At 42.3% G+C, this 232,126-nt stretch overlaps 4 protein-coding genes, 1 long non-coding RNA gene and 2 pseudogenes across 22 annotated transcripts; 4 read left to right on the top strand and 3 right to left on the bottom strand.

Annotated features, from left to right (window-relative positions):
- Positions 1-7,785: 7,785 nt before the first annotated feature.
- LYVE1 (lymphatic vessel endothelial hyaluronan receptor 1) lies at positions 7,786-18,892 on the top strand. Its single transcript, XM_025459477.3, has 6 exons — positions 7,786-8,094; positions 11,921-12,092; positions 12,202-12,341; positions 15,783-16,094; positions 16,714-16,792; positions 17,335-18,892. Exons 1-6 carry the CDS (start codon positions 8,010-8,012, stop codon positions 17,519-17,521), a joined length of 975 nt encoding a protein of 324 aa, XP_025315262.3. The 5' UTR covers positions 7,786-8,009; the 3' UTR covers positions 17,522-18,892.
- A 20,989-nt stretch (positions 18,893-39,881) lies between these two features.
- RNF141 (ring finger protein 141) lies at positions 39,882-81,813 on the top strand. Of its 3 annotated transcripts, XM_035704080.2 has the most exons (7): positions 39,890-39,998; positions 40,892-41,078; positions 50,131-50,325; positions 52,790-52,898; positions 60,143-60,324; positions 67,785-67,892; positions 73,196-79,279. In XM_035704080.2, the coding sequence occupies exons 3-7, from the start codon at positions 50,183-50,185 to the stop codon at positions 73,344-73,346; spliced, it is 693 nt and encodes a 230-aa protein (XP_035559973.1). In that variant the 5' UTR covers positions 39,890-39,998; positions 40,892-41,078; positions 50,131-50,182; the 3' UTR covers positions 73,347-79,279. The 3 variants fall into 3 exon arrangements, with proteins under 3 accessions (XP_025315264.1, XP_025315263.1, XP_035559973.1); XM_025459479.3 differs by lacking the exons at positions 40,892-41,078; positions 73,196-79,279 and adding an exon at positions 81,407-81,813 and having other exon boundaries at positions 39,882-39,998; XM_025459478.3 differs by lacking the exon at positions 40,892-41,078 and having other exon boundaries at positions 39,883-39,998.
- Positions 40,282-46,702, bottom strand: LOC118351795 (tigger transposable element-derived protein 1-like; annotated as a pseudogene).
- AMPD3 (adenosine monophosphate deaminase 3) lies at positions 78,080-227,579 on the bottom strand. Of its 13 annotated transcripts, none has more exons than XM_049098692.1 (17): positions 227,448-227,579; positions 147,844-147,905; positions 126,686-126,858; positions 114,438-114,663; positions 103,133-103,337; positions 99,767-99,929; positions 97,136-97,355; positions 95,173-95,302; positions 90,882-91,076; positions 89,457-89,588; positions 88,795-88,958; positions 87,952-88,078; positions 85,224-85,387; positions 83,984-84,104; positions 82,657-82,830; positions 81,095-81,205; positions 78,080-80,003 (listed from the first exon to the last, which is right to left on the bottom strand). In XM_049098692.1, exons 3-17 carry the CDS (start codon positions 126,708-126,710, stop codon positions 79,827-79,829), a joined length of 2,334 nt encoding a protein of 777 aa, XP_048954649.1. In that variant the 5' UTR covers positions 126,711-126,858; positions 147,844-147,905; positions 227,448-227,579; the 3' UTR covers positions 78,080-79,826. The 13 variants fall into 13 exon arrangements, with proteins under 13 accessions (XP_048954649.1, XP_048954648.1, XP_025315255.1 ...); XM_049098691.1 differs by lacking the exon at positions 227,448-227,579 and adding an exon at positions 149,908-150,051; XM_025459470.3 differs by lacking the exons at positions 126,686-126,858; positions 147,844-147,905; positions 227,448-227,579 and adding exons at positions 122,780-122,891; positions 124,153-124,191.
- Positions 116,802-125,454, top strand: LOC118351820 (uncharacterized). Its single transcript, XR_004807912.2, has 4 exons — positions 116,802-116,978; positions 118,977-119,110; positions 119,335-119,413; positions 124,366-125,454. It is a non-coding gene; the product is annotated as an uncharacterized LOC118351820 (long non-coding RNA).
- Positions 178,612-227,585, bottom strand: LOC118349954 (60S ribosomal protein L17-like). Of its 4 annotated transcripts, XM_049098696.1 has the most exons (4): positions 227,448-227,584; positions 212,689-212,742; positions 201,613-201,677; positions 178,612-179,516 (listed from the first exon to the last, which is right to left on the bottom strand). In XM_049098696.1, exon 4 carries the CDS (start codon positions 179,430-179,432, stop codon positions 178,878-178,880), a length of 555 nt encoding a protein of 184 aa, XP_048954653.1. In that variant the 5' UTR covers positions 179,433-179,516; positions 201,613-201,677; positions 212,689-212,742; positions 227,448-227,584; the 3' UTR covers positions 178,612-178,877. The 4 variants fall into 4 exon arrangements, with proteins under 4 accessions (XP_048954653.1, XP_048954652.1, XP_048954654.1 ...); XM_049098695.1 differs by lacking the exon at positions 212,689-212,742 and having other exon boundaries at positions 227,448-227,583; XM_049098697.1 differs by lacking the exon at positions 212,689-212,742 and having other exon boundaries at positions 201,613-201,674; positions 227,448-227,583.
- Positions 194,268-199,268, top strand: LOC112667407 (translationally-controlled tumor protein-like; annotated as a pseudogene).
- Positions 227,586-232,126: the final 4,541 nt, after the last annotated feature.

Below are 232,126 nucleotides of genomic sequence, written 5' to 3'. Positions count from 1 at the left end.
CCGCTCAGGGTGTGATCCTGGAGACCTGGAATTGGGTCCCATGTCGGGCTCCCTGAATGGAGCCTGCTTCTTCCTCTGCCTGTGTCTCTGCTTCTGTGTCTCTCATGAATAAATAAATAAAATCTTAAAAAAAAAAAAAAGCCACCCTATCCTCCAAGAAGGGCATATTCCTTTATTCCTACTTCAAATGTGGCCAAGGAAGTTTGTATACAATGAAGGGCTACAGAGATCAGTGGACACATGGGACATGGGAATTCTTCCCAGAAAGCAGAATCAAGATCTAAATAATTGTAGTAGGAAGAATTTCTAAAATATACCCCCCCCAAGATGCCTCACCCCAATCCCTGAAGCCTTTGAATATGAAATATTGCTTCTGTTATATGATAAAATTGACCTAAAAACAGGGAAATCATCTCAGTAAGCCTAACATAATCACATCAACTCTTAAAAGCAGAGAGTTTTCTCTAGCTAATGGTAGAAGTAGAAATCACAGAGATTAGTGGTGTAAGAAGGATTTAAAGTGTCACTGCTGCTTTGAAAATGGTCATGTGAGGAAAAAAAAAAAGCAGGAAGCATCTTAGAGCAGAGAATAGACTCCAGTTGACAGTCAGCAAGAAAACAAGGACCTCATTCCTACAGCCTTGAGGAAATGAATTCTGGCACCAAACTAAATGAGCATGAAAGTGGATTCTTCCCCAGGGCCTCCAGGTAAGAATACACCACTGCCTACATATTAATTTTAATCTTGTGAGACCCACAGCAGAGAACCCAGTTAAGCTACAGAACTCTGAGATAGTAAAAGGGTATTGTTTTGAGTTGTCAAATGTGCAGGAATTGGTTATGTGGCAATAGAAAACTAATAGAGTGGCTTTTGTAATGACTCTTCATTAGTATTCTAGTCTGAACTGCTGTATCTCCCATTCTTCTCCTTCACACATGGGATTTTTTATTGAGGTCATCCAGATCCTGCTTCATCATTACATTTAAGGGACAGCATATGACTTTTTTAGCTCATAGGTCACCAAATCCCAAGTGCCACACCTGAACCTGATAAGGAAGACTGAGCATAATTCAGAAATCAAGGACTTTGAGCAGGATGGGACTTTGCATTGACTCTCTCGAGAACAGTGATTGCAATCTTTTTGTTTTGGTTCAGTTTGGGGTTTTTTTCTTTTCAAATTTTTATTTAAATTCTAGTTAGTTAACATACGGTGCAATATTGTTTTTAAGAGTAGAATTTGGTGATTCATCACTTACATTCAACACCCAGTGCTCATCATAACAAGTGTCCTCCTAATACTGATCACCCATTTAGCCCATCCCCCACCTACGTACATCCTTGGGAGGAACAGTGAACCCTGTATTAGGTAGATCAGAGGGTAACTGTTATGTGTTCAACAGATCATTTTTCCATTTGCTCCTTGACACATAGCTTGATTTTATTTTCTAGACTTCTTTGCACTTAGATGAGAAGATGTGACAAAGTTCTGGCCAATCAGAAGTGATATGATCACTTCCAGACCTGGCCCCTAAAGCAATTTCCAGCACAATCCTCCAAACTCCCTTCCCTCATTTTTGGATCAGCCAGATCTTAGAGAAGGCTCTGAGTTACTACATGATGATAGAGCTACAAAGTCCCTGAATAATTATGTATAACAAAATCTCCTCAACACATTCTCCACCACTACCACCACCACCACTGTCAGGCATTGGATTATGACATAAGAGAAATGTACTTTTAATTTGCTAAGGCATTGAGATTTGGGGTTGTTTGTTATAGCATTTAGACTACATTGACTAATACATTAGTCTATCTACATATTTTAGAAAACAACTAATCCCTGTAATATCAGGCACCATAGAATTATATTGCTATGTTACTTTTAAGTTCAGATAATTCAAATCTCTTATTTGACAGATGATAAAACTGAGGCCCAGAGAATTGAAGTGATTTGCTCAGAAAACTAATGTTAGAACTTAAACCAAATTAAGATATTACCCTCAGTCCAGTATTCTGGGTTGTACCATATTTCCATCATTTACACTACATTTCAAAATTTCTACTCTATTTAAGCTTTTTATTTGCATAAATCAGACTAAATATCACTTTCACTCTTGTGTCCCATATTCAGGGAATAAGAAAATGGGTTGGTTTGAATGACACATTGGCCCAGATGGGTCCAACAGATATATTCAGAACATTTCATCCTAAAACAGCAGAATACACATTCTTTCCATGTGCACATGGAACATTCTCCAGGTTAGATCACATGTTAGGCCACAAAATAAGCCTCAACGAATTCAAAACGATTGAAGTCATATCATGCATCTTTTCCAACCACAATGTTATCAAACTAGAAATCAACCACAAGAAAAAATCTGGAAAGAACACAAATACATGGAAGTTAAATAATATGTTATTAAATAATGAATGGATGAACCAAGAAATCATAGACAAAATAAAAAAATACATGGAGATAAATGAAAATGAAATGGTTCAAAATCTTTAAGATGCAGCAAATGCTGTTCTAAGTGAGAAGTTTATAGCAATACAGGCCTACTTCAAGAAGCAAGAAAAATCTCAAACAACCTAACCTTACACCTAAAGGAGTTAGAAAGAACAAACAAAACCCCAAACCAGTAGAAGGGAAGAAATAATAAAATTACAGCAGAAATAAATGAAATAGGAACTAAAAAAAAAAGAAAAAGAAATAGATCAGTGAAACCAGGAATTGTTTCTTTGAAAAGATAAAAAAAATTAATAAATCAGTAGCCAGACTCAGAGAGAGAGAGAGAGAGAGAGAGAGAAAGAGAGAACTCAAAAAAAAAATCAGAAATGAAAGAGGAGAAATAATATGATTTCACTTATATGTAGAATTTAAGAAACAAAACAGATTAGCATATGTAAAGGGAATAAGTGAGAGAGAGAGGAAAACAAACCATAAAAGACTTTTAATGATAGAGAACAAACTGAGGTGGAGGGAGGTGTGGGGGGGATGGGCTAAATGAGTGATGGCTATTAAGGAGGGTACTTGTCATGATGAGCACTGGGTGTTATGTGTAAGTGATGAATCACTAAATTCTACTCCTAAAACCAGTATTATACTATATGTTAACTAACTAGAATTTAAATCAAAATTTGAAGAAAAACAAAAAGGAAGAGGGGAAATAACAACCAACATCTCAGAAATACAAAGGATAGTAAGAGAACATTATGAAAAATTATATGCCAATAATTTGGACAATCTAGAAGAAATAGATAAACACCAAAACTGAATCAGAAAGAAATAGAAAATTTGAACAGCTCAAATACCAGCAATGAAATTGAATCAGTAATAAAAAAAAAAAACTACCAACAAAATAAAAATCCAGAACCAGATGGCTTCACAGGCAAATTCTACAAAACATTTAAAGGAAAAATAATACCTATTCTTCTCAAACTATTCAAAAAATCGAAAAGGAAGGAAAGCTTCCAAATCCATTTTACAAAGCCAGCATTACCCTGATAACAAAACCAAATAAGTACATTGCAAAAAAAGAGAAGAGCAATATCTCCAATGAACATAGATGCAAAAATCCTCAACAAAATCTCAGTAAACCAAATCCAACAATATATTAACAAAATCACTCACCACAATCAATCAATTTATTCCCAGGAAGCAAGGGTGGTTTAATATTTGCAAATGAATCAATATGTTACATCCCATCAACAAAGAAAGGATATAAACCATATGATCATTCCAATACGTGCAGAAAAAGTATTTGACAAAGTACAACATCCATTCATGATAAAAAAAAAAACCCTCAACAAAATAGGTTTCAAGGGAACATGCTTCAACATAATAAAAGCCATATATGAAAAACCCACAGCTAATATCATACTCAATAGTGAAAAACTAAAACCTTTTCCCCCAAGATCAGGAACAAGACAAAAATGTCCCCTTCTCACTTCTTTTATTTAACATAGTACTGGAAGTCCTAGCCACAGCAATCAGACAAGAAAAAAAAAGTCATTCAAATTAGTAAGGAAAAAGTAAAACTTTCCCTATTTGCAGGTGACATACTATATCTAGAGAACCCTAAAGACTCCACCAAAAAACTACTAGAACTGATAAATGATTCAGTAAAGTCACAGGGTACAAAATCAACATACAGAAATCTGTTGCATTTTTATACACTAATAATGAAACAGCAGAAAGGGAAATTAAGAAAACAGTACCATTTACAATTGCACCAAAAATAATAAAATATCTAGGAATAAGCATAACCAAGGAGGTGAGAGATCTGTAGTTTGAAAACCATAAAACACTGATGAAAGAAATTAAAGACAACACAAGAAGTGAAAAGCTATTCTATGCTCATGGATTGGGAGAAGAAATATTGTTAAAATGTCCATAGTACCTAAAGCAATCTACAGATTTAATGCAATCCCTATCAAAACACCAACAGCATTTTTCACAGAACTAGAATAATCCTAAAATTTGTATGGAATCCCTAAAGACCCCAAATAGCCAAAGCAATCCTGAAAAAGAAAAAATATTTTGAAGTTGTATAATCCCAGCTTTCAAGGTATACTACAAATCTGTAGTAATCAAAGCAGCATAGTACTGGCACAAAAACAGACACATTAGGACAGAACAGATAAACAGAACAGAATAGAGCGACAAGAAATAAATCCACAATTATATGGTAAATTAATCTACAACAAAGGAGGCAAGAATATGCAATGGCAAAAAGACAGTTTTCAATAAATGGTTTTGGGAAAACTGGAGAGCTACATGCAAAAGAATGTATGTACATTCTTACAGCATACACAAAAATAAACTCAAAATGGATTAAAGACCTAAATGTGAGACCTGAAACCATAAAAAAATCCTTGAAGAGAACACAGGCAATTTTTTTTTACATTGGTTGCAGCAATATTTTTCTAGATAAGTCTCCTGAGGCAAAGGAAATAAAAGCAAAAATAAACTATTTAGACTTCATCAAATAAAAAGCTCCTGCCTTCTTTTAGCAAAGAAAATAATCAACAAAACTAAAATCCAACCTATTCCTACTAAATGGAAGAAGATATTTGCAAATGATATATCCAATAAAAGGTTAGTATCCAAAATATATAAAGAAGTTATATGACACCAAAAAAACCCCAAATAATCCAATTAAATAAATAATGGACAAAAGACATGAACAGACATTTCTCCAAAGAAGACATACAAAAATAGTCAACAGACACATGAAAAGACACTCAACATCACTCATCATCAGGGGAATGCAAATCAAACAATGAGATACCACCTTACACCTGTCAGAATGGCTAAAATCAAAAACACAAGAAATAACAAGTGTTAGTGAGGATGAGGGGAAAATGGAACCCTCCTCCTGCACTGTTGGTGGGAATGCAAACTGGTGCAGCCACTGTGGAAAACAGTATGGAGGTTCCTCAAAAATAAAAATAGAACTACCCTACAATCCAGTAATTGCACTACTAGGTATTTACCCAAAGAATACAAAAACCCTAATTCAAAAGGATATATGTACCCCTATGTTTATTGCAGCATTATTTACAATAGCTAGATTACGGAAGCAGCCCACATGTCCATCAATAGATGAATGGATACAGAAGATGTGGTATATAACTCAGCCACAAAAAAGAATGAAGTTTTGCCATTTGCAACAACATGGATGGAAATAGAAGGTATAATGCTAAGTGAAAAAGGTCAGTCAGAGAGAGACACCATATGAATTCACTCATCTGTAATTTGAGAAACAAAACAAATGAACAAATTTTAAAAGACAAACCAGACTCATATAGAGAACAAACTTATGGTTACCACAGGGGAAGTGGATAGGGAATGGGTGAAATAGGTGATGGAGATTAAGAGTATACTTATCATGATGAGCACTAAGTAATGCATGGATGTGTTGAATCAGTAAATTGTACATCTGAAACTAATATAACACTATATATTTAAAAACAAATTGAAAAAAGAAAATGGCTCTAGATATTCTGTTTCCTGCTCTCCTTTGCAATTTGATTGCTGTTCTCTTCATATCCTGTAACTTTTCAAATTTCCCTTCTAAGTCTACAATTTTTTTAATTGTTGATTCTCCTTAATTATAGCATGAGCTGTTATTTTAGAAGTGGATACTTCTACTGTTTTTTTCCCATATCCTAAACACTGTTCCTCAAAATAGTGAAGAGAAATTAACTGGCAATATTTTCTTTATAGGTTTCCAGTTTAGCTTTTAGCTCCTGGCAACTAACTCATCAGAAACTTGCCTTGAGTGAGAAGCCACTGAAGACTGAGAATATTCACATTTAATAAGAAAGGCAACAAGCTCCCATCAAGCATTCTCAATCACATTCCAGTCGTGGTTTAACTTCTCCCAATATATAAAAAATAAAACAAAAAAATAACTTCTGCCAATATGGATATTCAAAAAATAACCTACCAAAACAAGCAGGAAGAAGTTGAAAATTTGACCAGATCAAATAAGATTGTTTCTTCTTCCAGAAACTCATTATTAAGCACCAGCGCCATCATGCAGACTCCCTTTATCTAATAATTCCTCTTCTAGAAATCTGTTTCCAAAATTTAGGTCCTTGCCTTACATGATCCATTTTTCCCTTCCTGTCTTCTTTCCTTCTTTCTTTTTGAAATTCTTTAGCAAAGCTTGAAGGCTAATTCTCTTTGGGCGTGGTGCTAGGTTTTAAGGATTTGATTCCTGCCTTCTTGTCTACCTAGTTCCATGGTGATAGAGTCACATATGTTTCTGAGGTACCCATAACCTGGGACTTATGCTCAGTCAAGTAATGAGGTCTATAGATATTTAAATACTAGAGATATTTAAGAGTTATGCCCTGGTCTCTTACAAGTTACCTATGTGCAAAGAAAACTCTTCTTTTGTTACTGGCATTTTCTGTCCAGGTATCTAATTTTATGACCAATTGCATTTATACAGAAAAGAAATTATTATCTATACACTATTCCTATAAATGACATCATTTTGGAGAAAACTCATAAACCATTGCTCAAGGCATTATTTGCAAGCCAGAATTCCAAAATTACCATGGAAGACAAACCACTGAATATTCAGCTGGGAAAACAGAAAGTGTGGTCTGCTTGTACACAGTACAGATAAACCTCACATTCATCAAACAAGAAAAGGGGAATCTAAATCGAATTTTGGTCTATCAGAATACAAGAGAAGTTATTAAAGACAGTCATTATATAAAGTCACCCCTGTGGTGACTACTATTATAAAGCCAAAAATCCTTTTGTGTGAAAAATAACTAAAATTTAATGAATTGTCCCCCAGTTGTGTTTTCTAAATATGAATTGTATGTCTTGTTTCTTTGAAGAAAGAATTACCTGCAGTGGCATAGAAATTTCAAGTGTATAAGAGAAAAGGAAGGCTTAAACACACTGTACTCAGTATATAAATGGGCATTTGCTTTCCTAAGCCTCAGCATCACACCCACCCCCCAAGATCACAAAGATAAGCGGCTGAAGCAAAAAAAAAAAAAAACATCACCAACTGGGAGGAAAAGAAGCACAACCTATACTCAATCTCCTTTAGAGACAGACATTCCTAGGAGTATATAAATGAGTAGGCTCTACAGGTAATAACAATGAACTGTGTGAGAATGAGCTGGTTGGGGAAGTGGGAGGTGGCAGGGAATATGGGAATTAGGGAAACCTCCAGCAGTTCATGCTGTGCTATCTGCTTCCTCATTCGTGTGTTTTCTGAGTCAGCATTAGCTAAATTTTCCAGAAAGCAATCCACAAAGTACAGCCGGGGCATTTAAGGGACGTCACTCATTTCCCCCAGTGACCTTGACAAGTCAGAAGCTTGAAAGCAGGGAAATCCGGATGTCTCAGTTATGAACTGGAGCAGTGGGAATCCGATATATTTCCAGAAGTCTCCATCCAGTCTGGTGATTGTCTGCCTCCATTACTACCAGTGACCATCCAGGGTGCTTCTCTAGTGCAGAAGGGGTTGGCATAATGGCCAAATGCTTCAGCCTGGTGTTGCTTCTTGCCTCCATCTGGACCACAAGGCTCCTGGTCCATGCAACTCTCCGTGTAGAAGGTAGGTTTCTTACTAGATTTCCCACCTGAAGCAAGGCAAGATCTTGCAAATTGTCCTAAGCCTACCAAATTCTTAATTGTGGATTGCTGGGAGTAGGGTTTATCTTCAATGTCAACAGAAGATCTAGTTGGTCGGATTGCTCTGCCAGAAATGTTTTCACCATATTGTCAACCTCACCAAAATGATTCACATTTATCTTTATGTTATCTTGACTTTCATTTTTGGTTATGGAATCTTTTTTTAATAAGAATATCTTAAAAGAAAACACTGGGGAGAGATCATTTGTTTTTAAAAGTGTTTCATGGCTGGGTATTATACAATATGTTGGCAAATTGAATTTAAATTAAAAAAATAAAATAAAAATGTTTCATGGAAGAAACAAACCACGATTGTAATGAATTTTAAGCAAGCACTGAACTTGGGAAAATGGCCACTTTCACTAAATATTGACCTGATTTATATTTTTGGAAGTGCCAGTATAATTATTTTAATTTCAATTTTACTATACTACCATGGAATGCATAGGTTTTAAATATGAAGTGAACAGCCAATTAACTGAAAAAAACCTGAAAATATAGATTTGAAAATTAGTCATTAGTTTCCTACCAACGAAATGACTATAAGTGATTTCTGGGCTTTTGAGATGCCTAAGTGGTAACCTCATTCTGCAATGTAGGCAAAAAAATTGTAACCACAAATCACTCATTATGGCTCCAGGCAAATGAAAATATGAGCACTTTAAAAGGAAAATTGTGTGTTCTGAAGCTGGAAGATGTTCTGTGATATAAAATATTTGGGGGATGCTTGGGTGGCTCAGCAGTTGAGCATCTGCCTTGGGCTCAGGGCATGATCCCAGGTCCAGGGATCGAGTCCCACATTGGGCTCCCTGCAAGGAGCCTGCTTCTCCCTCTGCCTGTATCTCTGCCTCTCTGTGTGTCTCTCATGAATAAATAAAATTTTTAAAAATGAAATAGAATATATTTTGGAATCAGATATCCCAGGTTGATTCATTTATTGTTATATTTAATTTTATGAGTGGCTAGAGTTATAAAATTGATTTTTTTCAAATATCAGAAGTGTTACTCCCAAATAAGTTTTGTCCTCTTTGAAATTCTCCTGTGGATACTATTCATTTTCCCCCACAATGCTGCCATTTCCCAAACTTTTAGAAACTGTTCTATGATTCCATGTTTGGACCATCTTTGATGACGGCAAAATTTTCCTAAGGAAATTAAATTATATAATACATATATATAATTTTTATATATGTAATATATAAAGTTTCATTTAATCATCTCAAGAAGACATTTTATAGATGAATAAACAGGCTTAAGTGAGGCAAAGGGACTTGCCTGATGCCAGAAAGATGGTAAATAATAAAGCTTGGGCTTGAATTCGGCTCTGTTGGATCCTAAGCATAAGGTATTTCTACTATGCCTGTTTTCTAAAACAATCTTAAGGAAGAGATTAGTAGAGTATCTCTTGGATTCCAGCTCCCTATTTTTGTCTTTAAATGAAATAGGAAAGCATAAAAATAACTACTATTTGTTGACTACCTATGATGGACCCAGCCTCTGCTAGATATGAGTTATCTATTCTGACAAAAATTCTGTGAAGAAGATATAATCATTTCCATTTTATAGATGAAAACTTGCCCAAGATCCCAGAGCCAATTAATAACAGACAACATAACCAAAGGTAGGCCTATTGTCCAGAATAGGTCTATCATTACTCTGAATAATGACTTTGAAGGTTAAAATGAGTTTTGATTAAAAAAAAGTAGCAAGACCACTTTATAGTGTAATTATATAATAAACCTTCTTTGCAGGTATTCCCAAAGAAGTGGCCATGAAATTTGAGCAATAGCAAATTCATGAACTAAATAAGCCAATTCTAGGACAAATGTGTGTTTGGAGAGACCAGTTCTAGTTGTACAGTGTGTGTGTGTCTGTTTCATCTACTCCCCCATAATACAACACGAAGCAGAATAGTGTCCTAGTTAAGGACTGGGTTTTTAGAGTCAGTCGTAAGTGGTTTTGTGCCCCCAATCTGCCCTATATCTTTGCTCTATATCCTTGGGCTTGGGAAAGTTACTTAGTCTTCCTGAATCTTTACTTTCTATTAAAGGAAACACGATTTGGCACAGAGTAGCATGAACAGATGATAGATGTTAGAATTAATACTAGATCCAAAAAAAAAAAAAGAATTAATACTAGCATTAGTATTAATATCAGTATTAGTATAGGTATTAGTACTAGCGTATATAGTCAAAAGGCTGTGTTGTCACATTCATATTGGGGTGTTGGCTCTCTGGTTTCTTTTTTGGTGAGAGCAAGGTCTAAAGGCAAATAAGTCCATCCAAACATTGTACATCATATACATCTCCCCTCTTCCAGCCCCCTGCTCCAGAGCATAGGCAAGGTCCCACGGAAGACTGAGAAATGCTCCTTTCATGTTTGCAAAAAAGCTTACTTTAAATATCAACCTAGAAAGTGGCCAAAGCATTTGGCTGGGCATCCAATGCACAGATCTATATACAAGCATAGTCCCTTTGTAATGCCTTTTTATGGACTTTTGTGGATAAAGCCCAATAGGAATAATGTACCTGAATGCAATACAACTTTGCAATTTCATACAGATCTATAAATCCCAGAATAAGAAAAGGGATCAAAAGAACTCTTGGATTCAATAACTTTTAAGTAGGGATCCCTGGGTGGCGCAGCGGTTTGGCGCCTGCCTTTGGCCCAGGGCGCGATCCTGGAGACCCGGGATCGAATCCCACGTTGGGCTCCCGGTGCATGGAGCCTGCTTCTCCCTCTGCCTGTGTCTCTGCCTCTCTCTCTCTCTGTGACTATCATAAATAAATAAAAATTAAAAAAATAAAATAAAAATAACTTTTAAGTAAAATATATTCAAAATGCATCTGCTCAAGAGCCTTAGCTTCCTTAGAGAGATCAATCATTAGCATACTAAAACCAAAAAGCTTTGGAGATAATAAGATAATGATGCTATTTTTGATTTATTGAGCATCTACTATGTGTCAGGGACTATGCTAAGCATTTTTACTTGAATTAACTCATTCAACTCTCACTATCCTAAACACTAGTTACTGTTACTTTGTCAATTTTATAAATAAGGAAACTGAGGCTCAAAGAAATGAAGTAATTAGCCTAAGATCACAGAGCTAGCAAGTGACAGAGGCCAGATTCAAATACAGGTATGACTCTAAAACTCAACTTCCTTTATTTTGTTTCTTTGTCTTACAAGGTTTACTGCCCAGTTCCTCCAGGAACTTCTGAGTAAGCCTGCCCCCCAATGGTCAGAGAAGACTTGGGAATGAGAAAGCTCACATTGTTATATTAAGTGCAACATTTTTCAGCTCATCTCAGAAATAGTGGTATTCCTAAGCCACATTGGTTTGGAGTGTTGTTAACTATTCTATTAACCAGAGCCCTGAATTCTTTCTTAAAGTCTCAGACCTTTCATTGTATAGACTCCAAAAAGGTTTGCAGCAACTGCATCACCTAGATCCATCCCCAGGAACTGGTAGCCAAAGCCTCCACATAAGGAACAAGGCACTTTAATGCAGTGGGGTATGATAGATCTGATAAGAGGGTACAGCTTGGACCAGAGCAAGGACCCAGCTAATCCAGCAGGATGTCCTTGTGGGAAATGCCTGGCCTGTGTTCTATTATTTATAAACTTGAATCCCAGCCACAAAAACCTCACTGCTGTTTCAAGACCATAATGTTCTACAGGGAAGAACAGCCTATAGGCTTGGAACAAGGACAGCAGCAAATTGAGGACCTCTGTGATTTCTTTGCAGAACTTTCCATCTCAGGGCCATGCAGAATCATGGGGGTCACCCTTGTAAACAAAAAGACAATCCAGCAGCTGAATTTCACAGAAGCCCAGGAAGCCTGTAGGCTGATGGGACTAACTTTGGCCAGCAAAGACCAGGTTGAAGCAGCACGGAGGTCTGGCTTTGAGACTTGCAGGTGAGAAACAACTAGATTCACAAACACTGCTGGAGTTCTTTCAGCATTGTGTTTTTGTTCAGCAATAGAAATAAAAGTATCCATTCAACTAATGTGTATTCTATTATAGCTATGGATGGGTTGCAGATAAGCTCTTGGTCATCCCTCGGATTCTCCCAAACCCCAAGTGTGGGAAGAATGGGATAGGTGTCCTGGTTTGGAGAAATTCACTCAGCAAAAAGTTCTTGGCCTACTGTTACAACTCATCTGGTGAGTCAGATTTATAGCCTCTCCTTGTTTTCTATAGCTCTACGATCCATTTTATGAAGAGTAACCCTGAGCAGCAATAGAAGAAATCATGGTGATGACAATTTAGTACCACCACCCCCCCCCCCCGAATGCCTCTGTGACCAGACTAGAGGTGGCCATGTGTCCCTCAGAGGAAAAAGTTAGGGAAAATATGACTAAATGACAACATAGGGAGAGGGCTTCCCAGGAGACTCCATTACCCACACCCCTCAATCTTTTAAGGTATTGAAATATCCACTAATGACAAAGCAATGTACTGAGTGATCACACTGAACCTTGACAATCATTCTCTAAGGTATGCTTTGTTACCCCCATTTTGCAAAGGAGAAAATTTGGCTCAGAGGACGTAAGTACATTTGTCTAAGTTCTCACTACTACAAAGATTTTAATGGAGATCTAACTCTGAAACCATGTTCTTTCCCTTAACCTTCATTTTTTTAAGAGAAGAAATTCAGATGCTACACTTGACATCTTTAAGGATATGTTCATTTTATGAAGGAAGGACTTGAAGGTAGAAAATAGAATTGGTTTGCTCATGGTCACACAGTTGTCCTTTTAACCTTGTGTGGAGACCACAGCCACTTTATCCCAAGTGCTTTACCTAAGGAACATCTCAGAAAGTTTTTCTTTCACTAAATACTTGCTCTCAGGTTATCATAAGAACCTCTGTTGATTTATTACTATTCACACATACTCATAAATCCGACCTTCTAAAAGTCAGACAGTTAAGTGGTCATATACAAGGATAGATTCCAAAGTCACATTCTAAAATCTAAAAGACAAATGTGCACTAGCTACATTTTGCTGCCCAAAGGCAATATAGGGTCCAATCGGTTCTCTGAATTGAGAGGCTCTGACCTAGAAAGAGACCTGAAAGATGCTTTGTCTTCTTTCCTCATTTCATGGATGAAATGATAGCTCAGATTGGAGGTTTGGCTCTGCATTCACCATCTGTTTCATGCTGTACCCTCTGCCACAATACCCATCTTCCTTTCTACTTAGCTAACTGCTACTCTTTATTCAATTCTCAAGTGCCATCCTCTTCAAGAAGCCTTTCCATACTCCTTACTCCTATCTTTCCTCTTGGATTCCAACCACATTCTGTGTTTAATATCAGAGTGCTTGGCACATTCTAAAGAAATTATTCATAGTTTGGAGAGGAAGGAGAGCTAGGGCCTAACACTTCCAGGTGTGCCCTCAACCTAGTAGGAATCATGGTTACCAGACTGCTGTTGCTCCCACACACTGTAGCCCCTCTTGGCTATATTTAATGACAAGAGGCGAAGGAAATTAACTCTTAGATAGATCTTGTCTATCATGCCCATACATTATGCTAGGCCCTACACATTTAGTATCTCATTAATCCTCAGTAAAATGACATAAATGTATCATTTGTAATTTCCAGGAGAAATAACTAATGCTTAGTATGTATTTTGCTATGGTCATAGTCAATAAGGGAAAGAGCCAGGATTTAAATCTTGAGCCATGCTACTTCCATGTAGCACCTTCCATGGTGATGACTATACATCAATAACATATCAGGCGTGGGTTGGGTTCTGGGCGTCAATATTTTTTAAAAGCTCCCCAAATGATTCCAACCTGTAGTCAGGGTTTAAAATCACTTTTCCCTAGGGGATCTCTAAGATCTAAGTTTTAGGACTCCCAGTACTTCTAGATCCCCCTATTTCTTTGCAATTGCAATAATCCCCCTTGTTCTTGGGTTGTACTCTCTCCCCACTGCATTTCATCTTCCGCCACCTCCACTGATAATTATGTTACTCCTCTACTCCACAGCGTTTGGGTGACTTCCTATTTGAGAATATGATGTAAACTATGAAGCCTTTTATACATAAAAGTGAGCATGTATGAGAACTCCTGTATATCAGTTGGGAGGTTTGTAGAACCAATTGAAAATTCTATCTCCTATAAAATAAATTTCAAATGCTTTAACATGGCAATTATGAATCTCAATACTCTGGCTTCAGCTTATCTTCCCAGTCATCTCCTGCTTGCAGTCTTTCATGTTCCCAATCATATACACACACTACCTCTCCAGCCACACTACTCTTTATCATTTTTCTATAACTACATTTTCAAGCTTCTGGATTCTTGGGTTACACTATTCCTATTGACTAGAATATTCTATTACCTCTTCCACTAGATGAACTACTGCTGTGTTCCAGCCATACCAGTCTTTTATTCATCAAACACACTGAATTTATTCAACTTTGGGCTCTTGAACTTCCTGTTTTCTTTACTTGGAATGCTTTGCCCTAGATCTTCAATTACTGGCTACCTTTTTTTAATCACTTAGGTCTCAGTTTAAGTATCACCTCTTCACTTTCTTTTATCATCCTATTCAAAGTATCCATCTCCTATTCCCCACCCCTACCAGTTTACCAAATCTTTATCATGTTTAATATTCTTCTTAACATTGATCATCCTCTGAAATTTCTGGCTTTTTTTTTTTTTTTTTTTTTTGAGAGAGAGAGGGGCCGGGCATGGTGCAGAGAGAGATGAAGAGAGAGGACCCCAAGCAGGCTAAACACTCAGCCTGGAGCCTTGCACGAGGCTTGATCTCACAAACCTGAGATCACAACCTGAACTGAGATCAAGAGTCAGACACTTAACCACCTAAGCCACCCAGGCACCCCTGGCCTTCTTTCTTTTTTTTTTTTTTTTTTTTTAATCTATCCTTCCATTATATATAAGCCTCTTAAACCTTCCATTATATATAAGCCTCTTAAAAGTAAGGACTCTGTCTTCTTTTACCATGACCTTAGCACTTAAAAGAGTGTTTGGCACAGAGTTGGAATTTATTTAATAAATATTTGTTGAACAAACACATTAATCCTCCATACCCTGCCCAAATGCCATCTCCTCTGTGAATCCCCAGTGATTTCCTCTTACCTTTATCAGAATACATTTGTCCTGAAAACTGGAACTATGCTGTACTTCTCCATATTTTCAGTTCCCAACATAGTATGTTGTGCTCAGTACTTTTTCCCCTAATAAAGAGATATTCAAACTGAGCTAAGCAAAAAGGGGGCAAAGAGTCTTACAAGTAAAGAAAGCATTATGGCCAAAGACTTGGATATGAGAGAAAGCATATCAAAGAACAGAAGAAGTCTGAATAGGCAAGAGGAATGAGAAGCACGTTGATCAGATAAGGCTAGCCATGTCAGTAGGGGATACATCACAGGAGACCTTATAGGCCATGCAATCGAGGCAGTCACTGAAAGATTCTAAGGAAGGAAGTGATATGATTAGATATACATTTTTGTAAGATCATTCTGGCTGCAATATAATGGAATTGAAGAGGAGTAAGACTAGAGGCAGGAAGGACAGTTAGGAAGCTGCTGTAATACTTAATTGTTACTGTATTTTTCCCTCTCCCAACAGATACTTGGATTAATTCATGCATTCCAGAAATTATCACCACCACAGATCCCATATTCAACATTCAAGAGACAATATACACAACAGAAATGATAGTCAGTGACAGTACCTACTCAGCTTCATCTACTGATGCACCTTACTCTGCTACACCTACTCTTGCTCCTACTTCTGCTCTGGCTTCCACTTCTACTCGACGGAAAAGAAAATTGATTTGTGTAACAGAAGCCTTTGTGGAAACTAGCACCGTATCTACAGAAACTGAGTCATATATTGAAAATAAAGCAGCATTCAAGAATGAGGTCGTTGGGTTTGGAGGTAAAAGATTTCTGTGTATTGTATGTGTATGTGTCTGTGTTTGTGCATTTATGTATAACAGACAATACATAAAAACTAGGTTGTCTTCAGATTAGGTAGTCAGACTCAGACCTGCCAAATACAAGTAAAACCTTAATGCAAACTCAAATTTCATAAAGCCATAGAACTTGAGGGCTCTAAAAATCCTTAATGATTAAACTAAAAATCACAAGTATAAAATAGCTTCACTTTTAAAACTCAAACCCTTTTAAAAATAAGTCATCATATATTAATACATCAAAGTTCTTTTAAAAATAAATACCTTCAGTACCTATGATAGAAAGTCTTCCTATTTAATTAGTTCCAAACCTATCTTAAGGCCACAGAGAGGAAATGGATTCTGTCATATTGCAATTTATAGAATAGAGAGAGCATGTGAGGCAAGGCCAAGGATTTCTATAGGCAAGAAGCAAAGAACCAGATGTGGGCCCAACATTCTAAGTAGCCCCTTTGTGGTCACAGAGAAGGCTTTTCTCCTGCATTATCTGTTGTCTGTATCCTGTGTAAAGAATTCTTAGAAGAGCAACACACAACAATGCTTAAGCAAAGGACCAACAGGCCATGTCTCTGTTTCCTCTAGGTGTCCCCACGGCTCTGCTAGTGCTTGCACTCCTCTTCTTTGCTGCCGCAGCTGGTTTGGCGGTTTGCTACGTCAAAAGGTGAGGTTGTTGGCCCATTGTTAGTCTTATAATTTATGTCACATTCCTATCTTGTGTTTTTCCAGGGTTTTTAGCATTTTCTTAGTCAAAACAGAAATGAGAGTCTTCTTATATTGTAAATTTTCTTCTTCATCTCACCTCTCCTCCCCACCACCCAATCTTTCCTACTATTTCAGCACATGCATGTCATCTAGACTTTAGAAACAGGTCAATGCTGTCCCTTTGAAAATTAAGAGATAAGAAGAAAAGACTGACATCTAGGGGGAAAATATATGTTTTATTTTGATTCTCAATTCTTTGTTGTTGGTGGGAGGGTTATGAGGTCAGCCTCAAGTTTGGCCTGCAAACTTATTGCCTCATCTAACTGAATCCATTAAGGTGGGAATGCATTAATATATTTGAGTGTGCATGTGTTAGAATCTCTCTGAAATAAAGATACCCAGTGTACTGTGCTAATATGAGCTATCACAGACAAAGCATTACCTATTGTCATATGTTTTACATAGAAATCTCTCATTTTAATTTTATGATTATGCCTTTAGGTATGTGAAGACCTTTCCTTTTACAAACAAGAATCAGCAGAAGGAAATGATTGAAACCAAAGTAGTAAAGGAAGAGAAAGCCGATGATAGCAACCCTAATGAAGAATCAAAGAAAACTGATAAAAAGCCAGAAGAGCCCAAGAGTCCAACCAAAACCACAGTGCGATGCATGGAAGCTGAAGTTTAAAACAGAAAGAAATGGGAAGACACACCTGAGGCTGATTTCTTTCCTGACACATATCCTGGCCCCAGATGGGGAAACTTAAAGGACAAGAACCAAACAAGAAAGTCCACCCTTGGTTCTTAAATGGAATCAACTCAGGACTACCTTTGGACTATGGAGTTCACCAAATGGTGAACTTCTTCTGTAATTCTTTCTGGATCCTATCCTCCTACCTCCAAAGCTTCCCACAGCTTTCTAGCCTGACTATGTCCTAATAATATCTCTGTGGGATAAAGGAGCTTCACAAAGCACAAGGACCTAAAACAACTAATCAGAACACATTTATAAAGAGGCTTCTCAGTTGGCTGAGCATAGCTGAGTTGAGAACCAAGAAACCACTGAGACTAAGGCTTTCTCTATTGATTCCACAGGCCAGATCCTTTCTTCATTCTGAAAAGGTAACACACATCATCTGGCATGCCCATCTGAGCCAGGCAAGAACAAAAGAAGGAAGGAAAAGTTCAGCAACTGAAGGCCACAGAGATTCTCATGACTTGAGACCTGATCTCTTTGTAAAGGCTAAGTAAGTAGAGAAAAAGAATGAGGCCAACGATGTTGCCAGCATATGGTCGTTGGTAACTATAAATACAGATAGGGTCATAGTAGTCATCTCTGAATAATCTGAGTTGGAATCACTTTTTAGTGATTTTTTTACTTTTGTAAGGAACAAAAAAAAAATCTCTTACAAATTTTTAGTTTTGGGATCCCTAGGTGGCGCAGCGGTTTGGCGCCTGCCTTCGGCCTAGGGCGCGATCCTGGAGACCCGGGATCGAATCCCACATCGGGCTCCCAGTGCATGGAGCCTGCTTCTCCCTCTGCCTGTGTCTCTGCCTCTCTCTCTCTCTCTGTGACTATCATAAATAAATAAAAATTAAAAAATAAAAAAATAAAAAAATAAAAAAACAAATTTTTAGTTTTATCTGAGAAATTATTACTGAGGAAAACTACTGTGTTAAAAAGCAGTAAAATTTGGCAAACATTTATTGAATATGTTAGGTGCTGGGAAGGTATGACATTCTATAATTGAATGTTATTTATCAAAAACTTGCATAGAGTAAAATGTATGAAGCTAATTTTTTCAATTTTGATATCCCTAGCTTATCTACTTGGAAAACTAATTTTTTACTAAGACTAGTCTATTCATTATTTTCTCTAACATGCGGTCATTATAACCTTAATTTATTATTAACATACCTAAAAAGTATATTATTACCTCTATACACAAAAGCACACTTTAAAAATGTCATTAATAAATGTATCGTCAGTTCTTTTTTCAGCAAGAAGAGCCCAAGAGGTGTAGAGATTTGTGTTAAAAAAATAAAAGTATTTCGAAAATTTCTTTGCTCCCTTATTTACACAGATGAATTATATCTTTCTTTTTTTAATTTAAATTCAATTAGCCAACATATAGTATATACTTAGTTTCAGATGTAATGTTCAATGATTTAGCAGTTGCATATAACACCCAGTGCTCACCACACCATATGCCTTTCTTAATGCCTATCACCAAATTACCCATCCTCCACCCTCCTCGCCTCCATCAACCCCCAGTTTCTTTCCTATAGTTAACAGTCTCTCATGTTTTTCTCCCTTTCTGATGACTTCCCATGCAGCTTGTACTACATGGTTTACAAATATTTGTTTTTCAACAACCAAAATTGTCCCTCTTACTTTTGCAAAAAAACAGATTACTTCAATATTGCATTAAAGTAATGCATTGAAGATATGTGTTATATACCTTTCCAGCATATATATATATATATATATATATATATATATATATATATATATATAGTCACAGGTCTACTTAAGTGCTAAAGATAGGATTCAATCCCAGGTCAGAATAACTACAGAGCTCATACTTCTTTCCCTAAACCACCACATTTCTTTTGCAAATGACAATATAGCGATGTCAACTATTCCACTATGTAAGTTTGAAATCAGTCACTTGCCAAAAACAACAATGGTAAAATAAGAAAAACTCAGGAATCCCAACCCAACTTCAGGAAATTTTTCTTAAATCCATTTCACTAACAAGGGAAAGGGGGAACACTAAAAACCTTTGAGAACTGTACCCTCATTGATGCAGACACCAACCTCAGCAAAGACTAAGACTTAACTGCCCCAGCTTATATACTCAGAAAATGTAAGGCCCACAAAGATCCAAGATAAGCTTCTCGAAATTCTTAATTCACAAAGTTAAAAAAATGAAGGATTAATCACTAAAACATAGTGATTAAATAGGACAAAATAGGATCAAATGTCATAGATAGCTAGAAGTAGAGCTTGGTCTAGAGGTCTCCTTCTTCCTAGTCAAATTCTCTTTTATTCTCCATTAAACATAGAGAAATTGGAAGAACATGAGGTATGACTCCAGTTCAGACCTACAGTCCAGCCTACCAAAGCCAGTCTTCAAACAAGGCAAGCAGACAGTCATCTAATTATGTTTCTAGGTGGTACACAGGATCTCCCTGCCCAGAAATGCCTCCTCTTCATGCCAACCTCCCTGGCTCGAATAGTATACATCTACCCCTTGTAAAACTATCTGCTTTTTATAAAAACCAGGCCAACTATCAATATAAATATGCTGATGTGGTTCCAGTAAAAACCTTATTTCTAAGGATAGAAAGCTAGAGTAAAGAAGATGACTTGAGGCCCAGCGTATGTTTGTACATAGTGGGAGTTTATAAATGCCCATTGGCTTGAATAGGATTGAATCATGTTGATTTCCCAAGCAAAGAATCCAATGTTACTGCCCTTCTCCATCCAGACTTTTAGCTAGTGCCCAAAGCAAAATCAATTGCTCCAGGAAAAAGCAGGTTTCTAAGGACAATAATAATAATATACAAGTAAAAAGAATCAGAATGTTTTTTCATGTTTAGGACCTAGGGAGCTGTACTGAAGCAAACAAAGAAACAAAAGCAAAAAACTCCCAGAGAACCTGATCCAGCTGGTCCCAGGATCAGTAAATGGGAATTGCTGAACTACAGAAAAGAGGGATTAGAGGAAGTAAGACAAAGCATACCAGTGTGAAATGATAAGGGCTTAGACTATGGCAATGAAGATAGAGGACAGAAAATGGATTCCAAATATATTTCTGAGACTAAAATCAGAAATACTGGCTAATTGATGAGATATTAAAGTAACACAAAAATGACAGTGGAATTTTCAATTTGGGCAACTACATGAATGGTTATTTCACTAGCAAAGTTAGAATATGAGGAAAAAGGAACCATATTTGAGATAGAAAATGAGCTTGGCCTGAGTATGTTATTTCTGGTATGGAAACAGAAAATCTTGATGGAAGTATCTAAAAAATAGGTAAATTTTTAGATACAGGAGAAAGCAGGACTAAAGATAAGGATTTTTTAAAGCCATTAACATGCAAGTGTCTTGGAAGGGAATAAGGAGAAATTAGTTTGGAGGTAAAAAATGAAAAATATCCAATAGTGGACAGTGAAAACAGTGGCAAGACAAATATTAACATGCAAACTTTACTTCTCTAATTGCCAGTCTAATTTTCCCCGTGTCTCCCCCTCAAAAAAGGAATGGTTTACTTTGCTGGAGAGAGTCAAAATCAACCTTAGGAATGAGGAGGCAAGAATAAAAGGGAAATGGGGAAAGAAAGAATTACAGGAGGCTAGGTGTCGAGAGAGATTTGGGGGATTTATGGAAGGAGATGCCCCACAGTACGTGGGGGCTATGATGGAAGTAGATAGGATTGGAAGGAAATTCTTACAAACTTTTCTGTGGCATATGTATGATCATAGTTTTTGAGAAATTTTATTTTTTTATTTTTTTAAGATTTTATTTATTTATTCAAGAGAGAGAGAGAGAGGCAGAGACAGAGGCAGAGGGAAAAGCAGGCTCCATGCAGGGAGCCTGATGTGGGACTCAATCCTGGGACTCCAGGATCACACCCTGGGCTGAAGGCAGGCACTAAACCGCTGAGCCACCCAGAGATCCCCAAGATAAATTTTTTAAAAAGGATTATTGTGAAGTTAACTTTGTTTGTTGTGCTATGTTTCTTTCATTTCAGCACCACTCCAAGCCTGAATCCTGGAGACCTATGCTTAATAAAGAATAAAGAATTATTAGACTTGATAATATAGTAAGAAAGTATGGTTTCTGGAATACTATCATTACATTAAAAAAATACAGTCCCTAGAGTAGTATCACTCAGGGTACATGAATTAAGGGACATAAGAGTTTGAATGTGACATTAGATATTAACTGGATTGGAATGAACTCAATTTACTTTGACTTCTCCTTGCTATTTCCCAAACCTGAGCTCAAGCTCTTATCACTTTTCTTCTATTTCATTGCTCTGTTTCCAGTCTCAGCAACCTCTCTGTCACACCTTGAGTCCAACCCCTTACACTACATATATGAATTTTCTCAGATACAGAGCTTATTATGCCACTTCTTGGACCTTTGGGGACCCTTCATTTTTTTTCCAGAAGCAAATCCAAACACATTACTATTCTAAGTGGATATGGTGGGTTGGCATTCAGCATCCATTAAGTGTGTGCCTTCCTAAACCATAGAGGATGAAAAATTAAAACTGCCTTTCCCAGATTGTCTACAGCTGGACTTCCAGAATCAAAAGGGTCTACAAATGAATACACATCCACATAAGTAAGAAGGCAAAAAAGGAGGAGAGACCAACTTTATGCTACTTCAGCTACTGATACAGGCAAGTATGATCATGGAGATACTGGGCTTTCCGGCAGCAAAGCTCCAGAAGCTAGCCTAGCTTCATAGATGTTGAGAAGCAATTATAGTCATAGCAGTGATCAGACTTAGTTTTAAACACTTCTAATCATCTTATAAGTACCTAATTCCCCATATTAAACTTTTTCTGTTTAAAATATGTGGAGAGGGGGATGCCTGGGTGGCTCACCGGTTGAGCATCTGCCTTCGGCTCAGGGCATGATCCTGGGATCCGGGATTGAGTCCCGCATCGGGCTCCCTGCATGGAGCCTGCTTCTCCTTCTGCCTGTGTCTCTGCCTCTCTCTCTTTCTCTCTGTCTCTCATTAATAAATAAAATCTTCTTAAAAATAAATAAAATAAAAATATGTAGAGAGGTTTCTGTTTCTCTTGAAGGGAACCCTGACTGATTGATACAAATTACATTAAAAACATTTTACGGGACGCCTGGGTGGCTCAGTGGTTGAGCATCAGCCTTCAGCTCAGCGTGTGATCCTGGAGACCCAGGATCGAGTCCCACATTGGGTCCCCAGCATGGAGAACTCCTTCTCCCTCTGCCTGTGTCTCTGCCTCTCTCTCTCTCTCTCTCTCTCTCTCTCTCTGTCTCTCTCATGAATAAATAAATAAAATATTTAAAAAAAAACATTTTACAATTTGGCCTCCAATCCTCACCTCAAACGTTGAATCATTCTTATAAAGATACTTCATGCTATAACCACACAGGATCATTTGCCATTCCAGAATTTAATCTATTCTTTCCTCTCTCATCTTTGCAAGTGCTGTTCCTTCTGTTTTCATTGCCCTTGCTCCACTTCCTAATTTATTAGTTATCTATTGCTACATAACAAAGTACCCCAAAACTTAATAGCTTATAACAACATTTATTATCTTGTGTTGTGGGTCAGAAACTGGGTCCTCTGCTTCAGAGCTCTCACAGAGTTGCAATCAGAGCATTGGCCAGGGCTATATTCATCTCAAGGCTCTATTAGAAAGGAATCAACTCCAGGTTCATTCATACTGTTGTTGGCAAGATTTAGCTCTTTGTTTGCTTTTGGCCAAAGTTTGCCCTCAGTACTTTTCCATTGGGGCAGCTCAGAAAATGGCAATTTGCTTTGTCAGAGCAAGCAAGAGAAAAAGCCAAAGATGGTGATAGCAGGATGGAAATCATCTTTTAGATCTAATCTTGGATGTGACATTCTATTACTTTTGCTATTATTCTATTCATTATAAGTATCACTATGTCCAGACCATACTTAAGGGGAGGGGATTTGCAAAAGCATAAATACCAGAACTCAGGGATCACTGGGAGCCATTTTAGAAGGCTGCCTCCCATCACATTAATGAATCTTTCTCATTCCTTCTCTTTGCAATTTGATTATATAATGCTTATTACATAATGCTTATTAACCAATTATCATTGGTTGTATATATACATTATTTTTTTAATCTTTAGTACTTGTGCAGCACATGCTAAGCTAGCACATACTTAGCTGGCTCTCAGTAAATGTTGTTGAGTGAATGAATGTACATATTCTTTGGGATTTCATGAGTTGTAAGTCTTACCTTTATCCAGGTATTTATACTAAGTGTTAAGATAATTCACATAGGGCCAACTGTTCCTGTCTGCCTAAATATTGTTCATATTGATGTCTTTTAGTATAGAATGCAATTGTAAACAAACCAGAAGAATGCAGAAAGGTTATTGTATTTGAACTTTACTCTCTGAGTTGGCTATTGACTCACCATTGGGAGCAATCTCATTAATATTCATTTTAACAAGGAAACTGCAATGTGTTTTGAACCATGGTCAAGTCAAGAAATTGAAGTCCCTCAACAATCACAAAGCCAATAAATATTCACCAAAAAAAAATGGTTTCTTGATGTTTATTTTAGTCTTTGAAGTCTAGGATAGTTTCCTGGCAATCTGGAATTCTGCATACTAAATACTAGTGTTTTCTAGAAGTTAGATCCCTTTTGAAACATTTCCAGACTTTATTATTTACTACTCCAATTGTGTTGTTATTTTCTCTTTTTTAAAGATTTTATTTATTTATTCATGAGAGACACAGAGAGAGAGAGAGAGGCAGAGACATAGGCAGGAGAAGCAGGCTCCCTCAGGGGAGCCTGATGAGGGACTTGATCCCAGGACCCCAGGTCACAACCTGAGCCAAAGGCAGATAGATGCTCAACCACTGAGCCACCCAGGTGCCCCATGTGTTGTTATTTTCTTTGGATTTAGTCTTCAGCTAAGTTGAAGACATTCTTTGTGATCAAAAAAGAAAAAAACAGTTGAGACTAAAATCCTTATGAATATGAAAAGACCTAATAGAATACTCCATGTACATATTCTTTTATCTGTGAAGATTATCGTTTCATCGAAAGTCAACATCATAAATAATCATAGTAATAGCAAATAATAATAGCAAAGTACATAAGACTACTATACCATAACAAAAAAAAATATCTTAAAAGCATATTATGTTAATGTCCATTAGTAGGTTTTTGAAAAGAATCTACTAAAAAGCAGTAAGAGAAAAGAAGACAGTTACATACAAGGGGAAACCCCTATAAGGCTATCTGGGATATTAAGATAGCAGAATAGTTAATATCTATTTTTCAGGACAAACTTTGAAGGCCAGAGGGAGTAGCAAAATACATTCAAAGGGTTGAAAGGGGAAAATCTGCAGCCAAGAATACTCTATCCAACAAGGTATCAGTCAGAATAGAAGGAGAAATAAACACTTCCCCAGACAAAGAAAATCTAAAGGAGTTCAAGACCACTAAATCAGCCCCATAGGAAATATCAAAGGGAACTCTGAGTGGAAAGGAAAGACCATAAGTGAGAGTATGAAAAGTAAAAAATATAAAAGCAGTAAAAATAAGTATTTCTGTAAAAATCAGGCAAGGGATTCCTAGAATAAAATGATGTGAATATGATACCATATACCTAAAACATGGAGAAGAGAGGAGTAAAGAATACACAACTGATAAATTATTGAACACTACATCTGAAACTAATGATGTACTCTATGTTGGCTAATTGAATTTAAATTTTAAAAAAAGAATGGGTTCAAACTTAAGCAACCATCAACTCAATATAGACTGCTATATGCAGATGCTTTATACAAACCAAATGGTAACCACACATCAGAAACCAGTAATAGACATGCAAAAAATAAAAAGAAACAAATCCAAATAAATCACTGAAGAAAGCCAAGAAACCATGAAAGAGAGCAAGAGAAAAAAGGGGCATAAAATCTAGAAAAACAACCACAAAACAAGTAACAAAATGGCACTAAATACATATCTATCAATAATTACTTTGAATGTTTAAATGGACTAAATGCTCCTATCAAAAGACATAGGGTATCAGAGTGGATAAAAAAACAAGACCCATCTGCCTACAAGAGATTCATTTTAGACCAAAAGACATCTGCAAATTGAAAGTGAGAGGATGGAGAAACATTTATCATGCAAATGGATGTCAAAAGAAAGCCAGAGTAACAATACTTATATTGAATAGAGTAAACTTTAAAACAAAGACTCTTGGGATGCCTGGGTGGCTCAGTCAGTTGAGCATCTGACTCCTGATTTTGGCTGAGGTCATGATCTCAGGGTCGTATGATGGGGCCTCGTGTTGGGCTCTGCACTGGGCATGGAGCCTGCCTAAGATTCTCTCTCTTCTTTCTCCCTTTCCTAAGGCTCCTCCCCAACATAAATAAATAAATAACTGTAACAAGAGACAAGGAGGGATCCCTGGGTGGCGCAGCAGTTTGGCGCCTGCCTTTGGCCCAGGGCGCGATCCTGGAGACCTGGGATCGAATCCCACGTCGGGCTCCCAGTGCATGGAGCCTGCTTCTCCCTCTGCCTGTGTCTCTGCCTCTCTCTCTCTCTCTGTGACTATCATAAATAAATAAAAATTAAACAAAAAAAGAAAAACAAGAGACAAGGAAAGAAACTACATATAATAATAAATGGGACAATCCAATAGGAAAATTTAACAATTTTAAATATTTATGTATCCAATATGGGAGCACACAAACACATAAAGTAGTTAATAACAAACATAAAGAAACTAATTAATAGCAACACAATAATAGTAGGGGATTTTAACACCCCACTTACATAAATGGATATCATCCAAACAGAAAATCATCAAGAAAATAGTGGCTTTGAATAACACTCTGGACCAGATGGATTTAACAGATATATTTAGAACATGCTATCCTAAAACAGGAAAACACATATTCTTTTCAAGTGTATATGGAACATTCTCCAGAACAGATCACATATTAGGCCACAAAACGAGTCTCAACAAATTAAAAAAGACGAAAGTCATACCATGCATCTTTTTTCACCTTAACACTATGAAACTAGATATCAACAAGAAAAAATATGGAAAAAAGCACAAATACATGGAGGTTAAATAACATGCTATGTATTAAACGATGAATTGGTCAACCAAGAAATCCAAAAAGAAAGAAAAAGTTACATGCAGACAAATGAAAGTGAAAACACAATGGCCTAAAATCTTTGGGATGCAGCAAAAGCAGTTCAAAGAGGGAAGTTTATATATAGGCCTATTTTTTTTTAACATTTTTTTCTTTTTTTTTAATTATTTTTTTTATTTATGATAGTTACACACAGAGAGAGAGAGAGAGAGAGAGGCAGAGACACAGGCACAGGGAGAAGCAGGCTCCATGCACCGGGAGCCCGACGTGGGATTCGATCCCGGTCTCCAGGATCACTCCCTGGGCCAAAGGCAGGCGCCAAACCGCTGTGCCACCCAGGGATCCCTATATAGGCCTATTTTAAGAAACAAGAAAAATCTCAAACAACTTAGCCCTATACCTAAAAGAGCTAGAATAAGAAGAATAAACAAAACCCAAAACCAACAGAAGGAAGGAAATATTAAAGACTAGAGCAGAAATAAAGTATATAGAAACTAAAAAAATTTAAAAAATAGAATATCAATGAAACCCAGAGCTAGTTCTTTAAAAAGATGAACAAAACTGGGATCCCTGGGTGGCGCAGCGGTTTGGCGCCTGCCTTTGGCCCAGGGCGCGATCCTGGAGACCCGGGATCGAATCCCACGTCAGGCTCCCGGTGCATGGAGCCTGCTTCTCCCTCTGCCTATGTCTCTGCCTCTCTCTCTCTCTCTGTGTAACTATCATAAATAAATAAAAATTAAAAAAAAAAAAAGATGAACAAAACTAATAAACTGCTAGCCAGAGTCATAAAAAAAAGAGAAAGAGAGAGAGAGGACCAAGGGCACCAGGGTGGATCAGTAGTTGAGCATTTGCCTTTGGGTCATGTCCTGATCCCAGGGTCCTGGGATCAAGTTCTGTATCAGCTCCCCTAAGAGAGCCTGCTTTTCTCCCTCTGCCTATATCTCTGCCTCTTTGTGTGTGTCTCTCATGAATGAATAAATAAAATCTTTAAAGAGAGAGAGAAAGAGGACTCAAATAAAATCAAAAATGAAAGAGGAGAAATAACAACTAACACTACAGAAATACAAAGAATTATAAAAATTCTTTTATAACTTTTTAATTATAAAATTTGTCCACTTTGCCAACAAAGTGGACAAACTAGAAGAAATGGATAAATTCCTAGAAACATATAACCTACAAAACTGATGCAGGAAGAAATAGAAAATTTGAATGGATCAAATACCAGCAATGAAATTTAATCAGTAATCATAAAACCCCTAACAAGCAAAAGTCCAAGACCAGACAGCTTCATAGGCAAATTCTACAACACATTTAAAGAAGAGTTAATATCTATTCTTCTTTATTCCAAAAAATAGAAGAGGAAAGAAAACTTCCAAATTCATTCTATAAGGCCAACATTACACTGAAACCAAAACCAGATAAAGACATCATGAAAAAAAAGAACTACAGGCCAATATCTCAGATGAATATAGATGCAAAAATACTCAACAAAACATTATCAAACAAAATCCAACAATACATTAACAAAATCATCCACCATAATAAGGTGAGATCTATTACTGGGATGCAAGGGTGGTTCAATATCCACAAATCAAGGATTCCTGGGTGGCTCAGCTGGTTAAGCATCTGACTCTTATTTTGGCTCAGATCATGATCTCAGGGTTGTAAGATCAAGCCCCATGTCCACACCTAGTGAGAAGCCTGCTTAAGAACCTCTCTCTCCCTCTCCCTCTGCCGTCCCCAACTCCCTCTCTAAATATATATATTTATAAATATATATGTGCATATGTTTATATATGTTTATATTTGCATATACATTTGTAAATCAACAAACATGACACATCACAATAAGAGAAAGAATGCAAACCACACGATCATTTCAACAGATGCAAAAAAAAAAAAGCATTTAACAAAGTATAACACCCATTCATCATAAAACCCTCAACAAGGTAGATTAACAAACCTCAATATAATAAAGGCCTTATATGTAAACCCATAGCTCACATCATATGCAATGGGGAAAAACTGATAACTTTTCCTATAAGGTCAGGAACAAGAAAGGATGTCCTCTCACCACTCTCATTCAACATAGTACTAGAAGTTCTATCCACACCAATCAGATAAGAAAAAGAAATAAAAGGCATCCAAATTAGTAAGGAAGAAGTAAAACTTTCACTATTTGCAGATGACATGATACTATATAGAGAGAGCCTTAAAGACTCCACCAGAAAACTAACAGATCTGATAAGTGAATTCAGTAAAGTCACAAGATACAAAATCAATGTACAGAAATCTGTTGCATTCCTATACACTAATAATGAAGCAGCAGAGAGTGAAATTAAGAACATAATCCCAGGGATCCCTGGGTGGCTCAGTGGTTTAGCTCCTGCCTTTGGCCCAGGGCGTGATCCTGGAGTCCCAGGATCGAGTCCCACGTCGGGCTCCCTGCATGGAGCCTGCTTCTCCCTCTGCCTGTGTCTCTGCCTCTCTCTCTCTCTCTCTCTCCCTATGTCTATCATGAATAAATAAATAAATCTTTAAAAAAAAAAGAACATAATCCCACTTACAATTTCACCAAAACCAATAAAATATCTATGGATAAACTTAACCAAGGAGGTGAAAGACTACTCTGAAAACTATAAAACATTGATGAAATTTAAGATGACACAAAGAAGTGGAAAGACATTCCATGCTCATGGATTGGAAGAACAAATATTGTTAAAATGTCTCTACTGCCCAAAGGAATCTACACATTTAATGTGATCCCTATCAAAATATCAACAGCTTTTTTCACAGAATTAGAACAAACAATCCTAAAATTTATATGGAACCAAAAAAGACCCCAAACAGCCAAAGCAATCTTGAAAAAGAAAAACAAAACCAAAAGTATCATAATTCCAGGCTTCAAGTTATATTACAAAGCTGTAGTAATCACAACAGTATGGTACTGGCATAAAAATAGACACACAGATCCATGGAGCAGAATAGAAAACCCAGAAATAAACCCACAATTGTATGGTCAACTAATATTCGACAAACAAGGAATGATTATACAATGAGAAAAGACAGCCTCTTCAACAAAATAGTGTTAGGAAAACTGGACAGCTACATATAAAGCATGAAACTGGACCACTTTCTTGCACCATATACAAAAATAAATGCAAGATTGATAAAAGACCTAAATGTGAGACCTGCAACCATAAAATCCTTGAAGAGAACACAGGCAATAATTTTGCTGACATCAGCCATAGCTACATTTTTCTAGATATGTCTCCTGAGGCAAGGGAAATAAAAGCAAAAATCAACTATTAGGGCAGCCCGGGTGGCTCAGTGGTTTATTTTTTTTAATTATTATTATTATTATTATTATTATTATTATTATTTTTAATGATAGTCACAGAGAGAGAGAGAGAGAGGCAGAGACATAGGCAGAGGGAGAAGCAGGCTCCATGCACCGGGACCCCAACGTGGGACTCGATCCCCGGTCTCCAGGATCACGCCCTGGGCCAAAGGCAGGCGCTAAACCGCTGCGCCACCCAGGGATCCCTGGCTCAGTGGTTTAGCGCCACCTTCAGCCCAGGGTGTGATCCTAGGGACCTGGAATCGAGTCCCACATCCGGCTCCTCTGCCTTCTCTCTGCCTCTCTCTCTGTATCTCTCGCAAATAAATAAACAAAATCTTTTTTTTTTTAAGTCAACTATTAACACTACATCAGAATAAAGTCTGCAGAGTGAAGGAAATAATCGATAAAACTAAAAGGCAAGCTACTGACTGTGAGAAGATATTTGCAAATGACCTATCCAGTAAACAGTAGCCAAAATATATAAAGAACTTATACAACTCAACACCAAAAAACCAAATAATCCAATTTAAAAATGAGCAGAAGACATGAACAAATATTTTTCTGAAAAAGACCAAGAGACGCATAAAAAGATGCTCAACATCATTCATCATCAGGAAAATGCAAATCAAAACTGCAATGAGATATCACCTCACACCTGTCAGAATGGTTAAAGTAAAAAACACAAGAAATAACAAGTGTTGGTGAGGATGTGGAGAAAAAGGACGCTTTGTGCACTGTTGGGATACAACTGATTCATCTAGTGTTGAAAACCGTATGAAGTTTCCTCAAAAAGTAAAAAATATCCAGTAATCACACAACTGGGTATTTACTCAAAAATACAAAAACACTAATTCAAGGGATACATGCACCACCCCTATTTTTTGTAGCATTATTTACAATAGCCAAATTATGGAAGCACCCCAAGTTCCAACAAGAGATGTGATGTATATATATTCCCATATATATAGGAATATTATTCAGCCATAAAAAAAGAATGAAGTCTTGCCATTTACAACATGGTTGAATCTAGAGAGTACAATGCTAAGTGAAATAAGCCAGAGAAAGACAAATACCATAGGATTTCACTCATATGTTGAATTTAAGAAACAAAACAAATAAGCAAAGGAAGAGAGAGAGAGAGAAACCAAGAAACAGACTCTTTAACTATAGAAAACAAACTGATGGTCAACAGAGGGAGCTGGGTGGGAGGATGGGTGGGATAGGTGATGAGGATTAAAGAGTACACTTATCATGATGAGCATTGAGCAATGTATAGAATTGTTGAATCACTATATTGTATACCTGAAACTAATATAACACTGTTCATTTACTATACTAGAATTAAAATTTTAAACTTAATAAAAAACAAAAACAGAAAATAATCTATTAAAGATATACTATCAAGTGGAAAAACAACAGAAATTTCTGTGGTAGAGGTAGGGTTAAGAGATGTCTAAATCCAACTAGATCAAGCATGGAAAATACATCTGGGTTGTAAATCTAGAAAGGAGGACGGCAGAAGGTGTATGCCATTAGTAGACAAAAGAGACAATGTGAACTTACCATGGATATTGACTGATCTGTCGAGGCAAACCTGATCCCAATTTGGACTAAAACATGGTTTTGCCTGTGGTGGATCTTGCCCTGTTGCTGACACCCCAATGCAGGTAAGTCAAAGTATTAAGATGCACAATCAAATAACACTTAAAGAACGCTGGGTGCCCTACATCTGCACAGGGGAAAAAGTCATGTGATGCCAACCAGAGCTGTGGAACAATTCAATCTTTAATATAAGCAAGAGAATATTCCCATCCTTGCTCCCACTTCTATATGTCCCCTTTCTAATACCACCCCACCACAGGAAAAGGAGGTACTAACCCAACTGGTAACAGCCAAGATCTCTACTGGTGGGTGGAGCTATTCTGCTTTAAAGCTCATTACCTATTCCTAGCACTCAATGGATGCTTTCTGTCTCAGATCCTGGCAGGGCCTGGTTCCTAGAGGCAAGCAGGACATTCAAACATGCTCACAAGCAAGTATGGTCACCTTACATATGGCATTAAGTTTTTCCCACTGCTCTTGCCCTAATTACACTCCAATGAGTACAATTATGTCTTCTACTAGATGCACTGACCACTTCTACTTGTTTCTTTCCCATGACGCATGATGACGATTTCCTCTAGCTATCAGGTACCATGGCCTCTACTCAAGACCTGCTTCTTCTATATTCTCTGGGAACTGCCACACTCACAAGGTACCACTGACTATGCAAAATTCTTCTGCTGCTTCTCTGGTTATGTTCTAGAATGCATCTACCAAGGAAAAATGCTATCCCCTAGATGATGACTTGTCTACTAGAGACTGCTGCCTTTTCCTTCAGTTACCAGAAAATTCTTCAAGCACTGCCATCTCTGCCAGGTATTACTGTAGTTGTTATTGCCTGACACTAGTGCTGATGCACTGGAATCCTTAAATTCCCAAAGTTAAGAAATGAATCTAGATAGGCTTGTGAGATTTAGCAAAACAAATACCAGAAAATCCAATTTCAGAAAATTCAGAAAATCCAAATTCAGAAATCTGAATTTCAGTCAATAATAATATTTTATTGTAAGTATATCCCATATATATGTGTGAAGTAATATTTTGTGCATACATACCAAAAATTATTGTTTACTTGAAATTCAAATTTAACTGGGTGTCATGTATTTTATCTACCAATCCTAGTGGATGATAAGAGAATTAGTACTTCTCATTCCATTTGTGCTTAACTCTATTAGAAATGGACCAGAGGGCAGCCCTGGTGACTCAGTGGTTTAGCGCCACCTTTGGCCCCAGGCGTGATCCTGGAGACCAGCATCAAGTCCCACCTCAGGCTCCCTGCATGGAGCCCGCCTCTCCCTCTCTCTCTCTCTGTGTCTCTCATGAATAAATAAGTAAAATCTTTTTAAAAATTTTTTAAAATGGCAAATATATGAAATAAGCTCACTATTACTCATAATAAGAAAAATGAAAATTAAAACTAATCCCTGCTATACCAATTCTATCAGATTGGCACAAATTCAAAAAAAATATGATAGAATATTCTTTTGACCCAGGTATGCAGAGCACTCTCATCTATTACTTTTGAGAATCCCATAGAGAGGACTTTGGTAATATCTGGGGGGAAAAAAAAGTTAAATTACTTACATAAAAGGTCATTCACTGTTTAACTCTATGGGTAACAGCAACCCAAACATCCATCAAAAGGAGTTTGGTTGAAGAAACTATGATAAATCAATAAACTGGAATTCTCCATACTTGTCAAAAAAAATGAGGTAGATCTCCATTCTTTAATTATACTAAGTGATCTTCAGGATATATTACTAAGTGAAAAAAAAGAGGAAGTTACAGAACACTATACTTAGTGTAATGATAGGACAGCAAACACAAACATTTTTATTTCTATTTATATTTGTGTATGTATTCACTTATATTTACAAAAATCCTGTAAACAAAGACTAAAATGTTTAAATATAGGAAAAGGAGGTAACAGAGTAGAGGACTGAGAATGGGCATGATACTTCTCCAAATATGCCTTATTATGTAGTTCTAACTTTGGAAACATAGAAAACTTTGACATTTCAAAAGTAAACTTAAGCAATTTCTAAAAATAAAAAAACAAACTGAGGAACCACTAAAAAAACAGGAGATTATTTCAAGGAGCTCAATCACAGCTATTTTGACTCTACATTATTAGTGATACATGCTTTTTTAATATTTTATTTATTTATTTATTTATTATGAGTGACACACAGAGAGAGAGAGGCAGATACATAGGCAGAGGGAGAAGCAGGCTCCATGAAGGGAGCCCGATGTGGGACTCGATCCGGGGACTCCAGGATCACGCCCTGAGCCATAAGGCAGACGTTCAACCGCTGAGCCACCCAGGCATCCCTAGTGATACATGTTCTAAGGACAAATAGAGCAGTAAGTATATATAAATTTCATTTGGTAACCAAATAGCCAATAGTAATATTGATATTTTTATTTTGAATCTATTTTCTTATAATATAAATAATTACTTAATGTTATTAGGTAATAAGATTTGCAATGTGAGATTAAAGAGATACAACTATTAAAATTGGTTATATTTAAAATCTTGTAATATTACATTTAAATTAGGAATAGCAGTATACACTCTAAACTGTTATTTTCTTCCAAATGTATATATTTCCAACAAACAAACAAAAAATATATATTCCCTAGCTCTGTCTTCTGAAAAGGACTAAAAGTAATGACAGTCCAATAGCTATAAATACATCTAGCAACCAAGACTGTGGTCTCTAAATACCATTCCCCATTGAAAGAATACAGAACTCCTTGGAGGAATGGCTGGTTCCAGGTCTAAAACAGGAAATACAGAAGATAAGCCAGGAAGGAACCAAAATGCAAGAAAGCCGTCCTGTCAAAAAAAAAAACAGTATGATGTGGTTACCACTTGCCAAATATGGAACTACACAACAAAAGTCATACTAAATGCTATCAATCAAGTATATAAAACCCATAAATTTGCAGTTATACTAAAAACAATTAAATTCCACACATTGGACATCATTGCTAGTAAGTAGGCACTAACTCTTAAAAGAAAGAATTGGCATCTTTCTTGCCTTTCCTGAATGGACAGTATTTCAAGGTAACCAAATAGCCCCAGTTTATACAGAAAAGTTTTTTACAGAAATGACACTAATAAATAAATAATTAGAAAGTCACCATTTTTTAATCCCTAATAAAGTGGATTCAGGCTACCATCCTAATGGATAAAATGATTAGATAAAATATTGATTAGAACCCCCATGATAAGTCTTAAAGTGAGGACAAGCAGATATTGTGGGCTCTCTGATGTAACATGAAGCACACAGTACCACTTATAAAGTATTCTGGCCAGAATAGTCAAACCTCTAAAGCCAAACTGCATTTATGAAAATATGAGGAGAAAAAGCACAAAGTAAATAACCCTATAAGGAAGAAAACAGATAAATCCAGAATATAGGAATAGTCCATATAACCCAATCAACCTAATGTGATAGTCTTTATGTATCAGTGTGGCTAGATTTTAGTCCCTGGTTATTCAATCAAACACTAATCTAAATGTTGCTATGAAGGTATTTTGTATATGTAAGTCCATAATCAATTGAATTTAAGTTAAGGGAGATCGTCCTACATAATCTGGATGGGTCTGATTTGATCAGTTGAAAGAATTTAAGAGCAGAACAGAGGCTGTACAGAAAAATTTTATCTGTGCATAGTGGTTTCAGTTCATGCCCACAAATTCCATTTCTATCTTGTCTTACCAGCTTTCCCAACTGAGTATGCCAATTCTTTGCAATAAATGTCTTATATCTCCCACTTGTTCTGTTTCTCTGGTCAAACCCCAATACATCCAGTTTCTGCAATAACTTAATCGTATGAAAAAAGGAGGGGGGGGGAAGACTGCTTTCAAAGGAAATTTCAAATATAACAGTCAAAATGTAATGAGAGGATCTTGTTTGGATCCTAATTCAAAACAAAGTAGTAAAAATTTACTATCTGTAAGGATAGTAGATAATCTAGGAAATATAATTATGAACTGGCTGCTTCTAAGCCTTGTTTTCCATGTAGCAGAGTGATAAAACTGACCTGGGTTTTGCTGTCTGGAGTAAACTGTGTCATTTCCCATTGGCCTGTCTGTGGCAACAAAGACCCAAACAACCAAGGTGGATAGTTCCCAGCTCTTGAAATTTCTGACTTCATTCCCCCTGGCCCTGTCAGAAAACACTAGCTTGACCTTTCCTTGTTAAACATGATAATGGTAAGGTTTGAGTTTTGCACTTACATGAAGAGAAAAGTGACTTCTTTGATCCTTAGGTTATTAGGCCTAGCTGGCTTGGGGGAAAAAAAATAGACTTACAGCCAGAAGAGTTTAAAGGAGAGAGATGTCTGATTGACAGTATTAAAACACTGATGTGACAGGATGTGACAGCTAGAGAAGAGAATGTTAACTTGTCTCCTAGCCAAAAAGGTTGTCAGGGAAGTGGATTCCTGATTTCAGTAAAATAGAAAGTGTTCAAAGGAAAAGCAAATAATGGTAGAGGTGTTGTTGGCTGGAGAATGGGAATTCCTGAGGTCAAACTGAGATAGCTAAAGCAGAGAGGAAGCTAGCCTGGGGTGAATGAAGGCGAGGCATGCCAAAAGAAAGTGGGACATAAAGAGTTTCAAAGATCAGTGGTCATAGGATATAGCAATAAAGGATTGTAGAGAGAATGGGAGGTGGTATGGAATGACAGGATAACAATGGGGGCAGGTAGTATATACAATGATCCCCAAGATCCAGGTAGATCTTTGAGACAATGAGATGGTAAAATCATCCATTTAAAAGGAGTTCCCCTGGCAGCCCTGGTGGCCCAGTGGTTTAGCACCGCCTTCAGCCCGAGGTGAGATCCTGGAGACCCGAGATCGAGCCCACATCAGGCTCCCTGCATGGAGCCTGCTTCTCCCTCTGCCTGTGTCTCTGCCTCTGTGTGTGTGTGTGTGTGTTTGTGTGTGTGTGTGTGTCTCATGAATAAATAAATAAAATCTTTAAAAAAATAAAATAATAAAATAAAATGAGTTCCCAAATACTGGGGTCCATTTTGTTGATATGACCTGGCTAATACTGAGCACCAGCACCTTTATGATATAGATTTAATAAATATAATATTTTAAGTTGCTTGGTCTGCCAGCAAGATACAAGATGGACTGAATAGTAAATATGTTTCAGGATAAGTTGATGGCTAAGATGTTAGTATACTAATCTGTCAAATAACAAGGAACTTATACTGAGATGATGGTATGGAATTGACAAGAACAGGTTAAGCCCAAGAGTAGAAATATAATGTATAGCTAAAACTTGAGGTTCTGAAATCAGATGGTAGATTTGAATCCCTGCTCTACCACTTATGAACTAAGTGACCTTGGACAATTTATTTAACCTCTCCAGGACCATTTTCTCTTCTTTAAAATTGAGATGATATCGACATTTTTTAGGGCTGTTGTTAGACTTACAAGTGAGATAATACATATAGAATACTTTTGGTGTCTGACACACTAAAAACTCAAAAAAAATACAATAAAAAAATAAAACAAGGAGAAATTTTTTTTAATTTTTATTTATTTATGATAGTCACACAGAGAGAGAGAGAGAGAGAGAGAGAGAGAGAGGCAGAGACACAGGCAGAGGGAGAAGCAGGCTCCATGCACCGGGAGCCTGACATGGGATTCGATCCTGGGTCTCCAGGATCGCGCCCTGGGCCAAAGGCAGGCGCCAAACCGCTGAGCCACCCAGGGATCCCAAAACAAGGAGAAATTTTAAAGAAAGTACAGGATACCATGACAGAATGCTTTAGGAGACAGAAAGAAATCTCTTCATATGATTTAGTCTGAGAGACCAGAAGGAATGCTGAAGCTCCTTTGATACAGAAATTCTTGAATTCAAATGCCCATTATTGTGGTATATTCATTCCTCTGGGAGATATTCTATATAAATATGGAAATACAGGATTGGGACAATAATGAAGGATAACAATTAACGATGTTGATTAGGAAATCATCTGAACACAGGGATGCCTGGGTGGCTCAGTGGTTGAATTGTCCTGGCATATTTGTTGCAAATCAGTAGGACAATAATAAGGATTATTTTAAAAACTGTAATAGAGGAGATTAGAAATTCTGAAATAGGAATTATGAAGTTATTTTGTAGCAGGCAAAGGAAACTTTTATTTTTCTTACATATAAAAAAGATGTAGGAAAATGTTTGTAAGAAATAGTTGTAAGTAGGGACACCTGGGTGTCTCAGTGGTTGAGCATCTGCCTTTGGCTCTGGGTGTGATCTCAGGCTCTGGGGGTTGAGTCCCGCGTCGGGATCCCCGTAAGGAGCCTGCTTCTCCCTCTGCCTTTGTCTCTGCCTCGCTCTCTGTGTCTCTCCTGAATAAATAAAATATTTAAAAAAGTATTTTTGACTGCAAATACAGTGTTATATCTTCCTTTCCAATCTGCATGCCTTTTATTTCTTTGTCTGGTTTTATTGCACTGACTGGAACCTCAAACTATATTTAATTGAAGGAAAATTTTATAGAGAAATATTCCTGACTCCCAGGCCCAGATTAGGCTAAACTATAGGACTTTGTTGAATTTAATTAGATTTCTTTTTTAATTTACTAAATCATTACCTATATCTCATTCTTGGGCTTAGTTTCTCCAATGTTCCTATCTTCATCACATCTTCAAATACTGAACAACTGTACTGCAGGCCAGGCTCTGTGCTAGTTGTCAGGGAGACAATCCTCAGAACCTTCTCCATAAGGTATAAAAGTACACAGACAACACAGACCCTGGCCCTGATGACGTCTTACCATCTTACTGAGGCAGTTTACAATAAGAGTTAAAAGCACAGGCTGATGGTTCAGGCAGCACGGGTCTGAATACAGCTCTGCTCCTTAGCTGGTTGGTTGACCTTGGAAAAGCTAATGGACTTTCTTATTTCTTCAACTGTAAAATGAAAGTATTAACATTACCTATCTCATAGGATTGCTGTGAGGTTATTAATTCATACCTTTATAGTATGTAAAGCAGGGGTGCCTGGGTGGCTCAGCCAGTTGGGCATCTGCCTTTGGCTCAGGTCATGATCTCAGGGTCCTGGGATAGAGCCTGCTTCTCCCTCTCCTCCCCACCTCATGTTCTCTCTCACTATCTCCATCACTATCTCTGTATCTCTCAAATAAAATCTTTTTTTTTTTTAAGAACTTAAAACAGACTTTTTTTTTTTTTTTTAAGATTTTATTTATTTATTCATGAGAGACACAGGCAGAGGGAGAAGCAGGCTCCATGCAGGGAGCCTGATGTGGGACTCAGATCCCAGGTCTCCAGGGTCAGGCCCTGGGCTGAAGGCGGCGCTAAATCACTGAGCCACCGGGAGCTGCCCCAACAGGGCTTGTTCTAATGGTCGATAAGTATCATCCATTATTAGAGGGCAGGATTAATGCATCACAGGACACATCTACAAAAGATTGAAGGACAAGTGTCCTCATATGAAGAACCATAAATAGTTTAATTTAGCTGCTAAGTAGCTTAATTTAGTTTAACCTACCGTAAGTGGTTTAAAACCTGAGGTTAAATCCTTGCTCTGCTGTTTACTAGCTACGAATCTTTGAGCAAACTGCTTAAACGAGGGCAAGGCCTGTACGGTGACCTAATCTAACACTTGGCACACAACAGATGCGTACCGGACGGCAACAATACCGCCGACATCCACGCTAATTGCTGCCGCTGTATGAGGGCTTACCGTTTGGGCTGCCGTGCTACCCACTCTCCACGGTCTTTCATGCCTCTTAACCTACCCAGGTTATCAGCGGCCCCACCTCACGGTAGAGTAGCAAGATTACCTTTGTGTAGCTACGACCACTGGGAGGCTGGAGGCCTAACAAGCGGTGGCTTGGACTGTCCAAGCCTCGGCCAAACCCAGGATGTGTACAGTGCGGCCTTTGTCAGCAGCTGGGCCCTGCGCAGCTGCTCGGGAGATGGCGCCAGGGGAGGCGGCAGTCGGCCAGGCGGGAGCCGGGCCTAGAGGAGCCCGCCCGGCGAAGCTCTCCCGCCGCCTCTGGGCGCGGCCCCCTCTCCTCTCACCTGGCCTCACCGGCTCAGGCCTCGTCGAGGGTCCTCACACACAGAGGCGGGGGACACCGCGAGCGCCCTGCGCCTGGGAGAGGCTGGGCGCCGTTTCCAGGCAACGCGCTGGGGGCGGGGCGGGCCTTTGCGTCACTGAGGCGCGCCCCGGGCGCAGGCCGAGCGGGCGTCGCCGCCGCCGCCGCCGCCTCCACCTGCGGGCCTGAGCCGTGGGCTGAGGCGGAGCTGCTGCCGCCGGAAGCGCGATGCCTTGAACCTGGGGTGAGCTGCGCGGAGCCGTCCTTTCGCCGTTCCCCTTCCTTGTTGCTCCAAGACCCCAGGGCTGGGAGGAGAAACGCGGGCCAGCCCTCGGCTGCCGAGCGGCGCTTCACTGGGGAAACAGGCCTGGCCCCGCCACCCTTTCTAGGCCTCGGCTTAGGGCGCAGCGCTGGCTTGGGAGGCGCTTCCGCGGACACTCCGGCCCCAACCCGGCAGTTTCCAGTGGCCGGGGCTGCAGACGGCTCGTCCCGTGGGAGGTGTGATTCCGGGGGAGCCTGGAGAGAGTTCATCCTCCCCGAGGCGGGAACAGCTTTTGAATCTTGCCGCCGGCGCCGACGGTGGGCCAGCGGGCGTGGCTGTTGGCCAAGAGCGCAGGTGCGCTGGCGGAGGGGCCGAGGCACAGGACGGCCCGACGGCGGCCCGCGTGCTTAGTAAACACCCCGAGGCCGCGCTGGGCAGCCCGGGTTAGAATCGCCCTGCAGGGCCGATAGCTCGGAAACGGCCAAGGCGGTCTGCACAGCCGGCCCTCCGTTGCCAGATTACCCTACGCTGCCCATCTTCCCAAAGGGTTTGTTTGTCGAACCAGCTACCTTGGCCCGGTCTGAGACAAAAATATTACCTTGCTGATAATTGTTAGTAGCTCTTCCCAGAAAGGAAGCCTTCTGTGTGACTTCTTCTTTTTTTTTCTGTTACTTGTGATGTGTTCCAAAATGTGGATTAACCGCTGCTACTCAAATTGAACCCCAGTCCTTCTGTTAAGTTTCAGTCTACGTTCTGTCCCATTTCATGTTGCCAAACGGTTTCGTTCTTGCCTCTGGTGTATTTATAAAGCTGCCTTAACGCGTACTATGGTTTGTTAGTCTTGGACCTCGTGCCTAAAGCTAATTCTTTTCCAGCTCTCCTCTGCCCATCCGGATCAACGATCCTAAATCAGTGACCTCTGTATTGAAGTCACTCCTGAGAAGTGATGCTTTCTGAATCCAGAACTCCAAAGTAGTACGGATTTTTCTCCTTTCCTTTGATTCTGCCTGGCTGCAGTTTCTAAGTAGTTTCCTCCAGAAGCTGTGTTTTTTGTCATTTGATGTAAGTGAGCTTTATATTTAATGTGTGTAGGAGCCCGATTCTTCTTGCTCCATATGTAAATATTTAACACACTTCCCTTCCCCTTCTCCCAAAAAGGCAGGGAAGGTCCGGAGAGAATTCTTACAAGTCTAATTAGTGAATTTTTCTAGATATGAAATATATTTGTAAATACAGCAATGCCGTCATAAATCCATAGGCTTCATCTCAAGTGCCCTCTTTTTGTAGTTTTTCTTTCTAATTAAGATCTCTGAGCCCAGAACAAGCATTCTAGCTCCTGTAGTAACTGGTCTAATTATTTCCTTATGTATCTGTTAATAGCTGCTATTAATTTCTTGTTTTGCAGAACAGCTGATCCCTGCTTACAGATCTAGAGTTTGAGTAAGCAGTGAGTAATAAAATAAGTAACAGTCTTAAGGATCTAGTTTTTAGAACTTAGTTTTTATCACTGATGTTAAAACTGACTTAACAGTGAAAGTAGTTTGATGATTATTTCAGTTATAAATACCATTTTTGTAAGTACAGTTGATACAAAAATTCATGGAGAACAGGTTTCAGAGAGGTTTTCCAAATATCACAGTACTTGTCAACTAGTCATTTTACTGTACTTTCAGGCTTCTTAACTTTGCTTTAATCCTTTTATGAATGGATATAGTTTAAATGTTCATGGAGGTTTTTTGCTTGGTTTTGTTTTTTGTTTTGCCAGTTACCCATGATGTGGTTTTTATATCTTTGTAATGAATATTTGAACTACAACAATTCATTTGTTAGAAAAAGAAGTGATCAAGTGTATGTTACCACCCACTAGAGAATGTGGCATTTTTGGAATCCTTGATATTCTTATGAATTTCAAAATAACATTTGTTCTCTATTGAGAAAATCCTTCAATCCTGGTTTTTTGAAAGCATATTACAGGCATACCTTGGAGATATTGCAGGTTCAGTAATAGACCACCACAGTAAAGTGAGTATTTCAGTAAAGTGAGTCCAATGAATTTTTTGGTTTCCCAGTGTATTAAAAGGTTATGTTTACACTATCTTGTAGTCTCTTAAGCTTGTAACAGTGTTATGTCTAAAAAAAAATTGTACATACCTTAATTTAAAAAATACTTCATTGCTAAAAAATGCTAACCATCATCTGAGCTTCCTTCCAGCAAGTCATAATATATATGTATATTTTTTGCTGGTGGAGGGTCTTGCCTCAGTGTTGATGGCTGTTAACTAATTAGGGTGGCGGTGAAGGTTGGAACAGCTTTGGCAATTTCTTAAAGACAGTAATGAGTTTGCCTCATCAGTTGGCTCTTCCTTTCAGGAGTGATTTCTCTCTAGCATGTAATGTTATCAAAATTGGAGTCAGTTTTCAAATTGACTTTCAGACTGTCAAATTGACTTCTCAAATCCTGCCACTGCTTTACCAGCTAAGTTTATGTAATATTCTAAGTCCTTTGTTTTCATTTAAATACTTAACAACATCTTCACCAAAAATAGATTCTGTCTCAAGAAACCACTTCTTTTGTTCATCTAAAAGAAACAAGCCCTCATCTGTTGAAGTTTTGTCATGAGATTACAGCAATTCAGTCACATCTTCAGGTTCTACTTCTCATTCTCCTGCTCTTTCCACCACATCTGCAGTTAGTTATCTTATCCACTAAGTCTTGAACCCCCTCAAGTCATCCAAGAGGGTTAGAATCAACTTCTTGCAAACTTCCACTCACCTTGATATTTTGACCTCTTCCCATGAATCATGAATATTCTTTATGACATCTAGAATGGTGAATCATTTCCAGAAGGTTTTTCAGTTGACTTTGCCCAGATCCATCAGAGGAATTGCTATGTGGGGTGGTTATAGCCTCACAAAATGTTAACTAATAAGACTTGAAATTACTTCTTGATCCATGGGCTACAGAATGAATGTTGTGTCAACAGGCATGAAAATAATACTAATCTCATTTTATATCTCCATCAGAGCTCTAGGGTGACCAGGTGCATTGTCAATAAGCAGTAATAATTTGAAAAGAATCTTTTTTTTTTTTTTTTTTTTCTGAGCAGTACATCTCTACAGTGGGCTTAAACTATTCAATAATGTAAACAGATGTGCTATCATCCAGGCTTTATTCTTCCATTTTTAGAGTATAGGCAAAGTAGATTGAGCATTTTTAAGGGCCCTAGGATGATCAGAATGATAAATGAACGTTGGCTTCAATTTAAAGTCACCAGCTGCATTCCTCCTAATAAGAGAGTCAGCCTGTCCTTTGAAGCCAGGCATTGGCTTCTCCTTTCTAGCTATAAAACTCCTAGATGACATCTTCTTCCAAGAGAAGCCTGTTTGATCTACACAGAAAGTCTGTTGTTTAGTGTAGCTACCTCCGTGGCTTATCGGAGCTAGATCTGGATAATGCGCTGCAGCTTCTATATCAGCACTTGCTGCTTCACCTTGCACTTTAATATTACAGAGATGACTCCTTTCCTTAAACCTCATGCTAGCTTCAAACTTTTCTTCTGCAGCTTCAATACACTCAACCTTTGTAGAATCAAAGGGAGTAAGGACTATGCTCTGGATTAGGCCTTGGCTTAAGGGAATGGCGTGACTAATTCAATCCTCTATCTAGACCACTAAAACTTTTTCATCAGCAGTAAGGCTGTTTCACTTTGTGTTTTCCCTGGAGTAGCACTTTTAGTTTCTTTCAAGAACTTTTCTTTCACATTCACAACTTGGCTAACTAATGCAAGAGGCCCACCTTTTGGCCTATTTCAGCTTCCAACATGCCTTAATTTTTACTAAGCTTAATTAGTTCTAGCTTTTGACTTAAAATGAGAGATTTGTGACTTTCACTTAAACACTTAGAGGCTGTTGTGGGGTTATTAATTGGCCTAATTGCAATATTGTTGAGTTTCAGGATATAGGGAGGCTAATGGAGAAGAGAGATTGAGGAAACAAATAGTGGAGCAGTCAGGATATATGCAACATTTATCAATTAAGGTTGCTATTTTATATGGGTGCAGTTCATAGCACCCCAAAACAATTGCAATGGTAACCTCAAAGATCGCTGATCACAGATCACCATGATAAATATAATGATAACAAAAAAGTTTGAAATATTCCAAGAATTACTAAAATGTTACAAAGAAATGAACAAACGCTATTAGAAAAATGGTGCCAATAGACTTGTTCCATGCACGGGTACCACAAACCTTTAATTTGGGGGAAAAAAAAAAGCTAATATCTGTGAAGCACAATAAAGCCACATGCAATAAAACAGGTATGCTTTTATATTTTACCAGAAAGTACTAAATTATAGGTGATATAATAGTATGACAGCTGCTAGTCCTTGAAAACTTTTTTTTTTTTTTTTTTTTTTAAATTCATGAGAGACAGAGAGGCAGAGACACGGGTAGAGGTAGGAGCAGGCCCCATGCAGGGATCCTGATGTGGGACTCGATCCTGGGTCTCTCCAGGATCACATCCTGGACTGAAGGCGCCAAACAGCTGAGCCATCTGGGCTGCCCCCTTGAAAACTTTTGATGGGAGATTTATCTTTCTCTGAATTCTATGCCAGTAGTTTGCAAATTATATTCCTATGCTATACTACTGTTCCATGGTCAAGAGGGAATTATTTTTATAATATCAAATAATGAATATTTCTCAATTTATATACATACTAACTCAGGGATAAATTTTTATGATTTTATATTTTTATTTCGTGTATTTTTAAAATTTCAACCTCTCCAAATAATTACTAGATGAATGAACAAATTAGCAAGAGTCAAAAGAATACTAAGTGAACAATAATAAAACCGTCAACATTTACTGTACCTGTTCATAAACATTTATTGTATGCTTATGTATTTACCAGAAGAGAGAACACAGCTTCTATCCTCAGGAAGCTCACAGAGGGGGATGGTCAAGTGACCTAACTGATGATATGTGCTCTTTTATAAAAGAATGTGCAGAGTCACCAAAGAGAGGGACACTGAAAAACTCGTGCTGGGTGACTAGAGGGTGGCCACAACAGACTGTTTTTGTGAACATGCACCCTTGGTTTAGGTTTTATAATGCATATAGATCACAGAGTTATATTTTTATGCTAGTGATGGACATTAATATTTATCATTATCATTATTTTATGGTATTCAAAATTAACTGTAAATACCAGACCCTATTCACTGAACCAAATTAAGAACCACTGCCTAGGCTTTCTTGTATCTAAATAGTCACCTTTTAATCAGAGGAGCTAGTGATTAGGTTTCCCAGATACCAAGTGCAATACAGGATAACAAGTTGATATGTAACATGTTGCCTCAAATTATAAACCTTATTCAAAGTTAGGGCATCAGATCAAAACAATGCAGAAATAAAAGGGACCATTTTCTAACTCAGTAAGTGCAGCCTCTTTATAAATACCTTTTTGGTAGGCACAATGGTTAAATTATCGTTACATATTTTACACTAAATATTAAGATCATGTGTTTCAAAAGTTTAATTTTTTCCTTGTTAAGGAATGTAGGTATAATATAAAGTTTTCAGTCTGATTGGTTAGAATTTTTATTGCATTTGAATTGGATTGGTCCAGGAAAGCTAGAGGGAATTTAAGTTTCACTTTGAGAATGAAATACTAGGTTAGAAGTCACCCAAGCAAAAATCTTCTCTAAAATTTATTCATTAGATGAACTTCTGATCTTTATTTAAACACCTCCACAGTTTGAAAACAAGCTCACATACAAGACAGCCCGTAATACCTTTGGATAATTATGGATGATAGAAATTTCTTATTTGACCTGAATTTGCCTAATTACACTTACTGGCCATTCTTTCCACTGTAGCTATATATGATAAATCGTACTTCATCTTTTACATGAAATCTCTTCAAATGTTTGAACAAACCTGCTGGTTGTTCAGAATTTTATCTAGAATAAATCAGTTTCATTTTCTAGATCCATAACATCTTGGATACTCTTCCAGTTACATTCAAATGATTAATGCCCTTTAAAAGAGTAACTGCTTAGGGCACCTGGGTGGCCCAGTCAGTTAAGTGGCGGATTTCTGGATTGTAGCTCAGGTCATGATCTCAGGGTTGGGAGATGGAGCACTGCATCGGCCTCCAGGTTGGGTGTGGAATGCTTAAAATTTTTTCTCCCCCTCTGTCCTTCCCTCCTCGTCCCCCCCCCCCCCCGTAAATACACACACACACACACACACACACACACACACAGCTTTGACTGCCAAGAGTTGATTACGAACTTCAGTGTGGTAGACCCATTACAGAGCACAATAGGACTAGGGTCTTGCTCTAGACCTCTGCTTTTAGCAAGAGTTTAGGATTATTTTAACATCTTTCTTGTCCTTATTTTCTGTTGACATATTTTGACTGAAACTCTCAGACTTTATATTTTAGCTGCTTTTAAGCACATCTTATCTATGTGCAGTCGGCTTTTCAAAACATTTTCAGGATTTAACTTTTAGTCATTTTTGACATAACTTATTCCATTCTAGAAAATCATTATCAATTTCATTCTTGATCCTAGTATTCAGTGGATGGTATTCATTCATACCAATTTTAACCATCCACTTCCATGAGCAGACATGCAATCTTGTTTCAGGTCATCAGTAAAAAACAGTAAACAGACCATCTCTTGGTGTACCAGTCTCCCTCTGCCTCTGCTTTAGTCACTGTAGCCTTTTTTATTACCTCAAAGGCACCATGCTCCTTGCTACATTAGACACTTTCTATAGCCTCTGCCTGAAATGTCCTTTCCTCTCTATGCCTCTGCCCCTATTTAGCTAACTCTTGACTGATCTCAAATCAAATGTTGCTTGCCCAGGGTCTTTCCTGACACACCACTAACTCAAGCCTCTCTTTTATAGGCTTTTGTAGTACCCTGTACTTGTTTGGCTTAGCTTTTCTCATCTTATAATTATGTATTTATTGGTGTGATTGTGCCTCTTCCCCACTGAGTCAGATGCTCCCATGATAGCAAGAACCATGTCTCTTTTGCTCACTGTTGTATTTCCACAGCCTTAAAAAGGCCATGTACCACAGTGGTTTCCCAGCACCAATTTACAGCCATTGGTTCCTGATGATGATTTTTTTTTAACACATTTGAATTACAATAAGAAAAATAAGGACAAAACATATATATATATATATGTAGTATACATCACTGTGAAGTTACTGCCTTGGGAAAGACTTTTAATATTTTTCTACATTTCAAGTTATAAAAAGTTTTTTTTAATTTTTTATTATGTTTTGGGGATATTTTGTCTGTTTTTAGAAACTGTCTTTACTCAGAATAAAAATAAATGTGCAAACCATGGTACTTTGATATTTTACTAGACTGTGAAATCCAGAAATCACTAATGTTGAATACCCTAGAGACCGTCTCTAAACCAAGATCTTTCTCTTTGGATACAGTTGCTATGAATCCACTTGGCTATATTTAAAATACATAATTTCGCCTTCAGAGATTTTTTGGTGACCTGGATCTTCCTCAACAACTTCTTTCATTTACCTCTCTAATGTAATATATATCACTGCCAAGTAGGCTTAGATTCAAAACAGTAATTGTTGAGTTTTCTTTTTTAGTATAACTGTACTTTTCCTTTGTTTAATGTGACTAAAAGAATAAACCTCAAATACAGTAACTTAAATTGTAATACCAAAAATAAATGTACATATTTAGGGTTACTGAGAATTCTTATTGTAAATGCTTTTATATTTCAAAGTTACGTATATTTTATATTTTATAGTTAGAGCTTTCTTATTTTTTAATTCAAAATAAAGCAGACTTTTCATATAAAATTGTTACTATTTTAACTTGCTTTATATGAATGTTAATTTGTGTGGTAAAAATGATAGTTTTGGTGAGTAGATAAGATGAAATTTCTTGTATTTTTTTTTATTGTAATTCTTTTTACTTCTTTTTTTATTTTTTATTGTAATTCTTTTTACTTCTCTTATTTTAAGATTTAACTTCTTTATTTGAGAGAGAGTGGGTGCGTGCCAGCACGCACCAGTGCATGGAGCAAGAGGAGGGAAAGTAGGAGAGAGAATCTCAAACAGAGTCCCCACGGGGGAGCCCAAGGCAGGGCTCATCTCACCACCCTGAGAAAATGACCCCAGCCGAAATCAAGAGTTGGCCACTCAACTCACTGAGCCACCCCAGCATCCCTGCTTTTTTCTTCTAATTTTTTATTACAAAAAAAAAATAACATTAGTTATATGACTGTTGTTTTAACCTCTCTGTGCTTGTTTCCTTAACTATCCTGTTTCTTCATCTATGAAATGGCTATTACAGGGATGTGAATGAGTGAATTTGTGAATACCCATAAAGTGCTTAGAAGATTGTGTGCTAAGAAGATCACAATGGGAGTGATAGAAAGTATTAGCTAAAAACAAAAAAAGAAAGTATTAGCTGCTTTTACTATTAGTAATAATAGTATTTGTGTTGAATAGGGATTTTAATATTAAGTTACAGAATAAGTCAGCATAGACAAAAACACTAAAACTTTATTTTCTATTTTAACTATATTTTCAATACTTGATATTCTGATAAGTCATAATTTATAGAATAAACACATTCAATTCTTCTCTAGCCACAGTTCATAGAAATAGATCTTTCAAGACTTTAAGTAGTTGTTAAATAAATGTTTTATAACATTTTTAAGTCAATTCAATAACTTACTGATCTATATTAGTAATAGATTATAAAAGCAGTGATCTTGCCTTTTAGCTGAAGTATCACCTTCATACTTAGAAAACAAATTATATAAACTCTACATTTTGTTTTGTTTTGTTTTGTTTTTTTAAGCACTAAGTTTAAAACACATGAAGAGGGGCACCTGGGTGGCTCAGTAGTTGAGCATCTGCCTTTGGCTCAGGTCATGATCCCAAGGTCCTGGGATCTAGTCCTGCATCAGGCTCCCTGCAGAGAGTCTGCTTCTGTCTTGGCCTCTCTCTCTCTCTCTCTGTGTGTGTCTCTCATGAATAAATAAATAAAATCTTTAAATAAGTAAACTAAATTAAATAAAACACATGGAGAAGGGGTGCCTGGGTGGTTCATTTGGTGAAGCATCTGCCTCCCCCTCAGGTCGTGATCCCAGGGTCCTGGGACTCTATGTTGGGCTGAGTCCAGCTCCCCACTCAGCAGGGAATCTGCTGCTCTCCTGCACTTGTGCTCTCTGCCTTTCTCTCAAATAAGTATTAAATAAATAAATAAAGTCTTAAAAAAAAAAAAAAAACCTGGAGAAGTGAGAATGCCAAAGTGCTGTCTTTTTTATTTTCTAAGCAGAAAATGTGAGGTGGTTAAATTATCTAATATTTTAATTCTCTTAGGTTTTCAAACCAAAAACCTGTTTAATTTGCATATATTTTACAATTAAAATTAAGGTGCATATTTACAAATAAAGTAATTCAACAGCAAATGTTATTTAGCTGATGTAATTATTTCATGATTATATATCTTGGTATATCATAGTGGTTAAGAATATGAGCACTAGAATCTGAAAGCATAAGTTCAAAGTTCACTTCAACCACTTACCATTTAATTTTAGATAAGTTTTACTTAGCTCTATTTCCCTATCTATAAAATAGGAACATAATAATGCCTACCTCTTAGGGTTATTATAAGAAATAAATGAGGTACTATATGGGAAGTCCTTAGTTAGGAGTCTGACATGTGGTAGGTAATCAGGAAATGTTCTTGGGAAATTTATATAAATAAGCTTCCTATTAAATACAAATACATAAGTGTGTGTGTGTGTGTGTAATGGTTTTGAGTTGGCAAAATTAGAGGAATTAGAGGTTTACCACCCTACCAGTAATATAAGTGAATTTTATTTTTTCATTTAGCTATGTATGTTCTTAAAAAATAGAAATATAAATCTTTTCTTTAAAAATATAGTCATTTAAATAAATTCCACCTTAGACTTACTTAAGTCTACTGAACGCTCACTTAAAGGTATTCTTAGTTTTTCTTATTTTCTTGAAGGGATGGGTATTTTGCTGTTTTAATAGTGTATATAAAAGTATATAAAAGTAACTTTTATGTATATTTGACAGATAACTATGTGAAGCAACACTGTTTCTGGATTTCAAAAGACATCCTTTCATCATGGGACAGCAATTTTCGGATCAGACACAGTTGGTTCTTAACAAGTTACCAGAAAAAGTAGCAAAACATGTCACATTGGTTCGAGAAAGTGGCTCCTTAACTTATGAAGAATTTCTTGGGAGAGTAGCTGAACTTAATGATATGTAAGGCTTGTTCTTTTTCATTCTATTTTTTTCTCCCTGATATACGCCACATATGCCATGACTATCTAAGACGTAACCAGAAGTATTGATGGTAAGACTGAATGTTTCAGCATCAGTTAGCAAATATTTATTGAGTACCTATGACAAGACTTTCTATGTGGCTATTTTTAAATATATAATAGAAGCAAAGAAACCAAAGAAACTTGAATTTTAAACACAGACTTATAAATCAATTCTTGTTTGAAAGTACTAAAGAGGTACATAATAGAAGAGAATAAGCCAATTAGCTACTCTAGAGAAAGATTCCTGGGATTGTCAAAGGGGGCACCCAGATTTCTATACATCAACCAATTCATCTGGTTAATAAATAAATAAATCTGTGTTCACTGAGCATTATTTTTGCCAGAGAAATATGTAAATAGTAATAATTCATTTGTCACCACTGAAGAATAAGGTATTTTGTTTGCTAATATTTTCTAATTAGCTACAATCTTTAAATCTCTTTAACTCTTGAATAGATTTCTAAGATGGAATTTAAATTTCTCTGCCTTCTTAGTGTGTATCTAATAGAACTATGCCTTTTCTTTGTGATTTAATCTTTATCAATTTTTATACTGATCTGTGTAGAAGCTATTAAAATAGAATCTACTGTTATTATCCAGTCATGAAGAATAGAGAATGTCTTAAAAGTTAGTTATCTTAAAAGATAGTTTTTGGTTTTTTTTTTTTTAAGATTTTATTTATTTACTCATGAGAGACACAGAGAGAGAGAGAGGCAGAGACACAGGCAGAGGGAGAAGCAGGCTCCATGCAGGGAGCCCGATGTGGGACTCGATCCCGGGACTCCAGGATCATGCCCTGGGCCAAAGGCAGGCACTAAACTGCTGAGCCACACAGGGATCCCGATAGTTTCTTTTAGAAAACATTAGATTTCATTAAAAAAAAAAAAAAAATGAAAGAAATCCTGTATGGATGTAATGGATGGATCCTGTATGAATATACATGTAAATGCATAGAAAATGAACTATAAGTATATGTACTGTGTTTCTGGGAAATTGGAAATGGCGGGCAGTGAAGGGAGATTGTACATTTTATTATGTATATGAATTGTCTGATCTTTTGTAATAAAAATATAGTCATAAAACTCTAGCGTTTTACTTTTTTCTTTTTTTAGATTATCCAAATAGTAGTATTTGAGACATTACTTCTGGGACCATACTCTTAAGGAGTAAATATAGATTAAGAATTTAATAGTATCATGAATGGAATGCTTTTTTGAGTTTATTGTTTCGACTTTTATGAAGAGTAATCAATGTCATTTGCCATCCCTTTAGAGTCTTGGAACTTATATACATAAGCCATCTGTTCTATAAAATTTTGCTTTTTGGTCTAAAAATATCAGATATATATGTCATATGAAAGGATGCACAAGCTAAACTTACTGTGTAATACAGAAATGATGGTTAAAAAAAATGATGGTAAAGAATGTCTTCCTTTGATTTATTTAGCATAGGATGTTCTGACTGGATTCAGTTCTTAAAACTGATTTCCATGGGTCAGAGTTGGGCATTTCCCAAGGGCAGTGCTGTCTGAGAATTATAAAGTTAAACCTATACAGAAGAAGCATGGCTTGATTACTAGAAAACAACTGGGAACTGGCACAGACGAATTACTTTCCCTGGCAGAATTTGCTATCTAGGGCTAGTTGCTTAATTTTCAGTTGCCTCTATTTAGCTGTACATCATTTCGTTCTAAGGTGATCTCCCTCCTGGTGCTCAGAATGTGACTAATAATAAAAGGGAGTCTCAATACTTGTAAGTCTATCTTTGATCTAATTTAAATTGGCATTAATGGGAAGATACTGAATTATCCTCTAAAAGTTATATTTTTATGCTAGAATCCTGTGACACTCTAAATTAAAATTGCTCTGCTTGAGGAAAACAGCAAAGGTATATTTAAGGTGTCTCAAAATCTAGGTATATTTAAGGTATCTCAAAATCTTGGTTTGATCCAGTCCCAAGTTACAAAAAAATTTTTTTCAAAGAGGTGTATGTTGTTGCTTAAATTAGGACTCAACAAAGAGCAAGATTTTTTTCATACTTTATACATCTGAGGCAATTAGTCAAAATGTGGATAGGTGAAACCAGCTAAACTTTTAAGTACTTGATTCTTTGGATGTGTTTTTTTCTAGATGTCGTTCTTAGACATTTAAAAACCATTGAGATGTGACATGGAAAGATTTATAAACATCATTCTGTTGATGTTAAAAACTTAGTTGTACTTTTATAATCAAAACATTCTCTATCCCTATGTTTTAAGAATCTAATTATTGCGATCATGTGTGTCCATGTATTTTCTTTGAATTTTCTTCTCTGTTTTAAAGTATTTCTTGAATCTGCTTTCATAGCTCTGTTACTTTGTAAGACTTTTTATAAAATTAACAATTATGTTTGTCTCTTTTCAGAACTGCTAAAGTGGCTTCTGGCCAGGAAAAACATCTTCTCTTTGAGGTACAACCTGGATCTGATTCCTCTGCCTTTTGGAAAGTGGTTGTACGTGTGGTCTGTACGAAGGTGAGAATGATAGGGACTTCTAACTCTGAACTTAAATTCTTTTGGTGATTAAAGCCACATTTGATAGTGTAATATAGTAGAAATAAATGTTAAGAATTAGCAAATTATTAATGTTAATAATCCAATAATTTGCTAATTATTAACATTTGTTGACATTTATTTGTAAAACACAGTTTTGTTAGTGTTATTGCCTTCCAGGTTAACTGTTTGAATCTCACTTGTTATGTAGTTGCCATATAGCAGAGATTTTTATAATCAAAGGAGATGATAGTAACGTCTTATCCTCATATGATTTTGGATTTTAGCTGTCTGTGGAATCCTAAGGTAACACCTATGTAGCTCTAAGATGACTCCTTAAAAATTAATCTTAGGAGATCACTTCTTTTTAAGAATAGGTTTCATTCACTTAATAATTTAAACATCCAAAAAATAAAAAATAAAAATAAAAAAATAAAAATAAAAAATAATTTAAAAATCCATTAGAAAGATTTGGGTATTTTTAGGTTTTGTGTTTTGGTTTTTGTATGGTTTTTGGTTTGTTTTTGTTTTTGGAAATTTTTGGTTATAGAATGGATTTTTCATCATCAGTACTCTATCTTTTAGTTGGTTTTTAAATTTAGATAATTAAATATATCAACTATGCTGAAAAATATAATGGCAGCTGTCATAGAAGATTCGTCCACCAATGGGTAGATTACATGGATGGTTATTAACCTTTTGGAGGCCACAAACCTTTTGTTGAAAATGAAAGAATGAATTTTACTAGCCCTTCTCCTACCCCAACTCCTGCTCTAAAACAAGCAATAAAACCATCCATATGTATGTAAACAATAAATTGAGCATTCATAAATGCCCTGAATTCCATTCCTAATAAACCCTTAAAGAAAAAATAAATAAATAAATAAACCCTTAAAGAACTACTTACTGAGTAAGGATTTTTCTTTTGTGTCATGACCCTGGAGTTACCCAAATAATATGGCTTGTTTTCCCAGTGGGTCGATTGCCACTACTCTGCTTTAAGATAATAGGATTGATTGTGGATATTTGATCAAATTAGACATTCTAATCACCTTAAGTAGTAAGAGAACCTTACAGAGTTTAGAGAAGCAGAGACAGATGTTAATTCCAGACTTGACTAATGCCTGAAGGTAAATGGTACTGTTAAAGTTTACAGTTGATTTAGAGAAAATACATAACATAGTTTATTCCATTCAGCTATCTGTCCACCCTAAGCATTTAGTGTGGAATGTAGGGTCTATCCACACCAAACATTTACTTGGTTGATTATTTTTAAAAGTCCAAAGTTAAAGAGCAATATAATAACTATCAGAGAAACATCATTAAAAATTTTTGCATTATTTATCAGAGGTAGCTAATGTGGTACTAGTGTGGGCAGCAGTATAACTTCATGCAGTGTATAATGTGTTATAAATCATAGTAACAGAACACACACATTGAAATACCGACAGCTTGATCCAACAGCCTGTTATTTATACTTCAATTCCTAGATTCACAACTTGTACACCAATCACATGTTATTTCCATTTTCTGGTTTTTTGCTTGTCTTTATTTTTGGGTTTATATTTATGTTAAATTCATTAGGGTTTTTCCTTCTTACAGTGTTATAAATACACATACTCTCAAAAGAACTCTGGAAATCTGCAACTTTTGACTTTGCAAAGGAATAAAGTAAAGAAATGAAGAACTGAGCTAAAAACATATAAAATCCATTCAGATAGGCTCAGTATATCCATATTCCCATCATCCCACAACAAATTTATACTGCACATAATGTTCAGGACTATTTGAAAGTCAACTTCAAAGGACACAGGGTGAATTTATAAGAACTCTAGTCACAAAGGTTGTTTCTGAAAAATATACATTCTGACTCCTTTTCTTGCCTTCTGCATAGTAATTAGCTACCTACCTGATCTTGTCAATTTTACCTCTACCCAGGTTTCACTTCCAGTCTATTCATAAGACAAATGCCGTGCCCTCTAGGAGACTGTAACTATAGTTAAGGCTCCTCTTCTCAATCAGATTACCTTGGATTCTGTGATTAATCTCCACACCTCCTGACTCTTCTCCTAATTCTAATTGAGATAACCTTTCTAAAGCACAACTCTCATCAGATGACTTTCCTATTAAAAACTCCCCAACAATTCTTCATTGGCTATAAAATAGTCCCAGCTCTTTAACCTAACATTCAAGATCCTCAACAGTCTATTATCAATCCAAACTAGCTTTTCTGGTTTTTAAAAAATATTTATTTATTTAATCATGAGAAGAGAGAGAGAGAGACAGAGACAGAAGCAGAGACAGAGAAGCAGGCTCCATGCAGGGAGCCCGACATGGGACTCTATCCGGGGTCTCCGGAATCACGCCCTGGGCTGAAGGCGGCGCTAAACCGCTGAGCCACCCGGGTTGCCCCTATCTTTTCTGTTTTATTTACCACTATCACCTTTTGCACTCCACAGTCTGACGAGGCTTTAACTAATTGAAGGCCGTATAGCTGTTACTTTCCCACCTCGGTGACTCTGCTCAGAGTTCCCTCAACTAGAATGTCCATTCCTCTGTCATTTAAGTTGCCATCAGGTACAAGTCAGAAAACTCCTGTTACACTAGTTTAAAGAAAAATGGTATGTATTTTCTCACTTATTAAGAAATCCTGATATAAAGCAGCTCCCAGGGATCCCTGGGTGGCGCAGCGGTTTGGCGCCTGCCTTTGGCCCGGGGCGCGATCCTGGAGACCCGGGATCGAATCCCACATCGGGCTCCCGGTGCATGGAGCCTGCTTCTCCCTCTGCCTGTGTCTCTGCCTCATTCTCTCTCTCTCTCTGTGACTATCACAAATAAATAAAAAAATAAAAATAAATAAAAATTAAAAAAAATAAATAAATAAAGCAGCTCCTGGATTGGTTAATTCAAAGACCTAGCAGATCTTTCTTCTCAACTCATTGGATCACTATTAGCTCATGTCCCTTTCTTACACACTGACCGAGGAGCTGCGGTTACTATGATTGATGTAGGTTAGACTAACAAGGACTGACTTGTGAGTCATTTCAGGGAGTGGTAGACACCAAAACAAAATCAGGGTGCTGCTGGCAATGAAAAATGGGAACAGTGTGTGGGTAATCAGCTAATAGTTTCTGCCACACCTTTTTATTTCTGCATGGCTAAATTTGATGGCTCTTTAAAGGTCCAGCTCAAATCCCATCTCATCCATAAAGTCTTCACTAGCAAATTCTCCTACCTCTTCTAAACTCCAATAGCATTTTATTTATACTTCGTAATTAAATTCTACATTAAGAATAAAATTATTTGCATTCTTAGCTCTCCTAGTAGATAGGAAACTCCTGAAGGCAGGCACTCTATCTAGATTCATCCTTGTATTTCTTATGGCCTGTACTGCTTTGCACATGGTAGGAACTCAGTATATGTTGAGTGAACAAAAATCTATAGAGGAAATACTCATTTTAAATGACTAAGATAGGTTGAAGTTTTCCTTGTTGATTGATATAGTATAATACCAAAATTACATTCTCTCTCCATCTTTACCTCATAAAGTACTCAGCTGATATCAAAGATGCCAGTATAAATTGTAGAGAGCTGTGGGAATACGAATATCTGGTATCTGATCCCTTGGTATTCTGTTGCTCCTCTTTAGCAAACATGGAATTAATGTTTAAGATGTTTAATTTACTATCAGTCGAATTCTTTGCACCTTAGTATCTCTAACCATTACATCGGTGTGTGATAAAATACCTTCCTTAAGATTCTAAATAGAAAAGAACAAGTTTTAAAGATATAGGCAGGGGGATCCCTGGGTGGCGCAGCGGTTTGGCGCCGCCTGCCTTTGGCCCAGGGCGCGATCCTGGAGACCCAGGATCGAATCCCACATTGGGCTCCTGGTGCATGGAGCCTGCTTCTCCCTCTGCCTGTGTCTCTGCTCTCTCTCTCTCTCTCTCTCTTTCTCTCTGTGACTATCATTAATAAATAAATAAATAAATAAATAAATAAATAAATAAATAAATAAAAATAAAATAAAGATATAGGCAGGGATGCCTGGGTGGCTCTGTCAGTTAAGTGGCCAACTTTTGATTTCAACTCAAGTTACAATCTCGGGATCATGGGATCAAGCCCTGCAACAGGCTTCAGACTGAGTGCAGAGTATGCTTGAGTTTCTCTCCCTCAGCTAAGCAACAGAGCTCTCATTTGTGTAGTTTTTCTTGATTTTAGGTCTATTCTAGGGACATCTGGGTGGCTCAGTGGTTAAGCATCTACCTTTGGCTTGAGCCATTATCCCAGGGTCCTAGGATCGAGTCCCACATCAGGCTTCCCACAGGGAGCCTGCTTCTTCCTCTGCCTGTATCTCTGCCTCTCTGTCTGTCTCTCGTGAATAAATAAAATCATAAAAAAAAATCTACTCTAAAGAAATGTTTTATTTTCATTCCCTGGGTTCTTTTTGAAAGAATCTATGAGAAGTCAGTGTTGATATTAGAAAAAAAAGAGTTGAAATCCAACATGAAAAACTGAGAGGAAACTTCATATTTCTTCATCTTAAGCAACTAAACAACTATGCTATAACCTTCTGTATTTACAAAAAGACCTTATCTTGACTGTTTGCCATCTATTATCATGATTATCTTCAAACAATATTTAATTCATTATTAAAAATAATCCAAATGATGTTTAAATGAAATATTTTATGGTAATAATATTAGAAAGATTAATGGGCTAATTAAAATTATGGACTAAGATGGCTATTAAACTTCATGAATTGTATTATTTTCATCCATCTTGTTACTTAGACCAAAATCTTGGCACCAGCTACTCTTCTCTTTTTCTCTCCTATCCCACAGTCAATCCCTAAGTGAATCCTGACAGGTTTTTCTTCAAAATGTATTAAAAATATGGTCAGTTTTCACCATCTCCACTACTACTACCCCCTAACTGGTCTCCCTGCTTCTGCTCTTGTCCCTATTATTCTATCTAGTCTCCGCACAACAACCAGCCTGTTCCACTTACATAATATGAAATGAAATCAAATCATATTACTATTACTCCTTAGCTCAAAACTTTCCAGTGACTTCCCATGCATTTGGAGTAAAAGCCAAAGTTACTACTATGATTAAGTGAAGTCTGTATGTTCTGTTTCCACCTCATCCCCCTACCCTTCCTTATCTTCTACCACTCTCCTTCCCTCTCTCATTCTAGTCCAGCCACCCTGAGCTCCTTGCTAGACTTCTTGTGCTCCTCACTAGGTGCACTTCTACCTAACAGTCTTTGCCCTTACTTTTCTTCCAACCTGGAATGATCTCCCCCAGATAGCCAAATGACTCATTTCTGCTCCTTTTCCAGTACTTAAATATTACCTTCCCTGTGAGGCCTTCTCTACAACCCTTCAGTATGTCCTCTTCTTTGTTTAACCTTCTCCGTAACACTTATTTCCATTTCATCTAATCTGTATTTTGTCTCTCCTACCTATAGAGTAGCCTCCATGAGGGCAAGGATTTTGTTTTATACACACTAGGTCACCAGTGCCTAGAGTAGTACACATAGCAGATAGTTATATGCATAATATCCACATAATGGGTACTCAGTAAATATTTGTTGCATGAATGCTTGATTACAGTAGTTTAGTTGGATAAACCTTGCTATTAAACACCAAGTTTATAGGACTTATTCCCTTATTTCTTCTGAAGTGTGCAGTTATAAAAGAAGACTGGCCTAGTTTCCTCAGCTCTGAAAATCTGTTATACAAGCCTCTGTAAATTCCTATCACCTTTAATTCTATATATTTGTCCTCTATCTCATATATAATCATTTATTACAAAGAATCTAACATTTGGATCTCCATATAGATTTTACCTCCCCCAAATATAATCAGTTTTAGAGATAGGTCTGCCATTTTCACAGTATAGAATCTCATTCATAGTTGATTCTCAATTTTTTTTCTCACTGCCTTCTCAAATAATAAACAGTTAATAAACTTCAGTTACAACTATTATTTTCATCCCAAATATTGAAATGTTGATATAGTAATTTTTTTTAATATGTATCTATCTACTTCACCTTCCCATATCCCCATTGCCATCAACACATTTCAAAACCCTACCTACTTCATGCACAATTTTAAGGCCCTCTATATTTCTTCCTGCATTCATTTCTTTGTAAATATTTTCTGACTTTGCTAACTCTGATATGTATTTCATAGATTTCATTGCTTCTGTTCCCAGAGTATTCCATACCATCCCCTGTGCTAAAATAAAGTCTTTCACCTCACTAATCTGTCACTGATTACTTCAGGTTCTTCCAAGAACAGTGCCCTCTCAATTTCGATCACTTCAAAAGAAAATATATGTCCCACTCTATGACTCCCTGAGTCTTATTAAAGCAGTATTTCTCCTTACCTATTACCTCACGCTTGCCCCAAATATCTCCTCACATTAAGAATATAAGCTCCAGGGGGGGAGAGTTAACAATCTGTAGGCCACTAGTTCCACTTCATATTTTAAAAAGAAAAAAAAAAAGTTTTTTGCCAAAACTCAAAATAGCATTCTGGAAAGAATTTAACCACTTTTTGCTAGGATTTTTTTAATGTAATTTTCTTGCTTTAGTTTGGAAGTTTTGTTATAAGGTAGAACTTAAGATATTCGAGAAAGGAATCAGTTGTTTCAGTTGTAGTAGAATGGCATGCAGGTATTGAATTCAAATAAATCTTTTAGTTGAATTCTTTAAGAAATTAAAAAGAATTGTCAATACTGATCTCTAAAATTCATTTTTTTAGGTCTGGGAAAGTTGTCTGTCCCCATCAACTCTGAACAGGGTGATGCCTAATCAACCCTACAGGTTTATTTTGAGTATCAAATGAGATAAATGTCTGCAAGTATTTTGAATTCCATAAATATAGGAGACATGACATTTATTATTCATTTGCTCAAACTCTTTCCCTCTTGTTAGGTAATTTGCAAACCTTGAAAACTTTGATTTCCTCAGATGTTTGACTAAATATTTGTTCCCCCTTTTTGGGAAAAATTGTTCAGAGGAGGGGGATGGGTGATATAGGTGATAGGGAGTAAGGAAGACACCGGGTGTTGTACAGAAAGTGTTGAATCACTAAATTCTACACCTGAAACTAATAGTACCCTGCATGTTAACTAACTGGAATTTAAATTAAAACTTTGAAAAAATGGCCAGAGAAATTATGAACTTTTCTTTTTTCATTTTCTTTGTATTTTTAGATTAATAAAAGCACTGGCATTGTGGAAGCATCACGGATCATGAATTTGTACCAATTTATTCAGCTTTATAAAGACATCACAAGTCAAGCATCAGGAGTATTGGCCCAGAGCTCCACCTCTGAAGATCCTGATGAAAACTCATCATCTGTAACATCTTGTCAGGCTAGTCTTTGGATGGGAAGGTACATAATGCTTAAGTACTGTTTCTCTTCTTTTCCAGTATACAAACTACTGAAATTTCAGTATACTTTTCCTAGCATTCTTTGTGATATCTTAAATCACATTGCTTTTTATCTCAATTAATACTGTATCCCACATCAGGTTTTTGATTATTCTGGGCCTCAGGGCTCTGTTAGAGTGCTAAATTAAAGAAAAATTAAAGTGGTTTACACCAGGTAGTATTTCTACCAACCCAGTTTCCATGAGTGCACTCTCCATTCTCCATGCTTGCTTTTAATGACAAAAGATATTAATATCTCTCTTATAACAGGTATTTATGTTATTAGACAATTAAAGCCCTTCAGAGAATTAGGTCCAAGAATCTGGCAAAATCATTCCAGTTTTCCTTTAAAGTATCTGACTAATTAGAGCATTAAAAATTGTAAATATTGGCTCTAGGACTTGGCAGTCCATTCAGGAATGAACAAGGAGTTGGTGCACATACTGCATGTACTGAATTAACAGAAGGAAATGAAGTCAGCCAGGATTTTCTTTGATGGTGCTTGTTTACTCAGGCCTAATATATTATTGTTCTATCTAAACTTTCTTTTCCTTCTCTGTAATACTCTTGGCATGTGAAAGCTTCCACCTGTTGCCATTTGACAACTGTGACCATAATTTAAATTTGTAAATGCCTCATTGGAAAAAGTCTTACGTGGGTCCAGACATGTTGACATCCTGTCTTATTGTCATACTGAGTGGACAGCAAAAATCTGTATTGATAGTGTCTTTTACCTTAAAATTAAGAATATGCTTAGTAAGAATTTCTCTTTTATCACTTGATTTACAGTCGCATTTTCTGGTCCATTCTTAACCAACTGGTTTCCAATACTATATTGTAGTAAAATTTTATCTCCATTTATCATTTTCTGTTTCTCTTTATAAGATTATTTGGTTTTCTAGGTTTGGCTGTACAAGTGGTACTGAAATACTGAGTGAATTTTAGAACATGATAGGCAGTGTTTAGGCTTTTCTTTTCTGTATTTTGTAAACATACAGAAAGGTGTCTGATTTTCTGCTTTTCTTCCTCTCTTCAGAATGGTGGTTTTTTTGGTTGTTGTTCTGTTCTACTTAAGTATCTTGAAAGCTGAGAATAGGATTTACCAGGATATTTAAACTCTGTGGCAGCAAATGAAATGAAAGTAATACTTTTTTCTTGTTGTAGTCATCTCAGTGAAAGAAGTAAGGGTATTATCCCTGGAAAGTCAATGCCTGATTGGTAGGTCAGGACTACTTCTTGCCTTTGTATGATTTTTGGTTTTTAGTTATACCCTGATACTCTAGTTCATAGAAAAAGAGATTTTTCAAGTCGAAGGAGATTTTAAGAGATATTTATTTGGTTCAGTCTTATAGACATAAGAGATATTTAAGATATTTATTTGGTTCAGTCATATAGACATACATATTTTTATTAGTGGTTTACATTTATCAAGTACTTGTAGTGTATTAGGCATTTTGATGAGTCCTTTACATGTATAAACTCACTAAATCCTCACAACCCCATTGGGATACAATTACTGGCCTATTTCAGAGAAACTGAGGTTTATTTTTTATTTTGAAATCCATAGGTATATTTTATTGAATCCAACACAACCACTCTTTAACAAATGCCAATAATAGTTAAGAATCACAGAAATACCTCATACAGAAAAGTGGAGGTAAATAAAACATGATTTACTTATCTGAATTATATAAGATAAAACATCAGAGGTATCCAGGAGAAAAAAATAGCCAGATTCCCCAACATGAAGAGACGTAGCTTTCCAAAGGTTCACAGTTGCAGATGACAACATCTGTATGAGCAAGAATCACATGAGCACTCTTGGAAGCATAGCAGTCACTTTCACCTAATCACTACATATGCCAAGGACCTCTTCATCTTGGCCTGGAGCACCCATCACTCTCAAAGATCTGCAATTCACAGTATAAACATGGACTATACAATGTATAGTCAAGCTCTTGTATACCATGCTCGCATTTTCCAGGTTGATTCAAAATTGGTCTAATAACATTCTAGAACCCAATGCTGCAGAAGTAGAAAAGATAGCCTGCCAGACATTGCTGGGAAATGATAATGGGCTCTATTCATTCTATAGGTCCAAATATTGCTTTGTTGCTATTATTACTGTCTTTTTAGTTTTCAATATCTAAAATAAGATAATAAACAAAAATCCAAATTTTCTGTTTCTTTTAAAAATTCAGAATTCAACAGTGGACAGAGCTTCCCCATTGGCTACAAAGTAGCAACTGTACTCTGAAAAGAAAAGATGCATTCTCCCATTTATCCTACTTCCCACTATGTATTATTACATTTCCATGGACAGCTGCATTCACCTCCATTATTTATTCAGCTGCTATAATTCTCTTCCTTTTGAATTCTTATATAAATTTTTTGTATATTTTTTATTGGAGTTTAATTTGCCAACATATAGCATAACACCCAGCCCTCATCCCGCCAAGTGCCCCCCTCAGTGCCCATCACCTAGTCACCCCATCCCCCTGCCCCCCTCCCCTTCCACTACCCCTTGTTCGTTTCTCAGAGTTAGGAGTTTCTCATGTTCTGTCACCCTCTCTGATATTTCCCACTCATTTTCTCTCCTTTCCCCTATAATCCCTTTCACTATTTTTTATATTCTCCGAATGAATAAGACCATATAACGTTTGTCCTTCTCCGATTGACTTACTTCACTCAGCATAATACCCTCCAGTTCTATCCACGTTGAAGCAAATGGTGGGTATTTGTCATTTCTAATGGCTGAGTAATATTCCATTGTATACATAGACCACATCTTCTTTATCCATTCATCTTTTGATGGACACCGAGGCTCCTTCCACAGTTTGGCTATTGTGGACATTGCTGCTAGAAACATCAGGGTGCAGGTGTTCCAGCGTCTCACTGCATCTGTATCTTTGGGGTAAATCCCCAGCAGTGCAATTGCTGGGTTGTAGGGCAGGTCTATTTTTAACTCTTTGAGGAACCTCCACACAGTTTTCAAGAGTGGCTGTACCAGTTCACATTCCCACCAACAGTGCAAGAGGATTCCCCTTTCTCTGCATCCTCTCCAACATTTGTTGTTTCCTGTCTTGTTAATTTTCCCCATTCTCACTGGTGTGAGGTGGCATCTCATTGTGGTTTTGATTTGTATTTCCCTGGTGGCAAGTGATGCAGATCATTTTCTCATGTGCTTTTTGGCCATGTGTATGTCTTCTTGGTGAAATTTCTGTTTATGTCTTTTGCCCATTTCATGATTGGATTGTTTTTGTTTCTTTGCTGTTGAGTTTATTAATAAGTTCTTTATAGATCTTGGATACTAGCCCTTTATCTGATAGGTCATTTGCAAATATCTTCTCCCATTCTGTAGGTTGTCTTTTAGTTTTGTAGACTGTTTCTTTTGCTAAGCAGAAGATTTTTATCTTAAATCCCAGTAGTTCATTTTTGCTTTTGTTTCCCTTCCCTTCATGGATTTATCTTGCAAGAAGTTGCTGTGACCAAGTTCAAAAAGGGTGTTGCCTGTGTTCTCCTCTAGGATTTTGATGGATTCTTGTCTCACATTTAGATCTTTCATCCATTTTGAGTTTATCTTTGTGTATGGTGGAAGAGAATGGTCTAGTTTCATTCTTCTGCATGTGGATGTCCAATTTTCCCAGCACCATTTATTGAAGAGACTGTCCTTTTTTCCAATGGATAGTCTTTCCTGCTTTGTCGAATATTAGTTGACCATAGAGTTGAGGGCCCATTTCTCGGTTCTCTATTCTGTTCCATTGATCTATGTGTCTGTTTTTGTGCCAGTACCACACTGTCTTGATGACCACAGCTTTGTAGTACAACTTGAAATCCGGCATTGTGATGCCCCCAGCTCTGGTTTACTTTTTCAATATTCCCCTGGATATTCAGGGTCTTTTCTGATTCCACACATATCTTAAGATGATTTGTTCCAGCTCTCTGAAGAAAGTCCATGGTATTTTGATAGGGATTGCATTAAATGTGTAAATCGCCCTGGATAACATTGACATTTTCACAACATTAATTCTTCCAGTCCATGAGCATGGAATATTTTTCCATCTCTTTGAGTCTTCCTCAATTTCTTTCAGAAGTGTTCTGTAGTTTTTAGCGTACAGATCCTTTACCTCTTTGGTTAGGTTTATTCCTAGGTATCTTATGCTTTGGGGTGCAATTGTAAATGGATTGATTCCTTGATTTCTCTTTCTTCAGTCTCATTGTTAGTATATAGAAATGCCACTGATTTCTGGGCATTGATTTTGTATCCTGACACACTGCCGAATTGCTGTAGAAACTGAGGTTTGGACAAATAAATGACATGGCTAGAAATTGGCCTAGCTGAGATTCACATTCAAACCAGGCTGGCAATACAGCCATGCCCTAACTTCTGCATTATTACTCTTTTATGTGTGCTAAGCACTGTATGACAATGCTTCTTAAACTTTGTATTCAGAGGAAGAGCTTGAGAGTCCATCAAGTTCCCACATGGTGTCACTGCTGCTAATCTACCAATAACCCTTTGAGTAGTAAGACTCTTGCCACATTTAGCCAAGTGGTAGTCCGTCTTATACACCTGGAGGTATGTGGGACTCACTGCCTCAGAGATGCAAGCCTTTTCATACACAAATGGCTCTAATCACTATGAAAATTTTCCTTTTGCATTATATTCCTCACAGCAGCCCAAATCTGACTCTTGAGGCAGCATAGCCACAGACTCTAGAACCAAATTGCCTGTATTCAAATCCTGGCTCTACTCCTAACTGTGTGCCTTTGGACAAGTTATTAAACTCTTTTTCTGCTGTTCCCTCATTTTTTTTTTTTTTTTTTTTGAGGATGATGACAATAGTATCTGTTTCATAGGATTTTTGAGAGTTAAGTGAGTCAATATATGTAAAATGCTTACAACAGTGCCTGGCATGTAATAATGTCTATAAGAGCTCACTTTCATTATTTTTAAATTATTACTGTATTCGACTCATTTCAGTGGCAGTAGCCTCTGAAATCCCACCAAACAAATCTATTCTTTCTTCTAGTCCTTCTAATATTTGTAAACATTATAAAATTATCACTGATCCTCTGTTCTGCAGGTTGAGCATCTCCAGTTCCTTTAGCTTTTGTTACATGAGTCTCTTTTATATCTGGGAGGCTTTCCTGGAAAATCCTTTATATCACTATCTCTTTCAGTGTAGGAGGCATAGAACTGAATACTCCATTCTACAAGTGGTCTAACAAGGACAAATAGAGCAAGACCTTTTCTCCTTCCTTCTTCTGGCTACTGTACTACTAGCACAAAATCAAGTAAACATAGTACAGTTTCTACTGGCTGCTTCTGTGTTTCCTGTTCTTTCTTTTACTTCTGTCCAAAGTGATGCTCTTCTTCATAGCCCTCTGCTCCTCACTTTTAAATTCTAACCTTCAGAAGTCTGTCCCTCTTTATGGGTTCAGTTATAGTCTCTTCTACTGACACCTTCCTTAGGTGTAAATTGTAAGCTCCTCAAAAGCAGAGACTCCAGTTTATCTGGGTCTGGTACAGAATGTAGCACCTAAGAGATGCTTAAACATTGAACTGAGTATATCTAGAAAATGAGATGCAAAAAAAAAAAAAAAAAAGAAAATGAGATGCATGTATATCTAGGTTTTCTCAGTTTCCCCACTTTGATTCAGTGGCTATATTCTTTTGTCATCAGTTTAATCTCTTAAAACATCCTGATTTGTCTTTTGCAATGGCCCTTTACCAGGCCCTAATTTTCTCCCAGGTGAATTGCTGCTGAAGTAAGAATCTGATTGGTTTTCCTCCCTCTAGAATGTCCCTATCTGCACTCCCAATTAATCTTCCTGAAGTATTATTTCAGTGGGGGTTCACTTTTCTTTTGATCAACTCTGATTCTAGTTTGCCTATCAGAACAAGTTTAAACATATTATTTTGACATTCAAGGATCACTTCATCTCTCCTATATTTAAGCAACATTTGCTCTCAGTTTTCTCCCTGGAGCATCATGCCACGTCTTTGTTACACACATGCATCAGAGGTTTTGGGATTTTTTTTTTCCTACCTCCACAACTTTATTTATTCACCTAGAATGTCCTCTGGCTATCAAAGTTCTGTCACTTTTCAATCTCATCTTTCCAACAAATTTGAAATACTCATTTGTTCCTTCTTAGCACTTACTACTTGTATATTTGACATTTGCTTATATTCTTTTTGTTCAAATTGACAAATTTTAAAGTGGAATATCAATGTCTTGTATAAGCACAGCAGGGAATAAAAACATATTAGAGATACCTCCTTCCTTTAAGAAGTTTATAGTTAAGTGACTATACTTTTGAAATATTTAATTTTTTTAAGATTTTTATTTATTATTTATGAGAGAACAAGCAAGGGGAGCAGCAGAGGGCGAGAGGGAAGCAGACACCCTGATGAGCAGGGAGCTTGATGCAAGCAAGGCTGAATCCCAGGACCCTGGGATCATAACCTGAGCTGAAGGCAGACGCTTGACCGACTGAGCCACCTAGGCACACCAAAACATTTAAATCTTGCATAATTATGAAAGTAACACATGCTTGATGAAGAAAACCTGAAAATTGTAGAAGAGCATGAAGGATAAAAGCAAATTAACATCATTGTAAGAAACATTTACTGAGAACCTAAGACAAACTGCTTATATTCAAAGAACTTAGAGTTTGTAGATAGACCAACCAATTAACAGCCAATTAAAATTCAATATTTAAGTCCTTTAATTGAGGCAAATGTTGGTTTTTAGAGCACAGAGAAGATATTTTGAGCTGAGTTACTGAGGTTACAGTTTACCAAACTCACAAGGATATTCCAGGAAGGGAAACAAGGCACTCGACTCACTCAGGGGCACCCTACACTGGGGCTGAAGTAGAAGGCTCAACATCCTTTTCTTCCAAAAGGGTTCCTTAAGGACAGAGACTTCCTACCTTTTGTATTTACTGTAGCACCTGATTATTAAGACTAAGTTATTCTTTCATTTATATGCCCATTATCAGCATCAGCATGGTAAGATCCAAGGGCAAGGTCCATATTTTACAGAGCTTTGTATCCTGCATGACAAGTAAATCTATCAGTTGAATCTATTTATATAAATGTGATATGATTAAAATGGGCTGTTACTTTCAGAAAGAGAAAGTATTTCCAATTTTTGTTTATATATTCTTTTTAATCTTCACAGTATTATCCAGTTTTTCTTTATGAAATTTGTACCTCTTCATACTTCTTCCCTAAATATATGTGTTATCCCAAAAAATTGTTAATTTAGTCTGATTTTGCATGAGTCATGTTTTGCTTTATATTGAAGGTACATAGATGTTTGATAATGCTTTCTAAGGCAATGGAGACAAAGTTTAAAGCATGATAACAACAGAGAATATTATTGCTCCAGCTCAGTTTTCACATTGCAGGGTGAAGCAGCTGACTGATGAGGAGGAGTGTTGTATCTGTATGGATGGTCGAGCTGACCTCATCCTGCCTTGTGCTCACAGCTTTTGTCAGAAATGCATTGATAAATGGTAAGTTATCTGCTACCCTCATGGGATAGGCAAAGGTCAAATGGGAAAGTGTACATGAATAAACTTCAAAAAAGACAAAAATATTGTGGTTAAGTATAAGAGATTTTGTTCTTTAGTACTTTGAAATGTATGACATGCTTCCTCCTCCAGTTAAAAATATTTTTGTATTTAAAGTTTATAAAATGTGGCAATGTGTCTTAGTTTTTAACAGTTTACTTTTGATATAAGATTTGTGCGTGACTTGTCTAGAATCACAAACTTCCCTTTTTCTTCATTTTCCTCATTTCTATATTTTTTCCTCTGTATGTGATGAAAAGGAATAACATGAATCCTTGAATACTGATTACTGGACCTGGAGGGAACTTTAGAGATCAGCTAGTCAAGTTCATTATTTTACAAAATAAGAGTGAAGCCTTTAGGTGGCTTTATAATTGACATACAATAAACTACATATATTTAAAGTATAATTTGATATGATTTAACACATGTATACACCCATAAAAAAATCACAGTCCAGATAATGAACAAATTGATCACCCCAAAAGTTACTTTGTGCCCCACTGTAAAGTCTCCTTCCCAACCCTTCCTTCCAATCTCTAGACAACTAACCTGCTTTCGATCACTATAAAGTAATTTGGATTTTCTAGAATTTTTATAAATGAAATCATATAGCATGTGCTCTTTTTTCATTCAGCATAATTATTTTATCCATATTGTAGCATGTTATCAGTAATCCCTTTTTTAAAGATTTTATTTATTTATTTTTAGAGAGAATGAGCTTGAGCAGGGGGTAGGGGCAGAGGGAGGAGTAGAGAGAGAATCCCGATCCCACGAACCTGAGATCACGACCCCAGCCAAAATCAAAAGTTGGATGTTCGACCAACTAAGCCATGCAGGCACCCCACAGTAGTTCCAGGTTTTTAGTTGCTGAGTAGCATTCATTGTATATCATAGTTTATCTATTCACCTGTAATGGATATTGTGTTGTTTCCAATTTTGGCCATTATAAATGAAGCTACCATATACTTTTGTGGACAGGTCTTTCTATGAACATATATTTTGGTTTTTTCTTGGTTAAATACCTAGAAGAAGAATGTCTAGATCATATGGTGGATGTTTAACTTTTTAAGAAACTGCCAGCTGTTTTCCAAAGTGCTTGTGCCATTTTGCACTCCCATCAGCAACGTATGAGAGTTCTAGTTGTTCTACAACTTTGCCAATACTTAGTAGGGTCAGGCTCTTTTTTTTTTTTTTTTTTTTTTTTTTTTTTTTAATTTTAATTCCAGTGTAGTTAATATCAGTGTTAGCTTTGGATGTGCAATATATAGATTTAATAGTTTCACATACTACTCAGTGTTCATCGAGATAAGTGTACTCCTAGTCCCCTTCACCTCTTTCACCCATCACCCTACCCACCTCTTCTCTGGTAAGTATGGTCAGTCCTTTTAATATTAGCCATTCTAATAGATGTGTAGTAGTATTCATTCTTATTGTAGTTTTAGTTTGTATTTCCCTACTGACTGATGATGATGAGCATCTTTTCATATGCCAAATCTGTATGTCTTCTTTGGTGAAGTGGCCATTCACATCTTATTTCCTTATTGAGTTGTTTTCATATTAAGTTTTAGAATTCTTTCTATCGCTTCTTGGCCTTTTGGCTAAGATCAGGTGAAGTTTTAGAATTCTTTCTATATTATGAATACATGTCCTTTATCAGATATATGACTGACAAATATGTTTTCTCACTTTGTGATTTGTCTTTTCGTTCTCTTAGGAATCTCTTTGAAAGAGTAGGAGTTTTTAATTTTGATGAGGTCCAATTTATCAGTCTGATTTATGATTTATGCATAGTGATTTTAGTGTCATATCTAAGAAATCTGTCTAACCCAGCGTCACAAGGATTTTCTTCTATTCTTTGGGAAGTTTTATAGTTTTAGGTTTTACATTTAGGTCTGTGATCCATTTTGAGTTAATTTTTTATAGATGGTGTGAGGTATTAATCAAAATTCTTTTTTTGCCAATGGCTATCCAGTTGCTCCAGCACGTTTTGTTGAAAAGACCATCTTTTCTTCACTAAATTGCCCCTTAACCTTTACTGGAAATCAGTTGCTGAAATATATGTGGGTCTGTTTCTGGACTCTTATTTTGTTCCATTGATCTATTTATGTCATACCAATACCATGCTACCTTGCCTAATGTAGCTTTCTGAATCTGAATCTTAAAATTAGGAAGTGTAGGCTCTCCAACTTTGTTCTTTATCAAAGTTGTTTTGGTTATTCTAATTCTTTGCATTTCAAAATGAGTTTTAGAGTCAGTCTGTCAGTTTCTACCAAAAAAAGCTGTAAGGAATTTGGTTGGAATTGCATTAAATAAATAGATTGATTTGAAGAGAGTTTTCTTAAGAATATTCGGTTTTCCAGTCTATAAACACAGAATATTTCTTCATTTATTTAGGTTTTCTCGCATTTCTCTCATCAATTTTTGTAGTTTTCAGTATGGCATATCTTTGACAGATTTATCCCTAATTATTTTGAATTTTATACAATTTAAATAGTATATTTCAATTTCTGATCAGTGGTTGCTAGTATCTAGAAATACAATAGATTTTTATGTATCAATCTTACATTCTGCAAACTTATTAAACCCATTTACTAGATCTGATAGCTTTTTTGTAGATTCCATAGGACTTTCTTGAATATCTGAACATCCTTTTTTGAAAATATTTTTTCTGGATATAGAATTCTAGATTGATACTATTTTTTCTCTCAGTACTTTAATGATGTTGCTCCACCCTCATTTTTCTTACCTTATTTCCCATGAGAAATATGCTATCAACACTTATCTTTTTGGCCCTGTAGGTAATGTGTTGTTGTTTTTTTTTTAATTTAAGATTTATTTGTTTGAGAGAAAAATCATGGGGCAGATGGAGAGGGAGAGAAACAAGCAGACTCCCCACTGAGTGCAGAGCCCATGTAGGACTCAATCCCAGGACCCCAAGATCGTGACCTGAGCTGAAACCAAGAGTCAGAGGCTTAACGAACTGAGCCACCAGGGAATCCCTGGTAGTGTTACCATTTTTCTTTCTGGCTGCTTTTAAGGATTTTTTCTTTATCATTAATTTTGAGCAGTTTGATTATGATATGCCTTCCAATAATCTTCATGTTCCTTATGCATAGGGTTCATTGAGCTTCTTGGATTTGTAGGTTTATTGTATCATCAATTTTGAAAATTTTTCAGCCATTATTTTCTTAAGTATTTTTTTCTGTACTCTCCCTTCTTCTGGGACTCAAATTACACATATATTAGATCACTTCAAGCTGTCCCATGGTTCATTGCTGTTATTTTCCTTTTTGAAATAATTTCCTCTGTGTTTCATTTTGGATAGTTAAAATTACACTCTTTTCAAATTCACCAGTCTTTCTTTCTGCAGTGTCTAACTTATCATTAGTCCAATCCAGTGTATTTTTTGCTTCAGATATTACAGTTTTCACATCAAGAAGTTCGAGTTTTTAAAATGTCTTCCATGCCTCTATTTCATGTTTGTTCTGTCTTCTAGTGTTTTTAGCACATAGACTACAGATATGATAACTGTTAATCTTCTTGCCTGCTAGTTCTAACATCTGTGTTCACTTGGTTTTGATTGGTTTTGATTTTTTTCCTCTTCATTTGGGGTTGTATTTTTGTGTTTCTTTTTATGCCTGGTAGTTCTTGACTGAGTGCCAGACATTGTGATTTTTACCTTTTTGGGTACTGGATATTTTTGTATTGCTATAAATATCTGTGAGCTTTGTTCTGGAATATAGTTACTTGGAAACAGTTTGATCCTTTTGGGTCTTGCTTTTATGATTTGTTAGGCAGGACCAGAGCAGTGTTTAGTTGAGAGCTAATTATGCCCCCCTAATGAGGCAGGACCCTTCAGAGTACTCTGCTCAGTGCGGGAGTTAGGAAGCTTTCCAGTCTGTCTGGTGAGCAGGCAATACTCCAAGCCCTGTATGAGTTTTGGGTACTGTTCCTTCAAATCCTTTTGGGTGATTCCTGAGCCTCAGGTAGCTTCCTCACATGCACATATTGATCATGACTGCCGAATATACTCTAGGGGGACCTTCAGTAGTTTCCAGAATTCTCCCTTTATGCAGCTTTTTGCACTTAAGTACTTCAGTACTCTGCCCTGTGAACTCTAGCTGCCTTGGCCTCCTGAGAGTCTCAGCTGTGTCTCTTCAACTCAGAGAGTTTGCCAGGCTCCATCTGGACTTCTGTTTACTCTGCAGCCTAAAAACTCTCAAGGCAATAAGCTGGCAGTTATAGGGCTCACCTTCTTTGCATCCCATCCTCAGGGATGATTGCCTTGTGTTGTCTGATGATGTGTTGAAAGCCTTGTTTCATGTATTTTTCCAGTGTTCTAATTAAGTCGGAAGATAAATCTGGTCTCTATTGGCCAGAAGCAGAAGTTGACTCTTAGAATCGTGACTTTTGTGCACAGAAGAGAACATGTAATTATCTTAATAAAATATCTCTGAGGAACCAGAAATGAATCTGAATAATATATGCCAGCTCTAGCTTTCACATTTAGTTTTTGGAACAGATTTCTAAATTTTTGTACAAAAGCCAAAGAACAATTGATATAATTTAATTACTTTGGTCTCACTTTTCACTGAGAAATGAAGAGAAAAACATTCTCCCTGCATCACATGTTTCTGGCTCAAATGTGGTATTTTTGAAATTTCCAAAATAATATTTGTCAAGACAAAAAAAAATCCCTTCGGAAAACATAATCTCATTCAAGTGTTCATATATAAGTTCTTTCTCTATCAGAAAAGTTATTCTGCATGTAAGGTTCATCTTCTGTTCTAAACCTTGAATGCTTCCATTCCCTTGTTTTTAGCTACAGAAGATAGGGAAAAACTCAAATGTCCTCTCCCGGAGACTAATTAAATGAATTCTGCCCTGTCCATACAGTGTTCTGTTTAAAAAGAACAGACAGCTCTAGCATGTACTGCTACATAAGGGCCTATAAGATATACTGACAAGTAAAAATAAATAAATAAAAACAGTAATGTATATATACACACAACCTTAATCATGCTTAGCCTATCTCTAGAAGAATATGTAAGAAACTAGTAAAAGTAGTTGCCCCTGGGGATAAGAATTAAAGATTAGGGTGGAAAGAGATTTATTTTTCACTGTATACTTTTATTGCTATTTACTTTTTTTAAAGCCATGTACATGTATTACTTTTCAAGCACACCTATTTTTTAAAAAGAAGAAAAAGAAAACAAACTGTTCTTTATTTGACTCTCTGATAGGAGTGATCGACACAGGAATTGCCCTATTTGTCGCCTACAGATGACTGGAGCAAATGAGTCTTGGGTGGTATCAGATGCACCCACCGAAGATGATATGGCTAACTATATTCTTAACATGGCCGATGAGGCAGGCCAGCCCCACAGGCCATGACCTTGGGGTGAAGGTCTTCTGTTGCTATTATGAGCTACAAACACTTTGGTCATGGGAGAAGAATGCAGGGATATTGTGGCACAGACACAGAGAAATCAATTTTCCCTACCCTCTTATTTTCGCTATTCTGACAATTTGTTCCATTTCTTTTGATAAACTTTCCATGTCTTCCATTTATAGTAAACTAAAATTTGCTACTGTTTTAGACCATATTTTTCTATTATTTATCTGTTCTAATATATATTAGAACTAATTGCTCTTGAATCCTTTGCTGAGGTAACAGCAACATTTCCAGAGGCTTCTGAAACACTATTTTTCAGGGCAGGAGTATTCTGGAATCTATTTAGTTAGGTTTAAAATAAACCTTGAATGTTAAAAAGTTGTAGCCATCTGAGAGAAAATTTGAAGTGACTGAAAATGTAGAATATATCAAAGTGCATGTTACTACTTAGTCTTTCTGCTGGAATCTAAGGAGTGTGTATGCCCCCTTGTGGTTAATTATTGCTCCTTTAATAATTTTTACTTGAAATGATCCACAATTATTTCATAACTTTAACAGTGTGTTTTGGAACTACATGTTTTTTACTTAAAAGCTTCCCCCCCCCATGCTAATTTGGGTGAGAACTATAAAGCTGGGTGTGACTTTGCCTTGTAAATGGATTTCTGCTGGGGAATCTTCTTGGCTGTTCGGGATATGGCTTTCCCACAGCTGGGAAAGTGTTCTAAATAGCTTTTGAAAAAAAAAAAAATAGCTTTTGATAATGCTCATGCATCTTGGAGTTTCAGAAGGAAATTTTTCTTCATCACAAATCCTGAATTTTGTATTTCCAAATTATGATAAATCATTCAGTATTGGTTCGTGGTGCTTTTATTTTCTTAACTTGAAGGCATCTTTCTGATGTTTCAAAGTCTTCAAATTTCTTACATTATTAAGAGAGAAGAAAATAAGGTATAGCCTTTTAAACACCTACAATAAACACCTCTGAAAATTAGGAGATAATTTGGCTTTCTACTATTTCACTGTATTTCCTTTGAAATACTCTGAGAAAGTGTAGTCATGATGGAATTATGATTTTCAGTGACACTTCATTTTTTTAAAATCTTGCTTATAAAGTAAAATTTTTGTTTTATGTTAAACATTAACATTTTAGCATATAATAAAACTAAAACCTGATGTCTCCTTTAAAAAGGTATGTTAACATTCCATGTAACTTTTCTGACTTATTAATGGTAAGTTGCAGATATTACTATTTTCCAAAATACCAAAGTACACCTTTAAGTTGCTGCTTATTGATGGAATTTTTGGATACTAGGATTTTAATAGGCATGCAAATTAAATAATTCATTTCTATAAAAAAATGTCTGACCAAAGGTAGCTTGATTTGACCCAAAAAATACTGATAATTAATAGGCTGACATTCATGATGGAGAGAGCTCAGTACCAAATAGCTAAACACTCACTATGGATGTTTATACAGGCAAGGTATCAGGGAATCTGTCGTATCAACCTGGCAATACATTTGATGGTTTGTGTGACCTTGAAAAAGTCCCTTCTGCTAGTTTGTTGGTTCCTTCTTTAGAAATTGAGATTTTTCTGTGGTTTTCATATTTTATTTCAGCAGTAGAACCTTTTTTTTTTTTTTTTTCAGGTAAAATCTTACTCAGAACCCCTACACATACATGCTACCTACCCTGTCCCACACACGCATACCATCCCTCTATATGAAAGTCATATTTTATTTTATTAATATAAATGTCCTTATGGAAACTTTATATGCCATAATATATTTTATAAAGTCAACCGAGAAAAACATGTATAATACATTGGTAATATCCAGGATATTTGGATTTGGTGAGTAATACAGCTACATGATGGCAGTTGTTTTTTAAGTTAATTTTTTTTCAAAAAACATTTTTTTAATTAAATTCAAGTCAGATTTGCAGAACCTTGAATCTCCTCCATCTGTCTTAGTATTCCATGAAACATATTTTGAAAACCTTGGGATAGATGATGTCAGACTTTTCCAGCTCTGAGATTCCAAACTGTCCTTTTGGATTAAGCTTGCTGAGTTTAACTCAGATTGCCTAATTGAAGACTGTTTCTGAAAATGAACAAAGTTGCCATACAGGGTTTTGGATCTTTCCAGGTATAGCCGATGATCTTATCCCTCAAAATCCTTCACCTTTCAAGGAATTATTTGACAGTAAACCCAGCGACTTGATGTTGCCCAAACCTTTTTACTTTCCAATATGAGCTCCAGGTCACTAACTGATCTACTGTGAAATAGAAAGTGTTTTTATTAGTCTTATTAAATAAATGAGCACAGTTTTTTTGCCCACTCCATTATACTGGGTGGTAATTCTTTAGATGTGAATGTTAGGTAGGTTCTACTATTATAACTAATCATAAAAGTTGTAAATTTGCTTAACGGATGAAATGTACACTTTTTGAATACTGTATAGCTTTGTCTTTTTCAAATATGAAGTACTTAAATGCACTAAGATAGGAAATATGATGTGTGCCTTGTAGGATCTGTGAAATGTTTTCATGAAGTCTAAGGAATTTGTTTTATAAGTTATAAAGTTAACTCTGTAACAAGAAGTTTACTCATATTGTAATGCTATAGAACTTTAATTTGAGAAAATGTACTTGACTAGGTACTGAATTTAGAAGTTGAGAATAATAGTATCTGCTTTATTCTTAGGGCAAACTGGTATATTGTGCAATAATCTTTAGCAAGTAAATTTTAGATTATTGAAGAGACTTTTTTCTTACCTAGTTTCACATTCTTATATACTAAATGTTTATATTCCTTAGAGGACTATTTTGTATTGTGCTCTGGGGAGTTGTGATGTTTGTGTGCTATGTTTTAAAGTTCATCTCAAATTGGATTCAATTTCCTTATACCTAATATATATCTGAGTTATAAGGCTGCTTGAAAATACCTTTTGGTTCTGTGATTTTTAACACTGGAAAGTTGGGATTCATTAAAAGGCAGTCTCCAGAATTTGTGTTTTTAACTGGTTTTTCTTTCTTTCTTCATTTTCTTCATTAAGTCAAACTTACTTTGTCTATCCAGGAATAAGAAAACTAGTTGGAGATTAGGGAAATCAGCTAATCACCCACATTATGATGGGCAACATAATGACAATATGATACAAATAGTAAATAGTTGACAACATACTTTAATTTGTTCTCATGTCTTTTTATCCTGTTGGACAGTAAAAAGTAATAGATAAAATACTCCACCCTATGGTAGTTTTGATGTTTACCTTGCAAAATCATTTCCAGAATTAAGGAATATAATTAGAGAAGCCAGTTAGAATCTTAGTGCTGGGAAGAGGAAAGCCATAAGAAAGAACAGTAGTTTATCATTTAATTTGCTGATGTACATCATCTGTAAGAAGTACACATTTTAGTATCAAGAGACATAAAAGCTTCCTCAGAGATATAGTTTGATAATCTTGCAGCTGTTTATAGCCTTACTCTCTGACATCCTTGATCTTTCTGATAAAATACTTAAAGGAAAGGTTGAAGATTTTTAAATTTCCAAGAAACTGTTTTTCTGATTAATGTTCCCTCATTGCGGTTAGTTATATTTGTTCTTTATAACAGTCATAGTTCTGGTATCGAGTACTTAGTTGTATTACCAACATATCCCCTTCAGTTCGGTCTACAAGCCCCAAAAGAGGTGAGTATTGTTTCACCAATGCAGCACTCAGAAACAAGCAAAGAGAAAGCCAGAGGGTTGTGCTTTCAACTCTGCTTTATTCCAAGATAAGAAGAAATAAAGGCCCAGAACAGGCCTTGGTACATACCCTCCCAGGGGCTGTGATTTGTTTTCATGTGGCAAAGAGCAATGTCGTTAATCATTTCAACAGCACAGTTTGAAGTAATATATACATGAACTTGAGCCTTTTAGAGTAAGGGATACATGCCTGAAAATGTGTTCTTTTAGAAACATGAGCTAGTGTACACTTGCCTTTGATTCCAACTGTGAACAAAAGAAAGTGGAGATTTATCACCACCACCCCCAAAAGCCAGTCAGGTACAAAGATGTGATTAAAGTGCAAAGCACTATTCAAAAAGGTGTCTGAAAAGATTGCAGGACACGTAAAATCAAACAAGTTTTGGCTAAATAGACTCAAGTAATATCCAGCTAAAAGGAACACGTGTGGCTTTGCTCAGGAACTGTAACAGGGCAGAAGTTAGAGGAAAAAGATAGCAAAGGTTTACCTTCTGGGTCTACTGAGCTTCAGTTTAAAAGTTTTGAGTATTTCTTTGAATGTCATCCATGTCTGAGTATTAGTAAAAGATAAATTAGTAGTTATTATTGATAGCTTTTCATGATGCCCGATCTTTTTTTAATGTTTTTATTTCAATATAGTTGACACACAATGTTACATTAGTTCAGGTGTACAACGTAGTGATTCAATTTCTCTATACATTATGCTCTGTCGCCACAAGTATGGCTAGCCACGCTGTCACCATATGACACTATTACAGTATCATTGACTCTTCCTTATGCCTTTTATTCCTGTGACTTATTCATTTCATAACTGGAAGCCTGTTATCTCCCCCTCCCCTTCCTATGTTATCCATCTGCCCATCCCTTTCCTCTGGCAACCAACAGTTTATTCTCTGTAGTCTGATTCTGCTTTCTGTTTGTTTATTCATTGGTTTTGTTTTGCTTTAAACAGTATTAACTTGAAATAATTTTAAATTATTGAGCCATAGTCCTAACAGACTTTATTTAATAATTAAAAATAAATACTTGGTACAGATAAAATGACAATGAAAAACTATAATAATTGCTATGTTAGGACAAATGTATACAAATGGGGGCTTTTCAAAAATAATGCCTAAGGTAAACACTGGGTTTTCAGTTAATTTCATCATTAGCTGGAAGAGCACACGTCTGCCTAATAAACAGACTACATTTACTGTCCTGTATGCTAAGTTAACCAGTGGAGGGGATAAGCATTATAAAGTCACAGGACAAGACCATCTAAATAAGCATTTTCACAAGCAAAAATAGAGTTCTTCTAAGTATATAATAATTCAGAAGAGCTTCTCATAATCTGCACTTGCCCACAGAGATAGAAAGGTCCTTGAGCGGCTTGTTGAATACTTGGAGCACATCTCCTTAAAAAGTTGCCAAAAGAGAAATTCATTCAGTTATTCAATGTACATTTATTGAGCACCTACTATGTACCAGGCACTAGTAACACAGATGAAGAGTACATTGGTAAAGCTTAAATTCAGATTGGTCTTCAAAAATGCTTTCTGATGAATCACTAAATTCTACCTCTGAAACTAATAATACACTATATGTTAATTAACTGATTTTAAATTTTTAAAAAATGCTTTCTACCTGGCCCCCTGGGACCACTTGTATCTTCTGAAGAAGTCTACATGTTAGGTAAGGGAGAAATTCCTTAAAGGTGGAATTTACCTTTAAAAAAAAAATGCGGAGGTTATAGTGATTAAAAAAAAATCTAACATCTGTGAGGCCTAATGGAATAGTGGGGGAAAGGACTGGATTAGGAGTGGGGAAACTAGTTCTGCTTCTATTATTATCTTTGTGACCTCAAGCAAATTTCACCTCTCTGGCCCTAACTCTTCATAATAAAATGGTAAGTGGGCTACAATCAGAATATTAGAACTAAAAGGAACAGAGATTATCTAATCCTATGTTTTCCAAGTTCAAGTGAAAATATGTAGAAGGCCCAGTGTAAAAGTGATGAAAGCAGAGTTGCTTGGAAGAAGGCAGCACCCAGAATCTCCCCAACCCTGGAGGAGGATTCACAGAACAACATTTGAAAACCACTCATCTAGTCCAAACTCTTTTCAGGTGAGATAACCAAGACACAGAATAGGAGCAATTGGTTCAGTGTGCACATTTGTTTTCCTAAATAGAAAGGAGGGCAGTGGGCTAAATAAAACTGTAAGAAATTCATAAAAAATGCAAATTGTCAATAAGGATGTTTTCTATTTTAATTCTCTCAAAGTAGTTCCTTTATGAAAGGGAGCTTTGAAATTGGTTTTGTTTAAGGCAGCCAGCCAGCCAGAGGCTGAAATGAACAACTACCAACTAGCCTGCAGGGTCGATAGCGGATTTTGGCAGAAAACCACACAGACCTCGTGTCAGTAGGCACTGGACCTCGTAAGATCCTGGCCCCAACAATGCAAGCACTAGCAGTTTCAAGGGAAATATTTGGAAAATTTGGAAGGAGTACAGACAAGTGTCCAGCTCCCAGATCCCCAAGGAGGAGTCACCATCTATTACTCAGAAATACTAAACAGAAGTGGGCATGTTAGATCTTAAAGTGAACAGTGCAACCAAAATCACTAGTTTGAAAGTTCTTTAGAGGCATCCTCTCCTTGGAGGACAGTCCTAGTTTGGTATCTTGATCACTGTTAGTCACAGCTGACTTGAAATTAAATCAGAAAGTTGAAATGCACGTCCACTGCTGGACCTATTTGGTCAGAGCTGTGATTTCTTCTGATTTCATGGCATCAGACAGGAAGCTGAGCTCATTGCATAAGGTCTCATATCGGAACGCCATCCGGATCTGAGCAACATTTGTCTTTCGAATATCATTTCCTTCAGGTCCTTCTTTATAATAATTTTGTCCCAGAAACTTTTGCTTCTCCTGTGGAACCAGAGAAGTACAAATGAAACCATATACCTTAGGTTCATTTTCTGTATCCACATGGCGGCTTTGACATTAGCCACCAAATCAGACCAGTCCCCCTGAAGTTGATCCTCCACCAGGACATCATTCCCCACAGAGTTCTTAAAAATTCCTCCTGGCCTCTGTCCTCAAGGATGTCACCCTGACACCCACATTCATTCCCTTCATTTCTGACTATGCTTTCCTTGCTCAGAAGGGAAAAATAAGACCTCCAAGAGCTGCTGGCAATGAAGAAGGCAAGATTGAAGGCGTGAAGACTCTTAACTCCCACCTGAGAGTTGACACAGGTGTTTCTGGGGAGGCCCAGTCTTAGGAAGCAGGTCTACATAATTGAATCTTGAGCCTTTAACTCTTCTCTGCATCGGCATCCAATAAGAACAGCACTAATGCAGCCTCTTCCTGTACCAGTGACATCACCCAGGGGAGGTACCCAGGAGAGCCTAAGACCCTGTGTAGAGCCATGGTTCTCAAACCTGGCTCCACATCAGATCACCTAGGAAGCTGTTAAAAAAAAAAAAAAAAAAAAATGCCTGATGTCTAAGTCCCTTCCCTACAATTTTTTTATTCAATCTAGGTATTCTTCACTATCCGAGAAATACTGAGTGCCTTCTCTGTGCCAGGGACTATTCTAGGCCCAAAGAACAACAGTCTAATGGAGCTACTGTAATGGAACTCACATTCTAGAAGGAAAGACAGGAAAACACATAACCACATATTATAATATCGATAGTAATAAACGCTATGAAGGAAAACAGATTAAAGGGACAGAGACTGATGGCAAGTATGTGGCTACTGTAGAATGGTGATCAGGGAGGGCTTCTCAGAGGAGGTCATATTTGAGGGGAGGTCTCAGAGGGTATGAGAGCAGCCTTGAAAATTCAGGGGTCTCCCCAGGTTTCTCTAGGACATGAGTTTCAGTGGAAAGATACCCTGCTTGTCTTCACTGATCTCGGCACCTGGAAAGTGCCTGGCATGCAGCAGGCGCCCACTATACATGTGTTGCAGGGACAGGAGGGACAGAGGGCAGCCAGCACCATCACACCCCATACCTGATGCGAGAGGCCGCTCTGCAGCACACTGTTCCTGGCGATTTCACACAGGTCACACGTGCTCAGCTTCCACACTTGAGCTGCAATTGCATATTCTTCCATAAGTGCTTCCTAGATCCCCCCCAAGAGCAAATGTATTAGATAGTAGGATATCCCTTTCAATCCTTCACATATTTCTAAAGCTAGAAACATCAGACAGACATTGCAGATTTAATCTTTCTTTAATGTCTGGCACCTGGATAACCGGACAACATTCCCACTGCCTCCCTCTTAAATGACGAACTCGTAAGAGCATTTCTGGCAAATTCTCAGGTTTCTGAAGAGAGATATATCAAAGAACACCTACACATGGACTTGCTGAACAGCACATGTCTGAAGCCCTGTGTCAGTCATACGGATGCCAGCCTCTGCTCTACTGCGACAGTCACCCTGGTCACGTACACGTTAAGTACGTGCTCTATAGCTTTACTCTTTATTTAACACCACTTTCTTAAGATTGTCCAAAAATAAAAATTAATCTGAAAGTATAAAGAGCAGGGATGGAACATAAAATAAGAATGAGAAATGATCAAGTAGTGAGACAGTAATCCCAAAAGGACTTAGGTTTGGATTGTGCTTTCGCATTATCTCCTAGGATGTGAAATGTCTGCCGTTGATCACAAGCTCTTCCACTACCTGTTCTTGGACATGCAACTGCCTCTGTAACCTAGAGCAGCAGTTCTCAAAATAATGAACCAGGGTCCCCAAGGCCTTTTAAAAGGTCATCCCTCTCCCAACTATGTATCTTTGTGAGACAAGATTTTCTTCATACACTTTGATAAAAACAAGGCATCACAACAGATTGAAGGCAGATGCAGATTTGAGAGTCCTACTGTCTTCTATTAAACCAGACATTAAGGAGATTTGTAGAAATGTAAAACAATGCCATTCTCAATGCCATTTTTCTGTTTGGGGAAAATACGACTATTAAATGAGTTAATATTTTTCAATTTTGCATGAGTTAAACATCACTAGATATGTAATCAACAGCTTTCTGAGACCAAAGCTTAGAGAGCCTGTCCTAGAAGACTCAGGCACTTCTGTTTTTACTAACCAATGGCTAGTCCCCAGGCATGACTTTACCTCTCCCTTCCCCTTCCCCTGCTCCACAGATCCAGAGTATAATAATAATAATAATAATAATAATAATAATAACAGTATTAAAATGTTAGCTAACATTTTGAGTACATGCTATATTCAGACACTCTATTAGACTCTGGTTCATTTTCTTAATGAATCCTCAACAATAAAGTAGAGGTAGACATAGAGACAATTTCATCCCTATTCTACGGATGAAGAAGAAGAAGATACAGAGATCAAGTAACTTAACCAACATGACAGAGATAGTAAATGCCAGAGAAAGGGGAAATAGAGAAGGCAAAAAATTAAACTGTGTCTTTAAGGGCTCAAGAACTCCAAAGACAGGACTCCTGGAAGGAACACCTTTCACTAACCAGGAACTTACCCGTTGCCTTCAGTGGGCACCAACCCCCGCCCCAAAGGCAAACTGAGCGTGTGCTCACCTTTGTGTAGTGGAATTGCATGGGGTCATCGGTGGAGAGAGAAACATGCAGTCCCTTGTGCAGGAATTCCCTCAGAGGGTTTTTGGAATATTCAAGGAACAGACTGTTGTTGCTAAGAGGAGACATGGCAATGGGGATCTGAGCCAGGTAGTAGAGATACTGCAACACCGGACTCTGTAAAAGAACCACCAAGCTCAGGTGATGGGTGCCAGAAAGAGGAGGGAGGAAGGGAGGGCAGGAACATTCATCAGTGGAAACCGGGGGTCTGGATAGTGTCTGTGCAATTCCCTAACCAAGTGTGAGTACCCCAAAGCCAGGGCACCCAGACCTCACCTCCCCTTCCCCACCTCTACATTCACCTCATATATCACATGCCCATCTCTTCCTGGGCTGCCCTCCACCCCATCTTGGCTCCAGACAAGACCCAGCTCAGGGCAGAAAGGCAGCTGCAAGGCCCCAGGCTACCCCTAGCCTACATAATTTGCTCCCTCCTTCAGGCATGCCCCCACTGGGTCAGCCCAGGAGATCCCCATTTTTGTTGTTGTGTTGCTTTGACCACAAACATTCAGGTTGAGTCTGTAAACATTCTGGCTCCTCAGAGATCGGAAGGGGCAGACCTGACTGGGCTAGAGTGGTGTTCTGATGTAACACTCACCCCCACAGGATTGTGACACACCATTAGACCTTCCCAGGATCAGGGCAGAAGAGGAGTTTGAGCAAACATCCTTTATGGAAGTGATCCAAAATATGGAGAAGACAAATGGACAGAGTTTATGGTTGCATTATTTACACAAGCAAAAAGTTGGATGGACTCTGTCCAACAATTGGAGACGAGTTGAATCAATTATAGACCATCCAAGTGATGGGCCATCCTCCCAACAGCCTTTAGAATGAGGAGCATAGCAGATACTATGTTGCAGCACAGAAAAATGCTTATTCAGAGGTAGGAAACAGAAACAAAAACATCTGTGCTCATAATAATAAGCACATTAGAAATATGCTCTGGTAAAAAAGATGAGCATTATAAATACCAAAAAGCTAATAATGGCTATTTCTTTTAAAGTAATAGCAATAAGGGGCTTTTTTTCCCACCTCTCCATCTTTGGGAAAATCCAAATTGCAATGTGTTTGAATATATTCCTTTCATAATTAAGTACAAAACCAAGATAACTACAGACAGCCCAACCCAGAAAAAGGCCCCAGCCTTTTAATGTCACTGGCCAGAGCTTCTCGAGGGCAGAAAGGAGTCCAGGTGATCCACTCCCCCCTAGGGAGCCCAGAGTAGGACCATCCTTGCAGGGTCAGCTTCCTTGAGTGGCCTGGTTACCTTCTTGAGGAGCAGCCCGTGGGAAATGTTGTCAGCAGTAAGGAAAGCAGACACCAGGTGGGTGATGGAGCCGGCCTCCCCGCAGTGAGGCCGGAAGAGGAAAGTGCTCAGGCCTCGTTCCCTGCAGAAGTAAGGCTCTTGGTCAGCAAGGACCCCTAGTTCAACCTACTTCGGCCCCACAGGCCTAGGGCCCACACCCCCAGCTCAGGACATACTCGAGGGGAGACGGTTGCCCATGGCAGAATGAACACAACTGACGTGGGGGGCACGCTGGAAACTATTCCTCCCAAAATACAGAGAGCCAGGTCCAGAGATCTTCAGAACCAAGAGATATCATCCCCAAGGAAGAGAAGGGGGGGACCTAGTGGTAGAAAGAGACTCTCCTCTGTCCCCATTCACTCCTCACCTACCCCTTGGAGACCAGGTGCACAGACCTTCAGTGCAGCAAAAGCCATGAGAAACCATCAAGTCCAACTACTTGGTCATAAAAATGAACAAACCCAGAGAGTAGAGTCAGGCATTGCAAACCCCTGGGCAGGTCAGCAGCAGAGCTAGAACCCAAGCCCCTACCTCCAGAAGCTCGGCCCAGACTGCCCCTCCCCAACACCAAGCCATCCCTTTTTAATCATGGTCCATCCAAAACCTTCCTACTCACAGACTACACTGGCTTAGGCTGAGCTAGCAAGGCCCCATGGCCCAGCGGGGGCAGGAGGGAGGCAGACTTGCAAGGGGAGAATGAACAGTCGAGTGCTGGCTGCCCCGGGCACCCAACTCCCGCCATTACATGCCCCCCATGTAATTTGCATTGTTTGCATTGGTGGGAGTCCGTGCAGGTAAGACCATGGGACATGAGTTCCGTGTGGGCATGGACTTAGTCTGTGTTGTTCCCTATTATATGTCCCGTGCCTAGGACAGTGCCTGTCACATAGCAGGTACAATCATGTGTTACATGCATAAGTGCAGGTATGAGCACTGTTGGTATAGTGGAAGGAACACACCCCATTTCCGCGTCATATCAGAGATGGACAGGTACACATGTAGGTATTGGTATGTGTATGCACACGCGTGTACAGGCAGAAGGTTTTGCTGCACTGTGTGTACGAGCTTGTCTGTGGTACAGTGGCGTGCCTGCATGTGCATGTGGCTCTATGAATATGTGCCCTGTGTTGTGTGCTGGGGCATATCCCTGTGTGTGAGGTCTGAGGGCACACAGACATGTGCAGGGGCTGGGTGCACCCACCTGCGGAGGTTGTTGAGCACCATGATGTTGGCATACATGTAGTACAGGTAGTAGCTGTAGGGCGGGTTCTGTTCACTGGTCCAGATGTCTGGGCTGGGGCTCTTGTCTGAGAACATATGGTCGCTGTGCTTGGACTCATCATCCACACTGTCAAACCCTGTCACCTGGGCAGAAAGAAGGGTCCTGCATCAAGCCAAGGCAGATGAGCTGCCAAAGGCCTTGGCGTCCAGGCCTCCCGGGTTCATACCTCAGCTGGGGACCACAGAGCCTGAGGCCACATTTCTCCCAGGGATGGGGAGTGGGCACAGTGCCCCAGTCTGTCCCTCCGTGGCTTCTAAAAGTATCCAGGAGACCAGACTGGAGAGTGCCAAGCCCCGGTGTGGTAGTAGTGATGGGTAAGGGAAAACTCAGGCTGGACCAGGTGGCCAGTGAAACAGTCATACCCCCTGCCCATCTCTCTGCTGCGCCAAGGAGGCAGCCAGGGCTGTAGGGTACAGAAACAGCTGTGAGGGGAAATGGGCCTACTGGGCGGCAGGCCCTAAGCACTTACCACACATCAGCTAATATAACACTCAGCCATCCTGTGAGGGAGGGCCTGGCTGTGAACAAACCAGGCCCAAAATGCTTAGGGAGCCTGCCTATGCAAGACAACAGGCTCTGAGCCTAAGTGGGCTCTGGGTCTCTCGACTGGGGCTGCAGGTGGAGGCTGCCCCTGGGATGCACCTTTGGGGCCACAGGAAACCAGCCTGGATTCCTCACAAGTCAAGGTGGGCCCCATCCAAGAGGGCCCCTTGGAAGGATGAGCTGCGGTTTCCGGGAGGGAGATACTCTGCTCCCTGATTCCTCCCTAGGAAGTTCCCCGAGCCTCCTGTCCCACCACAGCAGCTACACCTCAGCTGGGGCCCAAACTTTGCCCCTACTCACTAGCTTCCTGGTCACCTGGTCCCAGACCTTAACCAAAGACCTATACCTACAGAAGATAGGGCGTCTCAGCCAGCACATGGGGCAGTTCTGCTAACATGTCTCCCCCTTTCACTCAGCCACAGCAGCACTTTGGAAGGGGCTTCTGCAAGACTGTCCACCCTGCTCCACAACTGACCCAAACTGGGGACCCCAGCCAGGTCTGCCAGCGTCTCCCATTCGTATATGGGCAGTAGGTGCCCGGAGGAGCAAGGGACCATGAAGGTCTCGGCAGAGTCTTCCTGTCACAGAACCACGTGTCCCAGGCAATAACCGAGTTGCTCCCACAGCTCCCAACTTGGCCTGGATGGGTCTGGGGCCAGGGAAGCCATGCCTTAGCCCCATGCCTTAACTGAACTCTCCAGGGCCTGGCCTGGAGGTAACAGCCCCTCACCTGAGCTCTGTATCCAACAGATGCAGGGCCTCAAGCACAAAATTGTTCAACCTCCAACTCCTCCTCCTCCCCAAGGCTGTTCTTCCCCGACTTGTGACAGTGACCTCTGAAGGCATGCTAGACCCTTCCCTCTGGCTCACCTTCAGGCCTTGCCCAGGTGCTGTCCGTGCTACAGCTATGCCCACCTCATGCCCACAGGCCCTAGGCTGCCATCCACATATGCCTCACTTGTCCTACTTGGGAGGGGCATGAGGATAATAACACCTGCTCGGGAGTCAGGCACCTGTCTACATAAATTCCAGCTCCACCACCTCTTAGCTTCATGTAATTTCCTCGTGTGTGAACTGGAGTTAGTAGCCTCATAGGGCTGTTGTGAGAATTAAATGAGATAATCCACGGAGAGCACTTAACAGTGCTTAACACACAGCAAGCACATGACGATTCTGCTTAGCATTAACCCCAACAAAATGACATGAAATAAGGTAATCATGAGGCTGAAGTGAGATCATGTCACAGCATAGATCACAGGGGCAGGCAGCAAACACTCAAAAGCCATGAGCTGTTACCACCCCCCAGCATCTCTCACTGCTGGAGGAGGGCCCCGGACTCTCATCTTGCCCCTTTCTGCCCACCTCCAGCCACCTTCTGTTCCAGGCCTTTTTCCCCACAACACCCGGAATGGTGTTTGCCTAAAATATAAAGTCAGTGATTTCCCTCCGCCTGTTCAGACTTTTCCCGGCAGCCCCCCAGCTCTCTGGAATCTTCCCTACCACCCTCCATGTCAGACCCCCAGAACCCCCACAGCATACTGAGCCCACTTCTCACAGTCTACAGCCATCTCTATTCTGAGAACCCAAAGGGACAGATCAGCTCCTGCCCCACTCCTACCTTTTCTAGGTAACCTCTCCTCCATCCCTTCTTCCCCTCTCCCATAACTAGCCAGATAAATCTGTGTTGTGGGGCTCATGTACTCAACCAAACATGATGTGAAAACTCTTATTCCAAGGTCAAAGCAGGAACACTGAAATGTCTGCATTTCTAAAGACCTGGGGCTGCTGCGGGGAGCTGTGGGGCCAGGAACTGGTCCTTCCAGCCCCACTCGGGCAGGAACTGACTCCTCAGTCTCTCCCCATCTCCCCACCACTGTCCTCTTGGCACCCCACCCACGCCCCAGGGCTGCCCCCGAGGAGAAGGGGACTCCCCCCACCTGGAGCCAACTAGTTATTTTTAAAATTCTGTTTCTTGGGACCAGTCACACCATGCCTAGGGCACAAGACGGAGAGGATCTGAGAAGAAAAACCTGACCCAACTCTCTTGGAATCCTCACTTCCCTTCACCACTGTGCTCATCGCTTGGAGCACCACTCACACTTACATATTTAAGGAAAAGATGAAGCTCCTGGTGATCTTGGGGGTTGATTGTGGCCTCAAAGAGGGGCAGGAAGATGTTCTCCAGCATCTTCCCAAAGCTTGGCAACAGCTTCTTTGACCTAAATATGTCACTGGGGGAAAGAAGAGACTTTATTATTAAAGTGAACCCAACAGCCTCCTTGGCCTGTGGGAGAGCAGTCCCATCCCTTTCTCAAGCAGCTTGTGTTCCCATCTAAACACCCGGAGTAGAACTAGAGATGTGGCTTGAGCACAGGTCCTTCTGCTCCTCTCCAGCTCTCAGCAAGTTCTGCAATACTGGGCATTGGTTTGCAAATTCAACACCCACCCATGCCCATCAGAGAGCTTTCCCAAGCTAGAGGCCATGCTGAGAGTGGGGTATTGGCACTCAGGCTGATGCAAGGTCTGAGAGATGAATTAAATTTCTCAGTGATCCAAACTCTGCCACTCAGCTCCATTCCCCTAAACCACATATCCCAGTCCACTTAAGGGACCATGAGCCCCACATTGGCCAGATGGGAAAGGTCAGCAGTCATCTGAGTCATAGCCATGGAGAGGGCCAGCAATGTGGGCCACCACCAGGTTACTCATGCCCGGGGGCTCACACAAAAAGATAATCCCTCCTCAAACCCCGATGAGAAGATGGGTAGTAGTTCCTACTAGGTTTTGCAGTTTGCTCTTCAAGCCCCCAATCCCCGCTAAGGGAAGGAGAGGCCCGAGGTGGCACCAAGACCAGCCCCACCAGCAATAGTACAGACTCAGCAGCCCATGAGGAACAGGCTGTGTCCCCAGAGGGCATGGACAGACAGCAAGCAGCCACCCCACTTACTAGATCCGGGGCACCTGGATGATCCAGCGCATGTTGGGGGAGTAGACCTTGTGCTGGATGAACCAGCGGGCCAGGTTGGGCCACTCCTCAGGACTGCGGCCGTAGATGGAGAGCCGTGGCTCCGAGTACTGGTACTTGCTCTCCTCCAGCTCCCTGGCCACCTCCTAGCACCAACAAGAGCTCAGGTCGGCCCAAAAGCACCCAGCTGCTGGGTCCTGCAGCTCCCTCAGCCGCCCGATGCCAGGCCGGGAAGACCCGATCTACGTCGGCTCGCTGCCGTGTAACCAGTCCCCCACCTCAGCAGAGGCCCCTTCCAGGGGAGAGGGAGGCCTCTGCAGTCACGCGCATAGCCAGGCCAGGCAGCAGAAGCGTCTCCAAATGGAGCTAACCTGCCCCCAGCCAAACACAGGCCACAAACGGACAGGGCAGTGAGCCTGGATGCTGTGAGGGCCGGGGGTACACCCCCCCCCCGCCCCTGGGCTGCAGTCAGCCCCGGCAGCACCACGGCACAAGCCCCCTGGGCACCCCGGCCTTGCCCCAGCGGGATGGTGGACCGACAGGGCGGGGCGGGGCGGGATCAGGAGGCCATGAGGCGCCCCCACCCTGCTGGCAAGGGGGTGTCAGCTCTGCGGAGGGCTTGGAGACGCCGAGGGCTCACTCGCCTTGACCATCCGAGCAAAGTACTCTCCTCCCAGGTAGTTCTCCGTTTTCAAATACAGGTCGCGCAGCTCGCTGGCCCCCACAGGGTTGTACTTGGAGTTGAACTTGTCGAAGCGATGGAATGTCTGCCGGCCCTGGAGAGAGACCGCCGGGCAGATCAGCGACCATCCACGCACATTTCCCTCTCCAGGCCTTTACAAGGAGGCCATGCTGACAGATGCAGGTCCGCTCCCACACGAAAGCTTGGAAAGTCCTGGAGCCAGGGCGCCTGTCCTCGCCCAGTCAGCCTGGGGGTCCTTTAGTGAGGCCCTCTGTGAAAGATCCAGGGGCCTCGCACCCCAGGGCACCGTGGCCAGGGGCACAGCTGACCGAGTGAGCTGAAAACCCCCAACTACTGAACAGTCGGGAATAAAGGGTCTCTGTTCCTGCTTGGACTTCATAAGGCACTTTCTCCACATGACCTCATTCGGTGCTTTATTTGTTTTATGAAGATTTTTTATTGTGGTAACATACATCTAACACAAAATTTATCATCTTAGCCATTTTTAAGTGTACAGGTCAGTGGTATTCAGTGCATTATGTTGTACAACTGTCACTACCGTGCCGCTCCAGAACTCTCTATCTTATAAAACTGAAACCATGTACCTGTTAAACAGTACCTCCCCATGACCCCTTCCTCCTGCCCCTGGAAACCAACACTCCTTTCTGTCTCTGAATGTGCCTATTCTACACGCCTCATACAAGTGAATTGTACGTTAATGGTCCTTTTGTGTCTGGCTTTTCTGACTTGGCATCATGGTTTCAAGGTGTGAGTACTTCATTCCTTTTTAGGACTGAATCCTATTCTACTGTGTATTTACCACATCTTGTTTATCCATCCACCTGCTGATGGACACCTGGGCTGCTTCTACTTTTGGCCCTTGTGAATAATGCTGCTCTAAGCTTTGAGGTGCAAGCAGCTGTGTAGTCCCTGCTTTCAATTCTTCAGGCTCTATTCCTAGGAAAGGAATTGCTGGAATATATAGTAATTCTAGATTTAACTTTTGGAGGAGACACCATACTGTCTTCTATAGCAGCTGCACCATCACTTAGTGTTCTAATAACTGTAGTGTCAATAAGGCACATGGCATTCACCATTTTATAACCAAGGAAATAAAAGCTTAAGTGAATTGCTTAAGGATACATGACTCCCAACAGATACAAGGGGAATTAGAACTGGGACCAGTCTGACTCCAGGGTATACACTTTCCCCCTGTCCCGTGGCCCTGTTATTCCCTGAGGCCAAATTACCTGTCACACCTCTATGGCTAGAAGAGAAAGAGCTGCTTACGCAGCTGGCCTCTCCCCATGCACAACCATAGCTCTTTTCCAGGGGGCTGAGAGACCACCCAGTATGGTGTGAGGCACTAGGGCAGAAGCTCACTCACCGCATGGACATCCAGTGAGTCCACAGTGAGGTCATACGGGTCCATGTGCAGGCTGTCGAACACCTGCCGCAGGGTGATCTTCCGGCCCCGCTTCTCCGCCACAGCCCTGTCAGGCTCTGTCTGGTACGTGTGCTTGATGAAGCGCAGCAAGTGCTTCTGGTTCATGCAGGCAGCCGCATGGATGTGTGTGTCCACCTGCAATGCCGTGCCCACCAGCCATGAGCCAGGCCACCTCCACTGGCAATAAGAGTTGGGGTGTCCAACCCTCAAAGTGGAGTGCAAAATCTCAGCACCCGTGGCCCCCACCAATGCCTGGATCTACACCCCTCCCCCCAGTTTCTCCTCTGGACTTTGAAATTGGTCCTCCCGCTAGCTTTGCTGCCCTACCTACCTCATTACAGCACCCAGAGTGCTTTTTAAAATGTAGGCTGGGTCTGGCCATTCCTTCTCACAAACCATCAGTGGCTCCTAAGTCTTTAAGATAAAGCCCAAACTCCATAGCTTGGGATTCAAGGCTCACTTCCAACCTTAATTCCCACCTTGCCACTGCCCACTCTCTGCTCCAACTCTGACAAACCACTAACAGGTGCTCAAGGCACTGCATCACTTTGCCCATATGTCTCCTCTGCTTGGCATGCCTTCCTTGCTCCCACCAATCATCCACCTACCCCAGATTTCTTACAACTTTCTCCACTTGGAAGCCAATCCTGATCCGCACCTCACACCCCCAGCACATTGGCCAGTTGTTCCCTCACCCAGCCAGGAAAACTAGCACAGACACTCCCATTACTGTCACATCCTCTTGATTCACTCTACAAAGTCCCTATCTCCTCTGTCCCTAAACTGGGAGCACAGTCATCAAAAGACAAGGACTTCATCTGATGCATCCAAGTCTCCAACGCCTACCCCAGGGCCTAGTATGACATATCTGTTGAATCAGTGGATGGATGAATGAACAAATGGTGATATCGGCATCCTCATAGAACTCTAAGGGCCCACCGAGTGCCCCACACAATACCATTCTTCACATTGACCTCTCTTGGGGCATTTCCTTCAGCCACTAGCCCTGAGGAACGGAGCCCTCGCTAAGCTGAGGGATGGCCTGAAGTCACAGTGGGCATCCTGACTCCCCTTGCATGAGCCCAACGGGCTTCAGAGAGGTCCCCAAGGAGATGGCAGCAGGCTCACAGGCCAGGATGCTGCCAACCACCAGATTGGCTCCGTAGGCTGCCAGGGCTGGGATGAGGAGGCGGTTGACCGCTGGCCAGGGAATGCTGTCCACAGCTGGCCAGGCATCTCCAACTCATGCCAAACCAGACATTTGATCTATGCAATCTCTGTGAACATTATACAAGCCAGCCCATGTCATTGGCCACATCACCGACTCATGGGGCCCTTCTTGCCATTAATCCTGCCACTTCCAACCAGAAAGGCCACTAGACATCAGAGAAATAAAACAATTACAAGCACAAAAAGCTAAGACATCACCCAAAGCACAGTGTAAATGGTCAATCACGTCAGGGACAGGCTGGGCTCATGTGGGATGCACAAGTGGTCAGCCTGGCTTAGCTCAGCCAGACACAGCTGGACTCAACTACCTCAGCATGACATAGCACATTCTGCATTTTCTCGTTGTGTCCTCTAGCATACCAATGACACACTGCAGGGGGTGCAGCCTGTCCTTACCCCCACAAGTCATAAGATGAAGGAGGAAAACAACTGGACAATCCAGGAAGCATCCAATCCAAACTTTAGAATGTCCAAGGTGGTTATTTTAGGAACAAGTAAAAGAACCTGTCATTGGAGGTCAGTGTTTTCAATTCACCAGAAGATACAAGTGCATTCCTTGCTTTTACCTCAGATCCGGGTCTAAGCAAACAGTACGGTTTACAAACAGGGCTGGCAATACCCGGCCCCGGCGCCAACACTGACCATTTCCACATGCGTGTCAGACATCAATAATTGATTGCAGCACTTTCACTAGGCTTTGGGAGCAGCCACTGCCAACTGGTCAAGTTTGGCACAGAAGATGAAGCCTATTTGCTATGCCTGATATGACACTTAAACCAAAGTGGAGAAGGCCTAATCTTACCCAACTCCTAGGCAGTAAACACACTCAGCCCTGGTTCTCAGCTCTGAACAAAAACAAATGTCTTATTACACAGTCCGGCTGGCTGGGCCTCGTTGTGTCATAAGCCATGCCCTGTTGTGATGTTGCAGGCACTTTCATAAACACCACCCCCGGACCCATGGCCCCTCACAGCTTCGGCCTCAGAGCACAGCTCTGGCCTATCCTCCCAACACTGACAGTTAACCTTGGAAATACGGAGGCCACCCTCCCAGCCCACCCTGGGTTTCAGAAATCCAGCTCTCCTCCCAAAGAAGCTTCCAGGGTAAGATAAAGCAGCCAGGACCCGGGAGGCAAGGAGGGGCAGGCAGAGGCCTGACTTGGAACAGATCTGGCCTGTGTTTATGGACTGCTGTGGTGCCAGAGAACAGGACACTGAGTCACAGCACAGGGGTGAAGGTCATCCCTATCTGGAGAACACATTAACCCCCAGACTGACAGGGAACGCCTAGGGGTAGGCAACCACAGCCCCCACCAGGACTCTCTCCCGTATCACAGCCAGAGGGCAGCTGGTTGGCCCAGGAACACCCACTGAGGCCCCACCTCAGAAGCAAACAATGTCCGAGCCAGTGCAATTCGCAAGGATACCTCAGCCCCAGGCAGCAGGAAGCAATGGGCCCAGAGCATTCATACACGGGCAGGGCTGCACTGGGCTGGCCAACGAGCTTCCTCAGACGCCCACCTGGGCAGGTGGGGTGCTTCAGGCAGGGCTGAGAGGAGCTGGCATAGTGCCTGAAGCACCCACCTGTCTGAACACCTGAGGCTGGGAGAAGCAGCTGTGTTCAAAGGCGAAAATACCAGGCAGGTGATTTCTAACACATCCTCTCATCTCTGCCTAGAACCCCCGAGACACATCCCCCATAGCCCATGAGCTGAAGCCACCTCTCTTAAGGTTCCATCCAAGTGAGAGTCCATGCCAGACCCCAGGCTGCTTCACACAAGTAACCTCGGGGCCTCCCTGGAGGAGGCCTTCTGTTCATCACTCTGGGTATCCCCGAGCAGGTCAGGGAGGCCTGGGCTCCACATCCTCCCCTGACCCACATTCCCTTACCAGAGCTGACCCCAGGGAGGGGCAGTCCTCAAGGGGTCACGCCTGGGACAGAAGCCCCTATGGAGACCAGGACCCCAATCCCCACCCTTCCCCCATGAGCTTCTCTCCCAGAATACCACCGTGCCCCCTCCCTGCTCCCTGCTTCCTCTGAGAAACCCGGGGGCCCCGTCAGGGCCCAGAACCTCACCTACCTCTGCCACCTGACGCTCCCCACAGCCCAGCACCACGCTGTCCCCCGGCACCGAGCTCCTGTCAAACCGCACCACTTGCTGTCACACCACGCACTCGGCATGGTCTCTCCTCTCATGGCACAGAACTCTCTCCCCTGGTCTTCGGCATACGCTGCGCCCTCTGCCTGGAACGCCATCCCTTCCATTCCCTGGCCTCCCACCCCTGCCCAGGTGCACTCTTTACATCTGCTCAGTTCTGGGCTCTTCCTGGACGCCACCCCTGCCACAACACTTCACACTGAGAGGACTAGGCTAGGAACATCTAGGACATAGGCAGTGGCTCCTGCTCAACATCCAACACCCTAAGCTGAGCACTGATATTAGTTAAATGGGAGGAAATTGGAAAAGCTGGAGGCCATGACCCTTTAACACACACACCTGCCCGGGCTGCAGCCCCCAGGCCCAGGCTAAGGCTGCTCACCCAGCCTAGGGCAGGGGCAGAGACAGGAGCACTTCGGTTGCTCTTCCTTACCCATACCTGATCCAGAAGGAACCAAAACCATGAACTCCCAACCCAAAGAGGTCATAACAGCCTTTCTCTCTCCATGATGAACTTAAGACATCCTCTACCTTAAAAGCAGCCTGGCCTCAAGTCTTATGACCAATTAGCAGACCATACCCTATTTTCCAAGGAAGAGGGCACACTGCAACAGGTACATAACGTGGACCAAGGTTTCCACCTAGAGTCATACCAACTACCGTCTGAGGCATGGCCTGACAGAAAGAAGGCAACGCTCCAATCTTCCTTCTGCATGTACGCATCACACTCATCTGGCCAAGGAAGGCCACACAGGGGACCAGCCCCAGACTGGCTCACGGCATGCCAGTGGGTTGGGAGGGAGACCGGGAGGGCTGGCTCTCAATTCTGGCCCACTGACGCACCTTTCTCACATTATAGAAGTCTCGGTGGGGGTTACTCTTCAACTCTTTGAACTCAGACATTTCATTTAACATTTCATGAAGGCTGAACTTGGATTCCAGAAAGTTCAGTCGCCGGTGACAGTATGTTTTCCTGCAGGTGGGGAAGGGGGAGAAACCACAGTTGAGAAGTCCCATCAAGCTCTCCAGTCTACAGACCTCCAGTGGCCATGGAGACCAGCCCTCAGGTGGAGGGTCAGGATGCAGTAGGGAGGGATGGGGGGGGTTCCAGCTTTCTGCAGACTCAGCTGGACTGTGGAACCACCTTCATGTGTTCTCCAAAACAAATGGAGAGTCAACTGGGGGCAGTGCAAAGCTGCCTTCGGGACCTTGTACAGGTTGTCTGACGTCTAGCTTTATGTGCTTAGGCAATTCATCCAAATCTGTTTCCCACAAGTAAATATGGAGATGGCAGTGTCCAAGACTGAGCAGAGTAGACGCTCAATAAAAGTCTCCTCATCCCTTCCTGCTTCTGCCCAGAACTTGAGTAATAGAGCCAAATTATATAAGGCGAGACCTGCCCACCTTGGCATGGAGAGGAACCATCTTGTGACCTAATGATGTTTCCTAAACCCCAACCCCTAAAGACTCTGCAACTCTGAGGTTTCAGGACAAGTGGAGGAGGTTTTGTATGACGGGTAGATTAAGAATGTAGGGATGTTTGTTACTAGGACAGAAATCTCTGTAGGGACTGATGCTTCCACCAGCCAGCAAAGGCCACCGAGGGTGGGAACACTCACTGCTCCTAGCCAACTCTCAGCCCACACCCAGCCCAGGGGCCTGGCCACGTGCCACAAGCCACACAGAACTTTCAACCACAAGTCACGCCACCCTGCTTCCTTGTGACCCCCAAACAAACAGCAGCTCCCTTGGCATGCAATCACTCGAACTTTCATAAGGAGCAGCTGCCGACCCTGGAACAGCACCATCATATTGACCGAGGCAAGCCCCAGAGCACATCACAGAGGAAGCATGAAGAGTCTGAGTCAGAAGGGATTTCAAAGGCTATCTCACCCAGTCCCTTCCCCAGGAGGACTGGCCTGGACAGCCTCCCGGACAGGACAACCACTGCTCACATACCTCCTAGAACAGCCAGAGTCCTCCCACCTCTCCCTCCCAAGGCTTCTCCTCAAAGCTCCTCCTTGCAGGGCAGAGGTGAGCCTCCTGGGAATTGCATTTTCCCCTCCCAGATCTTAGCGCTGCCCTCAGATCAGTGAGGCCCAAGACCCACTCCGCCCATCCTCCTGCGGTCCACTCTCCTCCCTTGGAAACTGGCGTCACACCATTCCCAGCAAAACCCTGAAGGCAGGGTAAGAGAGGCTCCTGGGCAGTGACCGCACCCTTCCCCTCCCCCAGCTGCCCAGTCCTGGCCGAGCACTCGGCACAGCCATCCACGGCTCAGGGCCAGGCTGCCGAACCTCCTGCTGATTAGCTGAGGGGCTCACCAACAAGAGAGGGGCCAGATGCAGAGATAACTGCCCACCAGTTTAACTCAGGCCAAGCCCACGAGCATCCTGGGGGCCGTGGTACAAAGTTCCCAGGCCTCCTGCACTCTCCCCTCCAGAAACATGGAAAACCTAACACCTAAAGCAACAGTCTTCATCTCTCTTCTACCATCTATGATGTCCTGGGCTGATTCTCTACCAAGGTGCTGCCCCGCCTGGGGTGAGGGAGAACAGCCACTTTAAGGTAGCCAGGTGGCCACCAGCAAACAGAAGTCCACCTCTAGGATGCAGAAGAGACAGGTAGTACCAACTCTAAGAATGTGCCAGCCTATGATGGGAAATTGTTGCAGGAACCCACAAAGCACTGGGGAAAGGGGAAAGTACTCTATTTCTGGGATGATTGAAGTGCAGGGAAGCCCAGAATAAAAAGGGGACCTGGTTGGCCTTTCCCAAAGAGAGGCACTTGGGGAAAGCTGGCTTACGTGGGGCCATCTGTGATGAGAGCCAGGATGTGGCTCATGTCCACCGTGTAGGTCTCCAGGTCGGGATAGGGCAGGCTGTGGGGCTCCTGGCGCTCCAGCATCTTCTTGTTATCATACACGAAGAGGATGCCTCCCTGCATGCGAACCAGGTAGCCCAGGTTGGGGGGAGCATCGTCCAGACAGTAGGGGTCTTCCTGGGGCAGAGGGGGAGGGTGGAAGTCTGCAAAACAGGATTGAGTGATGGCAATGTGCCCTTGACCTCATGAGCTGACATGAGCTCAAAAGTCACATTTTCAATGAGGGCCATCCTCATCATCTCATCTCAAACCCAACCATCTCGACTACCCCCACCTACCCTCACGTCACCTATCTCCCTCCCTGTTTTATTTCATCTCCCTGGCATTTACCACTATGAAAAATAATGTCATTTACTTATCTTGGGTCGTAGATGTTTGGTTTGTTTACTATTGTATCCCCATTTCCTAGAGCAGTCCCTGGCCCATGGCTGACACTTCAGTAAATGTTTTTAATTTAACTGAAATGGGCTTCAGCCTCCTGGGCATGACAGGGACGCCAGGCACATTAAAAAGGGCCACTGTGTCTTCTCCTAATAAAATAACAGGCAGCACCTGGGACTGCCCAGAGGGAATAATTGTCCCTGTCCACCCACATCTTCCTGAGCCCAGGGCAGCCAAGGAGCTAGATGGAAAAGCCCCCCACCTCCCCAAATAAGCACAGAATAGGCAGTTTATCTCCCACAGAGCAGGGAATGGCAAGGACAGAGCTATCTGTCCCCACAAATATTAGCCCACAGGAGGCAGAAAATGCCTCTTGGCCATTTCCCAGCTATGAGACTGAACAAACCACTCCACCTCTCGGATCCTGCTGGCTCATCTGAGAATAACACACCCTGCCGTGATGGGCTGTTGTAAAGGCTGCAAAAGTAGGTATAAAAAATGCTTTGTGGGGCGCCTGCATGGCTCAGTGGTTGAGTATCTGCCTTTGGCTCAGGACATGATCCCAGGGTCCTGGAGTCAAGTCCCGCATCAGGCTCCCTGCATGGAGCCTGCTTCTCCCTCTGCCTGTGTCTCTGCCTCTCTCTGTGTGTCTCTCATGAATAAATAAATAAAACCTTAAAAAAAAAAAAAAAAAAAGAAATGCTTTATGACAGTAATGCCTGACTGACTCATCAATTAGAGGATATTATTTTCATTACTCTTGTAATGAGTTCTCCTGACTCGATAAGCTCTGTCTCTGGCCAAGGACCAGATTATGCTAAATAGCAGTAGATCTGGGGGCTCCAACTCTGCACACCAGCCAACTCCACATAGGGTGCAGCTGCTCAGCTGCCAGCCCAGGCAGGGGAAACCCTAGGATCTTCATCAAAGAAAGCAATCAAGGCAGGGTGACCTGCCTGGGTGTCCTCCAATTAGTGCTCGGAACAGACTGCCCCAGGACAGAAGTGAGGCTTCGCAGGGGATGAAGCAGCACAGAGCCAATGTTCCCCAATCAGGCACAGCCCCAGGCTAGCTCAGGAGTCCCTAAAGTGTGCCAGGGAAACACTTTTCAAGTGTACATGAAACCATGGTGTCTGCCTCACTGCGCTCATTCCCAGGCCCCCTGGATACTCTGTTTTGTATAAAGTACACATTGGACGGTCGGTCCTGTCTGCTTTTGCCAAAACTGGGATAGGTGGCATCAACTTGCCTCAGATAGAGAGGGAAATGAGACCAAAAGGGCTGAGATTTAACCAGGGTTCCAGGTGGTAACAGATGCTCAAAGTCCAGGTGTCAGAGCTTCAAGGAAAACCCAGACAGGAGACCCTTGGCACCTAATTATACCCAGAGGGCAGCCAGGGGCCTGGGCACTGGCACAGACCACTAGGCCCTTGTCTGATCCCCCATAACCACCTTTACAGATTGTGGTTTCTTACTGTCTTCATTCATATTACCTAACTTACAGCCTTTACTGCTCCTAGGTCCTTCACAGGCCGGACTCCCCCAGAAACCATCCTGCCATCCCCGATCTCCTCTTCCCCAAATTCTGCAGCATAAATGCAGCTACCATTTGCTGAACACTCACTAGGTGCCAGAACTACACTAAAAGTACTTCAGATGCATTCTCTCATTCACTCCTCAGAACAGACCCAGGACATAGATACTATTCTCATTTTCCAGGTTTGGAGAAATATCTTGCCCAAGAAAGTAGTGGAGCTGAGACCAGAATGTAGGTGTGTTTAACTCCAGAGCCTACTTTCCTTGTCCTCAGAACATACCCCCTGCATCTACCCCGACTCTATATCACCCCACCAACAAACTCAGCATTTACTGTCTGATGGTGCTGTTTTAAATACCTAGGGTGAGGTTGCCATTGTCTCTGGAGGACTCTCAAGCTCAGGGACAGTCTTTTGCCTCTCTCTTAACTTCTATGGCTCAGCTCTACCCAGGGCAGAGTACACAGTGTACACAGAATCAATCCTCGGGGAAACCAGCAAACATGGGTATAGGAAGCCAAAACCAGGACCCTATCCTTAAAACAGCAGCTGGGACAAATACATCCAGCCAGTAAAAAGTCTTCACCAATTCTTGGGTGCTCAACTTAAGGATCCCACATGTACCCACAGTGCCCTACCTGGGAGGCCCTCCTCCGGTGGTGCAGCGTCTACCCGCCGATGACCCAGGTACCGGGCTGTGGTCCGTGGGAAGCGGTGGTAGGCAAGCCTGGCATACTTCTCCCGTATCATCAGGGCCTTGGCCAGGCTCTTGGCAGCCTGCTCATAGTCCTCTACAGTGATCTGCAGAAGAGGGTATGCAGGGAAGAGTTCACATAGCAGGTCTGAAACCACTGTCCTTAGCAAGATCTACTGCAAAGATGGCTTTCAGCTGGCAGCTAAGAACTTGGGTTTCGGGAGCATTCCTACCACTTGCTGAAATATGAGCAGCTCACCCAGCCCAAGCTGTTTGTACAAACACTACGGTTTTTGCTGAACACCTGATTTTCTCTGGGAGTCTGGAAGACAAGGTTTTTATTAACCTGCTGGAGACGAGAAGGAAGGCAGACACTGCAGCCTGCCCACCCAAGGCCAGCCTCAAGTGCTGCCAGTTAAACCTCAGCCCTGCTGTTGCATCCTGCACACAGAGAGGCAAGGCCTGGACCATAGCTCTGACGATGGTGAGTGTCATCACTTGCCTTTCAGAAAACATACGGGCTCTTGGAAGTAACTATAAAAACTCTGCATGCTCAGTCTGCTGCTTTGCCATCCCCTGGCTTCTGAGTCGTGGGTTAATCACCCAATTCACCCAGTCAACAAGCACTTATTGAGAAGGGTTTGATTTCATTTTAGTCCTCACGGCAATCCATTCTACCCATGGGGAAACCGTGACCCAGAGAGGACAAATCACTCGCCAGAAGTTACCAAGTCAAACTTCAGATTCTTATCTGACTGGGTCCCAAAACCTAAGCATGTTCTGCTTTCCCAGAGCTGCCTGGCTCTTAACAAGGGAAGAGAGAAATCCCCACCTTCTGGTGGGCTCATTTATCTCTGTTTGGGAAGGATGTGTGCGGGAGAAACCCGAACATGTCTGGGGAGACAAGCAGCTAAACAGACAGTCATAACAGGACGTAAGTGACACAACACAGGGAGGTACAAGATGCTGGGGGAGCGTGGGGATGGGGTGTTCCTGGAAATTTCCTCTCTGCTTTAACTAAAAATCACTTTTAGTTTTCAAATATTTTAACCATACAGAGAAGACACCCATGTGTCTACCTTTCAGAGCTAAAACTTTTAATGTTTTTCATTACTGTGCCAGTTCTCTTATATATTTGGATAAATGAATCATCACAGATGCAGCTAAAACTCTACCCTCCCCACTCCTCCACCCTACTCCAGGCTCAGAGGAAGGAAGTTGGTATATATCTTTCCCAGTCATGTTTTTTCACTTTTAGTAAATGTTGCTCCTCGCTTTTGTTAAAAATGTAGCTTCTCCTTTCCTGATTCCACATGTCCCCATAAGGGTGTATTAATTCCATTTTACATCTTCCAGCGGATGGCTTCTGAGAGCAGCAGGAATAGGGGAATGAACACAAACACCTCAGAACTTTAGACAAACATATGTCCCTGCGACTGACAAGCCAAGCACTTTGCAGAGCCAATGGACTCAGCATGGCAAGGGGTTTAGGCCATGGCTAAAGAGATCAGAGAAGGTGCCCAGGATCCCCGTGGACCAGCAGCCACCAGCCAACGTATAGATAACTGTGGGCCTCATGCACAGCAGCAAGCCCATTGGGACCCAAGGTGATATGCAAGGTCAGCCTGCCTCTCATGGACTCATAGCTCTCTGGGAACCAACTGCCCAGGTCAGGGGCTCCGTGCCAGGAGACTGATGGAAAGAAGCTAGCTACTGCACCAGGCCAACATCCTCCCATTCAGCAGCTGCCAGTTTACCCCTACTCCCCCTTCTCCTGTTCTCCTCATATGTCAGGGCCAAGTAGACACTAAGGACTCCTGGTCGGGATGCTGCATCATCAGAGAAGGCCTGCATTGTTTCCAATCCAACAAAATTCCCATCCATAAGAACTTAAAGTGTGGTAAATCCATGCAATGGAATAGTACACACTTGTAAAGAAAAAAAGAAAAAAGAAGTTCTTTATTGATATGTCATTATCTCCTAGATACACTGTTAAGTGAGAAAAAGCTAGACTCAGCATAATGTGCACAGTAAACTACCATTTGTATAAAAATAAACAAGTTATACATGCTTAGTTAATTGTAAGTACACAGGCCATCTATGGGAGAACACACAAGAAACCAAAACCAAGGGTTGCCTCAAAAAATAAAATATTTTGGGGGCATCTGGATGACTCAGTCTGTTAAGCATCTGACTCTTGATTTCAGCTCAGGTCATGATCTCAGGGACGTGAGATGGAGCCCCACATCACGTCGGGCTCCATGCTCAGCAGAGAGTCTGGGACTCTCTCTCGCTCTCCCTCTGCCCCTCCCCTCCTTTGGGCGCATATGTGCTCTGTCTCTCAAAAAAAAAAAAAAAAAGAAGAAGAAGAGAGAGAGTAACAAGGACAAGGACAATTGAGGTGTGGGTAGTAGGCTCAGGGCCAGGGGGAGAGAACCAAACTTAACCCTGGCACTAAGTGATACTTCTCTTCAAGAAGTAAGCAACAAAAATGCAACATCCACCCAGGAAAATGAGCACATTTTCTGTGATGAAGTGAACCAACTTGGTTACTTGTTCACTTTCTCATCAAGACCCCCCTGCCTGGTTGGGAAGGTCGAGCCTGTATTTAAAGATACTGAGTGGGGAATCCCTGGGTGGCTCAGCGGTTTAGCGCCTGCCTTCCGCGCAGGGCATGATCCTGGAGTCCTGGGATCAGGTCCCACGTCAGGCTCCCTGCATGGAGCCTGCTTCTCCCTCTGCCTGTGTCTCTGCCTCTCTCTCTCTCTGTCTCTCATGAATAAATAAATAAAATATTTAAAAAATAAAAAAAGAAAAGAAAAAAAAGATACTGAGCGGAAGCCCATAGATGGAGCGCTAAACCAGCAATAACTGATCCTACACAAACCAATCAACACCTGGACTTCGAAGTCCACTCAACATTTGGAAACCCTAAGACATGCAAGCTGGCATCTTCCTCAGGGGGAGCTTCCTCTCTTCCACAGAGAGCAGCATTCTAGATGCAGAGAACACAAGGAACGTGCAGGCCATGGCCACGGTGTGCCAGCCTGCAGCCCCAGGCCCCCCTCACAGGGGTGAGTGGTGCCCGAGACACACTCATCCACACCCACAACCTCCACTGAGACCCTCCTTCTCTTCAGACTCCTGTGCATCCTGCCCACTGCCTCCCAGACACCCACAGACCGGACCAGGCTTCAGCACTAGGCACGTCCCCAGTGACCCAAGGACCCCAGCCTCCGCACAAGGTGCATCGGCCCTCACTCAGTCCCCAGGGGAGCAGATAGAGAGTGGGGAGTGGGAGCCACCTTACCCCAGCACAGTAATCTCCGCTGATGGTGACTCGCTGGAACTCGGGCATGGCATAGGGCGCTGGCGTGGGCTGCGAAGTGGCTCCAGGGAGCACAGGGGTGGTGGGAGACATGACCGGACTGGCTGTCGGGGGACCCTTCCAATCTTGCTGCGTCGGCATTTGCAGAGACAGGGACTGGGACCGAATCATCTTGAAACTTTTCTTTCTAAAAGCCAAGGACAAGGAAAAGTGGGAAACATCAGCCACTAATTAGGGCAAGTGATAAAGAGTCTTTGTTATATACATGGCGGGAGAATTTCCCTCTGATTAATCACTGGTACTGGCCCTATCATTAAGAAGCTGCTAATTATGCCTTCCTCTCACACACATCTCTGCCTGAGGTACAGAACAGCTCTTCAGACACCTCTCCCTGTGGTCACTAAGAATGGCCGTGGCCTGTGTTTGAACAGCACTGAACATTGGAGAAAGCAACTGTCTCGGGAGACAGAAGTCAGACCACACGGCAGGGGCCTAACACCAAAGCTAGGAGGAGTGAGGACCACAGCAAGTCACCCAAACTCTAAGTCCCAGCATGTGAGCAGCCTCAGGAAGGACAATGGACAGGGTCACAGATGACAACCAACCTGTATTTGTATTACAGAGTTTGAAATTTGGGGCATTGGAAAAAGGAGAGATCGTGACCACCAACTAGTCCCGCCTCTTTTTATTCATGAAGGAGTCAGGGGCCCAGAAATAGAAGAGGGCTTGCTCGGGCCCCCTGTGGCTCAGTGGTTGAGCAGCTGCCTTTGACTCAGCTCATGATCCCAGGGTCCTGGGATCATGCTTGCTTCGACAGCACAAATACTAAAACTGGGATCCTGGGATCAAGTCCCCCGCCAGGAGCCTGCTTCTCCCCCTGCCTCTATCTCTGCCTCTCTCTCTATGTCTCTCATGAATGAATAGATGAATGAATGAATGAATGAATGAATGAATAGATAGATAGATAGATAGATAGATAGATAGATAGATAGATAGATAGATAGATAGAGGGATCCCTGGGTGGCGCAGCGGTTTGGCGCCTGCCTTTGGCCCAGGGCGTGATCCTGGAGACCCGGGATCGAATCCCACGTCGGGCTCCCGGTGCATGGAGCCTGCTTCTCCCTCTGCCTGTGTCTCTCTCATTCTCTCTCTCTCTCTCTCTCTCTCTCTCCGTGTGTGACTATCATAAATAAATAAAAAATTTAAAAAAAAAAGATAGATAGAAAAGGGCTTGCTCAAGGTCACATGGCAAGGTGGCAGCTAGCCCTTAGCCTCCCCCCTCTTGGGGACCCCACTCTACCCTGCTGCTCCTTCCCCGGGCCTGACATGTGCCATCTCAGCCGCTGCTACTGCTGGGCAGGCACGGGCTTGTATCTATATTATGGGAAAAAGATCAGTCAGCATCACTTTCAGCATTTTTTTTTGGACCTGTCACCTTAGCACCAAAAGATAATTTCACAAACCCTTGGGGAAGAGGGCACAATGGCGGTTTAAAACGCCACTCGCTCATGCTTATTTGCAGTGATTCGTGAACACTCACCTTCCTCATTAACTAAAGAGTTCAATGACACCACCCCAAGTCCTAGGTTCCCCAGGAAGGGAGTTAAAGGTGAACAATGAGGGGAAGCCATGAGCATTCCCCTCGCCCACGTCTCTTTCTGCCTTAATGACCCCAGTCCCCCAGCATTGCAACCCAGCAGTGAACAATGCCAGAAACTAGCTGAGGGTCCAGCAGGATAGCCAAGGCCTATGGCCACCAGCAAAGGACCCAGTGGGCCACCAGAGCCCATAGAACCTCTCTCTTCTCCAGGCACCATGATACTTAGAAGGGGTATTGAAACTACTTGATCTCCAAACTGGCCTTATGAGTCACCCAGAAGCAGTTATCTTCCTCCTGATGCTTGGCCGGGTCTCCTCACAGGCCCACTGCTAATCTTCCAGGAGCCACATTTACCTCCTCTCTCTATCCACCTACCACTTGCCACAGCTCTCTGGTCCTTCTCCGCCCACCTGTGTTATCACCTCCTTGGGGCCAAATTCACACCTGGAAAGGAGAGGCAGGCCCTTTTGAGGAGTTTGATGTTGTGCTGCCCTTGGCCCTGCATTAGCAGACGTGCTGACTTGTTTCGGAAACTCATCCTGAACTCCAGGAGCCTCCAGCCCAGGCTCTCTCCAGCCTGCCATCCATCCATTCCACAGAGCTGAGCTAAGCCTCCTGCCCCAAAGATGTCCACTCACACCAATCATTCCTCAGAGGCAGATTCACCTTGAGCAATAAAGTTCTCACTTTGGCATCTTTTGGACGTTCACACCTACAGGAAGAGCTATTACTTGGGCTCCCTCTAACATTCTGACCGGTTCGGCTGGGTCCCATGAAACTCTGGTGTTTGTTTCACTCACATGCCTGCCAGCTCATTGTTTTTATCTCTTTGCCAACTTCACCCCCCATGCCTCAGCCAACACCACCTGAGGGCTGCTCTCACCAAGGAGAAGCAAGATGATGTCTAAGGTGAGCAACAGGTAAGAAAGGTAATAAAGCCCACGCCTTCAGGAAGCTGAAAGACTGCTTAAGCCAAGAGCCCACCAGGCTTGTCTTAGAAACATCCATATTCATCTGCCGCAGTGAGGAAGCCAGTACCCACCAGCTGTGCCCAGAGAATTCTTCTTGAAGACGTCCATTATGGGGGCATCTGGGTGGCTCAGTTGGTTAAACATCTGACTTCAGCTCAGGTCATGATCTCAGGGTCCCAGAATTAAGCCTCGCGTGGAGCTAGCCCTGAGCATGGAGTGGGGAGTCTGCTTCTCCCTCTCTATCTCCCTCTACCCCTTCATTCCCCCACAATCCCAAGGCCAAAATCAAGATTCTGGCTTCACTGAGCCCTTATCTGGAGACTCTAGAAAAGAATCCACTTCCATGCTCATGCAGGGTGTTGCAGAATCCAGTTCCATGTGGGCATAAGGCAGAGGTTCCTGTTCTTTGCTGGCTCTTGGGCAGGGGTTGCTCTCTGATTCGTGCACACAGCCTGCTCTATCTTCAAAGCCAGGCATGGCTGCCTCTGGGGCTCCAAACCTCTCTAACTTTTCCTTCTACAACCAGCCAGAGAGAGCCCCTTATGCTAAGGGCTCGTGTGAAGTAGATCAAGCCCACCTCAGTAACCTCCCTATCTTCAAGTCTGCCGTGCCATATACTACAGGATAATCCCAAGAGTGATTTCTCATCATATTCAAAGGGTCTGGAGATTCCAGAGGGCCATCTCTGAAATTCTGTCCACCACAGGCCCATATCTAGCATCTGTTCTAACCAGTCAAGGCTGAAGAGCAGCAACTGCATAACTGAATGTGTATGTGTGTGTGTATGTGTGTGTCCACACAACTGTCTTTCTTTCTCTCTCAAGATTATCTGAAGCCCCACATGTGTAACAGTAATAAAAGAAATCACCATAAGCTTTATCCAAAGTATAGAACCAGGGGGTGTCCTGTCTGGAAAGGATTTTAAACACTACCCACCCCAGTCCTGTCACTAAGGTAGCCTCTGCTAAAATACCTCCACTGATAAACAGCTCATTACATTTCTGAACAAGACATCAGCCATCAATCATTTATTCAAGAAACATTTACCAAGCACATGCTCTAGGCCAGGCCAGTGCTAAGCACGCAAACAAGGTGAACAAAACATGATCTGTTGTCACTGTTAGAAAGCACTTCCTTATGATGGGCCAAGATCTGTCTGTCCACAGTCCCATCTGTTATACCTCGTGCTAGCCCTTGGGGCACCAGGGTAAGCCAGTTCTCTCTGCCACAGCTGGCAGGCCCCCTCCTCCCCCACCCACATATCCACCTGGCAGAAACTCACTCCTGCCAAAGAGCTGGCAGGGTGTGGGGCTGTGAGGACACCAGCTCCAGGCCAAGCCTGAGGGCCCAAGGGGCCAGGAGCAGCTTTGTCCTCTCTGAAATGGATGGTCCTTCTGGATCATAGAGACCTTCTTGCCCAAACAGGCCCTCAACACAAGGACATGAACTGATCACAAGGGTTGTTATTACAGTACCTCTCAGCACCTGTCTGGTACCCCTCCTGCCCCAGCTCTATAGCCCTTGGCTGTCCCTGCCATTCACTGTGTCCCCATCCTTACCCTGTCCCACTCCCCACTCCTCCTCAGCTCCTGGGCACCCCAAAGCCTTCCTGTAATAACATTTGATTCACATGCTAAACCCAAGTTAAGACCTCAAGAGGTCCTCCTCAATCTTCTGGACAACAGCTACCATCTTCCCAGGGACCTTCTGAAGCCCACTGCCTGTGTAGTCTGTCCAGAAGACTTCAAGGCAAGGAAAGTCACCAGAGCAAACTTTTCACCAAAGACTCTCAATGGGGTACAGTGAGTCAGGGGGCCACATGCAGACCTCATTTTATTCAATAAAGTATCAAATACCAGGTCCCAGGAGTAGACAGATAGAAAATATACCCCAGATTCCAGGAGCTGACTAATGATGGCATAGATGGCCAGACAATTCAGCAGACTGTCATCACAGTGTGGTTGGTATGTAAGATGCTCTGGATATTTGGGGACCCTCAAGGAGACACCTAATCAGATGGGCATGGGAGCAGTGAAGCAGCATGGTCAGAGAAGCCTCCCTGCATCATTCCCAAAAGGAGAGGGGAACACTCCAGAATGGGCAGGCTTGTTTGAACCCTTCCCATACATACACACATACTCAGACCATTCTGGTAGCTTCTACCTCTCCAAATGAGAATGACCACTTTAAAGATTTGGGGTAAGAGTGACAAATCTTCACAGCATGGAGATTTATTAACAGTTTGAATCTGAATGCCATTAGGTGGGGTAGGCATTCCCTACTTTCAGAGGTTTATCTATCCCCATTGCTTCCACCATCTGCACTGATTCATATGGAAGTGGAGACCTATGGTCTAAAAATGGGAGCAGTGGGACACCTGGGTGGCTCATTCGATTAAGCATCTGCCTTCAGTTCAGGTCATGATCTCAGGGTCCTGGGATAGAGTGGTGCATCAGGCTCCCTGCTGAGTGGGGCATCTGCTTCTCCCTCTCCTTCTGCCCACCCCCCCCCCCACTCATGCTCATGCATACTCTCTCTCTCAGATAAATAATAAATCTTTAAAAAATAAAATAAATTAAAAAGGGGAGCCATGATTGAGACTCGAGGTCCCAGCCTATCCAGAAAGGAGAACACAGATACAGCTGACTCTGGTGCATGCTCATGATGAGCAGGCTCTACAAGAAGGGATGGCAGGGCCTTGGGTCCCACAGAGAGCACTTACTCTGTGTGTGCACCAAGTGACCAGCGGCCTGCCCAGGTGGGCATAGCTTTGATTTGCACACTTGAAGCCTATCAGGTGTAAAGACTCAACCTCCACCTGTCTCTCCCTTCACTTCTCTCTGATAACTTGCCCTTTCCTGTCACTGTTCCCCTTTGTGCCCTCCTGACTAAATGTGGGTCTCCATTGCCTGCCAGCAACCTTCCTCCCTCTTCCCAGTCCTTCCCAGATACCTTTCCTCCCAAAAGACCCCAGAGGTCAAAATAAAACACAATCATTACTATCTTTTAAATTTAGGTCTACTACTCTCTATGCCTAACTTTAAAAGCAGATGAATCAAACTGTTTTAAATGAAGCTTCTCGGGGCATCTGGGTGTCTCAGTCAATAAGCACTGGCCTCTTGATTTCAGCTCAGGTCATGATCTCAGAGTCCTGGGATACAGTCCTGTGTTGAGATTCATGCTGAGTGTGGAGCCTACTTGAGATTCTTTCTCTCTCTCTCTCTCTCACACACACACAAATAAATAAAATCTTTTTTGTTAATTTTTTTAAAAAATAAATGAAGTTCCTTTGTTAATTGTCCTGAATTTAAAAAGTTACCTAACCCTGATTTAAGAAATTTCATTGGGATCCCTGGGTGGCGCAGCGGTTTGGCGCCTGCCTTTGGCCCAGGGCGCGATCCTGGAGACCCGGGATCGAATCCCACGTCGGGCTCCCGGTGCATGGAGCCTGCTTCTCCCTCTGCCTGTGTCTCTGCCTCTCTCTCTCTCTGTGTGTGTGACTATCATAAATAAATAAAAATTTAAAAAAAAAGTTAAAAAAAAAAAAAAAAGAAATTTCATTAAATAAAATGATTTGATAACACCATGGCTGTACTATGCGCAATTCCTAAGAAGTATCCATTTATCTCTTTTACTTGGGAAAGTAGATAATTCTAGAAAGTTCTAGATAGTTTCTAGTTTCTAGATAGTTCTAGAAAGCTACATTTTTTCAGACAAAATCTGTCCCCCTTATGCCCTAATAAAAAAAAAAAAAGAAAAGAAAAAAGCTATGGTGTGGCTTTTTTAATGAAATTCACAATTCCTCTATCTTAATCAGAGCGTGCTGAACATAATTTAAAGTTCTCTCAATGACTCATAGTCATCGTTGTGTTACCCAATCATGAGCTTAGAGGCATTTTGTCCCAAGATTGCTGTGTTTCGAGTTCTTGGGTCTGGTCTGCTTTTCATGACTTCCTCTTTCACTGTTGACTGTCAAATAATAATGATGACAAAAACAAGAACACTAATGACGTTCCAAGCATTGTCCTAAGTAGTCATGCTTATTAGCTCACTTAATTCTTGCAAGGTAGGTGCTTTTATTATCATCAATGTGCAGATCAGGAAATAGGCCCCTACAGTTAAGAGCCTCACCTGAGGCCACTCAGTAGTAAGAGACAGGCTGTCATCTGAACCCAGTGGCCCGTCTGCCACACCTGAGCTCACAATTACCACACACCACTCATGGAAATCCCTCTCCCCACTTCTAATCTCCTTCCTTAAATCTGTCGCATGATAAGAAACAAGACAACAAAGGCTATTAGAGCTGTGTGAAGAATAAATAGGAGATGGGATGGGAGTACTGGGGAGATGATGGCTGAAAACTATAGGGTCTCTTTCGGGGATGATAAAAATGCTCTAAAATTGATTGTGGTGATGTGAGCATAACTCTGAAAATATAATAAAACTACTAAACTCACACATTAAATGGGTGGACTGTATGGTGTGGTATGTGAATTATATCTCAATAAAGCTGCTTAAAAAGAAGTAGAACTGAGGAGTGCTGATGCACATTTTGGTTGCACATTCTTCGAGTTGCCATCAATGTTGCCCTCAGTTGCAACTTTGTGCTTTCAGTAGAGTAGGTGAGCTCCAGGATAGGTAGGATGATAAAATTCGAAGTGAACAAAGGATAGCTTCTTGGTACCTCTCACCTTCTCCTGTCTGCTTTTTCTCTGCCCCCTAACTTTGATTCCATAGATCGTCCGTCCCATCATCTCACCTTGACCCACCCCACCCCCAGGTTCCAACAAAGACCTGGCCAATGTCATCTTCCTAAGGCAGCAAGGCCCTGTAGCAAGGTGTCCCTGCTAGTCTTGTCATCTGGCCTATAGCCTACAGAGAGTGCAGCCCGGAACACTGGCTCCCTGGAGTCAGCCCCCAGCCTAGAAAGGTCATGTCTGAACCCAGCTCAGCTTTTCCATCCTGGAAAACCAGCATCTATGTCTTAGGTGCTCATCTTTCTTATTCACGATCCAGCCTTTCTTCTTTTTATAAGAAGCTGTTTTCCTTCCTAGTTTTACTTTGTGCCTTTCCACTAGACCTACATCATCCTTTTCTTTTTTCTTTTCTTTTTTTAAATAAGAGAGAAAAAGGCAGTGGTGGTAAAGAGAGGCCTTCTCTAAGCACCAGGAATATTCAGGTTTGTCAGAGGATCCAGGATGAGGAAAGGCTTTTTACAAACTGGATGCCCTTTCTCATGTCGTGGTTTGAAACACAGACCCACAGACTCCGGGTATCTGGAGATGTGCTGTTGCTCCAGGCCTGTGGACTCCTTGCAGGACGGCTCCACATGACCATTTATATTCCAGAATGCCAGGAAGGAACCAGAAACAAAGAGGAAGCTGGGGAGAGGGTTCCTCCAGGGACTGTTCACATCTGAACATTTGCATAACTGGTGGCTCTATGAGGCAGAGAAACTGAAAGACAAATTAGGGATGAATAGCTCTGGAGAACATTGGGACTTCCGACAGGTAGTCCAGGGACCAGTCTGTCCTTGGCAGAAAAGAAACCAATGGGCAGAGAGGAGCTCTGGCCCAGCTTCCCTTTATTTCATTCAGAAGGCTGGTAATTACATGGTAATTACACCCTGGAGAGCAGCACCCAGCATCATTCCAGCACGTACAGGTGGAATCAAAGACTCCACCCCTGGAGATGGAAGAGCCTCATGACCAAAGTGTGTGGTTCTGGATTCAAAAGACCTGGGTTCGGGGTGCCACGGTGGCTCAGCGGTTGAGCATCTGCCTTTGACTCAGAGCATGATCCCAGGATCTGGGATCGAGTCCCGCATCGGGCTACCTGCGAGGAGCCTGCTTCTCCCCCTGCCTGTATCTCTGCCTCTCTCTGCGTGTCTCTCATGAATAAATAAATCTTAAAAAAAAAAAAAAAGTCCTGGGTTCTAGTCCCTGCTCCATCACTTCCTCACTATGCCTCCTGGTGCAAGTTAACTAAACCTCTCTGAGCCTTTGTTTCCTAATCTGCAAAATGGAAGTCCAGAAGATTATCCAACTAATAAGCCTGACGTGGAGAGTAAAGAACGAAGCAAGCCGTGTGGCCGACACCAAGCCCACAGCGGGCAGGGAGGTGGGCAAACAGGGCACAGTGACGGGGGGCTTACTGTGACCCAGGCACCGTCCTAAGCCCTTCCCAGGTCGATTCCCTCATTACTCACTACGCCCCGCCAAAGTAGCTACTCTCACCATCCCCACTTCATAGGTGAGGAAGAGCCTGGGGCACGGAGAGGTTTCCTAATTTTCCAAGGTCATAGAACGTACTAGTGAGGGACAGAACAAAGCAGTCCAGAGAGCTGTAACCACCCTGACGTAGTATCTGCGGTGGCAGTGAGGAAACAGAACATCTTTCCTCTGCCACACATCCACTGCTCGCCACCACGGGCTAAGTCCTGGGGATACAGTAGGAGCCAGATGCAGATCTCCAGGGGCTTCCATCCAAGGGGGCAGATAGATGCAAGCCGAGACCACCAGCATCCTAGTAAGTAGGGACAGGACATAATTTCCGGAGAGAGGCCTACAGCAGAATTTCTGGAAACCATGGAGTGCCGTTTAGACTACGAGTAAGAAGGTTTCCATCTGGGATCCCTGGGTGGTGCAGCGGTTTAGCGCCTGCCTTTGGCCCAGGGCGCGATCCTGGAGACCCAGGATCGAATCCCACGTCGGGCTCCCGGTGCATGGAGCCTGCTTCTCCCTCTGCCTGTGTCTCTGCCTCTCTCTCTCACTGTGTGCCTATCATAAATAAATAATAAAAAAATTAATAAAAAAAAAAAGAAGGTTTCCATCTTGCTGTTAGCCTGGGCTTTCATAAGATAACAACTTCTTTTTGGAGCTCTCAGTCCAGTGTCACCCTGTCATGGAAAGCGGCCTCAGAACCCACTATTCCTAATAACAAAAAAATCCCAAGATTGCTTCTCTTCTCATTATTAGGGTGTAAAATGCTCGATTCATAAGACACAGAGGGTCCTGCACACCATTCAGTTCATAAGGCCAGCCCCCTATTAAGCCACTGCAGGGTGGATGAGGGTCTCTGCAGTCCTGCTCTTGACCCTCCAGGGATGAACTCACAGCTGGGCCTCCAGCCACTGCCCCCCACCTAACACAGGCTGGTACAGTAGACTGCGGGCACAAACCACCCCCTCACTGCATGGGCTCAGAGCCCCTCAGGGGAAGGAAAGCTCTTCTCTTATGGATGGTAAAGCTCTGTTCTTGCCTTTACACCAGTGCTCGACTTTTTACTTCTTTCCCAAAAAGTTAAGGAAATACTGAAATTCTAGACTACCAAGAAAGCAAAGGGCTTGCCTTTAAAAAAAAAAAAAAAAAAAAAGGAGAGATCTCAGGAAGGATCTGATTGATGACTGGGTCGCAGACAAGGCCCATGTTATACTACGTTCGTTAGCTCTGAGGTCTACAGCATGCTGGCTGGGCAGGCACCCAGCTAAAGCCCCACTAGACACTTTCTCAAAGCTCTTTTCTTCTTTAATTCCACTCTCCTGGGTGAGATAACCTGAAAGGATGACTTCACATTGTACTTGGATTAAGATCCAAGCTTCTCTTCAGGGAACCCAAGGCCAGCCTGACCTGAGCCCTGACTACCCTCCAGGCTGAGGGTTATCTCTCTCTCTCTCTCTCTCTCTCTCTTTCTCTCTCTCCTCTCTCTACCCTTCAACTCCTTATTCATCTGCTTCATAGCATCCATGCTAGGCCTGTTTGTCCTCAGATCCACTCCTCATCCTCCCATGTTTCCAGCTTTATGGCAGCTGGAAGATACCTAGGCTTCTGGCTAGGTTTGGCCAATGGCAACCACTGGAAGAAACTGGAAGGTGCCAGGAGGAATAAAGCCAGGTATCTCCTGCTTCCATTTCTGCTTGGAAGCATCTCATGCATTGGAAGCATCTCTGCAGCTGTGGCCCCCTGCTACTTGGCTCATTTTCCATTGAAAAGGCCACCACAGTTCCAACTTCTTCACCCTGGGCTCCAGCGACACCATCTCTTCCCATCATCCCTCCAGCCAGAGAAGTAGCTACTTTCTACTGCCACTAGTCTCTGGCCCACCTCCCTGTCTTCTGCTTATCTTCTCAGTTTCCTACCACCTCGGTAACCATTCCCAGGTATTAACATCTGATATCCAGTAGTTGTGTGGTTTCTGTTTTTCTGGTTAGACCCTCACTGATAGAGCACTTATCATAACTTGCCATGTTTTATTTAATCTCTCCCATTACTAAATTATTGTCTGGACCAGCTAACCGTAAGCTCTCCAGGGCAGGGACTGTATTGATCTTGCTCATTAGTGAATCCTCAGTGCCCGGTACAGCACCTGGCAAACTTATTTAATAATGCCAAGCACTTGTCAAGTGATGAGAAGAAGTAAAATTGATGCTTCCCACAAAATCCTCAAACTTCCAAAAAGAACATGGAAATATCATTTGCAAACAGTATGTCTTCATGCGCACGATTTGTTACTCAAACACCAGCAGAGAAAAAGTGGGTGTTGATCCTTCAACCCAATGCAGGCCCTGAAACGTCCTTCAGGAAGTAAGTGGTGAACTAAATGGTCTCAGTTAAGAAATAAACTCAGCTCCCAGGGACATGCCAGCTTATCTCAGGACACACACACCCCCTGGCCTCCCTGGGCCTGTGCACACATGAACTGGGTCATGGGGACAAACCTTTTCGCCGTCTCCACAGACTTCTGCTCCGCCAACTCCTTCTGCAGCTCCCTCTCCTTGGCCTCCTTCTGCCCGATGGGGCAGTCCTCAGGGACGGTGAAGAGGGACAGGGCATCTTTGCTGTCCTCTTCACGGAGCACTTTGGCAAACACCTTCTCTGCCAGCAGCCGGACTTGCTCATCGACCTCAGAGATGTTCAGCTTGGGAAACTGGCGCGGCATCTCGGCTAGCAGAGAAAGAGTGAGTGTTAGCCTTTCTGAATTCCTGGACGGCCTGAGTCAGTGGGGTCGGGGGCCAGAAGGTCCTAACACAAGGGCCTGGCCCTGGAGGTCAGCTGTCTTACTCAGGAATTCCCCAGACCAAACTCAGCATGCCAATTTTAAAAACAAGCTCCGTGGGGCCCCTGGATGGTTCAGTAGGTTAAGTGTCCAACTCTTGATTTCGACTCAGGTCCTGGTCTCAGGATCATGGGATCAAGCCCCGTGTTTGGCTCTGCACTTAGCACAGAGTCTGCTTAAGACTCTTTCCCTCACCCTCTGCCCCACCCGCACTCTCTATTGCTCTCAAATAAATCAATAAATCTTTAACAAAAAACTAACTCCCTAAGTCATTAGGTGTGAAGAGTGTAGTGTCACTCACATTTCATGAGAAAGTAAATGTTCAGAAGTCCAAGAATGGACTAATTACGTGTGCTTCTGTTTTCCTGAACCCAGGGGACCCACAGCACTCCTGGCTTTGTTTCCATGACCAGGAAGGGAGAAGAGAGTTCAGGCCCCCCTCCCCTCCTACAGACTATCCGGAGGCCCTCTGGGTACAGCAATGACCAAACCTCACTCCACACAGCACAGAGGGGAGTACTAAACCCCAAAGGTACAATGACCTAGCCCAAGGTCCCACAGGATGAGCATGGTGCTCTGGGGAATCCGAAGTTTCATTCTCCATCACATAAAACAATTATGTTTTATTGTTCAGAAACAATTATTCTTATTCTTAATTATTCTGAAAAGAAAGAATCTGCCATCGTGGTTCTACCATCTGCCAAACTTGCTGGAACTTGGAACAAGGCACAGCAAATCAAATAACTGCTTAAAGGCAGGGATACTCTTTACCTTTCACAGCCCAACTGAACACTCACTTCCTCAAAGAAGCGTGCCCTAAACACTTTTCTTCATGCTGGCTCCCTCCTATCAATAGCTGGCCTCAACTACCTGGTTGGTTCCCTTCTTTTCTTTCTGTCTGTCTGTCTTTCAACATTTATATAGGATTTATTAAGTATATTCCTCAAGCCCGATCTACGTAATAACTTAGTTAATCCTATTATTCACATTTTACAGATGAGAAAGTGAAGGCACAGCGAGCGAACATGGCCAGGTCCCACTTTTATTAAGTGGGCAGAGATGTGTGCTGTTCTCAGCCTTTGGCCCCCTTGCCCCTTTCTTCTCTGAACCTCTCTGCTCAGGGATCTGAACCCAGGCAACCATGTTCCACGTCTGTCTTCTTAACCACTACACCGTGGTGCTTCTCTTTGTCCATTTGGGCACCAGGGCAGGTCTCCTTGCTGTCCCCAGTGTCGCATTTACAGAATGGAGGAATATTGCATCCTGTCAACAAGCCACCTCCTCTAGGAACAGCCCTGGAAGAAGAGTGTCTTGTACCTATCACCATAGTTTCTTTGAGGAAGGTTTATTGCTTTTTTAAGATTTTATTTATTTATTCATGAGAGACACAGAGACAGAGGCAGAGACAGAGGCAGAGGGAGAAGCAGGCTCCATGCAGGGAGCCTGACGTGGGACTCTCGACCCTGGGACTCAGATGCTCAACCACGGAGCCACCCAGGCGTCCCTTTGAGGACAGTTTAAAGAGAAAGGTGGTTTAGTCAGCCGAGAGAAGATGAAGGTAAGGCAGGGCCCAGCTGGTGTGTGGCCCGGAGAGGAAGCAATTACAGGGCAGGCGGGGCTCACCAGGCAACCTTGCGACAGTCACTCTCTGCGCCTCATAGTTTCTCCTCTGTGAGACGAAGAGAAGAGACTAAGCAGTCTCCAAGGCCCTCTCAGTTCTAAGTGCTGCAATTTCTAGGCACCAGAGAGGTTTCCAGTGCCTGGGGAGGCTTGCTGCTCTGGTCGTCTCTGCGGCCCATAGGCCTGATTCATGACACAGGCAAGAAGGAAGAAAGCCAGCTCGTAACACCTGTCAAAGAACATCTGTGGATCCCTTGACTGTGAAACCAATTTCCTCCTCCTCTCCACCCCCAGGGCCATGCCTTTCCTGGGCCTCTCTCCCCTCCAGGGGGTTCAGTGGGAGGGCACCGCTGAGAAGGAAGGAAGTTGGCACACAACTGTTCTAGTCTGTGGCAGTAGAGAGCAAGACAGCAAAGGCCTGACCTGCACAGAGGAAGAGGACCAGAGCTAATTGCGAAGATGTCCACATCCTGATAGAGCCTACAGAAGGGGAAGCTGGAAGCTCTCAGAACAGGGCTCGGAGAGGAAGGGACAGGGAGAGAAATGGAGAAGACAAAGAACTGGAGCCAGGAGGAGCTGTTAGGTGAGAACAAAGCTGGACCCCTGACCCCCCAACCCTAAGGCCGCGGGTTAAGTACAGAATTCCAAAACCTCACGGGGCATCTCAGAAGTAGACATCAAACAGGGCCCAGGCAAGAGGCAGCGGATGCCATAAGGCATACACACCATTTGACAGAGTAAACCCACTTCCAGAAATGGCTTCTAAGAAAAGAATTTGAAGGAAGGAAAAGCGCAAAGATGTTTACCTGCACTATTTTTATGGTTGCTTTAAAATGTCCAAATGAGAGAGAGCACATTCACTTGAAAAAAAAAGTTAAGCAACCAGTGTAATCCTCTAAAAAATACTGGGAAATGACAGCAAATGAAAAAATTAATACATAACACTATACCCAATGCTTTGATTACAATAATATGAAAATGTACCCCCTCAAGGATAGGGCTGTAAGAGAGACAGACACTCAAATGACCAGTTGACAGGATTGCCCGTGTGTGAGGCAATATCTGATTTTGATCATTGATGCTGTTATAATGTCATTTTTTTAAAGATTTATTTATTTTAGAGAGAGAGAGAGAGGAGAGAGAGAGGGCACAAGTAGGTTAAGGGGCAGAGGGAGAAGGAGAAGCAGACTCCCCGCTGAGCAGGGAGCCAGATGAGGGGCTCCATCCCAGGACCCCAGGATCATGACCTGAGCGAAAATCAAGAGTCAGAGGCTTAACTAAGTCACCCAGGGGCCCCAAATGCTGTTATAATGTCATTTTTCACAAGCACAAAGAAGACAAGAAAAAAAGACTAAAGAGGTTTTGTTTTGTTTTGTTTTGTTTTGAGAAAGGAAAACAAGGGGGAAAAAATTAAACTTCTCCAACCCAGGTTTTGGTAATCAGGGTCCTCTCCCAGCTAACCCACATCAGAGACAGGCCACCCAAAGGAATTACGCCACTGAGATCTATATCTGCGTTAGCTCTTGCCCTGGACAGAAAATGCCCACCACCACCTTCCTACCCCCTAGCCCTTATCCCTACAAACATATCCAGGCCTGAATCAGCCACAGCCCACCAGGCCTCCTCAGAAATGGGCATGGTGGGGGGGGGGGGGTCCTTTGTGTCTGAGGGCTCTTATATCAGATCCTGCCATGTTTTTCTCTGAAGCCTTTTTTACCTTGCTGAAGTCAACTAAACATACTTTTCTGGATGCGCCTTTCAACAAAAGATCTTCCTTTTTCCTTAAATAGTTTACATCATCCCGGGTTTCGGCACAAAAACAACAACAACAACAACAAAATAGTTTATATCAGCCCTTTCCAGAATGGTTCTTATGAAAAGTCGATACTTGTTGCTGGTGAAACAGGTATTCTGGTCAATTACCAGGGAGATGCTACATCCCACAGCTCCCCACCCGATTCCCAGAGCACATCAAAGACCTGAGGATAGGATCACAGAGTAGCATTTGCCCATATAGATCCTTTTTGTTGCAGACCCATATCAATCTCCTGCAGAATTACTACTAGTGTCTTAAATAAGTGGTGGAGACTTCATTTCATACCTTAGTATGGACCCAGTAACCCAGTCGGTGGGCCTTAGGAGCCTGTTATCCACCTGTCTTCTGGACATCCTTGGCGGACAACTCCCACCTGCCAGCCCCTCCCTCCACGGCTCATATCTCGTCTGAGACCCAGAGACACCTGGCAGGGCAGGCATGCCCAGGAAAGCCAAACAGAGCGTCAGCTCCAGCTGCCTCTTCAAGCCTGGCTTTCAACCGTCTGTCAACCGTCTGTCAGCTGAAGCCAGCAAGCCTGGGAGGCTTAACTGTAAATTCAATCAGCTAGGGTTTAGCTTATCTTGCTGTTAAAAAACGACACCCTCTGAAGAGCTTGAAGGATTGTCCCAAAGTCAGAAAGCTATAAAATGCCACCGGTGTCAACAAACAGTAACTTTTCATGGCACCCCAGGCCCTCGCAACAGGAAGCACGATACTACTTAAACCCCTTCTCACACCAATGAAGCTGTTTCTTGCTCTTGCCAGACTCCCATTGTCAGAACCCATGACACAGACCTGAGCCTGGTGCTGGAGTCTCCATGGCTGATCCTGAGGATGCCACACCGGCGACGCACCCAGGCCATGGGCCGTGTGCGCCCAGGAGGCTGAGCTGAGTCAGTGTGAGTGCAGCTAGCCGGGTCCTGCCTGCCGCTGCTGGGGTGGGAGGTCTCTGATTTGCATATCTGTGAGCAGCCTTGAGCAAGAGCAGGAAATGTCCGGGCTGGAAACTCTTCCATGAATACGAAATGGAAGTGGAAAATTTCCAAAGGTCCTAAAGGGCCCAGGTAATGCCAACTATCCACAGCTGCTGTAGCTGAATGCGGTGTCCTCGCCCTGTTCACAGACCTCTCCAAAGCAAGAAACGAAAGCCACTCTCGCCCCAACACAGCAGTACCTTCAGCCTCCCTGACCAAGCACAGAAGGTAAGCCACAGCCTCCCTGGAATGACCAGACCCCTGAAAGCCAAGCAGGAACATACCATACCATCACCTTTGCTGCTTCCATTTGAACCCCACCTCAGGCCTGGCCCGGCAACCAGGTTCGTTTTACCAAGGGGATTGTCTACAGTACAACCTGCCCTGCCTTTCCTCAGAAGGCCCCCCAAAGCAACCTCCCTGAAGCCACCCCAGGACTGACAGGGGAAGTGCTGAGCCCAGTTGCCAATAGAGTTCCTCCTTCCCCTCCTCCTCTAAAAAAGCCAAGGACTATTGAACTGCTCCCTCCTTTCCCAGGAAAAGACAGAGACTCAGGGACAAGACTCCTCAGTACAGGAGCAGGCTTAGGATGAAAAGCTGGCATGCCTTGTCCCACTCCTTCCTTTCTTCCCTGGAAGAAGCTGACATCGCAGGTGACTGGACAGCCTGCCAGGCTCTCCCAGAGTATCAACACATATGCATGCACACACACATACACAACAGAAAAGAAGGATGTCCCTCCTGACCCACCTGAGCCCCCCCTCTCCCCGTCCTCCCCCTCTTACTGCCGCTCTTGGTTTCCAAGTGGGCCTCCAGCTCTGAGTAGCCTTCTGAGCACTGGCTGAACTCGACCACCCTGCCACCACCACCTCAGCTCCTCTGGGGACAGTGGAGCCACAGAAGCAGCCCTCTGAAAGCAAGGCTCAGAACCAATACAGTGACTTAGACAAATGGTGTGGGTCTGGGAAATAACCGTGAGCAAAATGGCTATTTCTGTGGTGCTGTTGAAATCCTGGGGACAGGAGCCCAGAAAGGATGGGTCAGTTGTTTACCAGGAGGCTAGCTCTAGCCCTTGACTTGGGCCTGAGTCACCTCCTCATGTCCAATCGTGAGATTGTGCCTTCCTGAGCCCACATAATGATTCCTGTGTGTGCAGAGCAGGATTACAGGGTTGACACATGATCCTTGGGCTGCTGCTGGGCTTTTGCTACCCAGAGATTACAACCCACCTGTCCTCACAGCTGTTTCATAAACAGTACAATTGGCAAGCTACAAGCAACCTAGAGGAAGGGTAATATTTATTCATTAAATAATTAAACGAATTTAAAGCATAAGGGGAAAAGGTCCAAGTCCTTAGTACTGTAGTACCCTACAGAAGGGAGGAGGGGCAAGTGATTCCTTCTGCTGACATGTTCTGGGGAGGGGGAGGTACGATGGGGGCTGCAGTGATAGCATCCGAGCTCATTCATCTGAGAATCTACCTGGATCCAATTCAGGGAATTCTATTCTGCACCTGTAAGCAGACCATGGATAGCCTCAGTCTAAACAAGCACTTTCCAAAGTATAGTCTGTAGAACATACAAGGTCAGAAGGCTTGGAAAATACTGCATACACATAATACTTTATGGAGATTCATACACAATTTCTAAAGATTTTTTTAAATTTGTTTTTTCATGAGAGACACAGAGAGAGGAGAGAGGCAAAGACATAGGCAGAGGGAGAAGCAGGCTCTCTGCTAGGAACCCAATGTGGGACTCAATTCCAGGATCCTGGGATCATGCCCTGAGCCAAAGACAGATGCTCAACCACTGAGCCACCCAGGTGCCCCTATAAAAAAAAAAAGAAAATTATTTATTCATGAGAGACACAGAGAGAGAGATAGAGACACAGGCAAAGGAAGAAGCAGGCTCCTCTCAGGGAGCCAATCACATATAATTTCTATTAGCAGATTCCAAACACCAGAGATTCCTTTAGTAAAGAAAGCTATTTGACTCTGTTTAGCCCAACACACTTATTTGACCCTCTGACCACTGCCACCATAGGAAAAAACACCTATTAATATCCGTGGCACAGGCTTTGGAAAATGCCTTTCACCTGAGCCTTTATTTTCCAACATAGAAAATGCTGTCTTCCCAAGGCCCAGGTATGGATGTGAGACCCATTCCATCAGGTCTAGACAGAGATGGGCAGCAGCTCAGCTAAGAAAATATAGGTTGGGACAATGGCCAAGGGTCCTGGTAGAACCAAAGAGATAGAAGAACCTTGGGAACAGGAGGAGACTGTGACTTTGTCTTGGGAGGGCAAATTCACTCATGACCTAAAATGAGGATAATAACAGTATCAACCTCATAGGTTGTCATGGCAATTAAATTAGTTGGCATATGAAAATATGCTAGAATAGGCTTAGAATAGGACCTGGCACATAGTATGTGCTTTGTAAGTATTTATCAACATCATTGTCATCATGATATCAGGTACAAGAGAGTCCAACTGGGAAAACAAGCATGAAGTTTCATCTAGACACTGAATCCTTTTATTCAATATTATTTATTGAGCACCATTATGTGCCAGATACTCACTCAAGCTCCCATTTGGGAGCAATGAGAAGGAAACCATGTTTAAATGTGAAACCAGATCAGGAGAAATGGCCTTCTTCTCTATGATTCATACTTCTTGCTGACTTTGCATGGCCAGAGCTCCAGCCACCAGCCCATCTTTCTATGCTCCTTTTATATCAAAGCCCAAAGATAAGGTCTCCTCTCATTGATATGCAGTCAGCACTGAGAAGATCTCTGAGAAGATCACTGAGAAGAAGCGATTAATACATTGGTGGGGTGGGAGGGGAACGACCAGGAAGGCCAATGAGTAGTTTTAGGGGAGAAAAGGTATCTCCCTGCTTAATCCTAAGGCTATATTTTACCTGCCCATGATACTGTCAAGATCTGGGATTGATTTTGAGGCCATCTGAAGAGTGATTCACGGAATGTAAGGACAAAGAAAAACAGGCCTCATGTCTCAAAGAACGTTTGCACCTAACTGAAAGCTCCTCAGTCAGTCCTTATCTAGGATTTCAGAAGGACTAAGAGTGTGCTGAAGGTGGTACTAAGAGGTCTAGGAATCTATCCATGTAAATGCCATGATTCTTAGGGCAGCCCCAGTTCCATCATCTTCACAGCAAGCCAGTCCCTCAGAATTTCACCCAGAGTTGTAGCCAACTCTTCTTACTCCAAACCTGCTGCCAACACTTAGGGAGGCGAGAGCTGACAGGGACTCTGCCTGCCTGGCTCAGTAGCTCAACTACCACTCAGCATTGATGCCCCACAGCCAGGAGTGGAATTTCTCCCATGAGGGCTCCAGCCACCATCAGCTTTTCCCTGAAGCTGACCAACCGTTGGCCAATGCATCAAGACAGATGGCCAACATGGGCTCAGGACCATGCTAAAATTCCTTCCTTCCAGCTTTCACCTGGTTCCTTTCCTAATTTGTCACCCCCTCCCCCGCAAGCTTCCAGACACATACAAAGGATCTGACAGTTTGGGGAAATGACACTGTAGTTAGCAAGCCCGGCCTATTCCAGGGTCTCTCAAAACTTACCCCAGAGGCCTCTGCCAGCCAAGACGAGCCATTAGGAGCTCCACTGGCAAAGCAGCCACCAGGAAGTTCAAGGGCAGAAAGCAGACTTTCAGAGGCCAGTACACCTCCCATCCTGGGAGAGAGCCAAAGAGGTAAGGATGAAGGCCTCAAATGAGCCCAGACCCTGTCATTCTGTCCATCTCCCTGCCTTCAGGAGGAAACCCACCCCAGCGGTGGGCACCCGGCCAGTCGTCCAACCCCTAGAAACGTGGCCAGGGGCTTGAGTGGCGGCATGTCCCGGGTCCCTTAATTTCTCTAAACCTTGCGAATCCAATGTAGGCCTCCGGGGAGCCGAGGTGAGGCTGGCTCACCTGAGGTCCCGGAGCCCCGGCCGCCGCAGAGACGGCGGCTGGAGCAGGGGCAAGGCCCCGGGCAGGGCGGAGTCGGGGTCGGGGTCGGGGTCGGGGTCGGGGTCGGCGCCGCCACGGCGGGCTGGGAAACCCGAGGCTCCGACCTCCGGGGGCCGCGGCTCGCGTCAAGGTCAGCAGCGCAGCATCGCGCGCCCGCGGGGGCCGGGGCGGGGGCCGGGCGGGGCCGGGGCCGGGGCCGGGGCCCCGCCGAGGGCCCGGAAGGGGCGGCCCGCGGGGCTGGAGCGCGGGCGGCGCGGGGCAGGGCGCACGGCGAGCGCGGCGGAGGGGCCGCCCGCACCGCAGCCCGCAGCCCGCAGCCGGGGAGCCCCGGGCCAGGCCGGAGCCGGCGGCGCAGCCCGCGGCGGGGCGGGGCGGGGGCGGGGGCGGGGGCCGAGGTCCGCGGGCGCCCGGGGCCTGCGCGGCCGGAGCGGAGAGCCACCTCCCCACGGAGGCAGCCGGCCGGCCGCGCGCCGCCCAGCGGGGCCCTACCTGGGCGCGGAGCGGAGAGGCGACCGCGGGCGGCAGAGGGGCGCGGGCCGGGCCGCCGCGCAGGGCGACCCGCCGGCCGCCGAGCAGCCCGCCCGCCGCCACCTGCCGCCCCGCGCCCCGCCCGCGCCCCGCGCCCCGGCCGGAAGCGCGCCCGCCGCAGCCCGGGGCCAGGCTCCAGCCCGGCTCCTCCGAGCTCGCCTCCGCCGCCGCCCGCCGGGCCCCGAGAGCGCCTCCCGCCGCGATCCGACTGGCCCGAGCCTCCCCCCGCGCCAGGACGCCTCCCAAGGTGAGCCCCGGGGGCACGGCCCCCCAAACAGGTGACTTACTCCCGGTGGCTGAACGGACCCGCAGGCATCAGCCGGGCGTCAGCCTGGTCCCTCGGCTCACCTTCCTGCCCCTCCCAGCTCGCGCACACACACGCACGTACACACTCACACTCACATAATCCTTCTCCAACCTCCTGCCCTCCAGCTTATACACCAAGTCCCGACTGACCTAGTTGCTCAACCCCTGGGTGCCTTCTAGCCCCTTACTCGCCTCTCCCAGCACTTGAACCTGCAGACCACGCCTTCCTTCCTGGATCGCTTAGAGGACTAAAGTTTCCAGAGTTGGCGCCCGCCGCTTTCCTTCCAAATTTCCTACATACCTTGGTGACTACAGCTCCGCAGCCTCCAAGGCCGGGCTTTTCATCGCGATGTTCCCCCCCAGGTCCCGCCGCAGCCTGTCTCCTCTGTCATTGTGCGGGCCCAACCTCCTGCCTGCTAATGACTTTGAACTTCACCTCCAAGCCAGAATGTCCTAGAGCTGCAGATGGTATATCCAGCTTCCTGGGGTCCATCTCCACTGGAGGTTTGTAGGCCGAATCTCAGACTCCCAATTTCCTCCCAGGAACGTGCCAGAACCTGCTCCTGCTCCTGTGTTTCCAGTCTTAGTGAATGATAGCACCACCTCCCACTCCAGGCCACACTGGGGAGCCATCCTTGACTCTCCCGTCCATCTCTCACGTCCAATTTGTCATCAAGGGAGGAAATGGAACTAGTCATTAGTGAGCACCCACTGTGACTTCACTGTGCCAAATGCTATCGAGTAATTGCCTCATTTAAGTACCAGGTTTTATTCCTTCTACCTCACAGCCTGGTATTTACAATTTACTTATTTATAAATGATACACACATGTAATTGTATGAATATATTACATATTACAAAGCATACCTAAAAACTGTCAAAGAATGTGGTAAAGATAATACTTTATTTTTAATGACTGGTACAATATGCCTTGTCCTTTTACTTTAATGTTCTTTGCAAAAATTGGTTTAGGGAGAGCAACAGGATTAAAAATGGTTTTAATATATCTTAGTTTAATATTTTATGAAACTACAAAGTATGCTTTTAAGTTCAGTTAATGCCAATACTTAGTCCTAATGGCTGTTATTGTCCACCCCTCCCCCCAAAAAAGGATATTTCACAAAGATAAATAGACCCAAATTCTATCTTTGACTACACTTAGTAAATCCGAATTCTCTTCTAAATTCTATATACCAATTTTGCAAATGTGAAATTCCACCGGAAAGCTCTTCTTTGTCCTTGAAGCCAGCATTTTCATGATGTTTTCCTGTTATTTTTGTGAATATTTTTAACAAATGGATTTTTTTAAACTCTTGAAACGCTTCATTTGGAAGATTGTAAAATGGATTTAAAAGTATATTTCTTGGGGGATCCCGGGGTGGCTCAGCGGTTTGGCACCTGCCTTTGGCCTAGGGCACAATCCTGGAGTCCCGGATGGAGTTCCACATCAGGGCTCCCTGCATGGAGCCTGCTTCTCCCTCTGCCTGTGTCTCTGCCTCTCTCTCTCTCTCTCTCTCTATCATGAATAAATAAATCTTTTTTAAAAAGTGTATTTCTTAATTATGAAGACTATAGCTGGCACAGCTTGCTTGCTTATTTATTTATTTTTTCTTTATTTGAGGTGGGAGCAGAGGCAGAGAGAAACCAAAGCAGGTTTCACAACTCAGATTACAACCCCTAGCTGAAACCAATAGTCGGACTCTTAACCCACTGTGCTACCCAGGTACCCCATTAAGCGACTATATATGTATTTTATTTTTTTTCTTCTCAGATTTTTATTTAAATTCCAGTTAGTTAACATAGAATTCAATGTTGGCTTCAGGAGTAGAATTTAGTGATTCATCACTTACATACAAACATATAACCATACAACTACACATCCCCCAGTAGCAATGTCTATATGGGTGATGACACACTTCCTTTTGGCATTAAAATCACATGATAATGAAAATAGTTCCAAACATCAGTTTTCAAAGTCTTTCTCTATAACATGATTCTTTCAAATCATAATTATATTCAATACAAAAATATAATCTATCTGAAAGGATACATTGTGTGTGTACACGTGTATATGCATGCATCTGTGACAATCACAAGCCAGCACATCAGAGATCGGCAAATTTGGATTACTTGGTTCTTTTGTTAAACTCATCTTTAAATTCCACAGATTTTAAGTTCTTTGCCTTGAGATGACCAGTAAACCTTTGAGTAATATAAAGAATTTCATATTCTCATTCCACATTTCATTAAAAAGTATTGTAAAGGGCACCTGAGTGGTTCTGTGGTTGAGTGTTTGCCTTTGGCTCAGGGCATGATCCCGGGGTCTTGGAATCGAGTCCTGAATCGGGCTTCTCACAGGGAGCCTGCTTGTCCCTCTGCCTATGTCTCTGCCTCTCTGTGTGTGTCTCTTATTAATAAATAAGTAAAATCTTTTAAAAACCAAAATAACATTTTTTTGTATTGGTAAGATTTTAAGATTTTTTCAAATTAGCCATATTATTGACATCCTATAGAATTTTGTGCCCTTCCAACTTCAATTACAAGAAAGAAATTATAACTTGAGAATGAATGATACAGTTGATAGCCCCTCACTACTCCCAACTCCCAGTTTTGTATTCCAGGCAAGGCAGCCATTCTATCAGTGCTTACTTTTACACATAAAAACCACAACATGTTGGGGTACCTGGATGGCTAAGTCGGTTAAGCATCCAACTCTTGATTTTGGCTCAGGTCATGATCTTCTCAGGGTCCTGGGATGGAGCCCGGCTCTGGGCTCAGTGGGGAGTCTACTTGAGGATTCTCTCCTTCTGCCCCTCCTCTTGCTCATGCTCTCTCTCTCTCAAATAAATAAATAATCTTAAAAAAAAAAAAACAACAACCCCATAGCATGTTATAAGCCATTCACATTGTAAGCATCTTTCCTTTAGTAGAATGCAAAAAGTATTTCTTTATGAATGCCATCATTAAAAAGTATGGCAAATGTGTAAGGGGAAACATGTCAGCAATGTGCACACACATCATGTCTTCTAAACCTTTTCTTCAAATCTTCAACTGTGTTTTCTGTGTGTCATCCAATAGAATGCTTTTTTTTTTTTTTTTTTTGGATAGCCATCCCCTCTCTGCACTAATTCCATCACTTTAACAATGGCAAATAGAACAGAGGTTTTTTCCCAATGACACTGACTGACATTTTGCCTTTTACTATTAAGTAAAAGAGATTTTACTCAAAAGAGATTTTTAAACATGTTTATTGCATTTAATAATAGCCCAGAAAAGTACACAACTCGGTACTGCATGACTTGAAATATTGCTTTTCAAAAAATTGTAAAGATTTGTCTTCATGCTCTGGTTGTGTAGAATTCCCATGTCTTGCTGATTATGAATGGCACATTTATATTATTATTAGCTAATACTTAAGGCCCAATATACTCTCAGGTTAGTTGTTAACTACAGTGATCTAAATCCATATTCCAAGTAGTCTCTTCCATAAATTTGAACTTTTTTCTGTCTACTTCCTTCTCAGAGATATCATCATAATGGATCTCATATGAGTTGTAGGAAATTGTTAGCTCTGCCATTTTTCTGAGTTTGACTTTGCTTGCACTATTCATATTATTTTAAATCTGTGGGTTTCTTTGCAGGAATCTTTTCAACCCACTTCTCTGTTTTGTGAGAATTAGTTTAGTTAAATGATAATTAGATGATATAATCTATCTTTCTACCACCTGGGATACAAATAACTCATAATACCTTGTGATTCACTTGAAAGCAACCGAACCAGTGAGGGTGCCATAGTCACCCCCTCCCCTGTGGAGTAGAACCCCCTTTTCCCTGAGGACACCTTAGCTATGTTACATGACGTGAACACCTGAAGCAAGGGTTGAATTAGGGTACCTGTGTCAATCCATATAGTAAATATAGGTGAATCTTAATTTCTTTGAGTCTAAAACATAAATAGAAGTTTTAACTCTTCTTTTACATGCCAGTGGATCATCCTACACACCCACTTTGAAGACCATTGATTTAATCCATCCCTGCCATTGCCTCGGTTCCATGTGAATATCACCTAACTGGTTTCTGCCAGTACAACCTCCTCTCCAATCCCTAGCAGTACCACCAGTCTCTTCTCCATGCTTCTACCACCAGTGGCAGACATCCTGAGTTCTCTCCTCTCTTCTTTTCATGCTCCAGTCATTCAGACTTGAACACCCTGGAAAGCACTGGGATCAGAGCTGTAGGTTACCTCCAACAGTGCCCTGAGTCCTAATAGCACTGAAAGTTGGTGTTATTCAAGCATTTTCGGCAACCCAGAGGTATTTGGGATCTGTGTTCCACCCTCCACCCCACTAATGCTCTCCTCTGGGTGATTGTCACATAATGTACACCCACATCCAAGATGGGCATGGCAGGCTTCAAATACCCAATTTCTCTCTTTCCTTTTACAGTCTCCTGGGCTACAAGAAACCAAAATCTTCCCCCAGGAGGCAATAAGAAAGGCGCTCTGCTTCTGAGTACTTTAGCAGAGTCTTATCAGATACATCCAGTTTTCAAACCAAAATGCCCTGGGGCCTTCTGTTAATTGAGTGGACTGAAATTATGGCATATGGTCTGACAACAGGCAGAAATAACTATATCAGGAGTATATGGTGGCTGGAAGAAGAATGCCCAAGGCAGTGCTCCTGGCTGTGGGCACAGAGAGTATTGTGGCCACTGCCGACGCTGTAGTATAATGAGAGGACAGCCTTCCCCCCACTTGCTTCTCACTCCAATTTGAGGTTCAAATCCTTCCTCCAGGAATTTAAGTCTCTGGACATCAATCAGCCCTGAGCAAGCTGGAGATGGACAGAGGGCAGAACAGTCTCCTTATAGTTAACAGCCAGTGCCTTCTTTCTGAAATGGGTTTCTAGAAAGGAGAGTGTCAAATCTGAGTACTTCAAAAATTAGTGTGAATGAGAGTTGGGCCCTAGACCCAGAGCACATGAACTGGGTTGGAAATGGAGCTATTGTAACAGGGAGCAGAGGGAGAAGGGAGAGCTCAGGGGTAGGAGGTGTTGAGTCTTGGGGTAGCTGGAGACCTCGGCCTTAAAGAGTCACTCCTGTCAGCACTGCAGTGAAGGAAGGTCAGTGAGTGGGTGTTTGAAGCTTGGGCCCACAGCATATGACCACAGAATGCTCTCTCTCTCTCAATAGTCAGGAGGCTGACACTCCCCAGGACATGTCTGTGTGCTCATACGCACATGATCTCTGTAGTTAAATTGAAGTCTGGCAATTAGCAGTTCCTCCCCATCTAAGAATGGCCTATTGTCTCTGTCTTCCGTCCAGGACTCTGTACAAGATAATCCTAGGCTGTTGTTCCAGCTCACCACTAGCTCATTCCCAAGTCTGTATGTCTTTCATACTCTCCAAAACTCTACCATCAGCCATGACACCATTCTAGTGAGACTATGCAGTTGGACTTCTACAATGAAAGTCACAGCTTCAGGTAGTCTCGTACATTTAACCCATTGTCTGAACTGCCCCAAACTCCCTTCATCTTTTACCTTATAATTTGAAATTCAAATGTCAAATTCTAGCATGATTGTGGCCCTCTAGAATTATTTGGGAGGGAGAAGAGAGTGGTGGGCAGAGTAGATCCTCAGATGAGGCTGTGACCTCTGTCTCCCAGAGATGCAGTCCTCCCCCATTACTCCCCCAAGGTGCATATACACACACATTCCCCTTCGGTGATACTCATTCCCAAGTTCCCTCCTGGCAGCAGCTTTTAGCATTCCCCCATCCAGGCTGTCCTCTTCCCAATCCCTTGTTCAGAACTGCCTGCCCAACCATTCAGTGAGTGATAGAGTCAAAGGCTGAGCCAGGAGCAAGAGTATGTAGCTATCCTATCCTTCAGTGTCTACTTTCTAGTCGAGTGTCAGGCTTCAGACAGTACCATCAACACCCAATCCATCCTCACTCAGCTCAGTGGGTTCTACCAGGAACATCTGGAGGAATGGGAGCGGCTGAAATTGTATCAGAAGGAAGAATAGGAATTTTTCCAGTTCCGGAAATCTTGTTATTTGAATGAGTCTAATGATGATCTCACTAAGGATAAATAATACCTCTGGGTAAGGAAAGAGGACTCTGTATAAGAATTTGATTTGGGGGGCCCCTTGGTGGCTCAGTTGGTTGAGTGTCTGACTCTTGATTCAGCTCAAGCAATGATCTCAAGGGTCATGAGACAGAGCCCCACATGGGGCTTTGTGTTCAGTGGGAAGTGTGCTTGAGAGTCTCTCCCTCTCCCTCTGGCCCTCCTCCTGCTTGTGCTCTCTCTCTCTCTCTCTCTCTCTCTCTTGCTCTCCCTAAAATAAATAAATCTTTAAAACAAAAGAACTTGATTTGGGAAACCAAAAATTAAAAAATTATGATGTTGCATAACATTGTGAACATAATTAATGCCACTGAATTATACATATAAAATGTGCATGTAAAATTATGCACGCTAAAATGGCAAATGTTCTGTTCTACATGTTTTACTACAATAAAAAATTGAGAAAAAAAATCAAAAACTGAATTTTTAAAAAGCTACTACTTCAGAGCTCCACTGTTTCTTTGCATCATTAAGAAGTGTGAACAGGGCAAATGGCTCTTTATCAGCTATCCAACTATCCACAAACCTTCAGGAAAAGTGGTTTAAGAGGTTCTCTGAGGGAACAAAGAAGGAAGACTCATGTTCCACGCTGAAAGGACACAGGAAAGAAAGGAAGGCAGTTGCCAAAAAAAAGAGGATTAGTGCTTAAAGAGGAAAGAGAACACAAAGGTCACTATGACACAGAACCTCCTCCCAGGAATCTTCAGAAATCTTGGAGAAAATACAAACCGCTAACAGCTCACGGTGGGCAGAAATTCTCGTTACTCATGATTTTTCTAAAGACTGAGTCTTTGAGAAAGAGAAAGAAATAAACTACTTGGAAGTCACCAGTACCCATCATCTGTCAACTGTTCCCCAAAAGTAAGTCCCAGTCACTGGTCCATCTGCATATTTCATGTCTACATCACATTCCGGGTAATCCTCATTTAAGCCAGATCAATTCCCAGTGATCTATGGCAAAGCTCAGATCCTTTATAAATAAACATAGCCAAAATGTGGCTTACCAATCATTTAGTATTCCCAAATGTATTGATTGGCATTAGGTTCAGCTGAAGGTAACCAAGATCTAAAATGAGATAAATAAAAGTTTCTTTCTCTTTCTTTCACTAAATAGTTCAGAGTTGGGAATTATGGACACTTCACAAATCCTCAGACTCTACCATCCCCTGAGTGTGGCCCTCATCCTTGAGGGAATTAATCCCCCTTCCTTTGCTAAGAGCCTATAGCTAGATCTTCAGCCATTATATATATATGTATCATAGAGCAAGAAAGAGGAAAGACAGTATGGTAGTTCCATTTTTTGTTTTTTGAGTAATGTCCATACTGTTTTCCATAGCAGTGTGCCAATTTGCATTCCCACTAACAATGCACAAGGGTTTTAATTTCTCCACATCCTCACCAACACTTGTCTTTTGTTTTCTTGAGACTAGCTATCCTAACGTATGTAAGGTGATATCTCATTGTGGTTTTGATATGCATTTCCCTGATGATTAGTGATGTTGAGCATCTTTTTACATACCTGTTGGCCTTTTGTAGGTCTTCTTTAGAGAAATGTCTACTCAAGTCTTTAGCCTTTTTAAAAATCAGGTTATTAGGGGTGTTTTGCTATTGAGTTGTATTACCATATGATCTAACAATCCCACTTCTATGTATTTATCCAAAATAATCAAAATCAGGATCTCAAGAGATAGCAGCATTCCCATGTTCATTGCAACAATATTCACAATAGCCAAGATGTGGATGAAATCTAAATGTCCATCAATGGATGAATGGATGAAGAACATGTGATATACACGTACAATGGAATATTATTCAGCCTTTAAAAAGAAGGAAATTTGCCATATATAACAAAATCAGATGAACCTTAAGGACATTGTACTGAGAGAAATAAGACAGTCACAGAAGGAAAAATACTGCATAATTCCACTTATATGAGTTATCTAAAATAGTCAAATTCATAGAAGCAAAAAGGAGAATGGTGGTTGCCAGGAGCTGGGGGAAGGGGGAAATGGGAAGTTGCTAATCAACATATATAAACTTTCAGTTATGCAAGATAGAAGAATTCTAGAAAAGAAGATTTCTAAAGAAGAAGAATTCTAGAGAAGATAGAAGAATTCAGCTGTTCACCATTGTTCCCATATATAACAGTACTGTACACTTAAAAATCTATTAAGGCAGTAAGTCTCATGTTAAGTATACTCAAAAGAAAGAGAAATAGGGAGGGAGGGAGGGAGGGAGGGAGGGAGGGCAGGAGGAAGGAAGTGATGAAGAAGGAAAGAAATGGAAGGAAGGAAGAATAAAAGTCAGAGGGCATGTGCCAAACGTCTTTTAATGAAGCCATCATATCACACTTCCACTTAACCTCCCACTGGCCACACGGAGCAGCTCTGTAGCATCACTGACCAATGACACTGGTGTTTCTTCTCTCACATATAACTCTGCTGAGGCATAGCCTTCCTTTCCAAATAGAATTGCCATAGTTTTTCATGATTAACTTGATGATACCAAGCCTAAAATCTCACATCAAAGAAAGCAGAGAAAAGCACCAACACAGTGCAGTTTAGATCTCCTCACCACCTCAGAACTTCTCCTGGTCAGTCTCAGTGTGCCATGATATCTGCATAGTTGGAGTGGCCACTCCAAGATCCAAGACCTCTGACTCAAGTGAAAGCCTTTTGGCAATTTAGGGGGAATCAAAGAAGGTATTTGTCTCTCATGCTAGGAAGGTAGGATTTCACCCAAGTAAAGTCCTGGTGTCAGCAGTTACCATGCTAATGTAGCATACTCCCACTTTATTAGCGTAGTGTCAGAAGAATGTATTTACAGAGAGAAATGCAGGCAAAACAGGCCCAGAATACCAGAATTATGTTATGCTTTACCTTCTCTTCTTGGGAAGCCAGTCTTAACTTGGCATGCTTTAAAAGTTGTGTAGGCAGTCACCTATCAAATAGCTATTGGGCATCTGGCAGGTGTCAGGCACTGGGTGAGCAACAGTGTGATCAGAACACAGCCCTTGGCTTCATGGAGGTTATCAACTAAGGAGCAAGACATGACACTGATCAAATGACCACATGAAAGCATGACTTCCAATAGTGATAGTTCTGTAAAGGAACAGTGCAAGACTTATAACAGGGCATAATGAGAAAACCTGACCTTCTTCTAGGTATGAGGAAGGAGAAGAAGGTTCCAGACATTGGAAACAGGATGTGAAAAGGCCCTGGGAGAATTTAGGGGAACAATACCTCAGCCATTTCCCTCCACTTTATTTCTGTTGTGTATTCATGATTGCTTATTCTAAGTTTACACAATAAAAACTCAGTTTCCAATGTCTATAAATTCTTTAGTTTACTGAAGGAAGTACCACATGGCCTGGGTAAATAAAACCAGATTTAGTGCTCTAGGGTGGTGGTTTTTTTTTTTTTTTAATTAACTTTTCTAAATCCTGTCACTTTTCCAACACTTATTAAATTTATAACAAAGCTATTTTAAAATTCCTAATGCCTTCCTCCCCAACCTCTTGTTGTGTTTTCTGAATATTTCCAGTACTGTCTCAAACATTCCTTCCATGAGAATATATTCTGAAAGTCAGTGGAGAAGAATGCCCTCCCTGTGCTGTTTTGTAAGCATCTTCATTTCTTCTGCCAAATTTATAGAGGAACCCACTAGTGCCAAACTCTGCAGCAACTCCAGTGCCAGGTACCACCCATCCCTTCCTACTCCTTCCTCATGGGCTCTGACTTTAATCACTCATCCAACCTGAATCCATCCTTCTGCTCAGCTCTTCTCCTGAGAGCAAGTGGAATAAGATCTGGGTGATTCATGGTCCTGGGCTATTGTCTTACTTTATTAGCCTTTCTGTCTCCTACTAGCATTACCCTACCCTGCTTCAAATTGGATCTATCTAATCTCTACCTATCCCAACATGTCAGGTCTAAATGCATTGCCAAATTCCATACCTACCAAGGACCTCTGAAGTATGACAATGAAATCACAGTCTCTATCCTTACCTGTTGTGTCTTCCTCACACATCTCCCCTGCAGGAGTCCACCATTTAAACCTCATCCTCATCCTCTGTCTCCAGAGCTGGCTGATGAGAGCCAGAGTCCCAGGGGGCCTTCCCAGAGCCATCAACAAAATAGCACTATATCAGTAGTGTCTTAGTAGCAAATGGATGGTACATTCATGTTGGAATAATTGATTTAACAGATAATTTAATAGAAGGACTATTTACAAAGATGTGGGAAGGATGTAGGAAGCCATGAGGATTTGTACAACACTCAAGAGCTAGCAACATCAGGGTGTTACCTTCCCGGGCCTGAAAGGGCAAGTCTGAGGAGGCAGCAGCACTAATTACCCGGCAGACTTCCAATAAAGGCAGACTCCAAGCCAGGTCTTCTTCCTCACAGCATTACTTATGTATACACACCCCTCAGTAAGCCCCTATGCAGGGGTTAGTCTTCTGCATAGGGCTTCCCTGTCTCTAACCTGGCCTGTGGGCCTTCCTATGAACCTGATGGCTGCAGGCACCTGGCTGAGCCTACCTGCTCCCCCCACACCCCACTCTGGCCCAGGTTCTCTCTCCTCCTTAGCTGAGGATCTGGGAAGAGTGCTAAGTTACCACTTTGGCCCTCTGATCTCCCTTGCCTTTTGGTTAGCTGGTGATTGGTTCTCAATCAGACTGAACATTGAAGTCATGGCCAGTTCTTTTCTTTTAAAGATTTTATTTATTTGAGAGAGAGAGAACACAAGTGGTGGGCAAGGAGGGGTAAAGGGAGAGGGAAAAGCAGACTCCCAAAGCAGACTCTCCCACTGAGCAGGAAGCCCGATGCAGGGCTTGATCCCAGAACTCTGGGATCATGATCTGAGTCAAAGGCAGACACTTAACCAACTGAGACACTCAGGTGCCTCTATCATGACCAGTTCTCATGGCAACTCTTCAGACCCTCCTTTTCCAGACATAGTTTGGTTCAGCTGACACTTCAGGCAACTGTGTGCAACCTGTTTCCTAGGGTTATCCATCAAGAAGGTGGAGGGCCTTGGGCAGCCCGGGTGGCTCAGCAGTTTAGCGCTGCCTTCAGCCCACGGCGTGATCCTAGAGTCCCAGGATAGAGTCCCACGTCGGGCTCCCTGCATGGAGCCTGTTTCTCCCTCTGCCTGTGTCTCTGCCTCTGTGTGTGTGTGTGTGTGTGTGTGTGTATCTCATGAATAAATAAATAAAATCTTAAAAAAAAAAGAAGAAGAAGAAGTTGGAGGGTCTTTCCACCATCCCTTCCCTCCTCTGTGGGCCACTATTGTGGAAAACACAAAGGAAGGAGTTTTGATACTCCCAGAGAAACTTCAGTGAAATCACCCTGCTTTTATTCACTTGACATTATAGCGTCTCCCTCTGAGGCAGGGCCAGGGCAATGCAAACAACATTCACAAGCTGGACCCTTTCCCAAGGGTCCCCCGATCCTTTTGACAACAGAGTACTGCCTGCCGCCTCCCCACAACTGCTCCAGACATACACAGATGCATCTGAATCAGGCAGTCCTGGTTCTCAGAACACCAGGCTGTCCCACAAGGACCATGGTTCTGTTACAGTTTGGTAAGGGACAGCTTTGTCCAAGCAATTACTCCATAGACTCTTTTTTTTTTTTTTTTTTGAGAGACAGAGACAGAGACAGAGAGAGCATGCATGTGTGCACGCTACTGATTGGGAGGGAGGGGCAGAGAGAGAAGGAGAGAGAGAATCTGGAGCAGACTCCGTGCTGGCACAGAGCCCCATGCAGGGCTCAATCTCCCAATTGTGAGATCAAGACCTGAGCTGAAACCAAGGGTCATAGGCTTAAGTGACTGAGCCACCCAGGCACCCCCTTCCACAGACTTTCTGAATATTCTTTCTGTTCAGCTGTCAGTGCCAAAGTCATGTGGCCAGATTTGTTCAATGCTCTCTGTGCAGTGGTTGGGATTTCAGAAAGTTGTTCATCCTTCTTATACCCCGTAGGACTGTTCATTGGGTTTTTAAATAGGAAAAAAAAAAAAAAAAACACAGGAGCTGATATGAGACAAGTCCTCTTATATCAGCCAACATGGGCTAAGCTATAGCAAGCAATACAAAACAAATAAATGAGATAGAAAACTCAGTAGCCAAATACATCAAAGTTGCTTCTTACTTATATCACAAGCCACTGCAGGTCAGGTAGCTCTTCTGCATGGCTTTCCTCCAAACAATGACTCAGAGATTCATGCAAGTTCCATTCTACATTTCCACCATTAGGAGTCTCTTACTATTTGCTGTGTGGGAGAAGGGAGATGATGTGGCCAATAATACTACTAACACAGTGCCTAGAAGAAAACATATACCTTTAAATTTATACATTGAAAAATAAGAAAGGTTGATAACCAATGATCTAAGATTCTAACTCAAAAGCCAGAAAAAGAACAGCAAACTAAGCCCAAATAAAGGAGAAGGGAAGCAAAAAGGAGCAGAAATCAATGTTTAAAAAAGACACAATAGGGCAGCCCCGGTGGCGCAGCGGTTTGGCGCCACCTGCAGCCTGGGGTGTGATCCTGGAGACCCAGGATCGAGTCCCACATCGGGCTCCCTGCATGGAGCCTGCTTCTCCCTCTGTCTGTGTCTCTGCCTCTCTTTCTCTGTGTCTATGAATAATTAAATAAAATCTTTAAAAAATAAAAATAAAAAAATAAAAAAGACACAATAGAGTAAATCAACAGAGCCAAAATCTTAATCTTCAAATAGATTAATATAATTGATAAACCCCTAGAAAAGAGCACCTAGTTGGGGCAGTCGGGTAAGTCCCCCACTCTTGGTTTCAGCTCTGGTCACGATTCCAGGGTTGTGAGATCTATCTAGCCCCATGTCAGGCTCCTTACTCAGCACAGAGTCCTTGAGATTCTTTCCCTCTTCCTCTCCTGCTCCCCCTGCTCCTCCTCCACTCACACATGCACATGCTTACAAGCTCTCTCTCTCTCAAATAAATAAATAAATAAAATACATCTTTTTAAAAACCCTAGATAGACAAATCTAGAGAAAGAAAAAGGGGAGTAAGACAACACAAATACCAAAATCAAATATTAAAAATGAGATATCACTATGGATCTTACATACATTAAAAAGATAATGAGAGGATATCATAAACAACTTTATGTAAATAAGTTGATACTCTGTATGCCTGCATTTATGCCAATAAATTGGAAAATTAAGATGAAATATATGAATTCCCTAGATGATAATTTACCAAAATTACAAGAAGAAATTTTAAAATGCCAATAGTCTCATATCTATCAAAGAAATTGAATCTGAAATTAAAACTCTTCCCACAAAGAAAACTACAAGTTCAAATGGCTTCACAAAAATATAAAGTCTAAGTAATACTTATATAAACAAATGCATCCAGAGAATAGAGAAAAAGATATCCAAACTCATTTTTATAAGGCTTGCAAAACTTGATACTTTGATATCAGAAAGACATTATAAGAAAAGAAAATTATTGGCCAATATTGCAGGCTGGGAAATTTAGAGGAGTGTATGGTGAGCCCATTTGGTAAGCAATTAACAGTCTCCACCAAAGTATACTCTTCTGGTCTTTAAACACCTGTTTGGGGACGTCTGGGGGGCTCAGCAGTTGAGTCTGCCTTTGGCTCAGGGTGTGATCCCAGGTCCGGGGATCAAGTCCCACATCAGGCTCCCTGCAAGGAGCCTGCTTCTCCCTCTGTCTGGGTCTCTGCCTCTCTCTCTGTCTCAAATGAATGAATGAATGAATAAATAAAATCTTTTTCAAAAATAAACACTTGTTTGTTCCTTTCTTCCCACAAGTAAAACATCTTCATCTGGTCCTTGTGGAAGACAATGCAAAGTCCAATCCAAACGCCATTGCGTTTCATAGTCCTCCCCATCAAGAACAGAGGCAACTTCTCTTAAACTAAAGACCTAGGAACTAAAAAGGCAGGTTGTCTGCCTCATACCCATACTAACCTACAACGAACAATAATGGATCAGAAACAGGATAGGGCAGCCCGGGTGGCTCAGCAGTTTAGTGCCTGCCTTTGGCCCAGGGCCTGATCCTGGAGACCCGGGATTGAGTCCCACGTCAGGCTCCGTGCATGGAGCCTGCTTCTCCCTCTGCCTGTGTCTCCACCTCTCTCTCTCTCTCTCTCTCTCTCTCTCTGTGTGTCTCTCATAAATAAATAAAATATTAAAAAAAAAAAAAAAAGAAAGAAACAGGATAACTGGGCAGCCCTGGTGGCCCAGCAGTTTAGCGCCGCCTTCAGCCCAGGGTGTGATCCTGGAGACCCGGAATCGAGTCCCATGTCGGGCTCCCTGCGTGGAGCCTGCTTCTCCCTCTGCCTGTGTCTCTGCCTCTCTCTCTCTCTCTCTGTGTCTGTCATGAATAAATAAATAAAATCTGAAAGAAAGAAAGAAAGAAAGAAAGAAAGAAAGAAAGAAAGAAAGAGAGAGAGAGAGAGAGAGAGAGAGAGAGAAAGAAAGAAAGAAGAAAGAAAGAAAGAAAGAAAGAAAGAAAGAAAGAAAGAAAGAAAGAAAGAAAGAAAGAAAGAAAGAAAGAAAGAAAGAAAGAAAGAAAGAAGAAAGAGGATAACTTCAATAAACACTCCCATTCAGAAAGGTTGAAGATAGAGGGCACCTGAGTGGCTCTGGTCATGATGTCAGGGTCATGATGTCAGGGTCATGAGATCGAGCCCCATGATGGGGCTCCCTGCTGGGCATGGGGTCTGAGCCTGCTTCAGATTCTCTTCCTCTCTCTGCCCCTCTGCAACCCCCCCCCCCCACACACACACACACTAGTGCTCTCTCTCTCTCTCCAAATAAATAAATCTTTTTTAAAGAAAGAAAGGGGAAGACTGAAAGATCCAAGAGAGTCAGTGTTCCACAGATACACTGGTATCACAATGCTAAAATACCAATGGGCAGATATCAAGACTAGCTAGCCTGGGGCAGGGACTCTCTCATCTATTTTCCTTTGTGATCTAGGCATCAAGTTCTGAAGGGCTTCTTCCTGGACCCTTATTCTCCTTGGCTACATCTAAAGAGAGAGCTGGGGAGAATGCTCTCCCTAGGGACAGTGCAACTTCCTGCCAGAAGTTGTTTTAAGGCTTAACTAACGAATTTGGGCTTTTTACACAAACTTGTGGTTTCTTTGACAAAACAGTTTCCTCAAAAACTTCTTAAGTTTCTAATCTATTGGCATCCAGACTGTTCCATTTGCCAATACCCATACTCAATGTTCTTTTGTAAGACATAGTCTCCAAATTTGCTTTATTCTTTTGCCTTCTTGCCCCCAGGCTCTCTCTTTCAACGTGATAGTGATTTCCTTGAAGCTAGCTGAAACAAGGAATACACATTTAATCAAAGATTTTCCATGATTCACTTTAATCAACTAAAACATCTTCTTGGGCCTTTGTCATGCAAAGCCTTTTAAATTTCCATCTCTTACTATTTGGGAACTAGAAGCAGTCAGCTTTTCTAAGTCAACTGGCCTCAATATCCTGGACTTTGTCTATATCATTTAATTTCTGCTGACAAAACAGCCAAACATATTCTTTTTTAATTTTAAATTGAGATATACTTCACATACCATAATGTTTCCCCATTTAGAATGTACAATTCAGTGGTTTTTAGTATATTCACAGAGTTTTGCAACCATCACCACTATCTAATTTCAGAAAAGAAACATAACTGGGGCACTTGGGTGGCTCAATCGGTTAAGTGTCTGCCTTTGGCTCAGGCCATGATCTCATGGTCCTGGGATTAAGCCCTGCTCAATGGAGAGCCTGCTTCTCCCCCTCCCACTACCCATCCCCCAATTTATGTGCGTACTCTCTCTCTCAAATACATAAATAAAATCTTTTTTTAAAAAGGATAAAAGAAACAACCATTAGCAGTCACTCCCATTTTTCCTATCCAGCCATCCCCCAGAAATCACTAACCTACTTTCAGCCTCTATAGATTTGCTGATTCTAGACATTTCAGATAAATGGAATCATATAATATGTGGTCTTCTGTGTTTGGTTTCTTTCACTTAACATCATGTTTTCAAAGTTCAACCACATGGAAATGTGAATCCATACTTCATCACTTTTTTCTTTGTGTGTATATGTGCTTTTATTCAAGTATAATTAACACACAGTGTTGTATTAGTTCCAGCTGTACAATATATGATTCACCAATTCTCTGCATTACTCAGTGCTCATCAAGATAAGTGTGTTCTCAATCCTCTTTATCTATTTCACCCATTTCCCTGTCTGCCTCCCTTCTGGCAACCACCAGTTTCTTCTCTGTATTTAAGAGTCTGGGGTTTTTTTCTTTTTTTTTTCTTTCTTTGTCTTTCTTTGTTCATTTGTTTTTTAAATGCCACATATGGGTGAAATCATATGATGTTTATCTTTCTCTGACTGACTTATTTCACTCAGCATTACACTTTCTAGGCCCATCCATGTTGTTACATATGGCAAGGTCTCATTTTTTATGGCTGAATAATATTCCATTATATATATAAAATCACTTCTTTATCTATTCATCTACAGATAGACACTTGGGTTGCTTCCACATCTTGGCTATTATAAAATAATGCCGATAAAATAAAATAAAATAAAATAAAATAAAATAAAATAAAATAAAATAAAATAAAATAAAATAAAATAAAATAAAATAATGCCGCAATAAGTATGGGGTGTTTTTTTTTTTTTTAAGATTTTATTTTATTAGGATCCCTGGGTGGCTCAGCGGTTTAGCACATGCCATCGGCCCAGAGCGTGATCCTGGAGTCCCGGGATTGAGTCCCACATCGGGCTCCCTGCATGGAGCCTGCTTCTCCCTTTGCCTGTGTCTCTGCCTCTCTCTCTCTGTCTCTCATAAACAAATAAATAAAATATTTTTTTAAATATATTTTATTTATTCATGAGAGTCACAGAGGCAGAGACATAGAGGGAGAAGCAGGCTCCCTGCAGGAAGACTAATGTGGGACTTGATCCCAGGACCCTGGAATCAACCACTGAGCCACGCAGGCATCCCAAACACAGGGTTATATATATCTTTTTGAATTACTTTGTTTTCATTTTGTTTTTAAAATATTAATTACTACTTTATTACTTTTATAGCTGAATAATATTCTATTATATAGATATAACATATTTTATCTACCCCTCTGTTTATGGACTTGTGGATTGTTTCCACTTTGGGACTATTCTGAATATTTCTACCATGCACATTTATGTACAAGTTTTTGTGTAGACATATGTTTTCATTTTTCTTAGAGAAATACCTAGAAGTAGAATTGGTGGGTCATATAGGAACTCTCTGTTTAACATTTGGAAGAACTGGCAAACTGTTTTCCAAAGTAGCCATACTATTTGACATTCTCACCAGCAATATATGAGACTTCCAATGACTCCATGTTCTCACCAGCACTTGTCATTGTTTCTATTTGATTATAGCTAGCTTGGTGGGTGAGAAATTGTATCTCATAGTTTTCATTTGCATTTCCTAATGACTAATGATGTCGAACATCTCTTCGTGTGCTTATTGGCCATTCATATATGTTATTTGGAGAAATGTCTATCAGATCCTTGGCCCATTTTTAAATTAGGTTATTTCCCTTTTTATTGTTGAGTTATAATCATTCTTTATATATTCTTGACACTAGACTTTTACAGATATATACGATTTGTAAATATTCTCTCCTATTCTTTGGATTTTTTCACATTCTTTAGAGTGCCCATTGAAACATTTCATGGTGTTTAATTTTGATGAAGTCTATTTTTTCTTTTGTTGCTTGTGCTTTTAGTATTATATGTTAGAAACCATTGCCTAATCCAGGGTCATGAAGATTACACCTGTTTTATCTAAAAGTTTTATAGTTTTATCTCCTAAATTTAGGTCTTTGATAAATTTTGAGTTAATTTTTGTGTGAGATTGGGGCCCAATTTCATTCTTTTGCATTTTGTTTTCCCAGCATCATTTGTTGAAGAAACTATTCATTCCTCATTGGAAGGTATTGGCATACTTGTCAAAAATCAATTGATCACAAATGTATGGATTTACTTCCCGACTCCCAATTCTATTCCATTGATCTATGTGTCTATCCTTATGCCACTACTACACTGTCTTAATTATTGTAGTTTTATAGTAAGTATTGAAATCAAGAAATGTGAATCCTCCAAGTTTGTTCTTCTTTCTCAAGATTGCTTTGGCTAACCTGAATCTTGTGCATTTCCATATGATTTTTAGGATCAGTTTACCAATTCCTGAAAAACTCCAGCTGAGATTTTGATAGCAATTATATTGAATCTGTAGATCAGTTTGGAGAGTGCTGTCATCTTAATATTAAGTCTTAAAATTCATGAATACGGAATGTCTTTCCATTTATTTAGGTGTTTAATTTCTTTCAACAATGTACTGCATTTTTCAGTGTACAAGTATTACACTTCTTTTTGTTAAATTTATCCCTAAATATTTTATTCTTTTTGGTTCTACTACTGTAAATGGAATTCTTTTTTTTTTTTTTTTCTAGTTTGAGGGAGAGGGAGAGAGGTAATCCTAAGCAGGCTCCATGCCCAGTGCAGAGCCCAAGGCAGGGCTCAATCCCACCACCTTAGATCATGACCTGAGCTGAAATCAAGAGTTGGAGGTTTAAGGCACCTGGGTGGCTCTGTTGATTAAGTGTCTGCCTTTGGCTCATGTCTGTCATGGGATCAAGTCCCACAATAGGCTTCCACTCCATGAGGGGCCTGCTTCTCCTACTCCCCTTGTCCCTTCCCCAGCTCATGTTCTTTCTCACAAGCTTTCTCAATACAAACTAATTTTTGCATATCGATCCTATATCCTGCATTCGAGTTTTTTGTGGATTCCTTTGAATTTTCTATATTCAAGAAGATGTCATCTGCAGAGATCATTTTACCTCTGTTCAAATCTAGATGATTTTTTTTTTCTTGACTAAGTCCTCTGGCTAGGCCCCACAGTACAATGTTGAATAAAAGTTGCAAGAGTGGACATTCTTATTTCATTCTTGATGTTAAGGAAAAAGATTTCAGGCTTTTGCCATTAAGTACAGTATCAGTGGTGGAGGTTTTGTAGGTGGTTTTTAGATTACAAAATTCCCTTCTAGTCCTAGTTTGTTGAGCACTTTTTTTTTTTTTAAGATTTTATTTATTTATTCATGAGAGACACAGAGAGAGAGAGAGAGGCAGAGGCACAGGCAGAGGGAGAAGCAGGCTCCATGCAGGGAGCCCAACATGGGACTTGATCCTGGGTCTCCAGGATCAGGCCCTGGGCTGAAGGTGGCGCTAAACCGCTGAGCCACCTGGGCTGCCCTTGTTGAGCACTTTTAATCATGAAAAGGTTTGGATTTGTCCAATGCTTTTTTCCCATCTGTTGAAATGATAATGTGGTTTTTGTCCTTTATTCTATTAATATAGTATATTACATTTATTGATTTGTGTATGTTGAACCAATCTTGCATTCCTAAGATAAATCCCACTTGGTATATAATACTTTTTACAGATGGCTGGACTTAGTTGCTAGCATTTTGTTGAGGATTTTTGCATCTATATTCATAAGGGATATTAATCTATAGTTTTCTCTGCTGGGAATATTTTGCTCTGCCTTTGCCATCAGAAAAATATTGCCACATAGAATGACTTAGAAAATATTCCCTCCTCTTATATTTTTTGGAAGTATTTGTGAAGTATTGATATTAACTCTCCTTTAAACATTTGGTAAAACTTATCAATGAAGCCATCTGTCCTTTGTTTTTCTTTGTGGCAATTTTTTTGATTACTAATTAAATCTCTTTACTTGTTTCAAGTCTGTAATATTATTCTATTTCTTCTTGGGGCACCTGGGTAGCTCAGTTAGTTAAATGACTGACTCTTGATCTTGGCTCAGGTCATGATCTCAGGGGCCTGTGATGGAAACCCTTGTTGGAGTCTGGGTTCAGTGGGGAGTCTGCTTAGGATTCTCTGCCTCCCTCCCTGCCCCTCCCCACTGTTAACTCACACTGTCTCTCAAATAAATAAATGAATCTTTTTTTAAATTTCTATTTCTTCTTGAGTCAGTCTCAGTCGTTTGTCTTTCTAGAAATTTGTTCATTTCATCTAGGCTATTTAATTTGTTGGTATATAAGTGTTCACAGTATTCCTTTATATTCCTTTTTTATTTTTGTAAGGTAAGTAGTAACGTCGTCCCCTCTCTCATTCCTGACTTTAGTAATTTGAGTCTTCTCTTTTTTTTTCTCAGTCATTCCAGGTAGAGGTTTGTCAATTTGCTGATTTTGTTGATTTTTTTTTAAGATTTTATTTATTTATTCTTAAGAGAGAGAGAGAGAGAGAAGCAGAGACACAGGCAGAAGGAGAAACAGGCTCCATGCAGGGAGCCTGACATGGGACTCAATCCCAGGTCTCCAGGATCACGCCCTGAGCTGAAGGCGGCACTAAACCACTGAGCCACCTGGGCTGCCCGATTTTGTTGATCTTTAAATAGAAAAAGCAAAAGAACAAAAATCCTTTTGGTTCTGTTAATTTTCTCTATTGTATTTCTACTTATATTTTATTTATTTCTGATCCAATCTATATTATTTCCTTCCTTCTGTCTGCTTTGAGTTTACTCTTCTTTTTCTAATTCCTAAAGAAAGTTTAGATTATTGATTTGACATCTTTTTTCTCTTTCAATATAAGAGAAGAGCTACAAATTTCCCTTGTACTGCTTTCATTATATCCTGTAAGCTTTAGTATGCTATGTTTTCATTTTTATTCATCTCAAAGCATTTTCTAATTTCCCTTTGGTTTCTTCGACCATTGATTATCCTGAAGAAATATGTTTCATTTCCACGTTTATGAATTTCCTTCTGTTTTTTATTTCTAATCTCATTCTTTTGTGGTCAAGGAACATATATTATTCTAAATCTTTTAAATGCATTGAGACTTGTTTTATGGCTTGACATATAGTCCATTATAGAGAATGTTCTATGTGCACTTGAGAAGAATGTATTTTATGATGTTGTTGAGTGGAAGTTTTTTTTGCTGTCTATTGTATTAGGTTTAGTTTGTTTATATTGTTGTTCAAGTCTCTACATCCTTTTTGATCTTTTAAGTCCCCTGGATATCCTATCCATTAATGAGAGTGGGGTATTAAAGTCCTCATCTCTTATTGTAGTATTGTCTCTCTTAGTTCTTTTAGTTTTTGCTTTGTGTATTTTGGGGCTCTGTTGTTCGATGCACATGTGTTATAATTTTTATACCTAAAAAAAATTTTTTTATACCTTCTTGATTGGTTGATTCTTTTGCAATTAAAAAAAAAGACTAAATCTGTTCTTCTCTGTTTCTAGTAACAATTTTTGTCTTAAAGGTTTTTTCCCCCCTATATTAGTGTAGCCATTCCAGCTTTCTTTTGGCTACTATTCGCATGGTATATGTTTTTCCATCCTTTTACTGTCAACCTATTTCTGTCTTTGAATCTAATATGCATCTCTTGTACACAATACATAGTGGATCGTGGGTGTCTGTTTGTTTGTTTGCTTTCTTTTTACCCATTCTGACAGTCTCTGGACAATTTTATTCTGAGGCCATCTTTTTCTTGTGAAACTTTGTGAGGTGCAACCCATAGTAGCCAACATGCACCACTAATGTTCTGTTTTTCCATTTCTTCTCCTAGAGATGTCATGTAAGTAAACATGCATTCTGCCTCCCAAGTTAGAGCAGTTGATAATGTTTCAGCACCACAGAACATGCACTGAGACATTACCAGTCTCCAACGTTAGTTTTCCTCTCAGACCATTAAGCTGTTAGAGCAGTGCCCTACTTTGAGATACCAATTTGTGTATTTGTACAGATCTTCCTTAACTTACAGTGGGGCTATGTCCCAATAAATGCATTGTAGGTTGAAAATATTATCAGTCGAGGGGCACCTGGGTGGCTCAGTGGTTGAGCATCTGCCTTTGGCTCTGGTCATGATCCCGGAGTCCTGGTATCGAGTCCTACATCAGGCTCCCAATAAGCAGCTTGCCTCACCCTCTGCCTATGTCTCTGCGTCTCTCTCTGCATCCCTCATTAATAAATAAATAAAATCTTTAAAAAAAAAAAAAGAAACTATCATGAGTCGAAAATGCATGTCCTACATAACAGCTTAGCCTAGCGTACCTTAAATGTGCTCAGATTGCTTACATTAGCCTACAATTGGGCAAAATCAACTAATGTAAAGCCTATTTTATAATAAAGTGTTGCATACCTCATATAATTTATTGAATACTGTACTGAAAGTGAAAAACAATGGTTGTAAGTGCATCAGTTGTTTCCCCTACTGATTGCATGGCTGACTGGGAGCTACAGTTCATTGCCACTGCCTAGCATCACAAGAGAGCATTGTACTACATATTGCTAGCCTGGGAAAAGATCAAAATTCAAAGTATGGTATCATTTTTACACCATCATAAAGTCAAAAAAATTCTAAGTTGAACTATCGTAAGACAGGAACTATCTACACAATGTTTATATTACAGTATGATAAGATACAGTATGATAATAAACCCCAAAATCTAAGTGGTCTAACCTAACAAAAGTTTATTTCCCACTCATGTCACCATCCAATGCAGGTCAGATAACTGTGACTCTCTCCAAGCAGCACCAAGCAACTTACATGTGGACAATTTTGCCATCTCTGAGATCTTCACTTTCTGAAACCATAGGCCGGAGAGATAAATTGGCTGATAGTGCGGGGAGTATTGAAAATAACACATATCACTTCAGCTTGCACCTAATGGGCCAGACATAGTCACATGGCCCCAACTCAACTACAACGGAGATGGAAACTTTACAGGAACACTAGTAGTCTCCACCATACCCTTGTCCCCTAAACATATCAGAATTTCACCTTCAAAACGGCCAGAATCCACTATTTTATAAATAAGGCCATTCAGAACTGGAAGGAGTATCATGGTTAAGTTAAGGGGTGGGTTCTGGAGTCAGGCTGTCTGGGTTCAAATCTTAAATCTACTACTTAATAATTACGTCACCGAAGACACCAAATTAACCTCTATAAGCTTCTGTTTGCTCATTCTGTAAAGTGGGATTAAGTAGTACCTACTTTTAGATCTACTGTCAAGGTGAAATGAGGCAACCTATGTAAAAACAGCACAGTACCTTGCACACAATAAGTATATGACAGATGTTACCAATTATTAGTTTAAAAGCTGGAAAATAATGAGACAGGAAATAAAACCATACAGTGAATGCTATTGCTGTTAACATTTTCCTCTGCTTGCCTGATTGGAAATGTGTTTGGGAACTCTGAGCAGTGGCAGGAAAGTACATGGCCAGACAGACAAGGCGCTAATGGGCTTATTTATATGAGATGAACAGCGTCTGATAATGGCATTAGCTCTTACAAGTGCATGGTCCAAGCCAGAGAATGCTCCCTGAGGACCTAGAGAGGAAAAGCTTAATTGGAGTGCAATTTAAATCTCATCACAACTCTACCCGAAGAATAGAGCTGCCAGCACAGTGGCAAGAAGCTTGGACTCCACTTTGACTGCTTCTGATATTCCAAACCACATGGCTCTGCCAAGCCCAGGATGAGGGGCCAGAGGGAGCCCAGTAAGTGCGAATCTATCGCTTTCACTCTGAGGGAACTGGACTATGTGCTCTTGTTGCTGCTCCAGCTAAGAGATGAATTCGCAAGGAGCTTAGAGAAATAGAGTACTCACCTGAACTGAGTGTGGTCAATCCGGGTCTTCATCTGAGAGGTATTTGAATTCAGGGTCCTCATCTGAGAGGTGATAAGAGCACAGTGGTTAAAAGCATAGGTTCTGGAGTCAAACTGACTGAGTTCAAACCCAACTCTGACCCTGAATTAGCTGTATGAATCTAAGCTAGTCATTACTCCAAACCTACAGGTTTTTAATCCATAAGCTGGGATTTATATTATTTTGTTGGTTGTCTTCTATTTGCCTCTCCATATTCACTCTCCCTCCTTCCCTGCACACCTTGACTTATGTCCTAGGAGGCTGGCCTATAAGAACCGAAACAAGGGGGGCACCTGGGTGGCTCAGTGGTCGAGCATCTGCCTTTGGCTCAGGTCATGATCCCAAGGTCCTGGGATCCAAGGTCCTTAATTCCTGGACCTTGGGATCAAGTCCCGCATCCAGTTCCCCACAGGGAGCCTACTTTTGCCTCTATGTCTCTGCCTCTCTCTGTGTATCTCTCATGGATAAATAAATAAAATCTTTAAAAAAAAAAAAAAAGAACCAAATCAAGGGACTCTACTGCTCTCTGGCTTCTGGCTGTCCAAAAAATTGTCAGGTGAGAAGAATAAAATCTTGGTATTTATTTCCCTAGACCCCACACTGCTGGATTACTGCAGGTTGGTTGGTACCCTCTCCCAAAGACCACAGCCTTTTCTTTATAGCTTTTCCACAGGGTCCAAAAACCACTATGTCATCTTTCCTCTTCAGGCCTGGCATGGTAACAGCTACCCACTATCACTAGCCCCAAGATACTCTAATATCCCTTGTTGCTTACACTAAACTCTTCCTATTTGATCCCCCTTAAAAAAAAAAAAAGATTATTATTATTATTCATGAGAGACACACAGAGAGAGAGAGAGAGAGAGGCAGAGACAGAGGCAGAGGGAGAAGCAGGATCCATGCAGGGAGCCTGATGTGGGACTCCATCCCCGGATTCCAGGACCACACCCTGAGCCGAAGGCAGGCACTAAACCGCTGAGTCACAAGAGATCCCTTTATCCCCTTATTAAGTGTTCTTCAGTTACCCACTTTTGAGTGCCAAGACCTAGACTGGGAAAACTACACGCTTTTAGTAGATATATCTTTGGGTGGCTAACTGGTTCACAGTGACTCCCTTTCTCTGAGAACAGCCCTTATACAAACGTAGGCATCCTTTATTACATGTCCCTTCAAACGGATTGGTTCGAGGAGAGATACCTGACTCAAGGTGAGCTAATTAGAGCTAATTTTGGGACAAAGATAGCAGCAACTAGCAACCAGTAGGACTGCACCAGATTTATCCCCAAATTTACCTTCTAAAAAGCCTACGAAAGGGCAGCCTGGGTGGCCCAGCAGTTTAGCGCTGCCTTTGGTGGCAGCTATTATGGTAAGCTCCCAGTAATCTGCAGCATTTATTTTCTATAAAAGTGGAACTAATAAGAGAATAGGAAGACAAGCCACAGATTGGGAGAAAATATTTACAAAAGACACATCTGATAGAGAACTATTATCCAAATTATATAAAGAACTCTTAAAACTCAACAATAAGAAAATGAACCCAATTTAAAAATGGGTAAAAGACATTAACAAGTATCTCACCAAATACAGATGGCAAATAAGCATATAAAAAGATGTTCAACATCACATTTCATTAGAGAATTGCAAATTAAAACAACGATAAGAGGCACCTGGGTGGCTCCGTTGGTTAAGCAGTTAAGCAGCTACCTTCAGCTCAGGGCATGATCCCAAGGGTCCTGGGATGAATCAAGCTCCCTGCTCAGTGGGGAGCCTGCTTCTCCCTCTCCCTCTGCCTCTCCCCCCTGACCATGCTCTCTCTTTCTTAAAAATAAATAAATAAAAATATTTTAAAAAATAAATGAGATACCACTACATGTCTATTAGAATGGCCAAAATCCAAACACTGACCACACTAAACACTGGCAAGGATGTGGAACCACCAGAACTCTCATTCATTGCTAGTGGGAATGTCAAATGGTACAGCCACTTTGGAAGACCATTTACACTTTTTTACAAAATTAAACTTACTCGTATTATACAATCCAGTAGTTGTGTTTTCCCACGTGAGTTGAAAAAGTCCACACAAAAACCTGCACACATTTATAGCAGCTTTGTTCATAATTGCCAAAATTAGAAAGCAACCAAGGAATCCTTCAGTAGGTGGACGCATAAGTAAACTGTGGTCCATCAGTCCAATGGAATAGTATTCAACTCTAAAAAGAAATGAGCTATTAAGCCATAAAAAGACATAGAGGGAAAAATGCATATTTTTTCAAATGTATATTATTAAATAAAGAAGCCAATCTGGAAAAGCTATATATATTATATGATTCCAACTACGTGACATCCTAGAAAAGGCAAAAGAATGGAGACAATAAAAAGACTAGTGGTTTCCAGGGCTTGGGCTGAGGGGTAGGAATAGTCAGAACATAGAGGGATTTTAAGGCAGTAAAACTACTCTCCATGATACTATAAGGGTGGATACGTGTCATCATGTCATTACCATTTGTCAAAACCCATAGAATGAACACCACCAAGAGTAAACACTAAAGTGTGGACTTTGGGTGATTATGATGTGTCACTGTAGGCTCATCAGATATAACAAATGAACCACTCTGGTGGGGGATGTTGATAGCGGGAGAGATGGGTGAAGGCGGGGGTTTACGGGAATTCTCTGTACTTTCCATTCATTTTGCTGTGAACCTAAAACTTCTCTAAAGAAGGAACAGGCATGCCTGTGTGGCTCAGTGGTTGAGCATCTGCCTTTGGCTCACGGAGTCCTGGGATTGAGTCCCACATCAGGCTCCCTGCATGGAGCCTGCTTTTCCCTCTGCCTACATCTCTGCCCCTCTCTGTGTCTCTCATGAATAAATAAGCAAAATCTTTAAAAAAATTAAAATATATAAAAAAGGAAACTTGTTGATTTTTTTAGTGGAAAAAAGGTGGAACTAATAATTTCTTCACAGATTTTGTGAAAACTAAATGAATCCATGTGGTCTCTACTAAACTCTGATAGGCCCGCATAGGACTCAGGTCTAAAAAGTTAATCTGGACAAATATCAACCTGTTCTAATGTCCTGCAAGAGAGATAATGTTAACATTGTCGGGGATCCCTGGGTAGCTCAGCAGTTTAGTGCCTGCCTTTGGCCCGGGGTGCGATCCTGAAGTCCTGAGATCAAGTCCCACATCGGGGTCCCTGCGTGGGGCCTGCTTCTCCCTCTGCCTGTGTCTCTGCCTCTCTCTGTCTTTCATGAATAAATAAATAAAAATCTTTTTAAAAAAATAAATAAATATTAGCTATTCCTATATAAACAGTTCTTTATAAAAAAAAAAACACATTGTCACAGACTGTGGCACCTAGGTGACCCAGTTGGTTAAGCGTCTGACTCTTGATCTCAGCTTGGGTCTTGACCTCAGAGGCATGAGTTCAAACTCTATGTTGGGCTCCATGCTGGGCATGGAGGCTACTTTTAAATAAATAAATAAATAAATAAACAAACAAACAAATAAGTATTAAGAACAATAACAATGTCATAGACTGGTATAGTCCAGGAGTGGACATGATACTTGGTCTGTTTGAGTTTCCTCATTTGGAAACTGCTCTCTCCCTCTCCCAAAGGAGTCATGTGAGACTGTCAATCAAGTCATGAAGAAGCAACTGATTAAGTAAGCCTGAGAGAGCACTCTGTCCCCTGGTCACAGGGAAACTCCAGATACCAAAGCAAAGACCAATTAGAGTTCTTCTGCAGAATCAGCTGAGTTACAAGGAGTCGTCTCTCTTAAGGTCATAAACTGAAGGATAATTAAAGCCTGCAGTCTCTGAGATTCTTTCCACATGTGGGGAAAGTGTGCTAGAAAAGAAATCCAGCATAGAAGAAAGCCAGCCAAAGAGAAAGAGGAAAACAGAGAAACAGATTCCTGGTGAATTTGAAGCCTTCTTCATTCAGCTATGCCTGAAGCTGGAACCTTTTCATTTGCCTATGCTGATTTGAGATGGATACCTGTTATTTGCAGGTGTAAGATAATCCTATCATTATAGAAGCCTTTTTTCTAAAAAGTTTAGATACTTTCAGAATGATTTTTGTGTGTTTTTTTTTTAAGATTTATTTATGACAGACATAGAGAGAGAGGCAGAGACATAGGCAGAGAGAGAGAAGCAGACTCCCTAAAGGGAATCAGATGTGGGACTCGATCCCAGGATCTGGGATCCAGCATCAAGCTCTGAGCCAAAGGCAGATGCTCAACCACAGAGCCACCCAGGGGTCCCAATTTCCTTTGTCTTAATAAAAGTCCTGAGAAATGATTAGCTACAGAAATTTTTCTTTTCGTTCTTCTGGTAAAAAAAGCTAACATATTAAGAAACTTTTTCAAATTTATATAGCAAGTCAATGTTGGTGCCAAGTGTAAAACAACCAGTCCCATCAGTTCCTAATTATGACTTTTGTGAGGTCCAGACACTTTTGCCTTCATGAGCAACTTCTATAAAATGACATTTAAAATTGCATTTTATGAATGCACTGGTATACAGATAAACATGATCCAGACTGGCTCCATTTTTATATATTATTTTTATATTATTTTCTTTGTTCTGTTGTTTTTTTTAAGGTTTTATTTTTAAGTAATCTCTACACCCAACAGGGGCTCAAATTTATAACCTTGAGATAAAGAATCCCATGCTCCATCAACTGAGCCAGCCAGGCATACCTTTTTGTTCTGTTTTAAAAGAAACCAAAACATTTGGCCCTAATGAGCCAAATGGGGAAGATGACCCTGAGTCTTGTTTACAAAATAAAATAAGAAGGAGTTTGGAAATGAGGTAATATATGTGAATATACTAGATACTCTGTTGACCATAAGTCACTGGACAAATGTTTAGGACTATTAAGTACAAAAGGGTGCTCTCAAAAGGGTAACGTAAATATGTGGCTCATGTATGTGGTCGTGAAATGGTTAAACAGCAAAATCTCAAGGTTTTTGTGGTAACAAATAGAAAATGTTGGGATCCCTGGGTGGCACGGCGGTTTAGCGCCTGCCTTTGGCCCAGGGCACGATCCTGGAGACCCAGGATCGAATCCCACATCGGGCTTCCGGTGCATGGAGCCTGCTTCTCCCTCTGCCAGTGTCTCTGCCTCTCTCTCTCTCTCTCTGTGTATGACTATCATAAATAAATAAAAAAAAAGAAAAGAAAATGCTTAATGGTGGGAGACCAGAGGATGGTAAATCAATGACTTTTGGCAGTAAGGAGCCTTTTGCAAGTCAGCATACACCCCTGTCACTGGGCCCTGTGCTCATGGCGTGGCCCAGCTCATGAGGCACTGCCACAGAGAAGCAACCTTGGGCATAGCATAAAGCTGACATACACTTGGATGTGCCAAGGTCCTACTCTCCAACTGGACCAACCTGGTAGAAGCCACTAAGAGGGAGATGGGCCAGGGAGGAGCTTTGGGAGCAAGGCTAGAAAAAGAGTTTTTACCCAGGTGGCCATAGATAGGGTGGAGCCAAAAGTATGGACCAAGTGTCAGGTGCAAAAAGGTAAAATGAGGTCAAAGATGGAAAAAAATGCCAGGTCAGGAATAGGAGGGATAGGGAGCAAGTCAGAACCCAGTGTGAAAAGCTGTGGGAAGAGGATCATGTCCAAAGCCATGAACAGAAGCCATGTTTCAGGGGCCTGTTTTAATGTGCTGACTCCATGGCCCAAAGGCAGTCCCTGGAATCCTAAGGAGTTCATGCAGAGTCAGACATACTGGATGACATCAAGCCCTTTCAAAAACATAGTCACTGAAGTTTTACTCCTTTACTATGAACTTTGAGCTATGGTTGTTGGAGAGACTGGGAATCCTCCACTATTGATATTAGACCCCACTCTAAGGAAGAAAATGGTTTCAATGTAGGAATGTGGTATGCAGACAGCTTGAGATGTAGACGAGGACTAAGAAATAAAACCAGGTGCAGGTAAGATAACAAATGAAGAGGATGCCAGCAGAATCAGGACAGAGATGATGTCCTCTGCCACATGTGGCTATAGTGGTCCCAGTCCCCTAGCAAAGAGAGATTGGCATCAAGAACCAAACAACACTTCATCTCCTCTGTGGTTACTTGTGACGTGCATTTGCTTCAGTCCACTTGTATAGTTTCTTCCCCTAGTGTCCACTCAGTCATTCGAGACTAGCCTTCATGTTCTCATTGCCCTTAGAGAGCTCTGAGAGTAAGCCCCTGTCCCAATTTGGTAATAAGAGACCCTGAGTGTTATAGAAAGAACCTTGGACAGATAGATTCCAACAGGCAGTCACTGTTTGGATCCTGGTGGCCAGATTGAGAAGATAACCACTCTCCCCCTCACCTCCTTAGAAACTGTAGAACAAGCCACAGCATTGGAGAACAAGACCAGAACAGGCCTCGTTACTCTGTGGGTGTGCCACATATTACATAAGCGCATGGATTAATTAAGAAGCAAGGTCAAGACTCAGAACTGGGTCAGACATGAAGGGGCCCAAGAAACAACAAGTACTCAGATAACTGAGGACATGACATAAGAACTTGCCAGGCAGCTGCGCTGTATGTCAATAAGAATGTGTTGCTGAAAGATGCCCAGTCTCTGCAAGGTGACTGAGCCTTTTCTCATGCCCGCCTCTTCCTGTGTCACTAAAGGAGTGACTGTCAGGCCCCAGGACTGCAGGCATGGTGGGAGGGAGGTGGACCTCTTCAAACACACATGGGGTAAGGGCTGGAGGGCCATGATGGGCCATGCTCACCATGGCAGCTGCAGCTCCTTCAGATGACCTTTGGGGAGAGCCTGCCCTAGGTTGAGAGCAGTGGTGGATAATGCCGAAGTTTCAAAAGCTTGGCCCACTCCTTCCTTGGTGATGAAAAAATTCTAATAGGAGCGTTCTCACCCCTCTGGAGCCCCAATCACTCATAAAGACAGCACACTCAGGTGCCTGGCTTCTCTCTTTGCCTTCTTCAGTTTTTTATTTCTCCTTTTTATTATAAACATGTTTGTTGCTATTTTTATTTTTGTTTTTCCTCAACCCGAAAATTTCACTAGAAACCACTAGAAAGGGCAGCCCCGGTGGTGCAGCGGTTTAGCGCTGCCTACAGCCTGGGGTGTGATCCTGGAGACCCGGGATCGAGTCCCACATCGGGCTCCCTGCATGGAGCCTGCTTCTCCTTCTACCTGTGTCTCTGCCCCTCTCTCTCGGTCTCTATGAATAAATAAAATCTTAAAAAAAAAAGATATTAAAAGAAAAAGAAAAAAAAATAAACCACTAGAAACACAAAGGAAAGGAAACCATGATGAACAGTCACTTCCCAGACTACAGCCCAAACTCCTGGGAAGAGTCTGTGTCTTAACACCTGCCCTGAGCTGCAGACCACAGACATCAGTTGTAAGCTGGAGACAGAATGGGCTTCTTCTAGCCATTCTGTTTAAAAAAGAGCCACAAAGACACCTGGATGGCTCAGTGATTGACGTCCTCCATCAGGTCATGATCCCGGGGTCCTGGAGATCGAGTCCCGCATCAAGCTCCCCATAGGGAGCCTGCTTCTCCCTCTGCCTGTCTGTGTGTGTGTGTCTCTCATGAATAAATCAATAAAATATTTAAAAATAAAAAAAAATTAAAAACAAATAAAAAGAGCCACAAACAGACATCCTGTGTGTCACATTTCTGGACTCCCCTACACGGAAAAGAGCTGAAAATTGGTACCAGTCGCAAACAACACACCCTGTGCTCCCTCTGGCAGCCTCAGGGCCTCCCAGCCATTCTCAATCCCACTCTTCACTGCAGCACTTGATGGAGCTGACCGGCCACGTGGAATATTACCCAAAAAAATCTGTGAAAGAAAGTTGCACGGAAAGTTACAGAATGCCACAGTGGAAAAATGCTGCTTAGCGGGGCAGAGGAACAGAGCAGAATCTTCGCAGGGCCAAGCCACTGAGCCGCCCCCAACTCCTCATCTTCACCTTTACCCTTCCACTTCTGCTCACTGACCCTTTGTAATTGCCTAGTGTCATGTCACATGCGGCCTGAGATGAGGAAGGGAAGTAAAAGTTCAATAGACACACTTAGAGGTGCCTGTCTCTGGGAACAGTTCCCACTCTTAGTCCCTTTAGTTTAGCTGGGCATTCATTCATTTGTTGCACAGATATTTATTGAGCACTTACTACATTCCAAAAGTGTAGTAAGTGGAGATACAAAAAATGAACAAAACAGACAAGGGCCCCTCCTTACAGAGTTAATTTTTTAGTGGAGAGAGTCAGATGATATGCAAGTAAAGAGAGAAGATAATTTGGGGTAACAATGCTTGCTATGAATTTATAAAACACGAACAAAACAAAGTGATAGTCTAGAGAGAGTGATTTGAGAGAAGGGTTGCCTACTCTAGAGAGAATAGACTAGGAAAACCTCTCTGAAGAGTTAAATATAGGCTTCCCCACGAATATGGAAGAGTTGTGGCTACAATGAATGTTGTGGGCAGAAGGAAGAACAGGTGAATAGGTCCCGGGCAGAAACGGGAGAGCAATAGAAAGGCCAAGTGTGGCGGAAGCCCGTCTAACAAGAGAGGGTGGTAAAGGGAGTTTGTGGAAGAACAGAGGCCTTGCTAAGAAGCTTGGGTTTTATTTTAAAAGCAACAGGAAATCACTGGAGAATCTTAAGCAAGGGAATGGCATAACCTGATAGACATTTTTCTAATATAAACTCTCATATTTTATTTGCTAATGTACACATTTTTTTTTTTAGATTTTATCCATTTATTCATGAGAGACACAGAGAAAGAGGCAGAGACATAGGCAGAGGGAGAAGCAGGCTCCCTGCAAGGAGCCTGATGTGGGACTTGATCCTGGCACCCAGGGGTCACTCCCACAGTGGAAGGTTGATGCTCAACCGCTAAGCCACCCAGGCGTCCCTGGTTCCAATCACTGAAACCCAGAAACCCTCGTGGCTTTGAGGTCAGGTGAGAAATAGAGCTGAAAACAGGATAGGGAGAAAAGTCTTCATAAGGAAGTACTGACTGGGGGTGCCTGGATGGTTCAGTGGTTGAGTGTCTGCCTTTGGCTCAGGTGGTGATCCTAGGGTCCTGAGATCGAGTCCCTCATCGGGATCCCTGCTGAGAGCCTGCTTCTCCCTCTGCCTGTGTCTCTGCCTCTCTCTGTGTGTCTCAAATAAATAAATAAATAAATAAATAAATAAATAAATAAATAAAACCTTTAAAAAAAAAAAAAGGAAGCACTGACTTCTCCAGAGCCCCTCCCTAATCCTGCCCTGCCAGTGAACTATCCTGGTGAGAAATAAATGGCTTAGTCTCTGCAAAAATTAATCCAGAGAGATTTAAGAATAAGAGGTACAGGGGCACAAGGTAAAGATGAGGCACTGTATTGAAAGAAGGGTAGGTAAGCAAAATGTATGTACTAAATGGTGAGACTCCTCTCACCCCCCGGGCCAGCAGCAGCCAAGCTCATAACTCGCTCTCTCTGCAGCCAGCTGAACCGCAGTGGGCTACACCCATGCCAGGCTGGCGGTCAGGGTGGCTGTGTGCAAGCAGAGGAAGGCGGTCAAAAGGAGAGGAGAAGAAATCAGCAGAGACGAAAGATGCTGCTGCCTCCGGGAAACGGCAGTTTTAGGTTTCAGCCTCGGGCCAGGAGCAGGCATTTCTTCCCAACCTAGGTGGCAAGACTGCCCAGTGTAGCCTCCCCACAAACACCTTTACTGGAACAGCTTGAGGGACTCTGACCTCTACCTCATAGCCAGATGATTCTCAACCAGGACGAGGGGCAACCTATGAAAGGCTGCTTTTCCAGACCCTGTCCAAGCCCCATTTGTAGTCGTCTTTAGTAATCATCATGCAGAGGTGGCCAGCTGAGCTGGAGCTGCCCCTTCCTCAGGGACTCGTGGCCAGGAATAGCCTAGGGCAGGTCGGAAGTTCTGGGAAGGCAAGCAATGACCCTACTTCATAAGAAGGCCAACTTGTTAAACAATATTTGTGTAACCATCACATTTTTTTAAAGATTTTATTTATTTATTTGACAGAGAGAGAGAAAGAGAGAGAGAGCATGAGCTGGGGGAGGGGCAGAGGGAGAGAGAGAAGCAGACTTTTGCTGAGCAGGGAGCCCGAATGGAGACTCCATCTCAGGACCCTGGGATCATGACCTGAACCCAAGGCTCAGTTAACCTACTGAGCCACCCAAGCGCCCCCTAACTACCACATTTTACCGACTGCAAAGGTAAAGCACAGGAGAGTTAAACAATTTGCCTAAAGTCCCAGAGCTTAATTATTGAAAGAAACGCTTGGGGGTAGAATCTTGTTTCCTGACTTTTGGTTCCCAATATGCCTCACTTTCCCTCCCATCGTGCTCAAGGACCACTTAGACAGGTGGGATTTGGTTATTTCCGTGGCCCTACTGAAACCAAACCACTAAAACATGAAACCTTAGATTCTGCATTGTGTAGAAGACAACATACTGAATGCGGAATCCAGTGACATGGGTTCTATTCCGACCCCCCCCCCCTTATTCTGTGGTATCACTTAGGCAGGTCACCGACCACTCTCTAGAACTATTTCTTCATGTGTAACATGTGGAGAGAGTGACAGTACTAGGAGTGGAGGGAAGAATGCAGATTCCAAGGCCTGGGAAGATAGCCTGACTATGCCTCTGACACTCAAGATTTCTGAAAGGTCTTCCTGTTCATTTAAACATTGATATGAGGGACGCCTGGATGGTTCAGCAGTTGAGTGTGTCTACCTTTGGCTCAGGGCGTGATCGAGTCCCACATCGGGCTCCCTGCATGGATCCTGCTTCTCCCTCTGCCTGTATCTCTGCCTCTCTCTCTGTGTGTCTCTCATGAATAAATAAATAAAATCTTTTAAAAAAATAAACATTGACATGAATTTTGGATCTATTCCTCTAGGTATATTTGTTTTAACATAAACATGAGTGGGAGTGGTATTCCTCACAAATAATTCACATAAAACTGATGCTTCAGGAAGATGGTCCATATTTATTCCAATATTACTTATCCTTGACATAGCATTACATGTCCCAATTTGAGAAGTCCAAGGCAAGAATACTAAGAGAGTTGTTAGCTCTTAAAATTCTTTAAAATGCTGCAAACTTCAACAAGTACAATCTCCATTCTGCCAATATGGAAGCCAATATCCCCCAAACCATCCATTCCTAGAACAGAAGTCAAATCTTGTGCTATTAAGCTGCTCCAATGCCAGAGCTGTGGCCAGGATTCACAGGGGTGATCCGGTAGGTATACTGCATTTTAGCTCTGAGACCAGAGCAGGCATGGTGTTAAGTGAGAGCCAGCCCCTCCTTCAGACTAATCTGTACCCAAGAGACAACCACAATCTAATACTGGTGACAGCCGTTACCGTGACTGTCACGCCAGACAGCCTTGTTTTGAGCTTCTCTCTCATACTCCAAGGCTTTCTCTAGGGGCTGCAGTCGGGGTGGGGGAGTCTTGGGAGGAGGAGGAGTGCATAATCCCCCTAGACTGGAATAGTGGAACGTGTGCCTAGCGCAGGAAGTCAGCAGTCTCCTTTCCTGGAGGCTCTAGTGAAAAGCCATAGTTTTTAACACTTTCAGACCCCCCAACAATGCTGACCAAAAGTCACATGGTAGGACCCTTGGGAGTTCTTAAGCAAAGGTGTGTGTGTGTATGTGTGTCTGTGTTTGTGTGTCTGTGTGTTGGGAGGGAGGTTAGCCTGGGTTAGTCTCGAAGCACTGGTGTCAAAGCTTCCTGCCCGAAGGGAGGGATCAGAGCTCTCTCTCACCTCCTTTGCAAATGCGGTTTCCTTTACTTGAAATTACCATCTTCCTGCCTCCCCACCCTGCAACTACAAAAGCACATTTGCTCTAGGAAAGTGTCCTCCAGAGCCCCACCTCCAGGCAGAATTGGAAGCCCCGCCCCAAGCCCCGCCCCCCCATCATTTTGTACAGTTCTCTATTAAAGCATCTGTCACCTGACAAGTCAGCTGCTTTCTGGCCCATCCCCCTCCAGTTTCTAGGCTTTGAGCTATCTGCGCCAGACACAGATCTGATGTTAGAAGATTTCCTTTTTGTGTTCCCTGTGAAGGAAGGAAAGCAGTGCCATGGAGGGCCAGGCTGTGTGGGTCCACCACCAATTCTCCAAGGCCTCACTCAATCCCCAAAATACTGGGCCTTAGAGGAATCCCCTTCCCACCACCTGAAGTTGCCCTTTCCCAGAGCAGTTATCCTCTGGAGCCTCCCCCCCCCGACCCAGAAGAAACCTAGGGATTGAATTCTCTCTCCTCAGGCCCCAGAGGTGACAGCCAGGGTCTCTGGGCATCCATAACTGGGCTCCACGGATGCTGAAGGAGCTCCCACACTCCCACTGAGAAGCATGTTCTCCCAGGAGAGGCAGCTGGCTTCCCTCCCCTGCAGGGCAGGTCCCCAGCAGGAAGCCCAGGGCAAGCTGGGGCACAGATCTCACTCCCCTTCACTCAGCCTCCTGCTTTCCCCAGCCCTCTCCCCTATCAGTGCTCCTGCCAAAGCCCCTCGCTTTAACTCTAACCTTATTCCTGTTCCTGTCCCTGTCTCTATCCCTCTCCGCCCTGTGCTCTTACAGGGTTCCCTTCTAGGTCCTCAGGCCTCCCCACCCCTGAAAGTCCTATTGGTAAACACCACAGAGTGTTCTGGAGTACAGTGACCTGCAGGCCTCCCCAGTGGCCAAGGGCCCTTGAGGACATGGCAGCAGGGGCTGGCAAGAGCTCCCAGTTTCCAGCCAGACGGCACATACCGCTAGTAAGCTGCTGTTTCAGTTTCAGCCAACAGACATTATCAATGCCCACTCCAGGTCCGGCCCTGTTCTAGGTCCTGGAGGGACACGCAGAGCCCAGCCCAGCCCCAGAAGGGAGGCAGGCCTAAGAACCCACAGTTACAATCTGTCAACTACACAGAGAAGACACCAAATGAGTGGGAAGGGCAGAGGGAGTGAGGGAAGGACGCAGAGAAGTCAGAGTAGCCGCCCCACCCCAAGACCAGGACACTGAGGCTGCCTTCCAACAGGGGAGCAAGTGAAGGGAACTAGGGAGTTTCACTTTTCCCCCAGCTAAACCACCATTTCTCCCACTCAGCTGACAAACAGTGGCCCCAGGAGAGTCCTCCTCGTGTCCAGGGTGGAGGGGAAGACCAAAAGCTGTGCAACAACCCCTCCTAGGATACCAATTCCTGATTTCACCCAAAACCCCTAGGAGTAAAACCAAAAAAACTGCACTCTGACAAGGAGGAAATAAAGGGAATCAGGAGAGGAGGCAGGGGTGCAGAGGAGGGTGAGACCCAGGATGCTGGAGACAGGAAGCAAAAAGCAGAGTTGGCTGTGGGTATCTGTGAACGCAGTGTGAGCTGCAGGTTTGCAGGTGCTAAACATCACGCATGTCCAGAGAGAGGCTTCCTCAGCCCTTTCCATGGGGGATGCTGCTTCCCCAGCCTCCCTACCCTGGGTACCACAGGAGTGGCTACAGTGGACTCTCCATCCAGGGTCAAGTTAGCTCTCTGAAGAGGCTCCCGCCCTGGACTTTATTCAGGTAGTCACTTAACACAAACCCTTTTATAGACCTCAAAACATGAAATTTGATTACTCATAACCTTAGGTTCCTACCACATTCTTATATCAATATATGGCCTTCATTCATTATTTTATCTGATGTGATGCCAAATGATTTCTGAAACCTTATTTAAAAGTCAGATTCAAATGACTGAAAGACAAATAATATGTTTGTATATTATGGATGGGGGTTATGCTCAGGAAGTTAAAATAGATGAGCCCCTTCAGGGACTGGGCGAACTTCTGGGTTCCATGCAAAATACAAATAGAAACTAAGAACATCTCAGTAAAGCTAAAGGTCATGGTTTCTTCAATTACATTGAAACTCAGAAATCCAAGGATCATCCCTCTCTGAAAGTCCTGCAGCCTCAGGATCTCTAGAACAGCTGGCAAGCTATGCCCAACCAGCCAAATTCAGCCCACCACCTGTTTTGCAAGGCCTATGAGCTAAGAATGGTTTTCACGTTCTTTAAATGGTTAGGAAAAAAGCCAAAAGGAGAATTATATTTTGTGACATATGAAAAATACATGAATTCAAATTCCAACATCCATAAATAAAGTATTGGAACACAAGCACATTTGTTCACTTGTACTGTCCATGGATGCGTTCACACGCTACAGTGCAGAATTAAGTAGTTGCAACAGACAGGGACGACCCAAAGCCTAAGATATTTCCTCCCTGGCCCTTTACAGAAAGGTGTGCCAACACCTGCTGTAGACCAAAGTCCAGAAAAGAAATTTACAACCCCTGTATCTGATTGCTCTCACCTCTTTCCCCCTTCCCCTGCCTGCCCCCCTCATTTCCCCTCTCCTCCTCTTACAATTGGCTGGGACCAAGGAGTGGGTGTTTATTCATTTCCTTTATGTAGGCTCTTCCCCCTTTCTGACTCCGGCATCATGAGTAAGGCTTAGAGACAGGCATAAGATCCCTCCCAAGGCCAGAGCTTTCTTCTGGGCATGCCTTCAATGGGCCACGGGTTTGCAGTAAAGCAGTGTGGCGATGCCCTCAGCTCTCTGATAAGTGGGCAGCTGAAGCACATGGGCTACAACCAAGACAGAAAGCCTTGCCACAGGGCGCCTGGGTGGTTCAGTGGTTGAGCGACTGTCTTCAGCTCAGGTTGTGATCCCGGGGTCCTGGGATCAAGTCTCCACAGGGAGCCTGCTTCTCCCTCGGCCTGTGTCTCTGCCTCTCTCTCTGTGTCTCTCAAGAATAAATAAATATTAAAAAAAAAAAAAACCCAACCTTGCCATGACCCCTGAAAGCTCCTTCGTTCCCCTTTGTAGTCATCTTCCACTTCCACCACCACCACCCCCACTACTGCCCCAGACAACTACTCATCTGCTTTCCATCACTGCAAATTAGTTGTGTCTGTTCTAGAATTTCAAATAAATGAATCAATCATACAGCATGTGCTTTTTTGTATCTGGCTTCTTTCACTCGGGATAATGTTTTTGAGATTCATCCATGTTATGTGTCAACACCAAACTGATGCACTTTTTTTTCTTTTTTGAGTGAAAGGTGCTATGAATAGTCATGTCAGGTCACAAGGCCTAAGTCAGAACCTCCAGGACAAATCAAGACAATGGTTAGTCTATGTATGTGGGCAGTTTTTATCTTTTGTAGCAAATGGACTTTTTTAGCCAAAACTAAGCTGACTGTGGTGCACCTGGGTGGCTCAGTTGATTAAGCACACAATCTTGATTTCTGTTCAGGTCATGATCTCAGGGTTGTGAGATAGAGCCCCATGTCCGGCTCCACAATGGGCAGGGAGCCTGCTTAGGATTCTCTCTTCCTCTCCTTCTGCTTCTTCCCTCTCTCTTCCTCTCTTTCTGCTTCTTCCCTTTCCCTTCCTCTTCTCTCTCTCTCAAAAAAAAAAAAAAAGAAATCTAAGCTGGCTGCAGAGTGATTGTTCTAAAAACGCATGTGTATTCATCATCATTTCAGTATACTCAAGTCAAAAAGATTTAATATAGGGGTGCTGGGTGACACAGTCAGTTAAGCATCTGACTGTTGATTCTGGCTCAGGTCAGGGTCATGATCTCAGGATCCTGAGATTAGGCACCTCATCCAGCTTCACGGTCAGTGGGGAGCCTGCTTCTCCCTCTCCCTCTGCTCCTCCTCCAACTCATTTTCTCTCTCTCTCTCAAATAAGTAAGTAAAATCCTTAAAAAAAAAGGGGGGGGGGGGAGGATTGATGAATTCTAAATCCAGTGCCTTACCACAAGAGACTTCAACACCACACGTGTCAACGGAAAAAAAGAAGCCTATATTCTTTAAATATATTATCTTCAACTAATAAACATTTTAAGTGGCTATAAAGGTTTGTTTTTTTTAATCTTTTATCACCAACTTGTACAAATGAAATTTCTGGTCAATGATGATTACCAAGAATTTGAAGAAATCATTAAAAATCTTGATCAGGGCAGCCCAGGTGGCTTAGCGGTTTGGCGCCATCTTCAGCCCAGGGTGTGATCCTGGAGACCGGGGATCAAGTCCCACATCAGGCTCCCTGCATGGAGCTTGCTTCTCCCTCTGCCTGTCTCTCTCTCTCTCTCTCTGTTTCTCATGAATAAATAAACAAAATCTTCTTAAAAAATAAAATAAAATATTTGAAATGATTTTATTTAGGATTTTATGCAAATTCAGTATTAGTATTCTCCTTTAGTTTGTATCTTACTATAATTATATAGTATTATATTCTATATTATATAGAATTATATAACATGAAGAAATGTTATGCTACTGTTATGCTATTCATTAAGCCCCATACACGTGTCCCCAAGCCTCCTTCAGTTTACCCCAGGGTGCTGTACACATATTCTCATTTTTTATGTATAATGCTGTGACAAGGAAAAGTTAGGTGGCACAGCCCCAGACTATGGGAAAAGCCATAGCCTGAGTTGGAAGCCTTTTGTTTTATTTAAAAAGTCTCTCCTGCCCTCTAGTGATAATCTTTGTGGCTGGATCTCCACAGAGAAACCGTGATAGAAGGGGTTATTAAATATTATCAGTTTTATATTTGCAAAGACATCATCCTTATTATGCAGACATTATGCCTGCCTTGGGTTCTGGCAGGTTAAAGCCTTTGTGGCATTGCCCTGGTGTTCCATGGGCCCTGGAGAGATCTCATATTCCATGATTCCACCACTCTTCTCTGCCTTCATCTTCACTCCTGCAGCTTAGGAAAAATCTCTACTATCCCTGGTCAGAAGACACCTCTTACAATCACCTAAAACCACCAGCCTCAGAACCCCTTCCCCAACCCCCCAAGATGCAAAGACCACAGGAAAAGAGAGGGAAGATGAAAGCTCCCACTTCTGTCCAGCAATCTGATATCAACAAGCAAGCTCCAGGCCACAGGCATCCAGAAGATCTGCAGGTCGTCTTTACACACTGAGGATAAAGGGGCCAGCTCCACTGTAAACACTCCTGTACATCCACCTCATCGTCTAGGTGGAGACCTGGACTTTCAACCCCCAGCAGCAGCAGGTTGCAAGTGGCCCCCAAAGAGAGTACAGAATCATCATCCATCAACTAATACATAAAGTATCAGTTTTAAGATATCAATGTAGAGTTACATAAAAATTCCATGAAAATTGGAACATTTAAAAGTTGAGGATAATTTTGGGGGTTCTTTTTTTGTTTTTTTGGGGGGGGGGTTAGTTGAGGATAATTTATGCAAGCACTTTGTTGAGGACAACAGAGCTCATCTGAAATGAGAACTACCATTTACTATTGAGGTAATTTCAATGATGCTGTGAGTGCAAATCCAGCAAACTAAAAACTCTATTTAATACATACTGGTATTCAGTTCTATCCCATGTCCATCCTTGGAGCCATCTCCAGCCTCTCGTCCATCTGGAGACCTCTGAAGGCCAGAGGCCCTCATTCCTTGTCCAGCTCCCACCTTTCCAGGCTGAGACCCAGAAGACCATTTTGGCTAGGGGAGTTAGAAGGAGGGAGTGATCATTTCATGACTGCTGTGATGAAGGGCATCAGCAGGGCACAGGCTTTCTCTCCCAGCCTTTGCTTCTTAGCAGGACCTTCAGAAGCCCACACCACCTGCCCAGGGGCTCTTGCCAAAAGATTAAGTCCCAGTCTTGGGGTCTAGTAATTCCCTTTGCCCTAGACTTTGTAAGCAGGCTTGCCTTGGGCTGCAGAAGTTGACAGTAATCAGCCCAACCTCTTCCTAGTCATAGACACATGTGGCACCGCAAGGCAGGTACAGTGGTGTTCAGGTGGGCTGGCTCTGGGCGTGTCTCACTTGAAGCCATAAAGCAGCTTTCCTGAGCCCTGCTGGTTGCCAGTCTCTGGACTAGCACTGGACCCACTAGACCCCGCACCAAACAGCAGTCATCACCAGATGTGTGCCACTGAGTCACCGTGGAACAGAGTTCTCATAATCTCCTGAGGAATCTTCCCCAATCACGTTTTCCTTTCTGAAGACAAACTTTATCACAGGTTCTTAATTGGATGAGACAAATAATTAAACACACACGTGCACACACACACATTTCTAACTGACTCAAGCACAGAAAGGGCCCATGAAACTGAAAAGTCCCAGGGATGGCTAACTTCAGGTAAGGCATCTTTTGGGGCTCAAATGATGGCATTATCCAGTCTACTCTGCCTCTGCTCTGCTCTTCCCCTCACTGACTTCAATCTCACATTTCACATCTAAGGGAGAATGACTGCTAGCAACTTCAGGCCTTCATCTTCCCAGATAAAAGGCCAGTGGGGAAAAGTTTCTTCCCCAAAGCTCCTGCTCCAGTCCTGAAATTCACTCTACTAGACTGCTGCCGAGCCATGACAAACTGAATACTGTCATCAAGTGACCACTTCCGTGGGTCAAGTCCCCATTTTCAGAGAATTCTTTGTCCTCCTAGCTTTCCTTCTCTTCCCTGGGCTATCCACCTAGAGGCCTGCCCCACTGAGCCTGTCCAGGCCAACTTGCCCTCCCTGGTTTTCATAATCTACTTCTCTGTGCCTGCTTCACCACCCCCAAGTTTAGGCCTGAATTCAGGGACTGGGAGAGCTTCTCCCAAAACAGTTGGGTCTTTTAGCAGCAGGCAGCCAAAATTCCCAGGAAATTCTGGGAAAGACAGAGCTTCTCCATATTCAAGTACCCTCAATGTGCCCCTGACAGCCTGCCTGCCACAGCAGCTCCAGGTGCAGTATGTGAAGGACTGGGAAGTCAAGGCAGAGTAAGAACAGTTCAGGAGGCATCCAGCTCCGTTCTAGATGGCTCAGACTGTGGACAGTCTTAAATACGATGCTGAGGCGCTGAGACTGTTCATCCAACAGTCCCAGCAGACAGACAATAGGCAAAAGCCTTGTTGGATGGATAAATGGATATATGAAAAAACAAATAACCTGAGGCCCAAAGATGGAAAGTGACTTGCCCTACATCACATTGCAAACAACTAGGAGAAACAAAACCAAACCCTAAGTCTCCTTCTGCCTGTCCTGGGGCCCAGGCTGCCTCCATCCCAGCAGGGCTCTTTGGGAAAAACCCAAAGATGACCAGTCATCAGTTTCATTTCTCAGGGTCTTGAGACCTATGCCCCTAAGCCTGGAACAAAAGCAGGAGCCTAGGGATTAGAAACTTGGACATGGTCAGCAGGAACCAGCACCTGGGAAACTTCGGGAAGGTGCAAACTGGCACCTAATGCTGAGACTAGGGAATTTGAGTGAGCGAATTCTCTGGGGATAAAGTAGAGGATGGGCAGAGAACCAGCTCAAAGGTCAGCTACATTTTGTTCTGAGTGAGTCCACCCAGATGACAGCCCATGCCTGACAAAGCCCAGACCTCACCATCCTGGTGGGGGTGCAATTTCTAAGGAAGCTTTTTGAGATGAGGGGGCAGGCATTTCTCCTGCTGAGCCAGGCACAGAGCTCCAGGTTGCCATTAAAGAGGCAGGGACTGGGATTGAGGGTTGAGGGGAAGAGCCTTCTGCCTCTGGTTTAGAGGAGCCTGAAACTAATCTAAGGAAGGATAAATCAAGACTTCAAAGATGGGGGATCCCTGGGTGGCTCAGCAGTTTGGCGCCTGCCTTCAGCCCAGGGCGTGATCCTGGAGTCCCAGGATCAAGTCCCACATCAGGCTCCCTGCATGGAGCCTGCATCTCCCTCTGTCTGTGTCTCTGCCTCTTTCTCTGTGTCTCTCATGAATAAGTAAATAAAATCCTTTAAAAAAAAAAAAAAAAAGACTTCAAAGGTGAAAAAAGGTCCAGAATTTCCATAAGAGCAAGAACTTTGCATCTGTCCCACCACCATATTCCCCAGTGCCTGGAACAGAGCCTGACACATAATAGATGTTCAATAAATATTTATTGAGTAACACAGCCCCGGTGGCACAGCGGTTTAGCGCCGCCTGCAGTCTGAGGTGTGATCCTGGAGACCCTGGATCGAGTCCCGCACTGGGCTCCCTGCATGGACCCTGCCTCTCTCTCTGTGTGTGTGTCTCTATGAATAACTAATAAAATCTTTTTTAAAAAATTTGTTTAATAAATAACAGATAAATATTTGTTGAATAAACAAGTAATAAATATTTGTTGAATATTGTGCGGAGGTTTGGGGAAGCAACTTTTCACTCTTTCTGCTGCCCACAATCCCCTCTCTACTGCACCCTCTCCATTATAATAAAAATCTCTGGCAGGAATCAAGTCAACAGCATTTACAGTAGTTCATTAAGAACTTACCGTCCTCGGAGTGGTAGCCCGCCCCGAGGAGGACATGTCACCTTAGCTCGCCAAACATGTTTGATGGATGCAAAAGGTACTAGGCTGGAAATCAGGAAATTTAAGTCCTAGGGACAGCTCAGGTTCAGTGAGGAACAGATGTGAAAAACCACCTTCAGAACATTTTGACATTCAATCGTCCTATTATCCCCATTTTATAGATGTGACAAGTAAGATGGTGGGTGGCACTAGATCCCACGGCCGGAGCCGCAGCGCAAGCCCGCAGGCGGCTTCCCGCCGGGAGTCTGAGGTCTCAGAGCACCGGGACCCGTGGGGTGGAGGCGGTGCAGCCGCCTGGAGGAGCCTCGGGCCGCTCGCTGCGGCCGCGGGGCTGGGCGTCGGGGGCTGTTTCGGCACTTCGGAGGCCACTATCTGGTCTAGATCTTTCTATCACCTTTCTCTAGAACAGAGTGGAAAAGCCGGGCCAGGGAGGCAGGAAAGAAAGAAAAGGGAAAGCAGAGGCCGAAGAAGAGCTGCCCGGCCCCTCCCCTCGCCGCGAGGGGTGCGGAGCCCCAGGCCTCCAGGGTCCCCTCGTAAACCCGGGCAGGAGAACCCACGAGGGGGTGCGGGGGCCAGATGTGCAGGCTCAGGAGCCCCACATATGAGCAGGACTCGAGCCTGTCCCCCAGGAGGTACAAATCTCATGAATGGGGTCGTAGACAGGGTCACTTTCCATCCAGCCTGAAAAGTGCCGCGAGGAGGCAAGTCCGGGCAACTGGGAGAGCGCAGGGAAGAAGGGGAGCATGGAGTTGCCACTGCCAGGATGTGTCAGAGGCAGGAAAGAGCACATCCCGGGGTAGGGCACACAGTCACCATGAGGAGGCCTGCCATCTCCACCAGCTCTGGAGGCCCCCTTCAAGGGCACAGCCCCCAGCTCTACACCTTATTTCTACCTGGCCTGCCCTTGAGCCTCTGGATGACCTCTGGGTTCCAGACCTCTCTCTCCCAGTTCTCCCAGTGCAGGTCAGCCATGCACCCTCTGGTTTCCTTGACTTCCGGTCCCTCTTCTCTGATCCCCAGACCATTTGCCAGTGAGGACTGCATTTACAGAGAAGTTTGACTCCACGGCAGTCATGATCTCCATCTACCAGGGAGCCTTCCCGAAGACCCTCATTCAGCCCCAGGGTCTCCCCACTTTTCTAGCCAACAAGCAACCCCTCTCTTCTCCCCCCTCAACCCCCAAAACATTCTTTGCCAACCTCAGTATTTTCAGAATATCCTCTCCATCTACTCTACTGAGGCAATGGTCCATCCACTGACACTCCCTCAATTTCTCTTCCTTCAAATCTGTACCTGTACCTCTCTCATCTAACATTCTTCCCTCCTAACTGACCCCCACCCCCATGTACTCTTACCCATTTCCTGTACGTGCTTCACCCAGCTTCCTGATATAGATATCCTTCCTAATATAGATAGACAGACTCATATGAATGTGTGTGTGTGTATCCTCTTGGTTCTGTTTTCTCTAGAAAACCCTGACTAATAATACAATCCTTCTCTCCAGTTCATCCAGAGAGGAACATAGCCCAAGCTTCCTTCCTGAGGAAATTCAAATAAGTGTGAGATCATTATGGAAGTCCTGGCAGTGCTATGGCCTTCTTCTCAAGCACCAAGGATCCAACTTGAGCATCACCCTGCTGGCCTGTCCTGCTCCTTGTAATCCTTTCCAGGAATAGATTGGCTCATGACCCAACACGGAAGAGGTCCCTTGTAGTGATGAGACAAGATTATGAGAAAACGGATTTAATTTAAAGAAAATGTCGATAAGTGTAACAAACATTCATTTTGCAGATTACATATCAATGCTGAAGAGTCACCAAAAACCTCTGTTCTCATCAGATTTAGTCACTTATGCACTCACTCCACAAATATTTATTGAATTTCTACACATTCCAGACACTATTTTAGGCTCTGGGAATGCAATCATGAGCAAAAAAAAAAAAAGAAAAGAAAAGAAAAGAAATACATTCAAGCACAGAAAAACAGACAAGAAAACAGATAGGTATAATATTTTACAGGATGATAAAGAGCTATGAGGAAAAATTAAGCATGGTAAAGGGATGGATAGAGGAGAAGGACATGAGGGAGGTGTCTAATTTAAATAGAATGCCTGCAGAAAGTCTTTTTGTTAAGGTAGCATTTGAACAGAGGACTGAAGGAAGCCAGGGAGTGAGCTGGGCAGGTCTTGGAAAGAAGAACTTTCCAAGCCAAGGGAACAGCAAATGTAAAGACCTTGAGGCATGATGTGCTGGCATGCTTGAGCGGCAAGGAGGCCAGTATGGCCGCAGTAGTGTGAACAAGAGAGATTATAGTAGAAGTAGTGGGAGATCACGTTAGATAGGATCATAATTCGGTGGTAAGAGGGGCACCTGGGTGGCTCAGTGGTTGAGCATCTGTCTGCCTTTGGCTCAGGTCATGATCCCAGGGTCCTGGGATCAAGTCCCGCCCACATCAGGCTCCCTACAGGGAGCCTGCTTCTCCTTCTGCCTATATCTCTGTCTCTCTCTCTCTGTGTCTCTCATGAGTAAATAAATAAAATCTTTTTTTAAAATCCTGTGATAAGAACTTTGGATTTTACTCTGAGAAAGATGAAGAGGCCAATGGAGCGTTTGCCCAGGGTTGGTGTAGTCACTCCATTAAACTCATGAGGTGGACAATAAAAGAAAGGGGAGAGGCAGTTTTACTGTCCAGAGCTCTGTGCCAGCATTTCCTGGGCACCTCTGTGACTGAATTCTCAACAGCCATTGCTTTGCCTCCAGGTACGGTTCATTGTCTTATCCTCAGAAATGGGACACGGTTCAACCTTTGGGAGAACCACTTGGCAACTGGAGAAGGGTAGTGAGGGAGAAGGACCACTAGGGGGCGACACTTTGACTATCTCTACCAGTTTATGCCTGTGCTTTCAACATTGCTTCCACCATCCTTTCTTCATTATAATCTTTTTTTTTTAATTTTTAAAAATCTCTTTATTCATGAGAGACACAGAGAGAGAGAGGCTGAGACACAGGCAGAGGAAGAAGCAGGGTCCCCACAGGAAACCGATACAGCACTTAATCCCAGAACCCCAGGATGAGGACCTGAGCCAAAGGCACCCACTCAACCATTGAGCCACCCAGGTGCCCCTTTATTATAATCTCAATTGTTGTGTCAACATACCACCTTGAAAACTGTGTTTTAGACATGTGCCCAAGGAGACAGCTGCCTCCCTTCTCCCTGTCCACCTGAGTTCCAGCTCTACCCTGAGTCTCCTCCTTGATCAGAGTATCTCAGCCTTGAGGCTTGAAGAAGTATCTTCTGGGGTCAAGGCACACAGAAGCTTCTCTGCTCCTTCCTCACTTTCTATTCCCACCATCAGTATTCTACAGCTATAGCCAACACTATTGCCCGTACCCACCGCCTCATTCCATTGTGAGGTAAGGAGTCAGGAAATAAAGATATGAGAAGGGATAAGAAACAGAGAGGAAAGGGAGAGGTTAATCAAAGAAATAGGAGCAGGCACAGGAGGGAGGAGTTAAAGCACTTCACCCCTAAACAGGTAGCTCAGGAACCCCTGCATGTGGGGAGCAGGGAAAGGACTCTGCTTTCCCAAATGTGACCTCTAAAGTCAAGAATGATGGAGCAGGAACCTCTACTAGAGGGTCCTTGAGGTCCAGGCATAGTCTTCTATCCCAGAGTGTTCAGCCATAGGGAAAGCCCAGAGCCCCAGGCAGGAAACATTCTTCCTGGAAGCTAGGGAAGCACGCCATGTCCTTCTGCCCCACAGAAATTACATTTTCTCCTCCCTTTCTAATTTTTTCCTTCCTGCTTTGAATATCAGACACGTCAGAGTGCCCCCATCCCACCCTGCTGTCCCTCCACACATTGCGTGAAGCTATGCATGGATTTTTCAGGGGTGAAGAATTACAATGACTCAGCCGGGCCACCTGCATCCATTTCCCAGCTTTTTTGCCTCTGGTGCATCCTCGGGATGTCCTCCACACCACAGAGCAAGATGTGCCATCTCTGCCTTTGCTGAATCCAAATTCAAGAGAATTTTTCCATGATTTGTCACTTTCGGAGAGGGCTTACATAAAAAGTAGTTGTTTCCAGGGCAAAGCAAAAAATAATCAATGGAATTTAGAACAATCCTAGGAAAGCCTGGTCCCAGTGGAGAAGAGAACATTCTCCTGCCCCAATTGAATCATTACTCTTGCATAGTCCTGGCCCTGCAGGAACTCAAGAGCCTTCTATTAGAAGGGTGTTCTGGGATCCCCTCCCTGACCTCCTTCCTCAAGACAGCATGAAAGATATTTGCTCTGGTGCAATGTTCCAAGGAAAGCAGAAAGTGTCCCTCCTGTCTTATCTATTCTCCATGTGCTAACAAGTCTGATTTATGTAACTCCAGCCCAAACCTCTTGGATGAGTGACAGTCTGATATATCCACCTGCCTACCTGACCCATTTGGATACCTAATGAAGGTCTCAACATGCCCAGGTCTGGGGCACCTGGGTGGCTCAGTCAGGCGCCCAACTCTTGATTTTGGCTCAGGTCATGATCTCAAGGTCGTGAGATCAAGCCTCATGTAGGGCTCTGCACTCAGCAGGGAGTCTGAGATTCTCTTTCTCTCTCTCTTTCCCTTTCCCTTTGCCCTTCCCTCTTCTCTCAAATAATAAGTACATAAATAAATCTTAACATGCCCAAGTCTGAACTCTGAATTTCCTTCCCCTAATCTTTGAAGCTTCTCTCCTTTCTGTCTCATCTCCCAGTTAATGGCACTACTACCCAATCAGTTTCTGAAGCCCGAAACATGGGAACAAATGTGGAGCCTCCCTCACCTACCATATCTGATCTTCTTGTTCTGTATCCAAAATGTGTCTTCAATTCCATGACATTGGATCAAGCCGCCATCACCTACCTCTCTGCTAAAAGCCTACGGTTGTTCCTGCTTATTCTCCTGCTTCCATGTGACTCCTCTCCAGTCTACTTTCCACACAGCAGTGAGAGTAACTGATATTAAAATTTTCTATTTTTGTTTATATTTAATATTCATATTTTATAAATGACATTTTAAACATATAAAACAGATCACACCAATCCTCGTCTAAGTTATGTCCCTTTCCAACTTCCTCACCGTAGCCAAAAAGGTATGCACTAGTATGTCTCCTGCCTGCTTCCCTGGTCTCATTTCATGCCACTTCCTCGTTTGCTGTGCGTACTTAGGCCACACTGCCTTTCCATTTTAAGAACACATTTTCTTTCCCACCTCAGGGCCCTAGCATTTTTTATATCTTGCTGTCTGTACATTTTTATGCCTCTACCATAATCGTTCAGATCTCAGCTTAAAAGTCACTTCCTATGGAAGCCTACTGTTGACATCCTTTCTAAATAGATCCTCCTCTAGTTCCTTGTTACTCTCTGGCCATCCCATTTATTTCCTATACCATGTTTCCCCAATTAGCAGTTAATTATATGTTTACATGTTTATTCTCAGTCTCCACCACTTTCGTCTGTCATCCCCACCAGAATGAGCCCAGGCCCAAAGGTGGACACTTCAGTGAGTCCAGCGGAGAAGTACTGGGGAGACAGAGACAGAGCACAAAGCTTCTGGAGGGAAGAAACCATGGCTTATTTATTGCTGTGTTCTCATTGCCTAGCACAGACTCTGGCAGAAGCACTGACTGAATAACTGAAGGTTGGTGGGTGGATGGGTGGGTGGGTAGGTGAATGAGGGAATTTCAGCCTTGGGCAAAAGCTATACAAACCATGTCTAAGGAAGGGGAGGTGATTACAAAGAACAGACCCTGCACCTGCAGAAAGTTTAAATAGACCCAAGTTCAAAGATGTAAACAATGTCATTTCACTACCTGAGGATTGAGAAAGAAGTTGGGAAAGGTCAACCATGAGTGTACTCAGGTGATACCTGCCTGCATCATGGGAAGGAGAATTAAAAATCAAAAGAATGAAGAATATAGTCTGCTTTTCTCCTTCTTCACCTTGAGCAGAGCTGCTCATATTTAGGTTAATCCTGTTGGTTAATGAGCTGATGTAGGATGATCCATAATACTCTGGGACATATTTACATGACAGTCTTGATTCTTTTTTTTCAAGATTTTATTTATCAAAAAAAAAAGATTTTATTTATCCATTCATAGAGACACAGAGAGAGAGGCAGAGACACAGGCAGAGGGCCCAACGTGGGATTCGATCCCAGGTCTCCGGGATCACACCCCGGGCTGCAGGGGGTGCTAAACTGCTGCGCCACCAGGGCTGCCCAACAATCTTGATTCTTGGTACACTAGGAGATCTTTCTCCTGGCATAAGGTTGCTGCCCATTGACTCCCAACAACCCTTGCATCCAATGGAAGAGACACAAATGGAATGGAGAGAAGACCAGTGCAAGAGCCAGTGGGACAGGAAGCACAGCCCATGCCAAGTATCACTAGAATGGACACACAGAAGTATGCAAGGCCAAGGGGAGGAACAAGGGAAAAGGGAGAGCGCCTCCTCATTAAGCAGAACTAGGAGTTCCAGCCCAGCTACAAAATGGGCAGGTGCACAGTTCAGAGGGCACTCCTGGTTGGCACTAATATTAAAGACAGCCTGTCTAGTTAGGCAGAAATGAGAGGCAACATGGAACCAGGCAGAGCTGCATCACAGTGCACAGGGTTCCATTCATCAATGGCTAGAGGAATGGATGCCAGGTTCAAAGTTTGTAAGTGGATACACAGCCCCAAGCAGTTTGAGCTCAGGAAAGTACAATCAAGTGAACTAGGAAGAAGGGACCAAGGTAGCAGCCCAGTCTGTCACTATACTAACACAGTAAGGCTGGAAGAGCCCAACCAGGGGCCCAGCCTGGTGCTCCCCACACCAAGTCTACTGACAGGAAAATGATTTCAGGAGCTGTAGAATGAGGACTGAGGCTCCCATCAGTATTGGCTTAGGCCCTGGGATGGGCTCAGACCTGGAAATGGTAACATCAACGACTGCAATCATGAAATTCTGGAAAGATCCAAGCAGGAGCAGCAAAGTGTACATAAAACTGACAGCATCCTCAAGAATCTTCACATTACTTCCCATACCAAGAGGTGAGATGAAAGAAAAATGTCGTTGCCAGGAGATTTGAAGGATGACCAGGAGACACCAAATGTCCTTTCCCTTGGGGTCCTTCAGGAACTAGCTCTCTGGCATGGCTTGAGGACTCTCCTCTGTAACTTCAGTAAAAGTCTTCTTCTCCACCCAAGGCCATTTTATGACTCTCTGATTCCCTAGTTTGAGCCAAGACTCTGGAGGAAGAGGCACCTCCTTATTGTCTTGCCTGGGCCTTTCCTACATTGTCCTAAGAAGCAGCCTCCAGGTAAAGAAGGGAAGAGTAAGGGGCCTTCTCTCCCCCAGGATCCTCACATCCCTGTCGGAGGTCATCCTATCAGGAACCTATGACACACCTTCTGGGTCACAGGGAGCCACAACCGCTGGTATTTGGCTCCCAGCTCACTCCAAGGCCTGCCAACAAAATTCTCTCTAATCAACACTGCTCATTCTGCCGATGCTCCCGAGGGAAAACTGCATAGGCAGAGTCTATTTCACAATCGCTGGCTTCACATCAGGACCAAAGGAACAGTGTGTAGTGGAAAGAGCACTGGGCTGGGAGTTAGGAGCTCCAGGGCCAGCCCTGTTTCTGACACTAACAAGTGAGCTTCCATTTCCCTATTGTGTTTCCCTCACAAAGGTGGAGCTGGGGTCAGAGGAGAAGCTATGTGTGATTTGTGCCTTACTGTAACCACTTCAACAGGAAAAGGAGCCTTGGGCATGGGATCTCAGGTGGGGCTCCCCTTAGCAGCATTTACAGATGTGACGCTGATCCCTAGCCATCGCTGATTTGACCAAGAGTGAGCCTGTCACCACCAGGGCCAATTAAAACCTCCTCCCAAGGAATTTGAATTTGGGGAAGGAAGAGAAAGAGCCTCATGGGAACTCAGAAGCTATGGGGAAATCGTTTTCTTGTCGCATAGCCTGGAGAGCAGAGAAACCCAGTATGCAGTGAGAGAGGAGAATGAGGCAAATACGCAAAACTGCAGACATGAGGGGCAAGGAGAATCCGTGGACTTTCTGTTGTGGATTCCAGGGCTCTCTGAAGCCTGGCTGTATCTTTTTCTGAAGCTGGCTTTTAAAAATGGGCCCCTCTTTGATCCTAAGCCTCCTGATAGCTTCAAAGTGGTGAGAGCTGATGGGGGCTGTCATCAGATCCTGCTCATGGGTCAGCTTGTCTGGTCAGGCCTCTCCCCGACTGGTCTGTGCTCCAGCAGGCTAGAGTCAGGCTTGAGTTCACATCTGCATCGCACCCCCAACGCCCCACCCAGCCCAGTCCCTTGGCCATAGTAGGTGCTTGGTCAACTTTTGTCGGGTTGAGACAGATAGAATCCAAAAACATCCATTCCTGCGTGAGGTGTGTTCCTCAGGGCCAGTCCAGGCAGCTCTCCCATCCTGTGCATGGTTGTCTTTGGTGCCGGCCTCATGGCCAGCCCACAACAAATCCATGACCTGCCTGAGCCCTTCCGGCCCTGCGATCCGTGACCCTGCGTGAGCCCAGGACTCAACCCCTGGTGCAGCCAGCCCACAACTTCCCAAGTTTTATTTTCATTAACCCAACTGGAAAGTTGGACTTCATTCAGGATTGTGCTGAAAACCAGATGCTGGAGCTGGGCTCTGGTTTCCTAGATAAACACATTGCAATAATATGCATCTAGCCGTGAAATGCTCTCTGTGGCGGCACGTGGCAGCTCTCCAGAAGAAAGAAAAACAGTGTCAACGCTACATTTGAGGCTTCTCACTCCCCTTCGTGGCCTCGCCAAGTTTTTTTGTTGGCCCCACTGCAGGCCAGCTCCCTCATTGCTGGCTCCTCTCGCCCTCCCTCCCGTCTCCGGCCAGGATCTTAGCTTCTAGAAAACTTCAAGCCTTCCCCAGTTCCCCCATCTGGATGGAGGCCCTTCCTCTAAGCTCTCACCATGTCCTGTGTCAACCTCAGTCCTAGTAATAATGAGTTAGTGCTGGGGTTGTTTGGCTTGCCTGGTTCCTCCAGAGCAGCTCAGAAGCTCTTTGAGGTGACGGATAGAGCCTTGTTCTCCCCAACCCAGGGCTGGTGAAGATAGTTGTTAATGTCGCTGAACGGATGAATAAAAAGGAGTCACCCCAGCCATTTGTGGAGGAGGTGTGGGTTTCCAGAATGCTGTCGGGGTCTGCTTCTCTCCAGCCTGAGTGTTTTCAATCATGCAGTGTTTGTTGAACTTTTTACTGTGCAGTGGACCCTCTGCTTAGTGTAGGGTAGGAGGGATCGTGGCACAGCCCTGCCCTCAAGAAGCCCACCATCTGGTGAGGAGACCGCCCCAGGGGATACAGTAGCAGCATGAGGTTTTCCTTCCCCCTCATCCACTTCTTACCTACATGTAACCCCATCATCTCCTGTGGGGAAGGTTTGTGTCTAGATAGTCACAGTAGAGGGACAGAAACTCTGCTAGTATAAAAATCCCAGTCTATGGAAGACAATAATGTTCTATGAACGCTTCTAACTGATGGTTTTGAAGGACATTAAAACCTGAAGATCTCGGAGTATGATGCCAGCAATTCTAGAATGGAGTTCAAACCCTGGGAGAGCCCAAGAAGTGGAAAAAAGAATTAGGACCATAAGGGAAGTAAAGAGAGCAAAGGGAGCTCCCATTTCATATCCAAGGCTATTTGTGTATGGACCCATGAATTATTTGATGAGAAAATAAACAAATCTTTTGCTGCATGCTCTGGACTCTACAGGTGTACATGAATCCCTGACAGTAAAAAGTATGTCTGATGGTAGACTGTAACCACCTCACACTCACCCATGTGCCACAGGAATAGTCCAAGAGTTACAGAGATGCTTCCAATCTGAAATAACCAGGAATGTACAAGGGCCTTTAGGAGTGTAGAGGAAAGAAGTGCTTTTTAGGGAAGCCATGCTCCCATTCAGGAATATGTGTTGTCTGACATTTGAGTTCAAGGCCTCTCCTTGTTTGGCCTTTCTGGGCCTCAACTGCTCAAGGTGGGCAGTAAACATCCTATCACATTGCAAATGAGGGGAGGTGATGTGGGAGGACAAGTACATGGACTCGAAGAGCTGCCAGAGGAATCACAATTACAACCCCAGCTGTTGTTGTTGTCAGGGACATTTCCCTTTCACCAACTCACATAACTGCAGTTCTGCTCCAGTCCACACGGTGATTCTGTGTTCTGAGGACAGTCACATCCCAGCGAAGCATGCAACTGCTGCCGCTCTCCTGGCCCTCGGGTACTGACTGGTATGAAGGCAGGGTACCCCCAGACAGAGGTAAGATCTCCTTCCATGAAATTAGGGAAGGCAAGGCAAATTTCCCAATCACCTCACAGGCTGACATAAAGGCAAGAAAATACAAAAACAAAATACAAGAAAATACAATATTTTATTTCTAAATATTGATTTAGATTTAAATATTGATTTAGACAATAAAATATAATCCACATAAAAGCGAATTAGGTCATTCACATTTTTATATGGGAAGATAATTCAGGGTTTAAATTAAAAAGTCTGAAGTTACATTTAGGAAATCGATGATTATAGTGGCAGCTGTGAAGACCATTTTTATTTATGAATGACTGACAGTGACACCTTTCTTTTTTTTTTTAATTTGCATTTATTCTATGCGGAATTTACTCCTGGGCCATAAGTTTTTGTTTCTTTAGTTTCTTCTGGGGTATCTTTTTCTTCTGTGCAACCTCCTCTTCTAGTTTAGGAACAATTTGCTCTTTTTCAGTAAGAATCATCTCCATGTGGCACGGAGAGTTCATGTATGGGTTAATACGGACATGAGCCCTGTAAGTTCTACGCCGCATCCTGGGGGCTTTGTTCACCTGGATGTGCTCATTGACCAGAGAATCTACATCTAAACCCTTAAGTTGAGCATTACTCTCTGCATTTTTAAGCATGTGCAGTAAAAAGTCAGCACTCTTCTTGGGCCACCGACCCTGTGTCCAGCCCCACTGTTTGGCCTGGGCACACCTACCAACTCCACCATTGTAGCGATGGAATGGCACACACTGCTTCTGCAAAGTGACATCTTTCAGATACTTGGTGGCTTTTTGGATATGCATACCCTTGATGGCCTGGGAAGTTTCATGCGTGTTCTTAAAGTAAACACGAAGATTTGAACCTCTTGATTTGCATGATTTTGTAGGGTTTTCTGGGTCCAGCGAGTAGCAAACCATTTTCGGATGTCACCTCAGGCTGCGTGGGGGAAGACCCAATGGCATCTTTCTTAGTGTATGTCAGGCTTCTATGTGACTGTTTTCCTAGAGAACACAAAAATGTCTTTTTGTTCCAAATAAATGAAAATTCCTGGAGGGGAATTCAGGTGAGAGCCATGAGGCATGGAGAGTCCTGAATCTGAGAGATGGGTACCCCACTCTGAAGAAGGGAATCGGTGGTCCCCCAGTACACCCACCAAGCCACTTGCATTTTTAGATATTTGAACTGCGTATTCAGATCCTTGATTTTATATCCTAATTTTATATCCTAATATCTAATGACACCTTAGCCTTTTTATAGACTTACTGTTGCCATATATACTTTGCAAATCTTAATATTGTTATATATTTAGTGCAAATCTTCCCCACCCCTCAGCTTTTTTTTTTTTTTTCTTATTGCTTCCTCAGTCTATACTTCACTGTTTGTCTGTCTTGGACCCTTGGTTTTTCTCGAGCAAACAGACTAGGAGACAAACTCAGAAGAGAAGACAGGAGAAGAGGGGAAACCCAAAGAGGATGAATCAGAGACTCAGAGAGGGATATCGAGGGACTTGGGAAGGTGGCAAGAGGGCTGGAAGAGTAGAAAGACAAGAACTCAAGAGAAGGGAACAGAATTTCAGAGAGTTTGTGTTTGTAACTTATTGATGGTGCTTTAGCTTGCACATAAATATTATGTAGTCAAATCTGCCAGCCTCTTCCAGTCTTCTAAATTTTTGTCTCTTACTTAAAATGGACTTCCCCCCAACAAGATTAAAAAATACTTCGATATATTTTATTCTAAAATGTTTTAGTTTGTTCTTTTTTTCTAAGATTTTATTTATTCATTTGAGAGAGAGAGCATGCACAAGAAAGAGCACAAGCAGGGGGAGGGGGAGGGGCAAAGGGAGAGGGAGAAGCAGACTCCCCACTGAGCAGGGAGCCCTAGGCAGGGCTCCATCCCAAGACCCTGGGATCATGACCTAAGCCAAAGGCAGATGCTTAACTGACTGAGCCATCCAGGTGCCCTTAGTTTATTCTTTAATATTATATCTATTTGAATTTTATTTTTGTGTATGTGTGGATAAGAATCTAACTTCTCTTCCAAAGAATTATCTTTCAGATATCAAATAACACCATTTTATAATTCACAATTACTCCCTTCCCTTTATCCTCTTATTTGAAATACTATATTCGTCATACACTAAACTCCCATGTAGAGATAACTCTGTTTCTGGACTATATTCTTTTCCATGGAATTGTCTATTCCTGTGCCCAAACCACAATGTTTTAACCACCGTAGCTTTATAGTATATTTTGTTATTTGATAGGGCAAATTTTTCACCATTGTTTTTTTCAAAATGTTCTTGGCTATGTTTGTGTCCTTTCTCTTCCAGATGAACTCAAGATTCAGCAGTCAAGTTCCATAAAAAGTTCAGAACTCATCAGATAATCTGTTTCTAAATGTTCTTCTTTTTCTGATTACTGATGCATTTCTCCTCAACCCCGCCCCCACCTCCTGGAAGCAGTACATATGGTCATCAGCAAGGCACTCCCAAAATTCTAACTAAACTATTAAAACTCCTACATTCTAAATAAAAATAGAAACGTGTAAAAAGCAATAATCCTAGACTATTCCTGGGGTCAGAAGTAGGAAAAGCAAAATCTAACTTATTAGACTTAACAAACTTATTTTAAAAATAAAATAAATGATAAATATAAATAAATAAATAAGATGAAACGATCATAAAGGATATTAGCAGTGATACAAGCACAATCAAAAAAAATGAACATGGGGATCCATGTTCTGAGGATGAATCAGAGACTCGGAGAGGGATATCGAGGGACTTGGGAAGGTGGCAAGGGGGCTGGAAGAGTAGAAAGTGGCTCAGCGATTTAGCACCTGCCTTTGGCCCAGGACATGATCCTGGAGTCCCAGGATCGAGTCCTTCGTCAGGCTCCCTGAATGGAGCCTACTTCTCCCTCTGCCTGTGTCTCTGTCTCTCTCTCTATCATGAATAAATAAATAAAACCTTAAAAAAAAAAAGGATGAAAATGAAAGTAAGCAGAGATAGTATCCACAATATGAGGATGGACAGAGGGTGTAGCATATGCTCCCCATGCCCCCAATTCTATCACCTCAGCCTGACTCATTTTGATGCCCACCAGAATGTCTCCTAACTGGCACAGCTGTGTCTCTTGATCTATGGACTCTTTCTGACCACTAGAGTGCATTCTGTCTACATCTATGGTAGGATGGATATGTTGGCAAATCAACTTACTCAACCCAACCCTGTGGTGAGGATCATCACTCAAACAATGACTTATGAGGGTTGGTGGATAAAAAGCCCAGATCTCTTACACTTGGATAGGTTAACACTGAGATGCATATTGTACACTGTGAAGTTAAGTTCCAGTTGCCTGTGATGGTAACTTGTTTGGTAACACACCTGTATTGGCTTCCTTCCCTTCTCTGTTTAACCTCCTTACTCTGCTACCATTGTTTCCTGGAACCCCTCCCAAATAACTCAAATCCTTGTATCAGGGCTTACTTTTAGAGGCATCCAAAAGAGAGTCAGTTCATTGACCCAAGGCCTAAATCTATCCAGCTACAGTGGCAGGTGTTCCTCCATTCTGGACATGAGAGGAATGGTGGATCAGACCTGCTGCCATCAAACCTCACCATCATAAATCAACCTCCCCTTATTCTTATTCCAAGCCCACCAAGCAACCTTCTGATTATAATCTGGTTTCCTTGTTGGTTTTTCTGTAGAAAAAGAGGGGATACTGACTAGAAGCAAAATGTCCAGTCCCCACGGAGTTCTATTTTCTCATTCCCAATGAAAACCGGGCAAATAATTTATAAAACAAGCTGTTGCAAGCTTGGGCAGTGAAACCTTATTGTGAGTGAAATAGAGCTACTCTCAGTATTAACAAAATTACATTTCCAAGCCGGCCATGTTTGGAACAAGACTCTGGGCCAGGTAAAGGTGGCTTTATAAGGAGCCTAATGGAAACCAACCAGCCTTTCCAGCCAGCACCTGACCTGGTGCTGGCAATGTTCTATCTCTATTAAGTGAAGCAACAGATGGAATCACATTTTTTCAAAACTTCCTGTTCACTCTTAGCAAAGAAACCTCTGTACATCATCATTTTTTTTCCTCCCAGGGCATTCATAATTCCAAAACCTCCATTTCCAGTTAGACTTCACTCTTCAACCTGAGTCATTCTAGATTGCTGGTTATAGGCATAATAATTATAATTTTGGGTTTCCTGAGACAGCCCAGATTTCAAATATTATAAGCACTAGCCTTAAAATATTTAAAAATCCTTGAAATTCTAAGATTTCAGTGTCTAACTAACCTCTCCCTTATTGCATTAACACTGGGAAGTAGCCCAAAACAATTTTTGTAAGATGATGTGTTCTTGATGTTGGTTTGGATCTGAAAGTCCTATTACAAAAGATTCCTGAGCTATGACACACACATACACATAGGCCTGAGCTATTTCTAGTTCAATCATTCAGACTTTATATTTAGCCAAAGGAATCCTTTATTCAGAACAACTTGATATTCCTTCTTATACATAGTCTTGTGTATTTTAAAGAATAAAGTCACTTGAATTGAAGTCCTCTTACAACAACGTGAATTTTCTTAAGAAAGAAAGGAGAAATAACAAGACAAAGATAAGCCATCATTCAGAGAACACCAGTGGCCCAATGGCCCCATTGAGTTGAGATTCTAGTGGCTGCTGTGGAGCTGTCCACCAAGGAGGTGCTGACAATATCCTCGACTTGGACAAAGGCTGCCCTTCTTAAGAATTGTGAAAGAACCCCCTCCATAATCCTACCACCACCCATCCCAAAGAAATATAAAGTACTATGAGATTGTAGGTAAACATAAGTCAATGTCTTCTGGTTGGAATAGGGAAGACAATAATCATTTGCCAGAGTCTTCTGAATCTTCTCCACTCAAACCCAGACCTATCTATCTGTCCAAGACATCTTTTCTCTGAATCTAAACACTCAGCGCAGTAGCTGCTATAGATGTCTTCAGGAGATCTTGCAGTCCCTACAGATGCTAATTATGGCAGACCTAATAGAAAACAGGACTAGCTACTAGAGGGGGAGCAACCCACACCCTCCCTCTAACACGCCCTGAAATTCCCTTTTTTCTCCATTTTTCACATCAAGAGTAAGGACCTGAAGCCCTACCATCTCTCCTTACTTATAGGACCTGGGGCAAAGAATCAATTGCCATGGAAGGAGCAACTGATTGCCTTGGATGCATGTGACAGGCTGGCTGACTCTGAACATGTCACTCTTCTTCTCTAGGCTTGGTCTCATCATATGTAAAATGAAGAAATGCCAGGGAATCAGAGCCCTTTTCCTGTCTCCCTGTCCTTGGCCATCTTCCCTCAGTTATATGCCTCCCTACCAGGCTATTCACAGCCTTTTTGCAAAAGGTTCCTGCCACTCAAGTTCCCCAGCACTAAGGACCCCTGATGTAAACTGTGGGAACGGGGGTGGGGGGTAAAACGACTGCCTGGGGTGTGACTACTGTGTGTATTGTATGAGCCTGAAACCCTTTATTCTGGAGTATAATGTAGGAGCGGTGGCAAGAGCAAAGAAAGTCCAAATGTTGGGAAAATCTTAAAACACTGTCTCCCTCTCTTTTTTAAAGATTAGACTTTACTTTTATAAAAATGATACATGCCTTTCAAGATGTATCTTTAACTGAAAACAAAAACTAATTACATATATTACAATCCCATCTTTGGAACGAAACAATGTGTATATACAAAATGTGTACCAACATGTAAGGGAAAATATAGGAAAGAATGATAGGATGGTGAGTGATTTTTATTTCTCTTATTTAGCTATATTCTGTAACTTTTCTACACTGACAATATATTATTCTTATAATATGAAAAGGGATTAATAAACCTTTAGAGAAAAAATGATACATGCTTATAATAAAAAATTCACACAATGCTGAAGAGCACATAAAAGATATTTTAAAATTTCGAGATCCCACCACTTCACAATAGTCATGGCCAGCACAAGAGAACATCATTACAGATAGTTGTCTTTCTACATATAAAGAGAAGGATAGATAGGTAACCAATAAGGGAGAGTGGATAGACAGGTGGGTGGATGGATGGATGGATGGATGGATGGATGGATGGATGGGTATAGAGAAATAGTTGATTAAAAATTGATAATACTTTATATACTATCCAAAAAAGAAGAGGCACCTGACTGGTGGGGCACTTGGGTGGCTCAGTCAGTTAAGCATCTGCCTTTGGCTCAAGTCATGAACCCAGGGTCCTGGGATCCAGCCCCACGGCAGGGCCCCTGCTCAGGGAGGAGCCCATTCCTCCCTCTTCCTCTGCCCCTTCTCCCCCCGTTTGTGCTCTCTCTTTCTCTCTCAAATAAACAAATAAAATCTTTTTTTAAAAAATGAAGAGGCGCTGACTGACTCAGCCAGGAGAGCATATAACTTCTCATCTCAGGATCATGAGTTCAAACCCTATGTTGGGTGTAGCAATCACTTAAAAAATAAAAAAATTTAAATGGTATAAAATTTAATTTTCTGAGGATCCCTGGGTGGCTCAGTGGTTGGGTGCCTGCCTCAGCCCAGGGTGTGATCCTGGAGTCCTAGGATCGAATCCCACATCAGGTTCCCTGCATGGAGCCTGCCTCCCCTTCCCTCTGTCTCTGCCTCCCTCTCTCTCTCTCTCTCTCTCTCTCTTTCTCTCTCTGTGTTGCTCATGAATAAACAAAATCTTTAAATTTTTTTAAAAATTTTTCTTGAATATCACAAAAGACAATGACACTAAAGAAAAACTAATGGAATTGCTGGACTTTCTCTATTCTCCACAGGAGATATTATTTCTCAAAAATACCTCTGAGGTTAAGAAAATATATTATTAAAAAATATTAAGAAGCTAGAATCACTATGTTTTTCTTTTAATATTTTATTTATTATTAAGAGACAGAGAGAGAGAGGCAGAGACACAGGCAGAGGGAGGAGCAGGCTCCCTGCGTGGAGCCCAACGTGGGACTTGATCCTGGGTCTCCAGGATCAGGCCCTGGGCTGAAGGCAGGCGCTAAACCGCTGAGCCACTGGGCCTGCCCCCACTATGTTTTTTTAAACATGCATCAATTTTAGACAGTATCTATCAACTGACTGGCTGCTATGAAAGATAAGGAAATTAACATCCTTACACTTCCTCCCATTTCCCCTCCCCCGCTTCCCGAATATTATGAGTAATACTGTTTTTTCTCTATTTTTGTCTCTTAATGTGAGTCATTGTCAGTGCATATAATCAGGATTAAATGATGCATGTAATGGAGAAATGTGTTGACATGGATGTCTATTATAGACACCAAAGAATAACAAAAAAAGAGAAAAATTTTAAAAAACTTTTGGCCACATAATTTCAACCATTTATGTGAAACTTTGACCTTGTGTGCCTAATTACTATACATCCCAAGAGTAATTTTATATGATTATCTTCAAATGTCAAGCTTTAAAAATAACAAAATTAAATGAGTGAACAAACCGGATTATCTCTGAGACTTTTTTTGTAGCACTATGAGCTTTTGCTTATCTGAGCTCTGAGGAGACTTGTCCTATCTCAAAACAGAGCCAGACCTGTCAATAACAGCAATTTCTAACATTACATAGCACTTACTGATTGCCAGGCAGAGGTAAGTACTTTACATATATTGACTCATTTAATCCCCCAACATTCCAATGAAGGACATGCTATGTCCTTTATTTTAAAAGTGAAGAAGAAACTGAGGCACCATGGCTAAGTAATGCTCAAGATCCCGCAACTAGTGAGCAGGGGCCTAGATTCAAATGATCTTCCTAATAAATAGCAGAGCTAGAATTCGAGCACTACAAATTTCCCCAATCGGTAATTCACTGGCTGCATGGCCTTGGATTAATCATTCATCCTCTCTGGGCCATAATGTCTTCTATAAACTTGGGTCTAATAAGGATTTTCCTGCCTGTTACCCAGGTATTTACTGGGGACCAAGTGAGAAGTGTCTGGCAAAGAGCTTTATGAAGCAGCAATACCACCTTAGTCTCCTCCTGAACTCAGACATGCAGCCGGCGGCCTTGGGTGGGACTCAGGCAGGAATCAACCTCTCCTAATGAAAAAAACATTACCACAAGGCCACGAAAACAAAACAGTCCTCCTGCCAGAAGGCAGATGGAATAGGCAGGGAGTTCCAATGGCCCTGAACGCTTTGCTAAGTTCACGTTCAGAGTGAATTCGAGCAAGACACATTTGTTCATTGAGTTCATTGTCAAACTACTCTTTGACAGAAGTCCTTACATGGAAAGAATGTCAAGAGGGCCACCAGCTATGGTCTCCACTCCCTCGGGCCATCTCTTTTTGCTTGGGCCCTGGAGCAGACACTCTTGGCTGGCCAAACTATCAACCCGGCTCTCCAGATACGTGATGCCTGAAAGGTGAGGATCAGAAAAAGGCCCTTTCCAAACATCAGGCAGCATGAAGATGGAGGCCTCCAGACCAGCATTCTGAGCCCTGGAGCTCCTGAAAGGCAGGAGAGCTGACTTCTGGCCCAGACTCAAAACCATGACCTTGGGCAAGTCCCTTTTCCCCTCAGGGGTCTTGTTTTCCCATCTCTAATACAGGGCTTCCTGGATGTTCTCCCAAGGCCCTTCTAACTCTGCCCTGGTGTTAGATATTCTGGGGAGAGGTGTAGCATGGATGGGACTGGCTGTGATTTATCTGGGAGGTTGCCAGACAGGGAGGAATCAAGCAAGAATCTTGAGACAACAGACTAAGATAAAGTGCAGTTTAAGAACTCTGGCTGACAGTGTAAAGTTATAAAGCCGCAGCAATTGGTTTGTAGGGAAAAGAGGAAAAGACAGTACAGCCAAGAGGAGCATCTAGGGACAAGGGTTTTTAGCCAGAGGTCACTAGGATCCTCTATTTTATATCATATGCAAGGCACAGGAGAGACAGAGGGAAAGAGAAGCTCCAGAAGCTCACATGATGAATGAGACATGGTGTCTGCCCTCAGAGGAATTATAATCTAGGATAAGAGACAGTTGTGGGCTGAGCGGAGGAGGATGGGGGTGTGGAGCCACTTTCAAATCCATGCAAGGTGTGGCATGTTCAAAGGTGGAGGTCCTCCCTGGTCCTAGCTAGCCAGGAGGGATACTCCAGAATACCATTCCGGAGCCTTGGCAGAGAGGATAGAGAGCTCAGAAGCTCCCAGAATCAGATGTCACTCCAGTTTAGCACCTCAGTCAAGCTTTGTCTCTCTAAAGGATAGTCATTTCTCAGGGAGCCCAAAAAGGAGCCACAGCTCCCCTCCCAAATGCTCAAGTCCAGCACCGAGGCCTCATGACCTTTCAGAAGAAGCCAAGATTCACAAACCTATTCTCTCCCCAGACTCATCGCGGACCTCAGTACCCACAGGGCTTATCTCTGAGAGCCAGGTCAGGGTTTCCCACTAGATTGTGAGGAACAAGGCTGTTTCTCTCTTGCTGGCTTTCTGCACTCTTCTGTGAGTTTAACATGTAGACAGGACAGATAGGAATGGGGGCAGCTCACCTGGGACTTGCACTCAGCCCTGCAATATTGACTATAGTGCTGTGGGTCTGCCTATGCAGGCCTCCCACTGAACCAAGCCTGAAAGGCCTCTGTAACCCAGGACTTTGGAAAGGTGACAAAAGGATCATTTGAAAGATGTGCACCCATCCTATGTTATCAACTATGTATTACTGTTTATTAATTATATATATATACATATATACACACACATACATGTATACATATTACACATATATATTATCCAGTTTACATTATAATGTAATACATTTACATTACAGTGTGTGTGTGTGCATGTGTGTGCATGTGTGTGTGTGTGTTTATACTAAAGTACCGCAGTCGCAGCCACATTGGGGATTCAAGATTAACTACAAATCCCTCCTCACCAGTACTGGATCCAGATGGAGTTTCTGTACTCATCGTCTGTGGTCTTCTTGCCATGACAGAGTATGACCTGCTCGTTCACCTCTCCACCTGTTGCTCCATATCCCACACAGACTCACACTAAACCTCCCTAGGCCAGTCACTTCTTTCTAGCAGATTCCACATACTAACTGATGACAACTTCCCATATCCTTTTTTCTTATTTTGTGATTAAAAATACAGAACATAAGATTTACCATCTTAACCATTTTTTCAGGGTACTTCCGGTAGTGGTAAGCATATTCACATTGTTGTTCCCCACCTCTCCTTTTGTCATTACCTGGAACTCAGTCTTGAAGGGACAGAGGCCTCATTCACTGTAACTAGATTGCTTCCAGGGATGTGACTCCTATCTGCAGAGACCCCTGTGTTTGTAGAGCTAAAGTGCAGGAGGTTTGTACTTCACTTCAAATGCATTCTGCCAACTGCCCTTATAAGTTATCTGCACGTTTTGCTAACTCCGAGGATAAATGCAGGTCAGTTCCTGCAGCCAGGAGCCTTAGGCCAGGCTGTGGCATGGGCTCTCTTCCCGGAGACCTGGTCTCACAAAGAGACCAAATTTACATGTACTGATAACACAACTGGAATTGGGCCCTCCAGTCAGATGGGGAGGCCAGACGACTCCACCTGTAAGAATGGAAGGTGTCGGGCACCTGGGTGGCTCAGTGGTTGAGCATCTGCCTTTGGCTCAGGTTGTGATCCCAGGGTCTTGGGATGAAGTCCCACATCATGCTCCCCACAGGGAGCCTGCTTCTCCCTCTGTGTATGTCTCTGCCTCTCTCTGTGTGTCTGTCATGAATAAATAAATAAAATCTTAAAAAAAAAAAAAGATTGGAAGATGTTGTTGAGACACCTGGGTAGCTCAGTTACTTAAGCATCTGCCTTCAGCTCAGATCGTGATCTTGGGGTCCTGGGATGGAGCCCATGTCAGCCTCCCTGCTCAGCAGGGAGTCTGCTTCTCTCTCTCCCAATGCCCCTCCTCCGACTTATGCTCTCTCTCCCAAATAAATAAATAAATAATTTAAAAAAATAAAATGGAAAGTGTCTGCACATGTGATGCCTGCTTTGACTTTTGGAGAAAGTGCTTGGAAGAAACAAGTTATGTAATCTATAAAACGGGAATTACATCCACCTTATAGATTACTTCAGAGCTTGAGAATTATGATGTACATGAACTATTTACTTTGAAGTCAGACATAGCAAATGCTTACTAAGAGGAAGAATAGTATTTGTGGTCACTATTATTGAACCTCAAATTTCCCCAAGCCCTGCAAGGTAACAAACCTAAGTGAAGATGCTTTGAACAACAATTGTCCTGATTTCACCAGCTCACTGCTCCCCCTTGATAACTTAGGCCCTCAATCTTATGGAATGTGTCCCACAGAGGGTATCTCTGTTCACCTATCTCTGACATCCATCACTCCACAGGAGGGAGCCGGGCTTCTCACAGTGTCACGCCAGCTCCCTCTCTCTACATGGTGAACAAAAGTGTCCCAGAGCAATGTGGCTAGCCCACCAATGTTTCACATCCTTTGTAAAATGGATTCATTGTTTGCTTAGAACTCCCCGTTCATCACAAGACAGGCTTGAGTAAGTCTCTTGGGACTGGGTTAAGAGACATTTCTAGGTGATGGACACCAAACTATGTTCATATTTCTTCCCTCCTCCCCTGGATTGAGTGCTGTACAGAGAGGTTTGTCAGCAACTATGCACAAAGGCCAGATCTGTCCCAGAGCAAGGGACACAACCAGGCCAAGCAGAGATCTATCATCATTATCATACTGTGCTTTGATATCCAAACTACAACCTCCCTAGCACCTGGCCTGGATTAGGTGCAGTTTATTGCTGCATAATGAGCTATTCCAAACTTACTATCTTAAAGCAATAAACCCTGATTACAGAATCAGGAATTCAGGAGAGGCTTTAGCAAGGTGGTTCTAGCTCAGGATCTTTTGTAAGGTAGCAAAGTGTTCTGTAGGGCTCAGTCATTGAGGCTTGGTTGGGTCTGGAACATCAAGTTTACTTACAGGGTAGGAAGCTTTAGTTCCTTGTCACAAGGACCTCCCCATAGTTTCCCATGCCAGGCCTTCCCCAGAGTGAATTATCAAAAGAGTAACCAAGACTGAAATTACAATTGTCTATAATCTAATCTTAGAAGTGACATACCACGACCTGTGCCACGTTCTATTGATCACACAGATCTACACTGGTACCACGTGGAAGAAAACGACACAAAGGTGTGACTACCAGAAGGTGGGCGTCACCACAGCCCTCTTAGAGGCTGGCTACCATATACCCTGTGCCCACTCCTGCTTCAGCTCTGCAATCTTGCCTGAGGAGAACCCATCTTTCTTCATGGTCAAAGAGGGGACTCTAGGGACCCTGAGGTTGGAGCTAAGCAGTGACAAGGTAGCACTGGGATCCAGGGATATGTTTACAAAGAACAGGAACCAGGAAAAGAGGTGCAGAATCTTGAAAAAAGGAAAGAAAGAAAGAAAAGCAAGCAAGCAAGCAAGCAGGTCTTGCAAAATTGTGGGACAGTAAAACCTGGGAATACACAGGACAACTGGATTTTCAGTGGGGTAAATTAATAGAAAGAAATGGTTTAAAACAACAAAGGTTTATTTCCCCCTATGCTAGCTGTTCATGGCTGGAGGCTCTGCTCCACATCTCCTCACTTGGGAACTTAAGCCAATAGATCAGCCATCGTCTTGAACATCATCTAAACCATTGCCAGAAAGAGAGCTGTGAAGGGTCTTGTATTGGCAATGAAATGCTATGGACCAGAAGTGATGTATGTCTTTCATTCACAGCCCATTGACCATAAATGGTCACTTGGGTTCCAGCCAGCCACAAGAGTGCCCGGAAGTGCAATCTTACCACACGCTTGGAATAGAGAACTGGAAATATTTGGCAAATGGCACTCATGATTCCTCAAAGTCTAAGAGAAGAACAAAATTTCCAGAGAAAAAGTCAGAGAAGGGCTGGGACCTAACCCAGAGTATGGCAAAATGAGGATTTTTCCAGAGCTGTATTCTGAAAGACTCTCCATCACCTCTGGGATTAACTCATCCTTTGTTGCCTTACATAGCAATCCAAAGGAGCAAGCATCTCTTGAGTCCTCTGTGTCAGGCCTGGGTCATTCCCTGGCTTTCCCTTTATACTGCACCCCTCCCTTAACCAGCCCTTTGATCCCGGGAAAGATGTCTACATACCAGGTTGCACACTCACCAAATTTCATGCTCCAAAGCATAGCCACACCCCTGGGATCCCTGGGGACTGCCCTCAACACACTTCCTAGAGAGAAGTAGATCTCTAGTCCTAGCCTGACCACCTAACCATGGTTCCTGGCAGATAGATTTAGAACAAGCTCCCATCAGACCTGAGAGGTCCCTGAAAAGGTAAATCCTTTCCTGCCTAGGCCTTACTTCTCTGTCTTTTGATTTGAAGTTCAAGTTCTCACCCCACGCTAGCCAGCCCAGCCCACCCAAACCAGGCAAAAGTCTTACCTCTTCAGAAGGCCTTTCACAAAAAAAAAAAAAAAAAAAAGAAGGCCTTTCACAAAGGGACCTGGAAGAGACTGTGGAATGACACATTTTAACACTCTGGCTTGTTTCCACTGACAGACTTCCACCTGACTTCCTCATGTTTTGTGTTTGTTTTTATATTCTCACTTTCAAAAAACATGTTAGGTTAGAGCTGGTTCAGTTATTGGCCAGGCTTAAGGACTCCGTTCACTCACTCACAGATTAAGAAACATCCATGGCACTCAACCCTAACCTCTTATCCCCTCCCCTAAGCCATCCTTAATAAGCGTACAACACAAGTGAAATCAGTGTCCTTGCCAGACAAAACAAGATTGCTAGCTTCCCCCCGCGCCCCCAACCAGAATGCCTCCTAGCCCCGCAGTGCAGAAATTCTGGAGCCAACAGGGCCTCTAAGGCCCAAGGCATTCAGAGATCAACTCTCCAGGAGGGGCACATTCATAGAAACTCAGGACATTTGTCACATGAACATTCTCATAAATTTTATGCTCACGAGCCTATCTCATCTCCTGATTCTTGACTGAAGGCAGTTACAATAGTAATGAGGCAGCTCTAGAGAACCTCTGAATGGGGCAGCCAGGAGCTCCTCCTGGGTTACATGATATTGAGCTTCGGTCGTGATAGTTGGGAAGATTCTCAACACATGATGATGATAAGGGAAGAGTTTCATTTAAGAGAACAGCATGAACAAGAGCAAGGACGTGAGATTTTGATTGATAGAGTAAGCTCAATGGAGCAGTGGAGATAAGGCTGGAAAGACAGGGATGCCAGGGTGGCTCAGTGATTGAGCATCTGCTTTTGGTTCAGGTCATGATCCAGGGATCCTGGGAGAAAGTCTCACTTCAGGCTCCCTGCAGGGAGCCTGCTTCTCCCTGCAGCTATGTCTCTGCCTGCCTCTCTCTCTCTCTCTCTCTCTCTCTCTGTCGCTCATGAATAAATAAGTAAAATCTTTTTTAAAAAAAGATTGGAAACACACCCTGAATACTGATCATAGAGAGTCTTGAATGTCAGCTGAGAATTTACCCTGATTCACAGGAGAGATACATTAATAATCAGAAAAGGGTTGTCTGATTGGCTCAGTCAGAAGAGCATGTGACTCTTGATCTCAGGATCATGAATTCAAGCCCCACATCAGATATAGAGATTATAAATAAATAATTTTTTAAAAATTTAGGGATTAAAGAAGCAGCTTAAGTAACATACATAGAATATTTACTAAATTAGGCATTAGGCCAAATGCTTTATACACATTATTATCTCACAACAATCGAATACGTTTATCTGTTATTTTTTTATTTTAAAGATAAGGAACAATGGCTCAGGGAAGTCACATTACTTGTCCAAGATCACACAGCTAGTAAGTGACATACCCAGGATTCAAACCCAAATCTGCCTGACTCTAGATGTCATACTCTTAACCACTAGATGAGATTAAATATGACAAACAACATACTTACAAAAGTGCCTTCCCATGGCCTTGGCCTTAGATGCCATCATTGGCAAGAAAAGTGTCAGTCTGAGCCAGACAATTCACTGCACAGCTGAGGCCTCACCACCTAATGTCATTCACAGCTGACAGCTGAACAGAAAGGCTAGACATCAAGTTGTCTCAGGTGGCAGGAAAGGACAAGGAAGCGGCAGGGTGTGTAGGGTGTAAGTCATTGTCACCTCCTGGGACACATCTGTCTCTGGGGATACCATATTCATGTTAGATAAAGGTCCAGACTAAATGTGACCCCCATCTTCGTTCTGGGATTCATGTCCTGCCACACCACACTAGGCCTCCTTGGAGGTGCCCTTTGGTATAAATGTGATTTGTGTTTCCTCCCTAAGAGCAGAGCTATTTGGGTCTATTGAAGCATTTTCTTCAGAGGCAGCCAGAACAACTCATTGCCTCACTACAACACCCCCTTCAAACCAGATGCTCTGGAGTATTCCCAAGGACTTCAAGACATCTGTGAACACTAAACCTGTGGAAGTGAGTCCCATTCTCCATGCCTCTGGCTGCAGGAAGCCATGACAAGGACAGACATGGTGGCCAGAGGGCAGGTGAGGGCAGCAGAGAGCTGGCAGCAGAAGCTCAGGAGAGAGCTCCGAGTGCAGCTGGGAGAGAGCTCCAGGAGGAAGTGGGAGGAGCCCATGGAGAGCCACCATCTGCCAAGGAAATCCCCTCCTCTGGGTTCACCCAGAGGGCAGCTCAGGTTGAAGCTCAAATGCTAAGGGAGCTCACTGGGAAGTCAGCCTGAAGGAGATGGGGAAGCAGAAAGATGCCAGAGACAACAGCACTGGGAGTCAAGAAGAGGGCTCAGAACACGCTGCTGGTAGCCAGGGTCCTGGAGTAGCTCTGGGCACTGGCCAGCCCTGTTCTCGCCAGCCAGGAGAACACAGATGAATTTAGGCAAAAAAGCAAAGAAGAAAGGCTGCCTGGTTCATTTTATGAGGTCATCATAACCCTGATAACAAAACCTGTCCAGAACAGCATATATACAAAAAGAAACAACAGTGCTTCACTTTTAAATGTGGACAGAAAAGTTTTGAGAAAACCTTAACAAGCTGGATTAAAGGATGCTAAAAAATCATCCATAGTAGCCAAGCAGGGTTTATTTTAGCAATGTAGAGTTCATTTGGCAATAGGAAATATATTAAAACTGTACAGCTCATCCATAAAAAAGGGAAAGAAGAAAGAAAGAAAGAAAGAAAGAAAGAAAGAAAGAAAGAAAGAAAGAAAGAAAGAAAGAAAGAAAAGAAAATCACCCAAATCTAGATTCTGAAAAGCATTTGCTAGAATTTGTTTCTACGTGTTTGTTTTAATCTTTAAAATCCACGTGTTTGTTTTAATCTTTAAAATTTTAGGAAGAGTAGGATAATCTCTTAACATAATGAGAAGTAGCAATATCTTATTTATAATTGAAATACAAGAGACTGCTCCATTAAAATCAATAACCAAGGGCAGCCAGTGGCTCAGCGGTTTAGCGCCGCCTTCAGCCAGGGCCTGATCCTGGAGACCCAGGATCAAGTCCCACATCGGGCTCCCTGCATGGAGCCTGCTTCTCCCTCTGCCTGTGTCTCTGCCTCTCTCTCTCTCTGTGTCTCTCATGAATAAATAAAATTTTTTTTAAAAATTATAAAATAAAATCAGTAACCAAAAAAGGATTCTACGTCTCACCATTATTCTTTTTTTTAAACCTTTGATATTTTTTTTAATTTTTATTTATGATAGTCATACAGAGAGAGAGAGAGGCAGAGACACAGGCAGAGGGAGAAGCAGGCTCCATGCACCGGGTCTCCAGGATCGCGCCCTGGGCCAAAGGCAGGCGCCAAACCGCTGCGCCACCCAGGGATCCCTTATTATTTAATATTATTGTAGAAGTTAAGGCTAATGCAATAAAGGCATAAAACAAAAACAAAGGGTACTAAGACCAAATTGTCATATTTATCAATGCTCTACCTTAGTTATCAATGCTATATACTAAAGTCCCAAGATAACTTCCAGGAATGAAACAAAAGTTAAGAAGAGTTTTAAATTTTTTTTTATTTATTTGTGAGAGAAAGAGAGCACAAGCAGGGCAAAGTGGGGGAAGAGGGAACAGAGGGAGGAGAAGTAGGCTCCCAACAGAGCAGGGAGCCCAACACTGGGCTCTACCCAGGACCCAGGGTTCATGACCTGAGCTGAAGGCAGACATTTAACCGACTGAGCCACTTAGGCCCACCAAAGTAGAGCTTTTGAAAAAGCATTCATAATAAAAGAAATGTGAGTTAAAACAATACACTGTGCAAACCATTTTTAACCCCTAGAATATTACATTCAAAAAATTCGAAAACATGTAGTTGATAAGCATGTGGGTAAATAGGTACTCTCATACATTGCTGATGGTATTATATATTGCTACAGCCTCTATGGAGAGCAATGTAGCAGTATGATCCCTGGGTGGCTCAGCGATTTAGCGCCTGCCTTTGGCCCAGGGCGTGATCCTGGAGTCCTGGGATCGAGTCCCACGTCGGGCTCCCGGTATGGAGACTGTCTCTGCACCCTCCCCCCCATGTCTATCATGAATAAATAAATAAAATCCTTAAAAAAAATTTTAAGTGTATGTGCCTTTAAGATTTTTAAATTTATTCATGAGAGGCACAGAGAGAGAGAGAGGGAGAGGCAGAGACATAGGCAGAGGGAGAAGAGAGCGCCCTGAGGGGAGCCTGATACAGCACTCCATCCCAGGATCCTGGGATCACCACCTGAGCTGAAGGCAGATTGAGTCTGCCTATGTCTCTGCCTGCCACTCTCTCTCTCTCTCTCTCTGTGTGTGTCTCTCATGAATAAATAAAATCTTTTTTTTTGTTGTTAAAGATTTTATTTATTTATTCATAAGAGACACACAGAGAGAGAGACACAGAGACACAGGCAGAGGGAGAAGCAGGCTCCATGCAGGGAGACTGATGTGGGACTCGATCCCGGGTCTCCAGGATAACGCCCTGGGCTGAAGGTGGCGCTAAACCACTGAGCCACCCAGGCTGCCCTAAATAAAATCTTTTTTTTTTTTTAATAAAATCTTTAGGGATCCCTGGGTGGCTCAGCAGTTTGGTGCCTGCCTTTGGCTGGGTGGGGGTGATCCAGCGGTCCTGGGATCGAGTCCCGCATCGGCCTCCCTGCATGGGGCCTGCTTCTCCCTCTGCCTGTGTCTCTGCCTCTGTCTCTCATGAATAAATAAATAAAATCTTTTGAAAAAAAATCTTTAAAAAAATATGGAATCAAATATCTATCAGTAGGAAATTGTTCAATGGTATATTATGCAGCTGTAAAAAATGATGAGGAAGCTTTTATGTCCTGAAATGGAATGAATTCCAAGACAAAATGTTAAGTGAAAATGCAAAGTACAGGGACACCTCGGTGGCTCAGCAGTTGAGCATCTACCTTTGGCTCAGAGTGTGATCCTGGGTCCTTGATGGAGTCCCATATCCGGCTCCCTGCATGGAGCCTGCATCTCCCTCTACCTGTGTCTCTGCTTCTCTGTCTCTCCTGAAAAAATAATTATTTTTTTAAAAAAATGGGGATCCGTGGGTGGCGCAGCGGTTTGGCGCCTGCCTTTGGCCCAGGGCGCGATCCTGGAGACCCGGGATCGAATCCCACATCGGGCTCCCGGTGCATGGGGCCTGCTTCTCCCTCTGCCTGTGTCTCTGCCCCCCCCTTCTCTCTCTGTGTGTCTCTCATAAATAAATAAGTCTTTTTAGGGATCCCTGGGTGGCGCAGCGGTTTAGCGCCTGCCTTTGGCCCAGGGTGCGATCCTGGAGACCCGGGATTGAATCCCACGTCGGGCTCCTGGTGTATGGAGCCTGCTTCTCCCTCTGCCTGTGTCTCTGCCTCTCTCTCTCTCTGTCTCTCTCTCTCTGTGTGTGTGTGACTATCATAAATAAAAATTTAAAAAATAATAATAAATAAAATCTTTAAAAAAAATAAGTCTTTTAAATAAATAAATAAATAAATAAATAAATAAATAAATAAATAAAATGCAAAGTACATTAAGACTGTGCATAATTGGGCAGCCCCGGTGGCACAGCGGTTTGGTGCCGCCTGCAGCTTGCGGTGTGATCCTGGAGACCTGGGATCGAGTCCCACGTCGGGCTCCCTGCGTGGAGCCTGCTTCCCCCTCTGCCTGTGTCTCTGCCTCTCTCTCTCTGTGTCTATGAATAAACAAATAAAATCTTTAAAAAAACACTGCATAATTTGCAACCAATTATGTGTATATATATAATATTTTACTTAGGAAAAAATATTTTTGCATATTTAGTAATCTAACTGTAAAATATCTATGAATAAATGCACACACATACAAAAACTAGCAATGAAGCACCTGGATGACAGTCAGTTGAGTGATGGAGTGATGGCCTCTTGTTTTCCACTGAGGTCATGATCTCAGGGTCGTGAGATCCAGTCAGGGGTAAGTCTCCACACTGAGCACAGAGTCTGCTTGGGTCTCTCTCTCTCTCTCTCCCTCTCCCTCTGCTCTTGACCCCCACCCCACCCTGCCCCGTGGACTGGCGTTCGCTCTCTCTCAAACAAATAAATATATCTTTAAAAAGAAACACTAGCAGGGGATCCCTGGGTGGCTCAGCAATTTGGTGCCTGCCTTTGGCTGGGGGCGGGGGGGTGATCCGGCGGTCCTGGGATCAAGTCCCACATCGGGCTCCCTACATGGAGCCTGCTTCTCCCTGTGCCTGTGTCTCTGCCTCTCTCTCTCTCTCTCTGTGTCTCATAAACAAGTAAAATTGAAAGAAAGAAAAAAAGAAAGAAAGAAAGAAAGAAAGAAAGAAAGAAAGAAAGAAAGAAAGAAAGAAAGAAAGAAAGAAAGACAGACTAGCAACATTTATTTTATCTGTATACCCTTTTCTGTGATTTGAGTTTTAAGCCAAGTAAACATATTTCCTGTTCATAAATACATTTAATCTAAAGAAAGAAAAGCTGGGGAAAATGTTTACAAAAAAAGTATTGAAGATTCTTTGTTTTGCCAGATAGAACATTTATTTATTTATTTGCTTGTTTGTTTATTTAAATTTCTTTTTTAGAAAATATATTTAAACTACTATATTAAACATTAACATTTCCTAAAGGCAAAAGTGCTGGCAAACATGCAAATTAGTAATTTTAGATAGGATAAAGGAAACATCAGAAATGGGGAGCTTTTCCACCCCTCCCCACTCCACCCGCCTTACTCCCCCCACCCCTTCCAGGACTGCTGGGGCTGCACCTCCCTGGCTCAGAGCTCCCTGCTCCTGCTAAGTTAGCACCGCCCTCCTCTCTCCAGAGGCTATCTTGATCATCTACTGCAACCTCATCAGCCATAATGCTGATGCCGAGATCACTGAGATTGCATTCCCCGGTGCCTGAAGGTGGAAGGGAAGTTGATCAGGAGGACAGAGGGTAACAATGATGACTCGTTCTTTGGTGGAAATGCCTCTGCTGAAAGCCCAGAGGTTGAAAGTACGGAAAGCACAGTCATCACTGGTGGTAATATTGTCATGAACCATCACTTGCAGGAAACAAGCTTCACAAAAGCCTACAAGAAGTACATCAAAGATGTAATGGATCAAAGGCAAACTTGAAGAACAGAGGCTGAAAAGAGTAAAAACCTTCTATGACAGGGGCTGCAGAACACATCAAGCCCAACCTTGCTAATTTCGGAAACTACAGTTCTTTACTGAAGAGAACATGAATCCAGGTGGCATGGTTGCTCTGCTGGACTACCTTTTTTTTTTTTAAGATTTATTTATTTATTTATTTATTTATTTATTTATTTATTCATTCATTCATTCATTCATTCATTCAAAGAGAGAGAGAGAGGCAGAGACACAGGCAGAAGCAGGCTCCATGCAGGAAGCCTGACGTGGGACTCGATCCCGGGTCTCCAGAATCAAGCCCTGGGCCAAAGGTGCTAAACTGCTGATCCACCCAGACTGCCCAATAGAGAGAATCTTTAGCAGACTCCCCCCTGAGCTGGGAGCTTGACCTGGGGCTTGATATCAGGACCCTGAGACCATGACTTGAGCCCAAATCAAGAGTCCCACTGTCACTTAAAGGATTCAGCCACCCAGACACCCCATATTATTTTTTTTTTCTTAAAGATTTTATTTATTTATTAATGAGAGAGAGAGAGAGAGAGGCAGAGACACAGGCAGAGGGAGAAGCAGGCTCCCTGCAGAGAGCCCGATGTGGGATCTAGTCCTGGTACCCCAGGATCACGTCCTGAGCTGAAGGCAGATGCTCAACCACTGAGCCACCCAGGTGTCCCTATATGATTTTCTTTAAGGATGGTTTAGAAATGGAAATAAGTTAAAGAATGTGGCTGTTACTTTGGATGTAACACCTGTTGTCCTAATCGGCTGCTACTTTTCATCCACACAACACAAGGACTTAAACAAATGGGGCTGATGTCCTTTTCAGCTCTTCATTTATTCTGACCTTGATTTATCTGGAGTGGAGGCATTGTTTTTAAGAAAAATACATGCCACGTAGGTTGTCTGAAATAAAATGCATTTAAACTCATTTGAGAGGATGCCTCTTAGATGCCTACGTTTTTAAATCCCTCCTTGTGTAGTTTCCTGGAGCAGCTAGAGTCTGGTTGTAGACTACTGCTAGAAAGCATAAGATGGCCTTCAGATAACCTACAGTGAAGACTACTTGTAGCTCTGGAATATAAAAAACAAGAACCAAAAAAGTCTTAATTCTGAGTTTAAATAAAAGGGAAGGTCATGCTCATAGCTGTGTCAACATTTGAAGTGGATTCCTCACACAGTTCATCACCTACAAACAGGAAGTAGTTAACTCTGGAAGAGATCACCAGAAAGAATTAAAAAGAGACCAATACAGGGGATCCCTGGGTGGCTCAGTGGTTTAAGGGCCTGCCTCCCGCCCAGGGCGTGATGCTGGAGACCTGGGATCAAGTCCCACATTGGGCTCCCGGCTTGGAGCCTGCTTCTCTCTCTTCCTCTCTCTCTCTCTCTCTCTCTCTCTCTCTCTCTCTCTCTGTCTCTCATGAATAAACAAATAAAACCTTTAAAAAAAAAAAAAAGAGAGAGACCAATACAGTTGGAAGCAAAAAAAAAAAAAAAAAAAAAGGAAAGAAAAATTAATGGGAAAATGTCAAATTATTCAACAAATGGGAAAAATAACTGGCAAAAAAAAAGTCATATTCTCACCTGCCACCATACTCAAATAAATTCCAGATTATTTAAATTTTTAATATGAAAAATAAAACTATACAAAAACTAGGTGAAATATGTGGAATAATTAAGATCTTCAGACACTAGGGATGCCTGGGTGGCTCAGCAGTTGAGGGTCTGCCTTTGGTTCAGGGAGTGTTTCCTGTGGGATCAGGGCCCACATGGGGCGCCCCGCGGGGAGCCTACTTCTCCCTCTGCCTGTGTCTCTGCCTCTCTCTGTGTCTCTCATGAATAAATAAATAAAATCTTTAAAAAAAAATATCTTCAGATACTGATGGATTCTCTGTTTCAAATGTTAAGTCCATCTCCCATTTCCTGGGATAAACTCCACTTGGTCATGACCTGTCATCATTTTCATATACTGTGTTTCAGTTTGCTGGGACACTAAGAATATTTTTTATCTCTGTTCAAGAAAGACACTGCTCTTAAGCTTTTTTTTTGCTTTTTTTTTTTTTTTAATGATAGTCACACACACAGAGAGAGAGAGAGAGAGAGAGGCAGAGACATAGGCAGAGGGAGAAGCAGGCTCCATGCACCGGGAGCCCGACGTGGGATTCAATCCCGGGTCTCCAGGATGGCGCCCTGGGCCAAAGGCAGGCGCTAAACCACTGCACCACCCAGGGATCCCTCTTAAGCTTTTTTGTAGTATCTCTGTCTGGTTTTGGTATCAAGATAACACTGACTTCCTAAAATGAGTTGGGGATTTTTGCTCTTCTGTTTTTAAAATATCTTCCGTTTTTAAAATATTCATTCTAAATATCTGATAGAATTCACTCACTAAGCATAAAGTTGTCTATAAAATTATCTTATTTTTTTTTTTTTAATCTATAGTGTCTAGGCACCAGGATGGCTCAGTCGATTGAGTGTTTGACACTTGATCTCACCTCAGATCTTGATCTTAGGGTTGTGACTTCAAGCCCCACACGGCTTACGCTGGGCATGGAGACTACTTTAAAAAACAAAAACAAAGTAAGATAAAATACCTGTTTTCACTTTTTTTTTTTTTTTAATTTTTATTTATTTATGATAGTCACAGAGAGAGAGAGAGAAAGGCAGAGACACAGGCAGAGGGAGAAGCAGGCTCCATGCACCGGGAGCCTGACGTGGGATTCGATCCCGGGTCTCCAGGATCGCGCCCTGGGCCAAAGGCAGGCGCTAAACCACTGCGCCACCCAGGGATCCCCTGTTTTCACTTATTAAAGAATAAGTAAATAAATTTTTTTGTAAATAAAATTTTTAAAAAATAAATAAATCTGTAGGATCTATAATGACATCTCTCCTTTCTTTACAAATGCTGGCAATTTGTTTCTCATTAGTCTTGTTACAGGTTTATCCATTTTAATGATCTTTTCAAAAGACAAGCTTTTAATTTTATTTACTCTCTATTATTTTTCTATGTTCTATTTCATTGGTTTCTACCAATTATCTCAATTATTTCCTTCTACTTATTTTGTGATCAATTTGCTCTTCATTTTCTAGCAGGTTTTTTTTTTTTTAAGATTTTATTTATTTATTCATGAGAATACACAGAGAGGAGAGAGAGAGAGGCAGAGACACAGGCAGAGGGAGAAGCAGGCTCCATGCAGGGGGCCAGACGTGGGACTCAATCCCAGGTCTCCAGGATCATGTCCTGGGCCGTAGGTGGCACCCAACCACTGAGCCACAGGGCTGCCCTCTAGCAGTTTTTTATGATAGCTTAGATCATTGATTCCTAGACCTTTATTCTCTAATAGCAACATTTAAAGCTAAAATGTATTTGAAGGCACTACTTTAGCTACATACTGTCAATTTTAAGATTTTATTTATGGGATGCCTGGGTGCCTCAGCTGTTGAGCACCTATGTCTCTGCGTCTCTCTCTCTCTCTGTGTCTCTCATGAATAAATAAATAAAATCACTAAAAAAAAAAAGAATTAAGGAAACTTGAATACCATCCACCTGTTGGACTTATCTGACATTAACACGCCACAAAAACAGACACATATTCTTTGCAAGTGCACATGGGAAAATCACAAGACAACACATTATGGGTCATAAAACAAGTCTCAATAAATTTAGAAGAACTGAAATCACAGAGAATACATTCTCTAAAAATGAATTAAATGAGAAGTCAGTAACAAAAAGATAACTCGAAAATCCACAAATATTTGGAAATTAAATGACACTCCTCTAAATAAGCCACAGATCAAAGAAAGAAAATTATAAGATAGTTCAAATTGAATGATAATGAAAGCACAACAAATCAAAATTGGTAGTATGGGGACACCGTATCTTCCTCCCTCTGCCTCTGTCTGTCTCTCATGAATAAATAAATAAAATCTTTTTTAAAAAAATTTATTTTTAATTTTTAAAGATTTTATTTATTCATGAAAGAGAGAAGCAGGGCAGCCCCGATGGTGCAGCGGCTTAGTGCCACCTGCAGCCTGAGGTGTGATCCTGGAGACCCGGGATCCAGTCCCATGTTGAGCTCCCTTCATGGAGCTTGCTTCTCCCTCTGCCTGTGTCTCTGCCTCTCTTTCTCTCTGTGTCTCTCATGAATAAAGAAATAAAATCAAGAAAAGAAAGAAAAGAAAAGAAAGGAAAGGAAAGGAAAGGAAAGGGAAAAGAAAAGAAAAGAAAGAAAAGAAAAGAAAAGAAAAGAAAAGAAAAGAAAAGAAAAGAAAAGAAAAGAAAAGAAAAGAAAAGAAAAGAAAAGAAAAGAAAAGAAGAGAAGCAGAGACACAGGCAGAGGGAGAAGCAGGCTCCATGCAGGGAGCCCGCCCGATGTGAGACCCGACCCCGGGACTCCAGGATCATGCCAGGGACTGAAGGCAGGCGCTCAACCACTGAGTCACCCAGGTGTACCAAGTTTTCTTAATTCTTACTGGTTATCTGTCACATACACTACTAAGACTGGAGTGTTTCTCCTTTCATTTTTGTCAGTTTCTATTTCATATATTTTGAAGCTCTCTTATTGGGTTTATACATATTTACAATTATGTCTTCATGATGAACTGACCATCTTGTCATTAGGAAATGTCCCTTATTGGGGTGCCTGGGTAGCTCAGTCAGGTAAGCATCTGCCTTCAGCTCAGGTCATGATCCTGGGGTCCTGGCAGGGAGGCTCGAGTTTGCTTCTCCCTCTCTCTCTGCCTGCCACTCCCTGTTTGTGCTCTCTCTCTGTCAAATAAATAAAATTAAAAAAAAAAAAAAAGAAGAGAAAGAAGAAAGAAAGAAAGAAAGAAAGAAAGAAAGAAAGAAAGAAAGAAAACAACTCTCATTATCCATAGTAATAGTTCTTGTTGTAAAGTCTACCTTTAAAAAAAAAAATCTTATTTATTTATGGAGACACAGAGAGAGAGAGAGGCAGAGACACAGGCAGAAGGAGAAGCAGGCTCCATGCAGGGAGCCCGACTTGGGACTCGATCCACGGTCCCCAGGATCACGCCCTGGGCTGAAGGCGGCGCTAAACCGCTAAGCTATGAGGGCTGCCTTGAAGTCTACCTTCTTTGATATTAATATAGCTACTCCAACTTATTTTTTTAAGATTTTTTTGTTTATTTATTCATGAGAGACACACAGAGAGAGGCAGAGACCTAGGAGACATAGGCAGAGGGAGAAGCAGGCTCCATGCAGGGAGCCCGACGTGGGACTCAATCCCAGGTCTCCAGGATCATGTCCTGGGCCGAAGGTGGTACTAAACTGCTGAGCCACTGGGGCTGCCCATCCAGCTTTCTTATAGTTAAGTGTTTGCAAGGTATATCTTTTTCTATTTTTGACCGGAGTGTCTGAACCATTTATGAGTAATTCTATACAGATGGACTTAAGTTTATCCATCTTGTTATGTTTTCTACTTGTCCCAATCCTGTGCTCACTTCAGCAGCTCGTATACTAAAATCTACTTGTCCCATTTCTTCTTTGTTGTCCCTTTTTTTGTTTCTTTTCCTGACATCTTTTCCATTACCTGATAGATAGCTTTTTCAGCATTCCATTTTATCTCCACTTACTTGGAGTTTTTAAGCTATTCTTATTTGGAGATTTGTTTGGTTTGCCTTTTCTTTTATTTTTGGTTTTTGCCTTTTGATTTGTCTGGTTTTAAGAGGTTGCTTGACATTTTACTTTTCTTTTTTTTTTTTTTTTTTTTAGATTTATTTATTTTTTCAGAGGGAGAGGGGCAGAGACACAGACAGAGGGAGAAGCAGGCTCCATGCAGGAAGCCTGACATGGGACTTGATCCCAGGTCTCCAGGACCACGCCCTGGGCTGCAGGCGGCGCTAAACCGCTGCACCACCGGGGCTACCCTGCTTGACATTTTACATATACATATTTATCCTATCAGTCTAGAGCTTTAAATAATATACAACTTCATGTTGTATACATGAAGTATAACATCAATCTTACAATAGTATGCTTCTATCCCACCCCATCCCTGTGTTATTGTGGTCAGATATTTTATTTCTATATATGCTATAAGCACCCTGATACGTTATTACTTTTAAACAGTTATCTTTTTAAAAATGTTAAAATGAAGGAAAATTATGATCTAAATATTCATATATTTACCATTTTCTCCACTGTGCTTTGTGTAGCTCCAAATTTCCATATGGTGTATTTCTTTGATTTATACTTATAATATATTTTAATATATAATTATAATATACTTAAAAACATTCATTTAACATTTTTGTAGTAAAGATAATAGCTACAGATTCTCTCAGCTTTTATTTGTCTGCAAAAACCTTTAATTTCATTTTTGAAGGACACTTTTCATGGATAGAGAATTTTAGATGGACAAATTTTCCTTTTAGTACTTTAAAGATGTTGTTAAAAATAACGGCTTGTTTTTGCAGTCATTCTCATCTTTGTTCCCTATATGTAATGTATCTCTTTCACAGTTTCTTTGGCTGAATTTAACTTTTTTTTTTTTTGTCATTGGCTTTTAATACTTTGATTATATTGTTCCATGGTGTGGTTTACTTTATATTTTTTTCTTCGTGAAGTTTGTTGAATTTCTTAGGTCCATGGAGCTATAGTTTTATTAAATATGGAAACGTGGGACACCTGGGTGGCTCAGTGGTTGAGCATCTGCCTTCAGCTCAGGGCATGATCCCAGGGTCCTGGGATCTAGTCCCACATCAGGCTCCCAGCAGGGAGCCTACTTCTCCCTCAGCCTGTGTCTCTGCCTCTCTCTCTGTGTCTCTCATGAATAAATAAAGAAAATCTCTTAAAATAAATCAATAAATAAATAAATGTGGAAAGTTTCTCAGGGGTGCCTGGGTGGCTCAGTGGTTGAGCGTCTGCCTTTGACTTAGGTTGTAGTTCCAGGGTACTGGGACTGATTCCCACACTGGGCTCCTCACAGGGAGCCTGCTTGTCCCTCTGCCTATGTCTCTGCCTCTCTGTGTCTCTACGAATAAATAAATAAAATCTTTTTTTTAATTTTTTTTATTTATTTATGATAGTCACAGAGAGAGAGAGAGAGAGAGAGAGGCAGAGACATAGGCAGAGGGAGAAGCAGGCTCCATGCACCAGGAGCCCGACGTGGGATTCGATCCCCGGTCTCCAGGATCATGCCCTGGGCCAAAGGCAGGCGCTAAACCGCTAAGCCACCCAGGGATCCCTAAATAAAATCTTTTTAAAAATATATGGAAACTTTCTGCCATTATTCCTTTGTCCTTACCACCAACTTTGGGACTACGCCTAGGTTAGAGAAGTCCTGATCATTCTTTCAGTCTTTTTTTTTCTCCTCTATAGGAAAGTTTAGATAGTTTCTATTGCTCTATCTTCAAGTTCACTGATCTTTTCTATAATGTACAATCTGTTGGGGTGCTGGGTGGTGCAGTAGGTTAAGCATCCATCTCTAGGTTTCAGCTCAGGTCATGATTTCAGGATCATGAGATGGAGCCTTGTGTCAGACTCCATGCTCAGTATAGAGCCGCTTAAGACTCTCTCTCTCTCTCTAAAATAAATAAATAAATCTTTTTTAAAAATGTCCAATATGTTAAGCCTATACTGTAAACTTTTCATTTTATATTTACCAGCTCTGGAATTTCCATCTAGTATTTATTTATATCTATCATCTCCTTTCTTATTCATGTTATTCTTTAAATACTTGAACATACTTATAATAACTTTTAAAGTTCTTTTCCGCAAATTCCATTATTTCTTTAATATCCTCGTCTGTTTCTTCTTTTTTTTTTTTCCTCGTCTGTTTCTATTGACTGGTTCTTTTTTTTTTTTTTTTTTTTTTTTTTTTTGACTGGTTCTTTTTTTATTTATGGGTCATACTTTCTTGCTTCTCATAACTTGGAATTTTTTGGATGCTGGGCATTGTAAACATTATGTTATTAAGTGTCTGTATATCATTATCTTCCAAGTAAGTAACTTTGGACCCTGAAACCAAAGAAAAGACAACAGTGAAAACACTGGTAACATCCAAATAAAATCTGTAGCTTTATTTTTTTTTTTAATTTTTATTTATTTATGATAGTCACACACAGAGAGAGAGAGAGGCAGAGACATAGGCAGAGGGAGAAGCAGGTTCCATGCACCGGGAGCCTGACGTGGGATTCAATCCGGAGTCTCCAGGATCACGCCCTGGGCCAAAGGCAGGTGCTAAACCGCTGCACCACCCAGGGATCCCTGTAGCTTTATTTCTAACATAGTATCAGTGTTAACTTCCTAGCTTTAACAATGCATCATGGTCATGATAACATTCAGTAAGCTGGATGATGAGTATACAGAAATTCTAAGTACTATCTTTGCAACTTTTCTATAAATCTGAAATCATTTCCAAATAAAAAGGTGCTTTTTAAATTCCTCCTTTTCTGCTATTTATCTTAAGGAATTATTTGTTGTGTTTCCCTTTGAGTTTTCTCCTAATTCAATCTTCATTTCTAAAATGATTTCTTTCTGTTATTTTTCTTTAGTCTTATCGTCTCATTTCTAAGCTTTCTAATTCCAATTTGTTATTCTTTAATGTCTTATTTGGAAACTGAATGGTATTTTTTAATCTCTTTTAACATGTCTCTCTGGCATGCTCTCATTGTCTGTGGGTATATTATAATGCTGCTTACTCCTTTTCCTCATAGAATTTGTTTTAAGATTTTATTTATTTATTCATTGAGACACACACAGAGAGAGGGGGGCAGAGGGGGCAGAGGCACAGGCAGAGAGAGAAACAGGCTCCATGCAGGGAGCCTGACGTGGGACTCGATCCAGGGTCCCCAAGATCAAACCGGGGGCTGCAGGCGGCGCTAAACCACTGCGCCACCGGGGCTGCCCTTCCCTTCCTCATAGAATTTTTGAACCTGATACTTTTCTGTCAATTATGTTGGTGTGTTTAGTTTTCCTGAATTTTGTTCAAATACTTTTTCTAACTTCACAGAGCTCCCTCTTCTGTTGTTTTCATATAGTGTCAAAAAGTGGCAGGATATCTGACTGACTTAGTCAATGGAACATGTGACCCTTGATCTCAGGGTTGTGAGTTCAAGCCCCATGTTGGGTATAGAGATTACTTAAAATTAAAAACCTTTGGGCAGCCCGGATGGCTCAGAGGTTTAGCGCCGCCTTCAGCCCAGGGTGTGATCCTGGGGACCGGGAATCTAGTCCCACGTCGTGCTCCCTGCATGGAGTCTGCTTCTCCCTCTGCCTGTGTCTCTGCCTCTGTGTGTGTGTCTTTCATCAATAAATAAATCTCTTTAAAAAAAATTCTTTTTAAGTGGCAGTTTGCATTCAAAAATAGTTTACTGGGCAGCCCCGGTGGCGCGCAGCAGTTTAGGACCGCCTGCAGCCCAGGGCGTGATCCTGGAGACCAGGGATCGAGTCCCATGTAGGCTCCCTGCATGGAGCCTGCTTCTCCCTCTGCCTGTGTCTCTGCCTCTCTCTTCGCTCTCTCTGAATGAATAAATAAATAAATCTTAAAAAAAAAAAAAATAGTTTACTTTTGGGCAGCCCCAGTGGCCCAGTGGTTTAGCGCCACCTTCAGCCCGGGGTGTGATCCTGGAGACCCCGGATCGAGTCCCACATCGGGTTCCCTGCATGGAGTCTGCTTCTCCCTCTGCCTGTGTCGTCGCTGTCTCTCTCTCTCATGAGTGAATAAATAAAATCTTTAAAAAATAAAAACTTTTTTTTGTTTTGTTTTGTTTTGTTTTTTAGGGACGCCTGGATGGCTCAGCAGTTGAGCATCTACCTTTGGCTCAGGGCATGATCCTGGAGTCCTGGGATTGAGTTCCGCGTCAGGATCTCCACTGGGAGCCTGCTTCTCCCTCTGCCTCTGTCTCTCCCTCTGTGTGTGTCTTTCATCAATCAATACATAAAATCTTAAAAAAAAAAAAAACTGTTTTTAAAGTGGCAGTTTGCATTCAAAAATAGTTTACTTTTTGGGCAGCCCCTGTGGGTCAGCGGTTTAGCACCGCCTTCAGCCCAGGGCCTGATCCTGGAGACCAGGGATCAAGTCCCATGTCAGGCTCCCTGCATGGAGCCTGCTTCTCCCTCTGCCTGTGTCTCTGCCTCTGTGTGTGTGTGTGTCTCTCTCATGAGTAAATAAATAAAATCTTTTTTAAAAATAGTTTAGTTTTTGGGGATCCCTGGGTGGCCCAGCGGTTTGGCGCCTGCCTTTGGCCCAGGGCGCGATCCTGGAGACCCGGGATCGAATCCCACGTCGGGCTCCCGGTGCATGGAGCCTGCTTCTCCCTCTGCCTGTGTCTCTGCCTCTCTCTCTCTCTCTGTGTGACTATCATCAATAAATAAAAATTTAAAAAAAAAAAAAAAATAGTTTAGTTTTTAAAAAGTAGTTTTCTTTCTTAGATTATCTAATTCTTTTTGCCCTTTCCACTTTTAGCTGAATGTTCTTTTTAGTCTAGTGCGTGGTTTTGTTTTTTTTTTAACTCTAGCTTATCAATTTTTATTCTTCTGATAAATTTCCAAAGTGTGGGGACTTGTCTTTAAGTAGCACACAGGCTACTCAATTTCAAGAGTTCATGTTTCAAGAGGCTAGAGTGCCCTGTACCTTTAGGCCTTACCCTAAAGCCCTTTGTTCTCATACTTGATTGGAGTGGGCAAAGTTCTCCCAGTCTTAGTAGCTGCTCTCAAATTGACCTGATGTACCTTGCATCATGTCTGACACTCTCTCATAATTGTTCAGGTCCATCAGATGCCCTGTGGCTTCCCTCTGTTCTCTCTTGCACAGATTCCCATAACATATCATGGTTGTTGGTGCTTGTATTTTTAGTTTTGTTGTAAATGTCATTGCTAGGTCCTTAACTTGGTAAACCAGTTGCTCTGTTTTCATATGAGGATTCAAGAAGTTTCAAATTTATACTGCCCCACTCTAGCCATCTTCCCAGAATTCTAACATGTATCTTTGTTTTTTTTTTAAGATTTTATTTATTCATGAGAGACACAGAGGCAGACATAGGCAGAGGGAGGAGAGGCATGCTCCATGCAGGAGCCAGAACAGGACTCGATCCAGGAACTCAGGGATCACATCCCGAGCCAAAGGCAGACGCTCAACCACTGAGCCACTCAGGTGCCCCTGTATGCTTCTTTTTGATAATGTTGTTTATTATGTGTTTGGTATATAATCTTTACAGTAATTTTTTTAATGGTTTCAGAATATTCCACTGAGTAGAAGTATCAAAATTTACTCAGCCTGTCCCTTACTGTTGGTCACGTGAGCTGTTTCCATTTTTCTGCTGTCTCAAATAATGTCGTCATAAATACCTTTGTGCACTTAGATTTTTGTTTTTGTTGAATAATTTCCTTATGACGGAATCCCAAGAGTAGGATTACTGGGTCAAGGGTAGGAACATCTCCCTGGGTCTGGCAATCTATAATCCGAAAATGTGTTTTGAGAATTATTTTTCTTATTATAGGGGAAAGGTTAAGACTCAGTTGTTGATATTAAGGATCACATGAGGGAAATAAGACTATTTCCCAGGATCACTGTTATTCTATCCTTTCTCCCAGCCATCAGTTGTTCCTATTCATTTTACTCAACTTTCATTTTTCATTCATTTAACCAACATGTTGATAGCCTACCATGTGTCAGTGTGATTTCTCTCCCACACATTAGAGTGAACCCCACAAGTATATGTGGTGTTTTGCTCAAGGACTGATCCAACACACTAATACAAAGGGTGTGCAATGGCCTAGATTCACTGTGAGCATTAAGGGTGCTATGGGCTGTCCTTATTTGACCCCTCCTGACATACCTGAGACTATTCAAACAACCCTACAATATTTGGATTCAATATATCTGGTAACAGCAATCCACCTTCCTCCATAAGCAGGCTTAGCCCTATTCTAGGGCAGACTTGAATAGAAAAGGGAAGACCTAAGCAATTTCAATGCAGCAGCTGGTATAGTTGCCCAGAAATAATCTCGTTATTTTTATCAAAAACAAAACAAACAAAAAACTGGTAAGCTAAAAATAGCTTACATACCCCATGGTCTCCTAGTCTCAATCTAACAGCTATGTTGATTCAATCTGTATACCTGACTTTCCGCCTCAGTCCCCCTGTCTTTCCATTGCCCCCTGAAAACTGAGTGTTGTCCTGAACCCAAGTCCTCTTGGCTTGGGTTCTGGTTGTGTTTACAAATCCCTGTCTGCCCTGGTCAGCACTCTCCCACAGAGGGGCCAAACCCTGCTCTCCGACTCCCAGCCACAGGCTGAGTTTATGTATTCCATGGCCTGAGTATTGAAAAACAAGATCCTATGCCTGTCTCTTCTTCATGCTCCACAGCTGCACCCTGACACTGGATGGAGCCCTGCAATCACAAGCCTTGCCCCAACCTGGCTAGAATTCACCACATCTCTAGAGCCCCTGCCAGGACCAGTTAACTCCTGGGGCCCATCCCATCTAGTCCACGTTGCTGAGGAGCCTGCATAACTCATGTTCAAGCCTGCTGAGTTAATAATCATCTTCCCAACCACAATGTTTTACAGGTGAGGAAATAAGTGCCAGAGAATAAAAGTGACTTTGCAAAAGTGAAATAGCAAGTTTGTGTCAGATCTAGGCCTAGAGCTCAAGGTTTCTCATTCCTTTTTTTTTTTTTTTTTTTTGGTTTCTCATTCCTAAGAGGAAACGAACGGGTAGGATACCAGAGAAATTTAGGAATAGATTCCAAAGCAGAAGTCCAATTATAAGCCCTCATGCCCCTGGGGTGGGGAAGGAGAGAAGGCCCCAGGATTTGAGAATAAGATAGGTTCTAGGGCAGCCCGCGTGGCTCAGCGGTTTAGCGCAGCCTTCAGCCCAGGGCCTGATCCTGGAGACCCAAGATCGAGTCCCGTGTTGGGCTCCCTGCATGGAGCCTGCTTCTCCCTCTGCCTGGGTCTCCTGCCTCTCTCTCTCTCTCTCTGTGTCTCTCATGAATAAATAAATAAATAAAATCTTAAAAAAAAAAAAAAAAGATAGGTTCTAGTTTTCAGGACAGGCCATAAAGTCAGGAAGTATGAGCAGCAAAGTTGACTTTATGTGGAACATCAGGATCATCAGACTGGATCTATCAAATGCCTCTTACAACTCCAGAATGTTTCAGGGACCTGGAACAGAGCTGGGCCTATACATGCAGATCAGGGGATCACATTATAGGCCAAGGGAAGGGAAAAGATAGGAAACTGAGGAAAGACATAGGAGCCAGAAACAAAGTTGACACATGTAGATGCTCGGCTAGCTCACATGTCAGCTGGGGCCTCTCTGCATCATTTGCTCCAAATATACATCACCATGGCCTATGGAAATCCCAAACTTTCCCTAGGGTTTTTGAAAATGCACACGATACATATATTCTCACATCCTGACCTCTCAGGAGTAATGTTCTTTAAGTACAGTCTTCGTTCATTTCCAAATCAATCCAGGGATAAAAATTAGCCCTTTCTTGAGAAAAAAAAATTTTTTTAAGATTTTATTAATTTATTTGAAAGAGAAAGATAGTGGGAGAGAGCAAGCAAGGGAGGAGCAAAGGGTAGAAGCAGACTCACCACTGAGCATGGAGCCTGATGCAGGGCTCAATCCCGTGACGCTGAGATCATGACCTGAGCCAAAATCAAGAGTCAGACATCCAACCAGGAGCCACTTTGCCTCAGGGAAAAAAATTTTTAAACATACCATGTATGAGATTGCAAAACTTTGCAGAAAATGTTGGGAGTATGACAGGGAGGGAGTTGTCCCTGTCACATCACTCACTATACAACAGACAACCTAGAAATCCTCATTGTACATTTGTGCTATCCTGGCCTTGTTAGCCACTCCCTTATGATGGTTTCCTCTTTTGGTCCTAATACTGCACCTCACGCTCATTGTACCCATCCTCACATAATCTTCTGCTTCCTCTTTTTCCCTTCTTATCTTCTATTCTTTCTTCTCCAAAGTCAAAAACAAATTTCCTTCCTTATCTCAATGCAGAGAGGCGGGGGCAGGAGGTGAGGTGGGGGCACATTCTTACACTCCTACTGCTTCTTTACCAAACTCTTTTTTTCAAACAAGTTACTTCCCTCCTATAGAGGAATTCCAGTGCCAGATATTAAAGCAATTCAAAAATTTTTTCCACCTGAATACACATGTGTAAACAAAAGTATGCAGAATTATTCTGATGCATAGCTCATGCCAGATCAAGCACTATAATTGTCCTATTCAAAATTGACTGAAAATAAAGTTTAGAACATCCTGTCTGATTCAGAATTGTGCCCTTGGCCATTAAAGCTCAGCTGAATCCCAGAAATCATGAAAAAACTCTGTCTTATGCCCCTTGAAGGTATTTTATAAACGGCTACTATAGGAAAGACACCCAAAATGAGTGCTACTTTTTTTAGATGAACCAAAATTAAGTAGTGCCTATGGCACTAAAAAAAACTTAAAAACCAGAAAGTTTCAAGGTTTTTCAAACCTGTATGGACTCTTAGAGTATTTTCAGGTTATAGACTTTGGGATGAAATGTGAAAGAAAGAGAAAAGAAAAGAAAAGAAAAGAAGAAAAGAAAAGAAAAGAAAAGAAAAGAAAAGAAAGAAAAGAAAAGAAAAGAAAAGAAAAGAGACACCAATTTAGTTACAAAAATTGTGCAATGGCAATGGGTGTTTTATATGGTCAAACCAGGTGACCAGGTGATCAACAAGGCTTCAAGATATGTGACTTGTGGGGATCCCTGGGTGGCGCAGCGGTTTAGCGCCTGCCTTTGGCCCAGGGCGCGATCCTGGAGACCCGGGATCGAATCCCACGTCGGGCTCCCAGTGCATGGAGCCTGCTTCTCCCTCTGCCTATGTCTCTGCCTCTCTCTCTCTTTCTCTCTGTGACTATCATAAAAAAAAAAAAAAAAAAAAGATATGTGACTTGTGGGACACCTGGGTGGCTTCGTGGATAAGCGTCTGCCTTTGGTTCAGAGCATGATCCCGGAATTCCAGGATCAAGTCCCACATTGGGCTCCTTGTATGGAGCTTACTGCTCCTTCTTCTGCCTCTCTCTCTCTCTCATGAATAAATAAATAAATAAATAAATAAATAAATAAATAAATAAATAAATATATTTTTGTTTTGTTTTGGTTTGGTTTGTTTTTTCTTTTGTTTTTAATGTGACTTGTTCTAGTTACTAGCAGTTTAGAGCAACAACCAGGGCAGCCCCAGTGGCTCAGTGGTTTGGTGCCGCCTTCAGCCCAGGGCGGGATCCTGGAGACCCGGGATCGAGTCCCACATTGGGCTCCCTGCATGGAGCCTGCTCCTTCCTCTGCCTATGTCTCTGCCTTTCTCTCTCTGTCTGTCTCTCATGAATGAATGAATGAATGAATGAATGAATGAATAAATAAATAAATAAATAAAAACTTTAAAAAAATAAAATAAAGCAACAACCAGTTTATTCTTCTCAAGGAGTATATAGGTCAGGAATTCAGAAATAGCAGAGCAAGGACAATTTATCTGTTTCAGTGTCTGGAGCCTCAACTGGGAAGTCTGGAAGGATGGAAGTTACTCAATGGCTGAGTACTGGAATTATCTTAAGGCTCTTTCACTCACGTATTTAATGCTGGAACATCTACATGTCACTTCCCCACCTGGGCTTTCTCATAGTATGGTGGTTAATATCTGTGGTAAGAGGCCTCTTTAAGATGTCCCCCAAAGATCCCTACCTCTTGGTGTTCTCAGCCTTGTGTAATCCTAGCCCGTTGAGTAACTTGCTTCTAACCAATACAATATGGTAACATTGAGAGGATATTTCTTCTATGGTTAGGTTATAAAAATTGTGACTTCTACCTTATGATCAGACTCTCTGTCTTTTGTTTGCTTTGATGAAGCAAGCTGCCATGTTGAAGAGACCTCTATGACAAGGAATTGAGGGTCACCCTGTCAATAGCCAGGGAAGAAGAGATCCCAGTTCTGGTCAAAACCTTAATTATAGCCTTATGAGAGATCCTGCAGCAGAGGTGTAAACCAAGCCACAACTGAATTCCTAACTCAGAGAAACTAAAACAGCATGAGTGGGTTGTTGTATGTTGCTAAGTTTTGGGGTGATTTGTTACATAGCAATAGGTATCTAACATAGATTCCAAGAGTGTGCATTCCACAAGAACCAGGCAGAAATTGTATCATTTTTTTATGACCCAGTCTCAGTCACATAGCATTACTTCCCCCAAAGTCACAAACCTGCCCAGATTCAAGAAGATGGAACATATATCTCATCCCTCAAAAGGAGGAATGTCAAAGTATCATAGGAACAACATGTGAGGAGAGATGGCAGTGTGGCCATCTTTGGAAAATATAAGCTGCCACATGGCTCTTTGGCCTTGTCCTACAGCATGGCTTGATCTGCTCATGTGTAAATTTTAGAAAGATTTATATTGTTTTGCTATTTTGAGATTGAGCTTTTGTTTATGCTCCTCCTGAAATGTCTCTTCTGCTTTTAAGAAATAAATGCTCAAACAATATCTCAGCATGTCACAAGATAAATGGGAATTGGACCTCTGGCAACCAGACTTCAGAACCATTGTTTCCAAGAATGTGACTATCTGAAGCACAAGATTCTCTCCACTTAAGAATGACTCTTCATGAATTACAACATTGCCCTGCCTGCATGTTCTGAAACATTCCAGCATTGCCCCACACTCCATGCAGGTTGAACAGAAATGGGACAGTGAGTGAGGAGGATGTGGTGGGGAGAACTTATGGACACCCAAGGCATGACTGGATTCCAGTCATGCTTCCAGCATGCCTTAGACTTGTAGAATTTCTGAGCAAGAAGACATCTGAGAGATCAATTAATTCACCTTACACTAGTAATGACAGTAGCTATATTTAGTAAAACCTGACTACAACAGCAAGCCCTTTATAGCTGAATGAAGGAGACATCGGTATCCTGATGTAACTCAAATACATCCCACTACCAGGTTGTAAATCCAGGTTTCTACTTGATGCCCCAATAGCTGGAGTCTCCCAAAAATCCAGGCTTTTCCCAAGTTCCCCTGTGGCGGGATCCCTGGGTGGCGCAGCGGTTTGGCGCCTGCCTTTGGCCCAGGGCGCGATCCTGGAGACCCAGGATCGAATCCCACATCAGGCTACCGGTGCATGGAGCCTGCTTCTCCCTCTGCCTTTGTCTCTGGCGCTCTCTGTCTCCCAGTCTTTCATGAATAAATAAATAAATAAAATCTTAAGTTCCCCTGTGGCATGCCTACATGGCCCACCCATTCTCCTGAGCTTTCCACTGCAGCCAGCTGCCTGGCTCCACACATAGGACTCCTGGGTCTGAACATCTGCTTTCCTTAGGGTACTACTTTCCTAAGCCCACCACTCAGCCCCAGCAGGAGCTGTACAAATCCTTTCCCCATTTCCCATTGTGATAACACAGACTTGGAGAGAAGAGAAAAGAATTACAACAGAGAGAAACTTAAAACCCACTATGATTGCTCCAATTTCCCAGGCCCTGGGTTTGACTTTCACACTCCTCTCTGCTGCTGCCATGGGGCAAGGGCCAGTCTGCCTCCCACAGTGGGAATACTCTGGATTCCCCAAATAGATCCAGATAAAGGAGGTTGTTATTTCCCCACACTTCAATCTAAGGCCCATCTCCTTTGTCCTTATTTCCTGCTCTAGGATTGATCTCATTCCAAGAAGCCAGACAATTGAAGTGTCCATTTCAGGGAAGACTCTAACTTTGCAATGATATCTGAACAAGCATTCTGGCCTTAGAACATCATGCGTACAATACTGTAGCCCAGCCAATCCTAAGGCCCATCAAGCCCAGTTAAGTTCTTTTTCACATTCTCTCTTTTGAAATGAGTTTATGACTAGGTGATAAGTCTTCCAGGTATCTTCAAGGTCTCAACTTTATGACTGACTGACTAGTTGAAAAATGGCTCATCCATTTCCTAAAAGCAACAATAAAGAGACAGATGGAAGTCTTAATGCATACCTAGGAAATAAACACTGCTCCAAAAGAAACCATTTGGAGAGATGAAATCCACCTAATAGGGCAGCCCAGGTGGCTCAGCGGTTTAGTGCTGCCTTCAGCTCAGGGTGTGATCCTGGAGACCTGGGATCGAGTCCCACATCTGGCTCCCTGCATAGAGCCTGATTCTCCCTCTGCCTGTGTCTCTGCCTCTCTCTCTCTCCTTGTGTCTCTCAGGAATAGATAAATAAAATCTTTAAAAAATTAAAATAAAACAAAACAAAATAAAATAAAATAAATCTGCCTAATATAAGGACAACACTTTACACAATTTTGCCAACCACTTTGGTTTCTTATAGCCACAGAATATCAAAACCACCCTATTTCAGCATAAGATCCTTGACTCACATTTGCATAAGACCCATGGGAAGCATTTTCCTAGGTATTTCCTCTTTTAGGAGGCATGACCTTTCTTGTGAATTTTAAATGACAGTTCTTTTGCACTCTCTACTTCTCAAGAAATCAAAAAATCTTTGGGTTCAATCTCAACCAAGCTCACCTTCTTGTACCCATTTTACTGACAGAGGAAACTGAGGTTCCATGAAATCCACTAATTTGTCTAAATTACACAATTAGAATGTGGGAAAGCTGAAATTTAGAACACTAACAGCCCTGAGTGCTCTGGTTCTTGCCACGATACCAGGCCACACTTGGTCTCAAAGGAAATGTTACGTATCACAAAAACATGCTGTGTGAAGACCAGCCAAGCGTGCAACAAATTGGTCCCATTCGGTTTGGGATTACAAGTAGTACAAACAATAGAGCAGCCTTCAAAATGAACTTCCGTTTCCAGAATGAAAAGGAAACATAGGGACACAAGCTCTTAGGAGACACCTGCAGTGAGCAGGGACCCACGCCAAAGAAAGGACATAAAGAAGAGCCTGAGAATAGAGGACTCAAAGGAGGACACTACATCAATGTTTCATCCCACAAATATCCATCAAATGCATCCTTTGTGCCTGGCTTTATGCTAAGCAACAGGCTTAGAACAAGGAACAAGTCTGAGTTCCTGGCCTCTTAGGCAACACAGTCTGACAGAAGAGGCAAACAAGTAAATACTGAACTTGCATTCCTCTGATTCAAATGAAAGCTTCATCCTGATTAAAATATCTATGGCAACCCTGAGAGCATTTGCGTCCAAGGACAGCAGGGGCCCGAACTTGTCATTTCCTTTCTCTACCTGGAGTAGAATCCCTGGGCCAACCAGGCTGGGGGCCCAACGTGATCCTTCCAGACCCCTGAAGCAGCTCACCTCCCTCATCATCATGTTACCCTGGAACGTTTTGGCCTTTGAGGTACAATGTGTGACTATGACCATTGTCAACAGGCAATGACACAAAGCAACTGTCGTTTTTGGCAAAGGCCAGCTGAGCAAATGCTTAACTCAGAAGCCTGTTATAGTTTTCATGAAAACAAATTACATCAGTGCTTACCCAGGAGTCTCCCAACCGGGCTAACGAGTGTTTTCTTTTGTGAGTGTGCGTGTGTCAGCTGTGCTCCTGCCTCGCGGGCATGCAGGAACTCTGCACAGAGTGAAATGGCACAAAAGTCTCCATAACTCAGCGCTTTGTAATGTGGCCCAGCAGAGCCTTTGGAAAACCTGCTTGGCAGGGAGGCAGACATTCTGAGAAGTCTCTGCATGCCAAGCCCTGTGCTGTGTTCAGGGAGATGCAGGAGGTCAGCCAAGGTCACAGGCTCCCAGGAAAAGAAACATCCACTGAGTTGACTTCCATAGGCCAGGTGCTGGGCCAGAGATTTCACTTACCTTATCTCATTGAAAGGCAGGCAGCCCGTGTCAGCCTCATGTCATTACCCCACCTCAAGACCATCACTTGACAAATCCACCACTACAGCAACAGTGAGCAACACAGATTTTACCCCACATCCCAAGCGGATAGAGAGAAGACATTTACATTGCAGACCACTAATTAATCTGAGTCCAGGACTTCCTTGTCTTGTCCCTGTCTCCAACTCCCCTGGGGCAGAGTTCCTCTCACCTCTTTCTCATTCTCTCCTTCCCCACAGACGCGGCTTCTTAAAAATCCCTTCCATGGGGCGCCAGTGTGGCTCAGTAGTTGAGCATCTGCCTTGGGCTCACCCACCTCAGGCTCCCTGCATGCAGCCTGCTTCTTCCTCTGCCTGTGTCTCTGCTTCTGTGTGTCTCTCATGAATAAATAAATAAAATCTTAAAAAAAAAAAAATCCCCTCCACATCTCTCCCTGTCACTTGCTAAAGCCCATATACAAAAGCCTAATAAACAAAAGACAAGAATGTCCTAATATTCCTCAAACAGGACCCTTGTGGGTCTCACTTTGTCTCATTTATTCACGTAACAAATAGTTATCAAGTGCCCAGCGCTGTTTATGGTGCAAGGCATGAGTGGTGAAAAAAATGGACAAAAAATATTTGCCCTCATGTAGCTTCCTATCATGACCTTTTATTACATGTAAGAAAACCAAGGTTTGGGGTCAATTGATCCCACAGAATCGGAATGGAGTCCAGGTACAAAATCCAGGCCAGAAAAAGTAACTAGCAAGACCTATGCAAGTTTCAAAGGCCCAACCAGCACCCTGAGGTTTGGGTGAGACTGGGTGCCTAGAACCCAGAGAACTAAGTGTGGGTGTCATGCCACAAGAACAGCCCTTGGAAACAAGTAAGTCTGGGTTCAAGGACCAGCTCAGCAATTTACTTGGACTAGTTACTTAACTCTGTAAGTTTCCCTTTTCTCATTTGTAAAATGGGGATAAAAATTAAACTTACCTTATAGACTATGATATAAATATATAGAGAGACATATAGATATATGAGTATATAGATAAAGATTATACACACTCCTGAAATCCTACCACAATCCTTTTTTTTTTTTTTTTTCCTACCACAATCCTATGTTGTACTGGGTATCATATATGTATTTGGTGTCTAGCACATAGTAAGCTCAATAAATATCAATTATTATTTATTTATTCATTTACTTTTGTTATTATTATTAGGTAGAAAAACTGGACTGCTTAGTAGTAGACATTCATAATTTGTCAGCCCAGCATCCTTCTTTTTCTTCCAGGAACAGACTTTCTCACAATTACCTCCCCACCATTTATTTTTCTCCCCACCCATTATTAATCTCCTAACCAACAGTATCCATGACATTTTCATGGAAGCCATGGTGTTAGTACAATACAACCCCCCCTCTCCCAAACATTGAACCAAGCCAGACCAATCAGAATTCTTCTCCCAGAAAGTTTGCAACTGGAATAGGAAAGAGATTTCAATCTCTAGGTATCTAAAGCTGCTACTCCTGGCAGCCATGTTTTCAGCCACATGAACTGAGGAGCAGGGAAGATCTTCAGTCTATAATAAGAGCAAAGGAGGAGACTGACAGGCAGAGAGGAGCAGAAATGGAGTACGGAAAGCTATGCCACCATTTGAGAGCCTGGTTCTACTTCATTCCTCAGGACCAGCTGAAGTCTTGTTCTGAGTAAATTCCTTATTTTTCCCAAGCTGCTTTGATTTGAGATTCTATTCTTTGCTATTAGTAGGAATCCTAACTAAATACAGGTCTAAGTCAGCAGACCTGACCTTGATACATGGGCCATACAGGCTCTAAGGGCTCCTCTCTGAGGAAAAATCTAATTTTCCCTTAGTAGTCAGGATTAAATATATTCCCAATGAGTTTAATAACCCCCTTCTTTTTGTTGATTTATTGGCATGAGGAGTTCAAAGTGGCCAAGTAGTCTTTCTCCAGTTTTGTTTTTTTTTTTTTTTTAAGATTTAACTTATTTATTCATGAGAGAGAGAGAGAGAGAGAGAGAGAGAGAGGCAGAGACACAGGCAGAGGGAGAAGCAGACTCCATGCAGGGAACCCAACATGGGACTCGATCCCAGGTCTCCAGGATCAGGCTCTGGGCACTAAACCACTGAGCCACTGGGGCTGCCCCCCTTCCAGTTTAATAGTACCATTGAGGTGTTCCCTAGTGGAAACATTTCTCCCTTCTGAAATAAGATTTCTATACCAGTACAGCCTCAAATAGCGGAGATTAGAAGCAAACATTTTGCTAGTGAACCACTAAAAGTAACAGAGGAACCATTCCCATCTCCAACCCTTGGTTCCTGGACCCATTAAAAACTGGCTATTAGCAAAATAGCAACATATATTGGTCACTGATTTAGAGCATATATTATATCCGGGAAGACTTTGCCCCAGTTCTGCAGTGTTTCCATCGAGCTGGTACCAAAACTAAGTTGAAAAGGTTGTTACTATTATTAAAAGGTCATATCACTACTTTATCAGGCCAGTTGCTTCAAGATAATGGCAAACATTACAAAACCAGAGGATTCCATGAGCATGAGCCATTACCACCCTTCATTTTCAGTGAGTTCCCAGATCAGAAGCAATGTTCTGTGCAATACCATGTGAATAAAACATTCTGTAAATCCTGAGATGGTGGTTTTGGTAGTATTGTGAATAGGTAAGGTAAATTTGTATTCAGAGTAAGTGTCTATTTCACTGAGAACAAAGTTCTATCCCTTTCATGGTGGACATGATCTTTGTAATTAACCTTCTGTGTGAAGTGGCTTTCTAGTGCTTCTGGAGAATGGTGCCATATTGAATGTTCAGTGTTGGTCTCTGCTGTTCAATGGCTGGACGGACATTCAGTAGTGGTGATTGGAAGTCAATGTTGCTGAGCCCATTCATAAATAACCCCATGGACCGTTTCATTTGGTTTTCACTGGACTAAGACAGGGCTGGCTGAGGAGAGATTAACAGACATCCACAGGGATCCCTGGGTGGCGCAGCGGTTTGGCGCCTGCCTTTGGCCCAGGGCGCGATCCTGGAGACCCGGGATCGAATCCCACGTCGGGCTCCCGGTGCATGGAGCCTGCTTCTCCCTCTGCCTATGTCTCTGCCTCTCTCTCTCTCTGTGACTATCATAAATAAATAAAAATTAAAAAAAAAAAAACAGACATCCACAAACAAGTCACCTCATTCATCTGCTTAATATCCTTTTCTGATGAGAGTTCTGTTTGGTGAACTTTCACATGGGACACTCTGATCATATTCAGAGATTTCTACACACAGACCTTCCTATCACCAATTTTTCAATCATGATCCTTCTAACCCAACAAAACTATTAGCCACTACCCATGTATCAGTATAGAGCCACACTTCTGTTGCCTGGGAGGATTTTCCTTCTCTCTCATCCTTCGAAGCCACCCCTATTGGCAGACCTGCATTGCTACAATCATCCACTTTGGGGTAGCACAGCATATTATACAAACCTATCTTTAAACCAGGCCTGGGGGATCCCTGGGTGGCGCAGCGGTTTGGCGCCTGCCTTTGGCCCAGGGCGCGATCCTGGAGACCCGGGATCGAATCCCACATCGGGCTCCTGGTGCATGGAGCCTGCTTCTCCCTCTGCCTGTGTCTCTGCCTCTCTCTCTCTGTGTGACTATCATAAATAAAAATTAAAAAAAAAAATTAAACCAGGCCTGGAATTTTTCCTCCTTAGCCAATTTGTCATAGGGAACTCCCCAAGAGGCCACAGATTTAGTTTGAGAGGGAAGAGGCAATATGGTAGGATCATGGACTATAGGAGTATGTGCCATTTACTTCTATAACTTAATTGTGCCTTCAGGACTTACTTGAGCCTGATCTCATATATACCACTTCCACTTAATGATTGAATACTGCTATGAATTCTTGATTTTATGGCTTGGAGGATTAGACATCCAGCTCATGATAGGCAACGTATGTTGCACAGTAACTCAGTGACTCATGGTCAGTCATTCAGTCTCTACAAGGCCCAATTACAACCTAGAAACTACTTCTTCAAAGAATACTTGTCTTCAGAGGATCGTAAATCTTTGCCCTCCAATCCTCAGGGACTGGGCTGTGATTCACCTATAGGAGTCCACTGAAGTTGCCCACAGTGTTCCTATCTGCCAGTTCAAGTATCACTGTACGTTATACAGACAAAGTGGTAGAGCAGTGTGTATGGTATCCTGGACCTGAAGTAGAGCCTTGGGGGGTCTCACTCAAAATTGGCAGCTTCTCAGGTTCCTCTGTAAATGAGACTTTTATGTTGCCTCAAAAACCTAAAAAAGCAGGACACCTGGGTGGCTCAGCGGTTAATCATTTTCCTTTGGCTTGGGTCATGATCCCAGGGTCCTGGGATCAAGCCCTGTATCAGGCTCCCCACAGGGACCCTGCTTCTTCCTCTGCCTGTATCTCTGCCTGTCTCTATGTGTCTCTCATGAATAAATAAATAAAATCTTTAAAAAAAAATTAAAGAAGCCCAATCAGTATTGTATCTCTTTCTTAGTGGTGGGAAGAGTCAGATGCAACAACTTTTTCTTCACTTTGGAAGAGATATCTCACTATGACCCCAGATCACTGGCCCTCTAGGAATTTTACCGAGATGGCAAGCCCCTGAATTTTTGTGGAATCTATTTCCCACCCTCTGCATGCATCTAACAGTCTAATGTATCTAGCACAGCTGCTGCTGCTTCCTCCTTACCAGGAAGCATGATAGCATCAGCATGATATCATCAATCTAATAAACCAGGGTGATTCAGAATGGAAGGGCAATTAAGGTCTCCTGAAAAGATGACATAGGGCTGAAGAGCTGATATGCCCCTGAGGTGGGATAGTGAAGGTATATTGTTGGCCCTACCAACTGAAAGTAATTTGCTTCTGACAGTTTTACTAGCAAATACAGTGTAGGGGGGAAAGCATTCAGATCAACAGCTGCGTGCCAGGTGTGTTGAACTGCTGGCAAATTACATCTGTAACCACCACCTGATTAGATTTACAATAATTCATGTCATACTTCAAGACGAATCTGTCACAAGATAGGTATGTTTACGTATTTACAAATAGGAAGGCAAACCACAAAAATGTTCACACACTATTAAGTGGAAGAGTATGAATTTGAATCCAGCATCCATTATGCTTTTTCATTATCCTACCACAGCCTTTATACCATGTTTGTTCCCATGTGGACCTTTGATGATGTAAAGTCATGTAAAGTCATATAAAGACCTACCAACCCTCCAGAAACTACACGAGACTTATCAGAAGAGATATGCTGTTCCCAGAAGATACAGAGGAAGTGTCTGATAGATAATGATTATACAAACCTTGTCTTTATCAAGCTTTATCTGTATCTTCCAGTAGTAGGTGACACACATAAATAAACAGGTAAGTACAATACAGTGTGAATAAGTGCAATGATAAGAATGGGTCTTATAAAACATATAGGAGGTACCTTAACCCAAGTGTGGGAGTCAAGGAAATTTTTCTCAGAGGAAATGATATTTGAAGTGAGATGTGAAGGATCAGTAGGAGTTAGGCAAGCAAAGTGGGGCAGGAAAGGAGTAGATAAACTAATACAGGGAATAGTATGTGCCAAAGCCCTGAAATGATAGACAGCACTGTGGAATCGTTCAGTAAGTCTGGACCTCCGTGTGCAGAAGGGAAGGACACAAGATAAGGCTGGAAGGCTAAGCCAGATCATGAATGAACTTACAAATGTTGTTAAGGAGTTTGTATTTTACCCTGAAGACAATAGTGAGTAATTGAAGAGATTTAAGCAGGGAATAGCATGGCATTTTATACTTTAGAAATATTACTAAAGCTACACGGTGAGGGCTGGAGTGGAAAGCTACTGTAGTAGTCGAGAGAGAAGACAATGGCCCCAAGTGGGGTTGTGACAATGGGAGTGAGAGAAATGGATGAACCGGAGACACAATTGACAGGCTGTTTGACAGATGTGATGTGAAAGGCCACAGGAGTCTGGAGTGTATGTAAAAAAAAAATTTAGACTGAACTTCAGATGTGGGAGTCACGCAGCATATGGTGATAACTGGAGCTCAGGAACAATGTGTAGAGTAAGAAGAGGAAAACACGGTTGTTTTGTTTTGTTTTGTTTATTCATGATAGACAAAGAGAGAGAGAGAGAGAGAGAGAGGCAGAGACACAGACAGAGGGAGAAGCAGGCTCCATGCAGGGACTCAATCCCAGGTCTCCAGGATCATGCCCTGGGCTACAGGCGGCGCTAAACCGCTGAGCCACTGGGACTGCCCGAAAACAGGGTATTAATGTGAAATCCCAACAAGGAATTCAATAGAAATTGAGGAGATTAGGGGGAGGAGAAATTCATGTCCACTGAAGATCTAGGGGGAAAAAAATCCCACAAAAAGGGAATTCACTTTTGAGCATAAGTATTCAGTATTAAGTTTTCAAATTAATACAACTAACCATAATGGTTAATATTTATTGGACATTTAATATGTACTAGGCACATTTCTAAATGTTTGCATGTATTATTCCCTTTAATCCTCACTAATAGCCTTATTTTATGGATGAGGAAAGTGAAACATTGAGATTTAGTAAATGACTCCAAGTTACATAGGGGCACAAGATTTTTTTTAAATTTTTAAGATTTTATTTATTTATCTAAGAGAGAGAGAGAGAGAGAGCATGAGCAGGAGGAAAGGCAGAGGGAAAGGAAGCAGACTCCCCACTGAGCATGGAACCTGATGCTGGGCTCAATCCCAGGACCCTAAGATCATGACCTGAGCCAAAGACAGATACTTAACTAACTGAGCCACCCAGGTATCCCCCTTTTTTTTTATTATTACTGAAATATAATTGACATATAACATACATTACTTTCAGGTATACAATATAATGATTTGATGTTTGTATGTATTACAAAATGATCTCCACAAAAGTCTAGGTAATATGCATTGCCATACATACTTCTGAAATTTTTTTTCTTGTGATGAGAACTTTTAAGATCTACTCTCTTAGCAACTTTCAAATATAACAGTATTAGTAACTATAGTCACCGTGCTGTATATTACATCCCCCAAAACTCATTTATTTTACAACTGTAAGTTTATACTTTTTAACCCCTTTTACCTGTTTTGCCCACCCCACCATCTCTACTCCTCCTTCTGGCAACCACCAATCTATTCTCTGTATCCATGAGTTCTTTTTTATTCTTTATTAGTATCCCACATATAAGTGAGAGCATACCGTATTTGTCCTTCTCTGAATTATTTCATTTAACATAATGCCCTCAAGGTCCATTTGTGTTGTTGCAAACGGCAAGATTTCATTCTTTTTTCTGGCTGAATAACATTCCATTGTACAGGGGTGCCTGGGTGGCTCAGTTAAGCTGCTCCCTTAGGCTCAAGTCATAATTCCTAGGGTCCTGGGACTGGGTTTCCTTCTTTTTTTTTTTTTTTTGTTTCTGGGTTCCCTTCTCAGCGGAGTCCACTTCTTCTCCCTCTGCCTCTCCCTCTACTTGTGCTCATGTTTGCTCTCTCTCACATTCTCTCTCTCAAATAAATAAAATCTTAAAAAAAAAAAATATTCCGTTGTACATATGTGCCACATTTTATCTATTCATCCATCAGTGGCCACTTAGGTTGCTTTCATATCTTGGTTACGGTGAATAATGCTGCAATAAAGATGCAGGTGCATGCAGTTGTTAGAGTTAGTGTTTCGTTTCTTTGGGATAAATACCCAGAAATGGAATTGCTGGATCATATGATATTTCTTTTTTTTTTTTTTAAAGATTGTATTTTTATTCATGAGACACACACAGACAGAGACAGAGACACAGGCAGAGGGAGAAGCAGGCTCCCTGTGGGGAGCCTGACGTGGGACTCGATCCCAGGACCCAGAGATCACGTCCTGTTACACCATACCCAGGCACTCCGGTACTTCTATTCTTAATTTTTTGAGGAACTGCCATACTGCTTTCCACAGTGGCTGCACCATTTCACGTTCCCACCAACAGTGCACAAGGGTTCCCTCTTCTCCACATCCTCACCAACACTTATTTCTTACCTGCAAAGTTAGTACAAAAATGAATGAGACTGATGAATTATTGAACTCTACATCTGAAATTAATGATATAATATTTGTTGGCTAATTGAATTCTAATTTATTTTTATTATTTTTTTAATGAACCAAAGAAGACGATGCTGCTTCAAAAGAATTGGCCCTCCAGCCGGGGTGGCTCAGAGGTTTAGCGCCGCCTTCAGCCCAGGGCGTGACCCTGGAGTCCCAGGATCAAGTCCCGCATCGCGCTCCCTGCATGGAGCCTGCTTCTCCCTCTGCCTGTGTCTCTGCCTCTCTCTGTGTGTCTCTCATGAATAAATAAATAAAATCTTTAAAAAAAAAAAAACGACCCGGCCTTCAAACAACTGAAACTTGAGGCAGGACCTCAAAGAGGGTTTTACTACACAGAACTCGAGGTAAATTACTGCTGTGCTGTGACTCGCATTAATCCCTATCACTCACCTTAAAATGGCTGCTCCACAAAATGGAGTCGTTTAGGCTAAGAGCCACGTCAGCTTTGTCACCGTGCCAGAAGAAAGGCTGTTGAACAGCTGCGTCAGGAGGCCAGCTGACAAGGAGCAGTCTTACGTGCCCCACCCCAACGGACTTGGAAACACCTGGAAATAGCATGCGGTCCACCTGATCCCGCTCAAGGAGGATGCAGGCCTGGACGGCCGGATACGGGCTGACCTCCTTCCTCATAGGGGACGTAAAAACCGCCCGAGACAGACCTCAGTGAGATTCCCGCTCACGGCGAGATTTCGCTCTGACGCATGCGCTGCAGCGGTGAACGGGCTCACCCCCTGGTGAGCCCCAGCGCCCGGCGGGCAGACAGCGCGCGTCCCGCAAGGTGCAGGCGGCCTTCGCGGCGACCCTGACTGCCCCACCCGCCCGTGGGGAGTGCTCACGCCTCTCCTCTCCAGTCCAACCCTGTTTACTCTGTATCTGAGTCTGTGTGTACATTTGATTAGAAAAGTAATCGCGGGACGCCCAGGTGGCTCAGCGGTTGAGCGTCCGCCTTCAGCCCAGGGCGTGATCCTGGAGTCCTAGGATCGAGTCCCATGTCCGGCTCCTGGCAGGGAGCCTGCTTCTCCCTCTGCCTGTGTCTCTGCCTCCCGGAATAAATAAATAAAATCTTTAAAAAAAAAAAAAAAGTAATTGCAATTGCCCTATTTGAGGTACGGAGCGTATTCTCTGACGTGTGACTACTGTAAATAAATCACACAGAGGCAGCACCACCCGTTACAGGCTGGCCCTGGCAGAGTTACCCTACCATCAAGTCCAGGAACATCCTTTTCAACTCTTCTGTGTCTCATAGTTAAATAATTAATCATAGATGATAAGTTGTATGCAATTTTCATAGCATCTGAAGAAGATAAGCCTGTATGGATGGAAGACCGTTTTGTGCTATTTCAGGATGTGAAAGGGAGGCTGGGAGAGGTAATTTGGGTGCCAAAAGATTGACATTTCCCAGGTACTCTAGTGGTCAACAGAGATAGGAAATTTGAAATCAACATTTTCCTGATTTTTTTCTAGGCTTATATGGCACTGTCACTCCTCACACCCACTTGAACAGGCTCTGGGAGGATTTTTGTAATAGAAAACGAATATACCTCTGCAGAGAGGAAATTTTGAAAGAAGTGACACAGCACTCAGGATTGTGATTCTCCTGGGGATGGTAGCAGAGATGGAGCTGATTGGAGACGCAGAAATTTATAGGCTTCTATTGTTTAAATATAATTTGGACACATGTATTGTAACAATAGTATCCACCTGGGAATAACAACAAGGACAAAACAGAAACAAAAAGCAGTGTTTTCCACCTTTAATAGCCAAGCAATCTTGAAAAAACTGGGGGTATCACAATTCCAGACTGCCAGTTATATTACAAAATGGTAGTAATTAAAACAGTATGGTACTGGCATAAAAATAGACGTATGGGGGATGCCTGGGTGGCTCGGTCATTGAGCATTGCCTTTGGCTCAGGGCATGATCCTGGAAGTCTCACATCGGGATCCCCAAGGGGAGCCTGCCTCTCTGTGTGTGTCTCATGAATAAATAAATAAAATCTTAAAAAAAAAAATAGATGGGGAACCTGGGTGGCTCAGTCTGTTAAGCATCTGACTCTTGATTTTCGCTCAGATCATGATCTCGGGATGGAGCCCCACATCTGGCTCCCCAAACAATGGGGGGTCTGATTGTCTACCTCTTCCTTTGTCCCTCCCCCGGCTCGCTCTCTCTCTCAAATAAATAAATCTAAAAAAAAAAAAAATAGACACATAGATCAATGGTATAGAACATAAAACCCAGAAATAAACCCACAGTTATATGGTCAATTAATCTTCAACAAAGGAGGACTGAATATACAATGGGAAAAAGTCTTCAACAAGTAGTGTTGGGAAAACTGGATAGCTACATGAAAAAACAATGAAATTGGACCACTTTGTTACACCATACCCAAAAATAAATTCAAAATGGATTAAAAACCTAAATGTGAGACCTGAAACCATAAAATCATTGAAGAGAGCACAGGCAGTAATTTCTCTGACATTGGCTGTAACATTTTTCTACATATGACTCCTGATGTGAGGGAGATAAAAGCAAAAATATACTATTGGGATTTCATCTAAATAAAAATTCACTGCACAGGGGTGCTTAGGGGGCTCAGTCATGATCCTAGGGTCCTGGAATTGAGCCCTGCATCAGGCTTCCCCATTGGGCAGGGAGCTTGCTTCTCTCTCCATCCCTCCCCCTGCTTGTGTGCTCTGTCAAATAAATAAATAAAACCGGAATCCCTGGGTGGCACAGCGGTTTGGCGCCTGCCTTTGGCCTGGGGCGCGATCCTGGAGACCCAGGATGGAATCCCACATCGGGCTCCAGTGCATGGAGCCTGCTTCTCCCTCTGCCTGTGTCTCTGCCTCTCTCTCTCTCTCTCTCTCTCTCTCTGTGTGTGTGACTATCATAAATAAATAAATTTTTTTAAATAATTAAATAAATAAATAAATAAATAAACCTTAAAAAAAAAAGTTAAAGAATTCTACAATCCAGTAATTACATTGCTGAGTATTTACCCAAAAAATACAAAAAACACTAATTCAAAAATGCATCCCTTTGTTTACTGGCATTATTTACAATAGCCAAACTATGGAAGTAACCCAGTGTCCATCGATAAATGAATGATAAAAGAAGATGTGAGATATATATATAATATAAAAATATATTATATAAAATAATATAATATATAATATAAATATATCAGTTTGTCCTCTAGGTAAGAGTCTGTTTCTTGGTTTGTCTCTCTTACTTTTTTTTTTTTTTTAAGATTTTATTTATTTATTCATGAGCGACACAGAGAGAGAGGCAGAGGGAGAAGCAGGCCCCACGGAGGTAGCCCGACGTGGGACTCGATCCCAGGACTCCAGGATCATGCCCTGGGCTGAAGGCAGGCACTCAACCTCTGAGCCACCCAGGCATCCCTATTTTTTTTTTTTTTAAAGATCTTATTTACCCATTCACGAGAGACACAGAGAGAGAGGCAGAGACACAGACAGAAGCAGGCCCCACGGAGGGAGTCCGATGCGGGATTCAATCCCAGGACTCCAAGATCGTACTCTGGGCCAAAGGCAGACACTAAGCCGCTGAGCCACCCAGGGATCCCTCTCATTTTTTTAATTTAAATTTAATTTGCCAACATATAGTTTAACACTCAGTGCTCATCTCATCACATGCCCTCCTTAATGCCCATCACCCACTTACCCTACTCCCCAACCTCCCCTCCTCAACCCTTTGTTTCCCAGAGTTAGGAGTCTCTCATGGTTTGTCTTCCTCTCTAATTTTTTCCCACTCGGTTTCTACCCCCTTCCCTTATGGTCCTTTTCACTATTTCTTATATTCTACATATGATTGAAACCATATGAAAATTGTCTTTCTCAAATTGACTTATTTCACTCACCATAATACCCTCCAGTTCCAACCATGTCGGTATAAATGGTGGGTATTCATCCTTTCTGATGGCTGAGTAATATTCCATTGTGTGTGTGTATATATATGTACATATATATGCATATATATATATACACACACATATATATAAAGATGTGATATATATGTTCATTCATCTGTTGAAGGACATCTCGGCTCTTTCCACAGTTTGGCAATATGTAAACCTTGCTGCTATGAACATTGAGGTGCAAGTGCCCCTTCATTTCACTACATCTCTATCTCTGGGATAAATACTCAGTAATGCAATTGCTGGATCATAGGGTAGTTCTATTTTTAACTTCTTGAGGAACCTCCACACAGTTTTCCAGAGTGGCTGCACCAGCTTACATTCCCACCAACAGTGCGAGAGGGTTCCCCTTTCTCCACATCCTCGCCAACATTTGTTGTTTCCTGTCTAGCTAATTTTAGCCGTTCTCACTGGTGTAAAGTGGTATTTCATTGTGGTTTTGATTTGTATTTCCCTGATGACACGTGATTCCACAGGTGATTCTAATGGGCAGCTGAGTTTGAGAGGCAGGGTGCTAGTTTTTATTTTTTTAAAGATTTTATTTATTCATCAGAGACACACACAGAGAGAGAGAGAGAGGCAGGATCACATCCTGGGCCACAGGCAGGCGCTAAACCGCAGAGCCACCCAGGGATCTAGGGTACTAGTTTAAAGAAATAAAGCCTGTTTTTCCACAGAACACAAAATGTAGAAGTGAGTGGACCAGAACTAGCATAGTTGCTAAAGGAGGTCATTAAGGAATCAGGCTCCTGCTCCAAAATTCTTAGTTTACCACTCATTTTCTTGGTAACAAGACGGCTGTTGCTTCTAGGCATTGTTATCTAAGCTCCATGCCAGAAGAAGGCAGAAGGGCAAGAAGGCTTCACCTCACAAATCTTTGCCTTTCTACTCAGAAATGAAAGCCTACCTCAGGGACTTCTGGGAAATTCTTATTAACCCAAACTATATTTCATGGCCATCTCAGGTTGTAATGAGGTCTTGGAATTTGTGTGTGTTGTTTTCCAAGACTCTATGGTGGAAGACAAGGGAGATGGGAATTAAAATGGTTATCGAGTGAGCCAACCTACAGCATCTGCAAAACATGAATGTACTACTTTTGTATTTATTAATGTAAATATAGTAATATAAAGAT

This window comes from Canis lupus, chromosome 21, assembly GCF_003254725.2.
Source record: "Canis lupus dingo isolate Sandy chromosome 21, ASM325472v2, whole genome shotgun sequence".
Classification (NCBI taxonomy): Eukaryota; Metazoa; Chordata; class Mammalia; order Carnivora; family Canidae; genus Canis; species Canis lupus.
This window is presented reverse-complemented; position numbering and strand designations above follow the sequence as displayed.

What these genes read in the sequence shown, in the direction of transcription:
- RNF141 (XM_025459478.3), top strand. Translation starts at nt 50,183, where the DNA reads ATGGGACAGCAATTTTCGGATCAGACACAGTTGGTTCTTAACAAGTTA. An exon ending in GTAGCTGAACTTAATGATAT is followed by an intron (nt 50,326 to 52,789) that starts GTAAGGCTTGTT and finishes GTCTCTTTTCAG; the next exon opens with AACTGCTAAAGTGGCTTCTG. An exon ending in CAGAAATGCATTGATAAATG is followed by an intron (nt 67,893 to 73,195) that starts GTAAGTTATCTG and finishes ACTCTCTGATAG; the next exon opens with GAGTGATCGACACAGGAATT.
- AMPD3 (XM_049098692.1), bottom strand. Translation starts at nt 126,710, where the DNA reads ATGCTTAACCGACTTAGCCATCCAG. An exon ending in ACTTCTATAATGTGAGAAAG is followed by an intron (nt 91,077 to 95,172) that starts GTGCGTCAGTGG and finishes ACGGCATTGCAG; the next exon opens with GTGGACACACACATCCATGC. An exon ending in TGCAATTCCACTACACAAAG is followed by an intron (nt 81,206 to 82,656) that starts GTGAGCACACGC and finishes GGGGGGATCTAG; the next exon opens with GAAGCACTTATGGAAGAATA.
- LOC118349954 (XM_035704081.2), bottom strand. Translation starts at nt 179,432, where the DNA reads ATGGTTTGCTACTCGCTGGACCCAGAAAACCCTACAAAATCATGCAAA.
- LYVE1 (XM_025459477.3), top strand. Translation starts at nt 8,010, where the DNA reads ATGGCCAAATGCTTCAGCCTGGTGTTGCTTCTTGCCTCCATCTGGACC. An exon ending in CTACTGTTACAACTCATCTG is followed by an intron (nt 12,342 to 15,782) that starts GTGAGTCAGATT and finishes CTCTCCCAACAG; the next exon opens with ATACTTGGATTAATTCATGC. An exon ending in GCGGTTTGCTACGTCAAAAG is followed by an intron (nt 16,793 to 17,334) that starts GTGAGGTTGTTG and finishes TTATGCCTTTAG; the next exon opens with GTATGTGAAGACCTTTCCTT.